The sequence below is a fragment of the Felis catus genome, chromosome B3 (genome assembly GCF_018350175.1).
Source record: "Felis catus isolate Fca126 chromosome B3, F.catus_Fca126_mat1.0, whole genome shotgun sequence".
Classification (NCBI taxonomy): Eukaryota; Metazoa; Chordata; class Mammalia; order Carnivora; family Felidae; genus Felis; species Felis catus.
In genome coordinates this window covers 24,822,020-25,110,377 of record NC_058373.1, presented here as the reverse complement: position 1 = coordinate 25,110,377, position 288,358 = coordinate 24,822,020, and the positions used below count along the sequence as shown (strand labels likewise).

Below are 288,358 nucleotides of genomic sequence, written 5' to 3'. Positions count from 1 at the left end.
TTCCATAGATAGAGTCGTTAAATCCACAGCTTCAAGGTTGTAATAAAAATATGTGTTAAGTATATGATTAAAGTGTTTTATAAAGAAATATTGTATTAGCAAAAGTGTTTTGAGATTAATGTTTCAATTTTTCCAATTTTTTATTAGGAACCTAAAAGTGAAAAAGAAACAAGGATAGTCCTCATAGAAAATTCCTGCTTCAGTAGAGAAGTAAGCATTGTCTAAATTCCAGAGCAAACATTTTCAGTGTATCAAATTCTTGCTTTTCTCTGCCATGAGTTATTTTATACTCCAGCAGGTTGAAGACACTGCAAAATCCTTCCTGCCTATAGTGCTGTAAATTCCACCTTCCCGTGGCAATACAGCTGACTTCCTTTTCCAAATGGAAGGGGACAGCCCTTCTGCCTTCATTTGCACTTTCCTATCAACATTCCTGATCAATAAGTGTCTGTTCTTGTAGTTTCCTTTAAACTGGTTGTAACATCTTACTAGTTTCCTCACTTATGATAAATAATATCTTTGGGGTGTCTGACTGGCTCAGTTGGTAAAGAATGAGACTCCTGACCTTGGGGTCATGAGTTTGAGCCTTATGTTGGACATGGAGCCTATTTAATTAAAAACAAACAAACAAACAAACAAAAAACCTTAACATGTGTTCATTTTATAAATGTATGAGAAAGATTTCATCTTTTTTAAATTACCTCTTCACATTGTTAATCCTGATAAAGGCTTTTTTCTTACATATCTCCCAGAAATTGAGAGAGTAAATGACTTCACTGACATGGTAGCAAGTCATAGCTAGTATGCTTCCAATTTTTACTTTTAACAAAATTGAATCAAGCAGGCATCAAACAGATCCTTGAAAATAATATGTAATGATAGATTATGATATGATTTGGGGCATATAACTCCAGAGAATCCAAAGAACTGAATATTCTTGCTGTAATAAAAATCAGCCCTATGCATCAAAACTTTTCAGTGCTATAGCTATAATATGCTAAAATAGGAATAGCTTCAATGCTGAACTCTGCCACATTCTAACATTAGCAATGTTCATTCATGGATGCATGGACCAACTGAAAAGGAATCCTCATCCGTGTATTAAGTTTATCAACTGATGCATTTCCAATACAATTATCATAATTATATTTCTAATGTTTATTTCTGAGAGAGAGAGAGAGAGAAAGAGAGAGCTAGTGGGGAAGGGACGAGATAGAGAGGGAGACACAAAATCTGAAGCAGGCTCCAGGCTCTGCGCTGTTGGCACAGAGCCCAACATGGGGCTTGAACTCAGAGAGACCATGACCTGAGCCAAAATCGGATGCTTAACCAACTGAGCCACTCAGGTGCCCCTATCATAATTATTTAATAACAGTTTTAGTGCATTTGTTGTTTTGATCAACTGGCATGCATGTTTTGTGACATAGAGTATGATAGAATAATCAGTAATCAATAAAAGACATTTAAGCAAAAAATAAACTATGTTAAGTTGTATGGGGAAGTTAAAAAGAAACACAAAAGAAAAAAAACCTTATATTGTCCAGCTGTCAAAGATTTTGCTCATTTTTGTTTTGTTTTTGTTTTTGTTTTTTGAGAGAGCAAGAGAGTACACACACACAGTGGGAAAGGGGCAGAAGGAAGAGAGAGAGAGTCACAAGTAGGCTCCATGCTCACCACAGAGCCTGACACGGGGCTCCATCCCACAACCATGAGATCATGACCTGAGCTGAAATCAAGAGTCGGACACGTAGCCGACTGAGCTATCCAAGCACCCGGCCTGTGTATTTTTTTAAGGATGATGGTGTATTTCATATGACTAGAGGATTTAGATTTCATTGTATACACTAAACAGAATGACAACATACATATATTAAATGCCAATATTTGCAATATACCAGAAATTACATTGTTTTCAAATATATAAACTTAAGATGAAATATGTCAAAAGCCATTTTTTACAATGTGTACAAGGTATGAAGTTTTTCATTTTACTTTTAGTTATTTGTAAGACAAAGTTTGAAAACCATTGCTATAACTACTAATGTTTACTTTTAATTGAGAAGTTTTTTGACATACAGAAGTTTAAATTTGCTATGTCGTGAAATCCTGATTTTCCTCCAGGTTATTACTTTCGCTGTCTTGATGCTTAGATACTTCTCCCTTGTTCACTTATATATTCCATTCTTTTTAGTAGCTCCATGGGAGTGGATCTCAGAAGAACACTCTAATGTCTTGGTAATCACTATTTCTAGTAACACCTAGTACTAGTAACTTGCCTTCTCATGACCTCAGAGAATGCCTCCAATCCTGGTTCTCTCCACAAGGTCTGCAAACCTTTGGACTCTCACTCCCTAAAAGAATGTGAAGTTATCACATACCTCCTTGTATATTTTTAAGATGACAATTTAACATTTTTAATCACACATCTAAATAATTTAAGAGATTTAACTTTCATCATATGGCAAATGTTAACATTACAATAAGTACATTCTTTTTTTAAAAGTTTATTTATTTATTTTGAGAGAAAGAGGGAGTGAGCATGGGAGAGAGGGAGAGAGGGAGGGAGAGAGAGAATCCCAAGCAGGCTCTGCACTGTCAGTAAGGAGCCCAATGTGGGGCTCGAACTCACAAACCATGAGATCGTGACTTGAGCTGAAATCAAGAGTCAGATACCTAACCAACTGAGCCACCCAGGTGCCCCAAAAAGTACATACTTCTTAAATGTGTCCCATGAAATCTAAATAGCCTGAAAATTTGATATCTGCCATCATCCATTTTAATAATGCATGAACAAGCTCTTTCTAAAATAAAACAACTTAATTTTATATTACTGATTTTTCTCCTTCAATCCATATTTTTAGTCCCCGTCCCCCACATAATTATAAATGATACTTTTTATAATTTTCAAACAATTTTTATTATAATGTCTTAGTCTTTTTTAGCTCTACAGTTGAGTTTTCTGAAACAAAAATATGTGTAGAAATGTAACATTTTAATTTTCTATAAACATAAGTCTCTAAATGTTAAATGACTTTTTTCAAGATTGAGTTATCATTGTAATTATTAGTAGTAGTAGTAGTACTCAATTAATTAAAGCAAAATGATTGCTTTATAACTTTTGATAAATAATTATTAATAATTACTTAAAATATGCATGAATCAGAAATACATCTTATAATGAGATGAACGGTACTAAGTCTTTTTCCAAATCATTTAAGTTGTGTTTCTATTCTTTTGTATATATGCATGGAGAAAAATTTCACAAAATAATTACATGATAATGGAAGAAGTTTTATTATACAGATTCTGATCCTTCCAAGTTATATGCTGAAAATTACCTGGCAATTGATCATGAGAAATTATTTTTACTGATCTGATCTTCAATTTATAAACTGACTAGATCTTCCTTCAGTGTATGGAAAGCAGAGAACCAGAACTCTCTGATTTGCACAAGAATTTGTTACACAACCATTAGTCATTCACTTCCTCAACACTTTCTCCATAGTATGAACACCCTTGTCTGCTGCTGCCTAGAAGACCTTTACCCTCCCTGAGCCCCCACATCATTGCCCCATGCTTGCCGTGGGAAAGGAGAGGTGATTCCTGAGGAAGCAGGAAGGAGCTGCACCTCCATCACACAGCCAGTTTCAGGAAGCAAACATCTATAACAATCTTCCCTTAAAACTTCCTTGGGGTTGTGAGTTAGAGCCCCACATTGGGTAGAGAGACTTTAAAAATAAAGTTGTTAAAGACTTTTTAGCAATCTCTACACCCAACATGGGCTTGAACCTACAACCCTGTGATCAAGAGGCCTATCAACTGAGCTCTATCAACTGAGCCAGCAAGGTGCCCCTACACCTACCATTTCCTTAAAAAGAGATGATTTTGAAATGGTTTTGGTCTAGAAATCAATAGATTTTTCTGCCAGGAACATCTCGATGTCATAATGGAGTTAATGAATGAATAAAATACACTTGGGTAAGGTTACTTTATATCCACACTAGCATGCCAGCCTGTTGGTCCCTGTCCCTGAGGAGATCTGGCCTGCAGCCCAGAGGATGCAGGGATGGGCTGAGCATAGCAGGGTCTAGTGAAACAGCACTGCATTGAAGAACAGTCAGTGGGGTGGCATTCTGTGTGGTTTAAGGAAGACAGCTGAGACCAAGACCTGGAAGAGCTCGAAGAAGGGCCTGATGCTGTGCTGACATTAAAAAACCTCATCATGGTGTCACAAAGCTGTTTCTCAGGCTGTTAGAACTCTCTGCAGAACATACAATTAATTTGACACCCTCATTCCTTGAGGCTGACATCTCAGGCTCTCTGGTGGGAGGCACAGAAGCCCACTGGAGCAAGTCAATGCTGGGAGTTGGGGTACAGGGGCAGGGCCTGGGCTACATGGGGGTTCTGAACAGAGGCTATCTTCTTGACCATACTCTAGCCAGTTTCCTCTGAGCCCTCTTCTCAATGAGGCCCCAACCTTGTCCTGTAAAGAGCACTAACATCCTTTCTGACAGCTCAAGGCTGTATCCCAGGTTGATCCTAGCCTCACCACACACCCCTACCCTCCACTACAAAATGCCTGCATGAGAAAATTCAAGCAAATGAATTTGCTGTTTGTTACAGGCAACATCTGAAGATAGGGTTCCATCTCCCAGTCTCTGCGAGAAGGTAGGAGCCTAACATTGATAAGTTCTAGTTAACAAACCCAGATGGGTTCCATATGGATCAATTCTCCCTCCCACTTCTTGTAATTTTTCACTTCCCTGACTACTGAGACCCCACTGACCTCCTCCCTCCTCCCTCATTCTCCTTTAAAAGGACAGTCACCTCCCAGCAAATAGAAGTTAAGCTCAAATCACACTGTTCTCTTTTCCCTATTGCAGTAGTATATTTCAGATTAAAATCTGTCCTTGCAACTTTAGTCTGTGTTTGGCTTTTTTTACCTCTACTACTCTGGAATCGGTGTGGCAGGATGTCCCCACTATAACCACACCTAGTGATCCTGGACTGGATTACTCCTCTCTACCTCTGAGGTTCTGGAGTTGAGAATTTTTTCTGCTTTGTTTGTTTTCATGAGTTTCAGTCCCTCTTAATACACTGGTGGACACCATGGTCAGTGTAGGCCAGCAACTGATCCTGTCCTGGAGGTCCACAACTGTGCCTGAGTCCCTATCCCCTGACAAATGGCCAAAGGCTCCTAATCTCTTATTCAGTCCCCTAATCTGGGTCCCACCTTTAGCCAATTTAGCCAGCCCTCCTCATAAACTCCTGTTATTTGTACCTATTCTCTCCAGGCATATAGAAATGTCCTCAAATGGGCCTTGCCTTTTTCCTTACCCTTTCCTTAGCAACTGGGATTATTATTAGAATCAAATGTTATTTTTGCTTTTCACAATGACTGCCAGTCCCCATAGGGCCCAGCATCAGCCCCATGCTGGTTATCGTGTCAGACACTCACAGGTTCACCCCTGTTCAGAACCCAGGTCCCTGTGAGACCAGCGGTGGGCACATTTGGAGACTCCACTCCGAGTGTGCCAGTGACCCTCTGGGATAGAATAACAATGCACTAGAGTTTACTGAGCCCTTTCTAGGCACCAGTTCTGTGACTAGAATTGTCCAAGAATTGTCTCACTCAATCCCCTAATAGTCCCGGGTATGAAGCTATGCTTACCCACATTTTACAGATACTTCATCCTACAGAGGTGAAGTTATTTCCTGAAGATCCCAGAACCCAGAATCACGTTAGGATGTCTGGCTCCAAATAAAGGCACCACCCTACAGTGTATTCCCAAAGAATTCCTCACAGAGAGGCTTCCCTCAGAAACCTACCCCTCTGCATATATGGCCACTGTGATGAATCAGCCCCAGTGCCCAATTCCCCCCAGCTGAAGGAACCCACTCTTGAACTTAGCTTGATGTGCTGGGGTATCTCACTTACAGTTGCTCTCTATTGTGGTGTAACAAACTAACAGACACTTAAAACAGCACCTATTTATTTTCTTACAGTTTTGTCAGCTCAGGATTCTGGACATGGGTTCGCTTGGTTCTCTGCTCAGGGTCTTACCAGGCTGAGATGAAGACATGAGTGAGCATGGACTGTAGTTTCATCTGGGGCTGGGGTTCTCTTTCAAACTCACTGATTCTTGGAAGAATTCAGCTCCTTGTGGTTGTGACACAGATTTGCATTTTTTTGCTGGCTATCAGCCAGGGGCCACTATCAGCTCCTATAGGCCAGTCTCAGGTCTGGGGCACATGGCCCCTCCAGTCAAAATATGGCAGCCTTCTTTTTTATGTCCAGAAGGAGGAGGATGTCTATTAGTACTTCCTGTCTCTTGTGGACTCACCTGATTAGGTCATTCTCACAGTAAATCTCCCTTTTGATTAACTCAAGGTGAACCGATCGGGCATATTGATTGCATTTACAAAGTCCTTTTTTGCCACGTCATGTAATCCATCCCATTCACAAGTGCAGGGTGAAATCCTATCTTATTCCCAGGTGTGGGCCCACTGAAAGAGAGAGGATTAGGCAGAACAGGTACACCAAGGCCAGGGATCTTGGGAACTAATTTAGAACTGTGCCTACCACATACCCCATTATTGGATTCTTCCAGGCTCTTGCCAGGCCAGTGCTGACTCTGCAATCCTTCATCTCCTCTCAGACCTCTGAGAACTGTGAATTCACTCCCACTTGAAAACAGGGATAACCAAATGCATGTTCAAGTGTTGCAGGATCTCAGGAGACTGTGTGGTCATCACGTACCAACTGGTGACAGACAAATGAGCAAGACTGTGAGTCAAAAGGGTACACTCCACTAAGACCAAAGAGGACAGACGCCCCTCTGTGACCCACGTTCCTCCTCCCACCATTTGTGTGTTGAAGAAAATCAGCAGCTGAGGCAGCCATCAGCCTTACCTTTGCCCCATTCAGAGATGCATGCAGCTTGGGTGTGAATCACTTGCCTGTGAGGGCTGAAGTTTGTCCAGACAGATGAGGGCTTTGCTTGACACCTTGGCACCAACCATGTGGGTTCTCCTCCACATTCAACGTCAAATGCTGAATTAATTCCAAATGCCTATCAAACCACACATTAACTAGGGCAAAGGAAAGGAAGATCTGAGATGAAAGAGAGAGAGAAGGTTCACTGAGAAACTCATGTAATAGGTATGGAAATGCTGACCCTAGGTGACAGAAGGAACTAATAAGCAATATTTTACTCTTATCTTTTGTTGTTCAGCAAAAATCCAAAAGAACCTGTGGCAGGTTTGATTCAACATTCCTATTCAGAGCCTCCCTGGCCACCACCAGGACAGCGTGCAAATTTAATTCATCATATCTATTCAGTGGTATCTGATATTATAAAGGAAGAAGTTCATGTGGTTCAGAAGGGCACCCACTGAAAAGTCAAAGTCCTTCTCTCTCCCTCAGTCCACACTCCACCAGGGTAACCTGGGGTCATGGTTTCTGGCTTCAGTTCTTCTGAGGGATTTCCCTTTGTGTCTTTTTGCTCTGATCCTGGGAAATTTCCTTAATTTCAGCTTCCAGATATACAGCTTGGTATTCAGCCATTCCCAGTTTAGTATACTACCCTCACCTTTCATTTAGAGTTTTTTACAACGTTTCAAAACCCCAAGAACACATTAAGCTTCTCAGAGGTTCCTTTTTCATCGCAGTACATTGTCACATCTTCCTACTGTATGTATGCACATGCACGTTCTACATGCATGTATATGTAACACATATGTAATGTGATACATGCATATAATATGTGATTTGTGTATTAATTTTATGTACTACATAATATGTGCATAATAATATGTACATAATAATATGTACTACATATGAATCAATATATAATAACATGTGTGTAATTATGTTATATATACATATTATATATACATACTATATATATATATATATTTATACAATTACATACATACCTATACACAATTAATATTTATGTCTAATTAAGTATCCTCCTACTCTCTGGATTCTCTCTCCTCTGGCATTAGTTGGTTCATCTTGCTTTTCTGCTGTTGCAAGTTTTCTCCACATGTCAAGTTTTCCTTTGAAAGGAGGGCCCTGAGGATGAGTACAGATGGTGGGGAAGAGGGTGGAACTCATGGGCAGTAAGACTACCCAAAGATCCTTGGGTGCACAGGCTGTTGGAGCCTTGTTACATAGGGGTGAGCTCTGCCCTTCAAGAGGGCTCCCACCCCATCAAATCCAAGGCCTCTGCTGAGGACTTTGCACATTGTTGTTTGTGGGCAAAAGGTAGAAAGTAGGGCCCAATGCAGCTAAAGTCCCCATGCAGCAGTTTACTGGATCTCCTCACCACTCCTGCTCTTGTACTGACATATGCAAGCTTGTTTCTTCTGTCTTCCAGGGGACAACCCCTGCTGATATTCAGATTATAACTTGCCCAAGCAATCAGACCTCACCTGAATAATATCTTTCAAGATTTCCTCAACCTTCAATGGCCTATTGATGACCCCTTTCCTGTGTTCCTGCATCCATGTATTTTCTTGTTTTTCAAAAGCATCTTTTCTGTGATTTCACTGGGATTCCTAGAGGAAGTAATAGAGCTACCTGGGCCATATTTATCATCACTATCATCATTATGTCCTTCCATGGTCAAAATCATCCACCATTGTTTGCCCAGCTTGTCTCCTGAGACCTGGAGTTTAGGGGTTGGCTGGGGGATGGACTGCCTCTTGCACTCAGTGTATGAGAATGCCATGCTTTCCCCCAGAGAAGCAGAACCCAGGCTCCACTTTCAGATATTCTGATCCATTAGGTTAGGATGGAGCTCAGGACTTTAACAAGGATATCTGGTAAATCGATTATAAGACTCTGAGAATGCTTTAGGAACAGAAGCATTCTGGAACCAGCTAGCCTCAGTTTGACCCTCTTTTACCACTTATTACTGGTTGTGTGGCTTTGGGAAATTTAGTCCTACCCTCCAAGCTATAACAAGGAAAATATACTGGTCTCTTATTCAAGGATTTGGCTGGATGTAAATGGTAAAATGCAACAGAGGACAAAGGACATCACGTAGGAAGCACTGGTGGTTCTGGCAGGTATACCCCAGCTCCTGCTCTATGTATGTGTGGTGGATTTCTGGTGGTTACCTGAGTTGGGGCCTCTCAAGCCATGGAGCTCACGTTGGAACATTTATGTGATATCTTCATGAGCCAGTAAAGTGTGGAGGACAATTTCATCATAAAGGGACTCTAGCTCAATGCCACTTGAATCCTTCTGAAGGTTTTTTTCAGGATATTCTGACTCCACCTTGGATAGCAGGATTTTGACCATCAAATATTTCAGTAGGTAGATTACCTGCCTCCAACTCATTTGGATAATTTGCAATTATTCTGAGGAAAACCAACCAAGCCTGTTAGAACTATGCCCAATTGAAAGGAAAGGGTAGAGTCTTTTATCTCATTGGCTCAAGTGGATGCTACATTTGGTGTCCTTCACCTCTCACTCACATCTTGTGTGTACATTTTCTTTCCACGCCTTAGCTGGATGGTGTGTTCTTGAGGGTACCTAACATCTACTTGGTACCCCATAAGTTTTGTTAAATACCTGTTCCTGGTAATAAAGACCCTCATCTTCTATAAAGAAAAAATGAAAATCTACAGTTTTATTAACACTCATATATAGCTAGAAACACATTATGTGTAACATCTTCATCTTGAGGTAGAGTTGTATAATAATTCCAAAGGTTTTGAAGAAATCCCTGAGCGCTAGATATAAATTTGAGTCTAAATAGAATAAAGAAATCAGAGACCAGAGATCTAGCTGCTGCAGAAGTAAACAATAGGATCTTATTTTACTTTGAAAAGATGAGAACACATCAACTGGTGATAAATTAAGGGATTAAGATGAAATGGAAAAAACTCTTCTCTGGTCTAACAGGAATGTCAGCAGTTGGAAAAGAAATCTGATTTGGAATATCAGAGTAGGTGGATCAGAGTTCATCTTGATAAATTTCAAAGGGAAAGAATGACCTTGATTTAAATTCTTGATGCCTAGCCTTCAAAAGAGAAAGGAGGTTATTTCAAAATACACCCTTTTTTTCTTTGATCTTGGCATGGAGCTGAAAAATGAAAACACATCATTATAAAATGGATGTCAATTCAAAGAACATCTACTCTTGAAAACATGATCTTATCAGAGAAAGAGAAGGAAGGAGAGTGGAAGGGAGAAGGAAGCTTATATTAAGGTGATTCTGAAAATCAAGGCGATCTTTCCTCCTGACACAAATGCAAAAACATGGGGTTATGGAAAAAATTAGAATATTATGGAACTCTTTGCCTCCAATTTATGTTTCCTGATAACTCATTTTATACTTCAATGAAATTTTAAGGAAAATTGAGTTTTCCTTTTCTCTTTTTCACATCCTGTGATCCCCCCCTGCCCCTGCCCTGAGGGAGACTATACTGTGAGTGAGGAAATAATGCTACAAGGAACTCAAGGGCATCCTCCTCACACCAAACAGCTAGGATTGACAGCACAGCTCATTCCCTTATGCCATACATGATGGCCACCAGGGTTGGCTCTAGTTTTGTAGGTTATGGGTTCTCTGCCAGCTTCCTCAACCACTGAGCATTCTTGCCCCATCACCCCTGAGACTGGGAGTGAGACTGGGGAGCAAGGCCCACAGGAGAATTTTGGGGTAATTTGAGTTTAGATACTGAAAGCTTTCCAAAACTCTTTTCAAATAGAAACCATTTTTTTCAGTATATCTCTTTATTATTCTTATACACAAACTTTTGTTTGCTGATTTAGAATGAAGCTTTCTTGGAGATCCTGGGTGTCTCAGTCGGTTAAGTGTCCAACTTCAGCTCAGGTCATGATCCTGCAGCCTGTGAGTTGGAGCCCCGCGTTGGGGTCTGTGCTGACATCTCAGAGCCTGGAGCCTGCTTCAGATTCTGTGTCTCCTTCTCTCTCTGCCCCTCCCCTGCTCACACACACAATCTCTCTCTCTCTCTCAAAAATAAATAAATGTTAAAAAACAAGTTTATATAGTGAAGCTTCCTCACTCTGTTACATTGTTTTCTATTCTTTGCCACCACACATTGGATTCAGTCTCCCAGAGCTACTGACTCTCCTACCTGTTAGGTTGTTCAGTTGAGCTATTGGTACAATGTTTATTACATATAAAAACAATTACAGTAATAATAATACTCTTTAAAGTTCAACAACATAAAAATAAATTAATGTAATCCAGCACGTCGACAGGTGAAAGAGGAAAAATCACATGATCATATTAATAGCTGCAAACAAAGCATTAGACAAAATCTAATACCAATTTATGATTAAAAATTCTCCATAAACTAGGAATAGGGAGGACGCCTGGATGGCTCAGTCAATTAAACGTCTGACTTTTGATTTCAACTCAGATCATGATCTTTGTGGTGTGTGAGATCAAGCCCCATGTCAGGCTCTGTGCTGACAATGCAGAGCCTGCTTGGGATGGGATTCTCTCTCTCTCTCTCTCTCTCTGTCTCTCTCTCTGACCACCCCACCCCCATTCATGCTCTCTCTCTGTCTCAAAATAAATAAACATTAAAAATAATTTTTAATTAGGAATAGAGAGAAACTTCCTCAATTGGATAAAGAACATCTATAAGAAACTGATAGCTAACATCATACTTCATGGTGAGAAACTAGAAACCTTCCCAGTTAGATCAGGAACAAGGCAAGTTTGCCCCTTCTCACCATGCTTTTCAACATTGTACTGGAAGCCCTAGCTAATGCAACAATACAAGAAAGGAAATAAAAGACTAGGAAAGAATAGGGGTGCCTGGGTGCTTCATTCAATTAAGCATCCGACTTTGGCTCAGGTCATGATCTCATGGTCTGTGGGTTTGAGCCCCAAGTAGGACTCTGTGCTAACAGCTCAGAGCCTGAATCCTGCTTGGATTCTGTGTCTCTCTCTCTGCCCCTCCCCTCCTCACTCTCTCTCTCTCTCTCTCTTCCTCAAAAATAGATATTTTTTTTAAAAAAATACTAGGAAAGAATAAATAAAACTGTCTTTATTGGCAAAGGTATAATTATCTATAAAGAAATTCTGATAAAATTTATAAAAACACTTTTAGAACCAATAAGTGATTATGGCAATGTTTCAGGACATGGGGTTAATGTACAAAATTCAATTGCTTTCCTATATACTGGCAATGACCAAGTGGAATTTGAGATAAAATAGTGCTTTGTGATCATTTGATTTGAATTCTTAGTGCTTAAATTAAAATGCAACTTCTCTTCCTTTTTTAATTATAGAGTTTCATCTTTCTGTTTTCTTTAACCCTTCTCTGCCCTGTCCAGTATTCCAGGACAATCTCAGGAGCAAGCTGATATTCAAGCTCAGGAGCGAGAAGGCACAGTGAAAAGTAGGTCTCTTCTCCATTCCCTGTCCCACTTTCAGGGAAAACAGCGCATCAGTCAACAGCAACCACACAGTGCTTATTCAGTCACAGCTGTCCTGGGAAAGAGTTACAGGTAAGACAATATTTTTTTTTAAGTTTACTTATTTATTTTGAGAGAGAGAGAGAAAGCATGAGTGGGAAAGGGGCAGAGAGAGGGAGAAAGCAAGAATCCCCAGCAGACTTCACACAGTTTAGAGTCTGAGTCAGGGCTGGAACCCACAAGATGAGAGATCATGCCCTGATCCCAAGTCTGAGGCTTAACCAACTAAGTCACCCAGGTGCCCCAGGTAAAGCAATAATTTACCTACAGTTTTTAATGTATGTTTTTATGATCAATAAATAGAAAATTTGAAGATTCAATGCAATAAGCACTTATGATGTGGAGCACCATAGTTTCTCCTAAAAGAGCAAGGAAATAAAGGACTTTTTTTCCTGTAACTACATGGAAGTAAAAAAAAAAAAATGAATTCACTTTGGTAAAAAAAGACCTTGAGAGTTTTAAAGTATAAAAGATTACAGTTCTATAAAAGAATGTTACCTTTTATCACATTATAACAGAAAATTAGGATTTAATGTCATAACAAAACTACTTTCTTTGCACCTGGATCAGCTCACAAATTCTGATAATATTATGGCCCAATTCTCTAGAATTGCTACATTATTGTAAAGAATCCACGTCAGATATAAATTTACTCATCTAACTTTCTTTAAAGAAGAGTAGACTAAGGTTTTCTACTTTGAGTATGTACCTTGTTAACTTTGGTTACGGGGCTCAAAGGACCCTGAGTTGATGATATTTTTAATATTATCTTTCACTGAAACAATAAAGAATTGCTTACTGTATCTGAAATTAACCACATCCAAACTTTAATTTTTCTCATCACAGTAACCATGCTATTTTTTTAATATTTATTTATTTTTGAGAGTGAGAGAGTGTGAGTGGGGGCGAGGGGCAGAGACAGAGAGAGACCCACACGGAATCCCAAACAGGCTCCAGGCTCTGAGCTGTCAGCATAGAGCCCAATGTGGGGCTTGAACTCAGGAAAGGTGAGATCATGACCTGAGCTGAAGTCGGATGCTTAGACGGCTGAGCCACCCAGGCACCCCCACATTAACCATGTTATTGATGTCTCCTCTCTGCCTCCAAATTTCAAAGGTTCATAATGACCGTAGGTGGGAATATTCCAACATCTCACATGCACCCACTTCTGAGTCTAGCCTACATTTCCAAATTTACCTGCTGCTATATCATGGTACCTCTGCTCCACATTCTCCTACCCAAACCCCAGCATCATTTGTTCCAACATGAAGGATTCATTACCATTTCCTAAACATACCACAGCCCCTTGCCTTCTGGTCTTTACATACTTTGATCTCCATCTGGTATCTCTGCTCCTACATAGCCATTTACAACTACTGGAGCCCAGTAATTCTTCAAGGCCAATCATAAATGCCACCATCTTATCAAAGGTTTCCAGTTCTAAATGACTATCTTCTTCTGTTCCCCCTTGGAACTTGGGATTTTAGTCCAGCCTTCATCACATCCATTCATTCAATTGAATTGAATGTAATTGAACGTTATTAGTCATTGACAATTTATCAGGCACTAGCACATATGTTTGGCAACTTTCTATTAAGTGAGCCCAACCCTCTAGTCATTTAAGGTTTTTCTTGGTGTTATAGTAGTAATATTTGTTCTTCTCCATTAGATTGTAAGCTCCCAAAGAACAGAAACTCTTCTACTTAGTTTTGTGTTGGGTTATTATTACAAATTAGCTCATGACCGCAAGTCTACTCTTGGCAACTGTGGGGTCACAGACATCTTGCCTTCAGATAACAATCTTATAAAATCATCAATAAAATAAGACCTAAATGTACAAGTTGATTATAAAGTTCATATGGAAAGATAAAAAAAAAAGTAGTCAGAAAAACCTTGGAGGAAAATAACAGGGGTGGGGAACTATTTCTACCAAACGTTAAAATACATTATAAACTTTCATTAATTAAAGTGGTGTGATGTTGGAAAGCAAAAGGATGACAGGCCAGTGAAACAGAATAAAATCCTTAGAGACAAGTACATATGGAGATAGACTGTATCATAAAGATGGCTTTTTTTTTTAAGGAAGGTTCATACCCAGCATGGAACCCAACATGGGGCTTAAACTTACAACCCTGAGATCAAGACTTGAACTGAGATCAAGAGTCAGACATTTAACCTGCTGAACTACCCAGACACCCCATAAAGATGGTTTCTTAAATCAGTCAGTAAAAAATAGAATTCTGAAATAAATGTTTGGACAACTGGATAGTTACCTAGAAAAAGTAAAATTGTATCCATACTTCACTCCACACCAGAATAGGTTACAGATGCAACAGAAATGTAAATGTGGAATTTTGAAATTATCTAAATTCTAGAAAAAATAAAAGTAAGCTTCTTTATCACCAGGAATAAGAAAACCTCCCTAATTATGATTCAAAAATAAAAATTAAGAAGCAATGAAAACAATGACCAACAACCCTATAGAAAACTTAGTTAAGAAGGTATATTGAGAGTGAGTTTACAGGAGGAAAAAAGTGTAAATAGTCCTTAACCATATGAAAAGATGATCAGTCTCATTCAAAATAAAAGAAATAGGGGCTCCTGGGTGGCTCAGTCAGTTAAGTATCTTACTCTTGATTTTGGCTCAGGTCATGATCTCACAGTTTAGTTCATGGGATCAAGCCCCACATTGGGCTCTACACTGATAGTGTGGAGCCTGTTTGGGATTCTCTCTCCTTCTCACTCTGCCCTCCCCCCCCAAATAAACAAACAAACCAAATAAACAAAATAACAGAAATACTGAGAGTGGGGTGTGGGCAAAATGGGTGAAGGTGGTCCATAAACACAAACTTCCAGTTATAAAATCAATCCTGAAGATGTAATGTATAGCATAGTGACTGTACTTAATACTGTACTGTATATTTGAAAGTTGTTAAGAGAGTAGATCTTAAAAGTTCTCATCACAAGAAAAACAAACTCATAACTATGTGTGATGATGGATGTTCATGTTCATATCATGCTCGATATGTGAAAATGAGGGGTGCCTGGCTGGTTCAGTCTGTGGAGCATATGACTCTCGATCTCAAGGTTGTGAGTTCAAGCCCTGATTGATTGATTTCAATGAATTGGGACAATTGAAAAATACTACTCTAAAATTATAGTCAATATATAATCTTTCTTCAAAGAGATTTACTTTCAAATAAAGGGGAAATATGTGTGGATTTTTCTGATTGTTCTAATTCTGACTTAAGTGAGAGTTGGTTCTAACAAGAGTGGCTAAAATTAGACATATATACCACTGGTATCTTTATACCACCCAAAGCAGACATCACTAGCTGATCATGGAACATTTACTCCTATTCAGTCTGGATTTAGCCACAGAATCTTTGTCAAACTGGCACTCAACTACCAATTCCTCAGTACCTGTTGCTATTCCCTACCTTTGCAAAAATAATCTTTAAATAGGGGTGGGAGAAAACATAAATAGTCACTATAACAATATGTAAGTCTTCATAATTCTGGACAGGAAAAAATAGAAGAAATACAAACTAAAATTAAGCTGAGATACCATTTCTCACCTACCAGGTTGACATAAATACAAAAGATTGACAACAAACTGCTGGAGAGATCATGAGGAAGCAAGCATTCTCAAACATTAGAGGTAGTAATGTCGTGGAGGGAAATTTGGCAACATGGAGCAAAGCTGCATATGTATTCCAGGAATCTAGCTCAAATTTACACTTGCAAAAATGTGAAAAAATGTAGGCAATAGGGTATTCATTGCAGCAAAAGAACAGAAACAGCCCACATGTCCTCAAAATAGCAGGAAACTGAATGCACTATGTGTACCACGTAATGGTAAAAATGAAGGAGGATTCTAGGCAATGGTTATGTTAAGGTTGTTATGTTATTCTCTTCACTTTTGTATTTGCTTAAAAATATTTTTATCATAAAACATTAAATACTTCCCCTCCCTTCCCCCAAGACTGGCCCTGGAGGAATGTTGGTAAATTTTTTTTATTCACTCAAGGGTCTCTCATTAAAACAAATATCCGAGGGTGGCCTGTGCCTCTTTCAGGAACTTGCAACTGTCTTCTGTTTGGGAAATACTGTTTCTAAAGTTTGAAAGCCACTGCTGTATATGACATATGCCTGGCTATGTTTCAGGGAAATATTTTGTTGCCATCGCAATTCTTTTCCACTCTTCAAATTTATGGGTCTGGCTGCCCTTCAGGATTCCATTGGCTGCATCAGTTTTATTTGGTACTGTCCTTGGCTGCCAACATTCAACTGCAGTGAAATATTGCTGCTATAATTTGAGGTATCTCTTGCCTTTTTAGTATTTCACAGCCCCAAACTCCCTGTTTCTTGGTCCCTAGGCAGCACTGTTCATGGGGTGAGGACATTACAAGTTTCAACAGGATGTTACTTTGCAGAGTCACGTTTTGACACTCCACCCCACCCCAACCCCACCCCCACCCCCTCCTCTACCACTCTCCACCTTGAACTAGAAAGCAGCCTTGTAAATAAATATTAAAATGAAATGAGATAGTGTTGATAAATAAAAACTTCAAGGGAAATTAAGTGTTAATCAAAGGGAAGGTATGTTATATAAAAATGCCAGCCACATAGTTTCACCATCCCAAGAGTATTAATTCCTATAAAGGCTTGGCTGACAGCTTGCTCTACCCAGTTCTTAACCAGTATGTGTAAATATTTTCATTCTAACCTAAACATCTTCCACTTATATTTCTTAATCCTTTATTTCCTTCCCCAACTCAAGAGAAGTAAATTGCAGGTAGCAATTTTAAACTTCCTTATGGGAATTTCCCATCTAACTCAGTTAAAAAAAAATTTTGGTACCTTATGAATCTGTACACACTTCTCTTCACTGATGATATAAGAAAAATTCTGGAGACATAATAAAATCTGCTTTCTTTCACCCAGAATCAAAGCTCTTCTAATCAGTGTCAGGACTGTGGTATAGCAGGTAAACTTGGTGGTCACCTGTTCCAACCTCCTGACTGATCCCAAACTCTTAGATGTTGGCTACCTGAGCCTCAGGTTTTCCTCTGCACGCACCACTTCTGCAGCTGTCTCTCAGGACAGAATCTGTCTTCAAATTTGGAAGTGACATGATGGGCTTGGAGAGAGAAGAGTGTGGGCAATCATTGAAGTATATGACAAATACCTTTCTGATCCTTCCTACTGCAAGTTTCTGACACCTGCCCCATTTTGCCTGGTGCAACAGCTACCCCTTAAATCCTTCCTTCCTTTCCCCTCACCTGGATAATTGTTTTCTGTCTTCCCCCTTTCTGATGTATATTCTACCCTTAATACCTTCCCTTTAATCTACTTTCCACAGTGTCACCAGGAGAGCTCTTAAACAAAGAGCTTCAGGGCACCTGGGTGGCTCAGTCGGTTAAGCATCAGACTCTTGATTTTGGCTCAGATCATGATCTCAAGCACATGAACAGTGATCTCATGGTTTCTGGGGCACAGGACTCAGAATAGTGGCTGGGCTCCACCTCACACTGTTGCCCCTCCTATCTTCTTTCTCGCTACAGGCTCCTACCCCAACTCAAGTCTCCTTCTCATTCCAAAAGACCAGGAGGAGTCATGATTCTGTCTTAGGAAGTAAAAGTTATACACTGAAGCCAAAGGAGGAGGAGGAGAGGAGGAGGAAGACAGAGAAGAAGAATGGAGATATATATATATATATATATATATATATATATATATATATATGTATATATATATTCTTTTTATTTTAACATTTATTTATTTTGAGACAGAGAGAGACAGCATGAACAGGGGAGGGTCAGAAAGAGAGGGAGACACAGAATCTGAAACAGGCTCCAGGCTCTGAGCTGTCAGCACAGAGCCCGATGTGGGACTCGAACTCACCGACCACAAGATCATGACCTGAGCCAGAGTCAGACACTTAACCGACTGAGCCACCCAGGTGCCCCAATATATATATATTCTTTTTAAATGAAAATATAGTGGACTGAGGTTCAAAACTACCAAGTACTGGAATTACCAAGCAGGCATAATGGTTATACAAGAAATCAAAAGAGTGAATCCAGAGGAGAATTCAGGTTTCTAAAACTAGAAATAGCAAACATTAGGAAATGTCTGGCACAAACTAGGAAGTAGGTTGTGTAAGAGAATCTGAGTAATGCATTAAAAAATGTACAAAGCCAATTTTAAAGCACCAAAAGAAAGAAGTCACTGAGGAATCAATAGTGGGCAAAGCATGAGAGCAGCCAGTACATTCAAGAACAACAACCATTTGACAAAATTAAGACAACAAAACACAAGTTAATAAGTTAACCAGCATATAACGATGAAAATCCTGGGCTGGCAAGCCCTATGTAAGCTGGTGCCGTGGCATGTACATGTGTAACCCCCATACCCTTTCTCCCATAGCAGAAACACTTCCCCAAGCAAGTCATGAGCTCCAGAATTGCTGGCATGGAAGAGGGTAATTGGGCAAGACTTTAAGTGGGAAGGAAACAGAGACAGACAGAGCCAGGGAGAAGAGGCGTGGGTGACAGGTGGCATTGAACTTCCCATCTCACTGGTCTTTTTCTTTGACACCAACCTCATTGCCCCATGTCTTTCTGTCCCAACCCACCATGTTCTCTGCTTTCCTGATGGATGGAGAAGAACAAACATTTATGTCCTAACAAACACTTGCATGGTGAGATAAGACGCTGATAACCAAGGTGTCTTTCCCTATATCCCTCCTCCCATTTCCAGCAACCTGGAAATTCTTGTTTTACCAGCTTAGGAATATTGGCCAGAAGGGTTGCAGAGATCCAGCACTTGGTTTCTCAAAATCGACTTTTAAAACTTTGTGGCAGAGAAAAACAGCTGAGAGAGACCTCAAGAAAGCTCACGATGAGAGTCATTCCTCTCTCTCACTCTCCCTTGCTTTCACAATGATACAAGAGTCCAGAGGGAGAGGAATTAGAGATGGACCCACAGGGCTGGGCCAAAGGAGCAGGGACAAACTCTTAACGGTGTTTCTCTCACTGGCTTCTTCTTACCATGGACTTTTTCCCTTTTATTCAGTCTTTTGTCACATCTGTGTTTGTTTTGCTGTCTTTCAGTTCTACTTATGCCCCAAGATCTCCGTTGTCCTTTTCCTCAGATTCATGCACTACTATTATCATTACGTATTATTTTATGTGTGTTTGTGCTTATGTGGGTTTATCAGCTTCTCAGCTTCTTATTCACACCCTTGCCCAAATGTCTCATGTATTCTTTCTTCAAATATTTATTGATAACATATTATGTGTCAGACGTTATTCTGGGCACTAGAGCTATAGGAGCAAAGCAAACATTTCTGTTCTCCTATCATCACAGACTTTCTATTCAGATAAGTTATGGGCAGCATAGAAAGGGCATACAATAAACAAAATCAGCATGTAAATCATATCAGTTGGTGATAGGGGCTTTGAAGTAAATCAGAGAGACAGACTAAAGAGGCAGAGAAGAAGATGGGATTTCACATGTGAACAAGCAAATAGAGATCAGGGAAAAGGGACCTCTCAGCTAGGGGAGCAGCATACCTGGGGGCTGAGGTGGGAGCAGACTCAGCATGTTCAGTTTGGCCTGTACAGGTGTGAGCAAGAAGGAGAGGAATAACATGGGGCCATGGAGACAACTGAAGACAAACATGCTGGGCTTTTCTGACTATGGAAGTGTCAACAGATGGTTTTGAACAGAGAAGTAACCTCATCTGATATACATATTCAAAAAGATCACTCAGGCTGCTATGTAAGAAATACACCAAAGTGGTGGAGTAGAAGCTGTAGGCAGAAGAGTATTGTAGTACTTTAAGGGAAAGATTGTGACTTTGACCAGGATGGTAGCAATAGACATGGTTACAATGAGGGGGGATGGGTTAAGGTATAAGTGCTGAACGTGTGGGATTAGTTTATATAGTGGATGTAGACATAAAAGAAAGTGAACAGTCTTTTCCTGTCTCTGAGCTCTTCTGTTTCGCTTCCTTGAAGTTCCTCCTTTCCCCCCCCTCTTTTTTTTTTTTAACTTTTTGAAACCAAAGATCTGAACTAAATGTATATGTATTAGTCTGTCTCGAAAAAGCTTCAGGCCTTAATTTAAATGTGTCTTTTTAATGTTTTATAATTTATTTGAAATAAAAAATAGCAAGGGTGCCTGGCAGCTCAGTCAGTGGAGCATGTAACTCTTGATCTCAGAGTTGTAGGTTTGAGTCCCATGTTGGGTGTAGAGATTACTTAAAATTAAAATTTCAAAGGGCATCTGGGTGGCTCAGTCATTAGGCATCTAACTTCAGCTCAGGTCACAATCTCATGGTTAGTGAGTTCCAGTCCACAGAGGGTGAGCTCAAGCCCCACACTGGGTGAGCTCAAGCCCTGCTTCTGGTGAACATGAGCCCCACTTAGGGTAAAACACAAGTTCTGCTTCAGGTTAGCCTCGTGAGCCCTGCTTCTCTCTCTCTCTCTCTCTCTCTGCCCCTCACTTGTGCCCTCTCTAAATTAATTAATTAGTTAATTAATTAATTAAATCTTTAAAAATTAAAATTAAAGGGGCACCTGGGTGGCTCAGTCAGTTAAGTGTCCGACTTCAGCTTGGGTCATGATCTCACAGTTTGTGATTTCGGGACCCGTGTTGGGCTCTGTGCTGACAGCTCAGAGCCTGGAGCCTGCTTCCAATTCTGTGTCTCCCTCTCTCTCTGCTCTCCCCCACTCACGCTGTATCTCTCTCTCCTTCAAAAATTAATAAACATTAAAAAAATTTTTAATTAAAATTAAAAAAAAAATAAAATAATGGGGTGCCTGGGTGGCTAAGTTTGTTAAGCCTCCAACTTCAGCTCAGGTAATGAACTCATGATTTGTGGATTTGAGCCCCACATCGGGCTCTGTGATGACAGCTCAAAGTCTGGAGCCTGCTTTGGATTCTGTGTCTCCCTCTTCCTCTGTTCCTCCCTCACTTGCACTCTCTCTCTCTCTCTCTCAAAAGTAAATAAAGATTTAAAAATATCAAATAAGTAAAAAATAACAAACTTACTGATGTGTGGTGATAGGATTGCTTTTTTTTTTTAATTTATACTTGTGGCTCAATTCCTTTTATTAGTGTGCCAGAAGTCATTTTTCTTATTTTTCATTCCAAGTAAAAATACCTTTTTTCTACATAAAAATATGAAACATTTTTATAGTTGCATATTAAGGAAGTTGCATATAAATGCAATGACCACTGCAGTAGCAATGAATGCCCTATCACCCAGGCTACCGTTTCTAAATATCATTTCCTGTACTAAGTCATCAGGGATCTTTGGAGAAATGCCTTATTTCAGAGCTAATGTAGGATGGACCTGGGACATCATGTTATCCAAGTTGAGGGAAGCTGTCAAGCACAACTGGAGTTGTATTAAAAAGACTCAGAAACCAACCTGAACTGATACTCAATGACCAATAACAGGACAGGTGGAGCACCAAAATGCTATCTGCAGTGATTGAAAGACATCAAATGTGTTAAAATCCATGAGTTCATTTTGTTACAAAACAAAATACCCAAATTGCTCACTATTGGAAGATACTAGGAACCAATCCATTATTCTGCAAACCAATTAATACAGAAAATAATACGGCATTTTTTATTTTTATATTTTTTAACAATTCTTTAAATGTGTATTGTTGAGAGAGAGTGAGAGCGGGTGAGAAGCAGAGAGAGAGAAAGGGAGACAAAGAATCTGAAGCAGGCTCCAGGCTCTGAGATATCAGCACAGAGCCCGATGTGGGGCTTGAACCCGTGAACTACAAGATCATAACCTGAGCTGAAGTCGGACTTCAACTTAACCAACTGAGCCACCCAGGCGCCCCAATACAGCATTTTTTTTAAAAGACTGACTGGACTGTCAATGTCCTTGGGAAATTTGATTTAGCCTAATGTACTAACAGTGGCAGTTAAACAGCTTGATTGCTAAGACTCACAAGATCCAATGGCAATGTTTACAATTATATATACTGTTATAGGAGAATAATCTAATGTATTGCATACAGCAGCAGCATTTAAAGTAAGGACATGCATCACTGCCAAAAACCGTCTCCCAGGAAGGGATCCAGAGAGGTCAGCAGCAGGCTCTTCTGTGCTCCCTCTGACAGGGCTGTGGCCAGGTGCACATTCTCTCTTTAATTAGGAACCACGTGGCTGGAGAGGCAAGTGGTAAGCAGGCTAAGACAGAACCAAGATGCAAAGCCAAATTGGGAAGGCAAGGTGCAAAGATCCCCAGAGACTAAGGCCAGGGAGCAGAGGTTGGATAGTTTTCCATTGTATTAATATACGTTGAAGTGGTTTCCAGTTTTTAGCTATTTTCAATCAAGTTGCAATGAACAAGACTTTTTATGTATATGTATTGTTGTTTCTCTAGAGTGTATGCCAAGGACTAAAATTGGAACAGATGTTTATTTAGTTAAAAACTATCGTTTCCAGAGTAGTTGTTCCAGTGTTACACTCCCACCAGCAATGCATGAAAATTCTGGTTGCTCCACATTCTTGCCACATTGGGTGTTGTCATTCCTTTCCATGTAAGTCATTCTATGTGCATAATAGTACCACCTGGAACGGAAGTTTCCTTCATGGGAAGGATTTTGATTATGAACTTAATATCTTAAATTGATATAGAGCTGTTCATATTTCCTATTCATTTTTTAAGAGTCTTATTTCTTTTTTTAAATATTTATTTTGAGAGATAGAGAGCATGTGCATGCATTCACGTGAATAGAGGATGGGCAAGAGAGAGGAGGAGAGGGAATCCCAAGCAGGCTCCATGCTGTCAGCACAGAGCCCCACGTGGGGCTCAACCCCACAAACTGGGAGATCATGACCTGAGCCGAGATCAAGAGTTGGACAGTTAACTGACTGAGTAACCCAGACACCCTAGCTTCTCTTATAATTCATGTCAGTGACAAATTTATTTTAAACTACCTTTATTTCATTCTCATTTGGACAGTTCTATTGGATATAGAGTTCTGAATCAAGAGTTTTTTTCTTTCAGAGCTTTAAAGATATTCTCTTACCTGCTATTCTCCATTGTTTATGACACAAGTAGCTGTCTTTTGAGGCACCTGGGTGGTTCAGTTGGTTAAGCGTCTGACCTCGGCTCAGGTCATGATCTCACAGCTTGTGGGTTCGAGCCCCACATCGGGCTTTGTGTTGACAGCTCAGGGCCTGGAGCCTGCTTCTAATTCTGTGTCTCCCTCTCTCTCTGCCCCTGTCCTGATCATGCTCTGTCTCTCTCTTTCTCTCAAAATTAAAATATTTTTTAAAAACTTAAAAAAAAAGACGTAGCTGTCATTCATATAATTTCTCTGTATATGTTTTTCTCTGGTTTTCAAATTTTTCTCCTTATCTTTTATTTTTAGCAATTTAACTCTAATGGCCTAGTTCTCTTTTTCTTTTATTCATCCTGCCCAGAAGTTTTCTAAGCCTCTTATAAGCTTATGGAAGCTTATGTTTTTATCAATTTTGAGAAATATTTGCCCTTTATTTTCTCAAACACTTTTCTTGCCCTGTCTCATCGCCTACTGAACTCCAATTATACATATGTTACACGACTGAATATTGTCCTATGGATCAATGACTCTGTACTCAATGTTTTCAATATTGTTTACTTTCTCTTTTTCAGTTTGGTTAATTCATATATACCTACCTCAGTGTGCACGGAGTATATCTCTGTTACCTTCAGTCTACTGTTACGCCCATCCAGTAAAATTTTCATTTCATATATTGTACTTCTCACTTCTAGAATTTCCATCTGGTTCTTTCAATAGTTTTAATTTTTTTGCTGCTATCCCTTATTTTTTTAATTCATCATGACAATATTTTTCTTTGCACTTAAACATGTACAATAGCTAATTTAATGTCCTTGCCTTCTCATTTTAAATGTGGGTCATAAAGGCTTGTTTCTATTTTTTTGTCTGGTTTTGATTTTGGTTTTTGCTGGTTGTGTATCACATTTTCCTGTTTTATCTCATATTTTGCATGACATTGTGTGTGCTAGGTTGCTAAGAGTTGTTTGTGTTTTGTTTTATTTTTGTCTTCCTGAGACCTGTGTGTTTGATTTTTTTTTTCTGACAGGCAGTTAATTCATTGTTCAATTTCATCCACTTGAGGCTGTTTCTAGGCTTTGATATTGTATACCTACAGTAGCCCTTACTCATGGACTGAAATAGTCTGTCCCTATGGCATGGCCTTTCTGAGGCCATTTGAATGAATATTCAGGGTATCAGCATTGTATCTTTGAAGATAGAAACTTCTGGTGAATGGGAATTCCTATATTTCCCAGACTCTCCAGGATGGTGAAATCTCTCCATTTCTGTTTAACTCAACCGGCAGATCTGAAAATGTGTTCAGCCTACCTTCATCTGAAGTTTGCAAAATACACTCAGGTAGCAATTGAGACAATCTTGGTGTTCATCCCACATTCTCTCCTTCTTCCAGGGGTCACAGTTCAGTGTCTAAAAACAACTGTTTTATGTATTTTGTCCATATGTATAGTTTTTTATGGTGGAAAATCTACTGTCATATCAGTTACTCCATCATGGCTAGAATTGGAAGTTGCCAAGAGGCTTCTTCCTTCCTTTAACTTTTTCTCTTTTATTAAAGTTTGTACTTCAATAATTCACAAACATCATCACATATAGGTTATACTTTACATAATTTTCTACAAATTTTAAAATAAGAAAGAAAATTAAACAAATGTAAAGTATGATAGCACGTTTTGAAATAGCTTGATATTAAAAAAATTATTTTGAAGAAATTAGAGTAATAGAGCCCTTCTTCTGACTCTGCTTCAAATGCTACCTTCTGTCATGTCAGTGCATGAGTCTCTGGGTACTGGGGTTTAAAATGCATTTGGGGGGCACTTGTGTGTCTCAGTCTGTTGTGTCTAACTCTTGATTTCAGCTCAGGTCATGATCTTATGGTTGCAGTCATGAGATCTAGCCCCACGTGGGGCTCTGCGCTGGGCCTGGAGTCTGCTTGGGATTCTGTCTCTCTGCCATACCCCCCAACCCTCAAAATAAATAAATTAACATTAAAAAAATAAAAATAAAACCCATTTGGCATGGGGCACCTGGCTGGTTCCGTCAGTAGAGCATGTGTGTTTTGATCTCAGGGTTATGAGTTCAAACCCCATGTTGGACATGGAACCTACTTAAAAAAAATGCATTTGGCAAAACCAGAAGGTAAGTAGATGTATAGGTGTAGTATAAGAATAAATATATTTGGCGTTTATCCCTGGTTTCTGGCAAACAGTTCTTATAACCCTTGGAATTACCAGAGTATTAGCAGTGTATTTTGTCATTCATAAGGAGTCCCTTTTGAGTCCACCTGAGCTTTTGCTAATGAGGTGACATATGCCATCTCAGGATGGGGCTGGTCACTAGGAAAGCCAAGTGATTGGAAGGAAAACTTTCAGCCCCACCAAGAGACCCTTGGGAAGGGGAGAAAAAGCATTGCAGATCAAGCTAATAAAAACTCTAAAATGAGATTTGATAAGTTTTCATATTCATGAACATCCACATGCTGGGAGGGTGCTGTACCCTAGATCCACTGGAACAAAGGCTCTTCCAGTTTGGGACCCTTTCTTCCAGACCTTACCCTATGTACCTCTTCATCTGACTAGTCATGTGCATCCTTTATAACATCTTTTATAATAAGTTGGTAAACCTAAGTAAATATCTTCTAAAGAACAAAAATTTCACCTGAGTAAATTTGAAGATCTAATTGGTTTTATTAATTGATTCTTGACTCAGAAAATATCTCATCTGGCAAGTAGAGGGGAGCTCTGAGGTATTGTACAAAATGGAAGGTTTTTATAGGAAGGATGGTGGGACAAGGAAGTTATTAGCCAAAGAAAAGATTGTTTCAGTCAAGGTCAATTTCTGTCAAGGGGACGGGCAGGGGTTTTTACTAGCTGGATTACCTCATCCTCCTTTGGGGAATGGAGAGGGCTCCTGTGACAAATTACCTCTGGTGCTGACCAGAAAATTCCTGACTGACCATTTAAGACTACACTTCCATGGGAGGTTGAAACTGCACTTAGGCTAGATATTAAGCCCCTGTTTGGTGACTTGGCCTAAATGACTCCATTTTGGGCCTGTAATTCTCTTTTTTTTTTCTTTTTTCTTTTTCTTTTCACCCACTCTCCCTTCCCTCCCTCCCCCACTTCAATACACATTTTATTCTCAGATTAAGAGTCTCTTATGCCTTTCCTCCTTCCCTCTCTTTAACTTTTTTCCCCTTCCCCCACCATGATCTTCTGTTAAGTTTCTCAGGATCCACATAAGAGTGAAAACATATGGTATCTGTCTTTCTCTGTATGACTTATTTCACTTAGCATAACATGCTCCACTTCCACCCACGTTGCTACAAAAGGCCATATTTCATTCTTTCTGATTGCCAAGTAGTATTCCATTGTGCATATAAACCGCAACTTCTTGACCATTCATCAGATGATGGACATTTAGGCTCTTTCCATAATTTGGCTATTGTTGAAAGTGCTGCTATAAACATTGGGGTACAAGTGCCCCTATGCTTCAGCACTCCTGTATCCCTTGGGTAAATTCCTAGCAGTGCTATTGCTGGGTCATAGGGGAGATCTATTTTTAATTTTTTGAAGAACCTCCACACTGTTTTCCAGAGTGGCTGCACCAGTTTGCATTCCCACCAACAGTGCAAGAGGGTTCCTGTTTCTCCACATCCTCTCCAGCCTCTATACTCTCTTGATTTGTTCATTTTAGCCACTCTGACTGGCGTGAGGTGATATCTGAGTGTGGTTTTGATTTGTATTTCCCTGATGAGGAGTGATGTTGAGCATCTTTTCATGTGCCTGTTGGCCATATGGATGTCTTCTTTAGAGATGAGTCTATTCATGTCTTCTGCCCATATCTTCACTGGATTATTTGTTTTTCAGGTCTGGAGTTTGGTGAGTTCTTTATAGATTTTGGATACTAGCCGTTTGTCTGATATGTCATTTGCAAATATCTTTTCTCATTGCATCAGTTGCCTTTTAGTTTTGTTGATTGTTTCCTTTGCAGTGTAGATGCTTTTTATCTTCATGAGGCCCCAATAGTTCATTTTTGCTTTTAATTTCCTTGCCTCTGGAGATGGGTCAAGTAAGAAATTGCTGCAGCTGAGATCACAGGTTTTTCCTGCTTTCTCCTCTAGGGTTTTGATTGCTTCCTGTCTCACATTCAGGTCCTTCATCCATTTTGCATTTATTTTTGTGAATGGTATAAGAAAGTGGTCTAGTTTCATTCTTCTGCATGTTGCTGTCCAGTTCTCCCAGCACCATTTGTTAAAGAAACAGTCTTTTTTCCACTGGATATTCTTTCCTGCTTTTTCAAAGATTAGTTGGCCATAGTTTTGTGGGTCCAACTCTGGAGTCTCTACTCAATTCCACTGGTCTATGTGTCTGTTTTTGTGCCATACCATGCTGTCTTGATGACTGCAGCTTTGTAATAGAGGCTAAAGTCTGGGATTGTGATGCCTCCTGCTTTGGTCTTCTTCTTCACCATAACTTTGGCTATTTGGGGTCTTTTGTGGTTCCATACAAATTTTAGGATTGCTTGTTCTAGCTTTGAGAAGAATGCTGGTGCAATTTTGATTGGGATTGCATTGAAGGTGTAGATAGCTTTGGGTAGTATTGACACTTTAACAATATTTATTCTTCCAATCCATGAGGATGGAATGTTTTTCCATTTCTTTGTATCTTCTTCAATTTCCTTCATAAGCTTTCTATAGTTTTCAGTATACAGATCTTTTACATCTTTGGTTACGTTTATTCCTAAGTGTTTTATGATTCTTGGTGCAATTGTGAATGGTACAAGTTTCTTTATTTGTCTTTCTGTTGCTTCATTATTAGTGTATAAGAATGCAACTGATTTCTTTACATTAATTTTGTATCCTGTGACTTTGCTGAATTCATGTATCAGTTCCAGGAGACTTTTGGTGGAGTCTATCAGGTTTTCCATGTATAGTATCATGTCATCTGCAAAAAGTGAAAACTTGATTTCATCTTTGCCAATTTTGATGCCTTTGATTTCCTTTTGTTGTCTGATTGCTGATGCTAGGACTTCCAACACTATGTGAAACAACAGCGGTGAGAGTGGACATCCCTGTTGTGGTCCCGGTCTCAGGGGGAAAGCTCTCAGTTTTTCCCCTTTGAGGATGATATTATCTGTGGGCTTTTCATAAATGGCTTTTATAATGTTTAAGTATGTTCCTTCTATCCCGACTTTCTCGAGAGTTTTTATTAAGAAAGCATGCTGAATTTTGTCAAATGCTTTTTCTGCATTGATTGACAGGATCATATGGTTCTTATCTTTTCTTTTATTAATGTTATGTATCACACTGATTGATTTGTGAATATTGAACCATCCCTGCATCCCAGGAATGAATCCCACTTGATCATGGTGAATAATTCTTTTTATATGCTGTTGAATTCGATTTGCTAGTATCTTATTGAGAATTTTGCACCCATATGAGAAGGATAGGTATTATCTCTGCTTTAAATGTCTGGTAGAATTCCCCTGGGAAGCCATCTGGTCCTGGACTCTTATTTGGTGGGAGATTTTTGATAACTGATTCAATATCTTCGCTGGTTATGCATCTGTTCAAGTTTTCTATTTCTTTCCTGTTTGAGTTTTGGAAATGTGTGGGTGCTAAGGAATTTGTCCATTTCTTCCAGTTGTCCAGTTTGTTGGCATATAATTTTTCATGGTATTCCCTGATAATTGCTTGTATTTCTGAGGGATTAGTTATAATAATTCCATTTTCATTCATGATTTTATCTATTTGGGTCATCTCCCTTTTCTTTTTGAAAAGCCTGGCTACGAGTTTATCAATTTTGTTTATTTTTTCAGAAAAGCAACTCTTGGTTTCATTGATCTGCTCTACAGTTTTTTAGATTCTATATTGTTTATTTCTGCTCTGATCTTTATTATTTCTCTTCTTCTGCTGGGGTTGGGGTGTGTTTGCTTTCTGCTTCTATTTCCTTTAGGTGTACTGTTAGATTTTGTATTTGGGATTTTTCATGTTTCTGGAGATAGGCCTGGATTGCAATGCATTTTCCTCTCAGGACTTCCTTTGCTTCATCCCAAAGCATTTAGATTGTTGTATTTTCATTTTCATTATTTCCATGTATTTTTTTAATTTCTTCTCTAATTGCCTGGTTGACCCATTCATTCTTTAGTAGGGTGTCCTTTAACCTCCATGCTTTGGGAAGTTTTCCAGACTTTATCCTGTGGTTGATTTCAAGCTTCATGGCATTGTGGTCTGAAAGTATTCATGGCATGATCTCAATTATTTTATACTTATGAAGGGCTGCTTTGTGACCCAGTCAGTATAATGATCTATCTTGGAGAATGTTCCATGTGCACTCAAGAAGAAAGTATATTCTGTTGCTTTGGGATGCAGAGTTGTAAATATATCTGTCAAGTCCATCTGGTCCAATGTATCATTCAGGGCCCTTGTTTCTTTATTGATCCTGTGTCTAGAGGATCTATCCATTGTTGTTAGTAGAGTATTAAAGTCCCCTGCAATTACCACATTCTAATCAATAAGGTTGCTTATGTTTGTGGTTAATTGTTTTATATATTTGGAGGCTCCCATCTTCAGCACATAGACATTTATAATTGTTAGCTCTTCCTGATGGATAGATCCTGTAATTATTATATAATGCCCTTCTTCATCTCTTGTTACAGCCTTTAATTTAAAGTCCAGTGTTTCTGATATAAATATGGCTATTCCAGCTTTCTTTTGACTTCCATTAGCATGATAGATAATTCTTCATCCCCTCACTTCCAATCTGAAGGTGTCCTCAGATCTAAAATGAGTCTCTTGTAGACAACAGATAGATGGATCTTGGTTTTTTATCCATTCTGATACCCTATGTTCTTTGGTTGGAGCATTTAGTACATTTACATTCAGTGTTATTATTGAAAGATATGGGTTTAGAGTCATTGTGATACCTGTAGGTTTCATGCTTGTAGTGATGTCTCTGGTACTTTGTGTTCCTTGAATCATTTCACTCACAGAGTCCCCCTTAGGATCTCTTGTAGGGCTGGTTTAGTAGTGATGAATTCCTTCAGTTTTTGTTTGTTTGGAAAAACCTTTCTCTCTCCTTTTATTCTGAATGACAGACTTGCTAGATAAAGGATTTTGGCGGCATATTTTTTTTTTCTGTTCATCACATTGAAGATTTCCTGCCATTCCTTTCTGGCCTGCCAAGTTTCAGCAGATAGGTCTGCTACTACCCTATGTGTCTATCTTTGTATGTTAGGGCCCATTTACCCTAGCTTCTTTCATAATTCTGTTTATCCTTGTATTTTGCCAGTTTCACTATGAGATGTCATGCAGAACATCGATTCAAGTTAAGTTTGAAAGGAGTTCTCTGTGCCTCTAGTATTTCAATGCCTTTGTCCTTCTTCAGATCAGGGAAGTTCTCAGCTATGATTTTTTCAAGTTCACCTTCAGCCCCTTTCTCTCTTCCTCTTCCGAATTCCTATTATACAGATATTGTTCCGTTTGATTGCATTACTTGGGTCTCTAATTCTGCCCTCATATGCCTGGATTTTTTTATCTCTTTTTCTCAGCTTCCTCTTTTTCCATAATTTTATCTTCTAATTCACCTATTGTCTCTTCTGCCTCTTCAATCTGTGCTATGGCCGCCTCCATTTTATTTTGCACCTCATATAGCATTTTTTAAATTCTTCATGACTATTTTTTAGTCCCTGGATCTCTGTAGCAATATATTCTCTGCTGTCCTCTACGCTTTTTTCAAGCCCAGCGATTAATTTAAGACTATTATTCTAAATTCTTCTTCTGTTATATTGCTTATATCAGTTTTGATCAGTTTGTTAGAGTTTGCTACTTCCTGGAGTTTCTTTTGGGGAGAATTCATCCGTTTCATCATTTTTGGCTAGTACCTACAATAGCTCCAAACTGCAGGGCACTTCCCCTGTGCTGTCCAGAGAAACTTGTGTTGGTGGGCGGGGCCGCAGTCAGACCCAATGTCAGCCCCCATCCCACCCCTGGGGCCACAGTCAGCCTGGTGTGTACCTTATCTTCCCCTCTCCAAGGGGCAGGACTCACTGTGGAGTGGTGTGGCCCCTGTCTGGGCTGCTTGCACACTGCAGGGTTGTGGTGCTGTTTCTATGGGATCTGGCCAAAGGTGTATTAGACGGGGTGGATCTGCAAGGTACACAGGGGTGGGAGGAGCAGGCTTTGAGGTCAGTGGTCCCTTGCGGGAGGGGCCCTGCAGCACCGGGAGGGAGGCAGACATGTCGGAGGGATGGATCCACAGAAGCACATAGTTGGCCGTTTGTGTGGTTCAAGCAAGTTCTGAGTCGGGAACTTGTTCCCTTTGGAATTTCGGCTGGGAGATGGGAGAAGGAAATGGCACTTGCCAGAGCCTTTGTTCCCCACCCCCCCAGCCCCAGCTCTGTCCTTCTGGGACTCAAAAATTCTCCCTCCCGGAGTCCTGTCACCCTCCATGCTCTCTGAGAACAGAGCTTTTGACTTTTAACATTCCAGATGCTAAGTCCCACTGGCTGTCAGAACTCATGCAGTCTGGCCCCTCCACTTTTGCAAGCCAGACTTTGGGGGTCTGCCTTGCCCAGCGGGCTGCCCGTCCACCGCCCTGGCTCCCTCCTGCCAGTCCGTGTAGCATGCACCGCCTCATCACCCTTCCTACCCTCTTCAGTGGGCCTCTTGTCTACACTTGGCTCTGGAGAGTCCGTTCTCTGATTTTCTTTTTCACATAGCTGAGTTCTGTGAGCCATTATAGTGGGGGCAGTCATGTAACCAAACTCAAGGAGTTGAGGACAAACACAACAGTCCTAGTTGAAGTATATACTTTATTGCTTGTTCAGTCTCAGACCAGGGCAAGTTTAGATTCCTAAGATGCCCAGAAAAGGCCTCCCATACATCAAAGTGAGCTTAGTGCAAGCTTTTTCTTCAGACCTGCCCTAACTCTGGTTAAAGTTATGGGTAGCAGCAGCCTCAACCAGTTTTCCTGAGTTTCTTGACAAAACTTAGCTAAAGTTTTCTTTAAAGTTCTGTTATGTCTCTCACTTTCTGGATAACTGTGTTCTCCAGGCAACCCGTAGCTCCATTTTATCTCTAGAGCATGGGGCACACCCATGGTTATTTTAGAGGCAATTCTGGTCCATTATCATTTTGTATTGTTTTGGGAAGACCAAACCTAGGAATCACCCCCTTGACAACCTTAATTTGCTTCTTCATTTCTACAAGGAGAAGCTTCCATCCATCCAGTTGATGAGGAAGCATAAGGCAAACTGAGGGAAAAAGCACAAGCTAACAATACCACCCCCACCCAGGTGGGATATGTGTGATATTCCTCAGGCACTCCTGACTGTCCAAGAATAAAGGAAAGGGGAAAACCAATGATTAACTGATAACACAGGACCCCAGTCTCCATTAGTTTACAAATGTCTTAGTAAATTACAAGAAAAAGGCAATCTTATCAATAGCCTAATCTCCAGGAACTCCCTACTGTCTTAATGATAATGCTTTGGTAAAGAGGAAAATAACTATAGTTTGACAATAGTTAGGCCTCCAGTATCCTGTGAGTCTTCTTTAGCATATGAAAATCCCTTAATAAACTTCCTCTTGACTCTATCTCCAACTCCATAGTATATAACTAGTTACTCTTCACAGCACCAGTGCATCTCTTCCTGCCCGCAGGTCCTGTCCTCTTGCTTTAATAAAATCACCCTTTTTGCACCAAACAGGTCTCAAAAATTCTTTCTTAGCCATTGGCTCTGGACCCCACCATCACTCCAAAACACCATCACAGTGAAAGTATCTATGAAAATCAGGAGGTATTTATATCTTCCAGAGGCAGTAGGCATAACTGAAATCCACCTGCCTATCTTTCCCATGTAAAGTTCCTCTAGCTGTATAGCTTTGGCTAAAGGTAGAATCAGCAGGTTAATTTGTATATCTTTTTTCTTTTTTACACAGTACTTACATTTTTGTACAGCTTCCTTTATGGGGTCTCTCAATCTTTCTGAGTGGCTCACAGGCATGAAGATTATATAAACTGTTATGCCCAGAATTTGTGATCCCCCAAAGACTGCCAGGGAGCCGAGTCTGATGTAAAAGCAAAAGAGCCTTTATTTGAGCTAGCTTGAGCTCAATCCCCTACCTGCACCAACACAGCGGTGAGATACGGGGGGGGGGGGGGGGGGGGGAGTGAGTTTCAAAAGGACAAAGGTTTTATTGGGGCCTAGGGGCAGTTGGTGAGGTAATGGCTGTGGCCTCAGCCGATTGGCTGGGGAAGGGCCTGAGTCCTGTTAGGCAGGTGAGCGGGAGGTTACTCAAGGGGAGGAGGCGTGGTCAAGGTGAAGGACACAGAACAAGATGGAGTCGGCCAAGGTAGGCCCGCCCTTTCATAAACATGGGCTGTTGTGGCAATATTCTCTTAAGTTTACTTTAAGTTGTCTGTTTTCAGATTACAGGGCATCAAGAAAAAGGACAGCTCTAGCCCAAGTCAAGGAATGGGAGAAAATTAGAAACCTTAGTTTGGAGAATCATAGCCAGATACTCAGTGAAACCAGAACAATTCAGGATCCAGCCCAGTTTCAAAGGCAAACAACAAACACTCGGATACAATTAATCAGAACTAGAATCTAACATTCACAGAGGTGTGTTACTGAAATGTAATTTTTCTCTCTAAAATCACCCTCATTTCCAACCAAAGATAGACAAATTAAGACTAATTTGTTGTAAAACAAGTACAGTTTTAATGAACTTGGCCTATATATTTACATAGTGAGGCATGAAATAGTGATTGGACATATAGGCTCTTTTAAATCTACTTTGCTGGAACTTTTCATAACGAATTTCAGATTGAACGGTTAACAGCTTCTCAAGGCTCAGAAGCCAAGCCAAATACTTGCTATCAGATTTGCCAAAATACCTGTAGATTTTGGACACTTCCTCTCTTCTTGAGGTCCTCAAAATATCTTGATGTTCCCAAGTATGACAGGAAGTAACCTTCCTTACTTACCTGGTATGGCTCCCTGGAAACTTGTAAGTAAGGAACCAGGTCAATTTTTTCAAAGGGCTCACTGGCTCCATAAAATCAACCTTAGTTCCTTAAAGCTGTCTGATCATATCTGTGTCTATGCATGTCTCTCCCAAATATGATATTCCTGTCAAAGCCTTGGTAATATGACCAATGTGTCCAATGGTATTCTGTTACAAGGAGAACAAATTTTTATTGAATTCATGCAAATAACTACAATTGCCATAAAAGTAAGAATACTCACTGAATTTCCAAATTCTGGAATGATTAGATAGGGAGAAAAAGATAAATGTTTAATATTTGTTTACAAAGTAATATTTTACCAAATTTTTCTAAGTCATAGGTAACTTAAGAGAAAATGTTTCCCTAAATCTGGAAGAAAAAACATTAGAGAACCAACAATGTTTCAAACAAGAGTCATAAAAATTATAATCATCTCAATTCATTCAGTCCCAAGTTACTAATTCTTGTTCTGTTTGAATGCAATTTTTTTTTTCTGTTAGTTCCAGAAATTCTTACTCGGTTTAGTTTTATGATCTTAACAGTATCAGGAGCAAATACTTTTTGACAGTATTTGTCAAAAATCATTTCCATGAATCTCTTTGAAAATGAAACACATTTGCAAAAGCATCAGGACAATAACTGTAAATGACAAAAGACTCAAAAATAACCATAGTTGAGGATCTGATGAGAGTACATTACAACGCAGTTGACAAGGAAATGTGTGACACATTTCAATAACTAGAATTACAGTTGATGACATTATCTCAGGACATACTAAGACTTTAGAAATTTCATATAATTTCTGGAATAGTTACAGCATTTACCCACACAACATAACCTTAGAAGATTTATCATTTGTGTCACAATGCTTCCCAATGTAACTTAACATAGAAAAGAAACAAGCCTACTTAGTCCAAAAGACTTTTTAGAATTTGAATTTTGGAGAAGTCAGTTAAAAACCTCAGGAAGTTTTAATGTGCATGCCTAAATGAGATCACAGATATACAAAACTTAATAATCTATTTAACCAATGTGGCAGTGACAGATGCTACAGAAATTTACATAGTTGTTAGCAAATCGTGGCTCTTTTTATTTAAGTTTTTGTTTTAATTCCAGTTAACATACACTGTATATTAGTTTCAGGTGTATAGTATAACTGTCAGCACAGGGCCTGATGCTGAACCCAAACTCACCAACCTGGATATCACAACCTGAGTCCAATTCAGATTCTTAACTGACTGAGCCACCCAGCTGCCCCTAATTTAATTTAAACTTTTAAAAAGTGTTTATTTATTTTGAGAGAGAGAGGAAGCATGAGTTGGGGAAGGGCAGAGAGAGAGGGAGAGAGAGAATCCCAATCAGGCTCCATTCTGTCAGCACAGACCCCAATGTGGGGCTTGATCTCACAAACCCTGAGATGACCTGAGCTGAAATCATGAGTCAGGTGCTTAACTGGCTGAGGCACCCAGATGCTCCTAATTTAAATTTTATTAAAGTAGACTCTGCACCCAACATGGGGCTTGAATTTACAACCCTGAGATTAAAAGTCACATTCTCTACCGACTGAGCCAGTCAAGTGCCTCAAAACTTAGCTCTTTTAATATTAAGAAGATTCAGTTTTCTTAATTAAAGACCTGATAAAGAGAAAACATAGAAACTTTGTTTTTACTGGGCATATAAAGAAAAAAGTCATTGTTTACAATTTCTTATCAAGAAGAATTCAATAATCTAAGAAAACTGTCATTTTAAAGGAGAGAAAAATCAAATTCCAAGCCTATATACGAGTATTATTTTAATTTTTTTAAAGTTTTTAAATGTTTTTATTTACTTTTGAGAGAGAGAGAGAGCGAGTGGGAAAGGGGCAGAGAGAGAGAGAGAGGGAGACACAGAATCTAAAGCAGACTCCAGGCTCTGAGCTGTCAGCACAGAGCCCAACCAGGGGCTCAAACTCATGAGCTGTGAGATCATGACCTGAGCTGAAGTCAAACACTTGACTGAGCCATCCAGGCTCCCCTGTATTCTTTTATTTTTTTAATGTATTTATTTATTTTGAGAGAGAGAGAGAGAGTGAGCATGAGCAGGGGAGGGGCAGAGAAAGAGGGAGAGAATCCTAAGCAGGCTCTGTGCTATCAGCACCAAGCCTAACTCACAGGCTCTACCAACTGAGTCAGCCAGGTGCCGCTAAACAGTCTCATTTTAGGTCAAAATGACTGTATTTTTTCTCAAAAAGTGTATTCCCAGGGGCACATGCATGGCTCAGTTGGTTAAGCCTCTTACTCTTGATTTTGGCTTAGGTCATAATCTTGTGGTTCCTGAGATCAAACTCCAAGCTGGGCTCTGCTCTGTACTGACATTCTCTCTCCCCCCTTTCTCTGCTCCTTCCCTGCTCACTCTCTCTCTTTCTCTCAAAATAAGTAAATAAATTTAAAAAGTATTTCTATTCCTCATTCTTTCTTACCAAAAATATACCTTACTTTCCTTGCATATAGGGTTATTTCCCCTATTTTTTCCAGTGGTCTTAATTACTGGACATTTATTAGAATTCTTAATACTAGTGAAAACTAAGTGGTAAACAATTGTGAACTCTCTGTGATACCAGGATTCTTTACATAGGTAAATTTATGAATACATCTCATGATTTCTAGGGATATGTACTTCTCCATAGTACAATCTTTCTATAAACATAAAATACATTTACTAACAGACCCAAATCGATCTTTAGTTTCTCTATAACAATAGTAGATAAACCTATGTTTAATAATCAAAATTTCAGTATTTTATCTCACTTGGAAAAGACTTAGATACCTAGCGAATTCAACTCAATTTATCATTTAAATTTTTAAAGTTCTAAGTTACCAAGGATTTTGGAAACTATTTAAAAGTTTACCTATATAAACCATTTATCTATTTAACCTACTTGTTCTTAACAAGTACTCATGAAAAATTCATGAGATAGACAAAATCAACCATCATTTTAAATCATTTTTGCTGACAAATTCAACAGATACAACATGAATTTAATAAATTTAGATAGAATAAAAGTTAATTATCTGTATTATATTATATTTGATGCTAAGTCCAAAAGACATGCCTATTTTAATTAAGCCAACAAGCTTACACTTTAACAGAGATTATCCCAGATCACATTAACCTGAAAACCACTTGAGGTAGTTACTATCTTTCTGAGTTTTAGAATGCCCAATTATAGTTCTTGTCTTCAAGTTAACTAAATAGACCTCTTTTAGAATTAATTTTAGCAATACCATCTGGAGGTAGAAAATACCTTATATAGACAGACACAACAAAAATGTTACAGTTAAGAGTTGTATTTATCTTTGATAAGTACCTTATGAAATCTGTGGGATAGATTTTGAGCAAGGATGATTTTCTAGGCTGTATTTTAAAAAGGCCTGTTTTGGGGCACTTGGGGGCTCAGTCAGTTAAGCATCCAGTTTCGGCTCAGGTCATGATCTCACAGTTCATGAGTTGGAACCCTGCATCAGGCTCTGTGCTGACAGCTCAGAGCCTGGAGCCTGCTTCAAATTCTGTGTCTTTCTCTCTCTCTGGCCCTCCCCTGCTCATGCTGTCTCTCTCTCTCTCTCTCAAAAATAAGTAAACATTAAAAAAAAAAAAATGAAAGGGGCGCCTGGGTGGCGCAGTCGGTTAAGCGTCCGACTTCAGCCAGGTCACGATCTCGCGCTCCGTGAGTTCGAGCCCCGCGTCAGGCTCTGGGCTGATGGCTCGGAGCCTGGAGCCTGTTTCCGATTCTGTGTCTCCCTCTCTCTCTGCCCCTCCCCCATTCATGCTCTGTCTCTCTCTGTCCCAAAAATAAATAAACGTTGAAAAAAAAAAATGAAAAGGCCTCTTTTTCCCCTTTTTTTCCCTTCAATCTTAGGAATGGGGAATGATCTAGATAAAACTTCCCAGAGAATCTGGGGGACTTTGAATTGTTTCTGAGGCTATATTTCTAGTTTTTGCAAAGATTTGTAAGATAAGGACAGTTGCTTTCAATCCCTCTAGGAATTGGGTTGCAACTCAAATGACATCATAGGTTGATCTACCCATCTGATTACATTTTTCTCAATTTGTTTCTATCCCTCTGGGTACATTTTTCTAATTTGGATTTAGGAGAGAAGGCCTTTAAAAAATTTCCTATCATGTTCTGATTATCAGCTTCCAGCCTGGCCAACTTTTGACTACAGAGTTATCATTGCATTCCCAATGTAAGGAGGAGAATTTTTATTTTAATGCCTTGTTCTCCAGCATCTCATTTTATGGATAAGAAGAACATAGAGCAGTAAGAAATACTGCTTCAGGGGGTGATATTTTTAAGCTCAATTTTGTCACTATTTCAGAAAGTTTCAGTTTCTTGCATGAATAGTATCCTGTCGATGTTTTTTTTTTATTTTTTTAATTTACATCCAAGTTAGTTAGCATATAGTCCTGTCAATGTGTTTTACAAGCTTCCAAATACCAAACTTTGTATCGTGCTCAGATTGTTTAGTTAATAGGCAGCTTTCTGGAGTTAGGTGTACAAATACACGAATTAGGTATTCCAAAGGATCTTCATTTAGGCCATATGAGTGTTAAAATAATCCTTAGTATAATCCTAAATTGTTTTCTTTCTTTCTTTCTTTTTTTTTTTTTTTCCCCAGTAACATGTACCTGGTGCGTGCTTCCAGTGATCCAGGGGGCTCTTGCTTCTTTCACTTGGGGACTTCTAGGTTCCACCTGAATAAGCATTTAATCCACCAGGGCATTCACCTAAGGGGCTCTTTTAAAACAAGAACAATAACAAACAAACAAACAAACAAACAACCTTTCCTCTAATCTGGATATCCGTTGAGGATTTGCCCCCAGCAGCCAAGGTCTATGATAAGGGCTAGTTGAAGACACAGACTCAGCTGTTCTTAGCCTACTGAAAATTTCCTTCTCTAGAGAGTAGACAAGTAAGCTCTTAAAAGCTCTTAAGAATGCCCACTCAGGTTGTTCAGGTATACCACCCTGGAACCTCTCTACAGACAATTTCCAGAACATGAGATTTATCTTACTGACGACTTCAATGATCAGGCATCTCCAATCAGCCTCCAGGGCTTGCAACTCCTCAGATTCCCTAACAACACTAGATCAGATAGCTGTGCAGATTCTGAGCCTTCCCCCTCCCAGCCATAGAGGCAGAGCCCTAAAGCAGATTTGTGCCAATTACTTGCCACTCATTTCTCCAAAGTGCTCTCCAATTAAAATGTCCTAAGCAGCTACTGAGCCCATTCAGAGATTCAGGGTGTACAAATTTGACAAATCAGGTACCAAGATGGATTCTTCTATGCCCTTCCCTACAGATTCCTCAGCAACATAGATTAGTTCATCCCCCAACCCTCCACCCTCACTATGTAGCCAGCTGGGAACTGGGGGAACTAAAAGGGGTTAGGGTCACAAAAATTTGTAAACAGACAAGCAGTTTGGTGCTTGAGTGCAGTAAATTGAACAGAGCCCAATGAAATGTTGAAAGCCCAATAAAATAAAAAGCTTTTTATTACTTGCTACAAGTAAGAAGACAAGAAGATAGCTCTTAAAGTGTTGGAGAAGTAAATAAAGTATGCCAAAGATGGCTGATGGAGCTAAAACAGACTCTGGTCTCTAGCTTAGAGACCCCTCCTCCAGGTTCTTCTTCCTTTGTTTGCTGTGCATGTGAAAAACCCCACAGATATGGATGCTGACGACTATAAATTACCCTCCCCACTTGCATTCCAGGCTCAGACCTTTGGAGAAACAGTCTCCTCTGAGGCCACCGGTGTTAAATAAATCTCCAATCCACCAAGATCTCTGAGTGCCACTTGGTTTTTCTGCCAGCGTTCCAGTCTGGTTCTGTAACATACTTGGCTCCCTGACTGGGAAACCCAATCGTGCTGGCCCATTGTTGCCACTGGTTTGGGAGAACAGCAAGATGGTGATGGAGCAAGGGATTGCAAGGGAGAAGGCATGCCCTGCCTGAATTTCAGCAGTCTCCTTCTCAGTTGCCTTGGGGTGGCCCCACACTGTTGTTCCCGCCGAACTCAAGAGACCTGGTAGGTGAGGACCTGGACCTGACATCAGAACCAGTAAGGCTGGGGCCCCAAAGAAGTCAGGCCCACCCAAAAGGGTGGAAGGGGGACCTGATCAATCCCTGGAGGCCTTAATAGGTCTCACAGGTAGAGAATTTTGCAGGAGTGAATATAATAGACTCTGGTGTGTGTGTGTGTGTGTGTGTGTGTGTGTGTGTGTGTGTGAATGTGCGGCTCGGCCAGGCTTGCCAGTCAAGTTCGTGGCTCCATGGATGGGCACTCTTAAGGTCCCCAAAAGTCTGCGGAATCTGAATGGGCTCTCCTGTGTCATGGTGAGCATATAAAGTCTAGGGTGGTATTGGATCAGATGCCAATCTCAAGTCACAAAGCTTAGGCCACTACAGCCAAACCTCACCTAAAGTTTCCTTCAGGAATGTGACCAGAGGAGTATCTGATTGGTTCTCTATCCGAGGGGATACCCTCCCTTTGTCTGTCTTTGCGACACCAAACACGAGAAAGAAATTAATAATGGGATCAAAACAGAGTAAGCCTACGATTTTAGAGGTCATGCTCAAAAATTTTAAAAAGGGATTTTCAGGTGAGTACAGGGTGAACATGACACCAAGGAAGTTAAGGACCTTTTGTGAACTAGAATGGCCCATATTCAATGTAGCATGACCCCCCAGAAGGGACATTAGATGCTCAAATAGTGCAGCGGGTTTTGCTAATAGTCACTGGGAACCCAGGCCACCCTGATCAATTTCCATACATTGACTCCTGGCTTGAAATTGCCAAAAATCCACCGACTTGTGATTCATCATTAGCAAGAGGAGCCAGAAAAAGGTTTTAACCACTTTATCTGGAGGCTCACCCAGGGAGCCAAAGAAGCAACCCACCACTCCTCTAATATTTAAAGGGGACGTGGCAGAAGATATTGTTTTTCTGCCTCCTTATGACTCGCCAAGCTCCCTCCCCACTGTTCCTGAACTTGAAACTCCTCCCCATCTGTCTCTCTGCCACAGCGGTAGTCGCTACTGCCGCTGCAGTTGCCGCCACAGTTGCCATTGCAGTCACCGCTGCCAACGCCACTGCTGGTTGCTGCTGCAGCAATCACCAAGGCAGTGGTGGCCACCGCCTCCGCCACTGCAGTCAGCACCTCCCATCTCCCCAACCCTCTCGGACCCAGAGAACCCTCCCCCACAAGGGCCAGCACCCAGACTGCGCCCCAGACCCAGACCTAATGCTCTTCAAATGCCTGTAAGGGAGACGAGAGAGCCTGAAAGACAGAATGAGGATGAACAGTCCAGCCCAGCTGTTCCATGATGTATTATCAACCTTTCTCTACAACCGACCTCCTCAACTGGAAACACAACACTCCATCATACTCTGAAAAGCCACAAACAATGGTCAACTTGATGGAGTCCCTCTTCCAGACCCACTGACTCTGTTTAATACAGAAGAAAGAAGAAGAAGAATGAGAGAAACATGATAGTACCTAGAAGATCACACACCTCTGGGGATTAATGACCCTGCAGTCTGGGCTCAAGCTGCCACACCTATGGGATTTCACCACAGAAGAAGGACAGGCCCACATCTGAGGATTCCAGGAAGCCCTCCTCCGGGGAGTCTGAGCTGGAACCAGAAAGCCCATGAACATGACTAAAATATCATCAGTCGTGCAACAACCTGGGGAGTCTCCCAGAGACTACTATGAAAGATTATGTGAAGCATACTGTGAATATATCCCGTTTGACCCTGAGGCACTAGAAAGTCAACAGATGGTAAATACCTCTTTTGTGGCACAGGCTGCCCCAGATATCAGAAGAAAACTCCAGAAGTTGGAGGGCTTTGCCGGGATGAATATCACTCAGCTGATAGAGGTCACCAATAAAGTTTTCATGAACAGAGAAGTCGCAACCGAAAGAGAAGCAGAGAAAAGACTAAAAAAAGAAGGCCACCCTTCTTGCAGCAGCACTAAAAGAAACAGACACTGAGGAGACAGGACGACCCCAACCACCAAAAGGGCGGGGGGGGGGGGAAGCCCAGAGCCTCCTTAGCAAGATATCAATGTGCATACTGCAGAGAAGGGATACTGGAAGAATGAATGTCCGAATCGGAAGGGGCCCTCAAAACCCAGCCGATATGGGGAGGAACCTCAAGGTGAGAATCTCATTGGTCTGGCTGGGGTAGAATCAGACTGAGGGGGACTGGGCTCTTTCTCTCTTGGCCCCAGTGAGCCCACGGTCGAAATGAAGGTAGGGGGCTGAACAATAACTTTCATGGTTGACACTGTGGCTGAATACTCCGCTGTTACTTCCCCGGTGGCACCCTTAAGCCAAAAGACAGCAACTATACTTGGGGCTACTGGGACACAGATGATGCAATAGCCCTTCTGTCAAGCTCGACAATGTGAACTTGGGGGTCACAAGGTCCAGCATGAGTTCCTCTACTTACCTGACTGCCCAATTCCTCTCCTGGGCTGGGATCTGCTCTCCAAACTTGGGGCCCAGATAACTTTTGAACCCACTGGACACACTAGCCTCCAATTAAACCCAAGGCAGAAGGAAACCTTGGTCTTAGCAATTACCCTACCAAGGGAGGAAGAATGGAGACTATTCTGCGCCCAGGCCCTACCCTATAGCCGCTCAGAATTCAGGCTTACATTCTGCTCCATTTGGGTTGAAGATAACCCACCTGGACTAGCTTAGAGTCAGGCCCCCATCATTGTTGACCTGATCCCTGGAGCCCAACCTTAGAGACAAAGGCAGTACCCCCTTCTACCCGAGGCTAGATGGGTGTACAATAGCACCTGACCAAGCTCAGAGAAGCAGGTATTCTAATTGAGTGCCAATCAGCTTGGAATACCCTGCTCTTGCCAGTCAAGAAGCCAGGAGGAGGATACCGACCAGTAGAGGAATTGAGGGCCATTAACAAAGTGACTGTTTCCTTACACCCAGTGGTTCTGAACCCATATACTCTCCTCAGCCAGATTCCGGAGTGAGCCAGATGGTTTACATGCCTTGACCTAAAGGATGCTTTCATCTGCCTCTGCCTGGCTCCTTAAAGTCAACCATTGTTTGCCTTTGAATGGGCTGAGCCCATTACAGGGTGCCAGATGCAGCTGACCTGGACACCACTTCCCCAATGTTTCAAAATCTCACCCACTCTTTTTGGGGAAGCACTAGCTGCAGACCTCGCTGATTTTCCGAGGGAAACCACAAGGTGTGTCCTCCTCCAATATGTATACGATCTCCTCCTTGCCAGCAACACCCAAGAAGACTGTATGAAAGTTACCAAGGCCCTCCTGCAGCTCTTATCCTACTTGGGGTACCGGGCCTCCTGGAAAAAGGCAGATTTGTCAGCAGCAGGTCTGATACTTAGCCTTCCTCCTCACAAAAGGAAAAAGAGAACTAGGACCAGAAAGGAAGAAAGTTATCACCACACTGCCACAGCCCCAAACAAAATGAGGCTTGCGTGAATTTTTAGGGGCCACAGGGTTCTGTTGCATTTGGATTCCCAGATTCTCAGCCATAATGAGGCCCCTCTATCATCTGTTTGGAGGGCCAGACTGGGAGCCCCTCGCATGGACTGAGGAGGCAAGGGCTGCTTTCACAGAAATAAAGTTGGCTCTGGGACAAGCCCTCGTTTGCCTGACACAGAAAGGCCCTTTAACCTCTTCATACGTGAAAAGGATAAAATAGCCCTTGGAGTGCTGATTCAGAGCATGGGGCCTTGGCAATGGCCAGTGATCTACCTGTCAAAAAAACTTGATCCTGTGGCTGCAGGATGGCCACCATGCCTCAGAGTGCTGGCAGCCACAGTCCTGCTCAAGGAGGCAGACAAACTCCCACTGGGAAAAACACTTAATGTTAAGGTCTGACACGCAGTCATGTCCCTCATGAGCACCCAAGGATATCATTTTTCTCTCCAAATCTTGGCTGACACAATACCAAGGCCTTCTCTATGAAAACCCAAAGTCACTCTCAAAACAGTAAGAACACTAAACTCGGCCACCTTCCTTCCCACAGAGGAGGGAGAACCCGACCATGACTGTTCCGAAGTAGTGGATGAAGTCTACACCAGCCTCCCGGACCTCCAAGACCAGGCTATAACAAGCCCGGAGATCACCCTGTTCAGCAATGGGAGCAGCTATTTACAAGAAGGCAGCTGAAGAGCAGGATATTTGGTAACCACAACCACCGAAGTTCTGGAAGCCAAGGCCTTGCCAGAAGGATGGTCGGTACAACGGGCTGAAATGTACACCTTAACCTGAGCCCTCATCCTTAGCAAAGGTAAACGCGTTAACATCTACACTGATTCCCAGTATGTCTTCGCTACTGTGCATGTACACGGGGCCATCTATAAAGAAAGAGGTCTCAGTACTGCTACAGGGAAAACTATCAAAAACAAGGAAGAAATACTAAAGCCTCTTGAGGCTGTATGGCTGCCAAACAAGGTAGCTATCCTACACGGTAAGGGACATCAGAAAGGAGACAACCCCATAACTCAAGGAAATCACCTGGCCGACAAAACAGAGCGGCCACCAGTGGTGACCCAGGCAAAGCTCCTACCTACAGTATGACTCTTGCGCCCCAGAGGGAAGCCTCCCTGCTCCAACGAAGAAAGAAGTTGGGCCTCGACAGAAGGGGCACATTAAGCAAAGAGGGATGGTGGGTCATGCCAAATGGGCACATCTTTGTCCTGTTGTCTATGGGAAAACACCTAGTGAAGGAATATCACCAACTCACACACCTAGGGAAAACTGCACTGGAGGCCCTTCTCAAAAAAACTACTATATCAGCCAGCTGCTGGCATTATGCTGAGCTGTCAGTGAACAATGTGTAACGTATTCCAGAAAGAATGCTTGGTCTGCCCCATGGGGCCCGCCTGGCATGCAAAGGATCAGGGCCGCCCCTTTCGAAGACTTAGAGGTGGACTTTACTGACATACAACCAAATAAAGGGTTCAGGTATCTTCTTGTAATAATCTGCACATATTTGGGATGGGTCAAAGCATTCCTGACAAGAAGGGAACGAAGTTGCGAGGTGGCCAAAGTTCTTCTATGGGAGATTGTGCCTCGGTTTGATCTACTCTTAACCATACACAGTGATAACAGACCTGCATTTGTGGCAGACATTATACAAACCCTGACAAAGTCCCTCAACATACCTGGAAACTGCACACTGCTTACTGACCCCAGAGCTCAGGGAAAGTAGAGCGGATGAATCACACCCTCAAGGAAACCCTGGCTAAGTTCCATCAAGAGACTAATCTCCCATGGCCAGATTTACTACCACTGGTCCTCCCGCGTGCCCAATGCACGCCTGGGGCACTGGGATTTTCCCCTTTTGAGTTATTATATGCGCGACCTCCCCCCCCCCCGCCATGTTTAGGAAAACTCCCAGGAGACCTACACCAGATTGGAGACAAGGGAATAAGAGAACAGCTGCAGACCTTGGGGGCAGTCCTAAATAAGCTACAGAGATACATAGAGAGGACCCCAATTTCCTTAGGGACCCCGACACCCCTTTCAGCCAGGAGACTCTGTGTGGGTCAAAGATTGGAAGAGGGAACCTCTTAGACCATGGTGGACTGGGCCTCATACTGTTATTCTAACAACTCCTACAGCCCTTAAAGTTTCAGGTATCACCCCATGGATCCATCACTCCAGAGTTAAGAAGGCCAACTCAGAAGAACCCACAACCTGGCGAAGTGATCCAGATCCAGTCAACCTGCTTAAACTGACCCTTAAAAGAGAAACTGACCCCTAAAACCTCTAGTCCTGCTCCAGCCACACCCCAGAAGCTGGCTGGCCTGTGAGTGGCAGAAGCCTGGGGAATCAATGCGTGAAGCTAACCCAGGGGTTTGGATGCAACTCTGCCAGCTCTTGCCACTTACTGGCGTCATAGCCCTAATCTTACTTCTTACTGTTGGGTTGATAGAGACTGCACCAACAAGCTGGACATGGGACAAAAGAGGCATGCTGGGTCTCTATACATACCTCCTCTGGGTGGGAGGATTATTAAGTATTGCCTGCATATTATGATAACCTCTCTCACCCTCACAAAGGCCGCTTACCCACTTTGCCCCCAGCATTGTTATATGGCAATAGGGTGTTAAGGGCATTCAGCGCCTTCACCTCCCTCCACAAAGACTGCTACAAGGGAAAAACACCCACTCTCTGTCAGTCACCTGGTGCCCCAAGGGCTAAGTATTAGACCATAGAGATAACCCAAAATGTCAGGAACCCATGTCACAACAAGGGCCTCCAGAGAGGGAAGCAAGCTTGCTATACTTACCTTCCTCAGTGGGGGATCTCAGACAGGGGAAGGGTGCAAGACAGGGCCCCTCAAAAAGTTATAAAGATACCCAGGATAGGGTAATACAAGCCATAAAGGCGACCACTCCCCTGGCAGCCTACCAAGGTTTGAACCTTTGAGCTCTCAATCAGATGCTTACCAATTCCCCACTACAGCATTGGGCCAACACTACTCTACAAGTCCTCCATAAAATAGATAATCACACCGAAACCTGCTGGATGTGCTTGCCCCTCAGCCAGAGGGCTTACATAGCCACTCCCACCCATTTGACCTGGGAAGCTCCTGAAAATCTCAAAACCAACACCTCTGTCTTAATTGGACCCCTGGCCACTGGGGTCTGTCTCATAAATGCCGACAATCTAATCTGTACAGTCCCTGAAGGTATGAACAGTACCTCTCTAAGTGGAAGAAATATAACCTTAAAGAGGAATGCAACCCTATGTTCAACCCCTGGGGTATTCTATCTGTGTTCTAATTCAGCCTACCAATGCTTAGAGGCCAACTGGACTCAGATATGTTATTCTGTCTTCCTGACCCCAGAGATATCCATATACACTGAAGATCAGCTCCTAACAGCCCTTAACCCCAAGTCCTGGGCTAAACGGGCAATCCTGCTACCCATTCTGATAGGCGCAGGAATTGAGACAGGAATAGGAACTGAAATAGGGGGCATAGGTTCATCTGTAGAACTATACCATAAACTATCTCAAGCGATAAATGAAGACATGGATCTGGTGGCAGATTCTCTGGTAACCTTACAAAACCAAATAAACTCTCTGGTGGCAGTGACCCTCCAAAATAGGCGAGCCCTCGACGTCCTCACTTCAGAAAAAGGAGGGACTTGCATCTTTCTGGGGGAGGAATGTTGCTATTTCATAAACCAGTCAGGAATAGTTACAACTAAGGTTAAGGAACTCAAGGAAAGAATTCAAGGTAGACAACAGGAAAGTATCAATCAATGGAAAGGATGGTATCTCACGGATTGGGCATCCTGGCTTCCTTCCCTGGCGGGGACCCTCCTCTCCATAATTTTACTTGTATCCATCGGCCCTTGTATACTGAATGCTATGGTTCATTTTATTGAAAACACTGTTGCTCGCCAAACTTCCGCAAGTATCTTAGCCCTCAGAGAGTATCAACCTTTAAAAATGAAAGGTGATGCCTACTAAAAGTTGTTTTTAAAGGCATCAAAGGGGGGAATGCTGGATAAGTAAATAAAGTATGCCAAAGATGGCCGATGGAGCTAAAACATACTCTGGTCTCTAACTTAGAGACCCCTCTTCCGGGTTCTTCTTCCTTTGTTTGCTGTGAGCGTGCGAAAACCCCCACAGATATGGAAGCTGACGACTATAAATTACCCTCCCCACTTGCATTCTGGGCACAGACCTTTGGAGAAACAGTCTCCTTTGAGCCTGCCAGTGTTAAATAAATCTCCAATCCATCAAGATCTCTGAGTGCCGCCAGGTTTCCAGTCTGGTTCCATAACAAAAGCACTGTCCGCCCCCCACCCCCACCCCATGGGGTTAGTACAGGAAGCTTTTATCCAGTATATTAGAGCGCAGGGTGGGAGCTTGCATATACATTAAGGAATTTATGCATATTCTATTATTTAGGCACTTTGGTTCAATTGTGCATTCCTAGCATGTCAACATGCTAATGCATACACTGTATGTTCAAAAAATGGCAGAAAACCCTGCCCATAGGAGAAGATCTTAGTATTATTATCAACTAAAAGAAACTTCAGGACAACTCAGGTGGCTTCTGTGCAGATCCTCTGCTCCAAACTAGTTTGATCAGGCAAGGGGCTATCATGTGAAACACCTAGCTAGAATCTTCTTGGTGGGAGCTGCTAGCTATACAAAATAAAACACATCCTGTTCCTGCTTTTGTCGTTCCCCTACCCCACTCCCAGCTCTGCTGATAGATGTTAGCCCTCAGATTTTAGTACCTCTCTGCTGTGTCCTAGCTAACAATCTGGGACTGAGACCTTAACCTGTGGGATCTAATAACTATCTCCAGGTAGTGTTCACTTCAGCAGTACATGTACTATTTCTAGGTAGATGGTGCCAACACTTAATCCCAAGATCAAGTTAATTGCTTGGTGGTGTTGGAAAACACACATTAGAATAGTATTAATGAAATGAGCCATCCAATGTAATGTCAGAAATGGTTGAGAAATACATGGTTTTCTCCATTTGATACATATATTTTTCATTTCTTCAACTCCCTTGCCCCACTTCCATTTCCTTTGAAATGATAAGTTATGGCATTTCCTAGAGCTATAATTCTGATACTAATTAGTAGATACCAGTGAGATCTACTTGAAATATGACCTGCATTTTATTTCAAAAAAAAAAAAAGTGATGTTTTAACCAAGTCAGAAGACAATGACCACAGACAAAAGAAAAAGAAGACAAAATATTCGTTTTTCTACACAGATACCTGAATTATACACATGAGGATATGTGTGTGTTGTTTTTAGCCAAAGTTACTTCTTTGTATGGAAACTATTTCCCTTTATTTAACTGTCCCGAATGAGGCAAGTTTTTGTTATATATGAATTGTCTACAGCAAGATGGAGAGGGAATTTAGGATTCAAATCCGGTCAGGAAATAAGAGTAATTTACATTTGATAGCTGAAGTACAGAGGAGGTTGGTAGAATCATGTTGCTCCTCAAGACGTATAAGATAAACAGAACTGCCATACTGACATAACTCAAAGGACACCCTCTTTTACCTGCCCCACCACCGCTGTCCCTAACTCCCACATGTTAAAGAACAAAAATCCCACTAAGTACCACTGAAGATCTAACTAGCTTTATTAAGTGATTCTTGAATCAGGCAGCATCCCATCTACCAAGTAGAGGGGAGCTCTGAGGAGTAGTACAAAATAGAAGATTTTTATAGGAAGGAAGGTGAGGTGAGGAAGTTATTAGCAAAATAAAAGAAAGGATTGTCTCAGGTGTGGTCAACTTCCCTTAAGGGGAAAAGTAGGAGATTTATCATGCAGATTATCTCATTTTCTTTTGGGTGGGGTGGATAGAGAGGGCCCACGTGACAAATGACCTCACTGATGCTGATCAGAAAATTTCCTGACTGACTGGGTAAGACTACATTTCTGGGGGAGGTTGAAATTGCCCCTAGGTTAGATATTAAGACTGGGTTTGGTGACTCCATCTAAGTTGATGCCATTTTGGGCCTGTGGTTTTCTTTGTAACACAGACATACTTAAGTTCTTGCAGAAAGTCTGTAAATAGCTGGCTATTTGCTTATACTGCTTTGCTTATACTGCTATCTCTGCTGTGTCCTGTTTTCAGGGTACAAGAGGTGGGCATCAGACCTGGTGCACTATTGTAGAGACGTTGGCATCCTATCTTGTTTCACTCTTAAACAGCCCCTGGAGGCAGCTCCTGAAAACCAGTAGAAGCAGAGTTAGTGCATGTAGGAAGACTACAATTGTCAGGAGTCTCACAAGTTGCCTTGGTGCTTTTCCCTTGCCTTGATGTACTACAGCTGGTCATCCACAGTTGTCATCGTGAATTTTCTAGCAGAGTTTTTTCCCGATATCTTGCTACTATTTTGAGCATTCTCAAAACTGTCCTGATAGACATCCTTTTCTGTTCAATAGAACAGGACACATCTGTGTTTTTCCAAAATAGAGGTGGGGTCCTTGACACCTAGATGGGCAACAGTGGTGTGGAAAGGAAAACTTAAGCCTTAGCATGTGAATGTGGTTGGACAGAGATGATAAACTGTCATAATGCATGTTTGTACCCCCACTCAACATGGGCTTCTGAGGGCAGAGACCAAGACCTATTCTAGTGTTATTCAATTAGCATATCCAACACTATTTGTCATTTGTCTGTAAAAAGAATAGGAACTTGCACCAGAATGTAATGTTAACATACTGCTTCTTTAACTGAGAACATTTTGTCTAATGAGCAGTGCACCAACACTTACACTAGCTATGCATACTTATAATCTTGCTAGTTATCACAGTATGCAATAGTAGGCACTTAATCATTATTTATTCACTTTGTGAAATAGTTTTCTGCATGGATTGATTGATCTTTAGGTTAATCATAAGAGGACCTAGGCCATCCTGGAAAAGCAGTACTTTTTTCACTAATTACTTTCCTATCTTAACAATTCCTTCATCGGTAAAGTGGCACATAATGTATCTAGTATATATTATCGATATATATCTATTGATCAATATATTATTTATGATAAAAAATAATATATATTATTGGTCCAAACATGAATTTGGTTATTCTACAAGATAAAAGTGGATGTTCCTTCTTCTCTCCTTGCTGACTCATCTTCCTATAGCCTAGATACAGAAAGTATCTACTCAATAAATCATTAATTAATTAATCTCTCATGTTAGGGATTGCTATGGGTTGAATTTGAACCCCCAAATTTACATGTTGAAGTCCTAACCCCCAATTCCTCAGAATGTTACCTTATTTGGAAATAGAGTTATTACAGATATAATTCATAAAGTGAAAATGAGGTCATACTGGAGTAGGGTGGGCCCTAATCCATTATAACTGTTGTACTTATAAAAAGGGGAAATTTGGAGACAGATACAAACACAGGGAGAGAATGCCATGTGAAGATGAAGGCAGAGATCTAAAGTCAAGGAATGCCAAACATTGCCAGCAAACCACCAGAAGCCAAGGGAGAAGCCAGGAACATATGCTCCCTCAAGGCCCTCAAATGGAACCAACCTTGCTGACATCTTGATGTTGGATTCCAGTCTTTGAAAGGATGAGACAATACATATCTACTGGTTTTTAATTTTTTTTTTTAATGTGAGAGATTTATATTTACATTTGAGAGGGACAGAGAGAGCATGAGTGGGGAAGGGGCAGAGAGAGAGAAGGAAACACAGAATCTGAAGCAGGCTCCAGTCTCTGAGCTGTGAGCACAGAGCCTGACACGTGCCTCAAACTCATGAACCGTGAGATCATTACTTGAGCCAAAGTTGGGTGCCTAACTGACTGAGCCACCCAGGCACCCCACATTTCTATTGTTTAAGGCACCCAGTTTGTGGTACTTTCTAATGGTAGCCCTAGAAAACCAATATAGGGATACACTGCTATATACTTTGTTCAAATCCCACAAATAAGATATAACACATATTATTACTGCACATGTCATTTTCCAACTTCCCTTTTTCACTCATCAAGGTATGGGTGTCCTTCTTCATGAGCACATTAAATTCTACCTCATTTTTAGAAAATGGCTGCATAGTATGCAAAACTGCATGCTTTTCTCTGTTAAAATGTTATTTACCTTTTACATGTTAATATGTTAAGCTTTAATAGTAAAGAAGGATTAAATTATGTAGCTGGTCTTGTTCTTTATGGCTTCTTTTTTTTGTTCTTGTTTAGAAAAATCTTCCCACTCCAGCATTATAAACATAGTACATTTCTATAATATTTTTTCCTTTTTAAAAAATTATATAATTAATCTACCTAGAATTTGTTTTAGTTTATGGTGTGAGATTAGGATTTGATTTTTTCCCTAGTCAATTTTTCCAACATGCTATACTGAATAGTTCTTTCTTTCCTCCATTGATTTAAAACTCCACATTTGAGGGCACCTGGATGGCTCAGTCAGTTAAGCATCTGCCTCTTGACTTTGGCTCAAGTCATGATCTCACAGTTCATTGCATCCAGCCTAGGGCAGAGCCTGCTTAGGATTCTCTCTCTCCTCTCTCCCTGCCCCTCCCCCACTTGCACTTATACTCACTCCCTCTCTCTCTCTCTCTCTCTCTCTCAAAATAAATACACATTAAAAAAAAAAAACTCCACATTTATCACGGACCAATTCTCCATAAACACAGAAATTTGTTGCTTTTGTCCCAGTTATACATTCCTTCATGAAAACCATCAGGAAAAATAGCTTTAACTGACATGTAATAGGATATAGCCTTCTTTTTTTTTTTTTTTTTGAAAGAGGAAATTATAATGTTTCTTTTTCTTTTTTTGGCCCACTATTTATTTATTTATTTATTTATTTATTTATTTATTTATTTACTTACTTACTTACTTATTTTTCAGAGAGCATAAGGTGTAGAGGGAGAGAGAGAATCTTAAGCAGGCTCCATGCCCAGTACAGACCAGTGCAGAGCTTGACACAGGGCTCAATCTCACGACCCTGAGATCATGACCTAAGCTGAAATCAAGAGTTGGATGCCTAACTTACTGAGCCACCCAGGTGCCCCGTTTAAACAAATCATTTGATACACAAACATTATATGTTAGATATATTAGTTATAAAGCATGGTAATACACTTGAATAATAGTTACTTATTACTAAAAAACAAATTACCCAAACAAAAATCACTTAAAACAACAACAATTATTTATTCTCTCTCTGTTTCTGTAGGTCAGAAATTCAGGAGCTGCTTAGCTGGTGGTTCTGGCTTGGGATCTTTCATGACCCTAAGATGCATTAAGATGTTGGCCAAGGCTACAAACTTCTAAATGCTTGGTTAGAGCTAGGGGATCCACTTCAAGGATGCCTGGCAGTTGGCAAGAGATCTGAGCTCCTCACCACATGGATCTCCCAGAGGGCTCCTTGGGTGCCCTCCACCATGGTAGCTGGATTTCCCTGGGACAAGGGATCCAAGAAGGTAGGCAGAAACTGCAATGTCTGTGACCAAGCCTTAGAGGTCACACACTGTCATTTCCTCAGTATCCCATTCTTTACACATACCATTCCTATTCAGTGTGAAAAGGGACTACACAAAAGCATCAATACCAGGAGATGGGGACCATTGGGAGCCACAACATATAACACCCATGAACTCACCAACAAGAGCAAAAAACAGTACACTACTGATAACTTGCATCTACCCATGTGTCCTTTCCTTACCACAGCCCCCTGCTTCCTGTTGGTATCATTCCACTGTTTTTTTTTAATGTCTGCATTTTCAAAAAATGTTTATTTTGAAACAATTGTAGACTCATATGCAATTGTGAGAAATAACAAAAAGAGATCCAGTATATTCTGCACCAAGTTTTCTTTAATGTTAACACCTTACAGAACTATAATACAGTATTACAACCAGAAAATTAACCTTAATGTAATTTGACTTTATTTAAATTTCACCATGCACTCATGTTTTACATGCACTCATGTGTATGTATTTGTATGTGAATTTAGTTCTTTTAAAAAATATATTTTATTTTTCCATAATCTCTACACCCAATGTTGGGCTCAAACTCACAACCCTGAGATCAAGAGTCCCATGTTCCTCCAAATGAGCCAGCCAGGTGCTCGGCTGTATATGAATTTAGTTCTATATGATTGTGTTGCATGTGTAGACTTATGTGCTCACCACTATAGTCAAAATACAGAACACTTCCATCACAAGGACCCCTAGCAATACTATTCTATAGCCATAACCACTTCCCTTCCTTTCTCCTCCCAAACCACCAGCAACCACATTTGTTCTCCATCTCTGTTATTTTGTTATCACAAAACCGGAATGGAATCAGACAATATGTAACCTTTTGAGATTGGCTTTGTTTTTTGAGCATAATTCCCTTGAGATCCATCCACACTGTTGTGCATATCCATAGCTCCTTTCTCTCATTGCTGAGTAGTTAATTCCATGATATGAATGTATCACAATCTGTTTATCCATTTACCTGTTACAGTTACTTGATTTCTTTCCTGTTTCTATTATGTATAAAGCTGCTTTTATAAACATTTGTGTGCAAGTTTTGTGTGAATGTAAGTTTTAATTTATCTGGGATAAACATTCAGTAGTTTAGTCACAGAATTGCCTGGTAAGCACATGTATAATTTTGTAACAAACTGCTTTATTGCAGATAAAAGTAGCTGAACGATATTTTTCTCAGTATGTCTAGCATTTGGGATCTGTAAAAACAGTATTGCTATGTATATAGCCTTCTGGGACTTATTTTTTCACCTAAAGTTAGGTTTCCAAGATTCTTCCACATTGCTGCATGTATCTATAGTTCATTAATTTTCATAGCTGCACAAATTTCTCATTTTGTGATTACCATACACAGTCAAAGATGGAACAAGTTGCTCCATTTGTGAACAAGTGCACTATTTACAAAATGAGTGTTCATGTGCAAGTTTTCTCTGGTGTATTCTTAGGGACAGGGGTGCTGAGATTTAAGGACTTCAGATGTTCAAATTTAAGATGGAATGCCAAATAATTAACCAAAGTGGCTGCACCCATTCATACTTCCAGTGGCAACGCTTAAAAGTTCTTCTAATCCACATCCTCTAGAGCCTTAAGTATTTGACTTCTTAACTTTTGTCAAATGTAGTAGGTTATTATGACTTCTTAATTTTTGTCAAATGTAGTAGATTATTAATTTCTTATACCCCCAAAATTTTAACTTATTTATCTTCCTTTATTCTTCTGTTACTTGTATTCAAACTGACAAGTTGAAAACAATAAATCCAGTTGGAATTCGTTTGGAAAATACACAAAATCCACAGGTTAGTTTAAGAAGCAAGCCCACTCAGATAAATGGCAGGTCTATATTTATCCAGATCTTCCTTTACCACCTTTAGCAAAATGTTGGTAGCCATGTGATCACATATTCCTCATATGTGATATGGGATAAAAATTCTCCTACCTCATGGGAATGGCCAGGAGGACGAAGACAATCGCTATAAAATGAGTAAGCACATGCCTGACAGGCATTACATTCTCTACAAAGTTTACATTCTCTACAAAGGTTATCACCACTTCTATTGTTGGTTTTTGTTATGATTATTTGCATACATCTTGAACTGACATTTTTGTTCTTCATTAGGCATTTTATATTATTCTAAAAATGAAATCCTTCTGTTGATCCATCATATTTTCTAATTGGCTCTTGCTTATACATGAGAAACTTATAATTGCACATTTTTATCTTATAGTTAACTATATTACTAACCACTTTCCTAGATAAAAACCATGACACTGCAAACAGTGATAAATTGTGCCTTTTTCTTTTCTAGTATTTTTTTTTATTTTTTTTAACGTTTATTTATTTTTGAGACAGAGAGAGACAGAGCATGAACGGGGGAGGGCCAGAGAGAGAGGGAGACACAGAATCTGAAACAGGCTCCAGGCTCTGAGTGGTCAGCACAGAGCCCGATGCGGGGCTCAAACTCACAGACCGCGAGATCATGACCTGAGCTGAACTCGGATGCTCAACCGACTGAGCCACCCAGATGCCCCTCTTTTCTAGTATTTATACCAAAAATATTACTTTATGGTAATAATCTATAAATACACTATAAGCTGCCCCTGCAGCTCTATACTTTGATAATTTAATTTAAATGAATGTTAAGGCCTTGTTAATTACTGTACAACATCTGTGCCTAACTTTACAAATTACAAATTTCAGAATCTCTTATGACCTTTTCTTACAAATTAAGTACACTCACAGGGCACCTGGGTGGCTCAGTCAGTTAAGTGTCCAACTCTTGATTTCAGCTCAGGTCATGGTCTTGCAGTTTCTGAGATCGAGCCGCACGTTGGGCTTTGTGCTGACAGCTCAGAGCCTGCTTGGGATGCTCTCTCCCTCTCTCTCTGTTGCATATGTGCTCTCTCTCTCTCTCTCTCTCTCTCTCTTTGTCAAAATAAATAAACCTAAAATATATATTTTAAAATTAGGGACACTTACAAGAGTAAATATTAAACAAATAATATCAGTTTAAAATATTACAGACTGTGATTTTTACTCATTCCATAAGCATTTATTAAGTAAGCATCACACCACCAAAGTAGTACATGAAAGCTGGAAGCAGTCTTCATGATTCTTTCATCCAACTCCATATATTTTTCAGAGAGAATGTATCATCCAGAGTCTCTTCTATTTACATTCTATCTGTAGGTACAACCTTCTCATCACACAGCTCTAAATCACAGGTATCTCCTGACATGGCCCAGATCTTTATCTCTAGTGCTTGGCTTTTCCTGTCATGTTGATATTTCACTATCCCTCTACCTCCTTGACATCTGTTAGATGTCAAACAGCCACCTCTACTTTAACATGGCATATGTTAGCTTTGTATTTTTTCCCCAAAACTTGTTATTCTTTGTGGGAGTGGGAAAATTTTCCCTTCTTCCAACCTAGGTTCTTGGCTGTCCTAATAATTAAATTAACAGGAGAAAAACAAATTAATTTCATACTTACAAGGGCCCCGTAAAAATATGAGGCTCAAAGAAGTGACCAAAGCAGGAAAAATTTATACCTTTTAGACAAAAAAATAATAAATAAATTTGTGAAGAATTGACAAGAAAAAGGGGTTTGGGCTTGGGGTAGTAAACTGGTGAAGAGACAGGATCTGTTTATACAGCCTTCTTGGTCTTTTTTTTTTTTAATTTTTTTTAACGTTTTTATTTATTTTTGAAACAGAGAGAGACAGAGCATGAGCAGGAGAGGGGCAGAGAGAGAAGGAGACACAGAATCCGAAGCAGGCTCCAGGCTCTGAGCTGTCAGCACAGAGCCCTACCCGGGGCTCGAACTCACAGACCACGAGATCATGACTTGAACCGAAGTCGGACGCTCAACCGACTGAGCCACCCAGGCGCCCCCAGCCTTCTTGGTCTTAAATTTCCTATCTCTGGTGATAAGGATGCCTTCTACTCTCCTGGCACAGGGATGGTACCTTTCACATAGGAGATTTGTTTCCTGCTTTCAGAGAAACAAAAGAGGGTCAGCATATCACTCTTGCACTAACTGTTTTTCAGGTCACTTTAATTCAAAATAATCAATATGCCAAAGTGGCATATTTGGGGCTAGAGCATTCTACAATCCTTCATCCCCAAGTCATTAACTAGACTCTTGAAGGTTACTCTTGATTCACCTCTTTTCCTCCTCCAAACATCCAAGCTGTTGATCTATGATACTTGTAGTTTTCCACTCTATCCACTGCCTAGAGCCTAAGCCACCTCCTAATTTGTTGCCTTGACTGCTCCCACTGGGCTCAAAATTTAGCTTTCATCTTTTGAAAGGGATAATAATATCTTCTCACCTTATGCCTCTGCTTGGGGCAGTCTACAGCTTCCTATTGCAGTTGGAGCAAATCTAGAGGCCTATCCCTTCCAAAGGCAGCATGGTCCATGCCTGCTGGCCCCTCTGTCCCCTTCCCACTACCAGCCACACTCTCTTCCACCCAGACTCACTCTATGACCCCAGACCTGTATCTCTGGCTGGGTCTCTCAGCTGAGCTTGGTTGTGTGCACCTCTGTCAGACCTCCCCTCCAGGGCCTGGTGACCATCCCAGGTCTGCCCCTCCCACTGCCTTCAGGCCCCAGCAACTCAAGATATCAGTTGCTTGGGCCCTCCTCAACTCTTTCCTTATTTCATATCCCACAGCCAGTTCAACACTATATTGTGCATGATTTAATATGGCCATGTCCCACCCTGCACCATGACCACACTCCCACATGAAACACCAACTCCTCTCTCCAGGATTATTGCAATGGCCTCTTACTGTCTCCTTGCTACTGACCTAGCCCTTCTGCATTCTATTCACACAGCTGCTGGTGATCTTTGGAAACCTAAGTTTAGTCATAAGACTCCTATGCTCAAAGCCCTCCAAAACTTCCCTTCTCACTCAGCTAAAAGCCAAAATCCTTACTCTGATTCTTTAGGCCCTATATGAGCTCACTATGGGTTTATCTCTGCTCAGCCACTTGGCTCTAGACACCTGGACCATCTTACTGGGCCTGGAACCCCACACTCTCCTACACTTGCTCATTTTTCCCCAAGATATCTCTGCAGTTTTTTCCTTAGGCCTCTGCTGAGGGCTGTCCCAGGAGGCCCCCTCTGATAGCCCTAGCTATAGTAGCCCAGGCACACCCTTCCTGCTGGGTTCCCTGTGCCCCTCCACTTCCTACATCCTTCTTGTTGGAATCACCTTAGGAGATATAGCATTCCTGACAGCAGGGACTTAGTGGTGTTCTCAGGGTGTCTTGTTTAGTTGCTGCCAATTTTAAGGGACACTAATTCTCTTAACATGGGTTGTCTGTAGGGTTTTTCCCCACACCACCAAGCAGTTCCTTGACACCGCTGGGTGTCCTTTAATTCAACTCAATTGACACTATTTGGATATAGCATCAGATCTCACAGGTTAAGGTCTTAGTCCTGCAAGGCTGCCTCCCAACACACACACACACACACACACACACACACACACACACACACACACACACACACACTTCAGACACTAGTCACAAGTTCAGGTTGTCAAGTGCTTCTGAACAATTGGCTATAGATCAGATGTTCCAACAACCCCACCTTGGGTTTAATTCATTTGCTAGAGTGGCTTACAGAACTCAGAGAAACATTTTACTTACCCAATTACCAGTTTATTATAAAATGATATAACTCAGGAAGAGTCAGATGGGAGAGATGCACAGGGAAAATATGGGGCTTCCATGCCCTGTCTGGGAGTGCCACTTTCCCTGACTCTTCATATGTTCACAAACATGGAAACTCTCCAACCCCCATCCTTTTGGGGTTTTATGGAGGCTTCTTACATAGACAAGATTAAAACATGGGCCACTGACAATTGATTTGACCTCCAGCTCCTCTCTCCCCCTGGAGGTCAGTGGAATGGGGCTGAAAGTTCCAACTCTCTAATCACAGGTGGTTGGTTCCCCTGGCAACCAGCCCCCATGGAAAGTGCTTTCTAAAAGTCACCTCATTGGGGTGCCTGGGTGGCTCAGTCGGTTAAGCGTCCGACTTCAGCTCAGGTCATGATCTCACAGTTTGTGAGTTCAAGCCTCGCATCGGGCTCTGCGCTGACAGCTTAGAGCCTGGAGCCTGCTTCGGATTCTGTGTCTCCCTCTCTCTCTGTTCCTCCCCTGCTCATGCTCTGTCTCTCTCTCTCCTTCAAAAATAAATAAAAACATTAACAAAAAATGAAAGTCACCTCATTATGATAAACCCAGGTGTGGTGCAAAAAGGTTATGACTATCAAGATAACTTTATCAGTCTCATCACTTAGGAAACTGGTTTAAGAGCTTTATGCCAGAAATGGGGATGGAAACCAAATATATACTTATTATTATAAACCAGTGTCATACTGTCTCTTCCTACTAGAATGTTAGATCCAGAAGAATATCAGTTGTCATCAGCAATTTTTCCAACTTGGTCCCCAGTGCCTAGAACAGTGTGTGGGGAAAAACTGGGTGATGAATAAGTATTTACTGAAGGAGGATAATTAAAGGGACTTGTCTAGAGCCCAGCAGCAGGACCTCATCAGAGCTCAGTGGTCCAGACAGTCAGCTCAGAGTTCACCCAAGCCTGGCCCTGGCCCAGGCCCAGGCAGTCAAGAGTCTGAGAGTTTAACTGGCAGAAGACATCTAAGCTCAAAACCCCTGCAGAGCAATCTAAGGGAGGTTTACATACCAATGCACATAAGTCAGAAGAGAAGTGATTCCATGAAGTTCAATGGATCATGCAGTGTGGAAACCTTCTGGGAGATGAGTTGAGTGAGGACTTAGCGGAAATACTGAATTTGGATCGGTGAAGAGCAAGTGGGGAAAGATTCTAGGCTTCAGGAGCTGCAGTGTGACTCATGGAATCTTGGAACCTTACAGCGGAATGTAGATGGGAATGAACAAGGCCTGTTCTGAGAAGGGTAAGGAAACCTCTTGCCCTGGGCCTGGGTAGGGAGGGGTGGAGTTAAATCAGTAAGTTGGTGACAGTTCCCCTGAGGGCCTCAAAGGACCTCTGCCTGAGGAGTCAGCATTTGACTTTGTAAGCAACAGGGGACTCCGGTAAGCTCCAGGGTAAAGAAATGAAGTGAAGGGGTCCAGGAGATCAAGGGACCACTTTGTCAACACGTGGATTGGCTGAAGCAAGGAGACTGGGAGGCAGGGAAACCCTCCCAGAGGGTTGGGGCCACACTGGGGATACCTACAGGGATGGAGGCATCTATGGAAATAGAGGCCCTGGGGCCTCACTGGGTTAGGTAATGGAGGAAAAGAAGAGTCCATGAGGTCTTAGTCCTTGGAAACCAGGTAGTTGTAGTCCTTCATTTGTTGTTAACACTCATTTTGGGATGCCATTGGTTCATTGTGAGATCTGATTTCTTTCCCTGAAAATGCAGGTACTTTAGCCAAATCTTTCTCTGACCCAGGCCTCTACACATTAATATTATACCCCTAGAAATGGCACAGGGGAGAGGTTTGATATATGGCATGCATCATTTTCTTAGTACCTGTCACTCTACCCTCCTTATGCTGGATTCTGATAAATACTGTGGTCTTTGGCAAGGCTCCCTGTAGAGATGTGAGACCCTGGCATGGCTGGATGGTGTTTGACCAGGGTACAGGAGGTAAGAGTATCATGGGGAATAGGTAAATGATTTGAGTAAAGTTTAGGAAGTGACTTGTAGAAGGCCTGGGAGGGATGAACCCAGCACTGGCAGAGGCTGCTAAGGTGGTCTCTTGGGCAATGACTGAGTATCCCAATGCAAGAAGAGAAAGGTGGGGCTGGCCTACAGGAGGAGGCCGACAGCTCTCAGAATCAAAGACAGACAGTGCCCATAATGGCTCTTCTCACCCAAATTCCCAGCCAGAGTCTCCTCAGCAAGAATCTCTGCTTCTTATCTCTGTACTTCCAAAGCAGAAGGCTAACTGTCACAGCTGTGGTATATCTGGGGGAGAGCATTACTGCAGGAGTGGGGACTCCCCCATATCTTCTGCCAGACCCAGCATATTCTCCTACACCCATCGTTTACCCGCTCCCCTCTCCAATTGCCCATCAGTACTAAAGGTAGCCTTTGCCCCAAACTTCTGCCACCGCTGGTCTTCACCTGCCCTCCCAACAACCACTTTCAATTCCCTGTCACAGTTTCTCATAAAGGCCACCTCAAAACTGCAGCACACAGGGATATTTTAGCTCTCAGGGTTTTCCAGAGAGGAAAAGAAAAATACTTGCAAACCTGTCTTTCTTTTCCACTGCGAAATAGTCCTCCCTTCAATTAAAAAAGAAAGAAAGAAAAAAAGAAAGAAAAAGAAAGAAAGAAACAAAGAAAAAGAAAAAGAAAAAGAAAAAGAAAAAGAAAAGCCTATTTAGGGAAGTAAGGAAAGGCGGCTATGATCAGGGAAAAGAAAAAGTTCACCGAAGAAGTGAATATCAAAGTAGGTGGAGGTTGAGCAGGGATAGGGAAGGGCGTAGAGGCAACGGAATTCCGACTTCTTGGGCTCTCCCCTAAAGCAGATATTCTCGATAAATAAGATTCAAAAATTGGAGCAGTGGTATGCCATGGCTCATTTGGATTTTGATTCTAGCTGATTCCAGAAGGAGGCTCCTAACCCGGGTCCCCAAACTGTTTCCTAGTCCTGGGCCCAGGAAGCAGGGCTGGCCCAAGAAGAGCCTGGTAGCTGCCAGGGAATTGCGGTGCCTTTTCTCTCACAGTCTGCAGCTTCCTCTCTCCTACCGGAGACAAGGCGCGTTCCTAACGTTCTGGGACTGAACTGATGCTTCTGGGAAACGAAACCAAACTGCTCTAAGTTTCCAGCTCGGGCTTTTTTTCTTTCCCGCTATCTACGCTATCTCCAGCCCTGGCGCGGCGCGAGGCGGGGCCAGGAGCTGCGGCGGCGGAAATGGCCGGGAGGGCGCCAGTACAAGGGGGCTCTATGCGGCGCGCGCCCCGCCCCGCCCCGCTTGCGCCCTGCCGCGACTGCGGACCGGCGGGCTGGGCGGGGCGGGCGCTGACCGCCGTCTCCTTGCGTCCCGCAGGCTGGGAGCTCGCGCCGCCGCGCCCGAGCCGCCGGCGATGATCACCTAGGAGGCTGGCGCGGTCAGGCGCGAGCGGCGGAGGAGCCGGGCGCGGCGACACGCGGCCATGGAGCGGGATCTGGCGGCGGCGGCGGCCCAGGAGCCCGGGTCCCCGGGTCGTCGCCGTCGTCGGCGGCGGCGTGGGGACGGCAGGACGCGCGTGGTGCGCTCCAACCTGCTGCCGCCCCCGGGCGTCGAGGACCCCGCGGCGGGCGCGACCAAGGGTGCGCGGCGGCGGCGGCGCGGGGGCACCCAGCACCTGGCAGACAACCGGCTCAAGACCACCAAGTACACTTTACTGTCCTTCCTGCCCAAGAACCTGTTCGAGCAGTTCCACCGCCTGGCAAATGTGTACTTCGTCTTCATAGCGCTGCTCAACTTCGTGCCGGCGGTGAATGCCTTCCAGCCCGGCCTGGCGCTGGCACCCGTGCTCTTCATCCTGGCTGTCACGGCCTTCAAGGACCTGTGGGAGGACTACAGCCGCCACCGCTCGGACCACGAGATCAACCACCTGGGCTGCCTTGTCTACAGCCGGTGAGTTGGGCGCTCGGAGCAGTGGAGCGCGGGGTCAGTTAAGGGCCACGGCTCTCTGATAACTTGGTGTTGGGCTCTGTGTGAATGACACCGGGCGGGGTGTGCCCAGAGAGCCGTTCGAGTGGGGGCGAAGGGTCCGACTTCCATTGCTCCTGGGAGCGCGGGGGGTACCCTGTCCCTGATTGCTTGGCACTGAGATGCCGCGTCCGAACCAGAATGATCCCAGGACTGGAATCCAGCGGCCGCTGGGCGTCCTCATCCCCACCGCTCCCGCCTTTTAAGTAAAAAGGAGGGAAATCCATCCCCCGTCCCCCCACCGCCCCCCCCCACCCCCCGTGCTCTGGTTTGAAGTCCTAGCCCCAGTCTTCCATGAGGCTGTCTAGGATAGGTTGTTTAACAAGTTTAGCAACCAACCCAGGTACCTAAAGCTCAGGCTTAGGTAACATCTCTTCTTGGAACAACAGTGAAACTGCCACCAAGTTTTGGTGTGACCAGCACAGACATATTAAAAAAGCAGAGGTAATAATAGCAGCTGCCATCCATTGATGTGAGCTGTGAGCAGGCCACCCACTGAGCACCATTCCATAGTTGACTGTTTATTGTTAATTTTCTAAAAATTAGCCCGTTTCTAAACGTAAAGACTGAGGCTTTGAGGGGTTTTCCAGCCCTGCCCATGGTTGGTATTGGGGAATGTCGTTCCATTGGGCTTTTTCTCACTCCCTGCACCTTCCCAGAGTTTTGAACCCTCAGGCTCGGAGTGACTGGTGTCTTTTCTCCCTTTAGACTATCCATCCCCAAAGAGCCACTCCAGATCCATCTTGGAGCTGTGCCCAGTAGCTGAGCCCACCTCAACAATCCAACCCCTCAGGAAGGCAGATGGTCTGGACTTCTCTCCAAAGCTCATCCCATCTTTCCCTCCTCTTCACTTTGCTTGAATCCTGGTGTAGGGGGCTGATGTGGGCCGCTGAGTTAAGGACATTACTCTTGTCTGGCTTCTGTCCCATGTGAGGGGCTTCTAGGAAATACCTTGTGCTCTCAGTGGCAGATTGTTCCCCTAAAAGGTGGGAGTCATGGTTATTCCTACTTTTTAGAATAACTTAGATGCAGAGTTGTATTTCTGACCCTCCCAGCAACATTGGTTGTGCTTCATACTTATTTTACAAATGAGTAAACTGAGGTTCAGAGAAGTTAAGTAACTTGCCCAAGGCCACACAGCTGCTATGTAGTGAAGTGGTACTGGAATTTAACCCAGGTCTTGTCAGTTTTACAGCTTTTCCAACATTGTGGTGCTTGTGCTTCTTAAATTTATATAAAAATTACTTGAGGAGTTTGTTAAAAATTACAACTCTCAGGCTCCCATCGCCAGTGTTTCTGACCAAACCCATCTGGGATTGGACCCAGGAATCTGAGTGTTTAATTAGCACAGAAGTGATGCTTATTTAATGATGTCTCATACTTTGAGTAATGCTCTCTTGTTCTCAAGGGGCACCCACTGCCCAGTAGGCAAGCATGATGTGGATAGGGCTGTGGGATTTCCTGGCTCTTGTTCACAAGAAGCCTGAGGTTAATAAGGGAGGGGGCATCTATTACACAGACATCCTGTGTCCCTAGTGTGAGGATTCTGGGAGCTGTACATCTGCCTTCTGCAAGACAGAACTCTGTTGGGACTGTCGCAGGTTTGAGTCTTCACACACACCACTTCCTGTTATTAGTGAGCCAGTAGCTCCGGTAGCCTCCTTTTCAGAAATACTTAGGCCTCAGGAAATATAGTATATTTTCAGTTGACAGAGTGTTTTTAATCCATTAAGTCATTTGACCCTTAAAACCACCATCACCCCAAATGTGCAGATGAGAAAATAGAGTGGGACCCAAACGCAGTTCTCTTTACTTGACTTCAAAAGGTTTCATAGCATTTTGAAACCTTCATCTTCCCCTTGGACCACACCTGTCCATGTTCTCCTCACCTTCTACCCTGACCAGACTGGGATTCTTAAATAATCAGTACAGCCCTCAGGGGCAGGTCCTCAGAGATAATGGTGCTTTCAGGAGAAGTTGCTAAATGTCTCCCAGCTCCCAAGTTGAATTTCTTGAATGCTTTCCTGGGCAGAGAAGGGGCCCTCTCCTTAGGAAGGTCCCATGTGCAAGAGGGGTGGTAGCTGTTTGTGGAGACGAAGACTATCTGGAGGATAGTCATCCTTGTTCAGAAGCCAAACTCTTCCAGGCCTAGAAAGTCTGTGATTGGTGTTCTTAGGACTGAGCTGTGAGTAATGTGGATTTCTGAGCCCTCCCCTGTCCTCTGAGAATGGTGACTTGTGCACCCATTGCATTCCAGGCTGTGTGTAGCTGCCTTGAAAGTTCTGTGCTTTGACTCAAACCAGTGCCCTGAGTTGCTCCTCACCATGTCAGGCCCTAGCCACACCCTGGGATAGAAAAGGAGGAGGCTGGGTCTCGCCTGGAGCTTACTGTGGGGACTGATTGCACTATGCAGGACGTGTCCATGGACTGGGGCCAGGACAAGGCTCCTAGCCTAGCATTGCAGGATGCAGGTGAGGAGAGGCCTCCCAGAGGAGGGCATGAGTGAGGACCAGGGAGCATGTGGCCAGACAAGGGGTGGGAAGGGCAGATGCCACAGTTGAGAGAACACAGGATGGTGGTGGTGGTGGTGGGGCACGTGACAGGGTCAGGGCAGCCTAAGACTGCAGCCAGGCCATAATTTTTTTTTTTTTGGGGGGGAGGGGGGTAAGGTGCATTCTTGAAGCCCAGGATCTCAGGTACCTGGCATTGGGACCAGCCAGAGTGGCCCAGAAGATGACTTATTTTATGTCAGGCCAAAGTTTGTTCCGTGCCTTTGGTTACTAGAGAGACAATGGGAAGCACAGTTGTGAGCAGTCAAGGTCTGTTCTGTGCTGCATCATTTCTCTGGTTGATGTGCAGAGGGGTGTTTAGTCAAAGCATGTGTAAATGCAGAGGGTGAGCAAAGTTTAGTTGGGGAAGTCTTATCTGCTGACACCGTCTCTGGATGGTGGCTTCTTTTGGACATGTCTGTGTTATGACTGTAGCCTGCAGTGTGTCAGTTATTTATGTGGTGTTTCTCTCAGTAACATAGTCCTAGGGTTCCTTCTTTATGAGAATCCCCATCAGACTTGTGAGAAATGCAACTTCCCCAGCCCCCACCCCATGCTTTCTAGCCTGTGGAGGTGGGAAAGCTGGTGTCTTCATCAAAGCTTTGTTAACACACAGAAGTTTGAGAAGCAGTCCTTTGCTTCCATGTCCTGAGCCCATTGTATCCTCTCATGGATTTCATACTGTGGTATTTAGAAAAATTCTCCTGAGCCATGCTCAGTGGGATGAGAGAGATAGAGAGGTGGGTGATCTTGGGGGTCGGGTCCTATCAGTGACCTCCCAGCTGGTAGAAATGGTCAGTTTGAGCATCACGCATTTGTGGTCTAGTGGGTTGGGGAGGGTGTAGAAAGGCCTTCTTGGTCATACAGACCACTTTGGTGCTGGCTGCGGCTGGCCAGAGGGTCCACAGGTGGAAAGAAAGGGGGCTTACTGAGCAGCCATCTGGGACAAGGCTGGTGTCACCAGAGGCCTGGGCTGAGAGGGGAACAAATGGTTGAAGGGTGCAAGATTGGCAGGGCTGAAGGAGGAGAGGACATGGGAACACAGAATCAGCCTAGAGAGTGGTGATGGGGGCAGGAAAGCAGAGAATAGTTGTCTGAGAAGGACATTGATAAGGAAGTTGAAGAAGCAACATTCCGAGAAGGGAATATTGCCCAGGAGAGCCAAAGGGAAGAAGCAGGGACCATGCATGTAAGAAAGCACTCTCATCCTTGTCTTCTTTTTAAGGGAAGTGGGTAATACTTCATTAAACAAGAAAACCTGCTCCCTGCTCGCAGAAACAGAGCAGGTCTCCTAAGGGTACAACTTGAGGTGGGGGTGCTGCATAAGCCCCCTGCCTCACCTGCACTCTGTTTCCTAAGTTGTCAAGTGGGCTGTTGAACCCAGGTCTGCATTCCCCTTCTGGCTCCCTTGTCCTGTGACCCTTTGCTCCATACTCTGCCTGAGTCATTGTATAATGTTTCCCCCCCTTTTGCCTCCATTCCCTTTGTAATGACTTAAATATAGTCTTTTTAAAAAATTTTTTTAATTTAATTTTTTAAATTTACATACAAATTAGTTAGCATATAGTGCAACAATGATTTCAGGAGTAGATTCCTTAATGCCACTTACCCATTTAGCCCATCCCCCCTCCTACAACCCCTCTAGTAACCCTCTGTTTGTTCTCCATATTTAAGAGTCTCTTATGTTTTGTCCCCCTCCCTGTTTTTATATTATTTTTGCTTCCCTTCCATCATGTTCATCTGTTCTGGGTCTTACAGTCCTCATATGAGTGAAGTCATATGATATTTGTCTTTCTCTGACTAATTTCACTTAGCATAATACCCTCCAGTTCCATCCATGTAGTTGCAAATGGCAAGATTTTATTCTTTTAATTGCCGAGTAATACCGCATTCATCCATCAATGGCATTCATCCATCGGTGGACATTCTTCTTTATCCATTCATCTATCAATGGACATTTGGGCTCTTTCCATACTTTGACTATTGTTGATAGTGCAGCTATAAACATTGGGGTGCATGTGCCCCTTCGAAACAGCATACTTGTACCCCTTGGATAAATACCTAGTAGTGCAATTGCTGAGTTGTAGGTTAGTTTTGTTTTTAATTTTTTGAGGAACCTCCATACTGTTTTCCAGAGTGGCTGCATGAGCTTGCATTCCCACCAGCAATGCAAAAGAGATCCTCTTTCTCCCCATCCTTGCCAACATCTGTTGTTGCCTGAGTTGTTAATGCTAGCCATTCTGACAGGTGTAAGGTGGTATCTCATTGTGGTTTTGATTTGTATTTCCCTGTTGATGAGTGATGTGGAGCATTGTTTCATGTATCAGTTGGGCATCAGCATGTCTTCTTTGGAGAAGTGTCTATTCATGTCTTTTGCCCATTTCTTCACTGGATTATTTGTTTTTTGGGTGTTGAGTTTGGTAAGTCCTTTATAGATTTTGGATACTAACCCTTTATCTGATATGTCATTTGCAAATATCTTCTCCCATTCCGTCGGTTGCCTTTTAATTTTTCTGATTGTTTCCTTCACTGTACAGAAGCTTTTTATTTTGATGAGGTCCCAATAGTTCTTTTTTGCTTTTATTTCCCTTGCCTCCGGAGATGTGTTGAGTACGAAGTTGCTGTGGCCAAGATCAAAGAGGTTTTTGCCTTTCTCCTCAAGGATTTTAATGGCTTCCTGTCTTACATTTAGGTCTTTTACCATTTTGGTTTATTTTTGTGTATGGTGTAAGAAAGTGGTCCAGGTTCATTTTTCTGCATGTCGCTGTCCAGTTTTCCCAGCACCACTTGCTGAAGAGACTGTCTTTATTCCATTGGATATTCTTTCCTGCTTTGTCAAAGATTAGTTGGCCATACGTTTGTGGGTCCATTTCTGGGTTCTCTATTCTGTTCCATTGATCTGAGTGTCTGTTCTTGTGCCAGTACCATACTGTCTTGATGATTACAGCTTTGTAGTATAGCTTGAAGGCCAGGATTTTGATGCCTCCTGCTTTGGTTTTCTTTTTCAAGATTGCTTTGGCTATTCAGGGCTTTTCTGGTTCTATACAAATTTTAGGATTTTTTTGTTCTAGCTTTGTGAAGAATGCTGGTGTTATTTTGATAGGGATTGCATTGAATGTGTAGATTGCTTTGGGCGATATCTACATTTTAACAATATTTGTTCTTCCTATCCAGGAGCATGGAATATTTTTCCAATTTTTTGTGTCTTCTTCAATTTCTTTCATAAGCTTTCTATAGTTTTCAGTGTATGGGTTTTTCACCTCTTTGGTTAGATTTATTCCTAGGTTTTTTATGGTTTTTGGTGCAATTGTAAATGGGATCGATTCCTTGATTTCTCTTTCTGTTGCTTCATTGTTGGTGTATAGGAATAAAGCCGATTTCTGTGCATTGCTTTTATATCCTGCAACTTTGCTGAATTCATGACTCAGTTCTAGCAGCTTTTTGGTGGAATTTTTTGGGTTTTCTATATAGAGTATCATATCATCTGTGAAGAGTGAAAGTCTTAGCAGAGGCTAAGACTTCCAATACTATGTTGAAAAACAGTGATGAGAGTGGACATCCCTGTCTTGTTCCTGACCTTAGGGGGAAAGTTCTCAGTTTTTCCCCATTGAGGATGGTACTAGCGTTGGGTCTTTCTTATATGGCTTTTATGATCTTGAGGTATGATCCTTCTATCGCTACTTTTTTGAGGGTTTTTATCAAGAAAGTATGCTGTATTTTGTCAAATGCTTTCTCTGAATCTATTGAGAGGATCACATGGTTCTTGTCCTTTCTTTTATTGATGTGATGAATCATGTTGTTTTGTGGATATTGAACCAGCCCTGCGTCACAGGTATAAACCTACTTGGTCATGGTGAATGATGTTTTTACTGTATTGTTGGATTCAGTTGGCTAATATCTTGTTGAAGATTTTTGCATCCATGTTCATCAGGGAAATTGGTCTATACTTCTCCTTTTTAGTGGAGTCTCTGTCTGGTTTGGGAATCAGGGTAATACTGGCTTCATAGAAAGAGTTTGGAAGTTTGTCTTCCATTTCTATTTTTTGGAACAGCTTCAAGAGAATAAGTGTTAACTCTTCCTTAAATGTTTGGTATAATTACCCTGGAAAGTCATCTGGCCCTGGACTCTTGTTTTTTGGGAGAGTTTTGGTTACTAATTCGATTTCCTTACTGGTTATGGGTCTGTTCAAGTTTTCTATTTCTTCTGTTTCAGTTTTAGTAGTATATATGTTTCTAGGAATTTTTCCATTTCTTGCAGATTGTCCATTTTATTGGCATATAATTGCTTATAATATTCTCATATTATTGTTTTTATTTCTGCTGTGTTGGTTGTGATCTCTTTCATTTTGATTTTATTTATTTGGGCCTTTCCTTTTTCTTTTTGATCAAACTGGCTAGTGGTTTATCAATTTTGTTAATTCTTTCAAAGAACCAGCTTATGGTTTCATTGATCTGTTTTGTGTTTTTGGTTTCAATAGCATTAATTTCTGCTCTAATCTTTATTATTTCCTGTCTTCTGCTGGTTTGGGGTTTTATATGCTGTTCTTTTTCCAGCTCTTTAAGGCATAAGGTTAGGTTGTGTACTGAGATCTTTCTTCCTTCTTTAGGAAAGTCTGGATTGGTATGTCCTTTCTTCTTATGACTGCCTTTGCTGCGTCCCAGAGGTTTTGGGTTGTGGTGTTATCATTTTCATTAGCTTCCATATACTTTTTCCTCTTTAACTTCTTGATTAGCCCATTCATTCTTTAGTAGGATGTTCTTTAGTCTCCAAGTATTTGTTACCTTTCCAAATTTTTTCTTGTGGTTGATTTCGAGTTTCATAGTGTTGTGGTCTGAAAATTTGCATGGTATGATCTCGATCTTTTTGTACTTGCTGAGGCCTGATTTGTGTCCCATTATGTGGTCTATTCTGGAGAACGTTCCATGTGCTCTGGAGAAGAATGTATATTCTTAATGTATCTGTTAAGTCCATCTGGTCCAGTGTGTCATTCAAAGCCATTGTTTCCTTGTTGAATTTTTTCATTAGATGATCTGTACATTGCTGTGAGTGGGGCATTGAAGTCTCATACTACAATGGTATTACTATCAATGTGTTTCTTTATGTTTGTGATTTATTGATTTATATATTTGGGTACTCTCACATTTGGCACATAAATGTTTACAATTGTTAGGTCATCTTGGTGGATAGACTCCTTGATTATGATATAATGCCCTTCTGCATCTCTTGATATAGTCTTTATTTTAAAGTCTAGATTGTCTGATATAAGTATGGCTACTCTGGTTTTCTTTTGTTGACCATTAGCATGATAGGTGGTTCTCCATCCCCTTAGTTTTAATCTGAAGGTGTCTTTAGGTCAAAGTGGGTTCTTGTAAACAGCGTATAGATGAATCTTGTTTTCTTATTCATTCTGTTACCCTATGTCTTTTGATTGGAGCATTTAGTCCTTTGACGTTTAGAGTGAGTACTGAAAGATATGAATTTATTGCCATTATGTTGCTTGTAGAGTTGGAGTTTCTGGTGGTGTTCTCTGGTCCTTTCTAGTCTTTGTTGCTTTTGGTCTTCATTTGTCTTTTTTTTTTTTTTTTTCATCTTTTCTCCCCTCAGAGAGGCCCCCTTAAAATTTCTTGCAAGGCTGGTTTAGTGGTCACAAACTTTTTTGATTTTTGTTTGTCTGAGAAACTTTTTATCTCTCCTTCTATTTTGAATGACAGCCTTGCTGGATAAAGAATTCTTGGCTGCATATTTTTCTGATTCAGCACATTGAATACATCCTGCCACACTGCCACACTCCTTCGTGGCCTGCCAAGTTTCTGTGGATAGGTCTGCTGCAAAACTGATCTGTCTTCCCTTGTAGGTTAAGGACTTTTTTTTTTCCCTTGCTGAGTTCATGATTTTCTCCTTGCCTGAGTATTTTGTGATTTTACTATGATATGCCTTGTTGATAGTTGTTTTTTGTTGAATCTAACAGGAGTTGTCTGTGCTTCCTGGATTTTGATGTCTGTGTCTTTCCCCAGGTTAGGAAAGTTTTCTGCTGTGATTTGCTCACGTAACCCTTCTACCCCTATTTCTCTCTCTTCGTCTTCTGGGACTCCTATAATTCTGATGTTGTTCCTTTATAATGAGGCACTGATTTCTCTTATTCTTAAATCATGCTCTTTTGCCTTAATCTCCCACTTTTTTTTTCTGCTTCATTATTCTCCATAAATTTGCCCTCTATATTGCTGATTCTGTGTTCTGCCTCATCCATCCTTGCCACGGCAGCATCCATTCAAGATTGCAGCTCAGTTGTAACATTGTTTATTTCATCCTGACCAACTTTTACTTCTTTTGTCTCTGTGCAAAGGGATTTTAATGTTTTCAACTCCAGCTAGTATTCTTATTATCATGATTCTAAATTCTGGTTCAGACATCTTGCTTGTATCTGTGTTAGTTAAGTCTCTGGCTGTCATTTCTTTCTGCTCTTTCTTTTGGGGTGAATTCCTTCATTTCATCATTTTGAAGGGAGAAAAAGAATTAATGAGGTTAAAAAAATTAAAATTAAAAAAATTTAAAATTAAAAAATTAAAAACAAACACACAAAAAGAAATCAAATAAATGATGCTTGATCCTAGGTGTGTTTTGGTCTGGCTGTTGAAAGGGGCTTGATAGATTAGAGAAAAAAGGGGAAAGAAAAAAAAAGGAAATTGTTTGCAACTTTGAATAAATGAATACGGTGAAGTAGAGTAAAATGAAATGATGGAGGTAAAATAGAATTTGAAAAAAAATTACACAAAAGTAAAAAATATAGTAGAAAAAATTAAAGAAAAATATTTTTAATAAAAATAGAAAATAAAAATGAGTTTCTTCTCTTTCTGTATTTAAGAAATGAAAAGAAACAAGAGAAAAAAAACCGAAAGAAAATTGAATAGATCAACCTGCAAACAGACTGAAATATGACTGAAATTACTTTGTTTTCCCCTAGAAGTCAAACTATGAAGTGCTTTATAGTCCATAAACTAAGCAGGCGGAGAGACTTCTGTTCCTGAAGAGTGAGGTTGGCCCAGTTGGGCGGGGCTTAGTGTAATGGCTCCATTTTCCACTAGATGGCGCTGCTTAGCTTTCTGGGGTGGATTGTTGTGGCAATTGTAGGTGCGTGTGTGTGGGAGCAGTGAAAATGGCATCACCCAGCTACCCAGTTTCTAGTATGGGAACTCTGTTCTCCCCAATCAGCAGTCGCGCACCTGTCCTTTGTCCTCGGCTTCCTTCCACTCCCCACTTTTACACAGTCTGTGACCAAGCCCCAGGCAGACCCTCCCTCCTGAGTTTTGTCTCAGATGCAGCTGTTTTTCCCGATCCCTTACTTCTAAGGGACTGTGTCTTTGACCCATTCTGCCCCTCTGCAGGAGGGTCTCACCAAGCAATGGCTGGGTGTGGGCCGCATCCAGGAATGTTTGCAGGACCGTGCTGCTACTGATGCCCAGAGACGGGCTGGCACCCGACCCAGAAAAAGTCCATGAGATAGTGTAGCAGCAGCATCTTAGGGATTATGGAAAATCACAATACACATCTGGTACCAGGCTTCACCCTGAACGACGTTGCAGCACCAGTGGATGTGGTTGTTCTCCCCGGTCCACTGGGGCCTTGCCTTTGGGGTACCCACACAGCCTCTACCAGGTATTCTCCCATCGGGGGAACTGCCTCTCCCCATGTGGCCAGAAGACACCTGGACTCAACTCTCTTCCTGGGGATTCACTCTTCCCACCAGAGCACTGCCAGGTATTGAGCTGAGGAGTTTCAGACTCTGTGCTCCCCCTGTTTATAGTATTAATGGAATTTAAACCCTCTCCTTTCTCCCTTTTTAGTTCAGGCCCTATGGCTGTTTATACTTTTCCACTTTCTCTCCAGCTGCTTTGCGGGGGGTGGGGGGGTGCTTTTTCCAGAGTCTTCCCCCCCCCCCCCCATCGTCTCTCTGCACGCAAAAGCAGCTCCCTGCCCTCTGCGGCTTCTCTCCCCCAGTTCACCTCTACCTGCTGTGTACCTGCTGAGTTCTGTGGTTCATGTTGTGCAGATCGTTGTATTAATCCTCAGATCAGTTTTCTAGGTGTGTAGGATGGTTCAGTGTTGGTCTAGGTGTATTTCATGGATGCAAAACACAGAAAAAAACTTCCATGCTGTTCTGCCATCTTGTCTCCTCCCCCCTGTAATGACTTAAATGACTTAGTCTTTTTTTTTTTTTAATTTTTTTTTTCAACGTTTATTTATTTTTTGGGGACAGAGAGAGACAGAGCATGAACGGGGGAGGGGCAGAGAGAGAGGGAGACACAGAATTGGAAACAGGCTCCAGGCTCTGGGCCATCAGCCCAGAGCCTGACGCGGGGCTTGAACTCCCGGACCAGGAGATCGTGACCTGGCTGAAGTCGGCCGCTTAACCGACTGCACCACCCAGGTGCCCCTAAATGACTTAGTCTTAATGACACCTTCCAATGTCTGTCTCCAGAATGGTGGAAACAGAGTTTCTGCATGAAATAATCTGAGATGACTTTTTCCAGAATCATTTGGGCTCTGTACTTGTATTTGAGTATGGTGCCTTGGTGTCTTTCCATTATCTTGTGGGAAAACAGGTAATCAAGGGGTACTCTAATGCTTATCTTGGAATTGCTCTAATTTTGTCTGTTCCCTTTCCTTTGATTCTCACTTCATTTCCCCAGCTCACTGGGTTTATCTGTCCCAACCTGCTTACCCTGGTCTTCATGATTTGTTTTTTCAGAAGAGCCTGAAATGAGACCCAGCAAAGTTTTCCTTTTGTTTTCTGTTCATTTATCTTGTCTTCCTTCTCCTTCTTTCCCTTTCCTGGGCAGGAAACATCTTGCCTTCATGCCAGCAGCAGAAACATCTTTTCCCTGGAAGCATAGCAACTTTATCTTATTTGGAGTAAAAGATTCACAAAAGCAGACACCAGGATAAGATCCAGGAGACAGGAACATGCTCAGATAATGAAAGTCCTCTTTAAGGCCCCTCACACATGCCAGGCTGGGGGACACTTGGATAATATTTGGACATTGCCATTCACCTGGTTTTTAGAAGTTGTTTTTCTTTTGACACCTGCCATGTGTCATTTGTGACTGCACTCATGGTTGTCAAGTTGTAGAAAAAGACCCTTTCTTTCCCTACAATCTTGGTTGCCTTCAGAAGGCAGTCTTGTTCATGGGGCAGTTCTTTTTTACTTGTTGATAGGAGACAAGTGTTTTGTACGTGTAATTCCATCTTAACCTAACAACAGCCATATTTTCACATCCCCATTTTTCACATATGAGAACACTGAGGCCATAACTTCATCTTGTCTTACCAATAGCCCCTTTACTTTTTACATCCCCTTTACTTTTTACACCCCCATTTCACAGATGGGGAAACTGAGGCTTTAAGAAATAGATAGCTTGCCTAAGTTCTCCCTCTTAGACAGCAGCACCACGGCTTAAGTCCACAGTTCTGCTCTGGCTGCACTTTTATTGTTATTTTTGTACTTGCAACCCCTACCTGTAGGAGAAGTAAGCCTCATTTTTTAAAAAATAGTTGAAAATGTTATTCACTTCAAAGTACTTTCTAATTTTCCTTATGATTTCTCCATTGACCCATTAGATATTTAGGAATGTCTTAATTTCTGCATGTTTGTGCATTTTCCAAATTTCTTTCTGTTATAGATTTCTAATTTCATTCTATTCGCACATACAGAGAATTGCACTTGTAATGAACCATCCTTCAGTTTCAACAGTTAGCAGCTCATGGCCAACATTGGTTTGTCCTACCCACTCCCTCTTTCCCTTTTATTTTTTTTTTTAATTTTTTTTCAACGTTTATTTATTTTTGGGACAGAGAGAGACAGAGCATGAACGGGGGAGGGGCAGAGAGAGAGGGAGACACAGAATCAGAAACAGGCTCCAGGCTCTGAGTGGTCAGCACAGAGCCCGATGCGGGGCTCGAACTCATGGACCGCGAGATCGTGACCTGGTTGAAGTCAGACGCTTAACCGACTGCGCCACCCAGGAGCCCCTTTCCCTTTTATTTTGAAGCACATCCCAGATAGTTTTTTCTGTAAATGCTTCATTATTTATCTTTAGAAAAGCAATGACTCATTTCATTTCATTTCATTTCATTTCATTTCATTTCATTTTTAAATGTTTATTTAAAACAGAGAGAGCAAGTGAGAGAGAGCGGGGAGGGTCAGAGAGAGGGAGAAAGAGAATCCCAAACAGGCTCTGCACTGTCAGCACAGAGCCCAATGTGGGGCTTGATCCCAAATCAAGAGTCGGAGGCTTAACCGACTGAGCCATCCAGGTGCCCCTAATTTTTATTATTTTTAAAGATCTTATTTTTAAGTGATCTCTACACCCAATGTGGGGCTTAAACTCAACAACCCTGAGATGAAGAGTTGTATGCTCTACTGACTAAGCCAGCCAGGTACCCTGCAATGTTTTTAAAACTAAACTGCAGTATAATTATTATACCTAAATTTATATTCTTTAATACTATTAAGCCTCTAATCTGTGTTCAGATTTTCACTTGTCTCATAAATACCATATATTTTTTTTTCTATCTGTATGTTTGAATGAGACCCAAATAAGGTCTCACTGTGATTGGCTGATAGATCTTTTAGGTCTCCGTTAATCTGTGGACATCCCCCTCTTAAACCATTTCTTTCTCATTTTCCTCCTTGCAATTTGTTTTGAAGAAATTGAGTTATTTATACTGTAGATTTTCCCTTGGCCTGAATATTGCCTCTTACTTTCCTGCGATATCACGTGACATGTTCTGTGGGCAGTAATTCCTGTTTAGTGTAGATTGGTCTGGATGCTTTGTCAGAACTTCCTCAGGTACAGATTTGGTTTTCTTTTCTTTTTTTGGTCAAAACCACATTCATAGATGGTGTTGTGCACTTCTATCAAGAGGAACATAATATTCCTTTGTCCCTCTTTTTCTGGTGTTAGCAGCCATTGATGACCGTTGCCTACATCCATTAATTTGTTACTGGATGCCAAATGTTGATGATCTAATTCTTTCATTTATTATTGGGAATACTTTTATCAAAAGACCCTTCGCCTCATCAACTACCTGGTTTCCTAGTGGTACAGATCATAGGAAAAGAGAGATAAGTGCTCAGTTTGGATCCCCAGGATCTTCTGATGGGAACCAATTGGCTTTCTAAAATTTTTAACCTTATTTTGATATAATTTGTAGGAAAGTTGCAAAAATAGTGCAGAATTCCTGTATATGCCTTATCTACCTTCTTCTAACTATAACATTTTACTTAACTGTACTACAGTGGTAAAAAACTAAGAAATTAACATTAGCACAAAGCTATTAAGTTTTTTAAAAATTCAGATTTGAACAGTTTTTCCTTTAATGCTTTCTGGAGTGGGTCAGTTCTTTTGCATATTGATCCTGTATCCTGCCACCTTGCTAATTCATTTATCAGTGCTAGTACTTGCTTTGTGGATTCCTTAGGATTTTCTCTAAACAATCATGTCTTGTTCCTGAGATGAGAGAGAAACATTCAGTCTTTTCCCATGAAATATGGTGCTAGCTTTGGCTTTTATATAAATGCCTTTATCAGGTTGAGGAAGTTCCCTTCTATTCCTACCTTGCTGAACTTTTTTTTTCTTTTAAATAGAGTGTTAGATTTTGTTAAATGCTGTTTTTCATCTAGTGGCATGATAATGTGGCTTTTGTCCTTTATTAAATTAATACAGTGTATCACACTGATTGATTTTCATATGTTAAAACTGTTTTGCTTTTGGGGCGCCTGGGTGGTTCAGTCGGTTAAGCGGCCGACTTTGGCTCAGGTCATGATCTCGCCGTCCGTGAGTTCGAGCCCCGCATCGGGCTCTGTGCTGACAGCTCAGAGCCCGGAGCCTGTTTCAGATTCTGTGTCTCCCTCTCACTGACCCTCCCCCGTTCATGCTCTGTCTCTCTCTGTCTCAAAAATAAATAAACGTTAAAAAAATAAAAAAATAAAAAAGTTTTGCTTCTTGGGATCAGTCCTACATGGTCATGGAGAATATTCCTTTATAATTTGTTGGATTCAGTTTAACAGTATTTGCTGAACCTTTTTGCATCTCTATATTATAGGGGATATTGGAGTGTGTGGGTATCTTTGGTTTTGCTCTAAAGAAAACACTATAATGGCTTCATTGCTACTATTCTCATTTTTGGAAGAGTTTGTGAAGAGTTGGTATTAATTTTTCACTAAATGTTTGGAAGAATTCAACATTGAAGAGTACTTTAGGCTTTCCTTTGTGGAGAGTTTGAAAATCACTAGTTCAATCTCAATACTTGTTAGAGGTACATTCAGATGTTCTGTTTCTTAAGTCAGTTGTGGTACATTTTATGTTCCTAGGACATCCATTTCATCTAAATTTATCTTATTTGTTGGCATACAACTGTTCATAATCATCCCTTATAATTCTTTTTATATCTGTAAGATTGGTAGTGATGTATCATCTTTTATTACTAATTTTAACAATGTGAGCTTTCTTAATTTTGCTTGGTTATTCTAGCTAAAGATTTTACGATTCTTTTGATCTTGTCAAAGAACCAACTTTTTTGTATTGTTGATTTTTCTCTATTTTTCTATTCTCTATTTATTTCTACTCTAATATTTATTATTTCCTTCCTTCTGTTTGCCTTAGGTTTAGTTTGATCTTTTTATAGGTACTCAAGGTAGGAGGTTAGGCTATTTTTTTGAGACATTTTTTCTTTGTTAATGTAGGTATTGACAGCAATAATTTCCCTGTAGGAACTACTTTAATTGCATTCCGTAACACTGGATGTATCATATTTTCATTTTTCTTTGTCTCAATATTTTCCAGTTTCCCTGGTGATTTTTTTCCTTGACCAATTGGTTATTTAGTAATGTCTTGTTAATTTTCACATTTGTGAAGTTTTCAAATTTCTTTCTGTTACTCATTTCTAATTTCATTCGATTGAAATACTTTGTGTGATATAAATCCTTTAAATATTTTGAGACTTGTTTCATGATCTAATCTCAGAAATGTTCCCTGTGTACTTGAGAAAAATGTATATTCTGTTGTATAGATATCTAGCTGATTTACTGTTCTGTCTAGCTGATTTACTTATTTTAAAACATATTTTTAGTGTTTATTTTTGAGAGAGAGAGAGTGAGCAAGGGTTGAGAGAAGAGGACAAAGGATCCAAAGCTGGCTTTGTGCTGACAGCCGAGTGCTGGATGCAGGGCTTGAACTCATGAACCATGAGATCATGATCTGAGCTGAAGTCAGAGGCTTAACCAACTGAGCCACCCAGGCTCCCTGGTCTAGTTGATTTAAAATGTTATTTACATTTTCTATTTCCTTGTTGATCTTCTGCCTACTGGTTTAGTCATCTTTGAAAGTAGGGTGTTTAAAGTTTCCCAACTCTTGTTGAATTGTTTTTCTCCTTCCACTTCTGTTAGCTTTTGCTTCGTGTGTTTTGGGGCTGTCAGATACATAGGTTTTTAAGATTTTTATGTGTTAATGATGGATTGATACTTTTATTATTATAAAATGCATTTCTTTTTCTATACCAATTCTTGTATTAAAATTTATTTTATCTAAAATTAATATAGCTACTCCAGCTTTCTTGGTTACTGTTTCCATGGTATATCTTTTCTTATCCTTTTACTTTCAACCTATTTTTGTCTTTGAATCTAAAGTGTTTGTCTTGAAGTTGGCATATAATTGAGTTATGTATTTCAAAAATTTTATTCTTGCAATTTTTGCTTTTTGATTGCCTTTTGATTAACATCTGATGTAATTTCTGACAAGGTAGGATTTATGTTTGCCAATTTGCTATGTGATTTCTATACATGTGATTTCTTACATGTTTCTGTTCCATAGACCTCTGTTACTGCTTTCTTTAAGTAAATACATTTTTAGTGTACCATTTTAATTCCTTGTTGTTTCTTTTTTTTATATTTATGTGCTACAGGAATTATAAGTAGCATCTTAATTTAAAATAATGTAGTTCACATTAATACTAACAGTTTCCTAGTGTTTAGAAAATTTGGTCAGTATAATTCTATTTTCTCCCCCTCCTTGGTGCTATTAGTATCCTATAAATTTACATCTTTATACATTATAAGTCTATCAACACAGATTTATAATTATTGCTCTATGGCATTGTCTTTTAAATCCACATAGGAGAAGAGACAATTATGAAAAAATACGCTTGTCTTTTTTGCCTCAACTGGTGTATCACCTTCAGGTAACTGCAATGTTGAACAGTTGCTGCTTATTATTTTCAATGGATGCCCTGGGTATAGGGCTTTTCCCATAGAGCGAGGTCCAAATCAGCTCCAGTAACAACACTGCTCTGGGGTTGGGACTTTTTGAGGAACTCTGAACTCCATGTACCTTTTCTGGTGGCATCAGGCCAGGTGATTTTCATAGGTACTGTGGAGCTAGGGAGAGGGGGATGGGAATAGGTCAAGTTAAAATACCACAAATCCTAGTATGGTTATTGAGGTTCAACGGTTTTTCTTGAATAAACTCTGCTCAGCTTGTGGCTAGCCTTACTTGTTAAAATCCAGGCTTCTGAAAAAGTTAGTTTGGAAATTTTGCCAGTGTTGCTCTTATGGAGAAGCCAATTTATATGGAGGTCCTCATTTGCCATTCTGGCATTCCCACCTACTGGTCAGTTATTTTATACAATTTCCCTTAGCTTGTGTTGGTGTGTTTCTCATTATTAGATTGAGACTGGCTTTTTGGCAGGAATACTACTGAAGTGTTGCCTTCTCACTATATGATATCAGGGCGTATATGATGTCCATATATCTTTTATTGATGACACTAATTTTGATCTCTTAGTTAGGATGGTGTCTGCTGGGTTTTTCCATTGTAGATTTATTATTTTTCCTGTTGTAAAAAATAAGTATCTTAGGGTAGATATTTTGAGACTATGTAGGTATCTTACTTCTCAAAATTTTGCCCTCCAATTTTAGGACCCGGAGGTGGATCTTGCCTGCAGTAATAATTGTGGTGGTGTTCTAATGGTGACTTTCCCCCTACCTCTTTCCTTCTGTATTTATGAAGTAGAATTCTTGGAAGAGCCATTTTTTTTTCCTTCTTCATTGTTAATTTACTCATTTATTCATATAGGTGCAGACTAGCAGATGTTTATTCTGTAGGTTGTGATTGAATACTGTTGTAATTTTCGTTATTGCTCACTTTGTTCCAGCTTTGGTGATTGGGAGCTCTCTCAGTCAGGCTTTTCTGTTCCTTGACATGTCCCTAACCTTTCTTGAGCTCTTTCTTACTTTCTTACTCTATAAGATATTCCAGTTTTATCTTCTATTTTCTTTACTCTGGTTCTAGAATTAATCACTTTTCCTAAGGGGCATTTAGCTTTTAAAAGTTTGTTATTTACTATGGATTTATTTACTATGAAATTCATAGATTTATTTACTTATTTTTAGTATTTGTTTATTTCTGAGAGAGAGAGAGAATGTGCGCACAAGTAGAGGAGGGGCAGAGGGAGAGAGGGAGACACAGAATCCAAAGCAGACTCTGGGCTCTGAGCTGTTAGCGCAGAGCCTGATGAGGGGCTCGATCTCATGGATTGTGAGATCATGATCTAAGCCCCAATGGGACGCATAACGAACTAGCCACCCAGGTGCTCCTGGAATTCATAGATTTAAATACAATCTATTGGTTTTGGGCTTATTGTGGTTATTATTGTAATATTCCCTGGTCAGTAGGAGCCAATCCAGTTGGCTCTTGAATCTTTTGACATAACTTTCACCCATTTCTTTTGGTCTGTATCCCTGGCTCATATTAAACATCTCCTAGCATACTTCTGGAACCTGAAAGGGCCTTCTTATTTTTTCCCCCAGTTTTATTGAAATATAATTGATATATAGCACTGCATCAATTTAATAGCACAAGGACTTGACTTACATATATTGTGAAACGATTAATGCAATAAGTTTAGTTAACATCCATCATGTCATACAGATATAAAAGCAAAAAGAAAGTTTTTTCTTTCTGATGAGAACTCTTAACAACTTTCAAATTTATACAACACAGTTTTTTTTAAGGTTTTTTTTTTTTTGAGAGTTTGTGGGAGAGCAGGGAAGGGGCAGAGAGATGGGGAGAGAGCATCCCAAGCAGGCTCTGTACTGTCAGCTCAGAGCCTGATGTGGGGCCTGAACTCATGAACTCATGAGTTTTTGATTTTTGTTTCCCTAATGATTAGTGATGTTGTACACCTTTATGTGTACCTGTTGACCATTTGTATTTCTTTCAAAAATGTGTGTTAAGATCCTTTGTTCATTTTTTTAATTGGATTGGAAGCCTTGTTGTTTTTTAATGCATTTCTTCTGTAGCTTTCAGTGGTTTCTGAAGCCCAGTGTCCTGGTTTTCCATGCTGTGGTATAGCTGGATCCTCTTCTAATGGTTATTTATTACTGTGATCATGAACTCTGCAAGTTCCATCTTCCTGGAAGGGGTCAGGTATCTCCTGTCTGGGGGCAGCACTGCCTCCAGATGTGCTTGCAAATACTTAGCTATCACAATGACTGCTGGTCTTCCTGGTATTTGGTATTCATGGGCCAGGGTGCTGAATGGTATGTGATATACTTGCTTTGCTCTGGATAGTCCCACCCTGTACAGAATTGTCCTGCCACCAAGGCCAGTTTAGGCCCTGGTTGAAAACATTTTTGGGAGACTTTTAAAGTAAGCTCTTATCTGTGTTTCTGGATTACTTGGGAAGATTGAGTAGGGGCTATGTAACATTAGGATCCTGCCCTTCACAATGGATTGCTCCAGTTGCTTGTTGAATCCCTGAAACAGGGGAGCCCAATGTACTTACTTGTACAAGACTTACCTTGCTATATATATAGTGCATTGAAAAAACTAATAGGAAAAAATGGAAATGCTGTGTTGATTTTGCTTTTTTAGAATACTCTTAGCTTGGCTTTCCTTGTTAGTTTGTTTTGCATTTTCCCGGAGTACAGTTTGTAGGCATTGCCTTGGATATACACTCTGTGGTTATTTTTTCCCTGGGAATACTGTATTTTGAAATACTTTGCCTACCAAACTATTTTCATTAGGTAACAACAAATTCTTCTGCCCATTTTAAGCCAAAGAGGGATAATTAAAACCCCTTCAGTAAGGTTTGAACCCTTGCCAACAGTTAGATGTGACAATGGTTAGATGCTGGGCAGGCTGCATCTCTCTTCAGCTCAGTGTCCTCATTTAAATAGGAGGGAGATTAAGTGAGATGATGCACAAAAGGTTGGAGCAATGCCAGGCAGGCAGGCAGGTGTTGAAGAGGTTATCCATAACTCATTATTATGATTATTACTGCTACTGTTGTTTCTATTGTTATTCAGATTTTTTGGTCAAAATGTTTCCTAACATTGTTTATTACACTGAAATTGATGTACTTCCAGCTCAAACAAGGAACTTTAAGTGTCATCTAGTCTGTGTGGTTTTATCATGGGTAAATGGGCAGTTTTTGGAAAGCATTTCAAAATATTGAAAGTACCTCATGGACTCCTAATAATCTAGGGATACCCTCGGTTGGCCCAAGTGTCTTCATAGAAATGCACTTCGCTGGAAAAGCGTTATAGAGAAATAGCAAAATTAAGGCATTATTTGCTTAGTAGAAAGCAGTGTGGTGTATTTTATGCATCTGATTTTATTATTGGATTTATTATTTTAAAAAAAGATTTTAAAAAAGCACATCAGGAGCGCCTGGGTGGCTTAGTCAGTTGGGTGACTGACTTCAACTCAGGTCATGATCTCGCAGTTTGTGGGTTCGAGGCCTGTGTAAGGCTCTGTGCTGAATGCTTGCTTGGAGCCTGGAGGCTGCTTCACATTGTCTCCTTCTCTCTTTACCCCTCCCCCATTTGTGCTCTGTCTCAGTCTGTCTCTCAAAAATCAATAAATGTAAAAAAAAATTTTTTAAACCCCACATCAGGTAAGTTTAATTCATTGATCCATTTAATGGTATCTTTGAAATTCTCATTTTTGCTTATTAACTGTTAGGAAAATTAAGAAAAAAAAAACCTAAAGTAAGTCTTTGGTTTTCAAAAGGAAAGTAAATCTTGAGCTGCCAGGACGCATTCCTCCAGAGATGTGCCAGGCAGGACTCCTCGGAAGAGTCCTTTCCGTGCGTTATGATCTGTGGTCTTAGAACACTCAAGACATTAGATCCATGTGGAAATCTGCCTTAGTTTTTACCCCCAATCAGGTTTTCCATCTTTCAGGAACTATAGGACTTTCCTAGAAAGGCCCCAGGGTGTGAAACAGACATGAGGGTGGTCTGGGTCTTAAAAGGTTGCCCCTTCCAATGCTCAGGACCCCCCCTGGGCATCCCGCTTCTCCAGTCTCTTCCTGTTTTTCTTCTCCCACCTCCAGTGCTTTTCTGAATGGAACCTTCTGCCCCCCAAAGGATCCAGTAACAGAGGGGTTAATGAAATGGAAGGAAACCCAGCTGTCACCAGACCACTGAACTGAGCCCTTTGTTCTCATTTCTCACCACTCTTTTATCCCACCCTTTGTTTTTGTATACTTCTAATAGCAGTTTTTTTTTGTTTTTGTTTTTGTTTTTTAATCAAGTTCAGAAGAGTCTGTGTTTGATTCCTCTTTTCCATCCTTTGTCAAAATGTGACCTTGGGATTCTTGACATATGTAGCAAGCCAGCTGTGGCTGGGGAGGCTAGCATGGCTGATGATGCTCAGTGGCATCCTGTCTGTGATGTCTGGGCTCATTGTTCCACCATTCCACCAGCCTCTTTCGGGTGGTCTTACCTAGCAGTTCAGTAAGTTGGTGGAGGGGGAGGCCCTGGGGCTTACTCCAAGGATGTGGCCATATCCTTTTTCTGTGCTGGGGCAGAGACACAGATGGGGCCTCTCCCCTCGCCCTGTGCCAAGTTGGACATCATTCTCATTTCAGTTATAGAATCCATCCACTCTTTCCATCTAGGTCATCTTCAATGCACAGTGGCTCGGGAAATCGATTGACTCCAAAATCTCAGAACAATCTGAGGCAAAAAGGCAATGCAGGAAGTGAGTGTTATTGGGAGGGGACAGTGGTTTCTCTTGGGATGCTTTCAGGACAGGCAAACCATTTTTAAACATAAATCCAAGTGATTCGTTTCAAAATGTCTCCTGTAAACGACAAATAAGGACAAATGTTTCCTGTCCATTCAACATTCTCAAGATACACATAGCATTTATTTATTTTCTTAAAAAGAGCACTTTTCTTAAATTGCCTGATGTTAGCTATGTCTTCTTCCTTGTGGCTAGTTGGTAGAAACCTAGGCTGTGCCATTCCATATTGTAATTGTTATCATCCTCATTCTTTTCTTCATTTTGCCGTGACAGACTTTAGTCAAACAGATGTGTGTGACTTTTCCTGGCACTTAACTGGCATTGTGACTTGCATTGTAACATTTTCCATGTACAGTTTTTCTTTTTTTGGAAAGAAAATCGTTGCCTTTAAGTGGGATGGAAAGTTTGATTCATTACATTGAAATCTGGTTGCTGCGTTGCCATCTGTAGCACCGTGGTGAGTGTGCTACGGCTGGGATGCCAAGCTTGCAGAGGCCCCTGGTGACCTTTCACATGGAAGAGGTGAGAACCAGAGTCCAGTGCTGTGGCAGGCCCCATGGATAGGAATGTCTTCAGGGGTTCTGTCTGTACTCACTGCTGATCATCATAAACCTCCTTGCTAATGGTCTTACTTTCTTTTTCCTCTCTTGGTTTCACATCCTGTTAATTCCTCTGTGAAGTGTCTGCGGATATAATGGGAATTCCTTCATAGTAAGGCCGTGGGGCTGGGAGAAGGGTGTGTGGATGGGTGGAGGGCGTATTGTGTCTGTAATTCTTGGCTCTGTTTCCAACTAGTGCATAGCATACAGTGACATCTTAAATCAGTCCCTGCTTCTTTAATTCTATGTTACCTTTGTCTTTTCATTGTCTATATTTGATGCTTTGGCAACTGGGATCTGGTTGACTCTGGAGGGGCAGCCCCTCCCAAGACCTGCCAGTTCCTAGAGAGAACAAAGGACTTGCCTGTGATTGTGTCTTTTTTATGCAAACCAACCAATCCATAGCCCACACTCACAACACTTCTTTATCAGGCCCACACTCAGGGCCACCATCCCCCTGCCCTAATCCCCCTGCCTTAATCAGCCCAGAGCCAGATGCCAGACAACTAGAGGCAGCCCCTATGCCCCAGAGCTGACTTAAGTTATTCCTAAGCCTGCTTATCCTGCCCTGTCCGTTCCTTCCAGTAGAAACCACAATAAAGGGTCTTGCCCATGTTTTCCCCTTGCTCCTAATGGACCCTAGTGCTTCTCTGTGTGACCTCGTGTGGTGTGATGTGCCCTTTCTTCTTGGGACTGTGAATGGCAAACTATATTTTCATTGTCACTCATCTCCTGATCTGTTGGTCTCACTGCACCTGAATAATAATAAACCGTCATTGAAGACACATACCCAGGAGCTACTCCCCTCAGGCCCTCTTCACTCTCTTTGTGTGTCTGACTTCACCTATCTTCACATCTACTCCTGCCTTTGTTGGTGCCTCACTTCTGGTCCTCCTTCCTCATCATCCCCAGAGCTGTATTTTTCAGTTTATAAATTTGTCTTTTCTTTGAATCTTGGAAACTACCAGTGAATTTAGACTCCATTGCATGCCAGACTGTAGCCCTGGACCTCCATGCATGGGACCCACGGTTTCAACTGCTCTGCACACACCTGTAGTCCCTTTGCACCCTGCCACCCTCAGCCCATCTCCAGCCTTTTTCTCTGAGACCTGGTAAGTGCTCTCTTCCTGCTGCCATCTGTGCCGGGAGCAGAAGTCCCTCCCGGGTACTCTGAGTATTCATGCTCTTCCCTGCTCCAGCTGTTCCTAAAGACATACTGCTCTGTCCTGCTCTCTGGGCCACTCTGGGACCAGCCAGTCTTTACTGTCCCTGTGGTTCTTGTTCTGGAGTAGGGTCTCAGCATCTCTGAGTGTATAGATGAGTGAGTGAACTAATCCTCATGATACAGAAGTCATGGCACAGTGAATGCCTGTTGGTGGAATAATGCCCCCCTAGAGATCCTAATCCCCAGAGTCTGTGACTGTTAAGTTACATGGTGCAGGGGAATTAAGATTGGTCATAGATGAAATGGCAGTTGCTAATGAACTGACCTTGAGATGGCAACATTATCTTGGCTTTTAATCAAATCGCAAGTTCTTAATGTAGAAGAAAAGAGGGCAGAAAGATGCAATGTGAGAAGGGCTCAAGAGCTCAAGAGCTGGCTTCAAGGATGGGAGAGGAGCCACAACCTGAGGAATGTGGGTGGCTTGGAGAAGCTGGAAAAATCAAAGCAACAGGCTTTCTCCTGCATCCTCCAGAAGGAGCACTGTCCTACAGAAAACTCAGTTTTATCTCAGTGAGACCCATGTCTGACTCCTCATCTCCAGAACTATAAGAAAACACATTTGTGTTGTTTCAAGCCACTGAGTTTTAATTTGTTACAGCAGCCATAGGAAACCAACACATTCCTGTTCATGGGAGGATCTAACAAAACCAAGTGCTTGAACTATAGTTTTTAGTGTGTAACTATTGATTTATGTAATTTCAGTTGAAAACATTTGTAGCCATTTGAATTAGCTGAGAATACATGAGGATCCCCATGTTGCTTAGTGGGATCATGATGACATGATATAATGGAAAAGAGGTGTTTTTTTTTTTCCACTGAAATATTTAATGATAGAACATTACACATTTCTCTAGCACTGTATGCTTTTCAGAATTTTTATGAACTTGTCTGGTGAAGTTGCTGGCCAGCCCTGCAAGGTACTGATAAATTCTTTGTTGATCCTCTTAGGAAATGGTGGCCCAGAGAGAGGTCTCAGCTCAGAAGGTGCAGAGCTGGGGAGCAGACAGGTGGTTCTCGGGCTCTAGGATACCAGGTGATGCTACTCAGAGCCACTGGTCACATGCTGATCATGTGTTACCCTGCATGAGCATCCTGGGCCATTTTCACCTTGGATTTGTATGTAGGTAGGATCCAACTGTTTAAATATTTCAGGCTTTTGGGAAAGTGTGTAAAGCCAGATAATTATCCTGATACATGGCAAGACCTAGAATTTACCAAGGATAAATGGCAAGGAGGCCACATATATGCTTTTTAGAAAAATTTAAATGTTGTTGTGGACATTGTTTTTAGTGTAGCTGGATCATAGATGTAAATCTTCAAACTTTTTTGATCTCACACCTCTGTTAGTAAAAAGTACTTGTACATATGTAATTAATGTGTATTTATTGATGCATAAATCATAGGCATACAGTACATGAATAAATGAATGAATAAGTAAATAAATTAGAGAAATGGCAATTACAAATACAAGTTGTGATATTTTTGCATTTCAGTGATGGTTTATTTCTTGTGTATGTTCATTGCTTCAGGGATCGTTGCCCTAGAACATCTTGAAGTAGCTTTATGTTGTGAAGTCATCTCAGACCACTGAGAAAACATTGCATACTTTTAGTTGTACATAAGTTTAGTTCATTCTCTTAATTGCCCTTTTATCTGGGGCTACTTAGGAAGTTTTAAAGAACCGTAGGCACCACTAATTCTACCATGTGCACATAAGGGCGGTCTTTCCTTGTGTGCAGTGGGGCAGGTTCTGGTGGTCAGAGCCTGTGAGATGCTGAGTGCCTGACTATATCCACTTTCCAGACCTGGGTGGGTCATTGCTGGTATAGGTGGTGAGCCAAGACAGGCTGGTCACTTCACACTGGGCAGCCTGAGCTGTGCTGCACGGGTGCACTGGCCACCTGCTTCTGAGTGCACTCTCTCTTGTGCTTTAAAACTTAAAAATATATATATATACATGACATTTTCCATTTTATTTTATTTTATTTTATTTTATTTTATTTTTAAAATTTTTTTTAATGTTTATTTATTTTTGAGACAGAGAGAGACAGAGCATGAACAGGGGAGGGGCAGAGAGAGAGGGAGACACAGAATCTGAAATGGGCTCCAGGTGCTGAGCTGTCAGCACAGAGCCTGACACAGGGCTCGAACTCACAGACCGTGAGATCATGACCTGAGCTGAAGTCGGACGCTTAACCGACTGAGCCACCCAGGCGCCCCGACATTTTCCATTTTAATCACTTGTAAGTGTACAATTCAGTGGCTTTAGTTATATTCACATTGTTATGCAACCATCACCACCATCCATCTCCAGAACTTTTTCATCTTCCCAAAGTGAAACTCTGTACCCCCTGAACACTTCCCCAGCCCTTGACAACCACTATTCTGCTTTCTGTCCCCATGATTTTTACTGCTCTAGGTACCTCATATGAGTGGAGTCATTCATGCAGTATTTATCTTTCTGTGACTGGCTTATACACTTAGCATGATGTCCTCAAGTTTCATCCTCAAGTTTGAGGCTGTATAATACTTGAGGATGTATATATGCCCTATTTTACTTACTCATTCGTGTGGTGATGGACACTTGGCTTTTGGCTGTTGTGAATAATGTTGCTGTGAATGTTGGTGTGCAGATACCTGCTTGAGTATCTTGTGGTTTACATTTATGGAGATGTTTTGCATGAATTTCTTTTGGATGTGCCTTCCAGGGGCTGTATCCAGGGTGTCACAGTGAGGGATGGTTATTAGGGCAGTGTGAGCTATGTATGGGGTCATTTTCCCACTGTTAGCTTTTGTGTTGCTCTTAAGAACTCTGAGAATGTTGCATTAGCCCTTTAACTCCAGGTGATACTGCCAACGGACAGGCCTTTAGGGGCGTTGGCCAGGTGTTTACTCACCACCCTTGTCCGCCTCCATGGACAAGTACACACAGTGAGCTTGGGGGAGTTGCTATCAATAGAGACAGTGTCAAGTGCTCCTCTATGGTCTGTTGCCTGGATATTATCCCACCCTTTATCTTTGAATTTGAGATTTCTTTTGAATCCAGAGGTAGCCCTGATTGCTGGCTGCATGGGCACAGCAGTGGGCTTGCTTTAGAGTGTGGGGAGCAGCGCTGGCGGCTGAGAGCACACTGCTGGAGGAGTCCAGGCCTGGTCAGCAGCGTCTTCATCACCAAGGTGGCCTCTGCACATACGGATAATAGGCCATGCTGACTGGATGATTTTGAAGCCGTGATGTGGTCTTTGTTGCCTTTCATTCAAATTCTTCCTTAATGGTTATTCATAGTCTGTGTCCTTTGTTCACACTGATTTTTGGCAGCCAAACAGAGTGAGAAGTTGCCCTCTAGTGTATCTTATAGCTCAGGAGAATTTCCAGCTGAGGGGTGTGGGAGCTGAGGTCTTACTTGGTAAGTGGCCACCATGGCACACAAAGGTGCCACTTTCTCCCTGCATTTGGGGGTTTCTCCTGAGTCAGTGCAACCTATTGACAAGGCCCTTGTTCAGGGTTCTGTCCCTTTTGGCTAAATCAGAAGCGTGCAGCGATTGGTGATCAGAGGAGCAGGAAGAGCAGCCGTATCTAAAATCTGTCACTAAAGATAGGGAGAAGTTGATATCATCTCGTGTGTCCTTAAAGTGATCATGCCAAGGCTCCCAGCCTTCTAGTGTCTGCCCCATTCTGTGTCTCATATTACAAGTGGGGCTGTGCATGTCCCCAGAAGGCAAGTCTGCGTGTCCACGATGCTGGCTGTTTTGCAGCTGGGAGCTGAGCCAGGGTGTGTGGGGCAGGGGATTCATGGTGAGGGGACAGGTGGGGCCGCACCCTGGCAGTTGTTTTTCCACTTCACCCATTACTCACTGTGTGATCATAAAGCCCCCTCTGAAAGAGGCTGTTTTTTTTTCTTAAAGTTTATTTATTTGTGAGAGGGAGAGGGAGAGAGAGGGAATCCAGCAGGCTCCAAGCTGTCAGCACAGAGCCCAATGCTGAGCTCAAACTGATGAACCTCAAGATGGTGGTCTAAGCTGAAATCAAGAGTTGGACACTCAACCAACTGAGCCACCCAGGTGCCCCTGAAAGAAGCTGTTTTTAACCTGTTTTATGAATGAATGAGTACTTGCTCTACCTGTATTTGAAAAGCTGTCAGGAAGCAGAAATTGCTTCTAAAGGAAAACTGTTTCACTTAATTCTCTTTTGATTACCTGAGAACTTAATAGATCTCTTTAAAAATAGGATGTCATAAAAACATGTTAGAAACATGGTGATAGGTAGAAAAATATCTCTTAAGCTTCATTACTCTATACAGGATCCTTAGTTTAGGAAAACCTATAAACATTCCTTTTATTTATATCATAATTCACCTTGAAGTTGTAGTTTGTTAATCCTCTCTTTTGTGGAAAGAGATGGAATGCAGAGAGAAACCCAAGACTTGTTATCTTGAGGTCTTTTCTACTGAATGGCAAATTCTCCTTTTGAAAATGTTTGGTTTGCAATGTTATGACATACAACCGATTGGAAATAATAGATGCTATCAAAGTAAATGACAAAGACAGTTTTAATAAGATGTGCTTTGTGGCCTGACATCATTTGTTTCTGACATTTTAGTTCCTTTATATTTGGTGTGATAGTAAAGTAAGGTGTCATCTCCACTTAATTTGTCTTGAACAAAAGTTTCCCCTGTGATGGGCTTTGTCACAGTTTTGTCAGAGGATTTTACTGTCATTTTAGGCCAAAACTGACTCCAAAACTGTACACTGAGTCCCTGGGAGAAGAATTAGGTGAAAAGGAACCTTTTCTGACAGTTGCTTGTTGAGTGTTCTTGTATTTAGAGTTTTGTACATCGACTGGAAAGAGCATCCAGAAATAGCTTCTAGAATTAGTGGGGTCTATGGGAATAGCTGTGGGCATGGTGTAATTTACCTAGGTAATTCAAATGGTGGGAGTTTCATGTTGGTGGTCATATGTCTGTCTTTTATATTGGTAATGAATTCCCCTTGAGTATCCTCAAGGGATTTTTTTCTTTTTGGATTCTTGGATGAACTCTGAATATGTGGGAATCAGTAAGTTTACAGCTTAGGGAGGGATGTTGAAAGAAGCTGCATTCATTCATAGATGTCTAAAAGAACTAATGTGCATGCGTGTATGTGTGTGTGTGTGTGTGTACACACAAACCTGTATTTGCTATAATATAATTCAGGATGTTAATGACAAATTCCTGCACAGAGAGGAGTATCTTTTTACTGCACCAAATCTGGACACTGTGTTTGGAAAATTTATTATTATGTCTATATAGAGGCAAAGTTCAATCAGCTTCTAAGGTAATTTATTATGCTCTCTACCACTTAGTTTATTTTTTTTTATTATATTTATTTTTTTTAATGTTTATTTATTTATTTTGAGAGAGAGAGAGAGGCAGAGAGAGGAGATCCAGGATCTCAAGCAGGCTCCTTGTTGTTAGCATAGACCTGGATGCAGGGCTCGAACTCATGAACTGTGAGATCCATAGCATTGTGACCTGAGCCTCAATCAAGAGTTGGATGCTTAACCTAACTGACTGAGCCACCCAGACGGAGCCACCCAGGTGTTCCTGTGCTCTCTACCATTTAAATCACATCTCTCTGGGCACCTGGGTGGCTCAGTCGGTTAAGTGTCCAACCTCGACTCAGGTCTTGATCTCACAGTTTATGAGTGTAAGTCCCCCCATGATGCTCTCTGATGTCAGTGCAGAGCCTGGAGCTCCTTTCTCTCTGCCCCTCCCCTGCTTAGGCACAGGCTCGTCTCAAGAGCCCACTTTCTCTCTCTCTCTCTCTCTTTCAAAATAAATAAACATTTATAAAAAAAATAAATCACATCTTTGTCCACTTGAACTAAAGAGAGAGGATTTCCTTCTATTTCTAGTTTTTTGCTTTGAAATTTAGCTTCTTCAGAGCTGTGCTCCCTGAAAGCCTCTGTGTACACTGATGTGGGTTTGGGTGGTGATAAAAGACTTTTGCAGACAATTGTGGTAGGAGTGTGGAGGAGGGACCTACTGCTGTATGGTTCCTGTCAGCTCTCTGGCACCAGGGAGGAGGCTCGTGGAGTGATGATATTGGACATGAGTTTGCAAAATTTAGTTTTGTACCCTCCCTCTAACATTAAACTGTTGGCACCTCCTGCAGCCATTTAGAATACTAGGTTGTGAAATTTTGGATAATGGAGGGAGGTAATTATAATATTTAAATAAAACTTTGTGATCATAGAGTCAGACTTTTACAGTGACAAGAGGCCTTGTAAAATCAGAAATGATATTTAATGACTGGCCTAAAACACTGTGGATGTCAATCATGTATGTAGATGATGTAAATTCTATTAATCACATTCTGTGAGAATCATATGACTCTTATAGAAATATCTCAGAAAATGCAAGTGAATATAAATTAGTGTTTTGGTTTCTAGCAGTTCCTTTAAATATAGTAAGTAGAGGGACATCTGGGTGGCTCAGTTGGTTAAGCGTCTGACTTCTGCTCAGGTAATGATCTCACAGTACCCGAGTTTTAGTCCTGTATTGGGCTGTCTGCTGTCAGAATGGAGCCTGCTTCAGATCCTCTGTCCCCATCTCTCTTTGCCCCTCCCCCACCCATTCTCTCTCTCTCTCTCTCTCTCTCTCTCTCTCTGTCTTAAAAATAAGTAAGCATTAAAAAAAAAAAAAAAAAGGATTTAGACACAGTAAATAGAAAAATAGAAAACAGAGACTTTTGGTTCCAGAACAAGATGACATAGATTCACTTTTTCCTACTCCTTCATTGTAAATAAAACCAAATCCTGGAAATAATTCAACAGGCACAATAAAAGGACACTAGAAGTTGGAGAAGAAGGTGGACTGGCTAGGTACCTCAGAAGCTGAGTAATGATAAGATGGTGAATTCTGCAGATTTCCTTTTTTTTTTAAATGTTTATTTTTGAGAGAGAGAGAGAGAGAGAGCAAGCACAAGCAGGGGAGGGGCAGAGAGGGAGACACAGAATCTAAAGCAGGCTCCACACTCCGAGCTGTCAGCACAGAGCCTGACACGGAGCTCGAACTCACAGACTGTGAGATCATGACCTGAACTAAAGTCGGACGCTTAACTGACTGAGCCACCCAGGAGCCCCTCCAGGTTTCCTTTTTATCTCTTCTATATACCCAGACTAGACATGGAGAGGTCTGTCACCAGAACTGATACACAAAAACAAAACAAAGCAAGATAAAAAAAAAAAATGTTGTGGTTGAAGGAGAAGGCCAGCAGAGACCTAGTGAGAGCCCAGAGTCCTGACCTACACCCTTGATGCCAGCAGGCTGTCTGGTCCTCCTTCAGGGGCCACATCACAGAGCTGTGTCTTCCTGCTCTCCATCCAGTGGCTAAAGGAGACCCTGCCTCATGGGCTTCTGCCCACTCACCCACCCCATAGCAGAAGGTAACGCAGGGAGGTACCGTCCATTCCCTTACTAAAAATATTTACAGAAATAATTACAGTTAACAATATACTTCATGATTGAAAGTCTGATGCTTCCCCCTTAAGAATGAAAACAAGACAAGAATGCCTGTTCTCATGACTTTTATGTGATCCAGTATTAGAAATTCTTATCACTTGGGGTGCCTAAGTGGTTCAGTCGGTTAAGCAACATACTCTTGGTCATGATCTTGAGGTTTGTGAGATTGAGCCCTACATCTGGCTCTGCCCTGACAGTGTGAGGAGTCTGCTTCTAATTCTCTCTGTCTCCTGTCTCTGCCCTTCCCCAGCTCACACTTACTCTGTCTCAAATAAACTTAAAAAAGAAAAAACAAAAGGCTTAAAAAAAGTTATCACTCAAAAAGGTAAGAAAAAGAAGTAAAATGCATCAGCTTGGGCAAAATAACAAAAACAAAAAAACCTCACCCAAACTTCAATTCGCAGATGACATGATTGCCTATAAAGAAAATTCTTAAGTAATCTACCAGAAAACACCACAATGAGATACCACCTCACACCAGTCAGAATGGCTAACATTCACCACTCAGGCAACAACAGATGTTGGCGAGGATGCAGAGAAAGAAGGTCTCTTTTGCACTGCTGGTGGGAATGAAAACTGGTGCAGCCACTCTAGAAAACAGTATGGAGGCTCCTCAAAAAATTAAAAATAGAACTACCCTACAATCCAGCAATTGCACTACTAGGTATTTATCCAAGGGATACAGGTGTGCTGTTTCAAAGGGACACAGGCACCCCAATGTTTATAGCAGCACTATCAACAATAGCCAAAATATGGAAAGAGCCCAAGTGTCCATCAATGGATGAATAAAGATGATGTGGTATGTATATACAATGGAGTATTACTTAGCAATCAAAGAGAATGAAATCTTGCCATTTGCAACTATGTGGATGGAACTAGAGGGTATTATGCTAAGTGAAATTAGTCAGAGAAAGAAAAATATCATATGACTTCATATGTGGAATTTAAGATATAAAACAGATGAACATAAGGGAAGGGAAGCAAAAGTAATATAAAAACAGGGAGGGGAATAAAACATAAGACTCTTAAATATAGAGAATAAACAGAGGGTTGCTGGAGGGGTTGGGGGGGAGAGTGGGCTAAATATGTAAGAGGAATTAAGGAATCTACTCCTGAAATCACTGTTGCACTATATGCTAACTGACTTGGATACTTGGATGTAAATTAAAAAATAAATTAATTAAAAAAAATAAAGACAAGAAAAAAAGGACTTAAATATGGGTCCTTATATTTGATGTGGTTATAAGAGGCTCTACATGTGGAAAATTGCATTGAGGTACACACACACACACACACACACACACACACACACACACACACAGGAGTGTGCTCAAAGCTGGTGAAATCTGAAGAAGCTCTGTGGATTGTGCAAATACCAATTTCCTTTTTTTTTTTCTTTTTAATGTTTGTTTTTGAGAGAGAGAGAGAAAGAGACAGTACAAGCAGGGGCAGAGAGAGAGGGAGACAGATTCAAAGCAGGCTCCAGGCTCTGAGCTGCCAGCACAGAGCCCAATGCGGGGCTTGACCTCACAAACCATGAGATCATGGCCTGAGCTCAAGTCAGATGCTTAACTGACTGAGCCACCCAGGTGTCCCACTTTCCTGGTTTTGCTAACATACTCTGGTTATGTAGTGTCTTAACATTGGGGAGGGTGGGTGAAGGGTGAACAGGACCTCCCTTGTACATTCCTTTGCAACTTTCTGTGTATCTATGATTAGTTCAAAATAAAAAGTTTAAAAATGCTCATTTTATTATTAAGTACTATAATTATTAAATATGAAAATGAGACAACAGAAACTTATTCCCAGGCAATGGGAATGTGAACTGCCAGGACCACAGCCTCAGAAGCAACCCTTGTTCCTCAGGATGCTCGGCCACTTCGAATAAGATTGGGAGAGAAGATGTACCTGCTGTTTTTCCTAGGGAGAGGTAGCATCAGAGATTTGCATTCTTTCTAGCAAAGATGAAGCACTTCAGTAACAGCATCTCTCATGGGTACGGGCATAAGCATGTAAAATTTGTGAATAAATGTAATTAAAGACAAATAGAGGATTCTTACTATTATTTCGCACCTCACTTTAAGGAGACTTAGTTCTCTGATTATAAGGGATATAAAATGCTTGGGAATATTAGCTCATTAAATTAATGCCTAGAAATATCCACCAGTATTTTATTTTAATGTACTTTTATTGTTATGAATAATTCAGATAATTACAATTTGAAGGGATGGACTAGTGCACACACCCTATTATGTATTATTCCTGTCTGAATCCTAGGAGTGTCACAGCCCTTTGCCTTTTAAACCAGAACTGTAATTGCATGTGAACAGCCAATGTCGTCTAGAAAGAACAGGTATTGGATAGAAAGCATGCTGCTACATTACAGCTGACACCTAAGTAAATATGCAGTTTTGACACATTTATGAGAAATGGATACTATAGTGAAATACTACACTGCTATGGGTTGTCCCTAAAATAAACAAGCTTGCCGTCAGAGATGTTCACTCCCATGAGACAAGACATAGCATGGGGCAAGTGTCTTGTGCTCATGGAAAAGTGAGGAAGTTCTCAATGGGAAATGCTTCTGAAAACACATTGATTGTTAACTGTAAAAAAAAGATTCCTTCTGCAACTGAAATAGTATCCTGGAGTAATACCTACACCCTCCCTTTTGTCAGGTTTTAAGGAAATGCATCATGCAGTGTTATCAAGAACCATAACTGTCAGTGGGATGCTTCCTATAAAAAGCAGCAAGGGACTCTCTTGCAGAGTTAAAGATACAGAAAATTGAAACTTGATCTGGATTTCAGTAACAGCACCCAGTTGTTGGATTAATGATACATTAGCTATGATCAGAGATTAAAGGGTATTTGAGTATGAAGCCAAGCCCTGAGGCTGCAATTGGGATGCTGTATAATACAGTCTAAGCTGGCAGAGGCCTCTTGGGCTTTCCTACTGACACTGTGTCTGGGAAGGTGTTAGCTAGGGGAGGCTTTGCTGAGAGTGTGAACTTGTCACCATTACTGGCTATATGGCACATTTGCTCACAGGCTTGGCTTGTTTGGATCTGACAATCCCTGTGCCTGCCTGCCTGCTTGCTTGCTTGCTTGCTTTCTTTCTTTCTTTCTTTCTTTTCTTTCTTTCTTTCTTTCTTTCTTTCTTTCATGTTTATTTTTGAGAGAGAGAGAGACAGAGACAGAACACGAGTGGGGGAGGGGCAGAGAGAGAGGGAGACACAGAATCTGAAACAGGCTGTAGGCTCTGAGCTGTCAGCATAGAGCCTGATGTAGGGCTCGAACCCACCAACTGTGAGGTCATGACCTGAGCTGAGGCTGGCTGCTTAACCGACTGAGCCACCCAGGTGCCCTGCCCCGTGCCTTCTTTCTGTTCCCTGAACGAAACTGAGGGTTGTGCAGTAGCTTAGCTTGCTTGGTGTCCTGTGCCTGTGTCTTAGGCCTGTGTTATGCAGGCAAATTATCTGAAATGAGATTAAGAAAGAGTATGTTCGAAAGTGTTAGTCCTCTGAGCTTCTTATTGCAGAGGGTTGGTTTCACATGGAAAAAATCAAAGTATCACAGTTTCTGATATGTCTGAATCAGGTCAAACAAGAACCTGCTGAATCTCAGGGAAGTTGAGTCTGAACGAGGTATACACTTCCTAGCAGGGCCTTCCTGTTTGACCAGCCACTTAATGCTTGAGACATCCGATGTAGACCTTCATGGAAACACTGGAACAACTTCCTAAGTTATGGTGAGAACCCCCAAGAACAGTGGTTTTCAAAATGTGGTCCCTGGGCCAACATCATCACATTACTTGGGAACTACTTAGAGGTGCACATTCTGTCCTCGACCAGCTGAATCAGAGAGTCTGGGGTAGACACCATAATCTGTTTGATGCTCTCATATGCTGAAGTTGGGCTGGGCATTGAAGTTGAAGCTGTCCCTGGGCATTGTAACTATCAACTCTGTCCCTCCTCTTGTCCCCCACACTGCCAAGGAGCAGTGCCCCCCAGCCAGGGTTTTCCTTCCAAAAGTGTGGTCACCTAGTTTAACCGTGGTCTATGTCTGTCTCTTAACCAAGTCTACTTTTATATTTCTCCTTCAGTTTGTCCTGTCTACCACATGTCCTCAACCATTTTCTAGGGGCCCTTCCTGCTAACTAGAATCAGGCAGGCGATTTTCACTGAATTTGCGATTTGTGAATATGCCTGTTTTCTGGTTCATTGTCCATTAGTGGCTATTTGTGTTAAATAATAGTTCTTAGAGCTTAAAGAATATTGAAGTTTATAACTTTCTGCATTGTTCTTCAAGTCAGTGTCATCATCTACACATAACAAAGTCCAGTTCCAGAAGCTTTGTGGACAAAGGTGAAAAATTAATCTTTGCCTTTAAGGGACTTACAATGTAGTGAGAGGGACAGACATGCACATCCATGACCTTTCTAGATGTGTGGCTCTTTGCAAGTGACTTTTGCCTTCACTCCCTGTGAGTTAAGGATGATGATAGTACCCACTTCCTAGGTTTGTTATGGGGAATAGTGCACGTGAGCCAATACCTACAATGTTCTTAGGATGGTTCTAGCACATTGTTGGTGTTAATTAAATAGAGGGAAGACTTTCTGGAGAAGGTGGGGCTTATACAGGGCCTTGGGGATATCTTAGTGTTTGAATAGATAATTAATTCATTAAATTAATTATGTTTGTACTTGATTGCTTTGTTTCAGTGTTGGCTACAGCAGTTCAGCCCACACCATGAGCCTTATATGCTTCTCACTTTGATGTCAGCACTGCCACCTCTGTGATCAGGGAGTGTTTCCTTTGCCATGCCACACTTACAGGGTAGTTGGTTCAAACAACCCTCAGAAAGGAAGTTAGAAAGGGAAGAGAATTAACAAAGGAAAAAGAGTTCAGAGAACGAAATGAATAGTATGTGGGAAAGATGGAGCAGGAAGAGTAGAAGGAACTGAAGGAAAAAAAAAAGGAGCAACAGATTGGAAGGGAGAGTGGGATGCTCTTGTGCCCAGTGACAAAGCCTCTGGGCCATCTTCATTCAGTATGGACTGCCCTGATTCTTGGAGCCAATAAAACAGCTATAGATACTGTTGAGTGAGTCTGTGTCCCTATGCTCTCTGTGACAAGTTAGGGAGGGATATTGCCCCTGTGGGTATCAGGAGGGCCAATCAGTCATGGAGCATGCCTTTTTAAAAAATCTTTGACACCAAAGTGAAGAGATATAGTTTGGTAGCATTACTCTACTGTCAGACAACTCTTTAAAAAATAAAATTGTGTGTTGTAATGAGAAAGCATGAAATGGCCTCTAGCCAATCCCATCCTCTTTGGTGCTATAAACTAGGTTTCACTGAGTCTAGATTCCATAGAAACATCAGTATTCCAGTTTAGTGAGGTCTTTTGGGGAGCATGGCTCACATGCATGCATGCTTGTGCTCTTTTAATTTATTTTATTTAGGCAAAAGGCTATAGCTCTTGCCTGTTTTTGTTTTGTTTTCTGTTTTACACGTAGTATATCAAAGTAGAGTGACTGATGCAAAGGAAATATGTTTGAAAAAAATCTTGGAACCCATTTTAAATAGAACCCATGATTACAAAAATAAAATGGAATCTGCCTATCAGTAACCCGAGATATAAAGATGCCAATTTAGAATTCCAGTGATGGATCCAGAGTGTCTCCAGTCTTTGTGACGTCTGTGGCTTGCACAGCACACTCAGTGTAATTGCCCTCCCAAAAATGAGGCCATGTGTTGGCACGGAAAATAGCGTTCAGTTCTCCACCGTTAGTATAGTAGTCTCCCAGGGCTGCTGTAACAGATTACCACCAACCAGGTGGTTTAAGACAACAGAAATTTATTCTCCCTGTTTCGAGAATTAGAGGTCTGAAATCAAGCTGTCAGTAGGGCCACGCTCTCTCTGTGAAGGCTCAAGGAAGGATCCTTCCTTGCTTCATCCAGCTTCTAGTGGTAGCTAGCAAGCGTCTTCCAGCTTGTGGTGGTGACCAGCAAGCTTCTTCCAGCTTCTGGTGGTGGCCAGAAATTGTTATTGCTCCAGTTTTTGTCTTCATCTCGACATGGCCGTCTTCTCTCTGTGTGAATCTCTTTCTTCATTTTCTTTTTTTTTTATAAGGACACCAGTTGTTGGATTAGGCCTCACTCTACTCCAGTAATACCTCATTTTAACTAGACTAATTACACTTGCAAAGACCCTATTTCCAGATAAAGTCATGTGGTTTTGTTCTGGGTGGACATGACTTTTGGGGGGATGCTATTCATCATAGTATAATTGCCATAGTCGCTTACTGACTTGCAAGTCTCTGTAGGGAGTTTTCTTTCTTTTTCAAAGATTCCATTTTGGTGGTGAAAAATAAGGAGTTACTAAGAGCAGAAGGTTGTATGGCTCTTTGGAAATCCATGACAGTGTTTGTCTTCTGGATGTCTGGATCAGGCAGTGAGATAGTACACACAGGGAGAATGTCACAGTTACCCCCTGCCTAGCACAATGCCTTGCACATCATATGAGCTCAGCTAGTGTTTGTGGATAAATAAGAACTCAGAAAACATGGTACATTAATCCATATGGTATTTAGAAAAAAATCCTTGAAGGCTGTCTAATTGATTGCCACATATTTCAAGGATACTGCTAGTTCAGCTTTACTTTCACATTTCTACACGCTGAATGTGTATTTTTAGAGAACTCCCAAATGTGGTTCCATCCCTTATTAGGAATTACCCACCCACAGCATTTCCCTGGAAAATGTTATCAAGAAGATTAACTGTCCGTGAATAAATCTGGCATTTTTCTGAGGGAGCATAAACACACAGAACCCATTACAGTTATAGTAATTGTCCAACAATGTGTAATTGCAGCATGGGTACCTTGTATAGGAGAGTCCATGGAGGGCCCAAGCCACACATGGCTTTGGAATGAGCTAGGCTTCCTTAGAAGGGAGAGGGTGTGGGCAGCAATTCCAGACGTCCAGACAAAGTAGAGGGGGTGCTAGGTCAGGCCCGAGGTTTAGCCTGTCTGCTGAGGGTAGGACAGGGTGTGGTGAGGAACGTGGGTGGGTGGCCAGGAGTTTTGTTAGTTTTGTTTGCATTCATTGCAGATTCGTCATTCACTCCGAATATAATTTTGGCTTTGAATAATGTGGATGGGCACTCAGCTGCAGGAAAGTCTGGCAGGACATGAAGCTGTGAAGCCAGGGAAGTATTGATATCTCCCTCTGGAAGTACTGCTTGCTCAGCTAATTATTTTTTGGTGTCTTTTGTAAGTCTGAGGAAATGAGTTCCTTAAATTTGAAATACTGATTCCCATAAACTATTAGATATTAAAGTCCTCATCAGGTGACAAGTTTAGCAAAACTAATTTTTTTAAGGGTCTAATAGTTAAAATGAAGAGATAGTTTTAAAGTGTCCTATCTTCCTGGGACAGCTCAGGTGTGGAGAAAATGAGTCGCAGTGTTAGAGTTCTGGAGTAAAGATCCCAAACACACAATTAGAGGAGGAGAGGGGTCACACAGAGCAAGCAGTGCTTTAGTAAAGCAGAGGTGTGATGTCTGGGGACACTTTCTGAGTGAGGTGAAGGTGAGGATGTACGTGCAGGGCCAGGAGCTGCCCTGTGTACTTTCTTTCCTCCAGTTCACCCCCTGCTATGCCTGTGTGGTGGGGTGGTCCCTCTTCATGCCTTGTTCCCTTTGTAGATTCATCCACAGCTTTCATTGGTTTTCCCTGAGAACCTAGCTGCTTCCCTTCCACTATGACCATGGTGTCCTAGTTGGCCTCCCCGCCTTTACCCTCACCAGCTCTTGCCTTTATCCTTGCCTTAGTACACACTGTGTACCCTCCACTCAGCTGCCATAGTGATGCCTTAAAATATAAAGCAGATCACACACACCTCTGCTCAAAAGCCCCCTTTCCCTACCCGCATACCCTGAAGCCCTTTCCCATGCCTGTAGGTCTTTGCACGTGGCTGGCTGCACCTCCCTCACTTGTGTTCTAGCCACTCCACTTTGCATCTGCATTGCACCACACTGGCCTCCTGACTGTGCCCTGCCTTAGTCCTCCCTAGCTCCACTGTCACATCTTTAGGGAGTCCTTCCCTGGCCACCTTTGTCCTTACATTGATCTGGTTATCTTGATAGCACTTAACCACCATCTGCCCTTTTACCTGTTTGCCCTTTAGCTGTTTTGAAACCCTGTCTCCTCATAATGTAAACTCCAGGGGGGCAATAACTTTTTCTGTGGCTGCACACCTGGCTCCTCGAGTAGAGTGATGCCTACCTCCTAAATGATGCTTCAGATGCATTTATATGAATATATTTTAAAGAACAAAGAACATCAACACACTCAATATTTATTGACTCAGTTAAGAAATGCTTTTACTAAAAATAAAATTTATGGGGTTCTCTATTTTAGCACATCTTTAAGATGGAACTGATATTACCTGCTTAGTAGAAGTTTAGGTTAAATAATTGCAAAGACCTGAAGTCACTGCTCATTGGGTGCTGTCAGAGGTTAGCATCATCACTGGTGGTATATCACTACCATGCATGAAGATGCATGAACCGACACTTTCCACTTAACCCCAGACATACGCGACCAAGCTTTGTAAAATTCTTTTATGACAAAGCATTCTTTGATCTACTTGTGTTATTAAAAGAGAAAATGGAAAAGGAAGGAATACAACTGGTTTCCACTTCCCTCTTCTTACCATGTTGATTCTTGCAGACATACTGGAGTATGATATTTACCACCCATCCTTTCTCCCATTTATATCACTATGTATGATTTGAACATAGTTTTACTAATAAGGTTAACAGATATCACCAGCCATAGAAACACCTGTATTTAGTATACATTCCATTTCTACAGATAAAATATGGGGAAAATAATATATATTTTTTAAGTTTATTTGTTTTAAGAGAGAGACAGCACAAGTGGGGTAGGAGCAGAGAGAGAGGGAGAGAGAGAGAATACCAACCAGGCTTCATGCTGCCAGAGCAAAGCTCCATGCGGGGCTTGAACCAATGAAGCCGTGAGATCATGACCTGAGCCAAAACTGAGTTGGACGCTTAACTGACTGAGCCACCCAGATGCCCCTGGGGAGAAGAATCTTTAATACAAGATTAAAGTGCTCAAAGACAGTTAATTTTTACAACAGCAAAAATAGAATATAACTTAATGCTGCCAAATTGGCATAATAGCCAGATATTATGGTATATTCATTTGTTGAGATATTATATATTTGTTAAATTACATTTAAAAATAATTTTAATTGCATGGAAATGCTTATATTTGAAAAAAAACAAATGATATTAAATATAGGATGTTAGATTCCTTCTAGGCACTGTTTTAGCTCTATCCCATAAATTTTGGTATGTTGTGTTTTCATTTGCATTTATCACAAAGTATTTTCTAGTTTTCCTTGTGATTTCCTCTTTGATCCATTGGCTCTTAAAGAGCCACATGTCCACATATTTATGTATTTTCCAAGTTTCCTTCTGTTACTGAATTCTAAATTCATTTCATTGTGGTTGGAGAACACACTTGGTATGATATCAGTCCTTTAAATTTATTAAGGCTTGTTTTATGGCCTAGCATGTGGTCTGTGCTACAGAGCATTCCATGTATACTTGGGAAGAATGTGTATTCTGTTGTTGGGTGACATGTTCTGTAGCTGTCTGATAGATCTAGTTCATTTTCATTGTTTAAGTTTTCTATTGTTTTTCTGATAGTTACATTCATTATCATAAGTGGGTTATTGGAATCTCCACATATTGTTGAATTGTAGGTTTCATCTTTCAATTCTGTCAATTTTGGCTTTATGTGTGCTGGAACTCTGTTTTTAGGTGCATTTATGTTTATAATTATATGACTTCCTGATGGATTCACTCATTTATTATTATAAAACATCTTTTGTTATCACTCTAGTACCAATTTTTATTTTAAATCTGTTTTTTTCTGATATTAATATAGCCAATCAGCTCTCTTTTGGTTACCATTTTCTTATTATATCTTTTTTCATCCTTTTACTTTCAACTTATTTGTGTTTTGAATCTAAAATGTGTGTCTTGGAGTGCCTGGGTAGCTCAGTTTGTTGGGTGTCCAACTCTTGATGTCAGCTCAGGCCATGATCCCAGGGCCATGGGATCGAGCCCCATGTTGGGCTCTGTGCTGAGCCTGGAGCCTGCTTAAGATTCTCTCCCTGTCTCTTCCTCTTTTCTTCTCCCCCATTTGTGCATGTGCGTACTCTCACTTAAAAAGAAATGTTGTCTTGGGGCGCCTGGGTGGCTCAGTCAGTTAAGCGGCCGACTTCAGCTCAGGTCATGACCTCGCGGTCCATGAGTTCGAGCCCTGCGTCGGGCTCTGTGCTGACAGCTCAGAGCCTGGAGCCTGTTTCGGATTCTGTATCTCCCTCTCTCTGACCCTTCCCCGTTCATGCTCTGTCTCTCTCTGTCTCAAAAATAAATACACGTTAAAAAAAAATCATTAAAAAAAAAAGAAATGTTGTCTTATAGACAGCATATAGATAGATCATGTTTTTTAAAGAAGACTTCATTTTGTCAGTCTCTGTCTTTGATTAGAGAGCTTGATCCATTTACATTTAATGTATTTACTGAGAAAGCAGTATTTAAGTCTGTAATTTTGCTATATTTTTTCAATGTGTCATGTATTTTTCCTCTGTTCCTTCATCACAGCCTTATTTTTTTTGTTAAATAGATACTTCCTGTTGTACCATTTTTATCCCCTTGTTTTATTTATTTATTTATTTATTTATTTATTTATTTATTTATTTATTTATGGAGTTAATATCTTATTGGTTGCCCTGAGTATTAAAATTAACATCTTAATTTATTCCACTCTAGTTTAGATTAATACCACCTTAAAAACAGCATGATAAAATTTTTGCTCCTAATCCCTTCATTTGTTCTCCCTTCCATTGTACTCTTACTATGCAGATTACATACTTCTGTGTCTATCAACATAGATTTGTAAGTATTGCTTTATGCAGGTGTCTTTTAAATCAAAGGGAAAACTACATTTATACTGTCTTTTATGTTTACTTAGTAGATTTTACTTGTGCTTTTTTGTTTTTTCATGTGGATTCAAGTTACTGTGCTTTTATTTCAACCTGAAGGATACTGTTTAGTAGTTCTTGTAGGGGAAGTCTGCTAGTGATAAATTTTCCCAGTTTTTGTTTACTTTTGAATGTGAATTTCTCCTTGATTTTTGAAGGATAGTTTTTGCTGGATATGGACTTAGTGGATGGCAGCCTTTCTTTAAGCACTTTGAATACGTTTTTCAGCTCCATGATTTCTGATGAGAAATCAGCTGTTACACTTATTAGAGATAGCATGTCTGAGATGAGTTGCTTCTCTCTTGCTGCTTTCAAAATTCATCCTTGTTACTCAAATTGGGGCATTGGGCTTTTGATAATTGGGTTATTATATGTGTAAGTTCAGATATCTTGAGTTTATCCTACTTGGAGTTCATTAGTATAGGTGTGTATAATAATGTTTTTCATCAAAGTTAGTAAGTTTTTCAGCCATTATTTATTCAAATATACTTTCTTCCCCCCTTTTCTCTTTTTCTTATGACACTTATATTTTGTATGTTTCCATACACTTGGTGTTCCACAGATCTCTTAAGACTGCTGATATTTATTCTTATTTTTTTCTGTTCCTCATACTGAACAATCTAAATTGACTTATTTTCAAGTTTTTTGATATTTCTATCTTCTCAGATCTGTCGAGCCCTCAATTTTTCATATCCAGCATTATGCTTTTCAACTCCAGAATTTTTATTTGTTTTTTTTTCAATGTTTATTTATTTATTTTGAGAGAGAGAGGGATAGAGAGAGAGAACTGGGGAGAGGCTGAGAGAGAGACAGGGCGAGAGAGAATCCCAAGATGACTCTGTGCTCCCATCTCAGAGCCTGATGTGGGGCTTGAACCCATGAACTGTAACATCATAACCTAAACAGAAACCAAGAATCAAATGCTACCTGACTGAGTCATCCAGGTACCCCATCTGCTTGGTTCTTTATAATAATTTCTATCTCTTTACTGGTATTTTTTATTTGCTGATACTTCATTCTCATATATTCTTTTAGTTCTTTAGACATGGTTTCTTTGAGTTCTTTGAATATACTTAAAATGGCTGATTAAGTCTTTGTCTTGTAAATCCAACACCTGCATTCCCTTGGTGACAGTTTTGCTTGCGTATGGGCTGTACTTTCTTGTTTCTTTGCATGTCTCATAATTTTTGTTGAAAATGACATTAAAAGAATGTAATGTGGACACTCCAGAAATCTAATTCTCCCTCCTTCCCAGGGTTTGTTGTTGCTCTTTGTTGTTTGCTTAGTGACTTTTCTGAACCACTTCTTAAAATCTGTGTTCTTTTTTCTGTTTGTCCACTGAAGACTAGAATACTAACTTAGTGGTCAAATAATGATTGGACAGTCTCCTGGTCTTTGCTGATGGGCTCTTTGTTTATCTTGTGGCATGTCTTCAACACTCAACCAGACAATTTACCCTGTCTTAGCCTACACTTTCTGCTTCTTCAGAACTTCATAGTCAGAAGTGAGAGATTAAGGCGTTTTTAAGTCTTTTTTGAGCATGCACATGGCTCTGGCCATGTGCACATTCCTATGTATGCATGTGGTCTTCTAGATTCCTGGGAACATGTTGGAGTTTTTCACAGCTATCTATTATCTCATTCCCCAGATTTTCTTTCTTTTTTTTAAGCTTTTGGTCATCCTATTGTTTGCCCTGATTCTTATCCACCATCTGAAGCAGCCTATACAATTGCCTATAATTTTTTTTGGCAAACACCCCCAGGAAAAAGGCTTTTCACATTGACTGAGGTCCAAATCAGATCAAATAAAGACAGCTTTTTGAGTGGGGTCTCCCTTGAAACAAACTGGTCAAATAATAACAATTCTGTGAGAATGGGGCTTTGAGGAAGCTCCTGTATTTTGCTACCCCCTTGGCTTCCATGCTGTTGGTTTTTACTGTGGTTATGGCTACTATGATGCTAGAGTGAGGGGAATAGGAACTAGGGAAAGTTAAAATGCCAGAAAACTCACTTACTGAGTTTCAGCCATTTTTCTTCAATAAATGTTCCCAGATTATAGCTAGTTTTTGATTAATTTTCAGAGATCTGAAAAAGTTGATTTTGACAATTTTTGCCAGTATTCTCATTGCTAATCTAGAACAGAGAATTTTCTCTAACATGGTGGAGAAAATGGGGACCTTTACTCTGCCATCTGCATTGACAGTCTAAACATAGAATGTTAAGAATATTTTTTCAAAAATTTGTTGAAATATTAAAAATATAAGAATATTAAAAATGTAAGAAAGTGGGGTGCCTGGGTGGCTCAGTCAGTTAAGTGTCTGACTCTTGATTTCAGCTCAAGGCGGGTCATGATCTCACCGTGAGTTTGAGCCTTGTGTTGGACTCCCCACTATTCTCTCTGCCCCTCCCCCTCTTGCTTACACTTGGTCTTGCTCTCTCTCTGGCACGTACTCTCTCTCTCTCTAAATAAACTTTAAAATATATATATATAAGAAATAACAATTGAGAAATATTTTTTCAGTTACTAGGTTTAGCAAAATTATCTTTTCTCTCTGACAGTAGGAAGTGTTATCTATAAATTTTATGTTCATACACAAATAAGCTGCCTTATAGCAAATTATTGGTAACTGGTGAGTGTGAGCAAACAATGGCCCCTGTGTAAATAAAATTTTATAATACAGCCATACTGTTTGTTTATATATCATTTGTTGGTTGTTTTGTGCTACAGTGGTAGAGTTGAGTTGGTGCAAAGGAGAGCTTATGGCCTATAAAGTTTACTCACTCTTAAGCCCCTTACAGAAAAAAAATTTCCAACCTCTGTAATATAGTAAGTAACTATATAAATTGTTTTTTGGTATATTAATGAATTGGGAAAGGTGTTAGCTTAAAGTTTGTTTATTACTATGTGTTCTTTTCAAAGCCCTAATTTCAAGAATCCATTAGAATGAATTCATTAGAATATTTTAATTAGGAGCAATGTTATGCTATGGAAATTTTTTACTTGCTTATAGAAATTGAAGATCAGTGATGTTGAATTAATTCAAGTGATGTTTTGAGCTCTGAATAAATTGTATAGTAACTTCCTTGGCAAATCTTGCACTTATAAACAATTTGGTCCAGTATTTGAAATTCAATATTATGAATTTCTGATTTTAAGAAAGAATACCTGTGTAAGGGCACTAACCAGGATATCTGGAAAAAATCCTGAAGCTTTCAGTGACTGGCTGTGTGAACTTGGGAAGGTGACTTTGCATTCCTGGCTTCAGTTTTGTCCTCCACTAAATGGATATAATACAATTCTTCTGGAGATGCTTTGCAAAAATTAGGTTATGTATGTGAAAATTTCTCATAAACGATAAGAGCTAAACAATTGTCTATGTTGTTATTACTAATAATATAGTTATTAATATAGGATAGAGATACAGAAGAGTTTTTCTTTTGCTAATGCATTGAAGCTAGAATTTTTTTTTAAGTTACTAAGTTCTTTATTAACTTAAAAACATACTAGGCTTTTCCAAACTTAAATCACAATTTCTCTTTCACTCTTGAAGTTTCTAAATTTAAAAGTCTACTAGAATATGTAAAAAATGAGTTTGTTTTTTTTAAATAGTTGGTTAACTTATGAAAGTTTGCACATTTCAGGGGTGTCAAGAGTTCCTATTTAGATTAAATGGTTCATAACTTAATGATGAAATTTATAACCTTAGATGGAAAATCTAATGTAAAATACATATAGGAATCCAGATTTGTTTTTATTTTAGGTTAGAATTAGCAGTTCAGTTTGGCTTAAACTTTGGTTTACCACAGTTGCACATTTAAACATTTATTTGCTGTGAATTGGCAGTACCCTGCTTTGTGTAAGGTATAAAAGGAGAGAGGAAATTGTTATATGTAAGGCAGTTTTCCCTATTGACATTATTTTCTAAGAGGTAGGTTGTGTGTGTGAGAGAGAGACAGTACATAAATTGGTATGCCTTTGGAGTGAAATAGACCTGAATTTTGGTCCCAGCTCTGCCTAGGTGCTAATTAATTTGAGCATACTTAAAGTCCATGTTCTTCTGTAAAATGGGAATATTACCTACCTCATATTGTTATTGTGAGTTATGCAAAGGCATGTTTGGTCCTTATGATGTATCTGGTCAGTAGGGATAGGAGGAAAAATCATAAGCCAGATAATAAAGTTTACACACTGTCTCAAAAATTACATAGCCATGCTAAAATTTTAATATAATACTGAAATAAACATAGATTATTATGTACCATTGTGTTTTAAGAAGTACTACATAACAATTTAGCGCATCATACAATATGTATTTGTAAATAACATTTATTATGATTCTAAAGTGTGTAAGTTAACTGTAAATCATTTGGAACATACAGAATGAAAAAAATAATAATTGTGTAACTTTTTCTGCCACTCAGATATTTTTACCATCCTGGTATATCTATAGTTTTGTATCCCATGTTGGTTACATCATTATTATGTTTTCTGTGTCATGAAATATTCTGAAAACATATGACTTTTAAAGACTACAAAGTTTCTGCTCTAAAGATTGTCACTATTTACTTCATTATTAATTTTTGAACTGGTTGTATACCCTTGTGCACACTTCTGTTGGTTATGACCTCTAGGTATATTGCTCTGGGCCTCCTGAGACTTGTGGAAAGCCCTTTCCAATATCAGATGCCACAACTGACATGGTTGCCCACAGAAGCCTCCCCTGCTCACTGACACTGGATACCAGTTTAGTCTGTGTCTAAAGACAGGCAAAAATGGTATCTTCTTGTTTTTAATTTGTGTCTTTGATATTATTTGATTGCACATTATTTCCTTACAGTTACCAGCTATATGTATTTCAAGTGATTTTTTTTTTCAACGTTTATTTATTTTTGGGACAGAGAGAGACAGGGCATGAACGGGGGAGGGGCAGAGAGAGAGGGAGACACAGAATCGGAAACAGGCTCTAGGCCCCGAGCCATCAGCCCGGAGCCTGACGCGGGGCTCGAACTCACGGACTGCGAGATCGTGACCTGGCTGAAGTCGGACGCCTAACCGACTGCGCCACCCAGGCACCCCTCGAGTGATTTTTAAATCACTTGTTCCTTTGCTAGTTACAAAAAGCCATGGTGTTTATTTTTCATTAAATTATAAGATATATAGATATATCCCATCATATTAATTAATTTTTATCTGATATATATGTTGCAAGTATTTTTCCCACTTAGTCATTACTTTCTATTATTTTTCTTTTTTTTTTTTTTTTAGGGTGAATTTTTTGATACATAAAGGCTGAAAAGTTTCATGTAGTCAAACCTTAGCTTTAAAAAAAAATTAATGTTTAGTTATTTTTGAGAGAGAGGGCACAAGCAGAGGAGGGGCAGAAAGAGAGGGAGACACAGAACTCAAAGTAGGCTCCAGGCTCCGAGCTGTCAGCGTAGATCCTGATAAAGTGCCCAAACCCACAAACTGTGAGATTATGACCTAAGCCGAAGTTGGGCGCTTAACCAGCTGAGCCACCCAGGTGCCCCAGTCCTTAGCTTTTTTATACCTTTTAACTTAAAAATTTCTTCTAAACCCTGAAATATGCCAATAGTCACCTATATTCATTTCTATTTTCCTTATGATTTTATGTCTTAATTTCAAAGTTTTACAGTGTAGTGAAAGGGTAGAGGTTTATTTTTCCCATTCACATAATAAATGTTTTCAGGAAGTATGTTTTGAATTTTTTCTTCCTCACCAATTTAAAATCCTACGTTTATTGTATTAATTTTTACTGTCTTCTTACTTCAGACTACTGATCTTACCTTGCACATTACACTGAACATTTGTAAACATTTTAACATGTGGTAGTGAAAAATCACTCCTTAAATAGTTTTCTTGGATATTTTCACCTATTTATTTTTCCATATAAATATTTGAGGTATTTTCAAACCACCCTCTCCCTTCAAAAAAAGTCCCTTTGGAGTTTTGGTTAAGATTGCCCTTATGTAAGAGATCAGTATTTGATAAGCTATAGAATATTTCCATTTAGGGCAGTGGTGGGTGAGGCTTTGTATTAGCCAAGTTTCCTTTTAAGTAACTCAGAAAGCAGTGCTATTTTGTCCATACAGATTCTGCACATTAATTTTTAAATTTATTTTCTGACATATTTAATATTTGTGCTGTTGTCAATGGACTGCCTTCCCTGGACAAGCTTCTTTCCCCAGATTTTTGAGCTAGTTTGTGTGAGTCCATAAGTACAGTATTTACAGTTGTATGTGGTTATTTTATTGAAGTTTTTGACTATGATCATGGTGGTTCTATTGTATATATTTATCACTGTCATATGACCTATTCATTTAATATATTTTCTTTAAAAATATTTGCTTAGTATTAATTTACTGTCATTAAAATATTTTCTTATATATTCATCCTGCATTTTTTCACATTAAAAAATTCTTTTTGGTTTCAGTTTGCTTTAAGTGTTATCTCCTATAAATAGTAAATATTTTTCTTTTTGTGTATTGTTTGTATAAAAATAAAGTTCAACTGGCAATTTAAAATTATCCCTATGGTTCATTTTAATGGAATTTAAGATAAAATAAATAATGCTCTAGGTTAATTACGTTTTTCTGTGTGGCTTTTTATATTTGTGAATTTATCTTGCAGTTGTTTCAAACAAATTCCACAAAAATTAAGTTTACTAGACTATTAAAACGAATTTCATGTGAAAAGCAAAAATGAGTATGTTTGTATTCTACCAAAAAGAATGAGCATTTACAAGCCACATTTTACTTTATCATCATCATAGCATTCTACATTTCATTTCATGTTATTCTTCAAATTCTTTAGTACTCTTCCTCTTTGAGAGAGCTTGATGTGGTCTTGTTTTCATTATATTTATACATATAAATTTATTTATTTATTTTGAGAGAGAGGGTATGCATGTGAGCATGAGTCGGGGAGGGGCAGAGAGAATCCCAAGCAGGTTCCCGGCTGTTAGCACAGAGCCCAAGGTGGGGAGGTGGTGCTCAATCTCACAAAAGGTATGAGAGCCAAGAGTTATGGATGCGCAATCTACTGAGCCACCCAGATGCCCCTTCTTGTTTCCATTTTAGAGATAAGGAATCTGACCCCAGAAAAGGTTAAATAATGTGTACACAGCTGGATCTGCATCTATTAACAGTTGGACTGATTGTTGAGCCTCACAATCACTTTTTACCCTGCAGAGATTAGTGTCCTTCTACCTAAGATCTGAGTGGATGAGAAAGTTTGGAGAAAAGAAGAGTCAGCAATTTATGTTTATATACATTTGGGCAGTTGTCCTCACCAAGTAAATTATTTTATCAATCATTCTTAGACTCTTTTTTAAAAAAAAAAATTAACGCTTCTTATTTTTGAGAGAGTGCAAGCAGGGGAGGGGCAGAGAGAGAGGGAGACAGAGGATCTGAAGTGGGCTCTGCACTGACAGCCTGGAGCCAGATGTGGGACTTGAACCCACGAACCATGAGATCATGACCTGAACCAAAGTTGGGCGCTCAACCGACTGAGCCATCCAGGTGCCCATTCTTAGACTCTTTTGTAAGATGAAGTATGTTACGTCAAATTAAGTTCCCCAAATGAATAGTATTTTCATGTTAATCATTTCATACTATCAAAATTGGGAATTAATCTATTTAAATAAGGGTTTTACTTTCCAGTGGGATGCAGACTGCACTGTTTGTTAAATAGGAAAAGGGTGCCTCTGTGGCTCACTTGGTTAAGCGTCAGACTCTTGATTTCAGCCCAGTTCATGATCTCCTGTGTGGGATTGAGCCCCACGTGCAGTTCTGTGCTGGGCATGGAGCCTGCTTGAGATTCTCTCTCTCTGCCCTTACCCCACCTGTGTGCATGCTTTTGCAGTCTCTCTCATGCTTTCTCTCTCTCTTTCCCTTACCTGCCGGTGTGCATGCTTGCACACACTGGTGCACACTCAGAAAAAAAAAAGAAGAGAAAATCACATTGTAAATAGTCGATTTTATAGACTAGTGAAATTGTAAAATTTGGGCAGAATTTTTTTTCCTACACATTTTCAAATTCCAAGATAGAGACCCACCCTTTTGTAGCCTGAGTATAAGCTACAGTAGGAATTCTCACCCATTTTTTTTAGTAGGCTTTCCTTTTGTAAGCCTCTCATCTCCCTAATGAGGAGAGTGATTCTTTAAACATGGAGATCTTAGGTCTTTTTACTTCACAGATAGGTCAGACTTCAAAAATTCATATGGGTAAAACAAACAAAAAGTCCACATTTTCCCCTCATTTTTAAATTACTCAGAATATTACACTGTCTCAAAACTGTAGTGCAATGGCTGAGATTGCAGGGTTAGGGAGAGAGGTGGCCAAACTTTTAGCATGGTCGATGGTTATCTTTTAATGCGATGTTTAAGGCATAGCAGTATTTTGGAAATACTAAATACATTTATACTCTACAAAAAGCACACGGAATTCTATATTTCATAGATTTTTTCTGTGTCTGTCACTTAACAGAAATCTGAATTTTTACCATATGTAAAACCAATTTTTTTAAGTTTATTTATTTATTTTGAGAGAGAGAGAGAGAGAGAGAGAGAGAGCAAGAGAATGAGAGAGGGAGGGAGGGGCAGAGAGAGAAGGAGAAAGAATCCCAAGCAGGCTCCGCTCTATCAGTGCATAGCTGGACATGGGTCTCAATCCCATGACCAACCAACAGATCATGACCTGAGCCAAAATCAAGAGTTGGTTGTTTAACCAACTGAGCCACCCAGTCACCTCCCCCCGCCCCGCCCCACAATTTTGTTCTTTAGGCACAGCCAGAAAGGAAAAACTTTGAATTCATTTGGTTTTCCATATTTTTACACTTTTACTTTAAAAGCAAAGCCAGAAAAGCAACATAAAATTTGTCATTTTATTCACCATAATTTTCATTATTCTGCAAGTTCTATTTATCAACTTCAAACAGTTTAATTTCTAAATTTAAATGTTACTGATATTGAAAATATCACACTTATAGAAATAGTTTAGTTTTCTCATAAGTTAATTATTACAGGTATTCTACAACCCTATGGAAATTTCTGGTTAAAAAAGATTTAGGTAATTTTCCTCCCTTCCTTTCTTAAAACTCTTTCATATGACATAGTTGTCAGATTAATCCTCGGGTTATCAGCCTAGAATTGGAAAGATAAAATTTCCTTACGTTTGCAAGAGTTGGAACTAAAATAACAAACCACTTTGAACCGTAAAGGTATCACCCTATTTAAAACAAAAATGTATTATTTAAGCAAGGAAGCTAGTTGCTTGGTTAAGTTACCGTATCTTCTAAAATGGCTAGTAAGTAAAACCAGTCTTAAAAAAAAAAAAAAAAAAAAAAAAAAGTCTTGTTTGAACATTTCTAGCACAATCTCATTTTCTTGGGGGAAAGTCACTTTTCACATGTGATGAAAATATAATCATTTAAAAAACTTAATGTTTTTGTAGAATTCATTTCTGAGTTTGGTTTTAGCCCATGTCCTGCAATAACTATTGAAAATTGGAATAGGTGAGCCCTAAGATTCTTTACCTTCTAAGATTCTGCAATTTGAAGAATATCTGCTATTGAATAGCAAAAGTGATACACGGAAGTTTTCTTGCTGCCTGGCCACTCCTGACTTTGGAAGTGGGAAGCCTCAGAGAAGGGTGTGTACACCCATAGGTACAGGCCAGGTCCAGCAGGCACCCCATGTACATGGCACTGGGTGGCTATAGAAGCCAGATCGGCCCCAAGAGATGCCCCTTGTTCCCATGCAGTTGCAGTGTTGGCTGGGTTTCACAATAAGCCAGACATGGAGATTTTTATAAATGTCTTTTTATAAATCTTTTTTTCCAACTGAGGGCAGAGGTTATTGTGGACCACTGGTCTGGGACCTCAACACTCCCATGGAACTGACCATCTGTCGACTCTCTAGGTACTATTTTAGAAGGGTTCAAAATAGAACCTTGAGACAGAGTGCCACAGTTCCTACTTTATGCAATGAGAATGCATTTATAAAACATACTTATTAAAAAAATCAGAAAACAAGCCTGGAGTGTGTGAGAGGCCAGACTGTGGTCACAGTATATTGGCTCTCCTATTACTTCCCTGTGCCCTCTCCCTAGAATGCTACACAGATTTCTCCTGTTTTGGAATTTGAGGTTATGTGAATCATTTTGAGCACTGATAAATTGCAACTGATCAATAATCTTAACTAATTAGATTGATTGTGCAAACATCTATTCAGATTTTTGTTTTTCTTTTGATGGAGCATACCAGCATGAGTTTTATGGAATTTAACTTGAGTGCCTAGTAGTCTGATGTAAGCTTGGTAGAGGATGCAGGGGGGGGGGGGAGGGATTTCAGTTTAATCAAGCTGATTTCAGCAAACAGCAGGAAGTTCAACTGTAGTATCTTTTTTCTTAAAAGGGCCTTCTAGTCTCTTGAGAGAACCTTTGTCCATACATACTCTTCACAATCGACATGAACATTTTATGTTTAGAAGGTATACACCATACGTTAAAAAGTACAAATATTTGTGCATTTTCCCATTAATTTTTAAACATTGGCCCCAGACTCTGACATCCTTCAGAATTCCAGCTGACTCTGCCTTTATTGTCTTTCTGTACTCAAATTTCGAAATGTAAAAGATTTTTCACTTTTTATACACAAAATCAGTTCCCAAGCCAGAAATAGTTCCAAGGGAAATCCAAAGTAGCTTAATTTAAATGTAAAAAGGCTCATTCATTTATCTTTCCAAATAACTGACTCCCATCTGCCCAGCTTTAGCACTATGGAAATCTACAAGATCACAAGGAAACATGTATTTTCCAGAGCAACTTTAAGGAAGCACGAAAACAAGGCCTCAGTCAGTATGGAAAGTGTGGGAGAAAAGGGCAAATGAGGATTTGGACTCCAGACCCAAAGGTGTGGATCTGCAGGCGTCATCAGTGACAGTAGGCACAGTTGCCTGTTTCTAATACCTCTCATGGCTTTCTTACATACAAGATTTCCCTCTGCCCGAAGGGTTTCCATTTACTTTCCCAGAGTACAGGTCTGCCCAGGATAACTTCTGTTCATTTTTCTGAACCTGAAAAAGTTTTTATTTCTCTTTTGTTTTCAAAATATATCTTAACTAGGTGTAGAGTTATAGATGGGCAGTTTTTCTTTTAGTACTTTAAATGTGTTGCTCCACTGTCTTTTTACTTCATTGTTTCCAGTGAGAAGTTTCATTCTTGTCTTTGCTTCTGTGTATGTAATCTTTTTTTCTGTTTTTATGTTTCTGTCATTGATTTTAAGCAGTTTGAATAGGATGAGCCTGGGTTTTTTCTTGTTTCTTGTGTTTGGGGTTTACTGAGCATTTTGAATCTGTGGTTGTTTGGTTTTCATCAAATTTGGAACATTTTTGGTCATTATTTCTTCATCCATTTTTTTCTGCTCCACCCCTCTTCCCAATCTGGTTACAGTTACATTAGCTTACTAGAAGTTGTTCGACAGTTTACTGATGCTCTTCTCATTCTTATTGCCCACCTTTTTTTTTTTTTAATCTGTTTCATATTAGTTTTTTTTTTAATTTATACCTTTTTTAGTAGTCCCTACACCCAACGTGGGACTCCAACTCACAACCCTGAGATCATGAGTCGCATGCTCATCTGACTGCTGTGTCTTCAGGTTCCCTAATTATTTTTTCTTTTATGATGTCTAATCGACCATTAATCCCATCCAGTGATTTTTTTTCAAATCTTTTGTGTACCTTCTTGAACACATGAATTACAGGTATCACAACTATTTTCATGTCTTTATTTATTTTATCTGTATCATCTCTGATCCTCAGTATGAGTGATATTTTCCAGTTTCTTTGCATGCCTGGTAATTATTTTTATTAGAGGTCAAGCATTTTGAATTTCACCTTATATGGTGTTAGACATTTTTGTGTTCCTTTAAATGTTCTTTTTTTAAAATTGAAGAATAATTGACATACAACATTGTATTAGTTACAGGTGTATAATAGTGGTTCAATATTTATACTGTGAAATGGTCACCACAGTAAGTCTAATTACCATCTGTCACAATATAGAGTTGTCACAATATTACTGAATATAGTCCCTATGCTATACATTACATCCCCTTGCCTTATTTATTTAACTGAATGATTATACCTCTAAAACTTCTTTATCTGTTTTGTCCTTCCCTCTACCCTTCTTCTCTTGGGCAACCACCACTTTATTCTCAGTACCTGTGAGTCTGTTTGTTTTCTTTTCTGTTTGTTTTACTCTTTAGATTACACACATAAGTGGAATCTTATGGTATTTGTCTTTCTCTGTTTGACTTATTTCACGTAGCATAATGCCCTCTAGGTACATCATGTTCTTGTAAATGGCAAGATCTCATTTTTTATGGCTGAGTAATATTCTATTTTATATCTATATCTATCTATCTATCTATCTATCTATCTATCTATCTATCTATCTATAAATGGAATAATACTAGATGGAAATTCATCTGTCAATAGACATTTAGGTTGCTTTTATATCTTGGCTATTGTAACTAATGCTGCAGTGATCATAGGGGTGCGTATATCTTTGGACATTAGCATTTTTGTTTTCTTCACATAAATACCTACAAGTGGAATTGCTGGATCATGTGATAGTTTTATTTTTAATTTTTTGAGGAAATTCATACTGTTTTCCATAGTGGCTGCACCAGTTTACATTCTCACCAACAGTGCAGTCTCTTTTGTTTTCTATATCCTTGCCAACACTTTGTGTTTTTGATTCTAGTCATTCTGACAGGTGTGAGGTGATATCTTATTGTGGTTTTGATTTGTATTCACCTGATGATGAGTGATGCTGGCATCTTTTCATATGTCTGTTAGTGATTTGTATGCCTTCTTCAGAAAAATGTCTATTCAGATCCTCTGCACATTTTTAAATTGGGTTCTTTGGTAGTGAGTTTTATGAGTTCTTTATAATACTTTGTTTTGTTTTAATTTTTTTTTTTGGGGGGGGAATGCAAGTGGGGGAGGGGCAAAGAGAGTGGGACAGAGGATCTGAAATGGGCTGTGTTCTGACAGGCTGACAGCAGCAAGCCTGATGTGGGGCTTGAACTCACAAACTGTGAGATCATGACCTGAGCAGAGGTCAGATGCTCAGCTGACTGACTGAGCCACCCAGGTGCCTCCAGAGTTCTTTATATATTTTGGATGTTAATTCCTATAAATGTTCTTGAGTTTTGTTCTCAGTGTAGTTAAATTACTTAGAAACAGTTTGGTCCTGTGGAGCCTTACCTGTAATCTTTGTGTGACAGGATCAGAGCAGCCTTCAGTCTATGACTCATTTTCTCCCTACTACTGAGATAATACCCATCAGGTTACTCCACCAGGTGCCCTTTGAATTAAGAGATTCTTTACCCTGGCTGGTGACAGCAAGAACTATTCCTGGAGCCCTGTGAGCTCCAGCAATCTTTCCTTTGCTTTTTTTTCAGGTGGCTCTTTCCCTGGCCCTGGGTAGTTTCTTCCCATGCAGCACTGACCAAGACTCTGCTGAAAACTCAATGAGGACACTCTGTTGACTTCCATTGCCATCTGTCTCTGGGCAGCTTTCCCCTTTCTTGCACTCTGCCCTGCAAACTGCAGCTGCCTTCGTTTCCCTGGGCCCTCAGCTGTATCCCCTGTACTTAGAGAGACCTTGGGCTTTTCCTGGTACCCTGTCCCGTCTGCATGCAGATGGCAACTTTCTCCAGACAATAAAGTTGTCTGGAGTAGGACTCACTTTGTGTGTTCCCCTCTCCTTGGGTCCCTGTGGTTCAATGTCGGACACCACTTTCTTTTAATGTATTTTGTTCCAGTCTCTTACTTATTTCACAGAGGAGGGTAAATCCTGTACCTTCATTCCATCTCAGTCAGAAGTGGAAGTTTGTGATCATTTTTGGAAATGGAATTTTACTTTGTCTTTTCTAAAAATCCAACTCAGAGATTAATAATGTTTTTGCTGCCCTTCTATAGTCAAGGGAGAATAAGAGTTCAAGGTTTCAGAATAGTGTATTCCCCTGTGTTCAAAGAAAAATAAAGCAGCCCAGTACCAAAGAAATTAACTTGTTTTAATTTAAAGTGGAACAAAATGATTATTTTTTCCCCTGTGTTTAAGTCAGGTTGATTGTAGATCAATTAAAGGACTTTGATATCATCAGCAAAGCATTCTTGCTAGCCCAGGAACAAATGAAAGTGTTCTTGGAAAAGGTTTTGGGTGTGCTTTGGGCGTGCTTGTTATTTTCCCTCTTCCCTCGCTTTGAATGAAAAAAGAAACTTATTTATTTTTGTAGTAATGTTTCCTCAAAGTGATTGTGTAGCAACAGGTAGAACATAACACTCTACTTTACAAAGCAGAAACAAACAGAGCTTTGTACTCAGTACAGGGCATGATATCTGAATTATGAAAGTGTTCTTTAACATGGTAAGAATCTGAGTGAGGTTCCTATTTCCTGACTTGTTATGTTTTAAGTGTGATTGATACCATGCTCTTCACCAGAGAATAGTCAGAAACTAAGGAAACTTAAAAAAAACAAACAAGCAAACAAAACTAAAACTCAAAGTCATTTTGGCTTTAATTTCTAGGCTTCGGTTTCTTAGAGTGCCAGGCAGGGACCAGAGCTGTCATCTTTGCTCTTATCAGTGTTCATTCTGTTTCCTAGTTGTCTTTTGGTCAATTTCAGAGGCACCACTTGGGAAGAAACATGGAATATGCTCTGGGTGAGAGCCATCCTCGTGCGCGGTTCCTATGCAATGCTATGCACTGCCAAGGGTGCTGGCATTCTGCTCACTGGCAGCTCCAGCCACATGCCTCAGTTTCCCCTGGCCTTGAGGCAGGGTCTTGTAGTGTGGAGAGCAATGGGGTGCACTCAGGCATGGATAGACACACAGTGGCTGGTGGGGACCAGCTGCAGTCCAGCCATACTGAAGAAGTGCCTCAAGGCTGGGCTGGTCTGAGCTGGGTCCCCATGGATCAGAGAACTCTGTCTTTGCACTGTCTTTGTACTCCTGACACATGTGGTGTTTCTGAGCCCCTGAATCTTTTCCTTCCCACAATCTCATAAATGCTTTTTCATTTGCTTTCTTGTAAATTTTCGAATTGCTTTTCCATTTAGGTATGGTCTTGCCACACACACTTAAAAAGTAGTGCAGATGACAGTATGCACTGTCTCCATCTGTTTAAAACTAGAGCAACCCTCAGAGGTAGTTTATTATGGGGTTCTGGGGTGATGGTGGGGTTTGGGGCTAATGGTCAAGAAAGAATTCTTGAAGACATCTTTGGTGCAAAAAGGTGATTTTCTCAAAGCAAAAAGAGCTGCCCCAGATGCTGAGGAGACACTAGTTATATACTTGGGAGTTGGGAGAGGGAAAGTCAAGGGAAGTTTCCAAAGAGATTTTCATATGCTAAAGAAGATCACAGAATACTGGAGGCCTAGCTATCTATTGTGAAGCTAAGGTTGTTTTCCTCTCTAGCAAAGCATTAGCATTAAGATAGTAGAGAGTTCCTGGAGAAATATTATGCGTTGTATTTGCCTCAAGTATTTGTCAATGGGCTGCTCGTTATAAGGAAATTTAATTTTACCTGCCATTTCCTTCTTGCCTTTGTATCCCTCATCACTGTGAAGGGGAGAGTGATGTTGGGGCTCCAGGAAACTGAGTCTATAGGTTTCTGGAGGTTAGGCTATTGATAAGATTGCCTTTGCTTATAATTTACCAAGACATTTGTAAACTGATGGAGACTCATGTCCTGCATGACTGTGATCTCTATCAGTTAACATTTGTTTTCTTTCCTTTCCTTTGTTCTTGGGTAGCCAGGAGTGTCCGAGGAATACCACACATATCCCACCTGTGGCAGGGTGTGTGTATCTGTTGGGGGTGGGGGTTGCTAGCTTGTACTTTGCCCTCAGTTTGACTTATGCTCCCTCATCATTCTGATGAAGTTTTGGGGTGATGGGGGTGGTCTGGAGCCAACGGCCAAGAAATAATTCTTAAGGATGTCTTTGGTGCAAAAAAAGGTGATTTTATTTAAGCATGGGGACAGGACCTGTGGGTAGGAAGAGCTGTGCTGGGATTGTGGTGGGTAACTGATTATATACTCTCAGGCTGGAAGGGGGATAGGGATAGAGTCACTCTCTAAGGAATTTTGGAAGCATGGTTTCCAGGACCTTGAGGGGCTAGCTGTTGCTAGGAAAACGCCATTTATTACTGTTTAGTAAAACCTCAGTCATGAGACCCTTCAGATATATACCAGGGGGCCATAAGCTTGGAGTATGATTACCAGCATATATATCTTGGGGAAATTGAGATAAAGGAAGTTTCCAAAGGAATTTTTATATGTTAAAGTACACTTACAGGTTCCTGGTGGGGGTGGGGTGGTCAGGATAATGTTAAGCCAACATTCTCTTTTGCTCCTAGCAAAATGTCCTCTTTGAGGCAGCTGAGCTCCTAGAAAGAGGTCACTCTGCTAGTTTCAAGGACTCGTCAATAGGCTGTAGGCAGTAAGGGAATTTAATTTTTAATTTGCCTTAGTTTCCCACATCACCATGGCAAGCACTTAAACCCTTTTCCTTTGTTCTTGCATAGCCAGGAGTATCTGAGGAATATTACACATATTCCACCCTGGTGGAGGGTGCTGTTAGCCTGTACTTTGTCCTCAGCTTGCTCTGTGCTCCCTTATCAATTCCACATGGGGCTGTTGTCCGAGGGCTTCTGGCATGCCCCAAACTATTGATTTTGTTTTTCTTCTCTGTCTTCCCTGTTCATCTATTGTTCCTTTTTCTTAGTTTCTTCCTCTCCTTTCTTCTCTCATCCCTGCCTTATGTCCTGATGGGATACATCACTATCTTTGTGGCCAGGAACTGGCCAGTCAGTAAAATTTGCTTCTGGCCTTCTTTGTCTTCATAATCACTCAACTCCAATATCTGTGAAGAGGCTGTAAGAACCACAGACTGTAACATCCTGGCAGCTCCCATCTGGGCCCATGCCCTGTCCTCTGATGCTGACTTTTTCCTGTCTCTTGTGTCCCATCCACACTGACTTATCTAGGGCCTATTTTTGAAGGACCCCATTGTCTGGTAGCTGAAGGTTGTTAATGGGTTGTAATTAATCCAATGAAGTAAAATTCCTGCTAAGGTGCTCCTCAAGGTCATCTGTGACCCATGCTGGATAACACAATTCCTCAACCTCATTTAAACACACAATGGTTGTCATATAACTAGAAGACTTAAGCTGACTCTCCAATCAGGGATTCATTGCTTTTTCTTTGCTTTTGTAAGGTTATGGTAAAAAAAGAGGCCATTGTATGCCCCCTACTTAGCTTTTAAACATAAATTTTGGTGTTTGGGTCTTTGCAGCACCTCATCTTACTGGCTTGAGGATGATTCACTGGCCACCTGGTGGTTTCCCACTAGAATCCCAGGAGTGGTATTTTGTATAGAAAGCTTATTTACATCAGATCCTGCACAGCTCTTGCCCCCTAAGTTCTGCCGGGACTGTTTGCTGTTTTCAGATTGTGCACAAACATGCCTTGCTGATCTTGCAGGCAGGTGTGAAGCCCTATTGGACATATAATCCGAGTTCAGTTTGGCTATTATTTTCTTTGGCTATCTTTCATAGTGTATTTTTTATCTTTTTTTTTTTTTTTTTTTTTTTAAGTAAGCTCTATGTCCTGAGTGGGGCTTAAACTCATGACCCTGAGACCTAGAGTCCATGCTCTACTGCCAGAGCCAGTCAAGTGCCCCTCGTGGTGTATTTTTAACTTTTGCAAGGCAGTCTCTTTGCCCAAAACCCTGTTGGCATTGGTACATTTTGAAAACAATTAAATACAGAGATGTGCATTTCCTAGGACACCTTCAGATTTAAAGGAACCATAAAACATGCAGACAAGAGGATTAGTTTGCACTTGAACTGCCTATGAGTAGTTGTGATTTCTTAAAAAAAATTTTTTTTTTTTTGAGAGAGACACAGAGTATGAGCGGGCAAGGGGCAGAGAGAGTGGAGATGCGGAATCCAAAGCAGGCTCCAGGCTCTGAGCCACCAGCACAGAACCTGATATGGGGCTCGAATTCACGAATCATGAGATCATAACCTGAGCTGAAGTTGGATGCTTAACAGACTTCTCCACCCATGCGTGGCCCATGACTGGTTGTGATTTCTAAGAGATGAGGGTGTGTCAGGCTCCAGTGAATAGTTGGTAACTCACCCAAGTCTTCCACCACCTTGCTCATGTTTTCCTGGCAACCCCACTGTTTCTGTAGCAGCTATCCTGTTAGGTGACCACGAACAGGAAAATTAGGGAAACCTGAACTAGGCTCTGGGGCTTTCTGATGACGGATCTTCTAGAAGGTTTGCGGGAGATGAGGAGCTTGAGAATCGTTATCTTGCTCTGGCCTCCTCATTCTTTGTTCCCCCATCATTGCCATGGATCATTGGGAGTTAGCTGTAAATGATGGGAGAAACTGCCGGCAAGCCTTAGTCTCTGGTTGATGACCCTGATTTTTAAGACTAGGCTCACTCTCATTTTTTTTTTGGAAAAAAAGTTCTTGTAATTAATTTCTTATGTTCAGATAGTTTATCATATGTGTCCTAGATCTATATGAAGTACTTAAGAGTCTGTAGCTGGGTGACTCCAGGACAGGCCACTTCCCCATTGGGTGACCAACACGGGTCTTACCTCCCAGGTGGCAGAGCTCCAAAGGTGGAACTGAGAATAAAGGCCATGAGAAAGAGGGTCAAGTATCTTTAGTCCCTTTCTTATTCTCTTTGAGGATTTTTAGTAGCAAGTCCCATGCTTAAATCACAATGTGCTGTCGGAGACCCAATGTATTGCAGTAGTGGAAATATCTTCCTGCCTTCCTAGCATATCCTGGGCCATGAGTACGGTTCTCAGGCACACTGTACATCTGTGGAACTATGAGTGACTTTGAGGTCTTCCCAAGAATAAGGGGGAAATGAATACAAATGAAACATTTAAAGGAGAAATTTAATTATGTGCTACATTGAAGATCGACTTTACCAAAAAAAAAAACAAAAACAAAAAACAAAACACCATTCTCGTATAAAGTAAATGTGCTCTTTGTTTATTTTTAGCTTATAGTAAATTTATGATGAAGTGGATGGGTTTCTTAAATTAAGGTTTGAAGTTCCATTTGATTTTTTTTCCTTGTCTTTGATTTTGAAAGAAAATCCATTCCTTAGAGAAAATCAGAGTAAAGTACATTACTCAGCAAAGCTGTAATTGTCTCTGAAGGTTGGAGAGTGAATGTCCCTGGTTCATGACTCACCTCTTCCCCCCTGTTCACCCCTAGACTCTGGGAAATATGGGAATTCTAGGCTTCCTCCTGTGTCCTAGGAGGAGCTGTCCTCCACCATGATCTCTCTCAGGGCCTACACCATCCTACACAGCTGTGCTCTTTCTGGTAGTGGTCCTTCCTCTTCACTTCACAGCAGCCCATCCATGGCCACCAGGGGTGCTCTTACTCAGAATGCAGTTCGTCCCAGTGCTCAGAAAGTTTCTGTGGGGTCCAGGCCTCAGAGAATACAGCAGGGACCCTCTCATTTAGCCTCACAGTGTGGCCCCTCTTCTGTTAGGACCTTAATTGCCTGCATCTGGCCTCTCCACACATCCCCATCTTGCAGCCAGTCAGTGAGCACATCACATCCTCCCAACTACTTTCATCTTTCCCAATGTCCAGGAAAGCTTGTTCTAATGTTAGCGCTTGTGAATTTCACCATCCTCTAATCCTAAACCCAAGTCCTACCTGATCCAAGAAACTTCTCTATGTTCCTCCAAAGAATGGATAGCATTTGGTATAACAATACCATAGATCCAGGCTTGTCACCTATTAGGGAGCAATATTGGTGTAAAATCACATGTGTTGGGAATCAGTAGTTACTTAAACAGAATGTTTTCCACCTGAGAAATAAGACACAAATGAGAGAACGTTTTAATGAAAGTTGTTGAGCAATTGTGTTGAAATAATCCTTGTTGTTCATTTAACCATTAATTTATGGCTAGCTGCTTAATCCAAATATCCTGCAAGACGGTAAGGCCATAGTGAAACCTTGAAAAAAAGCAAATGCAAATATGAGAACAAACTTGAGAACTAGGAAGGAACCTTGATATCCAGGGGTGACTCATGGCAATGTTATTTTCAAATTGCAAAATGAAGTGCCTTATTGTAGTACAGCATGGGAACAAAGAGTTAAACGGGGTGTGTTCTATCAGCCTGCTGATATATTTGGCACATTTGAAAAGTAAATATAATGTTTAACTTTAAATGTTATTTGATGATTGCTTATTGCTTTTTTTTTCTTACTAGTATGTTCTTCTGTGTTCTTCCTCAAAGAAATCAGACTTTAACTTCACCTCCATTATAAAGACAAGGCAGCTACAAATTTCAGAAAGAAGTCATTTCAGAGTCCTAAATAGTACCAATAAATGTATTTTTCTTTTAAAAACATTTGGTTAATTAAGATTTCTTTTAAAACTATCATCCCACAAGGAATGCTTGACCGGTTTGAGAATTGTCAAAGCATTCATTCATTCAGCCAGAGTATCTCTGGGAGGCCTGCCATGACTGGGTGTGGGATGGTGCCCTGAAGACCAGCTAGGGCCCTGTGCATTTAGCTGTTGTGGACTCAGTGAATCTAGGGCACTACCTACCTACCAGCCCCACCTGCTGGTGTACAGGTGCTCTGAGACTGGGCATCCGGTCACCTCAAGAATGCAGAGCTATTTGGTGGTAGAGAGAAGAAGGTATTTGAGCCGATTCTTAAAAAATGTGAAGATTCCACCAAATGAAGAAATGAGTGATGTTTTGCTAGTCTCAACTCAGTATAATCATTCTTTAAAAGTCCTGAGAACCTCTCAACTCTTCCCTTTTGTTCTTTCGTGGCTGACTAAAAAGCATACTCTGAGCTGTGATGGAGACCCATCTGTTTGACAGAAACATAGGTGTGTTGAGGTAGGCTGTGGTCAGAACTGTAATTTAGATGAAGTAGAGAAAAATACATGCCTGCCCTTCAGTTATTCCTAGGGAAAGAATGAATTATGACTTGGGGAAAGGAAACATTTATGGTGGGGTAGAGGAAAAGAATGTGTTAGGGCAGCTGTTTTGTGTATCCGTGGAATGAGTAGAAAATCACTCATTCCATGCATGGCCAAGAGGACATTTAGTCTTCTGTATGGAAGTAATCATGTTGAACAGTTTTCATTGCTTCTTCTGAAAGCAGTAAGGGCCACTTGTAATAAGATAAACATCTTAGGAAGATTATTTGAAATAAATAGCAGATGTGCCTTCCATCTTTGATTCTAAAATACCTTTTCCTCCAGTCTGTTTGGGAATTATGGGAATTACAGGTTTTATTTTTTGTCTTTTATTTTTAGTAAAGGTAGACACTTGTTTTCATGAAGCAAATTATGAAATGCTTGGCAATTCCTACAGTTAGGTGAATTTGGGGAAGGAAAATAGCCCAGCCTTCATTTTTTACATAAAATGGATTTAATATTTCCTTGTGTTCAGCCCTTTAGAAGAGAAGCCCTTTAATCTGTGGGCCCAGGAAGGTGCTAGAGAGGAACATGACTCACATTTGTTAGGCTATAAGACTTTGACTTTTATCTGGGCTTTACTTGTATGTTAATGCATTAATTTCCTCACCAAAATCTATAAATAGAAAACTGATTACTGTTTGAACTCAGAAATAGTACAAAAGTAAGTGTGAAGTATGGTGCAGTGGGTAGGTACATTTTTGGTAAATTCTACCACCGAAAAATTGATGATGATCTATCTATATCTATCTATCTATCTATCTATCTATCTATCTATCTATATTTAATAAAGTCAGTATCTTTTCCCTGGATCATGACTCTTGGGCACAGTAGAAAGAACTTAAAGCCATGTAGGTGGCAGCGTAGTTCCAGTCCCTGTGAGATACTAGCTCTGAGGCCAGTATTAAGGCAGGGCATGACAGATTCCATCTGTATGATGGTCATCTAAAAACAAGCTTGGAAAGTCTCATTGAGTGGGTATCCAGCAGGCTCATGTGGGCCCATGTATGGATGTTGGGACTGGCATCTCTTTGTGGACTGCCATCTTAGTGGACTACATCTTTGTGGATTACCATCAGTGTCCTGTTTCTGGCAATGTGCCTTATATTTCAGGACAGTTTTTACTTTTCCTCCATTCTTGCCTCCCCATTTTCCAAACCCAGAGTGTCTACCTACCCAGGATTTATTATAATTTAAGCAAATCTAAAAATTCTTAACATTTGTGTAATATTTTATACTTATTTTTTTTAATTTTTAAAAATGCTTGTTTATTTTGAGAGAGACAGAGTGGGGGAGGGACAGAAACAGAGAGAGAGAGAGAGAGAGAGAGAGAGAGAATCCCAAGCAGGCTCCAAGCTGTCAGCACAGAGCCTGACAAGGGTCTCAAGCTCACAAATCACGAGATCATGACTTGAGCTGAAGTTGGACACTTAACTGCCTGAGCCACCCAGGTGCCCCTCTGTAATATTTCATACTTTCAAAAGAAATTTCACATTTACTATTCATTCAACTATCGAAGAAACATTTATTTGAATATATGTGTTAAACATTCAATAAACTTGTAACCTGTGTTGGAAAAATTCTGATTTGATTCTCATGGACGGTTCTGAGAGGCAATTCACTTTGCATCATTAGCCATATTTTACAGATAAGATGACTTAACATTCACATGACAGAAGTTGGATGGCATATCCATGCACACTCACACAGTGAATGGCAGAGATGAACTTGAACACTTGCTGTTTGTTTTAGGTCTCATGCTCTTTCTGCTCTATTTTGATGTTTGATGCTTCTCTTGTCAGTTATCCTTTATATGTATATCTGTGTATACCTCTTTGTGCACATGTGCACACACACCACATACATGTACGTGCACACACACACATCTTGGGGGCAGAGTATTGTGAAGACAGACCAGTAGCATGTGGGTAGTATTAGAAGTATTAGAGAAGCTGCTGTTCCCATTCTATACTCAGAGAAGCCAAGGCCCATGGAGGTTTGGGAACTGCCCAATGTGGTTAAAACTGAGTGAGCTTCATTCTTGGGTTTTCTGAATCTACTGTTCAGTTCACCTGCTGGCATGTCCACTGTGAGCTGTCTTGGAAGTACAAACAGGATGGCAACATGCTTTGTGGAGTTTGGAGAATGTGTATCCTTGTGGAAGCAGTGCTGGTGACAGAGGCACTTATGAATGGGGATGGATTCACCTGCCTGAGTATAAATCCAGTTGCACTGGGGCTAAACCCTGGTTCATCCAGATGTACAAAGAGCAGTTCAGGTTGCTTATCTGATTCTTAGAAGAACCTTTGACAGTCGTGTGAATTGCTGCTCTAGAGACACAGTCCTTGTGGCTGAGAAGCAGAGAAAATGTGCAGATGCCCAGATTCCAAGATGACATTGGCACCCAGCTTGCTTAGCACCTCATGTGTCCTTAGCACCTAGCATGTGCCCAGCAGAACCAACAGACACTTGATAAATTAATGAATGAAAGAAGGAAGGAGCCTAGCTGGTGAAGAGGCAATAATGTGGTAGACCTATCTGAGAATCTAGAAGAGAGGGGACCAACACGGGTCACAGTGTCACTAGCCAGTTACCTCCTTACTAATGATTTGCTTCCCCTCAGACCCCTGAGATTGCTTTGTCCAGGGTGTCAGATGCAGATGTATTGCTGAGACTTGGCTTGCCTTATCAGGAATTATCCCACCTCACTAAGATTCCTTGGTCATGTAGGCACCAGATGGAAATTGAGTTCTGGGTAAAATCCCAAAAATGGCACACCCCACTTTCCTCATATGTAAAATGCAGTTGTATGTACCAAATTTTTGGCTATGATTCATTTCAGGGAGAATAATGGCCTCCCCAAAGATGTCCATCACTTAATCCTCAGAACCTGTAAACATTTTAGGTTACAAGGCAAAGTAGAATTGAAGTGGTGAAAATCACATGTCCTTAAAATGAGATTATTTTAGACTTTTAGTGAGCCCAGTGTAATCACAGGGGTCCATGAAGTAGAAGAAAGTATCAGCAAGGGCGCACCTGGCTGGCTCAGTTGGTTGAGCTGTCAGACTTCAGCTCAGGTCACGTTCTCATGCTTCATGAGTTTGAGCCCCACATTGGGCTCTATGCTAACAGCTCAGAGCCAGGAGCTGCTTCAGATTCTGTGTCTTCCCCTCTCTCTGCCCCTCCCCCACTCATTCTCTCTCTCTCTCTCTCTCTCTCTCTCTCTCTCTCTCTCAAAAATAAATAAAAAACGTTAAAAAAAATCAGAAAGAGAACCAGAAAGATGGCACCTCAGTAGAAAAGACTTGGCCTCCATTGTTGGCTTTGAAGATGGAAGAAGAGGCCATGAGCCAAGGAATGTGGGAGGGCTTTTAAAAACTAGTAAAGGCAAGGAAACAGATTCTCTCCTATAATCTTCAGAAACAGACACAGCCTTGCTGACACCTTGATTTTAGCTCAGTGAGACCTATATTGGAATTCTGATCTCTGGAACTAGAAGATAGTAAATTTGTATGGTTTTAAGCACTGAGTTAGTGGCAATCTGTTACTGCAGCCATAGAAAACAGATTCATGATGCTATTGACCTGACCCAACAGACTGTCTACATAGTCCAGGTTGCAGTGAGGGAGGCTCTCAGGCCTGGAGAATCTGCCTCGACATTTATCAACATATTCATCTCAGTTTTCAGAGAGGAAAGCCCAACTCTGTGTTTGCGATGTTAAGACAACACAGTCTGTACTGTGGGGATGGGCATACGCCAGTGTTTCCACAGTGCACTTTGCCCAATTTCTGTTCTGTTCTAAGAAGAAAAGCATCCAGACGGAGAGTTTCCAAATAACATGTTGGCCCAAAAGCAACATTTTACTGACTTAAAACAGGAAAATAATTTTAAAAGTCTCTCTGGTGAACAAAGATGGCTTTGTATATGGTACTGAACCTAAGTAGGCCACATGCCCTCATCATGTGGAGCACATGTTCCCTTTGTTGACGTAAAAATGTAGATGAGATCCTTCCCTTTGGAATACTGGGAGGTTCTCTCAGCCTTTGGCCCAGGGCATGAGGCTAGCTGCTCACCAACCTGGATCAGTTAGCAATGTGGTGAATCCATAACAGAGGAGATTTGCCACTACAGTGGCTTTTATGTTCTGGCAGACACCTCAGGCTTCAGAGATTAGTGTGGGGGATTTCCTATGGTGGACTGTGATGCCCTTCCTGCTCAATGGTAGGAAAGAAAAGCTGGCCAGGTAAACGTTAAGTCCAGTAGTGTCAGGGCCAGGGTGCTATATAGAGCTGGAAAGTGTATTTTTTTTTTGTAAAGCAAGCTGTTCCATGCCAGATGGAGCAGTTTTACCAAAATGAGCAAATTGAGACCCAGGCATTGGCTTCCCTAGGAGGTGAATAAGAGTCAGCATTTCAAGGCTGAGTGGTTGTACCTTTCCCCAGAAGCTTGCACCTGAGATGCATTCACAGCCGCCCTAAGTACAGAAGAGAGTTTAATGCTGCATTACCCACATTAACACATCCACTCTCCATCACCCATGATGCTGGCAACAGTAACTTTTGTCCTCATTTTACAGATAGGGACAACCGAGGCTCAGAGACATGATGGCTGTGCAGCTGCAAGTGCCAACTTGGAGGCTTAGCTTGAGGGCATAGTCCTGCCCTGGGCTCTTCTCAGCTCACTTGCCTCATGCTTTGTGCCCAGGTACTACTGAGGGGCACTCAGACAGCCCCATCCGCTGTGCGTGGGCTCCTGTTTGGAGGTCTGGGGAGCTGCTGGCTGAGTAGCCTCCTCAAATCTCAGTGTGTACATGACAACGTGTGGGCAAGCACACATGGGATGAATCCACTAATACAGCCCCATCTCCCTGGGGAAATTGTGCACTGTCATGCCAAAGGCTTTTCTTCAAGTTAGTTACCTAAAAGGAAACATATTTTCCCTTCACCCAGAGTGACTCACCAAACTCTTGGCCTGCGGCTGAAGCTCTAATCAGGTAAACATAAGGATAGTGCAGTCAGCTAGTTATAAGAATATAAGAATATATTAAATGCGTTGATTTTACCTCTGTAAAAACACAGTCTCTGGTGTTGAAATACTAGTAACAAAACTGAAGAACAACAACAACAAAAAAGTAAATAAGAAATAGATGGTTAACATCATTACTGTTGAGTATTGGTGTTTGAAATAAAGTGGATCTAATTAGGACAAGTGGGAAGCCTCAGGGAATGTTCCAGAGTGGGCTGCAGGACTGACCTTTCCACACTAAACTAGGCTTAGTTTACATTATTGGGGACTCCAAGAGGAGTGGTGTTATCTGGCTTGTCCACATGTGGGTGGCACTGTGTGCATTTTGGAGGGGGAGAAGGGCGATGGCTGGCCAGAGTGGTCAGGCAGCTCCCACAGAATCAGGTTTTGCTCAGTGTTTGTGTGTTGTCCTGTCCACTTTAGCAGTGGGGACCTGGAAGCCATTTCACCAGATTGGAATTTGGCACTTTGCAGGAAGGAGAAAAGAGTCAGCTTGTTTTTTCTCCTGTTGATTTGAATCTTCTCGTTGTTCGGTGCTGCCTTCTAATGTGTCCTTGGTCATTTGCTAGGACATCCATTGGCAGGCTGCAGTAGGTGATCTGACCCTTCCCCCACCAGGCACATTCCAAGAGTCATTGTGATTTCATGTGCACATTCTGTCATCCATGTGAAGCCTACTTAAGGAAAAAAAAAAATTTTTTTCCCAGTGGGTTTCATGACATATGATTCCAGGGTTAAGGAATAAAATGTCTACAGAAATAATTTCCAGTAATTCTAGTGCTAATACACTATCTGGCATATTTTGGGAAAATAAATACTACTGATAACACGAGTGATAAGGATAATAACACATTGCTAAAGCCAAAACCATAAATCTAATTCAGTTGCATTTAGATTGTTAAAAACATAAGCAGAAATCAGAAACATTAAAGTAATTTTTTGTTCCTATTCACAAGTTCTTTGAATCCGAAATCACTAGGGAGAATTGAGGGAAGAGTCCATCATTCCCTCGTCTCAGTAGACTGCAGCAAAGGCCCTAAGTGATCAATATTCATGTTTAAAATTGGACCAGATGTAAGAGGTCCATTGGGGACCTGTGATAGTCATCTGCCTCATGGGGTGGGCTTAGCTGTACAACAGTGATTTAGTACTGATGTGGTGGGAACCTTCTGGCTGATTCAGTTTGTCAGAAGGGGCATGCTTCTTATCTTTGTATGTTTGTGAGGTGATGGACGACACTGTGTATATAACCAGTTGTATCCTGCTCCGTGTCCCAAAGAAGAGAAATGTTTTGTTTGTTTTCTAAATAAAACTGGCAAAAACATGTACAATTTAGCAATTCCCATTTTTCAGCATTTCCCCCTGCTAATAATCTAATGTTGGAAAGTGAGAGTTACTTTAGTTTTGGAGCAGGTTTCCTGACTTCTACCTGCAGGTCTTTGGGCACTGACTTACTGATTTAACACCCTCAGACACTCAGTCTCTTCATCCTTAAAATGGGAATGTCACCACTTCAGGGGCACTGCAGAAACAGAATGCAAACCATGACTCTGCAGTGGCCATTGTGGGGTCCAGCTTGTGTGGCATGGGGGTGATGGTCAGAGTGGGCAGTCTCACCATATTTTTACCCAAAGAGGAAAACTGAATTCTAGCATTATTGATGATTTGCAGAAAATGATTGGGTGAAATCATTTTCCCAGGTTACTGCTGCCATTATTGCTTTGCTAGAGAACAATAAGATTTGGCTCTCACCTATGAATACCAAAGGTGTCTTAGGTCACCACACAAACTGCATCAAAAGAAATTGTGTTACCATAGCATAGTTTGATCTATATTTTAACATTCCTTCTATTCAAGGGGCTTCATCTCTGAGAAGAGCAGTGCTTATTTGAGGTCTTTCACTGACCCTGCTTTGTAGGCTGTCATAATTGAAGGACATTTATAATAGTTCTGGAGAAATGTTATTGTACTGATTCTTTTAGAAATGCTTAATATAGAGAAGAGGTTGCTTGCATGATTTGTAGTTCTGCACAGTAGGAAGAAACCCAGGGTGGTGTTGGTCAGGGACTGATCTGGAGGTAAATGCTTTTCAGGAAGACTTCCCAGTGGTTCAGGGAGAGACAATTTGGGCTGCCCTCACCCAGTCTGCCATGCCCATTGAGTAAGAAAACTGATCAGCTTCTCTGGCTTCTAGTCTACTCAAAATATTAAATTAATGGGAGGGATCTTGTCATCAGCAAAACCTTTTCACCTTCAAATTCTGATTCAGAGAAGCAGGGGACTCGGGGAAATGGTGGCCTGCATGCAAACCCTTTCACCCTTTAACCTCAAATGCCTGAGCCAAGTGGCCACTGGTGCCTAGGTCTCCTTGCATCTGGAGCAGACCTTCGGTCTATCTGGGTCCTTGGAGAGCACTGGCACAGCTTCCTGACATGGGCTGCTGGCACTGGAGAACAGCATCAGAGAGCCCTGAGGTGAGTCGTACAATGCAGAGCATCTTGGACAACACCTGGGCCTTCAGAAGTCTTTTGGCTTTCAGTGGGGAAGGTGGCTGTCAGTGCATGCAAGGCTAACCAGATGCCCTGGTCCTTGGGATCTTTTCCTGCTCCTGGGGCTGGAAGAGACTGCCAAGGAGGGCTGGGTGAAGGTTTGTGTTCCCCACTCACCTGGAGAACCATTTCACCTTCCACAGAGGGGACCAGCTATCACTTTAGAAAGCAATGCAGAGCATAGCACAGCACAGCCCAGCCCAGGTGTGCTAACCAAGAATAATAACCATTCCTCCAAAGGGGCCTGGCCGCCAGGAAGAGGAAGATGGTTTGAGCAAGAGAAATCGAGTCAGGGGCAGAGAGACTTGTGGCCACACAGAGAACTGCTCACATTAATTGAGGGCACTGAGCATACTGAGAAAGGGAAATGGGGAAGATCAGCTACTGAAAATGGGAAGAAAAACTGTAAAATACCTCGGAACAAATTTAACAAAGGCTCAAGCCCTTCCTGAAGAAAAGTGTAGTACCTTTTGGTGAGCATGAGGTGATGAAAAGCTTCCTGTAGCCTTGGGTGGGAGAGCAAGTGCTGTCATAATCCCAGTTTTCCCAAGAAGAATATACATGTATGTGTGCATTTTGGCCTAGAAGGTTCTCTTGGAATTAAATAAAACTACCTTCAAAGTTTTTTTTTTCCATAATTTGTTTATTTTTTATAATTTACAGTTAGTTAGCACATGGTGCAACAATGATTTCAGGAGTAGATTCTTTAAGCCCTTTACCCATTTAGCCCATCCCCCCTCCCACAACCCCTCCAGCAAACCTCTGTTTGTTCTCTAAATTTTTTTTTTTCAACGTTTATTTATTTTTGGGACAGAGAGAGACAGAGCATGAACGGGGGAGGGGCAGAGAGAGAGGGAGACACAGAATCGGAAACAGGCTCCAGGCTCTGAGCTGTCAGCACAGAGCCCGACGCGGGGCTTGAACTCACGGACCACAAGATCGTGACCTGGCTGAAGTCGGACGCTTAACCGACTGCGCCACCCAGGCGCCCCTCTGTTTGTTCTCTATATTTAAGAATCTTATGCTTTGTCCCCCTCTCTGTTTTTATATTACTTTTGCTTCCCTTCCATTATGTTCATCTGTTTTGTCTCTTAAAGTCCTCATATGAGTGAAGTCATATGATTTTTGTCTTTCTCTGACTAATTTCACTTAGCATAATACCCTCCAGTTCCATCCACGTAGTTGCAAATGGCAAGATTTCATTCTTTTTGATTGCCGAGTAATACTTCATTGTATATATATACCACATCATCTTTATCCATTCATCCATCGATGGACATTTGGGCTCTTTCCATACTTTGGCTATTATTGATAGTGCTGCTATAAACATTGGGGTGCATGTGTCCCTTCAAAACAGCACACCTGTATCCCTTGGATAAATTCTTAATAGTGCAATTGCTTGGTTGTAGGGTAGTTCTATTTTTAGTTTTTTGAGGAATCTCCATACTGTTTTCCAGAGTGGCTGCACCAGCTTGCATTCCCACCAACAATGCAAAAGAGATCCTCTTCTCCCCATCCTTGCCAACATCTATTGTTGCCTGAGTTGCTAATGTTAGCCACAGGTGTGAGGTGGCATCTCATTGTGGTTTTGATTTGTGTTCCCTGGATGATGAGTGATGTTGAGCATTTTTTCATGTTTCATTTGGCCATCTGGATGTCTTCTTTGGACAAGTGTCTATTCATGTCTTTTGCCCATTTCTTCATTGGATTATTTGTTTTTTGGGTGTTGAGTTTGGTAAGTTCTTCATAGATTTTGTATACTAACCCTTTATCTGATATGTTGTTTGCAGATATCTTCTTCCATTACGTCAGGTTGCCTTTTAGTTTTGCTGATTATTTCCTTTGCTGTGCAGAAGGTTTTATTTTGATGAGGTCCCAATAGTTCATTTTTGCTTTTGTTTCCCTTGCCTTCAGAGATGTGTTGAGTAAGTAGTTGCTGTAGCCGAGGTCAAAGAGGTTTTTGCCTGCTTTCTCCTCTAGGATTTTGGTGGCTTCCTATCTTACATTTACGTCTTTCATCCATTTTGAGTTTATTTTTGTGTATGGTGTAAGAAAGTGGTCCAGGTTCATTTTTCTGTCCAGTTTTCCCAGCACCATTTGCTGAAGAGACTGTCTTTATTCCATTGGATATTCTTTCCTGCTTTTTCAAAGATTAGTTGGCCATACATTTCTGGGTCTGTTTCTGGGTTCTCTTTTCTGGCCCATTGATCTGAGTGTCTGTTCTTGTGCCAGTACCATACTGTCTTGATGATTATAGCTTTGTAATACATCTTGAAGTCCATAAATGACCTTAAAAGTTTTATAATGTTCCAGTATAGCCAAGACTTTTTTAAAAGATGAAGGGAGGGCTTCGTATCAGTTAGTAGAACCAGGGCTGCAGCATGAGGTGCCCTGCAAAGTGGGGGTAGGAACCCATCCAACAGTCACCTCCATATGCTAAGCCAGCTGTCTGGGGGCTTCTTCCCCCCAGAGTGGGGCACCCAGTGCTGGAGCTGATCTGATACACTGTGCAATCAAATCACTAGTACCATGGTATGGACTTGAAAACAAGTTGATTGCTTGAACATAATAACCCCCCAATAAAAGATATTGTGTGTGAGAATTTTAGAGTAGGTATTTAAGTTCCATAGGAAAATGATTAGTAAATAGCGTTTATACAGTTGGCTCTGGGGAGGAAACAGCATTGTACCCTTTGGTTGTACCTTGTAAAAATGAGTATCAGTTGGTTTGAACATTTAAATATTAAAATAAAAGAACTCTGTACTTCCCCCATCAAAAAAACAGGAATGCTACATGGTACAGTCCAAAGGCACAGGAGACTCTCTTGGCCAGGCCTATAAAGGTCAGGAATATTTAACTAAATAAAAATTTTAACTGTTGGCGCACCTGGATGGCTCAGTCAGTAGAGTGTCTCAGACTCTTGATTTCAGCGCAGGTCGTGATCTCACAGTCTGTGAGTTCAAGCCCCATGTCAGGCTTTCTCTCTCTCTCTCTGTCTCTCTGTACTTCCCCGTTTGTGCTCTCTCTCTCTCTCTCAAAATAAATAAACTTAAAAAAATTAACTGTGATAAGGCAAAATATGCCACAAATTAACATTATAAAACCATGGTTCTTTAGACAGAAAAGAAATGTTTTCAAGGCAGAAGATAGTAAAGAGGTTAATATTTTTAATATGAAAGTTCTCACAAATTAAGTGGTCAAGAAGGAAGCAAACAATACAGTAGAAAAAATGAGGGGAACATAGGTAGCTAATTCCCAGAAGAACAGGTCAATTGGCCTGGGAGTCAGGGTGATGCAGATAGAAAGGTATAAAGTGTCTTGTCCTGCCTATCAAACTGGCAGGGGGGTTTTAAAGAGAGAAAGAGCAGAGATTGCTTGCAAAAATAAGGGCGCTGGTACTTTTATATACCCATGGAGAGATGTGAATTGTTGCAGCCTATTAGGAAAAATTATTAACAACACAGGACCTTTCCCAGCTTTAGGGCATTACCTGCAAGAATGTGGATCATATTATTTCTGCCCGTTTTGTGACAATATCATGCCAACAAGTGAATTAATGTAGAGGAAATTACCTTGACAACTCTGTAGTGTCCCCAAAGTGTTTTACATGCTTTACAAGTGGTAATGGTATTATGATGAAGAATCTGATCCCCTGGTCTTGATATCTGCTGAGCTATTTTGAGAATGTCCCATGAAATTCAGAAAAGACTGCACTAGAAATGATTTATCAAAAAAAAAAAAAAAGTTCTTATGTCAAAACTCACCAGGGAGTTTCTAAGTGATCTTGTTTTAAGGCATCATTTTGCTAGTATCACAAGCTAGTACATTTCCTAGGGAAAATTGTTTCTTCTAGGTGGGCAGTGTTTCATTGTACCAAATAATTATGTGAGAAACTGCACCTCATCTTAATTCTAAAGCCAGAGGCCCTTGTTGTCAGGGAGAGTTCTGCTGGGACAGCTTCAGTACTTTCTGACTTCACCTCAGAGGGCCCAGCATTTTCCTTCATCTTGATTCATGTAAGAAGTCTCCTCCATGCACACATGTGTTTCTCACACATGTCTGGAGTGTTTCTTAACTGTGCTTGTAGCTTTTTTTTTTTAATGTTTATTTATTTTTGAGAGGAAGAAAGACAGTGTGACTCAGGGAGGGACAGAGACAGAGGGAGACACAGAATCTGAAGCAGGCTCTAGGCTCTGAGCTGTCAGCACAGAGCCCGACATGTGGCTCGAGCACATGAATTGCGAGATCATGACCTGAGCCAAAGTCAGATGTTTAACCAGCTGAGCCACCCAAGCACCCGAGTGCATGTAGCTCTTAGGAAACATCTGGAATAGCACATATTTTAGAAAATACATTTCATGCATATGGGTTAAACTACTGTACTTTTGGTAATTTTACTATTGCAAGATTCACTGCAGAAAAATCACCCCAAATATCTTCTCTCACTGCCTCTGACTTTTAGTATTAGATTCAGAAGTCATTAGCATGTCTCACCAGAGGAGCAGATGTTTCAGTTTAGAGAGGAAAGAAGACACATTCTGGATGTTGCACAATATATTTGGGTCAAGTTCCTGCAGACTTTGCCATTTCTGTTTCAGTGCTGAGTTCTCACGTATGTGATTTTTAAAATATGTTGGTCCTGTAAATGTTTACTTAATAATCCATGTTCCAGAATGTTTGTCCCAGGTGCTTTGAAGCAGTGCTTCTCAACCTGAGATGATCTTGTGCCCCAGGAGGCATTTGGCAACATCTAGAGCCATTTTTTGCTGCTACAATTTGTGGGGAGGGGTGTGCTGCTGGCATTTCTTGGGTGGAGGTCAGGTATCAGAGCAGGATGGCCAGCCCTCTACGGTAAAGAATTATCTGGTCCACGGGGCGCCTGGGTGGCTCAGTCGGTTAAGTGTCCGACTTCAGCTCAGGTCATGATCTCACGGTCTGTGAGTTCGAGCCCCGCGTCGGGCTCTGTGCTGACAGCTCGGAGCCTGAAGCCTGCTTCAGATTCTGTGTCTCCCTCTCTCTCTGACCCTCCCCCGTTCATGCTCTGTCTCTCTCTGTCTCAAAAATAAATAAACATTAAAAAATAATAATAATAAAAAAAAGAATTATCTGGTCCAAATGTCAATTGTGGGAGGTTGAGAACCCCTGCTTTAAAGCCACTGCCTCTCATTCTGGGCTTTCCACTCCTCTGCCTGTTGTGTAATGAGGGTTTATTGAATTGGGAGTAATTTAATGGGTCTTTTTAAAGTGCTGTGAGAATTTTCCTGGTCTCTGTCTCTCTTTGCTCCACACACATGCCTTCATTTGTGCACAATATGAAAAATAAATTCCATGAAGGATTTTCTTATCCCCAAGGCATCAGGCCTTGGCACTGATGATTATTCCACGAGGTTCTTGGATCACTTGCTCTGAACCTCCCATTTAGGGCTTGCCTCACTGCATCCTGGTTTCTCCTTCATTCTGTTTGCCTAAAATGTATTGTGCAGCTTTCTCTTTCCTGGGCCTGAGGAGTTCTTCAGCCTGCCTACGCTGGGGAGGCCTCAGTCTAGTTGGTTTGCATGTTAAGTTTGTTCCGTGGTATTCCTTTTTTCTTAAAAATGTGTTCTGTGGATCTTTCTAGATACTTTGCATTTCAACCTAGCTCAACCCTGAACTATTTAAAAGAGAAGCATATGCATTCAACTCTCTTGTCCATAAGACACATTTTCTGACCAAGTCTGTTTTTGTTGGTTTAGTAAATGAAGCACAAGTTTAGTTGCAGCATGCCCGTCTCACCTATGGGATGTCTTACCAATAGGAAATGTGATAAGCTGGCAGGTCAGAAGCAAATTGATGTTTGGAGAAGAACTTTTCTTTTTACAGGGGTTAGTTGCTCTGTGTTAATGAAATAGTACAGAATGCTGCTAAGCTTATAGTCTTAATGTATGACTATACATTAAGCTGTACCCATCCAAGTGCTTCACTTAACTGTATGGATAATTTTACCATCTTTCTAAATCAATAAAACAAAATAGCAGCTCTTGCTTTAACTCCAAACCATAAATTAAATGTAAGGTGTAACTTGTTCATTAGTAGTATTTGTGATTTTATTGGTCAAGATCAAATACTTGCTTCAAAAATAATAGTGGGGAAAAATCATGCACAAAAAAAAAAAAAAATGGAAAGTGAAGTCAAAGTAGACACTGTGGCCTTGCTCAGTTGGGAGGTCCCGGCGGATGGTCTCTGATGCCCACCTGGAGAGTGGGAAGCCTGTGGGACTAGAATGAAGGGCTGTTGGGGGTTTGGTGTGAACAGTTTCTGTGAGAAGGCAGACCCCCATTTATATGCCAGGCACCTGAGGTGCTGGAGGTCAGGTGCCTGAACCCCAAGCCCTCTCCTTCCCTTTCACCTCTTAATGAGGATGAGTCATTAACTTGGCAAGATAGTGCCTATACGGGGGCTTGTGACCCTCAGGAGGAGCACTGGCCAGATGCGAGGCATCATCATTAATTATTGATCATTCCAGAGCCAGCTGTGTAGTACTGTTTGTAAATATATTCTGGGGGAGGGATTTTTCAAGAAAGGGTGGGGCAGCTTTGCTTAAAAGTGACCTGGATGGAGTGCCTGGGTGGCTCAGTCAGTTGAGTGTCCGACTTTGGCTCAGGTCACAATCTCATGGTTCGTGAGTTCAAGCCCTGCATCAGGCTGTTTGCTGACAGCTTGGAGTCTGGAGCCTGCTTCAGATTCTGTGTTTCCTTTTCTCTCTACCCCTCCCCCGCTTGCGTTCTTTCTCTGTCACTCTTTCTCAAAAATAAACAACCATTAAAAAAAGTTTAAAAAAATAAAAATAAGTGACCTGTAAGATGCCTGCAGTAGGGGAGCTGGAATAATTTGGTCCATAGCCTTGTCTCCAAAAGTGCCACATGTGCCAGGCCCAAGTTAGGAGCACTTGTCAAAGCTACCAGGTCATTCCAAAGCCATGAGAATAAACTGCTCTCCTGCTCCACCAACCTTCCTTCAGCCCCAGAGGGAGTCCCCCCAGAGGACTGAGTCAGGTGGTGTCCTTCAGGTTGCTGAAGCTCAGAAGCTCCCAGCCACAGGTGGTCTCAGTGATGAGCTCATCTCTCAATTTGCCAAGGCCCATTTAGGGCACACTTCCCAGTTTGTAGCAGAGACCATGGTTTGGTGACTTCTAACCTTGGACATGGCTCCTTTGGTCGGTTGCAAATAGGCAGGCATTTAGGCAAATTGACTGAAATTCATTATTCTGTGTCTGTCAAACACTGCTTATAGGTCTGGAACTGTCTGCCTTTCCACCCTTTTTAAGCATAGTGCTATTTTATTTTCAGGCTACATTGGTCTCTGGGCTGCATAATTTAAAAGGAAAAAAAATACAGAGTTTCTGGCTTGGAATTTTGCAAAGTTGTCACTAGACAACTCCTTTATGAGTTTTAGTTGTTCTTCCTTTAGGTCGTTAGATCAGATGTGCTTTCAAAACCACATGGCCCCAAGGATTCATGATTCCCAGAGTCAGAGAGATTTGGTCCTCACCCCGCTACTTCCTGATGTGTGACTTTGGGCAGGTCATTCCATGTCTATTTCTATGTCTGTAAACGGGAATATAGTGTTGGGATTGTGTGAAGACTCCCTGCAATAAAGGCTGTAAAATGCTCTGTGAAGTGCTGGGTTCATAATAAGGATATGGAGGAGGAAAGCTGTATTTATTTTTCTTTTGTTATTATTATTAAGATACCGATGTCTCAGTACTGACAGGGATTTGGTGTCTAGACGTCCAGCTGGTATTGCCTGAAAGACTTATCCTAAGACTTGAAGCATTCATGAACCTTTTACAGGAGGTCCATATCTCTTAGTCTTTCCAAAGATGAACTCTCACTTGAGCTGCACACGAATGTGCTTGAGTGGTGAAAAGGTCTGAAGGGAGAAAAGCACCAGGAATGTTTGGAAAGGGGACCTTTGGTCTTAATAGGTGTGCCATTTTCAAGTGTGTGCCACTGAAAATTGCCTTTTCAAAATAAGAAATGAAACTATGGTGATTGTGTGCACACATTCCATGACTGCCTTTCCAGATTGGTTCACTTGGCATAGGAAGAGCAAAGGGAGAGGTGTTGAGGCAATGGAAGGTGTGGCACACTGGACTCCTGCCCCTGGTTGCCCTTGGTGATGGGCAGCCACCATGGAACCTTGGCTCCTGGGACTCTGGGCTCTGCTGGTCTCTACCCTGTGCCCACCCTGTCTGCCCAGCCACCCCTGCTGGCTTCCCTACTTCAACCCTTTCCTACCCTTCCTGCTCTCCCAGTCCATTTTCAGTTCTCGTTACTATTTCAGCTCTCATCATTGTGATATCTCTGGTAATCTCAGTGATGGCATCCACAGTAGGGGACTGGTCATCTCCATGCCATGAGCCCCAAATTCCTCTTTATCTGCATTTGTCTTCAAAGATGTGGCCATCTCCTACAAGCCCAACCCACATGCCCCACCAGCACCTTGAAGAGATCACAATTGGACTCTGTTCCTTCCCACAGCAGACCCACTCCTGGGTAAGATCAGTGGCACTCACATTTCAGCCACCAGAGCTGGAGATGTGGATACTCGAATGCCCATTCTCATCTAATCATTCATGGTGTGTGTCCAGTGACATAGATTATATAGTCAAACTTCATGCCCATCATTTCCTCCTGTTTCTATTTCTTTTTTTTTTAATGTTTATTTATTTTGAGAAAGAGAGACTGCACACAAGAAAGGGAGGGGCAGAGAGAGAGACAGAGAGAATCCCAAGCAGGCTCTGCACTGTCCACATGGAGCCCTAAATGGGGCTTGATTCTATGAACTGTGAAATCAGGACCTAAACCAAAATCAAGAGTCCAATGCTTAACCTAAAGAGCCACCCAGGTGGCCTCTGTTTCTACTCTGTTGCTATTTCTGAGTCTCATGATCTCTCTCTCTCTCTTTTAATGTTTATTTTTAAGAGAAAGAGAAAGAGAACAAGCATGGGAAGGGTGGGGGTGGGGGATGGAGGACTGGAAGCCAGCTCTGTGCTGATAGCAGCGAGGCCAATGTGGGGCTTGAACTTAGGAACCATGAGATGACCTGAGCCAAAGTGGGATGCTCAACCAATTGAGCCACCCAGGTGCCTCTCAGGATCTCTTTTGATCCAGCCCTGCCTTATCCTTGATTTGGGCACTGCCCTTCCAACCTCTCCCTAAATTGCACTCTTTAGTATAAACAGTCTCCTTGGGGGAGGGTGGGGAATGGCTTAGGCTAAGATTCTTTTCATCCTTTAAGATCTAAATTCAGATGTCCCCTCCTCCAGGAACCAGTCCCTGATTGCCTAATCAAAGTAAGTGTTCTTCCTTCAGCATTAAATTGTACTTAAAAATTGTAGTGCTCAAACGTTAAAACCTCAAACCTGCATCTCTTCTTTCTCTTCCTCACTTCCTTTCTTACTCATCTACCCAAGATATTCCTTTGTTGATTAGTCTTATTAAAGGAGAGACATGTTTAAAGAAGGAGAGAAAGCAAGGGAGTCAAGTGAGATGTGCCTGTTACCCCCGTGCACCCCCACTGCCAGCACCTGAGTAGGGTATGGGTGTGGTGAATGGTGGGAGGGCAGGAGTGGGGTTCTCATGAGTAGCTGTGACAATAATTTGCAATTGAATTAAAGCTGACATTTTTACAACATGGGAAAGTACACAATAAAATATGGCCATATAAAGATGTTAGATAATGTAAGGGTAAGAAAATCAAATGTGTATGCATGCTACAAACATTTCAGACTTTTCATTCATCTCCTAAATTACCAAAAAACGGAAGAGGCAAGCATCTCCAATTGTAAGATGTCCTAGAAGCTGGCAGGTGGCAGCTCTGTGTGTGTGGCACGCAGTATTTTGTGGACATGATCAGAAGTGTGGGCACTGTAGCATTGCGGACACCCACTGCTACTTTGTGTTGATTACAGTGTCACTAAACTTGAATGATGATGTCATCTTACAAGTGAGGAGTAACTTGTGTGGAACCAGAAATTAGTGTGCCTCTTTCTGCAGCCCAGGAGGACTCTTAAGAACAGATCCAATTCATTCATGAATTCATAGACCAGGTTGGAGATCAGGGACAATTATTGTTGTGATTGTCCTTGTAGAAGGAATGGCAGTGGGTAGCCCGGAATATTGACTGGTTGTGGGCAAATTTGGAATCTGTTGTCACCTTAAATTAAAAAAAAAAAAAAAAAAAGCTCTTTTACTATGAGGGAAAATCTCAAATATATTTGAAATGCAAATCTACTTGAAAACAACATGTTAAAGATGAAAGTGTAATTCCCTCATTTTCTGCACATGCCTTTTTTTAAAACTCGATCTAAATTTGTTTGGATTTATGAAATAGATCCAACTTCACCACACTGGAAAGATTTATAAATACATTGTTGAAAACCCTGAGCCATTGCAGAGACACCTTAAACACTGGAGGGGTCAGGGGTCAGTAGGGTTGCAACATTCTAATGCTTTTCAAAAAAATAAAACATTAATGAAACATTTCAGATCAGTAGTTCTTGAACCCTGTATTCATGAATAGCTACATAAAAGTAATAATGATCTCCAGGAAAAACATGCTTTCAACTACTTAAAGTAATTCCTGTAAATTCTGTAAGTCAGCTGCCTCCCCTTAGGGAATTGTTTACTTAAGAACCTTTTTTTTTTTTTTTTTTTTTTTTTTAGAGAGAGGGAGAGCAGGTATGAGCACGCAAGTAAGGGAGGGGCAGAGAGAGGCTCCATCCAAAGCAGGCTCTACACTGTCAGCAGAGGGCCCAATTCAGGGCTTGAGCTCACCTACTGTGAGTTGATGACTTGAGCTGAAATCAAGAGTTGGATGTTTAACCGACTGAGCCACCCAGGTGCCCCTACTTAAGAACCTTGAAAACATAACTAATACAAATAAATAGTTTAACTCAGCCTAAATATTAAATAACCAAAAATGATAAATTAAGGGATCTTAAAATTTTATTTACTGCTTGTCTTTAAATAAAATTTGTCACTTGTCATACTTATATTTCCTTATTCTTTCACCTGTGCATTATGTTGTTTTGGACAAAAAAAAGGCTCAGATGAGAACTGCAAAGCTCAGCATGACTAATTGTAAAATGTTAGTAATAGATTTTCCCAGAAGAGGAAATCTATTAATCACAGAAGGCTAACATTAGCCTCAGAACAGATTTTCAAGATCATCTATTTAACATTCTCACTGTTTAGCTGAGGAAACAGCTGGCCTAGAAGTGAGGTGGTTGGTGCAGAGAAAAAGGAGTGGCAGGCTTTTTTAGAAAAAACTGGCTTTTGTCTCTGGCTTCATACGTGGTGCTTTTAAATGTAAGACATTTTTATTATTCTTTCCGTTTTTAGTGTTTTTCTTTTTCTTTGCCCCCCATTTCAGAAGAATCACACTTTTTTCACTCATGACCTTTGAAATCTTGGTTTGACACTCTGTTCAGACCTGTCAGGAATCACGAGCAGAAAATTGCAGCTAAATGCAAGAGCCAGTTGCCATTCCTGTGGAGGAATCATGCACCATGTTTGTAATATTTATAACATAGCCCGTATTTCAAGATTGCACGTTTTCAGGGTTTCTCCACATTTTAATATGTTATTCAGGCCCTCTGATGGGCTTCCACTTTATGTGGAGAGAGAAAAACACTTTTGGATTATAACCAGTCTTGTTCTATGCATTCTTTTCTCGTTAAGTAGTTTTTCCTCAAGTATGCAGACTATAAAACTACCGGCAGAATCTTTAGTTTGTTACACACTGTAGAAGACGAAGCTGCCAGGATGGGAGAAGCATCTAGCTCCTGCTTCTGTACAGAAAATGGAAATGGTGTGTATTAATTTTTTATTGCTGTGCAACAAATCCCTGCAAACTCAGCAACTAAAAACAATGTTGCAACAACATGGATGGACCTGGAGGGTATTACGCTAAGTGAATAAGTCAGAGAAAGACAAATACCTTATGATCTCACTTATATGTGGGATCTAAAGAATAAAATAAATGAACAAACAAAACACAACAGAAACAGAGTCATAGATAACAGAGAATAAACTGTTGGTTACCAGAGTGGGGAGGGGTTGGAGGGGGGGACATTGGTGAAGGAGATTAAGAGGCACAAACTTCCTGTTATAAAATAAATAGGTCATGGGGATGTAATGTACAGTGTAGAGAATATAATCAATAATATTATAATCACTTTCTATGGTGACAGATGGTAATTTCACTTATCATGGGGATCATTTTGTAATCTATAAAAATATTGAATCACCATGATGAACACCTGAAACTAATAGGATATTACCTGTCAAAAGAAAGAATCCAGATACATTATCTCACATTTCCTGGAGGTTAGGAATTCAGGCATGGGTTGGCCAGGTCTTCTACCCGATGTCTCACCAGGCTGCGGGTGAGGTGTTGGCTGCAGCTGTGTTCTTGTCTGAGGCTTGCATCTTCTTCCAGGCTCTTTTAGGTTCTTAGTGTAATTCAGCTCCAGTGGTGGTAGGGCTGAGGCCTTGTGCTCTCAGCTCTGGCCATGTGGCCCCTCTGAGTTCCTGTCCCTGTCATTAGGCCCAGGTTTATAGGACTCCTGTGGCTCTGTAAGGCCCACTCAGATGATCTCTTTGTTGGTTGGCTCATAGTCTACTGATTGGGTCACCCTAGTTACATCTTCACAAGTGATTTCCTCCACATTCATACTTAGTCCCTACCTCACTCAAGGGAGCTGGCAGGGGTGTGGACACCAGGACTGGGCTGGAGATTTGGGGGCCATCTCAGAATCCTATTGCCAGGGGTAGTTGGCACCTGTTCTTAGAAGGAATGTGTGCGCAAACTAAACACTGCCCCTTCCTAATTGCTATGAAGGAATCCAGAATCTTGAGGATTTTGATGATTTCAAACTTGCCACTGTAAAAAATATAATCTGTGTGTTTTAGGGGAGTCCTATGGTCCTGCAGGTATGCAGGCCCATGCCTGGTTGGGATTAGATTTGGCAGGGAGGCCATGGGGTGATGAGATTATCTCCTGATATTTGTGCCACAGAGAGGAGGCTCACACATTGTGTCTACCCCGAACTGTATCCATACTGACCTGAGGAAATGGAGGGCAGTTCCAAATCATTTACCTGCTGCTTAGAATAGTCTGAAGAAGAGTGTTATTAAGAAGCTAGTGTTTATAGTATTGTGTCAAAGGATTTATTTTTGTCTTCTCTGTGGTGCTTTTCCTGTGCACAGATGTGTGGGGCAGTGTGGGACTCATGCCTGTGGATAAATCGCCTGGCATGGTGCTCCTCCACTACCCGTTTCCTCTGCTGTCTCTTCCTCTGTCACTGCAGGCTGGGAGCTGGTCCTTCCAGCAGGAGTCCTGGGACTTGAAGTTGTTAGGTGTTAGTCTGCTCAGGCTGCCATAGCAAAGCACTACAGACCAAGTGTCTAAAACAAGCTTATTGTCTTCTCAGTACTGGAGGCTGGAAGTCCAAGATCAAGGCGTGTCGGCAGGGTTGCTTTTTCTTGAGGCCTTTCTCTTTGGCTTGCAGATGGCTGTCTTCCCTCTGTGACCACACACAGCCTTTCCTCCATGTGCACACATCCCTGGTGTCTTTTCCTCTTATAAGGACATCAGTCACATTGGATTAGGACCACACCCTGTGACCTCATTTCAACTTTAGATCCTATGTCCAAATACAGTTCCTGGGAAAAAATAAGCATATACCCCCCTCATGAGACAAAGGGCTACTTATATGTAATGTGTTATATGCAAGAGATGTTATATATACATATATGTGAATATATAATATATAACATAATATAGTATACATATAGCAATATGAGAAAGTAGGCAGGGATATTGCAGGGGTTGATGTAGGGTCCAGACTCAGTGTGGGTCTCCAGCTGGAATCGTTGATGGGACTGTGGGGCTTTGATGGGGAATTTTTGGTCTGTTGGTGTGTCAAAGGGGTTCTGTCATGCTGCTCTTCTTTCACAAATGACTCCCAGGTTTGGGTTTTAAGGGCCCAGCCTCCTGCAGAATTCCCGTGAACTGCAGGGCCTTTTCACAGAAGCCATTATGGAGCTACTCTGTGTCCTGCTCCCTTTGCTTTCCATGGCTCACATGGGTCCTCTCGCGAGGACTGTGACTGAGTGCTCACAGGTTGCAGGCACATCAGGGGGATTGAGGGGTTGCTGTGGGGGAATCTCCTGTGTGGCTCAGTGCCTCCACCAAAATTGCTGGTGCACTTTTAAGCAGTGCTCTGATGTAGTGGGCAAGCTAACGTTTTAAGATTTCAAAGCAGGTGGAAACTGACTCTATGTTTGATGAGTTCTGTAAATGGAATGTAGTTAAGATAAACTGAACACAGACCATTCTGCTCCTCTTCTTGTCATCACCTTCCTGTGCCATCCCAGGGCAAGTCTGGGACCACTGGTCTCCTGGCAACCCCTGTCATCACAAATCCTGTCCACCTCACTCTCAAGAGTGTATGCTGCCCTCCTTTGTGACTTAGCTGTTGGAAACTTTCTTCTGGAAGAGGATAGGCTCTTTCACATTTCTTTGTACTTTCTGTGGGAACCCAACAAATGATCATGATAAGGAATAAAGATTAAGGAGCTAATGCTTGCAGTGATATAAAATCAAGGTTTGACCTTTAGGAAAGGAAATAGGAACATTTAAAAATGTTTCATCTGTCTCACATCAAGGCTATCTGTCCACAGGGAAGAGGTCAGACTGGAAGTGAGCCAGCAGGATGGTCAGGTGATTGAATGCCCCTTCTGTGCCTTATCTTAGAGCCAGCTGATGTCGGATTGGAGGCTGATGGGACCTTATCACACCTATTTAAGCAGCCTTGAAGAACACCCTGGCCTTGTAAGGAATGATGGGTTGGCCTAGGAAGGATAGTTTTGCTCACACTGGGGGCTTGATTATACAGTCCGCAAGGGTTGCTATCCAGTGGTTTGGCCTTGCCCTTGCATTATTTTTGAGGACAGAGCTATATCTAATTTATCTCTGTTGGTCCTAATGTGGCCAAACTATGCTTCGTACATAATCAGTTTGGTGGATCTTGAATTGGAAGAACAAGAAAACAGAGGCTTTAAAATGGACAGGGATGGAGCAGCTGATAGCTGTGAGCTCCTGGAAGTTTTCCATAGGTTTCCTCAAATCCACAGTGTGGAATTAAATAGATGTGTAAAACCTCAATACTTCTCCCAAAGTGGAGGAGTCCATAAGATGTGGCTGACTTGGCCTACCTTGAGATCCAGACTTGCTGCCTGAATTCAGGCTTTCTGGGAACTCAGGCAAGGGAGAGGCATTGTATGGGGCAGGAACCAGTAAGAAGGTGATGGTTACATTGAAATGTGTTTTCATGTTTTTCTCCCCCCAACAGTATCACCCAGAGCATTTCTTGATGAGATTTCCTTATAGCATATCATGTTGATCTAAAGTCATGTTTCTATACTTATTTTTATAAATTAAGTGCGCAAAACTGCCATGAAGGAACTCTTAAAAATGCCCTCTGTAGGATTAATTGGCCTGTATTTTCAGAGTAAAAAAAAAATTCTGAAGAAGAAATCTACAATGTTTTCATCTAAATATCTGTTAATAGTAACTATTGGAAGTTGAAAGCTGACTGTGTTGGGTATTGTTCTGGGTGATTGGCATATGCTGTCCACTTCGTGTTGAATGATGTGGAGAGGATGCATCTACTGTTATCTCCGTTCTGCAGACAGCAGGACAGTGAGATGTAGAGAGGATCTACTCTCTGTGAATTTGCCTGTTGCAGTCACTTCATAAAAGTGCATTCATATAATATTTGTCCTTTTGTGACTGGCTTATTTTACTTAGCATAATGTCTTCAACTGTCATCCATGTTACAGCATGTAACTTCATTTTCATGTCTGAATAACATTCCCTTGTCTAGATATATACCACATTTTGCTTATCCACTCATTCATCATTGATCATTAGGGTTGTTTCCACTAATGCTTCTATGAAGACAGATGTACAATTATCTATATGGGTCCTTGCTATTAATTCTTTGGGGTATACCTAGAAGTAGACATTTTAACCATTTTAAAGTGTATAATTCAGTGGCATTTAGTGCATTTATAATGTGCAACCATCACCACTACCTAGTCCCAGAACATTTTCATCAAATGGAAACCTGTACTCAATAAACAGTTTCTCCCCATTTCTCTTACCCCTAGTTGCTGGTAAGCACTAATCTACCTTCTGTCTCCATGGATTTGCCTATCCTGAATATTTCACATAACTGGAGTCACACTGTATATGTGGTATTAATGAGTATCCTTTTTAAACACTTTCCTTATGGAAATTTTTAGTAGAAATATTTGTTAAATGTGCCCATCACACAGATTCAGGAATGATCAGCCTCCTGCCAGTTTTGTTAATGACAGTCTCTTTATCAGGGAGGAAAAGCAGTATGTGAACCGATTCTGGAAAGAAATCCGTGTGGGAGATTTTGTGCGTCTTCGCTGCAATGAGATCATCCCTGCAGACATTCTCCTGCTCTCCTCCAGTGACCCAGATGGCCTGTGCCACATTGAGACTGCCAACCTGGATGGAGAGACCAACCTGAAGCGACGGCAGGTGGTCCGCGGCTTCTCAGAGCTCGTAAGTGACTGGATACGTCCAGGGCACCCTTGGCACCACGCCCACACAGTATCTCCCACATTGCCCTCTGGGCATCCGCACCCTATGCCCCAACTCCAGTGGCCAGGCCACTTTTACTAGTAGATAGGTGTGGGACTGAAGGCCTGAGAGGACCTGCCTGAGCCCATGACTGTCCTATGGCTGGGGGGAACAGAACCCAGTTTTTATAACCTTGATTTCTACTCTGTACTTCTGAGTTTCTCAAAACAGTATTTAAAGTTGCAGAGAATGTTTATGACCAGCTGACTGTTGACATTTATCCAGTAGTTGCTCTAGTTTGCTAAATGGCAACACAGAAGAAGTAATGCCCTATTCTGAGAGTGTAGTTCTGAAACATTTTCTCCTCAAGGCTGTTTTGTGAGTTTGGCACCCGATTTTCTGTATCTGAATTCTGCTTTAGAGAGCCTCAGCCACAGCTCAAAAATGCACAGTTGATGGGAAATGAGAAGTAGGAAGGGAAGTCAGGTCTGACTGCCTACATTCACCAACAGCCTTGTGGCCAAAAAATTCAAACCCTTCAGGGGTTTCTAACCTTCTGTTCACTGTCCTCTCTCACATAACATGTGTCAGTCAATGTCATACTTTGGGGATTTTCTTCTGTGTCACTGAGACCTCTCCATGAGCTCCCCCGGGGAAATCAGCCTTAGAATCAAGATAAGGTAGGCTTCTCTTGAGCAGTTGGCTTGTTTTACAGCTTATGGATCTCATCCTGAGCATTGTCAGTATTTTGGGTGGGTGTTCATTGGGCAGGATTTATTTGGGGGCTGGCATCCTTGCCTCCCACTCACGAGTGAACATGTAATTCACTCTTGGTCACTGTGACAACAAAGGCGCCTCTGTACACTTTCAAAAGGCCAGATAGAATTCCATACGTTGGGGCTCCCCACCTTGCCCTGGCTGGTGGGAATTTCTCACACTCCTCCAGCCTACAGTGAGTGTACTTGGACTTCATTACCAGCATCTGCCCTTACTTCTTTCTACATGTTTCCTCATTTACTTTTTTTTAAATGAGAAATAATTGACACAATATTATAATTAGTTTCAAGTATACAGTGTTATGATTCAGTATATTGTGAAGTGATCACCACAGTAAGTGTAGTTAACATCCATCACCACATACAGCTACAATTTTGTTTTCCTGTGATGAGAACTTTTAACATCTACTTTCTTAGCAACTTTCAAATATACAGTGCAGGATTATAGTCACTACTCGTTTACTTTTCTTTAAGCCTTCTTTTGTGTCAGGTGTGTTTTGTTTTGTTTTGGTGAGCTGCCGCAAATATTTCCTGGAATGATACAAAGCTGACATAAATACTAAAAATAGCAGTTTTAAAAAATGGAGTGCTGTCATCATCCTAGATCAGGAGAACTGGTGGAATTTAGGGACCTCTGGGGGCACAGTGCTGGAGATTTCCAGCATCTGCATTATTGTGCTCCAGGGTTTGGCAGTAAATGTGGGCTCACCTTCCACTACTAGCCCCTCGGCCCCCATGCCTATGTGTTCTCCTAAGGTTGCCCTTACTTCCAGGCTTTCTCCATCAGGCCTACCCCAGTCTACAAGACTAGAGCCCAGAATTCCAGGGCACAGATTAGTGTGTGGACTAAGCCTGAAATCAGTATGGGGGCTGCATTGCCAGCTCAGTTCTTGTGATCTCAGCATGCATGGGATTATGGGGAGCCAGTGGCTGCACAAGCTAGGATGTTACCTTCCTGGCAGTGTGGCCAGTGTGCACGGAAGAGGACTGTAACATGAATGAATACACATGAATCTCTAATGGATGAAAATTTGAGAACTGGCAAGCAGAGTGTACATGTTTGTGGTGGTGGCATGGGAAAAGCCACATAGGTGTATCTCCTTGGTCAGCTCTCAAGAATAACGTCCATGTTTCATGTCTTCTAATTTTATTCAATTGTTGTAATCCCAGTAATATTGACAAGCCTCCTCCACCCACTTTTTTCCCAAATAACAACTAGAACACTTCATAGCTCGATAGTGCTTAATATAATTCAGCTGCTTGTAAGTGCTTTATGTAATTCAGCTGTTTGGGTGTTTAAAATTCAAAGATGGCTACAGATAGACACATCCTATATCACCCTCCTTCAGGCCCAATGAATGCCTGAGGAAGTAAATGGAGTTGAGCCATAATTTAGTAAAAATAGCCAAAATTAACAACCAAAGCAATCTTTATCAGCACCCAAATTCTTCAGTATACATGCACATTGTCCCTATTATTGGTGTCTTTTTTCACTTTTTCTTTTTTTTAACTTCCCCTCTAAATGTCCAAAGATTTTTTTCTGGTAGCTGAATTCCCATTGATACATTATTATTCTGAAATATAAGAATTGCTCCATGGAGAATAAAGATAGGAAGTCCCTGGCATTTAAAAGCCTGATAATTGGAAAACTAATATAACATATATGTTAATTATACTGGAATTAAAATTAATTCAACTAAACTAAAATTAATTTTGTTTTAATTTTAAAGTTTATTTTTACTTATTTTGAGAGAGAGAGCAAGGTGAGGGACAGAGAGAGAAGGAGAGCGAGAATCCCAAGCAGCTTCCATGTTGTCAGCACAGAGCTCGACACAGGGCTCTAATCCATGAACCTTGAGATCATGCCCTGAGCTGAAATCAAGAGTGGACACTCAACCAACTGAGCCACCCAGGTGCCCCTAACATTTTTTTAAAAATTAAAAGCCTGACAGTTGGAAAGCCAAGGTTATGACTACAATGCTGCAATGTCAAGAACATTTTAGTTCTCTTTATTTAAGTGGGTTTTTTTTATAGAATGGAGTCAGCTAGTGTACCTCAGACGGGGGAAGAACTATAGAGAGTGATATGTTGCCAGTTTGATGAATGGCCAGTTGGAAGTGGTGGCCCCTAGAAAAACTTAAATTAGAAGCAATTTGCAAAATGGAGGTAAAGAAATGTGAGAGGACCTCAGTGTTCATGCAGGGACTCTGTGTATCTGTCAGGGTCTGGTGAGGAAGCAAAAATTACCCACGACTCAGGGAAAGTTTGATGTTAAGAATTCCAGTGGGGGGTTGTGAAGTAAATAAGGTAAGAACAAAGACTTGCAAGAATATACGGACGTATCTGACATAAAGAGCAGCCACTGGCCCTGGGGCTGAGATAGTGCCCAGGGAAGAGGCTCCCGAGGTTGAGTCTTATTTTCACGTGAGGGCACAGCCATTACTCACACGATGGTAGAAAAGCTTGTGAGGGGCTGTGCCAGCCAGAAGTCAGCCATCCATAGGAAAGTGCCAAGCCAGGGAATGTGGGAGATACCAGGGGCAGCTGCTGGCCACTGGGCACTGCTTGAGCTGGGCTCTAGGGATGCTACCTTCTGCTTGTGGCTCTGGCAACTGCAGTGGACAAAGGCTGAGTGGTGGCTCTCTAGACAGCCAACCCTGCAGAGCCCAGACCTGCACAGGCAGAGGGCCCGGGAAAGGGTAGAGGGAGCAGTAGCCCCCACTGGGGTCAGGGCCCATGCCTTTAGGGTCTCTGGTTACCCTGAACTGAAAGCTGGAGGAAGCATGTGGCTGATCTAGTCCTGGAAAAAAAAAAAAAAAAAAAACTACACTGCAGGATCCTTGCTTTGGAGAAACCTAGAGGGGGGCTGGGCAGTGCAGAGCAAATCCACACACCCCTCCAACTGAATTCCCACCCCTTCTCCTGCAATGTTCCTCCAAACGCCCTCTACCGAGAAGGTAAAAACTTAGCTTCATTTCTAGAAGTCGTTTATGAAGTGATTGTTTGCTTAGGGAAGGATGCTAAGAAAGAGGGACTTGGGTGACACTGAGGCTTTCTGGGTCGAAAATAGGAGTGGCAGCTGGGTCCGGGTTTCCAGGATGCTAGGGCAGTCCAGGGCACAGCTAGGAGGTCCATGTCAAGTGGGGAGGACGGCTCAGCTAGCATGTGGAAGGCCCTCACCTACTTCTTAGTTCTCTCCCATGTGGGAGTGAGCATGCTGAATGTCTTCTAATGTCGCATCATGGAGAGCATGAGAGACTTCAGTTCATTGCCTACCCCCCATCTCTGAATCAGGTCCAAGCCCTTTCCCTGGGGGAGATGTTAATCATACTCTATTCCGTAACTCTTAAGTGAGTCCACTTCCAATGGGCTATATAGATGAATAAAGAAAACCTGTACGACTGACCCAGTGGGGAACTACAGAACTGGTTTGGACCATGACTCTGCACACATATGTGACCCTTAAGCTCACCTTCCTTACTTGTATCAAATGATGACCAGTATACTGATTTTCTATCCCTTTGCTTATGCAGGAGATGTCTTAAATAAATAGCTTAGATTGGTCCATGAGCAGAAAAGCCCAATCCAAAACAAAACAAAACAAAAATGAAAACAAAAACAAAAACAAAAAAAAAAAAAAAAGAAAGGGACATGGTCCATGTGCTACCGGGTCTAATGATTTAAGGCAATGGGACCAATATCTAGATGAGTCAGGCTTGTTTACTAGCAGACTCCCAGTAGCAAAATTGTACAGAATTCATGGACTGGAAGCAGGAAGTCAGCATGCATGGCCTGCCCAGACCCTTGAATCTGAGGATAAGGCACTTTGTGATGACCTTAGGACCTTAAATAACATAGCCATTTGGTGTCTGGCAAAAGGAAACAGATAATGGGACTTCAAAATAAACATATAATTTAAAAGTTGGTGCCAAATTGGCATTATCCCAGAAGTAATAGAGAACCCCAGTGTTTCACACGAAGCTCCCATGGTAACAACTCACCTTTGTTCAGCCTCCCCTGGTGTCAGACTTTACCATGCTTCTCACATTTGTAGTAGCACAGACATTTTAGAAGCCACTTCACACATTTTAGAATATAAACCTTGTGAGATAATGATTATCACACCCTTTTATAGACCAGAAATGGAAAATGTGAAGACAAGAGATTCTTCTAAGACACACCATCCTTGGCTCCCTGAATCAGCATAGAGCTGGGAGGCAGTTCTCAGTTCTCTCACCTCCTGAGTTGACATGGATGGGGGGATTTTCCAGCATCCAGGCCTTTGCTTTTGCATTGGGCATCTGTTCTCGCTTTGCATGCTGCCTTTCTCTCTCCCTCCCTCTTACAGACACACACTTGTTCTGACCTGCAGCCCTGCCCTTGAGGCTGCATGCATTTAGTCTCTATACCGGTAGAAATTTCTAGTTCATCTATAACATTTGCAGTGATTTCTGCAGAATTGGGAGTTCCTTAGCCTGATAATTTTATATAAAAATATTTTAGAGACTAAATTTTGTGATTTTTCATTCTTTTCAGCAAATATTTATTGAGCACCTACTGTACTTCAAATGCAGTTCTAGACATTGTATTGATCAAAAGAGGCAAACCTCTTCGCTCTCATGATGCTTACGTGACCTGTATAAATAGTGATATGTGCCGAGGGGTAAATGAAAAAGCACAAACAGTGACGTGTAATGTCAGGTGGGTGTTAGAATTTTGGACGGGCATGGGGTGAGGCAGGGCAGGCCTCCCCCAGGATAGCAGGAGAGTACAGACCTGAGATCTTGCTGAACGAGCTATTTCAGTGTCAGGGAGGAACCTTGAGGGAATGACTTCTGTGTTGGTTAATTTACTGAGAAAAAATGTTCCTCCAGTTTGTCTCTTGGGTAGACCTGTGGGGTTATTATACGGGCTACACCCACAGGGCCATCTGCTTAAGGCTGTTTGGAGTAGTGATTGTGAGGCTTTTGGGAAGAGCTGAAATCACAAGCCTGCAGTTGCTAGCTAGCTCTTCCCAGATGTGTGTGGGTGTGTGCATGGGCATGTGCACGTGCATGGGCATGTGCACGTGCATGGGCATGTGCATGTGTGTCTGCTGACTGCTCTCAATGAGGAAGAAAAAATGAAACTAGTATGGGAACTTTCCTAGACTGGGGGGAATCTGAGAAGCACTAGTCTAAAAGATGTGCCTAATATCTAGACCTGCACTGATTCCAAGACAATAATGTGGCTTTACCTCCGTTTTGCATATATACTTTTACTAAATTCTCAGCAGTATTCTTAAGTGCCAGGCACTTCTAGGCAGAGTTTCCTTTACAAGGGAGAGCTAGGCCTCCCCCAAGTTACTTGACAGAATTAAAGGAGCTTAGAGAAAATCACTTTATGTAGGAGGAGACAAAGTTATTATGTAGGAGACAAACTTATTATGTTGTATATTTGTTTGTTTCCTCCCAAATTATCTCTACCACAGGAAAACCAGAGGTGAAAAAGGATGGTTTGCAAGATCTTTTACCAAAGCTGTTTTTCCTTAAGCTTTTCAGGTTGTTAGTCTTTAACTAAATTAGCTACATGCATTGCTGTGGAATATGAAGGAGGAAACAATCTATCATCTAAGTGGAAAACAAAGACAGCTGGCTGGGTGTGTTAATTGAAAAGGTCAATATCAAGTCTTTACAAAAAGATTCATGGTTTTCTTTTACATATTAGTCACTAAACTCATAATTTATACTGTGGGACATTTTCATTCCCAAACTTAAACCAGATACTTTAGTTGAAGAATAGTAAATATGTAACAGGAAAGCCATTAGGAAAGATTACTTTGAGAACACAGCCATATTTAGACTAAAATTTCAATTCCAGCAAGTATGGATATTCAAAGTAATTTGGTTAGGTCGGTAATATAATAATCTGAGATATACCATAGTTTATAATATCAGCTGTTTATACTTCATGGGGAACATAAATTTGGCTATATAATAAGATTTTGTTTCTTTGTTTCTAATCCTAGTGACTTTGCCACAGATACTTTGCCTTGAACCTGTGGTCTAGCAAATCCCTGCTCCTAGAGAGTAAAGCACTATGATCCTAAGGAGAAAAACTAAATGCCATGAAGTTGATAAACTAGGCTAACCTGACATGTTAATACAAAAAAATCTTATTACATATGGAAACTTGAACATACTTTTTTTTAAACCTTTGTTTATTTAGAGAGAGAGAGAGACAGAGAGACAGAGAGAGACAGAGAGCAGGGGAGGGGCAGCGAGGGAAAGAGAGAATCCCAAGCATGGGGTGCCATCCCACAAACCATGAGATCACGACCTGAGCTGAAACCAAGAGTTGGACGCTTAACTGACTGAGCCACCCAGGTGCCCTTGGAAACTTGAACATTCTTTGTATACATTTAACTTCACATTTTTATGTGGTTGGAAGTGGTCATGTGTTTATTCCAGGGAAAAGACAACCAAAGCATTAGTAGGTTTTTGTTCTATTTATGGTGGTATGTGATGTGAAATGCTATTTTTCTCTTTGACTATATTTTCATTGAAAACAAAAGGATAATTCTAGCTTTACTAATTGTTAAATTGCATCAGCAATTGCAAAGAGTTTGAGTTGTATGTGTGTATCTGTTTCTGAATTAGAAATTTCTTTATGAGATCTATCCAGTTAACACTCATAAGTGGGTATGGATGTGTATGTTTACGGGTGAGAGTGTGTGCATATGTGTGTGTGCACACGTGTAAGCATGAGGATGGATGAGTGTGTTCATGTGTGCACACTTGTGAGTGTGTGAGTGTGCATAGGCATGTGTATGTGTGTGAGAGTATATGTGCAGGCATGGCTGTGGGTGTTCAAAGAAGAAAGCAAAACGAGGTGAAAGGTCTTGAGTTATCACTTTCTGTTACCTTGAAGAGAGAATAAATACTGTTTCCTAGACTAAGACATGATGTTCTGGAAGCAGATTGATCTGTAAAAGCACATTCCTGGAGAATCTGGAATTGTCAGTCTGGTTATGGAGCACCTGCTATGCACTGTGAGCATTAGGTGGTGGGTGTCCGGACAGTTCACTCTCTGCTCAGCGGACTGGGGAATACTTTGCTCCTTGATAGGGTGTGTGTAGCTGGTGTCATGTCCCTTCCACTTGTTTTGTGAAAAGAACCCCCAATGAAAGGAAAACCCCTATTTCCGCAACATGAAACTAGTCACCACACCCTGATTGCTACAGCATTTGAATTCTGTGAGCTATTCTAATTTTGTTGCATGTGTTCCTCCAATGAAAAGGCAGTACTTTGGTTCTCATTTTGGTATTAGTGCTTCCTAGGATTTCCCCTCTTCACAAGTGGGACACACCATATATACATATGTATACACAGAGATATATGTATACACATTTGTACTCTCATGATGATATTAACATAAATGACACCTTATAAAAATATCTGTCTTAAGAACAATACTTCAGGGGCGCCTGGGTGGCGCAGTCGGTTAAGCGTCCGACTTCAGCCAGGTCACGATCTCGCGGTCTGTGAGTTCGAGCCCCGCGTCAGGCTCTGGGCTGATGGCTCGGAGCCTGGAGCCTGTTTCCGATTCTGTGTCTCCCTCTCTCTCTGCCCCTCCCCCGTTCATGCTCTGTCTCTCTCTGTCCCAAAAATAAATAAACGTTGAAAAAAAAATTAAAAAAAAAAAAAGAACAATACTTCATAAAACACTGTTACCTACTTGGATGTGGATGAAGCCATTTCTCCTAACATCTAAATTGGGTTTCAACTGTGATAAAATAAATTCAGGGCTTTTTAACTATTTCTAATGAATAATCTATGTTGTGAAAGGTACCCACAGATGTGATTTAACAGAATTTTAACTGAGATGAGATGAGACCTCAAGCAAACTTCTTTAATTCGTTGGTTTTCACTGAAGTTATTTTCAATAGTATGTCTGTCAGGTTGCTGTATGCTCTCCCTTTCACTTTTATTTACTTCTAAAAAATTTTTAAAGTATATTTATTTTCAAGAGAGAGAGAGAGAGAGAGAGCTTGAGCAGGGGAGGGACAGAGGGAGAGGGAGACACAGAATCCGAAGCAGGCTCCAGGCTCTGAGCTGTCAGCATAGAGCCTGATGTGCGGCCCGAACCCATGAACTATGAGATCATGACCTGAGCCTAAGTTGGACACTTAACCAACTGAGCCACCCAGGAGCCCCTATTTTTTATTTTTAAAAATGTTTGTTTGCTTGCCTATGTATGTATGTATGTATGTATGTATGTATGTATGTATGTATTTTTGAGAGAGAGAGAGAGAGAGAGAAAGAGAGGGAGAGAGGGAGAGAGGGAGAGAATGAGAATGAGAATGAGCAGGGGAGGGGCAGAGAAGGAGGGATAGAGTATCCAAAGGGGCCTTTGCACTGACAGTAGCAAGCCTGATGTGGGGCTTGAGCTCATAAACAGTGAGATCATGACCTGAGCCAAAGTCGGATGCTCAACTGACTGAGCCACACAGGTGTCCTCCCCCTGCATTTTTAAAAAGAGTGTCATTTCATTGCCAGTGACAAAAGTCTTACTCTTCAGTTCCAGAGAGTAAGCACTTAGATACATCTGCATGCGGTTTTATAAGTTAAGAATTGGGCCAAAGCTTAAATCATTCTTTGTCACATAATACACACACACACACACACACACACACACACACACACACACACAACTTACCCAAAGAAAAATGTCTTCATATGGTTTTTGTGTCTTTGAGAGAAAGGGGGAAAAACTTGGTTCTCACTCACCTGTAATGACTCACTTTTTAGCAGTAGTTCCTGCTATAGTCCAAAAATGAGCGTTTTTGTTCAGTTGGTAAAAAAGGCCAACTTCAAAGAATTGTGGATTTTGGTTTATTTTGGATGAGACTTCAAACAGTTGGATTGCTTATGCGGCCTTTTTCAAGTGTTTGGTGTCTTGACCACGAGGCCGGAAATTTTGTTGAGGACAGACTTGTGAGGTTTATGTCTTCACCTTGGCCCAGTGAAGCTGGAGTTGGCCATGGAAATCCTTCTCTGGTATTCTGCGTGTTGGCCTTTCAAAACTAACAGTGGGCAGGGCAGGGGAAGGTTGTGCATGTAAGGCTGGGTTCAGTTGCTGAGACTGGAGGTATGTGATGTGTTCATCTCAAGTATTAAAGTCCAGAGGCTTGGGGACACGTGGATATGCAAGGCAGGAGCCCTCTTGCCTGTTCTGAGTATTCCTGCACATCATGCACCCTTGGGAGCCTGGGGTCTTTGTGCCAGTCTGCTTGTAAATCACTTGTTGATGAGAGATCCAGGGGCTGGCACCACCTAGAACCTGGGATTGGTGAGAGTTCTGTGTCAGTGTCAGAAAGTTTGTAACTCTTCTGGTAAGAATAACGAGATTCCCCAACCCCCCATATCCTGGGTAATAGTACCAGTTAGTACTCATTCAGTGCTCACTGTGTGTTAGGCCTTCTTCTGAGTCTTCACATGACATTGATTCTTCTAATTTTCTTGATGACTCTGTGAGGGAAGTGCTGTTGTTACTCCCATGTAACAGATGAGTAACTGAGACACAGAAGGACTCAGCCCCTTGGCCCAACATGGGGCAGAGGGAGAGGTGAGCCAGATTTGGGGCAGACTGGTGGGACTCAGTCCCTGGTTGTGAGGCCCACCCAAGGCCACCTCCAGAGACCATTACAACTATTGGTGTTTAGTGTTGGAATTGATATGGGACAAGTTGGGCTAATCCACAGCCACAGGAAAGTCTGGAAGAAATCATGAGCAACTGAAAGTATTTCTGTGAATCAAAATTTTAACTCATGGACTTGGGTAATTCTGACACTGGAACAGCAACACAGGTAGGTCAGTTTGAAAAGTTAGTTTGTAAAGGCAATGGTTGGTCACCACCTTGTGCTCGCTGACCTGCCTACATTGGGGGGAATGGAATTAACTAAGTCCCTGGGTTATCGAGAGCATGTAAGGAGAGCATGCCTCTCCTCTAGTAAGGACATACTGGCCTATGGTGGTGGCATGTTGGTGGCACTCACCAAGAAGTAGCCCCTTGCTGCTGTGGCCAAGCCTAGGTGTGCCAGTTCCCTGAAGCTGCAGGCCCTGAGACCCCACACAGCATGGGCCAGGTGCTAGCCATGCCGTCCTAGCATGAGTGCTCAGACTGCCCACTGTCCTGAACCTTGACAAGGAATCCTCCTGAGGAATGAGGAGGAAATGCAGACTTATGTCAGGGCTGGAAGGAAGGAAGGGGGGACCTGGTATCAGCTTTGTGATACTCCAGCCCTCAAACCCCAGTTCTGAGGCCTTGGGGCCCAGCACTGCATGGTGGTTCCTGCTCATTTCAGTTTCAGTTTGCAGGAGTTAGTGAGTATGCACGCATACCAGCTTACATTTCAGCATCAAGCTCTAGGTGGGGGGTTGGGGGGGTCTCCCAGCTGAAATCCTCAGGCAGCGATGGCTCAAGCTTTTCCTGAGGTGATTTTCAATTTCTGTGTAGATCATGTTTTAAATGTGTGTGTATTCATTTGCTGGAGATGCCACAACAAAGTACCATAGACAGAGTGGCTTAAATAACAGAGATTTCTTGTCTTTTATTTCTGGAGACTGGAAGTCTGAGATCAAGGTGTCACAGGGTTTGTCTCTTCTGAGGCCTCTCTCCTTGGCTTGTAGATGGCCATCTTCTCCTTATGTTTTCACATGGTCTTCCCTCTGTGCCTGTACACTAATCTACTCTTCTTATAAGGACACTAGTTGAGATTGGGTTAGGGCTGACCCTATGACAATTTTACCTTCATTACCTCAAGATCCATCTCTACATTCTGAGATGCTGGGAATTAGGACTCTAACATAGGAATTTTGAGAGAGGACACAACTCAGCCCATCACAGTGCAGTCTTCTGGTGAAAGTGATGCCATTTCTGCAGGTAGCATTAGCACGCTAATCACCTCAGATAAACCCACTGTTGCATTCCACATCCCTTCTCTTCCACTGCCAGGAGGAGGAAGATGCTTTCTCTTGAAGAACTTTTTTTTTTTAATGTGAAATTTATTGTCAAATTGGTTTCCATACAACACCCAGTGCTCATCCCAACAGGTGCCCTCTTCAATGCCCATCACTCACTTTCTCCTCCCTCCCACCCCCCATCAACCCTCAATTTATTCTGAGTTTTTAAGAGTCTCTTATGGTTTGCCTCCTTCCATCTCTGTAACTTTTTTCCCCCTTCCTCTCCCCCATGGTCATGTTAAGTTTCTTAGGATCCACATAAGAGTGAAAACATATGGCATCTATCTTTCTCTGTATGACTTATTTCACTTAGCATAACACTCTCCAGTTCCATCCATGTTGCTACAAAAGGCCATATTTCATTCTTTCTCATTGCCAAATAGTATTCCATTGTATATATAAACCACAACCATTCATCAGTTGATGGACATTTAGGCTCTTTCCATAATTTGGCTATTGTTGAAAGTGCTGCTATAGACATTGGGGTACAAGTGCCCCTATGCCTCAGCACTCCTATATCCCTTGGGTAAATTCCTAGCAGTGCTATTGCTGGGTCATAGGGTACTTCTATTTCTAATTTTTTGAAGAACCTCCACACTGTTTTCCAGAGTGGCTGCACCAGTTTGCATTCCTACCAACAGTGCAAGAGGGTTCCCATTTCTCCACATCCTCTCCAGCATCTATAGTCTCCTGATTTGTTCATTTTAGCCACTCTGACTGGCATGAGGTGATATCTGAGTGTGGTTTTGATTTGTATTTCCCTGATGAGTAGCGACGTTGAGCATCTTTTCATGTGCCTGTTGGCCATCTGGATGTCTTTTTCTTTAGAGAAGAGTCTATTCATGTTTTCTGCCCATGTCTTCACTGGATTATTTGTTTTTTGGGTCTGGAGTTTGGTGAGTTCTTTATAGATTTTGGATACTAGCCGTTTGTCTGATATGTCATTTAGCAAATATCTTTTCCCATTCCATCAGTTGCCTTTTAGTTTTGTTGATTGTTTCCTTTGCAGTGCAGAAGCTTTTTATCTTCATGAGGTCCCAATAGTTCATTTTTGTTTTTAATTCCCTTGCCTTTGGGAATGTATCAAGTAAGAAATTGCTGTGGCTGAGGTCACAGAGGTTTTTCCTGCTATCTCCTCTAGGGTTTTGATGGTTTCCTGTCTCACATTCAGGTCCTTCATCCATTTTGACTTTATCTTTGTGAATTATGTAAGAAAGTGGTCTAGTTTCATTCTTCTGCGTGTTGCTGTCCAGTTCTCCACCATTTGTTAAAGAGACTGTCTTTTTTCCATTGGATATTCTTTCCTGCTTTGTCAAAGATTAGTTGGCCATACTTTTGTGGGTCCAATTCTGGAGTCTCTATCCTATTTCATTGGTCTATGTGTCTGTTTTTGTGCCAATACCATGCTGTCTTGATGATTACAGCTTTATATAGAGGCTAAATTCTGGGATTGTGATGCCTCCCGCTCTGGTCTTCTTCTTCACTATAACTTTGGCTATTTGGGGTCTTTTGTGGTTCCATGCAAATTTTAGGATTGTTTGTTCTAGCTTCTAGGAGAATGCTGGTGCAATTTTGATTGGGATTGCATTGAATGTGTAGATAGCTTTGGGTAGAATTGATATATATTTTAACAATATTTATTCTTAACAATATTTATTCTTCCAATCCATGAGCATGGAATGTTTTTCCATTTCTTTGTATCTTCTTCAATTTCCTTCATAAGCTTTCTATAGTTTTCAGCATATGGATCTTTTACATCTTTGGTTAGGTTTATTCCTAGGTATTTTATGATTCTTGGTGCAGTTGTGAATGGAATCAGTTTCTTTGTTTTTCTTTCTCTTGCTTCATTATTAGTGTATAACAATGCAGCTGATTTCTTTACATTGATTTTGTATCCTGCGACTTTGATGAATTCATGTATCAGTTCTAGCAGACTTTTGGTGGAGTCTGTCAGGTTTTCCGTGTATAGTATAATGTCATCTGCAAAAAGTGAAAGCTTGACTTCATCTTTGCGTATTTTGATGCTTTTGATTTCCTTTTGTTTTCTGATTGCTGATGCTAGAACTTCCAACATGATGTTAAACAACAGTGGTGAGAGTGGACATCCCTGTCGTGTTCCTGATCTTAGGGGGAAAGCTCTCAGTTTTTCCCCATTGAGGATGATATTAGCTGTGGGCTTTTCATAAATGGCTTTTATGATGTTGAAGTATGTTCCTTCTATTCCGACTTTCTCAAGGGTTTTTATTAATAAAGGATGCTGAATTTTGTTAAATGCTTTTTCGTCATCGAAAACAATATAGAATCTAAAAAAACAGTAGAGCAGATCAATAAAACCAAGAGTTGGTTTTTTGAAAAAATAAACAAAATTGATACACCTCTAGTCAGGCTTCTCAAAAAGAAAAGGGAGAGGACTCAAATATATAAAATCATGAATGAAAATGGAATTATTGCAACCAATCCCTCAGAAATACAAGCAATTATCAGGGAATACTATGAAAAATTATATGCCAACAAACTGGACAACTTAGAAGGAATGGACAATTCCTAAGCACCCACACACTTGCAAAACTCAACAGGAAGAAATAGAACATTTGAACAGACCCATAACCAGGAAAGAAATTGAATCAGTTATAAAAAAATCTCCCAACAAATAAGAGTCCAGGACCAGATGGCTTCCGTGGGGAATTCTACCAGACATTCAAAGCAGAGATAATACCTATCCTTCTCAAGCTGTTCCAAAAAATAGAAAGGGAAGGAAAACTTCCAGACTCATTCTATGAAGCCAGCATTACTTTGATTCCCAAACCAGTCAGAGACCGAGCAAAAAAAAGAGAACTACAGGCCAATACCCTGATGAATATAGATGCAAAAATTCTTAACAAGATACTTGCAAATCAAATTCATCAGCATATAAAAAGAATTATTCACCATGATCAAGTGGAATTCATTGCTGGTCTGCAGGGCTGGTTCAGTATTTGCAAATCAATCAATGTGATACATCACATTAATAAAAGAAAAGATAAGAACCATATGATCCTGTCTCTTGGCGAAATTAATGCTAGAATCTTGAGCCCTCGTATAGTAGTCCCCCATTATCCATGGGGGATACATTGCAAGACCCCCAGTGGATGTCTGAAACCACAGACAGTACTGAACCCTCTATGTACTATGTTTTTTCCTATACATACATTCCTGTGATAAAGTTTAATTTACAAATCAGGCAAAATAATAGATTAACAATAATAGCTAATATTAAATTAAAACAATTGTAGCAATATACTATAATAAAAGGTATGTGAATGTGATTTCTCTCTCAAAGTATCTTACTGTAGTCACCGTTCTTGTGATGTGAGATGATAAAATGCCTGTGTGATGAGACAAAGTGAAGTGAATGATGTAGGCTTTGTGACATAGTGTTAGGCTGCTATTGACCTTGTGATGATAGGTCTGAAGGAGGAATATCAGCTTCCAGACCACAGTTGACTGTGGGTACCTGAAACTCTGGAAAGTGATCAGGGGGGATGAATGGTACTTCCTGCTTAGGCAGGATGGCTTTCTCTGGCTGGCTGCAGCCTGCCAAGAAAATTTATATTATTATATGTATATTAAATATTAAAAACTCTGTGAATGACAATGGAACAAAAAGAACAAGAATTGTACTATTGGGAAGATTTCAGAAATTTGGTTAGAGTACTTATACGTATTTGTGTATGTGTGTGTGTGTACACATGTACACACGTTTGTTGAAGTCAGTTAATAGTTAATGCCATGCCAGGACATAAACACTTCTTCCTAAGTAATTTGTCTTAGAAATAGGGTAAAACCTTCCAACTCTTGACTGAAGTCTTTTGATTTTAGAGTTTCCTTCAAGGAAGAGATCATTTCCATTGACAGAATATCTTATATTTTTTGTATTCACCTGTTCATTTTACATTATAAAAGTAATCTCAGGACTTATTTTACACCAGTAGTAAAAAGAGAACTCTTCTGAGGGTCAGTTTTATACACACACACACACACACACACACACACACATATATATATATGATGTTTGTTTTTATTTACTTTTGAGAGAGAGAGAGAGAGCTTGCAGGGAGGGACAGAGAGAGGGGGTAACAGAGGATCCCAAACAGGCTCCATGCTGATGGCAGAGAGCTTGATGTGGGGCTCAAACTCACGAACCATGAGATTATGACCTGAGCCAAAGCATATGCTTAACTGACTGAGCCACCCAGGTGCCCTTGAGAGTCAGTTTTGAAAAATGAGGCCTGACCTCAGGGTGGGGGGGGCAGAGGGTGACTCTCTTTGGGGCAAACAGGTGGGAGTCCAAGTCTCTGTGGCCGGCACCACCATGCTTGGCCGCAGTCAAGGCTTCCTGACCAACTCAGAGTTTGTGCTTCTGATTCCACAATCATGACATGAAAGGAGTAGGACACATTTGCTTTTATTCTAAGCAGATGAAACTGTTTCACCCCTCATTATACCTTTCACAAAAATAGTCCACAGTTAATGGTATTGAGTTGCCATGGGTGCAGGTAGCCTGGGCACTCCTTTTACTCACCACCCACCACATAGCTTAGGAGGCCCCACTGACCTGACCATTCCCTTTGTCATGGCTGCCCTTCTCACTTCATCCTATAATGGTCTGCTCATTTCCAAGCCACCCCAGCCCTGCAATTGGAGTTACCACTGTCCTGACCCTGCCTCACTGAGGGCAGACAACCAGTTCCCTGGCCTATAGATTTTACCAGGGCAGTACCTGGGAACCAGACTCCAGGGAGGAGGGGAATTTGGGAAGCAGCCCTCCTCAGCCCCACCTCCACCAGGTGTCACCGCATCAGAGACATGCAGGGCCCTTCCATGTACCTGTCAAGGTTGGCACATCAGATTCACCTCAAATCTATGACTTTGAAAGGTTCTCCCAGCCCTGGCCTTGGGGCCATATGGGGGACATCTAATCTTCCTTCCACAGAAGAGTTCTTCAGAAATTTGAAAGCTGCCAGGTGGCTTGCCTGTGGTACTGGTTTCCACAGCTAACATTTGCCAGTACTTACCACTTAGCCTGTTACTAGTATGGTTGATCTAAATCTACCATGGGAGGTGCACACGATCTTCAGGGGAGCTTTACACATCTTTGAGGGCCTGGCCCACCAGCACTCTGGCTCCCTTGGTGTGGGGTGGGTAGGCACTGGGGTGTTCCAAGCTCCCCAGGGCTGTGGACCACCATCCCAAGACAGGTTCAGTTGCTTCCCATTTTAAAGTAAGGTGGCCCAGGTCTGAGAGGCTAGGTACCTTGTGTAATAAAATCCTGCAGCTGGTCAGAAAGTGGGGCTGCGACAAATAGGTGTTGTGGCTGCAGAGCCCATTCTTGCAGTGCCCCTCCTCCTGTGCCTTCACTTGCTCCGGCTCACTGGGGGTACCCTTCAGGGATGCTTGCATCTGTCTTGTGCTTCCCACCCACAGCAGTCTGCTTGGCCCCTCCTTGCACCTTCTCAAGGGCACTGTACTGGGTCCAGGCAGGGTTTTCTTGCCGCAGTCAGCCTTGCACTCTGGGCAGCAGCTGCCAGGATCCTCCACACGGATCGCAGCACTCCTCTGGGCACTCTCTGGCTCAGAAGCCTGCAGTGGCGGTTGGCGCTGTAGTAAAGTTAAGGAGGAGCAGCCTAGGCTAGAACAGACAGAAAGTAAATTGATTACCATCCAAAAATCTGACTGTAATGGGCAGAACAGCTTGGTCTAGAGAAACTGTTGATGCCAAGAAACAGGGCAGGACAAAATGTGTATGTATGTGTGTATCTCCATGTGTCTCTATAATATATGCATGCACAACACATATATGTAAATACATGTATATGCATATAGTAGATACATGCATGTACACAAACTTATGGGTTTCACTTAAGATTTTGTTTGATAAGAGAGTTCCACTCCTTTAAAGTGTTGACAGAACCCTGACTACATTCTTTCTTTAAACATTTTTAAAGATATTTATTTATTTTTGAGAGAGAGAGACAGAGTGTGAGCAGGGGAGGGGCAGAGAGAGAGGGAGACACAGAATCAGAAGCAGGCTCCAGGCTCTGAGCTGTCAGCACAGAGCCAAATGCACGTCTCTAAACCACGAGCCACAAGGTCATGACCTGAGCTGAAGTCGCACCCTTAACTGACTGAGCCACCCAGGCACCTCCTAGATTATTGCTAGGGTACAATCCAACTGTGTGCCTTTCCAGGTTGTCATTTTAGTCCATGGATTCATTCCAGAAGGTTTTGCTGCAGCGCAATGGGTGTTCTTCTGGGTGAGCACAGACGCTGAGCTCTGGGGTTCTGGGATGGAAAGGCCTTGCCTGGGCCCCTAAGGACCTCTCTTTTACACCTCCCAACTGGTAAGATGGGAGTGATGGGGAACCCTCCTGGGGCTATTGGCAGGTGGGATGACATGACCCATCTAGGCCCATTGCATGTACTCAGCACACGCTCCTGTTACCAGATAGTGAGGATTGGAAATAGTTGCATTTCAGCAAGGGTGCAGCACTGGGTGTCCCTCACATCATGTGTGGCCATGGCAGTGCTACATTTGGGCTTAATTAGTATGACAACTTATCACTTTTAGGGATCTGGCCAAGATGCAGAGAGAACTAAGCCCTCACCATGTCTTTACTTTCTGCCTTCCTTGTGTGAGGAGCAGCCAGAGTGGAGGCAGGGAGGCAGTATTGAGGATTGGGGCCTTGTCCTTCAGAGGATGGCAGTAGCTAGGTTGTGCAGAGGAGGAAACAGGAGGTTCTGAAAGACTGATTCATTGCTCACAGATTTATTAAGCACTTATGTGTGCCAGGCCTTGTAATTAAAACAAAAAATCCCTTCTCTCAAGGAAGCACTGGCTAAGTAATTTGATCTGTTGAGTGCAGCAGAGCTGGATTCACAGTGAAGCCTGCCTCAAACTGGAGAGAAGGAATAGTCCCAGCCTCCCAGACTGCCCTTACTTGGTAAGGGTGGAGAGGATGCCTGGCCATGTGCTTATGGATCCTGCCCGCTCCATTCCTTCTGAGAATTTCTAGGAGAAAAACTCAGTAGTAGTACAGGAGAGCAGAACTGGGAAAGCTGACTTAATACTGTGCCCTTTAGTTAATACAAAGAAGAAATAAAGCTGTGAAGTGGTATTCAACTTTTTGCTTTCTCAGTTTTCCAACCTGCTGTGGTGGTGGCTGGCTCTTCTCACCCCCTCTTGCTGGCTAAGAGGAAGCCCCTATTTTCAAAGGGGACAGGGCCTTGCAAGGGCTTGACAAAAATGATGCAGGTGGACAGTTGGGGGTCTGAGGAGGAGGAGCCTGGGCAGGCATGGTCCTGCTTGAAGTTAGAGACTGGTGGCAGAGCAGTGTGGAGACCAGGCTTTGGTCCTACACTTGCTAGCTTGTGACCTAGGAGTCATATGACTTCTGTGGTCCTCAGTTTCAACATCTGCAAAATGGGAACAGTGTTAGAGGCCTTTCTTTCCTGCCAGGCCCACAGTCAGTGGGGGTAGCCATTCTCTTATCACCAGCCTTTCTCCTGCCCCAGATGCTGTCCTTGAAGGGCTTCTGGAGGGAGGGAGGGAGCAGCTCCTTTGGGCCTCATTACAGGGAGAAGCATTCACCTCTCTGTGCGGAAGGGCCTGATAGTAAACACAATAGAGCTGTTGCAAGTGGGAGGCTTGCCTTGAGCTCTGAGTCCACAGAATAATGGAGAGGCCTGGAGAGTTTAAGTGTTAGTTGAGAATTGTCCACTGTTCTGGAAAAGAGGAGGCTGCATTATTGACCCCTTGCCTCGGGCTGTGGGAGTCACTGCCTGCCCGTGCCCAAGAGCAGGGCAGCTTTAATACTGCTGTAAGAGCAAGTTCTCCACTGGCAGAGTGCTGGCCTGTGGGATGTTGAATGCCAGGTCTGTAGCTTTAACCTGAGCCCCCCCTGGTATAAAACCAGAGGAACACATACAACAGAAGCAACACTTTGGGGGGCTGCTACTTGCCTTAATCTCAGGGGCAGGACTTTGTACTTTTAAAGGAAAGTTGTGATTTTTTGCAGGAATTCTTTGGTCACATATTGCAGTTATTGGCAGGTATTCCACAGAAGAGGGGAAGATATTGACTTGATGTGCCAGTGGCTGTTAGAAAAATCTGTACCTGCAGCCCAGGAGCCTGGGCTACAGTGCTAAGCTCAGCAGACACATGCCCCATAGTGCTAGCACCAACTTCATTATGAGGGCCCATGTGGCCACCAGGGCTCTTCAGAGATGCTCTGTCTCAAGCTGAAGGACTGTTATAAAAGCCAAGCTTTCAAAGGGAAAATAATCCAGAAGCAAGCCTTAATTTATGTCCAGTGTTTTTCCTGCCTCCTCTTAAGTGTTTACTAGGCACACTGCAGAATTACCCTCTGCAATTGGCAGGCTGGAGCCCTTAGCTCTTGGCCCCCCTGAATTTGAGGGAAGAGCCTATACAATTTGTACTATCACAGATGGAACCCTCCATGGTGATAACCCTTGTGTTTTAGGGAGGTAAGTTAAAGATGGCTGAGATCACCAGGAAGGGAGCATCCTCAGTCCTAGAAACCCATATTGCATCATGGATCTTTGAATAACTATTTACACATAATTCTTTGGTTTTCTAGGTCCTTGTTTCAAAGGGTGGTAGGTTTAGCACCACCATTGCTGTCACCTAGGGCTGTTGAGAAATGCAGAGGTCCCAGGTCCCACCCAGACCAACAGAGATAGGATCTGAATTTTGACTTGGTCCCTGGGGAATTTATATTTGAAAAGCCCCTTCCAAGTTTGAGAAGCCATGCAGTGCAGGATTTACACCTGGGTATAAATACTTACTTTTCTATAATTATTTCCTCTGTTTTCCAGACATGAATGGGATAATAATCAGTCTTTATGTTCTTCTTGCCCTCTTAATAGAAGCTGATATTTCCATAATATACTAATTAAGACACTTTTTTTTTGAAAAATCACAAACATTGATCACCTACAAAGATGTGCTTTTGAAAACCTCAATAAAATAAAATTAAGTGATATTCTTTCATAGATGTAATTTCAGGGCTGTTTTATTTGCATTACCGTTAGGTTGATTCATGTGGGAGGAGCCTGTGCTAGCTGGCTCTGATCTGTGTAGTAGTTAATTATGAACAGTGCTTCCTGGAGTGAATCCTTTTACAGCAGGTGCTGTGTCCCAGACTTCATTGAACTGGCAGCATGGTCCCACCAGCTTTCCCTAATGAGGATCACTGTCAACTGGCCTCCTAATGAAGTCCCTCTGCCCCCCTACCACGAAATGCTATTCCACATCTGAACTGTTTTGCTTCATACTGTTGGCTGGCCATTCATTGTCTGCCCTCCCCCTGACTCTGTGAAATTATTTCAGTCCACCACCTTGCAGAGTGGACACACTTTTAAGAGACACTAGCATTTTGGAATATCGTCAATGCATGTCCCAGACCTCCTTTGCTTGGTATCCCAGGTTTCTGTCTAGGTGTGAACTTGGGCAACCCTGGGGATTTCCTTTGCTCCTGGAGTCTGGCCTCCTTTCAAGTACTGCCTGGTTTTTAAAATTCCAGACACCACACCCTGTCCTTCAAGGCCTCCAGAAATCTTGCAACACAAGATTAAAATATATAACAATTGTTCTTTGTTTTTAAAGTTTAAAATGTAAGGGTAAGCTGCAGGCATACCATCCACTCATGCATCTCACATGAGTGTGCATGTGTGTGTGTATAGATAGATACATCAAGATACATGTGCAGTTTTCCCATGAGGAGGTGTCTGCCCAAGAATCTTGATTTTTACCAGTTAGGTCAGCTGATACTCAGGAGGCAGAAATCACGAAAGGTGAACCCACTTACAGAAACTGTTCTTCGAAACCTCTCCTGTTTCATATCTTAGGGCCTTGAGGCTATTTTGGGAAGAGGCCTTAGTTAGGAATCTTGGGGTATTGTGAAAGGGTAATAGACCCTAAGAGGTTGTTGGGTATTGTATTAAGTTCTCCAGAGAAACAGAGTCATTAAGAGAAATAGATAGGTAGATGTCTCTGTGTCTGTCTCTCCATGTCAATGTCTATGTGCCATTATCTATAATAAATTTCTCTGTGTGTGTGTGTGTGTGTGTATATACATATACACATAAACATATGTGTGTGTGTGTGTGTGTGTATATATATATATATATATATAGAGAGAGAGAGAGAGAGAGAGAGAGACATACAGATATTTATATATATGGAGATCTATATGTCTAGAGAGAGATTTGTTATAGAAATTGGCTCATGTGATTTGGAAGGTGAGAAGTCTCATGATCTGCCATCTGCAAGCTGGAGATCCCAGAAAGCTAGTGGTGTAATTCAGTCTGAGACTGAAAGCCTGAGATCCAGAGGAACCAATGATGTAATCTCAGTCTGAGGGCAGAAGACGATGAGATAAGATATCCTAGCTCAGTCAGTGAGGCTGAAAAAAAGGGGGTGAATGTCTCCTTTCTCCATCTTTGGGTCTATTCAGGTCCCCAGTGGATTGGATGATACATACCCATGTTGGGGAGGACCATCTACTATACTGATTCCACTGATTCAAATGCTAATCTCATCTGGGAACACCCACACAGACATACCCAGGAACAGTGTTTAATGAAGGGGAGGAGAGGTGGAGGGGAATGGAATCATGGTGAACAGTTTCAGGGGGCAGTGAAGCTGGGCAGAGGGCAGGGAGACCAGCCATGAATGACATGGCCATGGGACCTTGGCCATGTCACTCCTCTCAAAGCCCAGGCTTGTTCCCTATCTGGAAATGGACATTGTTGACCCTTGAGGTCTCAGAGACTCTCCTGTCCCCACTCTGTGGCTGCCTTTTATGGGAAAGGGCAAGGACATAGCATTAATGTGGAGTGACGGGGCAGCAGCTGCACCCTCTTGTGACAGCATCCAGCCACAGTGCCCACCTGTGCACACACAGTATGCCACGTCTCAGGCAAACCAAAACCTGACAGGTTTTTCTTCTGTCACTGTTCCCATTTTACAACTAAAAATGCGGCATCCAGGACACAGGGAAGTGAAATCTGCTTCTCAGATGAGATGCAATGCAGTAAGTGCTGGCCTCAGGTTTTCAGCTTAAGCCTGCTCTCATCTGCCTCATTATACTGCAGGAGAGGTGCAGCTTTAGAACAGAGAAAGACAGACTTGGGCAGGGAACATTTAAATTAGACATGGAGATAGACTGCCCTGCATTATTAAGACAATTATGTGTCCTGGGGCACCTGGGTGGCTCAGTTGGTTAAGCGTCCAACTCTTCATTTCAGTTCAGGTCATGATCTCACAGTCATGAGATCAAGCCCCATGTGGGGCTCCGAGCTGACAGTCCAGAGCCTGCTTGGGATTCTTTCTCTCTCCCTCTCTCTCTGCCCCTCTCCCACTTATGCTTTCTCTCTCTCTTAAAATAAATAAACATTAAAAAAAAAAAAAGACAATTATGTGTCCTAACCTCATGTGGGAGGGGCCAGGGAGACAGAATTCCCTGCAACAGGGGCCTCAGCTTGGGGAAGAAGTTCCTGGCTTTGCTGCATTGTCGTCAGCAAGCAGCTGTGCAGTGAGGGATGTGCTCATTAGCAGAAGGAGGGGCTGGGATGATATTTAACACAAAGGGCCTTGGTGGCCTAGAGGGTTTATGCTTCAGTTTGGGTGCCTCCTTAGGCTGGACTCTCCACAAGTGACTCATCCCACAGGACCCCCATCATCCCTATTTTACATGTGGGAATCAGAATTTCAGCAAGATGCAGCAATTTGCTGGCAGGCACAGGGAGACCTCAATTTTCTGTTTGGCATTGTCTGACTCTGCCCATACCTTTTGTCCTCCCAGTGAGGTTACCAGTTCCAAGACTCATTCATACACCCTAATTGGTAACCAGTGCCCAAGCACACATATCTTCCCTGCAATGTATGCTTTTTTACTTCCTTGTAAATTAAGGTCTGTGCATTAGATTGAACCATTACTGGTTTTGTGGGTCAAATTACTACTAAACTAATACTTTAGGTATCTTGTAAAATATTTGATAGGAAAGAAACATTGCAAGATGAGATTTAAAATGGGTATCAATAGAAGTTCTGTTTTAACTTGTTTCTGCATGGTGGATCTTGTCGGAGGCCATCATGGGTAGAGTGCTTGTGTCTGCATTGGTGTCCACTTGTCAGAGGTGGATTACACATGTATATAACAAGAGGAGTGATCAGAAGACTGCTTTTCCTCCCTGGAAAAGATGGATATTTTTCATAGTGCAGTGGGAGCCATAGAGAGACAAAGAGCCAGGGCACCCCTTTCTGTCTTCCTTTTATTCCTTACTTTTCCTCTGCTTTGATCTGGATGAACCAGGACAGTTGCCAAACAGCATGTAAGAGTGAACCTGACAGGGATTAGGTAAACCATACCACCATTGACTTTAAGTCCAGGAGACATGGTGGTGACAGGATCCCCACTCCCAAAGCACCACCTGCAGTGGGGAGGGATATTACTGAAGAGGCTGGCCTGCAAACTTGAATGCCATGGGGCACAGTGAAAAAAACTGTGGTTTAAAGGACAACTAGACTGTCAGTAAAGGAAATCTATTTACTAACCCTAGAGCCTCTGCCAAATGGGCAGGAAACTACTGGAACTCTCTGGGTTGAAGGTGCCAGCGAGAGCCACTTTTTATATTGACTCTCCACCTTAATGAACCCAACAGGAGCAGATTCCAGGGACTCTCACTTGCTAGGGCCACCTCAGCATGCCCAGACCCCTAAGCTACATCAACTCCAGCTGTCTCCCTGAGGGGACCCCAGTACTACACAGCCTGGGCATCACTAGCCTGCACCCACTTCAGCTCCAGTCACTGAGTCAAGGGTGCCCTGATACAGTGAGCTCAGGGACCCCTTCTGGCAGGTGCCCAACCCAGCCATCCTGCTAAGATGCAGTCCCAGTATGTTGTGCTCCAGCACCCCCCCACCCCCCACAGCTGCTCCAGTTCCAGCCAGCCTGCCATAACAGCCCAGTTTGGCATGCCGCGGGACACCCCTGGCATGTGCTCACTCTAGCCCCAGCTGTCTTGCCACACTGGCTTCTATGTAACATGCACTGAGACTGCTCTTGGCCTGCATCTGATACAGCTCCTTGGCCTGCATCTGATACAGCCACCCCATAAGGGAAACCTCGGTGTGGCCTGGGACCATCTTGTCCTGCACCTGCTCCAGCTCCATCTGGCCTGCAGAAGCTGCCAGACACACACAGTTTACACACAGTCTTTGGTTACCAGTGTGGAGAGGAGTTGGGAGCAAGTGAAATAGACAAAGGGGATTAAGAGGTACACACTTCCAGTTATAAACAAATATGCCATGAGGATGTAATACACAGCACTGTAAATATAGACAATAATATTGTAATAACTTTTTGTGGTAACAGATGTAGACTTAAAGTGCGGGTCATTTTATAATGTACAAAAATAATCATATCACTATGATGTACATCTGAAACTAATAAGATATTGTTTGTTGACTATACTTCAATAAAAAAAAAACATACAGGAGCAGGGATGGTCTTATGCCATCACCAAAGTGTTAACATTCAGCATATAAAAGAATAATGAGCGTAGAGTATTAAAAATAAACAATTTACAAAAGAAAATACATGGGATTTTGGGTGGCTTCATTGAGACGAAGAAATGAAATTTCTTATCGCTTTGCTTTAACAAAGCAGTTAATTTTATTATTCTAAGTTAGAGACTCCATCAATCCAAATGCAAATCAAAGGAAAAGATGGGCTTTCCAGGCCCCAAATTATTGTTGCCATCTACAATTATAGTTCACTTTGCTTCAACAGATGATCATTCTTTGCCTTTCTTCTTCCCAGTATTGACAAACAGTATTTAAAAAGACGAACATCATATTCTAGATGCCACCTTGGTTAACCTGCATGGCAAACAGAACTTGTAATTTTTTTTTCTTTTTAATATAATTTATTGTCAAATTGGTTTCCATACAACACCCAGTTCTCATCCCAACAAGTGCCCTCCTCAATGCCCATCACCCACTTTCCCCTCTCCCCCACCCCCCATCAACCTTCAGTTTGTTCTTAATATTTGAGAAGAACTTGTATTTTTTATTAATGAATTTTAAAGACTTTAAATCTCATTTTTTACACAAATTGGAATCTTCTTGTTAATAGCTTCTGACATCTCCGAGTTTAAAAGTGGAGCAAGTAATCTGGCAAGAATTTGATCAACTGTAAATCACTCATTGATTGTTTGTTGCCTCTTTTCTTGTTCTTTCTAGAGGAACAAAACTGATACTCTGTTTTAAATTGTAAAAGAAAAATCGTGATAAAGCTTAGTAAACAGAAAGAAAAAAATAAAAGAAAAAAATTAAAAAAATGAAAGAAAGTTACCAGAAATTCCACCATCCAGAGATAACTACTCTAAATGTTTGGCAGTATCTCCTTTCTGGTATTTCTCATGCCCTAATATATGCTGCCCTATTTTTAGGCATTCGAGCATTACATGTCACTTAAAATACTGCACCATGTCTATGTACATAAATAAATGTATACATGCTGCCCTATTTTTAGGCATTCAAGCCTTACATGTCACTTAAAATACTGCACCATGTCTCTGGATTTAAAAGAAGCATTCATTAGAATTATAAAGAATTTTTTTTTTATTTTATTTATTTTTGTTGATGGGTGGGGGCATATGTGAGTGCGTGTGTGCTTAAGGGAGGGGCAGAGAGAGAGGGAGAATCTCAAACAGCTGGGCAAGCTATCAGCACAGAGCCCGATGCTGGGCTTTAAACTTATGAGCCGCCATGAGATCATGGAGCCGAAATCCAGAGTCGGATGCTTAACTGACTGAGCAACCCAGGCGCTCCAGAATTATCAAGAATTAATTGCATTTCCTTTTTTGCTTTCTGAACAAATTTAGCAAACCATGACGGTTTCTGAGTTTTACCTTAGTATTTTATCCTAGATTTGTTTGCTTATAGCACTGAACCAAGCATTGTTAATTTTCACCTCCTAAATGTGTCTACCCATTCTTCTGCATCGCTGTAGCCACAGGCTTTCACCAGCACCTAGCTAGAATGCTAGGTTTCTCTTTTAATAGTGATCACTCTTGACCTCATTTCATTTTCAAATGAGCCCCCTTGTTTTCTGTTCTTCCTTACTAAGCCCATTAAAGGAGGTGTTTTGGGTTTTTTTGTTTTGTTTTGTTTTGTTTTGTTTTGTTTTGTTTTGTTTTGTTTTGTTTTTTACTGGCACCTCAAACACAATTCATACAAAATCGAACTTTTGATCTTCCCCCTAAGAGTATTTCATCACAATTTTCCACATTTCAGCTTTGGTCCCTTCATCCTTCAGGTTATTCTTGCCAAAATCCTTGACTCCCATCTTCTTCCTATTTCATTCATGACTGTAAGCAAGTCTTTTTTCTACCTCCTGGACCAAGCCACCATCATCTTTTGCTTGAGTTACTGTAGTAGCCCCATACTAAATACCCTCCTTGCTTCTACCCTTCCCCACCTTCCCTTACTCCAACCCAGCCTCTGCCCCTCCCCCACCCAGTCTCCTCTTCAGGCCTCCATGGCTTCCTATCTCACTCAGAGTCAAAATCAGTAATGGCTCACCAGCCTCTTTATGATCTTTCCCTATCATTTCTGACATAATCTCATTACTTTCCTCCTTGCTTACTTCTCACCAGTCCACACTGGACTTCTCACTGTTTCCCCAGAAGCCAGCACATTTCTGCCCCAGAGATTTTGCACTTGCTAGTTCTTCTGTCTGTGATACTCATTCCCCAGTTGTCTGCGTGGCTGACCCCTCACCCTCTTTAGATCTTCACTTAAATGTTGTCTTTTCCATGATTATTTCTGTGACTTCCTCATGAAAAGCAGAGTTTACTCCTTTTTCTTGGCCAGGCCCTCCATTTTCTGCCTTATTTTTTCCCCCATAATAATTCTTCTCAAACAACATACCATCTATTGTACTTACTTTTTTAATTGTCTGTATTCTCCCACTCAAATGTTAGCTCCATGAGAGCAAGAGTTTTTGCTTATATTCTCTATGACTTTACAGTGTCTAGAATAATGCCTGATATTTAGGTGCTGAATAATTATTTGTTGAATGAGAAAGGAAGGAGGGAAGGAAGGGAGAGAGGGAGGGAGGAAGGAGAAGGAAGGAAGGAAGGAAGGAAGGAAGGAAGGAAGGAAGGAAGGAAGGAAGGAAGGAAGTTTCTCTTTTCCTAAAGTGAAGGAAGGTGTGAAGGAGGGGAGGGAGGGAAGGAAGGAGGGAGGGAGGGAGAGAGACAGACAGACAGAGAGAGAGAGAGAGAGAGAGAGAGAGAGTGAGTTTCTCTTTTCCTAAGGTGAAAATAGCCTTGGAGAAGTCAGGTGACACTGTACTTCCTAAAGGCCAGTTTATTTAGCAGTTGTTTTTCGCTTCTCTGTAAGACCCACCAAATAATAAAAGTTAGGGAAAATTAGTGTGCCACTAGGAGGGAGAAAACACTTTTACTAGTTAATTATCAGTTGCAAACTTCATCTGCCCTTTCATTTATAAAACTGCTTCATTGAGGTACAATCGACACACAATAAACTGTACATATTGAAAATGGAGAGTTTGATGAGTTTTACATACGTGTACACTAGAGTAACTGTCACCACAGCCAAGTTCATGAACATATCCATCACCCCTAAAAGTTTGTAAAGCTTCTCTCCCACCCTTCTCTGAGCTCCTGGGCAACCATTGATCTTTCAGTCACTTTATTTTGGATTTTCCAGAGGTTTGTAGTATGTACTTTTTTCATCTGGCCTTTTTCTCTTGGCACAAACATTTTGAGATTCATCTAAGTTGTTATGTATTAGTAATTTGTTTCTTTTCATTGCTAGTAATACTCCTTTATGTAGCTATATCTCAGCTGTTTATGTCCATAATTCATCCATTGATAGGCAGGCATTTGGATTGTTTACAGTTTTTGGCTGTTAAATAAAGGTGCTATGAAAATTCATGTATAGGTCTTTATATGGAAATAGGCTTTAATTTCTCTTAGATAAATAAAATACCCAGGAGTGGAATAGCTGGGTTGTATGATAGGTTAGCTTTCTTTTTTTTTTTTTTTTTTTTTTTTTAAGTAGGCTTAACACCTTTGAAGCCCAGTACAGGGGTTGAACTCACAACCCTGAGATCAAGATCTGAAGTGAGATCAAGACACGCTTACCTGACTGAACCACCCAGGTGCTCCCTTTCGGGCATATTTTGTAGTTTTCAATATGTAAGTCTTTCAACTCCTTGGTTAAATTTGTTACCAGATATTTTATCTTTCTAAATGTTATTGTAAATGGAATAGCTTTATTAATTTTCTTTCCAGAATGTTACAAAGTCCAGTCTTTGTATTTAATGGATTGAAATAGCTGATTTTTGTGTATTGATCTTGTATCCTGCAACTTTGCTGAATTTATTAACTCTAGTACCATTCTTGAGGATTCATGAGACTTTATATAGCATCATATCAAATGTCAATTTCTTAGTAGATATAGAGTGATCAGGTTATCTGTTTCTTCCTCAGTAAACATTGGTAGTTGTGTCTTTTAAGGAATTTTTCCTTTTTCATCCAATTTGTTGAGTTTATTGGCAATGTTTGCTCATAGCCTTAATAGTGGTAATTAGAGCCTTCTCTCTCTCTCTCTCTCTCTCTCTCTCTCTCTCTCTCTCTTTCTCTCTCTCTCTCAATCTCTCTCTCTGTCTCCCTCTGTTTTTCCTTTATCAGCCTGGCTAGAGATTTATCAGTTTTATCAATGTTCTCTGAGAGAAGGCTTTTGACTTCATTGATTTTCTCTATTGTTTTTCTGTTTTCTGTGTCATTTATTTCCAATTTGAACTTCATCACCTTGTTTTATGTTGAATTTAGTTTATTCTTTTTTTCTAATTCCTTAATGTTAAATCTGAGGTCATTGACTTGAGACCATTCATTTCTAATGCATGAATTTAGTGCTATAAATTTACCCCTATGTTCTGCTTTAATGTAATCCCACATATTTGTGTGCTCACTTTCATTCAGTTCAAAACACTTTCTCATTTCCTTTTTGAATTCTTTTTGACCCATAAGTTATTTAGAAATGTGTTATTTCGTTTACAAACATTTGGGTGTTTTCCAGAGATCTTTGTTATTGATTTCTAATTTAATTCCATAGTGGTCAGAGAATATATTTTATATGACTTGAACTGTGTTAAATTTATTTATACTTATTACCTAGAATATGGTCCCTCTTTATGGCTTTTTTGAGAAGAGTAGAAATTTTGCTTTTCTTGGGTAGAATGTTCTATAAATGTCAAGCATTTGTTGTTGATGGTATTAAGTCTTTTATGTCCTTGCTAATTTCTTGTTGATGGTGTTGTTTAAGTCTTCTATGTCCTTACTAACTTTATTCCAGTTTATTCTATGAATTACTGAAAAAGGCTATTGAAACTTCTGAATATAATTGTGGATTTGTCTATTTCTCTTTGCAGATCTATAAATTTTGCTTCATTTATTTTGAAGCTTCATTGTTTGGGGCATTATGACTCCTCTATCACTATGATATGACCTTATACCCTGGCAGTATTGTTTGAGCTGAGATTTATTCTGTCTACTCCAGCTTTCTTTGAACTACTTTTAACATCTTCACCTTTTATTTTTAACCTGTGTGACTTTATTTTTGAAGTCTGTTTTTTATAAGCAACAGATAGTTAGGTCTTGCCTTTTTCCCCCCTTAATCCTTTTTGACAATCTCTGCCTTTTAACTGGGATGTTTAAAGCTTTTGCATTTAATGTGATTACTGACATAGTTAAGTTTAGTATAATCTTGATATTTGTTTCCTCATCTTCTCTTTTTCATCTTTTTCTGTTCTCTTCTTTGTCTAATTGGCTACAATTCTTTGTTTTGCTACTTTAGTAGTTCCTTCAGGGTTCATAGTATAAATCTTTAACTTACCACAGCCTATCCCAAGTGATATTCAACTTCACCTATAATAAAAGAACTTTGCAGTAGTATACTTCCATTTCTTTTCTTGAAGCCTTACAACCTTTGTACTATTTTACATGTGTGTTAAACACCACAATGCCTTGCTATCTTTTTGTATTTACACATTTATTAAAGAGATTTATATAATAAAAAAAATCTTGGTATTCACCCATGTAATTAACATTTTCTGTGCTCCTCATTATTTTGTCTAGAGCCAAATTTCCAAATGATAACATTTTTCTTCTGTCCAAAGAGCTTTTAATATTTCTTGATAGTGTGGTTATGTTGGTGATGATTTCTTTTTCAGCTTTTGTGTCTATGAAAACATCTTTATTTTGCTTTTATTTTTGAAATATATCTATACTGTGTATAAATTGTATTTGACAGTATCTTGTCTTTCAGGGCTTTGAAGATGTTGCATCGCCTGTCTTTTTGTTTACATTATTTCTAATGAGAAGTCTGTGATCATCCTTATTTTCATAACTGTGTATATAAAACAACATTTCTTAAGATTTTTTTCTTAAATTGTTGGTTTTGAGCTAATTGATTATGATATGACATTGTAATTTTCTTCATCATTTTGAGGCTTGGAATTCTTGGATCTGCAGGTTTATGGTTTTCATTAAGTTTGGAAGCTTTTTAGCTAGAACTATTCATAATTTTTTTTTCATACCTTTTCTCTCCTTTTCTAACTCCAAGTACTTAAGTATTAAGTTGCCTCTTGAAGTTATCCCACAATTCACTGATGTTCTTTTCTTTTTTTTTTTTTTTTAAGTTTATTTATTTATTTTGAGACAGAGAGGGAGAGATAGTGTGCAAACAGGGGAGGGGCACAGAGATGGGGAGGGGGAGAGAGGGAGAAAGAGAGGGAGAGAGAGAGAATCCGAAGTAGTCTCCACACTGTCAGCACAAGCCCCATGTGGGACTCAAACTCACCAATCATGACATTATTACCTGAGGTGAAATCAAGAGTCAGACCCTTAATATACTGAAGCACCCAGGCTCCCTTGTTCTTTTCTTTATTGATTCTTTGCTCTCTGTGTATTTCAGTTTGGATAGTTTCTGTTGTTGTCTTTCAAGTTCACTGTCTTTTATTTTGCAATTACTACTCTGGTATTCATCTCATCTGGTTTATTTTTCATCTCAGACATTATAGATTTTATATCTAGAAGTTCAGTTGAGCCCCTTTTTTATAACTTCCCTGTCTCTACTTAAGTTTTGATCATAGGAAATCTAGTTATAATTACTATTTTAATGTCCTTTTCTGATAATTCTAACATCTGTGTCTCTTTTGAATCAATTTTAACTGATTTATTAATTTTTCTCAGGCTCTTATTTTCCTGTCAGATATTTGGATTTTACATTATTGGGTGCTGCCTATTTTCATGTTTCTAAATATTCTGAAACTTGAGCTTCACTTAAGTAACTGAAAATTGTTTGATTTGTTAGGTGTAATCAAAGCAGTGCTCATGTAGAGCTAATTATTCTCCCTTTCTGAGTGCTCTACCAGCATTCATGGATTATGACTTCTTCTATTCCTGCTTTGAACAGACACTGTTGCAGGATATGTGTGAGCCCAGAATACAGCTCCCTCTAATCCTTTCAGATTGTGCTTTCCCTTCTTCAGTAGCTCTGTCATATGCATATGTCTATCATTTTTGGTGGATACTCGAGGGGGCCTTCTACATGTTCCCAGGGTTCTCGGTGCACTTCTGTCTTCTCTGGGACTCTATACTGAAAACTCTAGCTCTTGTTCTTGTATTCTCAAGTGAAGCTCCTTCACTGAAAAAAACAACCAGCTGTGTTTCCCCATCCTCTGTCATGGCCTAAAAAGTCTTCCAAAGCAGTAATGTGGGGCAAATGTAGGGCTCACATCCTTTGTTTTCTCTCTTAGGTGTTACTATCCAAATGTTCAGTGTCTTGAATGTCTTTCTTTTATATATTTTGTCTGTTTGTTATTTCTCACTGTAAATTAAGTCCAGTCTCTGTTACTATTTACCAGTAGCAGAAGTCCTGAACTGTACATTTTAAAATCTCCCTCCTTATTGAGAATGCTTTTCCCATGAATATTGTACTTGTCTTTCAACTCACTTAGTTATGCATGCTCAACCTCTTCTCCAGAACAAGGCACTTAGTTCTGCAAGGAGAATGCTCATCCATGATGAGGATGGCCCCTGCCTTCACAACACTTAGTCATAGGGGAGTGTTAAGATAAGTACATGGACTGCTTTCATCCAAACAGGAGTTAGTAAGACTCTTAGCAGTTTGGTGGACAAGAACTCAGAAGTTAAGGATAGAAGGAAATCATTTCATATAGAAGATGATATTTAAGAGTGATGAGTCTTGGTTAGACTCTTACATTAGTATAAAAAAACTTCAAATTTGAATAGTACTTTAAAATTGGTGGAGATTGACACCCACTAATTCTCTTTTTTTTAATATTTTTTTAACGTTTAATTATTGAGAGACAGAGAGAGACAGAGCATGAGTATGGGAGGGACAGAGAGAGGGAGAGACACAGAATCTGAAACAAGCTACAGGCTCTGAGCTGTCAGCACAGAGCCCAATGCAGAGCTCAAATTCACAAACCGCGAGATCATGACCTTAGTTGAAGTTGGACGCTTAACCAACTGAGCCACCCAGGTGCCCCTCATTATTTCTCTTAAGGAGATAATATGGACTTTGCAACACTTGAAGGAAGCTCCCCTGGCATAGGATACAGCTTGAATTAAGGATAGGGTGTCAAGAAAGCCTTGGATGTGTTCAGAAAAAGTTGAGTTCTCTAGGTGGATTAACATACAGATTCAAGATGGCTGCCAGCAAAAATTCTGGAGAAAAAGTCATTTGGGGGCCATTTTTTTAAGGTAGTGTATGACAGGTAGAGGCATTTAAACTTCCTTTCTTAGGGAGCAGGAGTCACTGAAAGAAGCATGGGACCAAAATGATAGAAGCCATGTGTTCTCTAATTAACCTAGAAACCAGAATGGGAGTACAAAGAGAATAAAAGTGAGGAATACAGAAGTGTATTTCAAAAGCTATCTCTTCTTCCCTCTTCTTGAGCTTTCTTCTTGAACCCCTGTCATTTATCTTTTTGTCTTGAAACACAGAGAAAAGGATTTGAGTGTAAGCAGTCAATACTTCTAAGTGGCAGCCATTACAGTTTCTTTTTATAAAGTAAAACAAGACGATTGTTGCTCCTGAGGTCATAATTAGTATATATGATCACTCTCCTCTGCCACCTATTTCATATTCCCTTCACCTCAACCAGCTGCTGGTTGGTCTAGGTCTGCTCTGTGGAGTGACCAAGACCTTTGTTTCCAGTGAGCTTCTGGTCACTGGGTCCTTGTTGGCTATGGTTGCTGCAGTTCCACTTTCATTGTCACCAGTTACAGAAGCACCAGTGATGCCATAGCAAATTCTGTAAATTTCAAACCTGCTTCTCCCTGTCCCAGTGATATACTGGCAACCCTCTCCATGATACTTATGAATGTTCTTTTCCTGTTGGTGTTCTGGCATGAGGAGCCTGTGATAGGTAGCAGCCATAGCTTTAGCTTAATGGAATGGTTTTCTTTTTTTTGTAATGTTTTATTCATTTTCTGTGTGTGTGTGTGTGTGTGTGTGTGAGAGAGAGAGAGAGAGAGAGAGAGAGAGAGAGAGAGAGAGAGCGAGCAGGGGAAGGGGCAGAGAGCGAGAGGGAGACACAGAATCCGAAGCAGGCTCTACGGCCCGGAGCCTGACGTGGGACTTGAACTCAAGAACCATGAGATCATGACCTGAACTGTAGTCAGATGTTTAACTGACTGAGCCACCCAATGGGATGGTTTTCTGGTGGAAAATTATTTCACCCTACCCCTATTCTCTTCCTCCAGGAACCAGGACTTCTTGTCCACTATAGCCTAAAGGTGAAGGGATAAGAAGCACTAATTCCCCATGATAGTCCCTGGGAGTGATAAGAAGAGGGGCTGTTCTACTCCCACATCTTTTTAACTTCAATAGATAATGCCAGTCATCCAAAGTAGTTGAACTCAATAGCAGTGTGTGAGAGTTAACTTAGCACTAGTTCCTCATCAGTACTCGTTACTTTATTTCTTGTAGTCATTCTGATGGGTCAAGGTATCTCACTATGGTTTAATTTGTATTTTTCTTTACCAAGGATATTGAACACCTTTTAATTTTTTTCTCACATAGATACATGATACATAGTAACATCCCTATTCAAATCCTTTGTCTAATTTTCTCCTAGGTTAGCTGTCTTTTTGTAATTATTTTCTAGGAGTTCTGCATATATAGTCTTAACAAATCCCCAGGCAGATATTTTCTTCCATTCTATGACTTGCCTTTCCACCCTTCTTTATGGTGTCTTTTGATGAAAGTAAGTCATAAATATCTCTATAAGATAATATATTGGTCTTTTTCTTTATGACTAATTCCTCTGAAATTCCATTTAATAAATCTTGCCTTATTCTGGTATCATGAAGATATTCTCCTATAATTTTCTAAAAGCTTTGTTGTTTTACCTTTCACAGTTACAGACACAGTCTATCTGGAATTGATTTTTATAGATGAGAGGTAGGATCAGGTTTCATTCCCTTTTTCCATATGAATGCCCAATTGTCCCAAAATCAGTTACTAAAAAGATATCCTTTTCCTAGAATCATGCCACATTATCATAAATTAGATGACCATATGTTCCTGGCTCTGTTTTGAGGCCCCCTTATTCTGTTCTGTTCATTTGTCTAACCTCACACCAGTACTACAGTTTTAACTATTTTGGATTTCTGATTAACTCTTCATACATGGTAGAGATCTTCCTCTCACTTCGTTCTTCTTTTCAAGAGCATCAACTATTCTTGGCTTTCCATGTTTTTTGGACTGAACTTTTCTAGTTCCCAAAGATGTTGGGATTCATTTTTAAGTTTATTTATTTGTTTTGAGAGAGAGAGAGAGAGGAGGGACTTAGAGAGAGGAAGAGAGAGAATCTCAAGCAGGCTGGCTCTGTGCTGTCAGTGTGGAGCCCAATGCAGGGCTTATCTCATGAACTATGAGATCATGACCTGAGTCAAAACCAAAAGTCAGATGCTTAACCAACTGAACCACCGGGCTCCCCAAGATGTTGGGATTTTTATTGTGATCACATTGAATATATAAATAAGTTTGGAGAGAGTGTAATTGATAGTTATAATTTTGAGTCCTCTAATTCATAAATATATATTTCTCCCCTTAATTATATATCCTTTAATCTCTCTCAATAATACTTTGTAATTTCAGCATAGAGAACTTGCACATTCTTGTTAGATTTATTTCTACAAAATGATTTTATAAGCTTGTTACAGTGTGTTTATAAATGTAATATGTATGCACATTTATAAAGTAGTAAAGTCAGTACACATACATATGTGTATGTATATGCATATATATGTTTGTGTATGAAATCTGTAGAAATACAGTAGATGATCTTATATCTAGAAATCTAGACCCAGTTATTAATTCTAACAAATGTTCTGAAGATTATTTTAGATTTTCTATGCATATAATCATTTTGTTTGCAAGTGATGATAGCATTGTTCTACCTTTTCAATTATTATACTTTTGGTTCTTTTTTCTTACCCAGTTGCAATGGCAAAGGGCTCCAATTCAGTCTTTAATAGAAATAGTGATGACAGATATTCTGTCCCTGATACCAATCTTAAGGGAAAAATTTGAACATTTTACTATTATATGTATTTTATTAGGCTATTGCTGAATACATTTTGCAGACTAAGGATGATCCTTTTTTTTTCTCTCTCTTTTTTTTTTTCTTTTCCCCTAGCAAGGAAGCATAATCATAAACAGATGTTGAATTGTATTGAATGTGTTTTCTGCTTCGGTCGAGATGATTATATGATTTTTTTTCTCCTTTTGGACTAATGTTGATGATTATACTGATTTTTCTAATGCTGTTACCAACTTTGATTTTTTGGACTATATGCACTTTTCAGATGTATTATCTTTTAATATATAGTTGGGTTTAATTGCTAATGTTTTATTAAGAACATTTTTATAAATAAGATAGGCTTGTAGTTTTCTGGTTTTTTGTTTTTTTTTAAATTTTTTTTTAACGTTTATTTATTTTTGAGACAGAGAGAAACAGAGCATGAACAGGGGAGGGGCAGAGAGAGAGGGAGACACAGAGAGAGGGAGACACGCTGTCAGCACAGAGCCTAACACGGGGCTCGAACCCACAGACTGTGAGATCACGACCTGAGCCGAAGTCGGACGTTCAACCGACCAAGCCACCCAGGCGCCCCTCTAGTTTTCTGTTTTTATAATGTGTTTGTTGGGTTTTGGTATCAAGCTGATATTGGCTTCATAATATAGGTTAAGAAGTGTTCGTTCTAATCACTAGAAGAGTTTCTTGAGTGTTACTTTTTCCTGAACTATTTAGTAAAGTTCGTGGGTAAAACCATCTGAATTTTCTTTGTGGAAAGATTTAAATGATCTTTCAGTGTATTTAATATTAAATAAATATAATGTGTATTTTTCTACTATAAATTTTAGTACTTTGCATTTTTCTAGTAATCTGTTCTTTTCATTTAAATTTTCAAACTTACTGGGGCGCCTGGGTTGCTCAGTCAGTTAAGCATCTGACTCTGCTCAGGTCATGATTTCATGGTTGGTGAGCTCAAGCCCCACTCCAGGTGAGTGCGAACCCTGCTTTGGGTGACCAGGAATCCCGCTTCTCTCTCTCTCCCCCACCCCTCCCCTTGTGGGATTCTCACCCCTCTCTGCCCCTTGCTCACTTGTGCCCACTTTCTCTCAAAAAAAAAAATTATTTTCCCATTTGCAACTATGTGGATGGAACTAGAGGGTATTATGTTAAACGAAATTAGTCACAGAAAGACAAATATCACATGATTTCACTCATAAGAGGACTTTAAGACACAGAACAGATGAACACGAGGGAAGGGAAGCAAAAATAATATAAAAACAGGGAGGGGGACAAAACATAAGAGACTCTTAAATATGGAGAACAAACAGAGGGTTACTTAGAGGGGTTGTGGGAGGGGGGATGGGCTAAATGGGTAAGGGACATTAAAGGATCTACTCTTGAAATCATTGTTGCACTATATGCTAACTAACTCAGATGTAAATTTAAAAAAATGAAATAAAATAAATAAAAGCAAGTTAATATTTAAAAAATTTATTTTCAAATTTATTGTCATATAATTATCCATATAATACTTTTATTGGTAGTGGTATCCTCTTTTTTATTCCAGTTATTCATCATTTGTACTCATTTTTTTCAAGCTCAGTCTTTCTAGGGTGGGTTATTATATTTGTATCTTTTTCTTTTTTTTTTTTTTTTGGCTATTCCTTTAACTTTTTTCAGATTTCATTTACTGTTTTCTAATTTTTGAAATGGATGCCTAGCTCATTAAATTTATATTTTAATATTTAATATGTGCAAATAGGCTCTTAATTTTCCTGAAAAGAAACTATCTGACAAATTTTGATACATATTGTATATTTAATACCATTTTGTTAAATATATGTCCCAATTTCTCTTGTGACTTTTTTCTCTGACCGATTGGTCATTTAGAATTATAATCCATAATTTCAAAGCAAATGGGTTTTTTAAAAAGAACTTTCTTCTTATTTTTAATTATGATGTAATTAAATTCTATATGAGCTATGGTTTTGAAATTTGTTATTACTTGCTTTATGGCTCAGAATATGATCCATAGTTTTAAATGTTGTGAGTGCCCTTGAAAAGACTATAGTTGGTGAATGCAGTTTTTTATATATGTCCATCAGGATAAATATGTTAATAGTGATGTTCAAATTTTCTGTACCTTCCTGGGTTTTTTGACCGTTTGTTCTATCAAATACTGAGAAAGGAATGTTAAAATGCCCTGATTAAGATTGTGGATTTGTTTATGTCTCCTATGTTTCTGTTGATTTTTGCAATATATAATTTGAAATTTTGTTATTAGAAATATGTAAATTAAGAATTGTTTTTATTTTCCTAATGTATCAAACTTTTTGTCATTTCATATTAACCCTTTTTATATATAGAAAAGCTTTTGGATTTAAAATTACTTTGTCTAATGTTAATACAGCCTTCTTTTTGTTAATCTTTGTCAGATAAGCCCTTTTCATCTTTTCACATTGTTCTCTGGTATCTATATGTTTTTAGATCTTATTTCTTATAAACATATTGTTGAGTTTTGGTTTTTTTTTAATTCTGTTGGATAATCTTTTTATTTTCAGTAAATTATTTTACTTTACTTACTTTTAATGTTAATATTGGTATATTTGAGTATGAAGCTTTCATCTTTCATTTTTATTTGTTCTGCCTGGCTTGGTTTCCTTTTGCCCTCCATGTTTGCCTTCTTTTAGATTGAGAGTTTTTATTCTTTCTTCGTTTGGTTTGACAGTTATACATTTCTTTATTCTCATTTTAGTTAATGTTAGAGATTACAGCATGTATCTTTGACTTATCAGTATTTAATATGGGTTGATTTTTAATTATTTGCTTGGATGATACAAGGGTTTTTATTTTTAAAAATTTCCTTTTATTCCCTCCTTATATACTCTTGTTGTCATGTGTTATAATTATACCTGTTTATGAATCCCCTTAGACATCATCATTTTTCAATACAGTTAACATGCATTCATATTTACCCTGATATGTGCCATTTTTGTTGCTCTTCATTCTTTTCTACTTCTTACCCTGTCATTAGGGCCATTTTTTCCTTGTCTTTGGAGAACACTATTTATAGTCTTTTGTTTTTAGCAGTTAGTTCTGGTCTGTCGGTAACAAATGCTGTCAATTTCCTTTTAAGATTTTATCTTTTTTGGTTTTCAGCATTTTCACATCATGTGCTTAGGTATAATTTTCTTCTATTTATCCAGTTTCAGGTTTTTGGATCTGTGGATAAGTGCTTTTTCATGGGATTCACTTAACTTGTCAGCTGTTATTTCTTCAGATACTGCTCCTGCATAATTCTTTCTCTTCTTTTCTTCTGGGGCTCTAGTAACACGCATTCTAGCCCTTCCTCCCTGTCTTCTCTGTCTCTGACCCTCTCTGCTGTGTTTGCCGCCTTTTGGTTTCCTTGTGCTTTATTCTGAACAATTTTTCTCACCTTTCTTCTGGCTTACTAATTTTTTTTCTTCAGGTTACCAAATCTGTTATCAAACGGTTATTCATTGAGCCTTTCGATTGAATTTTTTTTTTCAGGTCTAATTTTTTTTTTCTTGTTTGCTTGTTTTCAAATTTGTTAGGTCACATTTTAAGGTTTCTACCTCTTCCAAAATATCCGTCTTGTCTTTAGTTTCATGATCATGGCAAGCATGGTAACTTACAAGTTCCTGTGAGCCTATTCCTATTCTTGTTTTTGTTGGTTCTTTTTGCATGATGCCTATCTCCTCTTGTACCTGGTTATCTATGAGTATGCATATGAAATTATACTTGGAAATTAGCTTTTCACAAATAATTTGAAGCCTAGGATTACTTTTTTTTTTTTTTTTATCAAGAAAGGACTTTTGTTTGCTTTGTCCAGTATTTGAAGGTTCTAGCAATCCAGAATTGCTTTAATCCAATTTTAGGGGTTGAGATTTTTCTGGGCCACTCAATTGACTTTAAGCTGGGTGGCAGTTTCTACAAAGTCTCACTTTTCCAGTTCACTCTTTCTTTGGGTTTCAGTTCTTCATGGTCCCATAAAAAGGCATAGCTGTTTATCAGGCCCTTCTGTTGGTGAGTTCAATGGGAAGCAGAATAATAATCTATCAAAGATGTCTGTTTCTTAATTCCTTGAACCTGAGAATGGGTAGTGTTATATGACAAAGGGAAATTAAGATTGCAAATATAATTAAGGTGGTTAATCAGCTGTCCTTGAGGTAGAGAGATTATTCCTAATTATCCTGAATTATTAGAGGTGAGTTTAGTGTCATCACAGGGGGCCTTCTAAATTTTTTTTTTCAACGTTTATTTATTTTTGGGACAGAGAGAGACAGAGCATGAACGGGGGAGGGGCAGAGAGAGAGGGAGACACAGAATCGGAAACAGGCTCCAGGCTCTGAGCCATCAGCCCAGAGCCTGACGCGGGGCTCGAACTCACGGACCGGACCGCGAGATTGGACCTGGCTGAAGTCGGACGCTCAACCGACTGCACCACCCAGGCGCCCCAGGGGGCCTTCTAAGTGAAAAAGGGAGGCAGGAGAAAGAGTACACAGTGATGGAGTGTGAGAAGAACTTGGTTTCACTACTGCTGACTTGAAAATGGAAGGAAGCCATAAGTCAAGGAATATGGGCAGCTTCTGGAAGCTGTAAAAAGCATGGCAATGGATTTTCTCCTGAAACCTCCAGGAGAAACACAGCCCTGCTGAAGCTTTGTTTTTAGCTCAGTGATACCTGTTTCCAGCCTTTGACCTCCAGAAGTGTAACATGTTACAGTGTATTGTTTTGAGCTACCAAGTTTGTGGTAACTTGTTATGGCAGCAATAGGAAAGTATTTCAGGTTTGTTTTTTTTTTTATGTTTATTTATTTGTGAGAGAGACACAGAGTGTGAGTGGGGGAGGGGCAGAGAGAGAGGGAGACACAGAATCTAAAGCAAGCTCCAGGCTCTGAGCTGTCAGCACAGAGCCTGACACGGGGCTCAAACTCACAAACCGTGAGATCATGACCTGGGCCAAAGTCAGACACTTAACCAACTGAGCTACCCAGGTGCCCCATATTTAAGGTTCTAAACTCCAACATTCATTCCTCTAGTTATGCTCAGTTTCTCAACTACCTCTTTTAAGAAACTCCTATACAAGAAAAGAGGCCCCAAAGACCAATCTCAAATCCCTGGACTTTTTGTCTTCACTAGATCTTGGTTTGGCTATTCTTCACCTTCTTGTAAAATCTCTGGTACAAATCGCTGGTACCTTTGGGCATGCGTTTTTAATATTTCCCTAATGTTTCTTTTTCCCTTCAGCTTGATGTTTGGTCCCAATTGCCTAGTCCTTAATAATGGAGAATTTTCCTTTTGAATCTGATGACTGAGCTAGTCTGGTTGTGCTTCAGAATTCACAATCCTGCTGCCATTTTGGTCTCAGACTCATTCTCAAGTTAGTGCAAGAGTTTCTTCACTGACTTGTTTTTTAAGTTCTCCATCCTGATTTTACTCTAACACTAGAATTATGACTTTTTTCCTACGTGGGTACCATTGGGACCTGACCTCAGAGGCCACTTCATTGTAGATGTCTCTCGTTCTTTCTGTGCCGCCTAGTGAGAAGAGAGCACCTTATCTCCAGCTAGGATATCTGTCCAGTGATCCCCAAAACTTGACAGGTTTATACCCACAGCCCTGTCTTTGCTCACTCCTTCATACCCACCTGTAGTGATGGAAGAGGGAGAAGTTCATGGCTGTGAAGCAGACAGGTTGACTTGTAACCTGGCAGTGCAAATTAACTCAGCAGCATTGCTGTAGACATGTTTCATACAGTGGCACCTTGTTGGATTAAGTACAGATTCTTTACAGAGGGCTATTTTAAAATATAGCTCTCATTGAGGTTTTGAAGTTGGTTTCTATAAAACAACTCGTGTTGCTTTCTGTCTGCATAGCCTGTCCTTATATACTCTTAACACATTTGATAAAAGAAAAAGCAGGGCTCTGCTGGCAATCACAGCCCATGAAGGCAGCACGACGGAAGGAAAGGCTTTTGATTTTGAGAATTTAGGCTCAAACCCAGCACTCTGGGCCTTTGAATTTTGCTACCATCTAAACTAAAGCTTGGAGACTTTTTGACTATGAAACAGCAAGGAGGCAAGGGAACAAAGGATGAAAAGGCAGGGAAACTAAGGGCGGGGTTGCTCCTGCGTTTTCAAGTCTGAGTCAACAGGGCAAGGCTGGCTTTCTATTTTCAAACAAAGAGAGGTCCACCTGATCCTTGTTCTTAGGACAGGAAAATTTGCAATTAGAAAAAGAAAGCACCCACCTAGATAGCCCTTGATCAGTTTTTCTATGAGCTGTCAAAGGCTTTGAGCTTCCAAAGCCTCCTGTAAGGCCGGCTAAAGCCCTTATGCCCCTCCCATGGTCCTGGCCAGCTTGGTTTCCCTGGAGATAACTGTGACATCAGGAAGGAGTGTGGCCCTCACATAAACCATCAGGGCTGGACTACATGCCATCCAGTGCTTTGCTGCGGCTGCAGCACCAACATATTTAAGCATTTGTATATTCAGGACACATTCGATAATACAGTCACAACTATTGCAACTGTAAATTAAATAGTTATTTAAATGTGTTTTCTGATCATTTGTATTTGGGCATAAACTCCCAGTGAGACAAAAGTTTACTTTGATTTAAGGCTCCTTATATGTTTGATGTCTTCTGCAACCAGTACCAGAATGCCTACAATTTCATTCAGGTTTTGACTGATTGATTGATTGATTGATTGAGTACTGACTATGTGTCAGGGGACACCTGGGTGAACAAGGCAGACTATTTCCTATTTCAGGTTAACTATGAGAAAATATTGGTTTGGTAATACCATCTTTACAGTGAATAAGTAAATTTTCATTTATTTGTTCATTTGCTCATGCAGTATTGGTCTATTTGCCCTTTGAATTCCCACAGCACTAAAAGTCATATGGTAAATACAAATTGGATTAAAAATGCAAAACAGAGGCACCTGGGTGGCTCAGTTGGTTGAGTATCTGACTCTCAATTTCAGCTCAGGTCATGATCTCATGGTTCATGGGATTGAGCCCTACCTCGGGCTCTGCATTGACAGCGTAGGGCTTGCTTGGGATTCTCTCTCTTCCCCACTCTCTCTGCCCCTCCCCGACTCTCGCTTTCTCACAAAATAAATAAATAAACTTAAAAAATGCAAAACAAAAGAGTTGGAGTGATTATTCCATTAATTTATGTTAAAATGCTTTGCCTAAATTCAGATATTGTTCACCCTTTGTTAATAAATAAGCAGATAGAGACTGACAAAATTCTTTTATATTGCTACTAAGTGAAATGCACTTGCACCAAAGAGGGACTATGCTTCTGAAACACAGAGAAACCCCACAGTCAGCCCCGTTGATAGTCCTATTTGCCTCAGCATCAGGTGAGGAGCACCTGGTAGGCAGAGGTTCTAGGACCCAAGAGCCTAGCATGGAGCTCTAAGTCTATTTGGAAGCTTGTGGTACATGAGATCCTTGCAGAATAAACACCTGTCACCCCTGGACCATGTGTGCACCAGGCTCTGTCTTGGCCTCAAGGGAATAGAGCTCCTGTCCTCAGGGAACCTGAGGTCTAGTAAAGCATGGATGAAGCCAGCTTCATCCAGGCACATGTCCCTGGAGCCCATTCAAGCTCAAAGCAGTGGCACCTGCCTATCCTACCTAAGGTAGTGGGCTGTCACATCTTGAAATGCAGGAGGCAGTTAGCTAGGTAGAGTAGTGTGGGAGGGCAAGGGAAGCCATGCAGAAGGGTCTGGGCCTCTCCAGAACATCCCAAGTGACAGGAATAGGAGTTGGGAGGGGCAGCAGCTGACCTGGAGCAGAGTCTGGTCACTGCATTAGGATGTGGATTTCATCCTGTAAGGCAGCAGCTGGTGTAGGGTGATCAGCCTTTGAAGGCTGATGTGGGGTGGTGATATTGAGGCTGGAGGAAGAGGGGAAACCCCAAGTCCCTTGTGACTGGAGGCATCCTGACATGTGACACAAAGGGCATTTTCTGGACAGGGTCCCAGATGCAGAGGACAGAAGGAGCCATGTGTGTTTTCTCTGTCTTGTTGGTCATTTCTGGGCTCTGTGCATTCTCTTACCAGGCTTCGCTGTGACCTTGTCCTCCAGAGACCAAGACACAGCCTTACTCTGAAATCTCTATGTGGAGAGCTAGTGGGGCCTTTGGAAACATAAGCTTATCTCATTTTCAAAACAGTATAAACTGGTTCATTTCACTTCTCTTAAGATAAAAAATAATGGTGTCTACTTTAATGGATTACAGATGTCCTTTTAGACATTATGGCTTTTGTTTTAGGATAGAGGAAGTGTCCTTTGGCTTTTACTAAATAGTTATTAGTAATTCACTTAACACAAATGTGAAATACAAGAATGGTAGCAGAATCTTCCCTGTGAATCAGGCATTCACTCAGTGAACAGTCTGGGCACTGCTAAGTTAGACATCGTGTCTCTTCCATGTGGTTGGATCGGGGACACAGTACCTGCATAGATACCTGTTCTACCTGGAGGGGGTGCCTCTGAGGGGGAGGTAGGTGCTGGGTGTCTGAAGGAGGGACCATCTGCTGGAGTGGCTTGGCTCATAAGGCTCTTGGCTGCTGCAGTATCTAACAAAAATGCAAGTTCAAGGACAGAGCTCTCCTGTGTTACTGCCCTGTCTCTTCCTTTTCATAAGATCAAATCACTTTGTCCAGAGAAGCTGCAGAGATATTTGGAGTATAGCAACAGAAAGTATGAGTGTAGTACTTGTTTGGACACGTCTGCTCTGCAGTGGGTGTTGTCATCAACTACACTTGGCCCAAGATACTTGGCGTGCTGTGGTGGTGCTATAGAGGGCCAGCAGCTTCAGTTTGAGGGCTGCCCAGTGTGAGAGCATCTCCTAGGTAACAATGCATCTGCAGCACCTCCCAGTACTGAGCCTGTCACAAGCATAAGGGTGAATTAGAATCACCTGTGCATTCTGTAGAATTGTGCATTTATATGGCTCCAGAGACTTCAGAGATCCAAGTCCAAATGCCCTCTATTCACTTGGTAAAAATCTCACATTTTTTAAGATGAAGAACTAGGACTAAATCCCAGATCTGATTTTTGGGTAAACTCTGCTAACTCTACATCCACAGGCGTTGCTGATGAGAAGGGGGCGGACATCGACAGACCAGGATATATTTAATTGAAGCATGTTTTTAAAAACATTAAAACTTAGAGACATATTTAAATTTTTGAAATTTTCTGTAGAATTAAAAAAAAATTTAATGTTTATTTTTGAGAGTGAGAAAGCACGTGCATGAGTCGGGAGAGGGACAGAGGGGAGGGGGAGGCAGAGGATCCCAAGCCAGCTCTGCACTGTCAGCACAGAGCCCAGTGCGGAGCTCAAACTCACAAACCATGAGATCATGACCTGAGCAGAAGTCAAGCGCTTAACCACCTGATCCACCCAGGTGCCCCTGAAATTTTCTGTAGAATTAATTGTATACATTTTGGCTTATTAAACATAATGTAATCTTTTCCTGTTAAAGCAAGATAGTCTCAGCAAGATGTCAGCGGCTGAGCTGGATGTCTGAGAGGCTGAGGAACTGCTGTCAGTTACTCAAAGACCTCTTGACCTTGGGCATGACCTGGGGCATGGTCTTTAACCAACCTAAATTAAAGGTAGCATGAAAAGCAACCTCATAGTGTTGTCATGAATGGTGGTGAATAGCACTTAGCACAAGGCCTGGCATTTAACAAGCTATCAAAAAATTATAATTGGTGGCAATGATTCAGGTGATATAGTACAGTGGTGCTCTCAATAATTACTTATGCATGTTTTCTATATTTGTATTGAAATCCCTGGGTTTCTGGGCTATGTTCTACTTGATGATGAAGTCATTTCTTCACTGTCAGTTCTCAGTTTATATATACTTTTTTAAAAACTTTTTTTGGGTCGCCTGGGTGGCTCAGTCGGTTAAGCGGCCGACTTCGGCTCAGGTCATGATCTCACGGTCCGTGAGTTCGAGCCCCACATCGAGCTCTGTGCTGACAGCTCAGAGCCTGGAGCCTGTTTCAGATTCTGTGTCTCCCTCTCTCTGACCCTCCCCCATTCATGAGCTGTCTCTTCCTGTCTCAAAAATAAATAAATGTTAAAAAAAAAATTAAAAACTTTTTTTGTCATGGTAAAAATATATATTATACACAATTTACCATTTAACTGTTTTTAAGTGTACAGTTCTGTGGCATTAATTTTATTTACTAACCTTTATTACCATCCACTTTCAGATTTTTTTCATCTTCCCCAACTGTGTATCTGCTTTAAAAAAAAATGGAGTTAGCATGTTCAGGATGGAAGGGTGTATTGGGGCCCTCTAAGTCTGTCCATGCTTCAGGGGACGGGGTTGACAGAAATTTGGCTGATGGTGACTATGGTGTGACCTTGAAGCCAGTTTGGAATGAAGCAAACAGATAGATGAGTGGATGGAGAGAAAAATAAATATATTTCTTAAATGGGGTATTATTACATTGCCAATTTACGTAGAAACAATCAATGTAAGTAGAATTTTCCCATCTGAAAGGTGTGCTCTGGATGTGAAACACTTTTTAAATGAGAAACCAAAAGATGGTCTCTGTATTAGTTTGCTAGGGCTGCCATAACAAAATACCACAGACTAAGTGGCTTATACCACAGAAATTCACTTTCTCACAGTTCTGGAAGCTGGAAGTCTAGGATCAATGAGTCCACAGGGCTGGTTTCTTCTGAACACCCCCTCCATGGCTTGTGGATGGCCATCTCTTCCCTTTATCTTTATATAATTGTCCTTTGCTGTATGTGTCCAAATTTCCTCTTATAAGGATACCAGTCAGATTGTATTAGGGCTCCCCCTAATGACCTCATTTTAACTTAATTATCTCTTTAAAGATCCTGTGTCAAACATGATCACATTCAGAGGTTCCGGGGGGTTAAGACCTCAACATATGAATTCTGGGGTGTGGGGCAGGGGAGTGTGGTGGTTATACAATTCAATTATAACAGTCTCTGAAGATCCTTCTGGTTCTAAAAATCCTCAGAATTCTCCCGAATTCCAGACGAAGTGGATGAAGCCAGGCAGCTTGTGCCTTGGACGTGCACATTCCTCAAGGCACATGGTTATTGATAGAACATTATGAATGCAGCGCTGAAGTCCAGAGACAAAATGTCCTACCGTTTCTGAGCCATTCACATTACATTTTCATAGAGAGAAAGAATAACAAACAGAGACAGTGTATTTTAAGTGCACCCTCCTTGTCTGCCAAGAATAATCCTGTGTGCTGTGGAACTGAGTCCCTTCATGGCTATCCTGGATGCTGTATCTGCAGATGTCTGCCCTGGAAAAGGCAACCAACTGGCTTCAAGATACTTTGCATGGCTTTAAATGAACACAAGGCAGCTTGAAACATAGCCTCACTCTGGAAATAGAGCCAGAGGCCATTTCAGTCCAAGAAGAGCAGAGCTGATGGCTAATTAAACTTCAAGAAGAGCCTTTTAAATGGCATTTTAATTTCATCTATTGAATTAAGCTACTGTTATCTAGTGAATTCTCTGTTTAATGTACACGATGCACTGGAAAACAGTAAGAACTGATGTTTGAGTAATTACTGTTACAGCTGTATTCTGTGTCGGAAACTATGTTGTTGTGGTAGAGTAATAATCACGTGGGGTGGTGTTAACAGTATTTGTGATTGCTGTGATTTTTAACCACTTGCACTTTTTGTGTGATGATTTACTTGTGTGAGCAAAGAGTGAATTTTTTTACCATGTTGTGACACTTGGTAGAGAAAAGAGAATGACAAGCCTGAGCAATGAGCTGATTTTTAAAAAAATCCATTAACTATCGTCACTTATCCAAAAGACTTATTCCCTGCATTTCCCTCCTTTCTCCCCATTTCCTTCCCACATTCCTGTCCTCATTTGTTTGTATGGTTTATGGCACTGCTGCATCTATCAGTGGCAAAACTACCAATGAGAGACTTTATGGTGAGCTGTTGTTTTTTCATCAAGCGGAATAATAAAGAAATTGTGGGTTTACACATTGGTTATTTAATTTTTTTAATGTTTATTTTTGAGAGAGACAGAGACAGAGCACAAGTGGGGGAGGGGCAGAGAAAGAGGGAGACACGGAATCCAAAGCAGGCTCCAGGCTCAGAACTGTCAGCACAGAGCCTTACGTAAGGGTCTCGAACTCATGAACTGTGACATCATGACCTGAGCCGAAGTCTGACACCCAACCAACTGAGCCACCCAGGCGCCCCACATATTGGATATTTAGATGTTTTTCATTAAGTATTTGTGCAAAATTTTTAGTGCACATTGAGGAACTCTCCTTTTATTATAAGTTCCTATTTTCCAGATGGAATTTGCTTCTCTAAATCTATATTGGAAGTTGAAAGGTGCTGGTCTGTTTCAAAAAACTCATTCATCCCTTTCAATCATTAGTGGCTTCCTTTGCTGTTTTCTCATGTTCTCTTATTTTCATTGGAGCAGTAATCCTTTCAGCTCACTTACCAGTACTGTTCTACTAATTGCTGTTAGTTCTACAATGATTGGTTATCATTCAGTATAAAAATGAGAAAACATGAGCTAAGTGCTGTGTGTGTATTGGCATTCTGAAGAGGTTACTGGGCAGACTCCTTCCATGAAATTTCCCTGCCCTACATAGATGTTATACAGAAGAGCAAGTGCCTTTTAGAATGGAATGGTCTAAGCTATTTCTCTAATATATGCATGCTGTTATTTTAGGTCTCCGAATTCAATCCTTTGACGTTCACCAGTGTAATCGAGTGTGAGAAGCCAAACAACGACCTGACTAGGTTTCGTGGTTGCATGTGAGTATTGTATATATGCCTGAGCTTTTTCTTCTGTTTGACAAACATAACACATACACACACGTACACACACACACACACACGTGTGTGTGTGTGTGTGTGTGTACGTGTGTGTGTGTATATGTATCTGTATATGCATACAGTTCTAGAATATGTATTTAATATTCTTTACCACCTTTGTAGTCTTTTGGGAATGTTGCCCATACTTGAGCCTCTTTGGTTGCTTATGGGACTTGTTTACAAGATCTTGTCAGCAGTAGAAACTTAGCCACATTGCCTGTGATGAGTAGTTTCTGCTTTTCCTTCCTCTAGTTGGCCCTGGAAAGGTGAGGGGAACAAGGGAAGTATGGTTGACTACACATGACCCCATTAAATGGAAGCACAGGGGCCACATAAGAGGAGCCTGGGTAGAAGCTCATTCATTCATTCATTTAGGTACTCAGTCATTGATCCAAGTATTTTTTGAGCATCTGCTGCGTGATAGACCCTGTTGAAGACTCTGAGAGGAATGCTGTGAACTGCCTTCATGTTTATTTCATTCTAGTTAGGGGAAAAGACCATAAAAAAAAACATAAGTATAGTATATATTGTGTCAAATAGTTCTGTCCCTTGCTCCAAAATGGAAAGGCAAAAAGGTGGATAAATGTGTTGGGTGCTTGCTGAAGTTGAGCTATGGGTACATGGGAAGTATATGCTAGTCTCTCTACTTTCATGTTCATTTAGAAACTTTAATAATAATAATTGTGTGTGTGTGTGTGTGTGTCTGTGTGTGTGTGTGTGTGTCTGTGTGTGTAGTTGGTTGGCTTGGGGAAAAATAAAATGGGAGAGAAAAGGGAGTGTCAGCATGGAGTTGCTGAGTTGGGTGCCAGAGCAGGTGGGGGCAGCCTCACAGAGAATAAATGAGATGTGTGGGCAAGATCCTGAGGACTTCATGTTTGACCTTGTGGACCTTAGTCTGCACTCTTAGGCTTAGACCTCTTGTGTGATGAACTTGGGGCCTTTTCTCTGCCAGTTTTCCTGCTTGAGATGTGAGGTGACCAGTCGGCCCACTGCTTGGTGGTCCAGGCACAGAGTGGCCCCCCACAGACATGTGGGGGTGAGGCAGGTGCTCTCTTTTATGGAAGTGAGCTTCCTTTCCATGACCTTTCAGTGTATATTTGAATCTTTGTGTTCACTGGCATATCCAGCATTGTTGCCTCTGCCCACCACTCAGGAGACTTTCTGTCATGCTGCAAGGTGATCATTGAATGAAAAGTGTTAAGTAGTAAGGGGTGAATGAAATGTGTGTGCTGCCAAGAGATGGCCTAGTCACCCACTGAAATTGCTGATCCATGCCTAAAGATCAGAACTTGGAAAATGTTAGATCATCCCTTAAAGGAACCAACTAAAAGAGGATAAAAGTTAAGAAAAATGTTAACATGCAGTATGTAAAAGTTAGGGGGAGAATACTCAACTACTCACATATAACTGGTCTGCCATGGATTTTTCCAGCCTCTGTGGCCAGAGGCCCTTTAACCTGTTGTCCCCAGGACTTCATATATGGCACTATTCTTAGCACTACTGTGAATTTCCAGGACCACATCAGCTGAATGGAGCAGATGCTGGGTTTCCAAAGACCCTAAAATAACCATTTTGAAGGGTGTTAGGACATCCTCTAGGGAGACTATTCTATGTATCTTCTTGTTCATGGGTAATTTTGGGGAGCCAACTCTACCAAGGAAGAAGAGTAGGCATCCTTCACCAAAGACCGTCTTGTAGTCTGTCTTCTCTACTGTGGGATTCCTCCAACACCCCTGAAAGATGCAGTGCTCCTGTGCTCTCATGACTGTTCATACTTTTGTTGCCTGCGCTTGAGTTGGATTAACACTGAAATGGATTCAACCCTAGGTCTGCAGCTCTTAGTCTTGCCCTCCAGGAACTACCTCTGTCGTAGGGCTTAAAAAACAAACAAACAAAAAAACACACGAAAAAAAACACTTTTATTTTGAGAGACAGCATGAGTGGGGAAGGGACAGAGAGAAAGAGAGAGAATCCCAAGCAGGCTCTGCACTGTCAACGCAGAGCCCAATATGGGCCTAGATCCCATGAACTACAAGATCACTACCTGAGCTGAAACCAAGAGTCAGACACTTAACCGGCTGAACCACCCAGGCACTCCTGTCATAGGGCTATTAAACAAGTCCAGCTTAGTGTTGATGCCGGCAGGCTCTGGAGCCCACACTTTCTAGCTAGATAACCTTGGGCAATCTGCTTAACTTTATTTGTCGTATAATGGGGAAGATCACAGGAATCCCCTCAAGTCCTTGGTGCAAAGTTTTAGTCAACCTAATACACACAAATCTTTCAGAAGTGTGCTTAATAAATACTTGCAACTATTGTGGTTGTTGCTGCTGTTGTTAATATTACCATTATAGATGACACTTTAGAGCAGGGAGATAAAAGAGTCAGAAGAGAGATTTAGGCAAAAACACAAATGTGTCCAGGAGAGAGAGATTTGTCTTCAGTGTGTTTATTAGGAGAAGCCATAGAAGAAAGGAAAATGGGGTTTTGAGATTTCCTGAGTTTGAGGGGCCGGCAAGTGCATAAGGTGCAGTGACATTTTTTGATAGAAAAAAAAAGTGGGCCAGGACTTCAGGGGAGTAGGAGCTAAAGGTCAGGTTTGAAGACCCTCTACCTACAAGTCATGTATGAACTCAGAGAAGAGGCCCAGGAACATGGACAGAAGGCTAGGGAAAAAAGTAAAGGAATAAATACAGAATAACCCCACAGGTAGGAGCAGGTGTCCTTGGGTGTGATAGGGATGTAGTTCCAAGGATGGTACAATGGTGGAGGCATAGCAGGGACACTCAGGAGAAAATCTGCATTCTAGACTCCACAGGCAGCCTAAGAAATGGGAGGGCTACACCATTGGAGTATAGACCCAGAGGGGCAGAGTCCAGATTGCAGGAGGTAGAAGAGGAATTATATTTTTCCACCACTCTTTCTAGAAATGTGGCTTAAAAAGCAAGAACAGGGCTAGAGCTGAAAGCTTCAAAGAAAAGGGATGGACTCTTAGTAGGAAAAGAGAAGATAACAAAAAGCCAGGCTGGTGGAGATATACATGGGGGCATGGTAACTTTCAAGTGTGGGGAGTTGGTGATCAATGAGGGGTAACATCACGCAGCTCCTAACTCACCTCCAGCACTGCATGGCCTCCACACCCTGCCCTTAGCTGACTCGGCACCCCCAAACACTTCTTTCTTTAGAAGATGGCCACTTAGGTGGACATCATTCTGCCCCACGGCCAGCCAGGCTTACTCGGCCTCTCTGGCTGATGCCTACAGCAAATATTCCTAATGCAAGGGCCCTCGCTGGCACATCTCCTGAGAAAGTAATGCAAGAAGGGCAACTCCCTGCTGCATGAATCTTTCCCTGCTCTACTCTCTAGTTTTGCCATGCTTTCTCCTTACTTTTTCCAACAAATTGTCCTGCACTGAGGCTCGCCTCTGAGTCTGGACACAAATCCCAGTAGTCTAGGTGCTGCACATTCAGGCCTCTGCATACTAGACTGCTGTTTAATTATGATTTGCTATTTCCACCAAGGCAGGCATTTTGGATTGGCTACAGAAAGGTCAGGATGTGGCTAGCCTCTCTCTCAGCAGACCAACACCCTCTGGACGTAGGACACAGATGACCCTGAGTTAAAAGTTTTTTTCCTCTGGTGACTGTGGTTCAAATAGCATGAGCAGCCCTTACACAGTCAGGGTGAAGTGCTTCAGGAAGAGTGAGGGGAGAGGAGGACAGGTAAGGTGAGCATCAGGGAAGGGGCCTGTTCACACCACTGTGTCCTGTTTGGGGCAGAGAAAAGGGAGACCTCAGTTCCCATATTGGTCCTTATGCTCAGGGGTGGGACTAGCTTGGGTGGTAAATCTGCGGTTTAGGCCCATGGAGCCGATCAGCAGCCAGTTCCTTAGTCTGCTGGTTTGGTAGCTTTCATTATCTGCTGAGGGTGACCTTCCTTCAGTCTTGACTCAGCTGCTGCCCTGTAGCCTCACTCCGGCCGTGAGATCAGGCCAAGCCTAGCCACCATTTATACCAGCAGGTTTCACTCATATTTGGACCATCCAATCTGAACTAAAACTTTAGCTATTTGCACTTGGAGACCTAAGCTTGGATTTACAGCAAGAAGAACCAAGTTTGAATTCCAGCTTTGCCCACTGACTGAGCAAGTTATTCCACATTTCAGAACGTGGCTTCCTCCTAATGCTGGAGATAACAATGGCTGACATGAGAATGGAGAGAAAGAATCTGGGTGAAGCATGAGGTGAATTAGAACACTTCATAAGAGAGGTGTTAGCCTTGGTGTGTGATTCTGCTGGTATGAAATGCCTCCAATAGGAATGTGTTTATGATGTGGAAAGTGTTGGGGTTTGGAGCCAACTGCCAAGAAAGAATTTTTGAGATGTCTTCAGTGCAAAAAGGTGGTTTTATTAAAGCATGAGGATAGGACCCTTGGGCAGAAAGAGCTTTGCTGGAGTTGTGAAGAGCAATTGATTATATATTTGGGAGTTGGGGGAGATAAAGACAGGGGATGTTTCCAAAAGGATTTTCATATGCTAAAGAAGACTGAGGATCCTGGAGGCCTAGCTGTTGTTTAGCTAAGGTTGTTTTTCCCTCTAGCACAGCATTAACATTAAGACATTTGGGAGTTCCTGGAGAAATGTCATCCTCTACCTGCCTCAAATATTTGTCATTGGGCTACAGGTTATAAGGAAATTTAATATTATCTATATTTTCTTTTTGCATTTGTTTCCCACATCATTTAGAGACAGAAAGTGCATTAATGGTTGCCATGATTTGGGAGTGGAAGGGGCATGGAGAGTGACTGCCAATAGATCTGGGGTTTCTTTTCAGGATGATGGAAATGTTTTAAAATTAGATGATAGTGATAGCTGTACAACTCTGAATATACAAAAAACAAACAAAACACTCAACCACATACACTTTAAATGAGTGAATTTTATGGTATGTGAAATGTATCTCAAGCTGTTAAAAAAAAAAGTGTTAGGAGCTTCATTATTCCAGTGTACTTTAATGCTCACTGTTTAAGACATCCCTGTAAGCACTAACCAAATCCTGATTGTTCTCTACCCCTTGGGCTGCCCTCTTCCTGCCCCGAGGCATTGCAGCTCAGAGAGGCCCATGGGAATGGGAATCAGCTCAGCGGCCCTATGCCCCAGCAGCTCTGGGCACCCTGCTCAGATGTGCTCAGCCAACTTCATGGCATATGGTGGGTGACTTCTGAGGCCACCAGTCAATCAAATATTTTCACTTACCTTAGGAATAAAGCAGAGAGGTTGGTTGGTTTGGTCTGGACTAAAATTCCATTTCAGGTTGTAAAAAGCCAGGTTCTGTTTCTTATCCCAGAGTCCTCCACAGAGTGAGCTCTGAGCTCCCTCCCTATATGGTGCAGAGCCTTATTTGACCTTATAGGGCTGGGAACTTACCATTGCGAGCCTGAGCGTGCTTGTAGGGGTAGAATCCCCACCTTGTAGATGACACACTCCACTACCACTGTCACCCTATAGGAGACATCAGTGATGTGGTTTTGGAGTGGTGGGGATCCAGAGTTGAAGGCCAAGAAAGAATTCTTAAGACATCTTTGGTATAAAAAGGTGATTTTATTAAAGCATGGGCACAGGACCCATGGGCAGAAAGAGCTGCACTGGGGTTGTGAAGAATGACTGGTTATATGCTATGGAGTTAGAGGAAGTAAAGGCAAAAGAGAAGCCTCCAAAAGGACTTCCATATACTAAAGAGGACTCCAAAGATACCAGAGGCCCAGCTGTTGTCAATCTAAGGTTGTTTTTCCCTCTAGTAAAGTATTAGCATTAAGACAGTAGGGAGTTCCTGGAAAAATGTTATACTCTGTCTGCCTCAAGTATTTGTCAATGGGCTGCACATTATAAGGAAATTTTTTTGTGTAATTTTTTTAATGTTTATTTTTGAGAGAGAGAGAGAGAGAGAGCAAGTGAGGGAGGGGCAGAAAGAGAGGGAGACACAGGCTCCAGGCTCTGAGCTGTCAGCACAGAGCCCAACACAGGACTCAAACTCACAATCCTTGAGATCATGACCTGGGCTGAAGTCGGAGGCTTAACAGACTGAGTCACCCAGGAGCCTCATGGAAATTTAATTCTATGTACCATTTCCTTTTGCCTTTGTTCCCCAACATCATTATGGAGGGGAGGGTGATGCTGGGGCTCCAGGAAACTGAATCTATAGGCTTCTAGAGATTAGGCTGTTGATAAATTTGACTTTTTCTTTTCTTCATTTTTCTTTTCTTTTTTTTTTCAATTTTTTAAATGTTTAGTTTTTTGGGGGGGAGGGTGGGAACAGAGAGAGGGGGAGACACAGAATCCGAAGCAGACGCCAGGCTCTGAGTATAGAGCCTGATGTGGGGCTCAAACCCACGAACCACCACAAGATCATGACCCAAGCCAAAGTCAGAGCTTGACTGACTGAGATTCCCAAGATTGCCTTTTTCTTGTAATTTACTAAGACATTTGTAAACTGATGGAGACTCCTGTCCTGCATGATTGTGATCTCCGTCAGTTAACCATTGGTTTTTCCCTTTCCTTTGTTCTTGGGCAGCTAGAAGTGCCTGAGGAATGTCACACCTATCCCATGGGAGTGGGGGTGGGGATAGTTGCTAGCTTGTGTATGCCCTCAGCTTGCCTTTGGGTCCTTCATCATCAGGACCATTACTAACAGGAGAGCCCTCATGGTCCCTCACCCTTCCTACCCAGTGTCTGGATGGAGCTTTGTGTGGGTTTATGTCCAAGATGTTCTCATTACCAATAACCAGGCATTAAGATGAACTATAACTGCACCAACTGAACTCATTAAAACTGGAAAGTTTTCATTTTACCTTGATAACTTTTAATTGACATATTTACATATCAAGAAAATCTAACATTGGCATAAAACACACAATTAAGTTATTTCTACACGTAGATAATTCACATAAGTGGAGATCCTTTGAAGCAGGAGTGAGTACGGCTACAAGAGGTAGTAGCAGCTGAAGTGTCACCCCTGTGAGTCCAATGGTTCCGGGCTACAAGAGTTAGTAGCAGCTGAAGTGTCACCCCTGTGAGTCCAATGGTTCCAGGGAAGGAGTGGCCGCCTGGGACTCAGGTCAAGAAGTCACCTGGGGAGTCACACAGCCCTGGTCTAGGGACATACCCGGCCCAATGCTCTCTCCCCAAAAGGTGCCAGGGAATAACCTCCCCATCCTCCCTTGCCTGTGTTCACTCCCCTGCCCTTTTGACATCACCATTGGATGGATCCAACCTGAGGCCAGGGACAAGGCAGCCTTCACATTTCCCAGGCACTGAGGTAGGCATCTGGGTTGCAGAACAGAATAAAATTTGAGGAGCTCACATTTAGAAGTGGACACAAAAGAAGGAGGCATCAAAGAATACTGCACAGTTTCCTGTCTATAGGTCCTGGGGAGCTTAACCCAGATAATCTTCCTGAAGGCTATAAAATGTGAGCCCAGGATAACAGGCCAGACTTGTCCAGGCTAATGGGTTACCCTGGGATGAAAGGCAGTGTGGGTAGAAGGATGTGCAATGTGAGGTGGCTGGAGCCTTAAGCCTGCATGGGAAGGACCCCTAAAGGTGTTGCAGAGCCAGCTGGCCATGTGTATCGAGCATGAGGAAGTAAGGAGCTTACACAGGATGTGCCCAGGAGAATGCAGTGTTTAGATGCACACACTGAAAGGTTGCTTTGGTGACTGTGTGAGAAATGGATAAGAGGGACCAAGGCTGGTGGCATGCTGGCCAGCAAGGGGTGTGTTGCAGGCTCTAAGCAGAGAAATGTGGAAGCCTAAATTAGGGTAGTGAGGTACAGAGGGAGCAAGAAGGAGGTGGATTCAAGAAATATCCAGTGAGGAGAGAAAAATTAAGGTTTGGTGTTTGAGTGAGTGTAAAAATGAGGGAGGAGGGGGCAAGAAGGACACCCAAGGATGCTGATCATGGTGACCAGGGTGAAGGTGGACCACTATCTGGGATGGAGCAGACAGGAGGGCCCAAGTGCTGGAGGTGATGTGACCTATGGAGGAAGGGAGAGAGCTGCAGGCTGCTGTTCAAGGTTCCTGAACTCTTATGCTACTGCCTGTGACCCTGGACAAGTACACCAGCAGCAAGTATACTTTGCACCTCTGTGTTTGAACCAATGGATTGCTATTTGTTGCTGGTCCTGTTAGCACCTTCACATACTGGGAGGAACGAGGACTGACGTGCAAGACCCATTACTAACAGCCAGTGCTGGCAGGGAGACATTACGATTCCTGAGAAAGAGCAGCCAGGCAGGTTGTTAATTAGCTAAACTCTGCCATTTCCCAAGGAGCCTGCATGTGGTGCTTCCCAGTGCACAGGACATTCTCACCAAACAGCTATCTCATCATCACATTGTACTTTGGGGCAGTTTTGATTTAGAAGAGATTGGTTTGATGAGTCAGGATGCCGGGAGACTTGAACCAGAAAAGCTTTCCTCAGAGGCTCAGATGAAATGTTAAAGGATGTGTCCGTGTGCTCAGGGTCACCATAGACCAGGCAGCTTAAACAATAGAAATAAATTTGTTTGGGGCTCCTGGGTGGCGCAGTCGGTTAAGCGTCCGACTTCAGCCAGGTCATGATCTCGCGGTCCGTGAGTTCGAGCCCCGCGTCAGGCTCTGGGCTGATGGCTCAGAGCCTGGAGCCTGTTTCCGATTCTGTGTCTCCCTCTCTCTCTGCCCCTCCCCCGTTCATGCTCTGTCTCTCTCTGTCCCAAAAATAAATAAAAAACGTTGAAAAAAAATTAAAAAAAAAAAAGAAAGAAATTTGTTTGTTTGTTTGCTTGTTTTTAGAGCAAGCAAGCATGTGCAAGCAAGGGGAGGGGCAGAGGGAGAGGGAGAGAAAATTTTAAGGAGGCACCATGTCCAGCACGAAGCCGAACATGGTGCTCAACCTTAGGACCCTGAGATCATGACCTGAGCCACCCAGGCACCCCAACAACAGAAATTTATTATCTCACATTTCTGAAGGCTGGAAACCTGAGAGCAGAGTATCAGTAGGATTGGTTTCTACTGAAGCCTTTCTCATTGGCTTGCAGAAGGCTGTCTTCTCCCTGTCTTCATGTGGTTTTTTTTTTTTTTTCAACGTTTATTTATTTTTGGGACAGAGAGAGACAGAGCATGAACGGGGGAGGGGCAGAGAGAGAGGGAGACACAGAATCAGAAACAGGCTCCAGGCTCCGAGCCATCAGCCCAGAGCCTGACGCGGGGCTCGAACTCACGGAGCGCGAGATCGTGACCTGGCTGAAGTCAGACGCTTAACCGACTGCGCCACCCAGGCGCCCCTCTTTATGTGGTTTTAACCTCTATGCTTGTCTATCTCTGTGTCCAAATTTCTCTTTATAAGGACACCAGTCATGGGGTTAGAGCCCATCCGTATGATCTTTTTTTAACTTAATTACGTTTTTAAAGACTCTGTGTCCAAATGTGGTCACATTCTATGGTACTGGGGGTTAGGGTTTCAACAAATGAATTACAGGGCAGGGAGCTTACATCAACCCATACCAAAGAAGTGGGTATTGAGGACAACATTATGGAGTGTGTCTTCCTGGAATCAGGCCTCATAGCTGCTTGGCCTTGGGCCTGTTTTGCCTTCGGAGAGTATTTTTCCTCTCTGAAGACCAAGACAGGGCTATCGTCTTCCTTCCCCTTGTTCTTCAGCTATCCTTCTGGAGTTTGGCCTGCCTTCCTCCCTCTTCTAATGCAACGGCCGTTCACTCAGGAAAGGCCATTCATGTCTGTGCACTGCCTGTCCTTGTGGCTGTAGTCTTCACAGGCCTGTGCACCTGCTGGTAACGAGTTCTGTTCTGGCTTGGTCTGATAAGAAAGCACAGTATTGCTGGGGCACCTGGGTGGCTCAGTCGGTTGAGTGGCTGACTCTTGATATCAACTCAGGTCATGATCTCATTCATGGTTTGTGAGATTGAGCCCCTCATTGGGGTTTGAGATTCTTGAGATTCTGCTTGATATGCTCTTTCCCACCCTGTCTCTCTCCCTCCCCTGCTCACATTCCCTTTCTCTCTCTGTCCTCCTCTACTTGCATGTGCACCTGTGCTCTCTTCCAAAATAAGTAAACATTAAAAAAATTAAGCAAAAAAAGAAAGTACAGTGCTGCTAAAAAGTGTGTCATATAAAAGAAGGCTTAATATAAAATGTTTTTTCTTGTTTTTATTGAGTTTGTCTCTTATTTTGTGTAAGCATGATGGAAACTTTGATTGAAACTGTTTTTTACTACTCTCCCTCAGAAATCGTGTCCATCTCCAGCTGTTACCAAGAGAACTGTGGCCATAGGTATCTCTCATTCCAGAGGTGGGAATGGTGTTTTATATGTACCATCTTATGTATACTGAGGTCTTGATGCATTATCCAACAGTGAGGTTTTCAGTCTTGAATCTTTTTTAAAGCAAAACCTCATTCTGTCCTGGAACTGTCAAATGGGGGCATAGACACACTGTTGTTTGAGTACCCCACTGTGTTCCTTTGCATACCTTCTGCAGAAACATTGATGCTGTATCAATTAAGTAACAGGCTTGTGGAAAATGCATCCCCCTAGCATGCATTTTGGCCTTGTCTTTATGATTTAGCCTGTCTTTTTCACCAGAAAATACAATCATTTCCTTGTTGTGAAGAACATGGGTTGTGTCTCAGATTGAATGGCAGCCCTGGCCCATCATTCCAGTGACCAAGGTCTAGATGTGGCAGGAAGTATGGTTTCCCCAGAAACCTTGTATTCTTCCTCTGACCTCGTACCTCCGCGTACCAACTCTATTTCATGTCAGTGGCACTGTGCTAAGAACTGGTGTGAGGAAAAACACCTTCAGGTGTCCTTGGTGAGCTTCAAGAACCACAGAGGAGTTTGGGCTATCCATGTGTGGGAGGGGGAGGCTGTCTACTGATGATGCGAGAAGGTAGCTTTTCTGAAGTCTCCTTTGGAGGCACTGCCTGGTGTAGGCTGGACCCCTACTCTAGTTTCAGAAGCCTCCAAGGCCTCCCCTTGTTCTTCAGACTCCAGGACCATATCTGTCCCACTGTGATCCTAGCCGGGGTGCTCTGGCTGCATGGATGACGAGAGGCCATCTATAGTGGATCAAGAGGATAAGTTTGAAAACCAGTGGCTTATACTTAGACTGTCTCTCTGAATCAAAACAACAGGGAAACCCATAAAATGGAATGTACCACATTTAAAATTTAATATATTAATGTTTTTAATAACTGTATGACTTTTTATAAGAAAAAAGGATATAGAAAATGTTGCTGAAACCAATACCATTCCCTTTTCTAAATTTGTCACATTTCTATACACCAATAATGAAGCAACAGAAAGAGAAATTAAGGAATTCATCCCATTTACAATTACACCAAAAACAATAAGATACTTAGGGATAAACCTAACCAAAGAGGTGAAAGACCTATACACTGAAAATTTTAAAACACTTATGAAAGAAATTGGAGTGCCTGGGTGGTTCAGTTGGTTAAGTGTCTGACTCTTGATTTTAGCTCAGGATAATTTCACGGTTCTTGGGATCAAGCCCTGCTTTGGGCTCTGTGCTGACAATGTGGAGTCTTCTTGGTATTCTCTCTCCTGCTCTCTGTCCCTCCCCTGCTTGTGCTCTCACATGTTCTCTCCCTCTCCCTCTCTCTCCCCCAACCCTCTCTCTAAAAATAAATAAGTAAATAAATAAATATACATTAAAAAAACAAATTGGGGCACCTGGGTGTCTTAGTCAGTTAAGCGTCTGACTCCTGGTCATGATTTCACGGTTTATGAGTTTGAGGCCTGCATCAGGCTCTGCACTGTCAGTGCTTGGGATTCTCTCTCTCCTTCTCTGTGCCCCTCCCCTGCTCATGCTTGCTCTCTCTCTCTCTCAAAATAAATAAAACTTAAAAAAAAATGACAATGACACAAAGAAATGGAAAGATATTCCATACTAATGGACTGGAAGAACAAATACTGTTAAAATGTCTATACTACCCAAAGCAATCTACACGTTTAATGCAATCCCTATCAAAATACCAACAACATTTTTTGCAGAGCTAGAACAATCAATCCTAACATTTTTATGGAACCACAAAAGATTCCAAATAGCCAAAGAAATCTTGAAAAAGAAAAGTAAAGCTGGAGGCATCACCATTCTGGACTTCCAATTATATGACAAAGCTGTAGTGATCAAGACAGTATGGCTCTGGCACAAAAGCAGACACATAGATCAATGGAACAGAATAGAAAACCCAGAAATGAATCTGTAACTGTATGGTCAATTAATCTTTGACAAAGCTGGAAATAATATCCAATGGAATACAGTGAAGACAGTGGAATGGAATCCAATGAAGACAGTGTCTTCAACTAATGGTGTTGGGAAAACTAAACAGCAAAATGCAGAAGAATGAAACTGGACCACTTTCTTACACCATACACAAAAAGTAAATTCAAAATGGATGCAAGACCTAAATGTGAGACAGGAAGACATTAAAATCCTAGTGGAGAATACAGGCACTAACCTCCTTGACATCAACTGTAGAAACTTCTTACTAGATATGTCTTCTGAGGCAAGGGGAAGAAAGCAAAAATAAACTATTGGGACCTCATCAAGATAAAAATCTTCTGCACAGCAAAGGAAACAGTCAACAAAACTAAAAGGCAGCCTATGGAATGGGAGAAGATATTTGAAAATGACATATCTGATAAAGGGTTAGTGTCCAAAGTACATAAGAACTTATAAAACTCAACACCCAAAAAACAAATAATCCAATTAAAAAATGGGTAGAAGACATTAAGAAACCATTTTCTAAAGAAGACGTACAGGTGGCCAACAGACACATGAAAAGATGCTCAACATCACTGATTATCAGAGAAATACGAATTAAAACTACAATGGGATATCACCTCAACACCTGTCAGAATGGCTACAATGAGCAGCATAAGAAACAACAAGTGTTGGTGAGGATGTGGGGAAAGGGGAACATTCCTGCACTAGTGGTGGGAATGCAAACTGGTGCAGCCAATGTGGAAAACAGTATGGAGGTTCCTCAAAAAGTTAAAAACAGAAATATCCTACAATTCAGCAATTGTACTACTAAGTATTTACCCAAAGAATACAAAAATACTAATCCAAAGGGATGTATGCACCCCAGTGTTTATAGCAGCATTATCTTACAATAGTCACACTACGGGAACAGCCCACATGTCTGTCAATTGATTAATGGATAAAAAATAGTTAGAGTATATATATAATGAAATATTACTCATCCGTAAAAAAAGAATGAAATATTGCCATTTGCAGTGACATGGATGGAGCTAGAGAGTATTATCATAAACAAAATGTGTCAGAGAAAGACAAGTAACTTATGATTTGACTCGTGTAGAATTTAAGAAACAAAACAAATGAACATGGAGGGAAAACAGAGAGGCAAACTAAGAAACAGACTCATAACTGTAGGAACAAACTGATGGTCACCAGAGGGCAGGAGGCTGGGGAGATGGGCCAAACAGGTGATGGGGATTAAGGGATGCACTTGTGATGAGCATTGGTATTGTACGGAATTTTTGAATCACTATATTGTACACCTGAAACTAAGATTATACTCTTTGTTAACTGTAATTTAAATAAAAACTCAAAGAAAAAGAAGGATTTGTGTATTTGTGACAACACAAGGTACTGATGAGGAGCAGTGTTCTCTATGATGAGCAGGAAGTGGGCAGACCACCTGGCAGCCTTCCCTGGCCAACTTCTAACTAGACCTCACTGCTCCCAGGTCTGCCCTCTCTAGCTGTGGTCTATCCTTGATGAAAATAGGCCTGCAGTGCTGACACCAATTCTGACCTGTGGGGTTTTCCTACACATCAAGCAATCCTGTGACACCACCTGGAGATAGTGTCAGGTCCCACAGGTTAAGGGCTCAGGCCCACAAGACTTCCTCACTTCAGATGCCAGTTACAAGTCCAGGTTGTTACTTGTCCTTCTGACTGATGTGCTATAAAGCAGAGGTTCCCACAATCCCCTTTTCAGGTTTAGTTAATTTGCTAGAGCATGTCACAGAACTCAGAAAACAATTTCCTTACTGTTTACCAGTTCATTATAAAACAATATCACAAAGGATACAAATGAACAGCCAGATGGAGGAGATGCATAGAGCAAGGTATGTGCAAAGGGGTGCAGAGCTTCCATGCCCTGTCCGAGCACCCTGCTCTTCCAGCACCTCCATGTATTCGCCACCCCAGAAGCTCTCCAAACCCCAACTATTGGGATGTTCCAGAGGCTTCATCACATAGGCATCATCAGTGATTAACTTAATTTCTAGCCCCTGTCCACTCTAGACAATGGGCGGTAAGGTTGAAAACTCTAAGCTTCTAATCATGGCCTGGTCTTTCTGGTGACTAAACCCCATCCAGGAGTCCACCCAGACTGGCTTCATTAGAACAAAAGACACTGGTATCACCCAGAAAGTTAAAAGGGATTTAGTATCCTATGCCAGGAAAAACTGGAGTCAGAGACCAAATATAAGAACAAAAGATACTACTAATGCTCATACCACTTAGGAAATTACAAGAGTTTTAGGTGCCCTATGCTGGGAACTGGAGTCAAGACTAAGTACTAGAAGAAAAGATCCTCCCAGCACCCCTATTTTCCAGGATTTTAGGAGTCCTGCCCAGTTACTAGTGAGCATCAGCTCCCTCTCGGCTCTTGCAGAGATCCACTGAGACAAGCCACCCACTCTTGGAGTTCCCCGTGCCCCTTCCCAGACCAGCGTCTAGGCCTTCCTTCCCCAAGGTAGTGCTTCTTGGGACATGAGGTGCTTGGAAGCATCCATGTGATGCATGCTACCTTTTCCTCAACAGTATACATGACAATGGGAAAAAGGCTGGGCTGTATAAAGAAAACCTGCTGTTGCGAGGATGCACCATCAGAAACACGGAAGCTGTTGTTGGCATGGTCATCTATGCAGGTAGGCGTGGCTATGGCACAGGTAGTCTGTGACAGTGCTGGCTTGCCGCCTCTGCTGTACGTTCTTGAATGTTGTTCCTTGTTCTTTCTTTTTTTTCCTGATTATAAAAGCAGCATGTATCCATTGTAAAAACTTAGAAAACCAGAAAAACAGAAGCAAAATTTCTAATAGTATCTTAACCAAAGTGTTCTCTCAGCATTTTAGCTTATTTATTTCCATTGTTTCTCCATGGTGGTTACATATTTAAGATGAATTTTATACCCTGCTTTTTCGACTGAGCCTAGCCTGTAAGTATGATTGGATGGCAGCACTGTACTTTAGTTCACCAGTCAGGGAGCTCCACACTTCACTGTTGGGCATTGATTTACCATGCCCCTCATGTTCCCCTGCAGGACATGAAACCAAGGCTCTGCTGAACAACAGCGGGCCTCGCTACAAGCGCAGCCAACTTGAGAGGCAGATGAACTGCGACGTGCTCTGGTGTGTCCTCCTCCTCGTTTGTATGTCTCTGTTTTCTGCGGTCGGTAAGTCTCCTTCATGGGTCATGAATAAGAGGGCACTGCTGGACAGCCTCCAGGTGAGCCTGGTGGGCTACTGATGACTCATTCTGATCCAGAACTCTAAAGTTAAAACACACATTTGTCATCCACTTAGACTGAAGGGCCATTTGTATCAACATGGGCCATGTTAGAGATGCCTAGATGAAAGATCTTGATAAAATGATACTATTTTTCAAACTTGCAGCTTCTTGGATGGAAGAATGGTTTAATCACACCAGTAGTAATGATTCTGGTAGAAGAAGCATTAGTAACCTGGTGATAAACTGAGAATGATATATCAGGAGATAACACCAATGCTACTAATGAGAACTCCATGAGAAGAGGGGGAAAAAAAGTATTTGGGTGCTAAGAAGGGGTTAGCAGTTAGATTGCACACAGGCTGTGGTACTCTCCAGCCTTCGATGGCCTTCAGACCTGGCATGCTGCCTTTACCTCTGGGTAAATGGTCTTCACCACATCCCCTGCCCCCGTCATGAATCAGACAGGTGTGACGTGGTCGTGGAGCTCAGTGGTAAAAAACAGGTGTATAGGACATGAAAAGGATTTCTGTTATCAGATAGGTGTGTGACCCACTTAATGAAATATGTGCATTGCCATTGGCTTCTGGGAGTCTATGACATCTGCATTTTGAGTCTGTAGCAAAGGTTAGTAATGGGAAGTATCCAGGGCCAAATGGCAAGACTGATGTTTTCTGAGGCACATGTTGGGAAAATCTTCTTGGGGATTTCCCATTGATAGCTGCCAGCGCATATCCAGTTTCTGCCTTATGACCATTTGCTTTTCAGTACCAGCAATGGGAAATGCCTGATATGAGGAAGAGTCTAAGAACCAATGCTTCCCAGCAGTCTGCTTGTTGGTGCCACCAGTACTGGTCATGTGTTTTTGCTGTCTTACATGGCAAGGCAGACTAAGGAAGCCAAATGTGCCTGTGTCAAGTCTTGAAGTTTTGCTTTCATTTGCAGTAGCAGTGTCTTATTTTAACATTTAGATGTATGATGTTTCTTTTTGAACGTTGCTATAGGACATGGACTGTGGGTATGGCGGTATCAAGAGAAGAAATCATTATTTGATGTCCCTGAGTCTGATGGCAGCTCTTTATCCCCAGTCACAGCTGCAGTTTACTCATTTTTGACAATGATAATAGTTCTGCAGGTAACAGTACTAAGTACCATATGATAATTGCTTTATTTATCTGGTAAGAATTTAAAGTCATCTTACTCTGCTGATAATTTCCTTACAAATTTTGCATCTGGGAGGACCACAAATATACCTGCCTAATGTATTACATCTTACTTACTTTTCCACCTAATTTTTCTATGGGGTCTTTTTGGGTGCTTTTCAAGTTAACTTTCTCCTTTGCTATTCCTAAAATTCTTAAGCTTTGGGGGGTTGGTTTTTTGATCATTGTGTTTGTTTTATTTTTCCATTCAATTACTCCTTAAAAACCCAAAATTATTATTTTGGAATAATTTTAAGAGTTATAGACAAGTTACAAACAAGAGTACAGAGAGTTTCCATATGTCCCTTACCCAGAGTCCCCTAATGTGAACATATTATATTACCATGGTGCATTGTCTAAAACAAGAAACTAACTTTGGTACTTTGCCATGAACTAAATCTTAGACATCATATTCTACTAGTCTTTGTACTAATGTGCTTTTATCTGTTCCAGGATTCAATTCAGGATATCACATTGCATTTTGCAGCATTGGTTTTTATTATCATTATTACTGTTACCATTAGTATTATTAGTTCACGTGCCTCGTGAGCAGCTCCTCGTCACTAATTAAGAGTCTATGCCCAAAAGGCCTGTTTAAGAGTGGGGAAGGGACAGTGAGTATCATCCTAGGAACGCAAAGTGAACAGAGGTCATTTGCTTAGCCTTTGCCTACGAGAGGAGCTCTGCTGTCTTTTATCACATGTGCTTCATAGAATGGAAACAGACTTATTTAACTTCCCAAATTAGTCTTTTAGTCTGGTTAGTTCAATACTGTTACTCAAAAAAAATGTTTTTTAAACATTGATTTCATGAAGATTATTCTTAAATTGTCAAAGTGTTAACTGTGAATATTCTCCTCAAAGCCTTCTTCCCTTTGCTCTATATCGTACAAGATCACAGAAATTGTCCCTCAACACAACCAGCCTCTGGAAAGACTGTCTCTTCTGAACTGTGGGGTTGTGTCCATGGGATGGGCAGCTCCTTGTTGCCAGGAGCCCTGGGAGAGCCTGGGGGCCAATTGCCACTGTGGTGCAAGGTGACTTTGCTTATGAGGACTCTGACTGTGCCTTGTGTTTTTTTTCTCTCTTTCTCTTCTTTCCTTTCATAGCTTCTGTCAAGCACAACTTAGTAATATGAAAATGCTTTCTTCTATCCAAGCCATGGTTACCATTCTTCCAGACATGATAGTGGATTTCTGCTCTGCAGTGACACCATAGGCTGTCCTAGTTTAAACTCTTTGCCAATCCTAATACTTTTTCATTACTGACTCTAAACCAACCTGGTTAAGCCCTTAAAGGTACAGTATAGTCCCTACTTACTTGTGGTTGTAGTCATTTGTCATTTGAATAGATTGGACTAATTCTCATCTCCTTGTTCCTCACAGTTGTACCTGTACGCCTTATGTCTTCTAGGTTTTGATCCCAATTTCCTTATATGTTTCCATTGAAATTGTTAAAGTATGCCAAGTCTACTTCATTAATCAGGATATAGAGTTGTACGATGAAGAAACGGACTCACAGCTGCAGTGTCGAGCTCTCAACATCACCGAAGACTTAGGGCAGATACAGTATATCTTCTCAGATAAAACTGGCACTTTAACTGAGAATAAGATGGTTTTCCGAAGATGCACTGTGTCTGGCGTAGAATATTCCCATGATGCAAATGGTGAGTCTCGAGGTAGGAACTCCTAGTTTGGGCTGGACAGGGAGCTGCTGTAGAAAAGCTGCATGCACATGTGCCTGTGTGCACATACATGCACACATGAACATGCACGCGCACACACACACACACACACACACACACACACACACACACAATAAGCTTCAGGGATTGCTGATTTTTGAGAGACTAAAACATAGGCTGTTAGAGCAACCAGGAGACTGAAGCTTAGCAGCATTTATAGAAGCAAATAAATGAATTCCATTTACTGACAGTGCCCTACTCACTGCAGTATCTTAGTGTGGTGGGCATCTGCTTAAACACTCATTTTTTGTCAGACAAGAGAACGAAGAAGGGCAATCTTGAGGAACTCACTTGTGAGGTATGTGGTCTCTTTGCCATGCCAAGAATGAAGAGATGTTTTTGTCGTCACCCATCGATCTTCTTGTTATTAACTAAAAATTCTCAGAAGGGCATTGGGCAATTCATGCTGTACTCTTCCCCTTAGAAAATGATGTTCATGGAAGCTGAAGAGAAATGTTACTCCTGTTTGAAGTTTACAGGATGTTACTCTTCCCACTTCTCCTTTCCTTATGCTTTGCTGCCTCTGTCCTCCCTGATCCCATAGAGAAGCTATCCACTTCATAAGTGGAGGGTGTGACTAGAACCAGCCACCCACCCGAGTCGGGAAGGGGCACCACAATAAGGGTCCCTGTGCCACAGTAGTGTTTGTGGAGCTATGGCGCCTCTGAGAGGCACCATCAACTCTGCAACCAGGACTCCCTTTCCTTCCTATAACAGCATCTGAGAACATGAAAGAAGTCTTGCCACAGGAACAGAAGCAAACATAGTATAGGAGTCAGCACGTGGTCATCATTAGGAAACTTATTTATTGAGGGGATATGGTAGGAAAGATCTCAAGGAAGCATGGGATTTTTGTGAGTTTCATAAAACAATTATGATACGCACTAAGGCCCTTTATGTAAAATTAATCATATTAAACAGAAGACATAGGAACTTATACACTATGTTTAACTTTATTTGCCACCCAAAGTAAATGGTCAGTGACTGTGCCCACCTGTACCTTTTCACTCTACCCTTCTGTAACTCCTCAGCCTAGTGCAGAAGAGCTCATTTGCCTGAAGGCAGAGTTCAGCCTAGTTGTAAAGGAACCAGAGACCCGGGTCTGAAGTCAGGTCAGAAGCAGCCTTTGAAAGCTGGACCTGAGGCTCTATGGGCAGAATCCCAACTAAGATTACAGAAAAATTTTGATAGTTGTTAGATGTTTGTTATAAAACTAAAGGTTGCATTGCCTCTGGAAGATACAGGAAAACATTTCTGGTGAAGACTAATAAAACAACCAGGCCTCTCTGCTGCATGTTTGAAAGAAATGCTATGATCAGTCATTGACATGCTCCTGGGGCCAAGAGCATCTTCAGCTGTTACTTTATGTGGTCTGACCTCACAGATCTCATTAGTAAAATGAATTCAGATGACTTTGGCTTTGTATGATGAGCCCAGTTCACATATATCTGAACCAGCCATGGAGACTCTTGGTATGGCCCTCTGACCTTCTGTTCTGGTGACACAGTGTGCCTAGAATAAAGCATCACCTGCTCCTTGCCTTTATCTTCCTCAGGAACACTGAAGGCATTGCTCAGGCCACTGTTGGTCAGAAATTTCTCCATCACTGTAGACCAGTCATATCAACAGTGGTCTGAAGGATGGCTACATTTAGGCTAACATCTGACTACTACTGCAGGAGACTGGGATAGGCAGGTATATCCTTTGAGAGGCTGACACCAAGTTCCTAATGCACAAGCCTAGAAGCTTGACAGCACTGTGTCCAGGCTTTGTTCTTCCTTGATGTTCATTCACCACCAAACTATGACTTATATCAGCAGGAGCAGGTGGGATGTGCAGGAGGAGATTTGCTTCTGGGGTGAGGAGCTCCCTCAGTGGGATCCTGGTGTCGGCAATTACTGAGTTTTGTGACCATAATTGACTTACCTTTCCTTATCTCTGTTTTTCTCATCCCTAAAGAAAAGTCTTAACTAAAGAAAGATGTTAAATGTAAGGCCACAGGCATTGGAGGGCTCCTCTTTGTCCCTTATGCAGGCCACATTGTGTTAAGATATTTTGTGCTCACACCCAGCACTGGACTTGCCCTCAAAGTTCTTAGCAATTGCTTGTTTTGAATGAGTAATCCTCATGAATAGCCTCCTTGCTCATCTATGATGAAATAAGCTGGACTAAAACTGGGCAAAGCCAGAAAAATGTGTTCAGAGCCGTTCATTAGCAAGAAACAGAGCAGATGTACTTCATGTGATTCAGCGAGTGGCTGGCCACATGGCCACAAGGATTTTTGCTGGGCAATGCCCCACTAAGCATTCAAGTGTAACAGTGCAGTCAAGATCATCTAAAATGGATCTCTGAGGGGCGCCTGGGTGGCGCAGTCGGTTAAGCGTCCGACTTCAGCCAGGTCACGATCTCGCGATCCGGGAGTTCGAGCCCCACGTCAGGCTCTGGGCCGATGGCTCAGAGCCTGGAGCCTGTTTCCGATTCTGTGTCTCCCTCTCTCTCTGCCCCTCCCCCATTCATGCTCTGTCTCTCTCTGTCCCAAAAATAAATAAACGTTGAAAAAAAAATTAAAAAAATAAATAAATAAAATGGATCTTTGACGGTGGGTCTATACCCTGGTGACATTTGTCCACTCTATGCAATCCCACAAAGACTGTCAGCCTCCCTATTGGGTAGAGCTTCATCCTTACAAGGTGAATGCAGATAATACCCACCCCCTACCTGACCCTGGACAAGGAGCGCCCGTGGGAAAGCACCATCAATACAGACTGAAAACTATTATTTTTGTGTGATTGCAGGGCAGATGTTCAACTTGTGATCTGTCCTAACAGCCCTAGTGAGTCAGGTGGCCCCATGACCCTGGGATAAGGGCAAAGCCTGGAGCCTGGCTACACTGTGGGAGAGGACTTCATTGCCCTGCCTTCGTCCCCACTGTCTGCTGCCCAAACCACATTCATCACACCTAGGGTCCACCTGAATAGAGGGGCTGTATGTGAATCTGTCTCTGTCCACACTTTACTTGTTTGTGGAGCTCGATGGCCACTGTGCCAAAATGCACAGGATCTTTGTTTTGGCATCACATTGACCTGGGTGTCCTCTCCACCCTCCTGAATCCTGTGTACTTTGCAAGGTCCTTAAGTTTTCTGAGACTCAGTCTTCTCATCTGTGCAGCGGGGTGGAGAATATCAACCTCATGAGGTTGACTGTAGGTGCACATAAAGCCTCCATCTCTCAGTGGAAACTTTTATTAAATGTGGCCTTGCCTTTGGGAAAGTGAGGGTGGTGAGTGCTCTGAATCAGTTTCATTTTCCTAGCCTCCCCATGATGTGTCACCCTGTGTGCCTTTCCCTACAGCCCAGCGTCTGGCCAGGTACCAGGAGGCAGACTCAGAGGAGGAAGAGGCAGTGCCCAGAGGGGGCTCGCTGCCCCAGCGCAGCAGCATTGGGAGCCATCAGAGCATTCGCATCATGCACAGGAGCCAAAGCACCAAGTCACATCGGCGCACAGGCAGCCGGGCTGAGGCCAAGCGGGCCAGCATGCTGTCCAAGCACACAGCTTTCAGCAGCCCTATGGTGAGTCCCACTCAGAGGACAGCAGCTACCCATGCTGGGACAACACCACCTTTCCTTGCCCTGTCATTTCCCTCCATTCATCAGAAGTATCTGTATGTAATAATACAAATGAGCTGTTGCTGGGGGGTTAGCTCTTTTCAGTTAACAGAACTTGTGTGGCCAACACTTTCTTCACCCTACATTGCTGGATCTTTTCTAAAACACTGACATGGCCCCTTTGTCATGGCCTCTAAGGCCAGGGAATTGTTGGTGAACTACTCAGATCAGTGATGGAGAGGAAGTCTGTCCTACCAAATGAAATGAATAAAACATCAGAGCAAGATGACAACTGTGAAAAAGAAAGACAGATGGAAAAAAAAAAAGTTTTAAGTAGATGAGCCCAAATCTAATAAACTTCTTTCTCCATTGCTTTGCCCCAACATTTATGGACCATTCTCATCAGGCAGGAAAATTTCCAGAAGTGAATGTGTGATAGCCTTTAAAAGATCCTTTCACTTCTAAAATGTTTTAAGAACAGAGAGGAAGAATCCATTTTGATCACTCTGTGTTGGCCTCATTCTTCTGTGCCCTTTGAAACCTATATAGGCTGCCATTTAAATTGTGGTTGCTGATTGGTGGTTTTATACAGGGCACTTGGGAGTCGGGCTCTACCACCTGGCAGGAGGAGCACTGTGTTGAAAACAAGCTTTTCTGACATCGATGTAACAATATGGGTCCAAGGGTATTTGAAATATTCAAACTTTCTGACCTAGGAATTTAGTGATTCAGTCAAAAATTTCTGTGCATAGATAGAAGTTTATCAATGAAAAAAATATGTATTCAGTGATAAAAGAGTGGCCAAATGAATTATAGTATATCTAATTTCTAAGTTGTTAAAAGTTGTATTTTCAAATGATTCTTAAAAGCCTGGAAAAGATCAGACTGCAGTTAGCCCTTGACCAACACAGGTTTGAACTGTGCTGGCCCACTTACATGCAAAATTTAAAAAAAAAATAAATATAGTGCAGTATTGTAATTGTATTTTCCTTATGATTTTCATATTTTTTTTGCTAACTTACTTTATTGTAAGAATACAGTATATAATACATATAAAATTCAAAATATGGTGTTAGTCCATTGTTCACGTTATCAGTATGGCTTTTGGTCAGTAGTAGGCTAATTTTGGGAGTGTCAAAAGTTATACATGGACTTTTTGATTGCATGGGGGGTCAGCGCCCCAACCCCCTGCATTGTTCAGGGGTCAACTGTGTATAACGTTTTGGGGAACATGAAACTGCCAATTTATGTATATTTTTTCTTTATTGAGGTATAATTGACATATAATGTGTAAATTTAAGGTGGGAAATGCAAATCAAAACCATAATAAGATATCATTTCACACCTGTTAGAATGGTTATCATCAAAAAGACCAGAGATAAGAAGTGTCAGCAAGGATATAGGGAAAAGGGAACCCTCATTCATGCACTATTGGTGAGAATGTAAACTGGTGCAGCCACTAGGGAAAACAGTATGGAGTTTCCTTAAAAGCTTATAAATAGAATTACTGTATGATCCAGCAATCCCATTTCTGGGTTTATATCAAAAGAAAATGTATAAAATATTTTATTATATATATAACGTAAGTGTCTAGAAAAAAGACTGGAAGGAAACAGGAGCACATGTTTCAAAAAGTGTGTATGTGAGCTGGTGCGATACAGATTTGTTCCATTTTCCCTTCTCTGTCTTTTTCAAATTTTTCTGAGTCAGATATGCTATAATAATCTATATTCTTAGCTGTATTATTTTTTAATGACAACATATATATGTTCTATATAAGAATATATACATTTCATTTCACATATAATGGATATTACATTCTTACATAATTTAAAATTATGCGTAAGTCATCACTATAAAATGGCATATGTAGATGAGTCAGATGAAGGGGCCTTTACAACTTAGAATAAAATCAAGGTGCCTTAAATAGTCAAGCACCAGGATGCTTGGCAGGTCACTGGGTCATACTCACCCCTAAGCCTCCATTTTCTTGCAGGAGAAAGACATTACACCTGACCCAAAGCTGTTTGAGAAGGTGAGTGAATGTGACAGGTGTTTGGCCATCGCAAGGCACCAGGAATACCCACTGGCCCACCTCTCACCAGAGCTCTCTGATGTGTTTGACTTTTTCATCGCACTCACCATCTGCAACACAGTAGTAGTCACATCCCCGGATCAACCACGACAAAAGGCAAGTTCTGGAGTCTCCCTGTGAAGCTGATACCTTTGACCTTCAGCATGGCCCCACTGTTGTCAGTCTACCTTTTCCAACAGGACTATTTACACTACCTCTCTCAGGTTTAAGAGGATATATCAGGGGGCTTTATATGGGACAAGCCAGCTCACTGGTTCTGTGGTGCCATTCCTAGGCTACCAGAGGCAGGTGAGGGGTTTGGGGCCAAGTAAGAGAGGACAACTTCCTCCCATGATGGGTGGGGCACATAACAGCCTGGCCTGGAGTGAGGCTGCCCTACACTACCTACACAGAATTTCAGGGTTCCAGATTCTCAGAGAAGAGTGCACAAGACAGGCTTGGGGCCCAGACAGATCACCTGGACTTGAATCCTGACTTTATCACTCAGCTGAGTGGCTTTGGATAAGCCTTCCCCTCCTGTGCCTTATGTGACATGAGGCCAGTGGTGAGGGTTAGGGAAAGGGCTCAGAGTAGGGCTTGGCACACGATAAATGTATTTGATGTTAACAAAGGCTTTTAACATCATCTTTCAAGGAGAAGTGGTCAAGAATCGATGGGAAGTTACTTAAGATGGTGGAAACATAGCAGTAATCTAAGTTGGTTTTTGTTTGGGTTAATAATAAGATTCTTAAAGTTTCATGTGCAAAAAGATCCTCTCTAACCCAGGTGCTTCTGAGAAAGTCCTCCAGGTGGGCTGGATGTATGCTTGTATAGGGTGCACCTAAGGATGGATGTGCATAATGCAGCAAGGCAACTTTAAATGGGTAAAAATAAAAGTGTTCTAGGGCTAGATGCATACCATAGACCTGCCTCTCAATCCCCTACCCTCCCAGACCCCTTTCCCTCCTCCTGGGGTAGCCCTTTTACCAGGTTCCACTGATGGCGCCATTGGTGTGTGATGTGGCCTGAACAAGAGGTCTCTGCTCTCTCTTGGCAGCAGCCTATCTGGCAGTAATGCAGCACCCCCTGTGCCCTTGCTTCTGCGACACTGGCCTGCAAAAGCCCCAGTGGGCCTGGTAGATCCAGAGCGGACAAGATCCCACCACTCAGAGACCACAGGGTTGCACCATCTGCCTTAGTCAGGAGGTGTTTTCTGCTGCAGCTCACCTCTTAGCTGCCTCAGCATCCCTCATCTGGCCTTTGGGTTCTTCCACCACCTAGTATTCAGCCCCTCTGGCATGCATCCCTGCATTCTAGTAGAACCTGTCTGACAAACTCAGGCATTGTTGCAACTACTGAATCACTGAGAAAGACCCCAGCATAACCTGAGGCATGTGATGATGGTGACATAAGCAGTGCATTCCATATTGGGAGGAGAATATTTAATCACCCACCCTCAGACTGCAAATGAACGGGTCTCTGGATGTGTTCCTCTTCTCACATATTAATGAGTACTAAATCTTCAGGGTATTTGGAGCCGGCTGGAACTCCAGTGTGGCTGTTTGAATCTCCCCCTTGGATATGTAGCACATTTAAAGTTATTATAGGACCAAAGAAGAAGCACCTTTATCAAAGTTGGTCCTACGGGCCCTGCTTGACCACACACCTGACTTTTCTTGAGGCTATTGTATAATATACAACTTCGGACACACAGACAAAATTATGAAAATTTAAGGCTAACTATAACTCCGTGTTTTGATTGTTATAACATTTGCTCTAAATCCATTTTCTAGCAGAAAGTTAAAATAGGTATATTATGCCAGCATTAGTGAACAATACTCCTTTAAATAAAATATTGCTGTTGCTCCATCATTGAGCTTTTTGGAACTCTAGCAAATGTGTATAACTGTTATTTTGTTGTTTTCATTTCTTGTTAGAAGCTATATAATTTATTGTGACTTAAAAAAAGTGAGCTAAATGATTTCAATCCTGAATTTGTCCATGCATTTAGCTGTTTAGAAAAGTTCTTTTGGGTTTGGGAATGTTATTTAAATTTTATATAGACATAATTCAAAGGACTGTATAAACTGGTCTTCTGTTAAATGTTTTTTGCAAGTGGGGAAAAAAAAAGGCTGGGTTTTGTGCCAGGCAATGACAGGCATGCTCTTCTCAGCCTTTTCTGCAAAGCAGTGGGACACTGCAGTGTGGAGACAGCCAGCAGAAAGGATAATCTGAAAGCCTGCAGGCACCATTGGCCTGAGTCCCCTGAGTCAGTTTAGGGCCTCCATGTAGCTACCCTGATGATCACATTCTAAAAGAATATATATTGCAAATCTTTGCTTAAGTGAAGTGTAAGAGGCCAAAGGGTGATCTCAAGGAAGATCAATGCTGGCCTTGGTTGCAGTTTTTAGTGCATGCCCCAAAATCTGGGAAATGGGAATTCTATGCTCCGAGCCCCCACTGGGGAAGTGGTAGTTGGGGTGAGGTCTCTAGACACACCTTCCCTGTCTTCTAACTGCTTCTCTTGCAGGTGAGGGTGAGGTTGGAGGTGAAGTCCCCGGTGAAGACGATAGAAGACTTCCTACGAAGGTTCTCACCCAGCCGCCTGACCTCCGGTTGCAGCAGCATCGGGAGCCTGGCCACCAACAAGACCACCCACAAGTCAGGGTCAAACTTTCTGTCCACCCTGTCCAATGACAGCACACTGCTCAGGCTGGAGGAGAGGCTGGGCCAGCCAGCCCCAGCCGTTGCCAGCAATGGCTACAGCAGTGGGGCTGCCAGCTGGGCCCCAGAGCACACTGCCCAGGAGCAGGGGGTGGAGCTGGAGCAGGAGCAGGAGCTGCGCTATGAGGCAGAGAGCCCCGACGAGGCAGCCCTTGTGTATGCTGCACGGGCCTACAACTGCACGCTGGTGGACAGGCTGCATGACCAGGTATCAGTGGAATTGCCCCACCTGGGCAGGCTCACCTTCGAGCTCCTACACACGCTGGGCTTCGACTCCATTCGCAAGAGGATGTCAGTGGTGATCCGGCACCCACTCACCGATGAGATCAATGTCTATACCAAAGGAGCTGACTCAGTGGTCATGGACCTCTTACTGCCTTGCTCCTCAGGTATCCAGCTCCTCTCCACTGGGCGGCACCTCCAGTCCCTTTCCATGAGTAAAGTGATTTTCATTAAGCCTTTTCTAAAGGGGTGCCTATCAGAGAATACCTTTCTGGATCACCCTTTCCCTCCTCTGAGGTATTTGGACTAGAATGCTCTGGGGGGTGGAGGATGGAGGGCTTCAGTGCCTAAATTCACCTCAGAACAGTGGGGTTGGGGGTTACTTGAGGTGAGGCCTAGCATCGTTTTTTTTTTTTTTTTTTAATTTTTTTTTTTCAACATTTATTTATTTTTGGGACAGAGAGAGACAGAGCATGAACGGGGGAGGGGCAGAGAGAGAGGGAGACACAGAATCGGAAACAGGCTCCAGGCTCTGAGCCATCAGCCCAGAGCCCGACGCGGGGCTCGAACTCACAGACCGCGAGATCGTGACCTGGCTGAAGTCGGACGCTTAACCGACTGCGCCACCCAGGTGCCCCTAGGCCTAGCATCGTTTTAAATCTGGCCAATGGAGATCAAGAACTTTTAGACTAGAAGTTCCGGAAGGTTCGTTCCTACTCTGTGATTGCCTGGACCAGGGCGACTATGAAGCCAGGTCATAGTTTGTAGCCAATTTGTGGAGCTGCCTCAGGTCACAGGCTGCTGGCCTCTCACTCACTGTCATCTGTCCCAACTTCAGGCAGAGCCTGAAGTCTCTTTTGAATACTAGAGTTCCATATAACTTCTGTGTTGAAAAAGAGAAATCTAAATCACTGGTGTCGACAGTTAGAACTTTATCCAGCAGAAGGGCTTGTTTGCATCTCCTTCTAGACACATGCTTCTGGGCCTTGGGAGGGGGGTGGCCAAGGTCCCCATCAGTAAACCTGGTCACCCTTCCCTCTGTACTTGGAGGATGAAGGAGTACATATGTAGGTGAGAGAGACTGGGTGGAAGTGAGGGTGCTGCTGGCAGATAGAAGGGTATCTGCTGTGGCTTTGCTGCCTGACCTCCACAGTCTCCTTATCTATTGTATTCTGGAAACAGCTCTAGGTACAACCTGCTGTGAAACCTTGTACACTGGATGGAGCTAGGGAATAATTTACTTCCCGTGGTCCTCTCACCATAATTTCAGTGCCTCAGAACTGGACTCCTGGCTCTCTAGGCCAGCACCACTCTGTTGTGGGAAAGTGTACTAAGGAATCTCTACAGACAGGAAATCCTTTTCCCATGGGAATACCTCTCAGTTTGCAAACGTGGCTCTGAAAACAGTTTGGATAGCTTTTCATGGGCATAACCTACCAGAGGGCAAGATTTGCCTTTCCACCTCAGGGATTCTGTGCTAGTGTAGACACAGGCTGATTTTGCATTCCCAGAGCCGCCTTCATTCTGCCATTCAGTAGCCTTTTTGTTTTCTTGATGGTTTCCTTCACTGTGCAAAACTTTTTTATTTTGATGTAGTCCTAATAGTTTTTATGCTTTTGTTTTTCTTGCATCAGGAGACATGTCTAGAAAAATGTTGTTACAGCCAGTGTCAGATTACTGCCTGTATTCTCTTCCAGGATTTTCATAGTTTCAGGTCTCACATTTAGATCTTTAATCCATTTTGAGTTTATTTTTGTGTATGGTGTCAGAATAGTTCAATTTCATTCTTTTACATGTAGCTGTCCAGTTTTTCCACCATTTATTGAAAAAAAAATACTGAAAAAAACGCAAACACATGGAGGCTAAACAACAGGATGCTAAGCAACAAAAGAAGAAATCAGAAAGTACATGGAAATAAATGAAAATGAAAATACAATGGTCTGAAACCTATGGGGTACAGTAAAAGTGGTTCTAAGAGGGAAATAAATAGCAATACAGGTTTACCTCAAGAAACAACAAAAAGCTCAAATAAACAATCTAACCTTAGTACACCTAAAGGAGCTAGAAAAAGAAGAACAAAGACCAAGAGAAGTAGAAAGAAAAAAATAATAAATATCAGAGACTTAAAAAAAAAAATCATTGACCAAGAACTGGTTCTTTGAAAAAGCTAAACAAAATTGCTAAACCTTTAGCCAGGCTCATCAAGAAAAAAGAGAAAGGACCAAACAAGAAAGAAGTTACAACTGACACCACAGAAATACGAAAGATTATGAGAATACTACTAAAAATTATATGCCAACAAATTGGAAAACCCGGAAGAAGTTGATAAATTCCTAGCAAAGTACAGCCTTCTAAAACAATCAGGAAGAAATAAAAATCCAAGCAGACCAATTAATTGTAATGAAATTGAATTGATAATAAAAAAAAAACTACTAAAAAATAAAAATCCAGGACCAAATGGATTCATAGGTGAATTCTGCCTAACATTTAAGGAAGTGTTAATACCTAAATCTCCTCAACCTATTCTAAAAAAGAGAAGAGGAAGGAAAGCTTCCAAATACATTCTTTGAGCCTTCTTCATTCTGAAATTTGATTTTGCATCCACACAAAAGAAAAACAGATATAGCAATTATCTGAGATTTAATTCTACTGTAAAAAAAAAATATTTGTCCTTTTAATTAGAGACAGTTTAATGGACTGTTGTATTTAAGAATTAACCACATACAATGGGTCATGTATAAGGTAAAAGGCCTGGAGTAGCACTAAGAAATGGGTAGGACAGGGTGGTAGGTGGGGCCCACCATAGAGAAAAGGGACCCTGTTGAGCTGTGCAAGTACAGTAGTTGCCACACTTGTACTTTGCTGGCAGGTCACTTTTAAATGAGTACATAGTCTTAAATTTCTAGACAAAGCACAAACAAACAACTCCTACCACTCATAATCAACTTCAAGGTCAGGGGCATGTGAGGAGACTAAGAGCAGGCTGGGAAGCCTCATATCCCTCTTCACCTGATCCTTCAGCCCCTGTGTAGCTTTGCTGTTACACTCACCTCCTCTGCTACTGTCCATCTACTGAAGGTCTCTGGGAGGAAATTACTATCCATATCTAGGTAACTATAGGTGAAAAGAAGCAAAGCCTTCCATCTGTTGCACCATGGATGAGACAAGTAAAAGAGTGACATTGCTATAGTGACACATTGTCCAAACCATGACATTGAAAGGGGCAGATTAAAAATAGACAATTTGTGTAGCTCTCCACCTTACTCAAGGAATTTCCAAGCAGTGTGTGGTTCAGATATGTTTGGAAGATCTACATGTAGACATCCAGCAACTTAAGATTCAAGATGTTCTGAGACTCCATTGCTTTCCCAAGAGAGGAGCTATAGGATGGCTCTGGGGTTACCTTGAAGTTATCCACTGGTAACACCCCGGCATTATGTATAAATCATTCAACTTTTACTTTGTGGGTGGATGGAGTGTGGAGAGCATACTTGAGGAGCACTTACCTGTGCTCAGGAAGTAGAGCATTGTGTTCAAGCTGCTGTACCTGTGCACTGGTGATAAAGTAAGGTGGGCACACAAGTATTATCCTCTGGATTACTTCAGATCTTTAAGATCTTTCTTCAAAGAGATATAACACTTCTACAAAAAAAGGCAAGAGGAGGCTACGATGATGATTGATGTGACTGTGTTAGAGGGAGTGTGTCATATTCTCAGGACGTGATCAAATCTTAGAAGTTGTGGGGGATCAGGTAGAAAGCAGGGACTGTATCCTACTCTAGTACCTACAGACCTCTGTTCAAATCCCAGGTCTACATTTATGGGCTGGAAGGAGTGACCCTGGAGAAGTCACTTTCTTTGCTTTAGTTTCCCATCTGCACAAAGGAAATCAGGATACTGACCTCATAGGAAGCCCCTGTCCAAACCCCTGGCACAGTGTCTGGTGTTATATAAGCATAAAGTATAAGCTAGCTCCCTTTTCCCTTCTCTCTGGTTCCTTCCCCTTAAGATTCACTTGCTTGAGGCTTGGTCCAGCTGCTACTTTGTGTGGTGTTTAAGACACAAACCCCCAGATTGCCCCACCTTCTCCAAGAGTGAGGATGGAGAGTAGCCCACCACATAGCATGGGAATCACCCATTGCTGCTGTTCAATAAATCAATAAATGCATGCATAAACAAGGGAGGAAATTCACTTTATTTTGCCATCTTGCTGAGATGACTCTTTATAAGAGACACAAATTTGTCAAAAGCATTAAGAAAATGAAAAAAATAAAGAAATAGAAGTATCACTAAGCATTTTAAAAGCACGTGTTAAAATCATGAGTAGGAGTGGAAATTTTCCTCTGAGCGCCTCTTCACAGGGTCCTGAGCATTGCCAGCAGTGCACTGGTGGGGACCCTGCTGCAGTGTCCATGTGCACTACTCGGCCAGAGCTGGCGCAGGGCTCCTCTCAGTCCTATTGCATCTTGAGCGCAGTGACATGGGAGTCTTCTTTACTGACAGGAGCTGTTACTGTCTGACACTGTGCTTGCCCCCCACTCCTTACCTCCAGCACCCAGATGTGGCTGCAGAGACCTTCTTCCTGTGCCCCTCAGGCCACCACCTCTCTCCAGGAGGTGCTGGGTAGCATTGGTTCTACCTCTGGCCATGATGTTGCTCCATTTCCAAACTGGCTGTTTTGCAGTGCAACACAGAATTCTTCCTACTACCATAGATATAAAAGCCACAGGGGATCTGGGTTGCCTGTAAAGTATCGGAAAGAAGAGCCAGATACTGCATGAATATCACTGAAAATGCAATGTGAACATTACAATGCCTGCAGTCAGATCAGTGCAGGAGAGCCAGGCTTACCACATAACTCTGGGGGTCCACGGGTGTACTTTCTAGGACAGCACCAAATCCACTCTTCCTAGGTGCCCCCAGCTCTTTGGTGCTTGTCTGCTTTGGGTTTGAGTTCTTTCTACCATCCTGGCCCCTCCATCAGAATGCAGATGTATCGCAGCATTCACAAAGATCCAATTCCTACAGACCCTGACATTGGTTCTCAGTGACTGTCCAGCTACTGGTGTAGTGGGAATCTGTAAGGGAGAAATCATGTAAGAATCAGGAGCAAGGTCTTACCTCAAGTGGCAGAGGAGATGTATGTCTTCAAGTCTAGAGGAGGGAGGGAATGAGGCAGGGCAGTCACTGCTTCTCTGCAGGGCTTGCTGGGCTCTTCCCAGGCTCTGCTGTGGGTGTTCCCATACAGAAACAGCTCAGTGTGGCCACCTGTGTGATTGCACACTCATCCAGGGCACCCAGAATGCCAAGCTGCCTGGCCTGCCTCTTTTTCATTGATTCTGTTTTGACAAGTGTTTGGGCACAGCCCCTGCATACTGTTCCTTTACCTTCTTCCCCTCTCCTCTCTGGAAAACTGAAGTTCTTTATGATTATTATTTTAATTCCAAAGCCCCTTAGACAGATGCCTCTGGTCAAGGAACAGCAGCGTCTGGAATAATGTTGTTATTATGTTCTAAAAATGCTATCATGATATCAGGAGTAAATGGTAGTCACAATTAAGATGTCATTTTTTGAGTGTCTTTTTTTCCAGGAAATTTAAATTCCTAAAGCAAAGTCATCTAGGGCAGGATTTTCCCTCTCTCTCTCTCTCTTTTTATTCATTATTGCTCCCTTTAAGGAGCCTTTTTAGATATTTTTTAAATTACTCCCCCCATGACATTTTAATGCCACAGATAGGCTATATATATATATATATGTATATATATATATATATATATATATATATATATATATATATTTGTTTATGTGCTGTATATATATCTGTGCTTTATGCTATACCTAAATATGTTTTAAATGTATAATTAAAATTATGTCTGGGCAAGGGGCGCCTGGGTGGCGCAGTCGGTTAAGCGTCCGACTTCAGCCAGGTCACGATCTTGCGGTCCGGGAGTTCGAGCCCCGCGTCGGGCTCTGGGCTGATGGCTCAGAGCCTGGAGCCTGTTTCCGATTCTGTGTCTCCCTCTCTCTCTGCCCCTCCCCCGTTCATGCTCTGTCTCTCTCTGTCCCAAAAATAAATAAACGTTGAAAAAAAAAATTAAAAAAAAATTATGTCTGGGCTTTCTAAATTTTTTTTAACATTTATTCATCTTTGAGAGACAGAGCACAAGCGGGAGAGGGGCAGAGAGAGAGGGAGACACAGAATCGGAAGCAAGTCCAGGCTCTGAGCTGTCAGCACAGAGCCCGATGTGGGGCTCGAACCCACAAACTGTGAGATCATGACCCGAGCCGAAGTCGGGCGCTCAACCAACTGAGCCACCCAGGCACCCCATGTCTGGGCTTTTTTTGCCCCACAACCAGTGTTTTAGACCCATAGGGGTGCTATCTTTATGGAGAACACATGTCTAAGAGGTGAAAGTGTTTCTGCCAGGTCCAGTTTGTCCAGGGCCTGACTCAGATAGTAGACAGCCTTCCCCAAACCAGGAGCCTCACCACTGATAAATAGAGTTGCCAGATTTAGCACACAAAATCTATTGAATGCCCAGTTAATTTAAGTTTCAGATAAACAACATAATATTTTTAGTAAAAGTATGTATTTTTTTTAAGTTTATTTATTTTGAAAGAGAGAATATGTGCACACAACGGGGGAAGGAGCAGAGAAAGAGGGAGAGAATTCTGAGCCCCATGCGAGGTTCAATCTCATGAACCACTGTGAGATCATGACCTGAGCCAAGATCAAGAATTGGACTTTTAACTGACTGAGCCACTTAGACACCCCAGTAAAAGTATGTCTTATGTGCTATTTATGCATCTTATATTCTATCTGGTAATACTACTGGCATTTTGGGGGTAGAAACTGCACTTTCTGCTAAAGTACAATTTTTTGCAAACTGGAAGAATATGTACCTTAATTTATGTGTACCTCCTGGACCAAAGGGATACCAGATCACTAATAAAGTTTTGTTTATATGAGCTCATTTCAACAAAGGTCATTAGTAACAGTCATAAATATGATGTGGTTCTTTTTAAAATAACAAAGCAGCTTTTACCTTAAATTTTATGTGAAAAGTGTGTACAATTTACAAGTGACAAAATAGACATGGGATGAATCTAGTGGTACCGAGGTTTCACAGGAGATTGTTGGAGTAAATCATGGGGTAGGATGCTCTTGTGACATTCCTGCTTAGTGAATTGCAACAAAATGCAATTCCAAATGCAGACAGTTAGAACACTGCAGAAAGGTGAAGACAACTTCTCTCACTGGCCCTGAAACACAGTCATAATATACTTTTATCATGCACAAACTAAAGTGCCTTATGATTTCCCACTCATAATTGGTGACCCAAGAAAATGTTAAGAGTTACAAAAGTATGTGTCACCTTGTCATGGATGCCACAAGTTGGGTGAGGCTCAAAGTCAGCACTTCCGTAGTTCAGTAATAAGCAATAAGTATGCTCAGCTGTGTCTACAGGAAACAGAAAAGGTGGATGTTTGGAGAGGTCTCATATGTAGACAGCTAGTTTCTTAGCTTTTTCTTTTTAACTGTGGTAAAAAACAAACCCCATATAACATAAAATTTACCATCTTAATAAGTATACAGTTCACTAGTGTTAAATAGATTCACATTGTTCTGCATCCTTTGAACAATTCCTTTGTCTCCTCTATGCTCCTTTCTGTGTCTGTGGACGTGACTACTTTCAGACCTTAAAAATGTGGCCATTTTCATGGGAGGCTTGCCTGGAAGCTGGGTGAGAAGAGCTTCCAGGCTAGAACATCTAGAGTGGTGCTGACCTCTCCTCTGTGTCAGCTATATGTGTAGAGCTGTTTCAACACCATGCAAAGCTACCTGAGGTTTATGGAGTGGTCCAGGGCAGTCTGCTGGACTCTGTTCTTACTCATCCATGTTTCTGCTTCTATTCCAACCTAGATGACGCCAGAGGAAGGCATCAAAAGAAAATCCGAAGCAAGACTCAGAATTACCTCAACCTGTACGCAGTGGAAGGTCTGCGCACTTTGTGCATTGCCAAAAGGGTGAGTGGGTGCCCCCTCCACAAGTGCATGTGCTGACCACTGCCCCAACAGTGCTCAGCACCTGCATTGGATTCATCAGTGTGTCTCATGTAGGTTCTGAGTGAAGAAGAGTATGCCTGTTGGTTGCAAAGTCATTTAGAAGCAGAATCCTCCCTGGACAATCGTGAAGAGCTTCTCTTCCAGTCTGCCATTCGCCTGGAAACAAATTTGCATCTGTTGGGTAATTATGCACATGAGCATGCGTTGCACTGAGCAGTATGGAATTTGCAGAGACAGTTCTGGATGGTGAGGTGACATGGCTCCAGTCTTTGGCAGCTCTTCACATGCTGGTCTTGATTAAGGAATTGCCTGGCCTGATGCTAGCATGGCTCCCAGGACCAACCATCCTTGATTGAACATTCACACCATGTCCCGTTTCTTGATGTTCTATGTACTGTCCCACTAGACACCCAGTGACAACTCCTGACTTGCCTTCCCTTAAACACTGCTTTCCCACACAAATAGAGATGAGGAGCAAGGCTTCTCAACAATTGATGCTTATTGAGTCTACCTCCTACCCCTAAGACAAAAAGAAACTGTTGGACTCCAGAAATGGCTGCACTTTATGTCTTATGAATGTTTCATGGATTCAATTTGGTTGAAAAAGAAAATGAGCTCATTTTTTACTAAACTGTGCTCATATTTGCTACTGTGTTCATATTAGTATTTATAAGAGTATTTATTTTAATATTTAAAATATTTAATATTAAATTTGTATTAAATTAGCTGAGTCTTTGTATACATGCTCTCTGTGACTGCACCATTTGTAATCATGCTGTATATACACACACTACATCCTGTGGTGCTAGTAGTCAGATGGTATACCTGGGGCATGGAGAAACTGGAGTTCATCTCTTCATTCAATACAGAGAGGCTGTAATTCATTTGCCCTTGTTCCCTGGACAAAGGAATTGGGCTACCTACATATCTATATATACATACCTAATATAACATTTAATTCATCTTAATAATATATTTAGTAGCATAGCATACATACTTTATATAATATTCTTTTCTGCCTGTGGTATCCTGTAAGAGGGCATGCACTGCGCAAAAAAGGCCCAAGATCCAGAGGCCCAGAGACATCATTAGCAGTATCCCTGGGAGCGATTAAATGAAAACACTTGGAAACAGTTTTTTCTAGTCTGCCAGGTTTTGATTTACTGAGCTAGGACTGTTCACATCTAGAACATGCTTCTCCAAAAGAGATGAGACCCTTTGGCAAGGCAGGGGATCCTGCTTGTCCTCTTGGCCTGAGGACAGGTGTGCCTGTCTAAGTTCTCTGACCCTTCACTGTGGGGAACTCTCCCTGGAGAGCTCTGACTCTTGAGTGGAGTAAAATTTGCCTCCCCAGTTTCTTCTTCCAATGGACACTTGTCCTACCCTCTGGAGCAACACAGATAAAATCTCTTCCCCTTCCAAGAAGGTAAGACCTTAACTATTTGAGGACTTGGCTGTGAGCCCCTAGTCTGTCCCTTCACCTATACTATTTCACTCCTACCTTTCCTTTTTTCAGAGGCTAGGAGCCTTGGCTTGGTTGTTCAGTCCTGGCTTTGTCATTTACTGGCCATGAGAGCCTGGGCATGTGACTCTGTCTTTTGACATCCCAGTTTCCTTCTGCTGGGTGATAATTCTCTGGGGTGAACAGAAGGGCTGCAGTGGAGCACTGAGTGAGAAACAGGCACAGGATCCAGTACTTAGCTGCATGTGGTGATGTATCTTTAAGTTATTGAATGCTTTTTGTAGGTCAATTATACCTTGACTCCACCCTCCTTGCATCTGCCAACTCATCTGTTTTAGGAAGAGAAAAGGAAGTGGTGTCTATCTTAATCATTTCAGGCTGCCATAACAAAATAACACAGACTGGACAGCTCAAATAACAGACATTGCTTTCTCATAGTTATGGAGACTGAAGTCCCATATCAAAGTACTGGCCATTTTGGTTCCTTAAAGGGCTGTCTTGCTGATTTGCAGATGACTGTCCTCCTTCTGTATCCATAAATGGTAGAGATCATCTCTCCTGTGTCTCTTATTATAAGTGCACTAACCCCATTCATGAGTGTTCCACTCTGATGACCTAATCACCTCCCCAAGGCACCACCTCCTAATGCCATCACCCTGAGGGTTAGGGCTTCAACCTATGAGTTTTGGGAGTAGTGGTACACATTCAGCCCATAGCAGCCTCTTATCACAGGGATGAGTATGGCATAAAAGAGAAAGGTAGGGCTGATGAGGGGCCCTCAGTCAATGTTGTACTTTAAGAGGGGAGATAGAGACAATCTCATTATGTTGGCAACAGGAACAAAACTGAGGCTAGCCTGGAGAGCATCTTTTGGCACTGAGTAGATTTGTTCCAATATACAGAGGCCTACCTAGGGAAAGCCACTGCTTATTACTTACATTTATGGGGACAGTACCTTCTGGATAACATTGCCTTCAAGAAATAATGGCTTGTGTGGTCTGTGTAGACAGATAATGGTAAGCATTGCTGAGAGCAAATATTGTGGATGTCATTCACCAGAAATTTTACATGGAATGGATAATTTTTAAAGCTTTTTCATCCTTCAGAATATGGTCATTATAAACATTTCCCCACAAGATTTGTTTCCATGTTATCTATTAAGTTAAAAATTAGCTGCATGTTAGAAAACATTGGAAGTGCTTTGTTGTTGGCAAATGAACAGAGAATTGTGTTTAGTGACTCAGTTATTCTGACTCATTCTTGACTGTGTCAATCGAGGGAGTTATTGAGAGGGTTTACCACTGTCCTGAAATGATGAATTATCAAAGACTGCTTCCACATGAGACCAGCCTCAAGCTGCTCCCAGTCTATGGGGTCATGCCAGCATCTTTGGTGTGTTGGTGATGGCATTCGTACCCCATCAGGGTCTGAGGGCATGTGAGGAGGGGGATCACATACACTGTTGCACATTTGACCAGGTGCTACTGGGATTGAAGACCGCCTGCAGGATGGAGTCCCAGAGACCATTGCTAAATTGCGTCAAGCAGGCCTGCAGATTTGGGTTCTCACCGGTGACAAACAAGAAACCGCTATTAACATTGCGTATGCCTGCAAACTGCTGGACCATGATGAGGAAGTCATCACCCTGAATGCTGAGTCCCAGGTGTGTATGTTTCCAGGAGCCTGTGTTCTACCTGGGACAGCTTCATACCCAACTAGCCCCCACAGCAACAGGAATGTTTTCAATTTCTGACAACTGCTATGAGAGGCCTTTGCCCTCTACCTCTCTGTTTACACCTGTGTTGTGTTTCTGGCACTTAGAATGTTTTTGTCATTGCCTAGGAAGGTGTGGAATTTGCTGGAATTTCTTAATTTCAAAGGGACATACATCTGGACTTTACAAATGCAAAGTTCAACTTGTTTTCCCTGACCCGTCCATGTCAACAATGTTGGAGAAGTCTTTTATGAGGTCACATGAGCCAGGGAACCAGTCCATTCAGCACTGATGTACTCAGGACAGGATGGGTTGTCTCATTGATGCCCCACTGTGCACTGAGGGTTTTGATCCAATCACATTTATCTATTAAATCATCAAGTATGTAGGGATTATCTACTTCTCATAAAGCCCTGGTCTGGGCTCTGATTCCTTGAGTGAGATCCCACTTGAAACATCTTTTTGAACTGGATGATGAGGTCCAATTCATCAACTTTTTCTTTAAAAATTTTTTTTTTAATATTTATTTATTTTTGAGAGAGAGAGCACGCACGCACATGAGTGGGGGAGGGGAAGAGAGAGAGAGAAACAGAATCTGAAGCAGCCTCCAGGCTCTGAGCTGTCAGCACAGAGCCCAATGTGGGGCTTGAACTCACAAACTGAGATCATGACCTGAGCCAAAGTCTTGTCTCACTCACTTTTCTAAGTACAAGAGTTCCTCAATAAGCACTTACTGAACACAGCTGGATTTTCAGGGTGTATTGCAGGAAATCGATTGCTTACCCAGTGGGCTTACTGTCTATAAAGGGCCAAGAACTACTTGCCTTCCCTGGAGTGTGTTTGTTTCTGGAAATAGTTGTCTTTCTTATGTCCCCTGACCCCTCAGGTTCCCCATTAAATGTTCCTATTCTTTCTGGAATTCAGGTACAGTTTTGAAAGGGCATTGTCAGTAAAAGCCTTTTGTATGCTTGTTAAAAAATTTATTTCCCTGGTCAACTGGAAATATTAGGGAAACACTGATAATTATACTTCCTTAGAGGATGATCATAACAAAGACTTTTAAAGGGCTTTGTACCTCAAGAAGAAACAAGAAGGGCTGAGTAAAGGCCTCAGAGAGCCAGGGAGAAGTACATATAAGGCTTCCTCGCCTAACCAGCCAGCAGTTTAGCCACATACATTCAGGCCTTCCAAAATGAAGATATTCTATCTAACCTCCACATAGTACAATGGGAAATTAAAAGTAGAATCTTATCAAAATCCTACAAGTTCATCCTCTTCAATGTGGAAAGTCTTCATCTTCAACTAACTTCCCAGTTTCAGGAGGGAGGCCTTCTGGGCAGAGCCTGCAGCCTGGTGCCCTTGAAATGATCAGACTTTGAGTGTCAAGGAAGGTAATCTGTGGCGCAGCTGAATGAATTGCACTGTCCTCTCGTGCCCATTTCAGGAGGCCTGTGAGGCCCTGCTAGACCAGTGCCTACACTACGTGCAGTCCAGGAGCCCCCGCATTGCCCCTGAGAAGACCACAGACAACGTGAGCGTGGGGTTCTCCCCTCTCTGCCCACCCTCCACGTCTACCACCTCTGGCCCCAGCCCGAGCCTCGTGATCGACGGGAGAAGTCTGGCCTATGCCCTTGAGAAAAACCTAGAAGACAAATTTCTCTTTCTCGCTAAGCAGTGCCGGTCAGTCCTTTGCTGTCGCTCGACACCTCTGCAGAAGAGTATGGTGGTGAAACTGGTCAGAAGCAAGCTCAAGGCCATGACCCTGGCCATAGGCAAGTATCCAGGCTAGCCAGGCAGGGCCCTGTGTAAATGAGTAGCCCCCATCTTGTGTAGCTGCTTCCTGCATTTTCCACCCCTTCTATGCTCTCCTGTAAGACAGGGAAACACTTCCTTGCTCTTTTTCCTATTCTTAAAATCACACCTAATACAATAAAACAGACATCCTGTTTGAAATACAAAATGTAGATTTGAAAATTACAAACTATGGTAGCAACAGTTATAGCTATATATAGGAAGCCAGTAATACAATGATGGTTTAAGAAGACAGAACTTATATAGTGTTTCCTGCAAGACAGGAAACTAGAGATCGGCCATTCCAGGCAGCCTCGGCCACAGCAGAGCCCTGCGTGCTAGCCATTACCCCAGAACACCTTAGAAAGAAGGCCCTTTGCAGGTGTTTCCGGTCACTGTGAGCCAACTGGAGTCCCAAGACTCCATAATGCTACAAGAGCCCAAAGACTTGATGGTGATCATAATTCCCACTGCCTCTTATCCTTTGAATTTTGCTGAATGTTCCAAGACAAGCATGTAATTAAATGTAATTCACATGTAATTCACATAAGCATGTGAATAGTTGCTAAATCTTACATCCTTTCTTTAAGGACTGTGCATCTAATGGTGGCTTTTCCTTGCAGACTGTTGGCCTGGAGAGCTTTCTAGGCTCCTATCCAGTGCTACCTGGTCCTCCCCTGTCTCCTCCTCCCAGGGCACCATCCCCACTCACATCTGGTTGGGTGGGGTCTGGTCTCCAACCAGGTTCAGGGACTCAGCAGCACCACTTGCTGGTGAGGGCTGGGAAAGACTGGGTAGCCTGGGGAAAAGAGTGATCTCCTTGACCCCCAGATCTCAAAAATTTTGGTCTCCCTGAATATAGAATGCATACCTAGGTGAGATTTAGTTTTGAAATAAAGGGTCCTCACTAATCAATAATATTTATAGTATTTTCTGCAAAAGGTCTGTGACAGCCCCCCTTGTTGATGTGGGGGTTACTACCCTCTCACATTAGGATAGGGTTGAGGTTAGTGTAGAGTCTGGGTCTGAGGTCGGGGGGGCCTTAGTGTGGTTGTAATGGAGACAGCTCTGTACGTCTTGAGGGCTGTGGTAACCACTAAGGGGAGTGAGATGAGCATAGATGTGAATACATGTTTAGCCATGACTCCCTGGTCCAGGCTGTGGGAAGTCTCCATGGGTGGACCCCTTCCAAAGGAGGCTGTCTCAGTACCACCTTTGCCCCAATGTGTCTGGAGTGGCCTTCAGAGCTCCCTGAGCAAGTTTTGTAGGTGCTGAGGAGTGTGCAGGCTGAGTGCAGGCTTCTCTGAGCAACTCTCAGCGGTGACATGAGGACCATACCTCCTGGTAAGGTTGGTGTAAGACACAAATGAGTAAACCACATTTTCAAAGCTTAATCAGTGCCTGGATCAGTCACTGAATCACTGGTGTATGGTATTCATTTTTGAAAAATGGAGGTAGAGTCTTGGTTGGTTACAAAGAAAAGAAAAAACAAAATAAAATCTCAAAAGAGAAAGGGAAAGTAATGACCCATCAGAACTTTCGCTCATTTCTTTGACCATGAGTGAAAGCATTGATGGCACCTAGTCCCAGGTGTCTAGCAGTTAATAATGTAGAGAACATTATTGCCTACCATATCTCACTTTGATTGGGACATTGTGGGAGAAGCTGCAGAGATTGTTACTACTTCACAGAATTTCAGTGTGACAAATATTGACTGATCACTCATGTTGGGCCAGCACAATAAAGAACAGGAAAATCATAGGACACAGCTATCCTATAGCCACATTATGAATCACTCCAACTTGTATGTCTGCACTTTTTGCACATTTGAAACTTGGGAGGTACTCTGGGATTTGGGCCCTTCTATTGCCCCATTCCCAGAATGGTCATTTTCGCTTAGTGACAAAGACTTTAAGTCTCTGCTTGCTTTTCCCTGAAGATGATGAGACCTCTAACCTATATTTTATGTTCCTAACCATTTTCTAACCATCAGCAGCTTGACTGAACAAATAGAAGTTCTTCTTTATTACATCTTTAAAGGACCTAAAGGCAAGCACAATAGCTAATAAACTTGCTTGTAATCAGTGTACAAAAAGAACTCTACAGTTTGCTGGGCAGAATTTAACCTCCTTTGTTCAGTTCAGAAAGCCACTCCTGTTAGTATGAATTAGAATAGACTTGACTGATATATTCTACATGTGATAAAGGCTAGAGTTCAGTAAGTAATAATAATGGTGATGATACCATCTTTATTGTGCCAGACACCGCACTGTGTTACGGGCTCTCTGTATAGGTATATGAGCCAATAATGTAGAGCAAATACTAAGTAAAATGGTTACCATGCGAGCCTGCTTTCTGAAACATCTCTTGATGTGACAGGCAGTTCCAAACCTCATACCATGTTTTTTTCTGACTGCTTAACTCAATTTCCTGGGCAAACTCTGTACTGCCTCTTCCTCACTCATCCCCATGACCCTTTCACAGGACTCAGCCCAATAGGGACCCCATGAAGATCCATCAAGCCATTTGATTCTGTGCACCTCAACTCAAACGATTCTTCCTGCCTGTGCTGTTTCTAGGAGATGGAGCCAATGATGTCAGCATGATCCAGGTGGCAGATGTGGGTGTGGGGATCTCGGGCCAGGAGGGCATGCAGGTAAAGACCAATCAGGACTGTCCTATGTGTCCAAGTGGCCCACTGACATACCTTGCTATGAACTTTGTCAAGTAAGCTAAAGGGTTGGCCTTTAATAAAACATGATGGTTGTAAGCCAGTAGTAGACGATAAGGTGGAAGATGGCTAGTCCTTCATGTTTATGAAGCAGTAAAAACCTTTGCCTATGTCTGTAAGTATATTTTTGTGAAATAAGTGGAACAGAGTAAGGCAAGGTGAGTCATCACCGCTATGGCTATTTATGGCTCATCCTTGGCGGGCATGTTTTGCTGTTCCTGAACATTAGAGATAACCATTTGAAAAAATGAATCTGCTGTAGGACCGTTGGAACCTGGTATCATTATAAAAATTGAAAGTAGCCATCTTGGCTCACATGAAAATTAGTCTCTGCCTTTTTCATTTGTCACTATGTTGGTTCTCAACATGTGATTTATATGTGGAACAACTGAGTTAATTAAAAAATAACTTTCTTCTGGATGTAGTATCACAACAATTTCCAACATTTGATTAACTTTGAATCATGACATTTTTTTTTAACTTGGTGGAGATTTTAGAGAACAATCTATCCTGTTTTCTTCTCCTAAAAATCCAGATGTTGGTCACCATTTAGTCATTGGTTGATTCATTCATTGATGCAATCAGTAATTATTCATTGAACGCTTAATATGTGCCAGGTCTGTGCAGAACTCCTTAATTTCCTTACCTGACATGCAAATAATAGTAAGTTGGAAAGTCCTGAGCTAGAAACACAGTAGTTCCCTCTTGGCCCAATCTCAGCACATGCCTTACTCTCCTGCTCTCATCTGACCTGTCACTGTGCTATGTTACTTGTGTGGTTTTAATTCTTCCGTGAAACTAAAAATGCAGCCCAGGGTTGGTTCCATCCCTGCCTTTTAGTGCTGTGTGCCCAGGGGAAGGGGTTAGGGTGGTGAATTGATAAACATAATCATAATAGTTGGTTCATTTTGATGTTTTCATCATCGCCGCCATTGCATCGGTTTCCTGTAGTGAAAAGCTGACCAGGGAAGTGCCCATAAATAGTATATGCAAGAGAAATGCACCAAGTAAATACATTTTGTGTGAAAGATGGTCAGGTTTTTGGATGGGGAAGAGACTGAGCTGCCACCACTACTCACTTCCTCGAGGCAGGGGCCAGAGAGATCCATGATTGAAATCATGTGAGAAGTGATGGGAACAGCCAAGCCATAGGGCACATACTGAGACAAAGCTTTGAGTGGGCATAACTTCCAGGTAGGATGTTGCTGGACACTTTTACATTTATTAAAGGCACACTTCTTATTAAGGATGCATTAAGTAAGATGACAATAAGTCCTGATACCTTTTCTTACTGTTCTAAGTGCTCAGGTTCCCAGGGAATATTTACCTGCTTTCATTTTAGTCCAGTAAGTAAAGGTGAGCCCTTTGGAAGATAGACTTTGTGGGATGCTGTGGTAACAGTGACACTAGGAATCTGAGCAGATCGAGAATGAGTGAGAGTGTTTGGAGCTTCCCAGATTAGCCAACTGGGCATTTGTCTGGCCCAGTTACTTTAACTGTATAGAGCATGATGGGAGAAGCTATCCCAATTGGACAAAGGAGATCCTGCATCTCCAAGAAGCTTGGTCTTCATGGGGTCATCTAGTTCCGCATGTTTATTGATCACTTCATGGGGCCAAGCACTGACTCAGAACTCAGGATTCAGGGTGATCACAACCTCTACTATCCTGGCTCTCATGGAATGTCCAAAAAAAAGCTGGGAAGACAGATACATATTTTAAATGTTCACAAATAGTCACAATTATAATAAATGCCATCAAAGAGAAACACTAGTTTCTGCATGGAGGATCTAACCTAGCTGGGATCCACCTTGACAGAGGGACAAACAGTGGGTTTGGGGCCTAGATTTGGAGGCAGGAAGGAGTGTCAGAAGTCTGGAGAGGAATACACAAAGCCCTCCAAACCCCAGTGGTGACAGAAAGAGGTATAGAAACAGTATTTGCTTTGAAATCCTTAACTTTTGATTCAGAAAGCAGACATTCTAAGGCTTCTCACTTTTCTGTCATGTATAATTACATTATTCTGATCCACAGAAGACCACATTAAGTGTGATCTACTATTTTCTAGGAGTTATTTGACTATAGGGAAATAAATGAAGCAGACTGACATTTTTGTATAGAACAATCCTTCAAAGATAAGCAGAAATCTATCTTTTCCTGATATTTTCTTTAACTTTTTTTTCCCCACATAGAAAAATTCATTATATGGTGGGGTCTAAGTTATTCTGGGTACAAAAGATATAATTTTGATGGCATTTTTCTGGCCCAGTTTAATTGTATAGAGCATGATGCTGAATGAAGTGAGAGGAAGCTTCCACCCCCAGTCATCTTTCCTGTCCATGGAGGAAACCTGCTTTCCCCCACTGTCTTCTGGGTGGAGTGGACACCCATTGCCCTTTAGTGGCTTTCTGGGACTGGATTATGTGAAGGCCTGCAGAGCCATAGGCTTGGCCTTGCTTATCACCTGTGGCTCCTGAGGAGAAGGACCCAAAACATACCTATCCGGATGGTCAACTGCCAGGATGCATACAAAAGGGGCAGCTTTGGTTCATCTCTGGGTTGAGATCCTAATATGAATAAAACATCAGAGAGTGGAGAATAGCAGAGAAGCTGTGTACATCTCTGGGCTTTTGTTTTTGTTTTTTGCTTGTTAAAAAAAGCATTGGAAAACAAAAACTTGTAAAAATCAATTACATATATTTTAAATCTTAAATGACTTCTATAAAATGATATCCCTGAACTAGAGTGCTTGTTGAGATTGATTTTTTTTTTTTTTTTAACTGAACAAGATAATAAGGGAAATCCTGGTAAAGTGAGCCTTGGCCAGTCACATGTACATTTGTGTTTGAAACTGGATTTCTCCATGCATGTTTGCCTTGTATTTGGGGAAGATATGACAGACCTGAGGTGGAATAAGGTGTCAACAATAACAGGGACTTCTCTCCCTTTCAAGGCAGTGATGGCCAGTGACTTTGCAGTGCCGAGATTCCGATACCTTGAGAGACTCTTAATTGTTCATGGACACTGGTGCTATTCCCGACTTGCCAACATGGTGCTGTACTTCTTCTACAAAAATACAGTAGGTATTTGACACTTCTGGTTTCTAGAGTGTTTGAATTCAAAAAGCCTTAGCTGAGATTTATTGGACCATCACCTGAATGTGGCCCACTGGCCATCGCAAGACTTCCTGTCGGTTCCATCCTCCTCAGCCTTTGTGAACTTCCCCCAGGCCTGGCCTGGGCTTGCACCCTATAGGCTCAGGAGTCTAACTCACAGGCACATGAGGGTAACTGCACCTCCAAGGGAGTAAGTTGTGGAAACAGGTGGATCAAACAAGAATGTCCACTTGTGCACAAGGTCACACAGCTAGTGAGTAGTCAAGGCAGCATTTAACCCCAGTTCATCTGGCTCCCAACTCTTAACCACTCTGTTAATGTGTTTCTCAGGAGCAGACTGCTGAGGTGTCCACAGACAGGAGTCCTCTGATCATTGCTCACTCTAGAGCAGTCAGGAAATCCAGTGACAAGTAGGAGTGTATTGGCAGTCCTGGATCAGAATGACAGGACTTAGTCATGCTGTGATTCCAATATTGAACAGCCTCTGTTGAAACATACCCACACTGGGCCAGTGTGCCAGTCCCCTAGTCAGAATGCAAGCTTAGGGCCCGAGGAACAGGGCCACCAGCAGGGTCTTGCCACACTCTCTTCTGTGCTGGCAGGGCAGACATGCCCCCTTCTGGCCAGCTTAGTCTGTAGTTGACACTCCAGTTGGGTCATATCCAGGCTGGCTGATGACAGTTCTCTCTCCAGAGGCTCTAATCCAGGACGTTTCTCCATTTCATGTTGATCCTAATGTTTAATTCTTAGTTCTTTTATTACTAAGACCTTGGCAGACAAGCGTCTTTCTCCATAGCCCTCCAGAATGGATGCCATGGCCATTTCTGAACCCTGCCCTTCTTGTAGGTGAGGGATAGACATTTTGCTAAGAAGTTGCTGAGTGGGTATGTGTTGCTCTTATCTCTGATAGCTTGTGGCTGAATGTATAAACAGACAAAATAAACTCTTGGTATAAGTGATCTTTCAGGGTAGTCCCACAAATCTATCACATTGGATACCACAATTCCAATGTCAAGGTCATCCTATACTCTTCTGAAAAAGAATAAAATACACAATAAATGAAAAGATATATTTCTTATTTCTTTCCCATTAATTCCACTTAAAAATCATACTAAGTCTAAACTGCCACCGGTATGCCTCTTGTTCTTGTTTGTTCTGGAGATCTAGACCTACCTATCTTTCCCAACCCTCTTGCCCCCTCACCCTCATCCATTTTCAAAATGTCTTCTAGCAAAATGAATACAGATACTCAGGACCAGTCAGGGCATGTCTGATTGGTAGGTTGGGTCCTGGAAATTAATTCAGATTAGGTTCTGCCTAGGATTCTGTCCAAGGAAGTCTGTGCCATGCTAGCATTGCATCCCCAGAGCTGAGGTCTCCATGCATATAGTTGCAAACTTAGAGGTTCCCAGTTCCCAAAGAGGTGAATGGGTGCTTGAGTACAGATGAGTGGGGCTGGGCAGATGGAACCCTAGCTCTCTTTCTGTCATTAATTACTTATGCAATCTTGAGCAAGTTTTTTTGTTTCCTAGGGATTTTTCTGATTGTTTTCTAAAAGCAAAACATGAGAATTGAGGTCTATTCTCTGTAATTCCTCATGAAAATTTCGCAGACTGAGGGGAAGAAATTCAACATTTTAGTTGCAAATGAGTGCCAGAGTGGCTACCTGAATGAGCACAGCCTCCTGCCTGCCATAATGAATCTGTCCTGGAGGGAATGGAAGAAGGAGGGGGTACTTGTCTTTATTCCACATAAGATTCAGGGCCTCTGTTAACAAGCACTTAATCTAGTTGAGAAGTGCAAGGAAAATCACCCTGCCTCCCAAAGTGAGAAATTCATTAGTTTTAGGAGAGAAGGAAAGTTTCCATAGCAACAGTAGTTTGGGAAGAAGTCTTTTTGGTACTACAGGGGAAAAAAAGTCTCAATTATTTAAGTACTTTTCCTCCTCTTTCTCCTGATTCTAGTTGCTCATTGATGACTCATTAGGCTGAGCCTATGGGGGTGGGTGAAAGTCAACAATCGGCGTGAGAATGGAAGAAAGTCAATGAAAAATCCAAGTTTGTTAGTTTTCAGTGTGGAAGGGAAAAGTTGCATTAGGTCATAGACTGAAACAAGACTTGGAGGAAACGTGTCATTTTTTTCTGATCTTCAGAGCAAGCCATTTTCAGGTCCAGAAACCAAAGCTCAGAGAAGGTAAGTGACTGAGTCAAGGTCAGAAAGAGACAGTGACAGCTCCAGAACTAAAACCCAGGCCATTACCTGTGGTCCCCAGCAGAGAATGTTCTTCCACCGTGTTCTGTCCTGGGAGTGTCCATGCCCTCCAGGCCCAGACCCACAAGTGGCTGAACAAGTTGGATTTATTACTTATACAATGACCATAGTTAAGTCATTTAACATGCTGGACTTGAGTTTCCTTTTCTCTAAATGGGGTAAACACGCTGGCTCTGCTTGAGGCTCAGAAAATAACTGTACTGCTAACTGTACAAACCATAAGTGAGTACCTATAGTACTCACAAGGAGCTCTTGTGAGTACTTTAAATCCATAAGTTCATTAATCCTTACAACAACCCATAGCTAAGTACCATTGGGATGCCCATTTCATGGACAAGGACACTGAAGCAGAAAGGGGTTAAATGATCTGTGCCAAATTGATAAGTGTACAACTTATAAGTGTAAATGCTTTGCCATCACTAAACTGCCATGCTCTCATGTAAATACACTCAAGCCACTGATGTTCAGTGATAGTGGGAAGAGATCCACCCAACTCCTACTGAGCATGGACTTGAAGAGGCTGTTCAAGCTCTGTGGTCTTCACTTTACTATTCGGCAAAGTGGGGGGTAGCTGTAAGAACCAGTGATAATAACTACAGCTCACCTGCCAGCAGAGTGCCCGGTGGATATCAGGACTTGGTCAAGGCACCAATGTTGGTAGCATTACCGACTTCTGCCATGTTCCTGTGTGTCCTCTTTGCCATGGGAAGCAATAATTTCCCACTGTTCTTCATCAGAAAATGTTTGTGACTAAAGACAGTGGCAAGATCTGGGATGTAACACAAGTAGGTTTAGTTTACTATCACAGAGGAGAGGTGCTAGGGAAGAAGCTGCAATGGGTGAAGAACACAGCTGACCCTTTTGAAATGTGAGCAACCCTAGACCCTGCTGGACCTTTATGAGGAATTCTTCTACTCAGCTGGACTTTATCTCGGCTGGTCTTAGGAACAAGATGTAAGGAATTTGTCCTGTGGAGTTAAGGGACTGTCAGGAAAGGCCTAACCAGCACTTTCATAAGTGCTCAGTAAATGCTTGTTCCATCCAATCTGCATTTCTCACAGGCTGGTACCAGTGTCCTCTCTCCATGGGCTCTGCTTGGGAATTCTCATCTCCCATTGCTGGTCCTTCATACTCAAGGAAATGAGGAGGGAGAGACAGAGAGCAACAGTGTTACGGCTATCTTTGGAGGAAATTGTTGTCAATAAGTTTAATCTTGTTAGTCAAATTTTGCAAAACTCTTATATCCCTTGGATGAGAATCTGCAGGGACAGCTAAGAATTGCTTATCCCCATTCTTCCTTTCTTTATTTCAGATGTTTGTGGGCCTCCTGTTTTGGTTCCAGTTTTACTGTGGCTTCTCTGCATCTGCTATGATTGACCAGTGGTATCTGATCTTCTTTAATCTGCTCTTCTCGTCACTTCCCCAGCTTGTGACTGGGGTGCTGGACAAGGATGTGCCAGCTGATGTGCTGCTGACTGAACCACAGCTCTACAAGAGTGGTCAGAACATGGAGGTGAGGGACCCTTCCTGTACCCACTTCCTATCTTGGCCCTCCCACTCTCCATGTTCACCTTACAGAAAGTGCAAGTCTTCACACCTCCCTTTAACTGGACACCCTGGGAGAAATTGTTAAAATTGTGGAAAATGACCAGTGGGATGAAAAAATGGATTCTATCTACTTGATTGTGCCGTATATTAAGTAGAGTGAGGTTATTGGTTGGAGTGACAGTATACTGGTGTATGCATATGCCCAAACCCATCAGGATGTATATATTAAATGTGTGCAGGTTTTGTGTATCAATTTACCTCAATAAAGCTAAAAAAAAAAAAAAAAGAGGGAGCTTTAAAGAAAAAGTATAGTGAGATGAAAACTGTCTCTACACCAAGAATCTCCAGGAACTCAAGGAAAATCCACTTGGAGTTGAAGTCAGGGCCAGGTGGCTGACTCCTGAGCAGGGATTTTTCTTTTTTTTTTTTTTTTTTTAATCTTTTTTTTATTTATTTATTTTTTTTTTAATTTTTTTTTTCAACGTTTATTTATTTTTGGGACAGAGAGAGACAGAGCATGAACGGGGGAGGGGCAGAGAGAGAGGGAGACACAGAATCGGAAACAGGCTCCAGGCTCTGAGCCATCAGCCCAGAGCCCGACGCGGGGCTTGAACTCACGGACCGCGAGATCGTGACCTGGCTGAAGTCGGACGCTTAACCGACTGCGCCACCCAGGCGCCCCTTTAATCTTTTTTTTAAAACATTTATTTATCTTTGAGAGAGACAACACAAGCAGGGGAGGGGCAGAGGGAGAGGGAGACACAGAATCTGAAGCAGGCTCCAGGCTCTGAGCTGTCAGCACAGAGCTCAATGCAGGGCTCAAACCCACAAACCATGAAATTGTGACCTAAGGCGAAGTCAGACACTTAACCCACTGAACCACCCAGATGCCCCAGAGCAGGGATTTTTCTAAAACAACCTCCTATCCCCCATCCACAGTGTGATTATTTTGAATGGGACTTAACCAGAAGATAAACCCATGGGGAAAACATTGAGAGAATAAGTGAATTCAAACAGATATAAATACATGTTTACATCAATACACCACATAGATTGCTGATTACCAGCTAGTCCTCCCATCATTTAAAGCCCTCTAAAATTATAGAAAGAACCTAAATGTCCATCAACTGACAAATGGATAAAGACGATGTGGTTTATATACACAATGGAATACTACTTGGCAATGAGAAAGAATGAAATCTGGCCATTTGTAGCAATGTGGATGGAACTGGATAGTGTTATGCTAAGTGAAATAAGTCAGGCAGAGAAAGACAGATACCATATGTTTTCACTCATATGTGGGTCCTGAGAAACTCAACCAGGGGGAAGGGGAAGGGAGGGAAAAAAGTTACAGAAAGGGAAGGAGGCAAACTATAAGAGACTCTTAAATACTGAGAACAAACTGAGGGTTGATGGGGGTTTGGGGGGAAGGGAAGGTGGGTGATGGGCATTGAGGAGGTCACCTATTGGGATGAGCACTGGGTGTTGTATGGAAACCAATTTGACAATAAATTTCATATAAAAATAAATAACTCAGGCCCTCTAAGTGCTTCTCTTTGCTAGTTGGAATCATCGTATGTATGCATATGTATCCTCCCTATCTCTTACAACTACAACAGTCTCTAATTTAGAACTTGTTTACTTTTGAGTTGACTCCCCTGGTAACCCTCATTGACCCTGAGTTCCCTCTTAGGCAGCTGGGGGGGTGGGGAGGGGGAGAGGAGGTTGGGCTGCAGGGTAGGAGCTACTGAGGGTCTGGCCAATGAGGAGGGCCTTTGCTAGTTGCCTGTCAGTGGAGAAATTCCTGTGCTCAGCTGGGCCTCTTATCCTCAGCTCAGCCTCAGCTGAGGCTGGCCTAGGGAACCAGACACAGGGAGTTTGTCCTGTGGAACTAGGGAACTGAAGGAAGGGCCTAACCAGCACTTTCTTAACTGCTCAGTAAATGCTCATTCAGTCCAATCTACATTTCCTGCAAGCCAGTACCAGCCCCAGTTGCTCAGGAACTCAGAGGCCAGTACACATTTTGTTACCCAGTTAATGAAAGCTTGATCAGTCCACATCAAGGTCATTTTTACCCTCAGTGTACAGCTTTTTTTTATTTAATTTTTTTAAATGTTTATTTATTTTTGAGAGAGAAAGAGAGACAGCACCAGCAGGGGAGGGGCAGAGAGAGAGGGAGACACAGACTCTAAAGCAGGCTCCAGGCTCTCAGAGCCTGACATGGGGCTCAAACTCACGAACCATGAGATCATGACCTGAGCCGAAGTTGGACACTTAACCGACTGAGCCACCCAGGTGCCCCAGTGTACAGCTTTTTTATTTTGACATTAAATACATCCACGATCTAATTTTAAAAGACACTTCTAAGAAACATTCTAAAAGACCCACCAACAAAGGGTGCAAAACCCTGACAAAGTAGGAGTAGAAGGACTCAAATTGGAGCAAGATGTCCAGAATTTGAGCTGCTGTGTCTACCCTAGGAAAATGCTCCCCATAGGCTTTAGAAAATGGTTTTATCTGTCTATTGTTGGCCTAGAACTACTGTAGCTGGTCTTGTATACAGATGCTCTCAGTGATTGACTCAGTTGGATGCCTCTGCAGATGTTTGCGTTGTTGTTTTTTCCTCAGCCCTCTGGGACCTCAAGCACCAAAAGTCCTGAATTAGCAAATTGCCCTAGGGTGATATCTATAGGCCCTGTAGCTACTGGAAAACATCATTTGAAGAGATGTACACTTCCCTGTAATCTGTGATTGTTTTTGTGTCTCAGGAATATCGGCCACGTACCTTCTGGTTAAACATGGCTGATGCTGCCTTCCAGAGCCTGGTTTGCTTTTTCATTCCTTACCTGGTAAGTTGACACCTGGCAGTCTTTCTTAATCAGCTTCATCCAGTGACCCACAGACACAAGACACTGCTGTCTTTCAGGCCTACTATGACTCAGACACAGATGTGTTTACCTGGGGGACCCCCATAACAGCAATCGCGCTGTTCACCTTCCTCTTGCACCTTGGTATTGAAACCAAGACCTGGGTAAGTGCTGTGGACATGATCCCAAAGGGTGCTGATGCTGCGGGCCCCACACTCCCAGGGAGATTCCATGACATCTAGAAGGTTTCTGAGCAGACAGGTTACTACAAAGCTAGCCTCACTGTGGATAAGGAAAACAAATATGTGGGCCTGCCACATGTATGGAGCCCCTGGTGTGGGAACTGCTGCATCCTGACACAAATAATTCACCTGGGCAGCATTAAGCTCCTTCCTGCCCTCTCTCCCCTCCTCCTCTACCTCATGTCCCACCCCCTTTCCCCCTCTCCTTTCATTCATATCCCTGACTTCCATCTCCCTGTGTCCAGGCTGGTCCATAGATGCTGAAGGCAGCCTCATCAAGGCCTCCTGGCTGTCTGTGCCAAAGACCTGTGTTTTTGCTAAACCCTTAGAACAGCTACCCACTCACAGTTGACCAGTGCATTTTTATTGAAATAAAAGTCCTGTCTTTCTCTTTTCCCCTTAGACCTGGCTCAACTGGATAGCTTGTGGCTTCAGTATCCTTTTATTTTTCACTGTGGCTTTGATTTACAATGCTTCTTGTGCAACGTGTTATCCTCCATCCAATCCTTATTGGACTATGCAAACATTACTGGGCGACCCCGTATTTTACTTGACTTGTCTCATAGCACCTGTTGCTGCATTGCTTCCCAGGTAGGTATAAGGGACAGTGTCCCTCAAGTCCTAAGTGAGCTCTGTAGCATTCTCAGGCTCTATATTAATCTCAGAATATATAAACATTCTCAGTGTTTTTACATTGTGCAAGTCTCAGAAAACTCAAAAGCTCTATCCACAGATAACTGTTTTTTATATGCTCTTTCCAGATTGTTTTTCAAAGCCATGCAGGGGAGCCTTTTCCCCACCCAACTTCAGCTGGGGCGCCAGATGGCCAAGAGGTCCCCCAAGAAACTCATTGCTCCCAAAGAGACCTTTGCTCAGGGACACCTCCCAGGAGAACCCAGAACTGAATCATCTGAACAGAGGAGAATCAGTACCTCTGGATCCCTCTCCCGGGACTGCATCTCACAGGCATCTTGGCATATGCAGCGGCCAGCCTGCTCCCCAGAAGCTCGTGGGGAGCCCAGTGTGGTTGACATGAATGTGCCCTTAAGGGAGGACATTCTGCTAGAAGGACTGAGCAGTCAGTCCCCAGGGTCCTCCATGCCAAGGGAGGCTATCCTGGAAGGGTGTCCTGGGGACTCCAAGATGAAACCCACCAGCAACAGCAGGGCAGCCTCCCTGTCGTCCATTTTCAACCTGCCCAACTTCAGCTCATTCAACTGGATTTCCCCCCTCTCGCTGGTCAATGGGCTAGGAAGTGTCTTACAGTTCTCTCGAAGTAGTTTACAGATGGACAAGAGGGACAGTGAATTTTTGCCTAACCCGCCTCAGCCAGACCAGGATCTGTGTGGCTTAAATGGGCAGACCACCAACTATTTCTAGGAGCATCTTCCAGGGACCACAGCTGATGGCAGTAGCATTGAAAACCTTGAAATGGCCTCTTTTTATATAACTTAGATGTTAATATTATTTATGTTTATTATTTTGCACAGAAGAGTTCTAGTGAGATGTATTTTATGTTTCCAAGGCTAACACGGGAAATGAAAGGTACCAAAAAGAAAATTTATTTTTTAAAAGTTCTAAGTAGAATATGTTGAAAAGGAAAATAAGAGATTTAACATATATAAAAATTTAAAGAAAAGAAACACTTGAAAAGTGTGTTTAGATTTATTTTTTCATCTCATTTTATAAGAAAATGCAATATGATTGAATTTCTTCAACATGCATGACCTTGGTTTTCCCCACTTGAAAATGTGTGTGTGAGCTCAGTGAATCCCAGGTGGGTATGGCCAGTAGTGAGGGGAGATGATGGGACAAGAATGCAGGTTCTCTGTCTTTGTCCTTGTTCCTTTGCCCTGCCTCCACCAACCTGGGAGAGCTGGGCTCCGCTTCACCCAGAAAAAGGAAAGAGAGAATGCATGCGTGGAGTTATCCTAACGTTGAAGTCTACTCAGGCATTCTATAAAGATCACTTTATAGGTATTGTAGGTATTACAGTCCCTATGTAGGGTTTTGCCTGTCAAAATCATAACAAGCAATAAAAACTTTCACTTTGCAAAGAGAATATGTCCTGTGTGTGAAGTTATGAATATGTGACCTAACAACATGTTCTAAGTACCACAGGACACTTTTAGACACCATGCAGGATACAGCAGGGTGTCATGAAAGCTGCACACTGTAACACTAGGTTTGTACCATGGCTCCCTGGACCAGGCTATCAGCACCTACCAGATCCTTCCTTCCAAGAGACAAGGCTTTTTAAGTGTGTATCTTTAGGCATTTATCTTACAAGTCATTATTTCTCTTACTCTAAACAGTGGGAAAAGGAGGAAAAAAATTTAAATATCCAAGACCATTAATGATATATCATTTCCTCTTCAGAGACTTCTCTTTGCACTTTGCCATCAGCTGTGAGTCAGTTGCTCTGTTTAGCCTAGGGATGTGAAGTGAGCATCATGTGACCCTTGCTTAGGTGTCTTGTGGCTGGGTGTCCCTAAGAACAGCAAGGTACAAAAAGTGTGGAGGGTCTCAGGAGCAAGCAGTTCCTGAGCACAGCATATCAGGAAGAATGGCTGGTTATCCATTGTGTGTGGCTCATTGAACAAGATAGAAGATGCACCCCATCTAGTTATATAGAAAGAAAAGACAGGGTTCGATGTCTACAAGGCCAGAGACACATTGGGCTTTAGGACCATTGAACTCAGCACCTCAGACCTGGGGCTTTACACCATTCCTCCTGCCCTGAGCTTTCTGAGGTCAGTTTTGTCTTAAGGCTGATTCTGTTCATATTGATGACATGGCTGGAGCCATCCCACTGTGCAGAAGAGAGGCTGTTGCTCTCCACATTCTCCCAGAGTTCTGGGTTTCTTCAGCTCAAGCTGCACAGGTTGCAGTTGCTGTCAAAGTGAGGGGGAATGAGTGGAGCTTCTGGCTAGAGCTGGAAGAGAAGTCAGCTTCCTTCCAAGAACCTGAATTGCATGAGTGGACTCTCAGAGGAATATTTGGGTCCTGTTAGAGCGGGGAGAGAGAATGAGGAGTGGAAAGAGTTTCAGCAGGCAGAAGAACGGGAGGTGATACTGTCCTAATCCTCCCCCTGCATGCCTAAGGGTGCCTCATCTGTTCTCATAGCAACACGTACAAAAGGAACTTAGGAAGATGCACAACACTGTGCTTTCCTGAGTTAGGGTAATGGTTGTTAGCACAAAGCACAAGAAGAACTATATGCACATTTCCCTGATTACCACAGTTCAGAATGCTCCAGCTTCCAGATTTTCCTGCACTCACAATTGATCTTTCCCAAGGACTTCTCTCCTCCATAGATAGTTCCTCTTGGAAAATGATATGATCCAGGAAGTGGCTTTGGGAATATGCATACCAAAACCATTTCAGAGAAATAAACATTGTAAAGGGCATTGTCCACTGCTCTGTAGGAAGATGAACATTAATAGAAGCCTACGATGATAATCCATTACAAGCAAGTTTGATCTCAAAATGAACATGGTATAGATTGAACTGCATGATTATCTCAAAAAAAATCACTGGGAAATATATGTCACCCAATCCTAATTACAAATCTAAATAAGAAATCTGGCTTTCTAAGGCGACTTCTTCCCCTTGTGACAAAATGGCAAGATTAACCATTTGACATTATACACAATGCCTACTTCAAACCCTAAATCAGTTTTAATTTCTTGGAGGCCTCATCTTATGTCCTCTTCACCTTGTATTCTTACCACTAGCATATGGAACCTAGCTCTCAGGGACACCTTGGTGGCTCAGTCGGTTAAGCCTCCGACTTTGGCTCGGGTCATGATCTCGCAGTTGGTGAGTATGAGCCCCTCATTGGGCTCTGTGCTGACAGCTCAGAGCCTGGAGCCTGCTTTGGATTCTGTGTCTCCTTCTCTCTCTGCCCCAACCCCATTTGCACTCTGTCTCTCTCTCAAAAATAAATAAACATTTTAAAAAAATGTTTTAGAACCTAGCTCTTAGAATGTCTGATGAACCTAAGTAAATGTTAATAGTGAAAATACTGAAGGCATTCTTGTTAAAATAAGAGCTAAAGGAGAGTTGCTTATTATAAACCATTTTTGTTTAATATTTTCTGGAATTTCTGGTTAATGCAATAAGACATGAAGTTTTGAGAAGAATGGGTATTGGAATTAGAGACCAAATTATCATTACTTACTTACACATGATATGCTTATATGCCTAAAAAATCTGAATTAAATAGTGCTCAGGGCTAATAATAAGAAGCAATAAATTGACTATGAAGAAAACAAACCCTATAGAGCATAATGGAGGAAGGAAAAGATCTAAGTCACCAACACTAACAAAAATTAAAATACCAGGGGTGGGGTCAAGATGACAGAAGAGCATGAAAGTTGTTTTGTTTTGTTTTGTTTTGACTCTCTCATCCCTGAAATGCAGCTAGATCAACACCAAACCAGCTTGCACACCTAGAAGACTTACCTGAGGATTAACACAACAATCTGCACAACTTGAACCACAGAACTTGGCAGGTACATGGCACAGAGAGAACGAAGGAAGAGAGCCACGGAGGGTAGGGATCTATTTTTTGCTTCCAGAGAGAGGCCAATGATTGGGGAGAGTACAGGAAAAGCACTCCCCTGAAAGCAGCTGGAGAGAAAGAAAGTGGAAACACCTGTAAGAGACTTAGAAAGGGAGAAAGGAAAAAGGAAAGGGTTTAAATACTATTAAGTCTCCATAAACAGGGGAGCACAGAGTCTGAAACTCCACAGCTCGATACCTGGTGGATCTCTGATAGATAGGAAGGGCAAATCCCCAGGAGCAGACAGTGAGGTCTGAGGGGTCCTTGGGCCACACAGTTAGGGACGGTTCCCCTGCTGAGAGGGCATTTGGTATAGGCTGTGTGGTCTCCCTACAGTCAAAGCTCCCAGTGATCCCAGAGAACAGCCACATTTGCTGGTGTTGGAATAAGGACATTAAGGGTGAAGCCTGGTGCCAGATGTGTGGTGTGATTTACCATAATCCTGAAATGCTGCTGCTACACAAACACATGAATTTTTCTGGGGCAGGCTGCACCCAGCCCCTTTCTCTGGGCATCAGCAGCAGGGTCGCATGAACATTCCTAGGGTGGGGCTGGCACCCAGCCATTGCTTGGTGAGACCCTACCCCAAGGGTGTGAGTGGGTCAAAGCTGTAGGGACCTCAGAAGTTAGGAGTTTGGAAACACAGCCTCATTGGAGATAAAAAGGGAGGTGCCTCCTGGCAGGCAGACAGTTTGGTCGTAGACAGTGTAGAAGCGGGGAGTGGATGGAAGCCAGGTACAAAGGAGGGGTGCTTGATTGCTGGTGGGCAAGAGCACAGAGTTCTGATACAAAAGACTGGGTAGCTAGGTTATGACAGTTTCAGCCCTCTCACGCATGTGCATACATGTGTACACGTGCCACAAAAATCCACCCCAGTAAACTAAGCAGCTCCAACTAGTGGAGAATGGAGCCATTACACCAAGCCTCTCTAACTGTGCCAACCGTGACTAGAGGAACACCAAAAGTCTCTCCACCTGCTTGGTTTGCAGACTATAAAGCGTTTCAGAGTTTGATTTCCAGGAGAAACTAGATGTAATTTCAATCATATTTCATTCTGTTTATTGAATTAATGAAATAAATCATATTTCATTCTATTCAATTTTTTTTCTTTTTTTTAATTCTTGAATACAGTAAGAAAACAATTTATTTTTATTTTATTTTATTTATGTTTTCATAAAAAATGTTTTTAAATTTTTTACTATATTTTGTACTTCATTGTAAATGTTTTTTAATTCTATTTACTTTCATTTCATTTTATTCTATTATATTCATTTTTTTAAATTTTCTTTTTTTTTTCAACGTTTTTTTTTTTGGGGGGACAGAGAGAGACAGAGCATGAACGGGGGAGGGGCAGAGAGAGAGGGAGACACAGAATCGGAAACAGGCTCCAGGCTCCGAGCCATCAGCCCAGAGCCTGACGCGGGGCTCGAACTCACGGACCGCGAGATCGTGACCTGGCTGAAGTCGGACACTTAACCGACTGCGCCACCCAGGCACCCCCATTTTTTTAAATTTTCAAGTGTTTTTCTTTTTTGTTTCCTTTTTTTCCCTTTTCTTTCCCTTTTTACTCTAGTCTATCAAGCTTTTTCAACAAACAGATTAAACAACACCTAGGATCTAGCATCATTTATTTGTTTTGTGTGTGTGTGTGTGTGTGTTGTTTAAATTTTTAAATATTTATTTATTTATTTTATATTCTTGATGCTTTTTCTTCTTGCAAAATGATGAAATGAAGGAATTCACCCCCTCCAAAAAAAAAGAACAGGAAGAAATGAAATCCAGGGACTTAACACAGATACAAGCAAGATATCTGAACCAGAATTTAGAATCATGATAATAAGAATACTAGATGGGGTTGAAAAAGCATAGAATACCTTTCTGTGGAGACAAAAGAAGTAAAATCTAGTCAGGGCGAAATTTAAAATGCTATAACTGAGATGCAATCTTAAATAGTTGCCATAGCGGCAAGGATGAATGAAGCAGAGCAGAGAATCAGTGATATAGAGGACAAATATACTCAGTATAATGAAGCAGCAAAAGAGAAGGAATCTAAGGCAAAAGAGCACGATATATGAATCAGAGAACTCAGTGACTCGTTAAAAAAGAATAACATCCGAATCATAGGGGACACAGAAAAAGGGGTAGAAGGTTTATGTGAACAAATCACAGCGGAGAACTTTCATAACCTAAGGAAAGACACAGACATCAAAATCCAGGAAGCACAGAGATTCAACAAAACCGTTGAATTAGATTCAACAAAAACCATTAGATTCAACAAAAAATGACCATCAACAAGGCATATCATAGTCAAATTTACAAAATACTCAGGCAATTAAAGAATCATGAAGGCAGTAAAAAAAAAAGTCCTTAACCTACAAGGGAAGACAGATCAGATTCACAGCAGACCTATTCACAGAAACTTGGCAGGCCAGAAAGGAGTGGCAGAATATATTCAATTTGCTAAATCAGAAAAATATGCAGCCAAGAATTCTTTATCCAGCAAGACTGTCATTCAAAATAGGAGAGATTAAAAGTTTCCCAGACAAACAAAAGATAAAGGAGTTCGTGACCACTAAACCAGCCCTGTAAGAAAGTTTAGACAGAGGAAGACAGATACTATATGTTTTAACTCATGTGGACCCTGAGAAACTTAAAAGAAGAAGATGGGGGAGGGGAAGGGGGAAAAAAGTTACAGAGAGGGAGGGAGGCAAACCATAAGAGACTCTTAAATACTGAGAACAAACTGAAGGTTGATGAGGGGTGGGGGAGAGGGGAAGGTGGGTGATGGGCATTGAGGAGGGCACCTGTTGGGATGAGCACTGGTGTTGTATGGAAACCAATTTGACAATAAATTATATTTAATATAACAAAATAAATTCCTGGGGACAGAGTAAAAAGTTTACTATTTTTCTGTATAAATTACATATATATATATATATATATATATATATATATATATATATATATATAGTAAATAAATATATACACAGTATATATGTGGCATATATATATATATATATATATATGCCAAATAAATATATACACAGTAAAAGAAAGAAAGAAAGAAAGAAAGAAAGAAAGAAAGAAAGAAAAAGAAAAAAGAAAGAAAAAAGAAACTTTGAAGAGGATTCTCTGAGGGGAGAAAAGACAAAACAAAAAAGACCAAAAGCAACAAAGACTAGAAAGGACCAGAGAACACCACCAGAAACTCCAACTCTATAATCAACATAATGGCAATAAATTCTTATCTTTCTGTACTCACTCTAAATGTCAGTGGACTAAATGCTCCAATCAAAAGACATAAGGTAACAGAATCGATAAGAAAACAAGATCCATCTATATGCTGTTTACAAAAGACCCATTTTAGACCTAAGGACACCTTCAGATTGAAAGTAAAGGGAGGGAGAACCATCTATCGTGCGAATGGTAGCCAGAAGAAAGCCGGAATAGCCATACTTATATCAGACAAACTAGATTTTAAAATCAAGACTGTAACAAGAGATGAAGGGCATTATATAATTAAGGGGTGTATCCACCAAGAAGATCTAACAATTGTAAACATTTATGCTCCAAATGCGGAAGAACCCAAACATATATATCTATTAATCACAAACATATAGAAACTCATTGATAATACTATAATAGCAGGGGCCTTCAACACCCCACTTACAACAATGGACAGATCATCTAAACATAAAATCAACAACAAAACAATGGTTTTGAATGACACTGGATGGAATGGACTTAACAGATGTATTCAGAACATTTCATCCTAAAGCAGCAGAATACATATTCTTCTTGAGTGTACATGGAACATTCTCCAGAATAGATCACATAGTGGCACACAAATCAGCTCTCAGCAAGTACGAAAAGATCGAGATCATACTTGCATGTTTTCAGACCACAATGCTATGAAACTCAAAATCAACTACAAGGAAAAAAAATGGAAACACAACAAATAATTGCAGACCAAAGAACATCCTACTAAAGAATTAATGGGCTAACCAAGAAGTTAAAGAAGAAATTAAAAACTACATGGAAGCCAATGAAAATAACACCACAGCCCCAAAACTCTGGGATGCAGCAAAGGCAGTCATAAGAGGGAAGTACATAGCAATCCAGGCCTTCCTAAATAAGGAAGAAAGGTCTCAGATATACAACATAACTTTACACCTTAAAGAGCAGGAAAAGGAACAGCAAATAAAACCCCAAACCTGCAGAAGACAGGAAATAATAAAGATTAGAACAGAAATCAATGCTATTGAAACCAAAATAAACCAGTAGAACAGCTCAATGAAACCAATAGCTAGCTCTTTGAAAGAATTAACAAAATTGATAAACCCTTAGCCAGTTTTATCAAAAAGAAACAAGAAATAACCAAATTAAATGAAATCAAGAATGAAAGAGGAGACATCACGATCAACACTGCAAAAATACAAATGATAATAAGAGAATATTATGAGCAATTATATACCAATGATTGGTCAATCTGGAAGAAATGGACAAATTCCTAGAAACATATAAACTACCAAATCTGAACCAGGAAGAAATGGAAAATTTAAACATACCCATAACTAGTAAAGAAAGCAAATTAGTAATCAAAAATCTCCCAAAAAATGAGAGTCCGGAGCCAGATGGGTTTCCAGGGGAATTCTACCAAACATTTAAAGAAGAGTAAACACCTATTCTTTTGACAATATTCCAAAACATAGCAATAGAAGGAAAACTTCCAAACTCTTTCTATGAAGCCAGCATTACCTTGATTCCAAATCCACACAAAGATCCCACTAAAAGGAGAAGTATAGACCAATTTCCCTAATGAACATGGATGCAAAAATCCTCAAAAAGATACTAGCCAAATAGATCCAACAAAACATTAAAAGAATTATTCACTACAACCAAGTGGCATTTATACCTGGGATGCAGGGCCAGGTATTGTGGTTCAATATCCACAAAACAATCAATGTGATACATCACATCAATAAAAGAAAAGACAAGAACCACATGATTCTCTCAATATATTCAGAGAAAGCATTTGACAAAATACAGCATCTTTTCTTGATAAAAACCCTCAAGAAAGTAGGGACAGAAGGATAATACCTCAAGATCATAAAAGCCATATATAAAAGACCCTCTGTTAAGACCATCCTCAATGGGGAAAAACTGAGAGCTTTCCCCCTAAGGTCAGGAGCAAGACAGGGATGTCCACTCTCACCACTGTTATTCAACATAGTATTAGAAGTCTTAGCCTCAGCAATCAGACAACACAAAGAAATGAAAGGCATCCAAATCATCCAGGAGGAGGTCAAGCTTTCACTCTTCGCAGATGTCATGATATTCTATATGAAAAACCCAAAAGATTCCAGCAAAAAAATGCTAGAACTGATCCATGAATTCAGCAAAGTTGCAGGATATAAAATCAATGCACAGAAATAAGTTGCATTTCTATACACCAATAATGAAGCAACAGAAAGAGAAATCAACGAATTGATCCCACTTGCAATTGCACCAAAAACCATAAAATATCCATAAATAAACCTAACCAAAGAGGTGAAAAATCTATATAATGAAAACTATAGAAAGTTTATGAAAGAAATTGAAGAAGACCCCCCAAAATGGAAAAATATTCCATGCTCCTGGATAGGAAGAACAAATGGTTAAAATGTCAATACTACCCAAAGCAATCTACATATTCAGTGCAATACCTAACAAAATAACACCCCCCAAAATACCCCGAATAGCCAAAGCAATCTTGAAAAAAAACCAAAGCAGGAGGCATCACAATCGCAGACTTAAAGCTGTATTACAAAGCTGTAATAATCAAAACAGTATGATACTGGCACAAAAACAGACACTCAGATCAATGGAACAGAATAGAGAACCCAGAAATGGACCCACAAACATATGGCCAACTAATCTTTGACAAAGCAGGAAAAAAAATCCAATGGAAAAAAGACAGTCACTTCAGCAAATGGTGCTGGGAAAACTGGACGAGGACATGCAGACAAATGAACCTGGACCACTTTCCCACACCATAAACAAAAATAAACTCAAAATGAATGAAAGACCTAAATGTATGACGGGAAGTCATCAAAATCCTCGAGAAGAAAGCAGGCAAAAACCTCTTTGTCTTTGGCCATAGCAACTTCTTACTCAACACGTCTCCGGAGGCAAGGGAAACAAAAGCCAAAATGAACTACTGGGACCTCATCAAAATAAAAATCTTCTTCACAGAGAAGGAAACAATCAGAAAAACTAAAAGGCAACTGACAGAGTGGGAGAAGATATTTTCAAATGAAATATCAGATAAAAGGTTAGTATACAAAATCTATAGAGAAAGTATCAAACTCAACACCCAGAAAACAAATAATCCAGTGAAGAAATGGGCAAAAAACATGAATAGACACTTTTCCAAAGAAGACATCTAGATGGCCAAGCAACACATGAAAAAATGCTCAACATCACTCATAATGAGAGAAATCCAAATCAAAATCACGATGAGATATCACCTCACACCTGTCAGAATGGCTAATATTAACAACTCAGGCAACAACAGATGTTGGTGAGGACACAGGGAAAGAGGATTTCTTTTGCACTGCTGGTGGGAATGCAAACTGGTGCAGCCACTCTGGAAAACAGTATGGAGGTTCCTCAACTAAAAATAAAACTACCCTATGACCCAGCAATTGCACTACTATGTATTTATCCAAGGGATACAGGTGTGCTGTTTTGAAGGAGCACAGGCACCCCAATGTTTATAGCAGCACTATCGACAATAGCCAAAATATGAAAAGAGCCCAAATGTTCATCGATGGATGAATGGATAAAGAAGATGTGCTACACACACACACACACACACACACACACACACACACACACAGACACAATGGAGTATTACTTGACAATCAAAAAGAATGAAATCTTGACATTTGCAACTATGTGGATGGAACTAGAAGGTATTATGCTAATCGAAATTAGTCAATCAAAGAAAGACAAACATCATATGACTTCACTCATATGAGGACTTTAAGATACAAAACAGATGAACATAAGGGAAGGAAAGCAAAAATAATATAAAAACAGGGAGGGGGACAAAATACAAGAGACTCATAAATATGGAAAACAAACTGAGGGTTACGGGAGGGGTTGTGGGAAGGGGGATGGGATAAATGGGTAAGGGGCACTAAGGAATCTACTCCTGAAATCATTGTTGCACCATATACTAACTAACTGGGATGTAAATTAAAAAATAAACAAGTTATTAATTTTTAAAAAAGTAAAAAATAAAGAGAAATTAATCGAACTGAAAAAAAAAAGAATAGTTGCCGACTTGGCAACAGAACAAGAGGAAAAAATAAGTTATTTCCAATATCTCAGAAATCCTATTAGACAACGTATATTTCTGGGGCATCTGGGTGGCTCAATTAAGTAGGCATCTGACTCATGATCTCAGGTCAGGTTTGACCTCAATATCATGAGTTCAAGCCCACAATGGGGTCCATGCTGGGCATGAAGCCTACTTTAAAAAAAAAAAAAGTATACTTCCCAGGGATAAGGCTGCAAAGTTCAGTGTCACATTAAATATACCTAGTTTTTACTTGAATTTTTGATAGACTGTTACATATGGATTTTATTAATAACAGTATTGAGTCCATTGAGGGAACATAATAAAAGAGCTCCTTTGTGATGCCAGATTTAGAAACCATTTATTATAGTTTAATTGCAAGTAATCAAGTCCTAGTACAAACTCTGGCACATATTATACTCTAAATACATATTTTCTGAACTAGAATACAAGCCCTGTCACACAGTATATACAGGCCTTGGGGGTAATGGGTACTTTGTGCTATTAAAACCATACTAAAAGAGTCTCTAACTTAATTTGGCACTTGTGGACATGTCTATTGGATCCATTGGACCTATTGTTTCATATGTCCATTTCCATTTGTTTTTGGATCCTTATAATTGAAAAACAGCATGATATAGCAGTGGAAACTAGCTAGAGTATCATAAAATTGGAATTCTTGTCTTGGCTGAGCCACAGAGACCATGGATGCACAAATGTTACCTCCTCTATGGTGTACTTTCCCTGGTTGAAACATAGTCCAAGTAAAATAATTAATAAACTCCTCTTCATTCTAGAATTCTACTCTTTTAGGATAGGCCACTGGTTTAAAAAAAAATAAAAGGTAAAAACAATCTGAGCTGCTGTCATAGATGCTATGCCACCAAGACCCTCCAGGTCCTCTTATGATAGCAGCACTTACTCCCCAGCTCCAGGCAGTGTTGGTTCTAACAGCTTTCTGATAGGTACCTCTCCATAAATGCCCTCAGCTAAAAAGACTACCTTCCCAAGCTCATATTTTCTCCCTGGTTTCAACCCATATCTTGTTTTATGTGGATGTACCAAGGCCTGAGCAGCTTTGACGGGCCAACCAAGCTCCAAAACTCCCTATGGGATCAGCCAAGACCTCTGTTACAACTTCATCATAGTTCACTGATTCCCTCTGCCCAGTCCTTCTTCTTTCATTTCCCGGGAGACCTGCTATCCAGTAATCTCAGTCTCAGATGATTCTGAACTAAAACAGCTCCCAAATTAGGAACTAATTTTCATGGAAATGGTCTACTTAAGCCATTCTTAAGTAAACATCAAAATATTTATATGAAATCACAACTACAGTGGAAGAGTTTAATTGTCTCAGTACACTTCTGTATCATAATTGTCCCCTATTGTCTTGAATTTATTGTCTACAAGCAGAACTAAGCTTCTTTAGTCATTAAAAAAAAAAACAGACTGGCACTTTGGTCTGCAAATCCCCCAAGTGGCCACATTGTGGCTTCTGGGCTTGCAGCACTCCATCATCACTGAACCACATCTGCCAATGTCACCTCTCCTGGATGCCTTTCCTGATGTCTCTTCTCAGCCAGAAATGCTCTCTCCCCTCATTCACTCCCAAGACCCAGAGTCTTTCTTTATGATCTGCATCAGTTTTGTCCCTGTGCTCCAACATTACCATAAATGCCTGGTTCTCCTTTCATAGATTATTAGCTCCCTGAGGGTAGCATCTGTAATTCTTCAGAATGACTTGTTCAATAATTACCATTTTTATCAAAAATTAGTTGAGCTGTCCATGTCAGGCATCACTGGAAGAATAAAGTCACTCTCTCTGTTTCACTTTGTCTTTGTAAACTCTATTTGACCCTCTGGTGTACTCTAGCTCTCCTTATAAGAGCTTGCTGTCTCTACATTGGAGATGAGAGTCCCTAGTTTTATTCTCACTTCATATTGAACCTCCTTGACACCATGACCATATTTGCCTAACTAGAAATCAGGGTTCCCCACTCTGGCAGTCCCTAGAACAATACGATATTTGAAATAAGAATTATACAAAAAATCAGGCACCCATAGTCCATTGAGAATAAACATAAAACAACTACAATACAAAGAATTTTAACTGTAAAAAAGTAAACAGTAGATTGGAAATATAAAAACTATTTGATTCATACCCCTCTCTATACAAAGCTAAGAGGAACAGACACAAAAAAGAACAGATAAATCGAAAACAAGTAACAAGATGATAGACTTAAGTCAACCATATCAATAATTACACAAATGTAAGGAAGCTAAAAACTACAATTAAAAGACAAAGATTTTCAGACTTGATAAAGAATAAGATTCAACTCTATGTATTTGAAGTATAAAGACACAGATAGGTTGAAAATACAAATATGAGGGGCACCTGGGTGGCTCAGTCGGTTGAGTGTCGAACTTCGGCTCATGATTTCATGAGTTCGATCCCCATGTGGGGCTCTGTGTTGACAGTTCAGAGCCTGGAGCCTGCTTCAGATCCTCTGTGTCCCTCTCTGTCTGCCCCTCTCCTGCTCATGCTCTGTCTCTCTCTCAAAAATAATTTAAAAAACACATTACAAAATTATAAAAGGAGGGGTGCCTGGGTGGCTCAGTTGGTTGGGCATCTGACTTCAGCTCAGGTCATGATCTCACAGTTCATGGGTTCGAGCCCTGCATCGGGCTCTGTGCTGACAGCTCAGAGCCTGGAGACTGTTTCAGATTCTGTGTCTCCCTCTCTCTCTCCCCCTCCCCTGTTCATGCTCTGTCTCTGTCTCAAGAATAAATAAACATTTAAAAAATTATAAAAAGAAAATACAAATATGATAACAAAGAATTTTTAAAAAAAAAGGAAAGGTGATGTCATTAGATTACTATCAGTAGAGTAGACTTTGAGACATATAAAGGGACATCACATAATGATAAAAAGTCAGTTTCTTATAGGATGTAACAATCCTGAATAGTGTACACCTCATAACAGAGCTTTAAAATACATGCAACAAAAATTGACAGAAAGAGGAAATAGAAAGGTCACAAATATAGCCTGATCCTCTCTCAAAAATGAATAAAATAGGTAGCAGGGGGGAAATGGTTATAGGAGCTAAGATATTATAAGCAATTTGTTTCTGTGCTTGTAACTGTGAAATGAGTGAAAAATAAAATCCTGATTATAAGTCTGCAGTGGCCACATGTCTAATTGACAGAGTACCTCTACTTCAGCTGCAAGCAGATTAGGCCAAGAAAGGCCAAAGATGAGCTGGGGGGCAGTAGGCAGAGGGAAAGGTGAACAGAGAGAAAAGCAAGGATGAGACTATGGGTAAAGAAGTGAGTGCAGAGAAGTCCTAGGATCCCTGACTCTCATTGTCTAGGGAGGCAGGCTGGCTATGCCCTACCCTCACCTCCTTATCTGTATGTCCAAGGAGGGAGAGCTCCATGGGCCTTTTGCCCAAGCCCCTGGCAGTGTGCTGGCCCCAATTCTACCGCTCAGTTTCACCTTCATTCTGCATTTTTTGTGTCTCTACTAAATAAACTCTGAATTCAGACTTGTTCTCAAAGATACAAAGACTTTACTTCAGTGTCCATCCTGCCATTGAAGCAAATCCTATGTCACAGGGCTTCTCACACTTGGGTTCTCACACTGGGGCCCATCCATAGATTATGAAATCAACTTTTTCTCCACTAATTATTTATTTATTTTTGTTTTTAATGAAATGATGGCTTTTGGTCATCTGAGTAAAGCCACAAGGAAGATAACAGTGCCTGGTCACCTCCTTCCCAGATTTTGTACTTTGATCTTAGAATGGAAAACATCTCCACGAGTGCCACCTCCGTGCTGCCCAGGGTCGTCCTGTCACATGGACCATTACACAAGTCCTAGTGTCTTTGCCAGAAGGATCTGCATTTTCCAGTTCCTTTTTGATCTCACCCTAGCCAGTTTTAACATCATCACAACCTGTTTTTTTTTTCTTTTTTTTGTTTAAAAGTACTAAACCTTCTTTGAACAATTTGAACTTAGTTCACATCTAACTTGAAGTGTTTTGGAAAAAACAATAGTGACAGAGTGTTTTCAAGATACTTATAAAAGTGTTGCTTTCCTCCTGTCCTCATTAATAGAAACACAGCTGGAGGCCTCCACAGGAAAGTCTATGACACAATAAAGACACTGGACAGCATAATGAAACCAAAGTAAAGCTCCTTAACCATGGCCAGTCGTGACTGGTACATGGTGGCCCTCCCACTCTGCCAGGAGTGTTTAAGCTCTTGAGCTCTGTGCCCATTCCACACACAGTGGGTCTTGACATCTCAGAGTGGATGTCAGGTGACTCTTGGGTTTTCTTTGTTATGATTTTCAGCTTCTTCAGCTCTTTTTTGTTTGTTTTAATTTTGTCTTACACTACGATTCCATGTATGTTTATATGTCAAGTCTCTCAAATCAACATTTAGGTAAAAAGGTCAAGAACCACCTGTCATCCTCAGTTCTTTTTTTATTTTTTTAAACTTAAAAAAATGTTTGTTTATTTATTTTGAGAGAGATAGAGGAAGAGAGAGAGAATCCTAAGCAGTCTCTGCTTTATCAGTACAGAGATCAATATGGGACTTGATCTCACGAATGGTGAGATCATGACCTGAGCCGAAATCTCTTGATTTCAGAGCTACCCTGCCCCCAACCTCACCGCTCAGTTCTTATTTAAACCAGTTTACAAGCCCCAGATTCTCTACTGAACTGAACACTGGTTCTTACCCTTTTTCACCCATTCTGGCTGGAGGATGGGGTCAACCCTGGCTGAGAGAAGGATGAGAAAAACTGCTCGGAAAGTGACAAGCTGTCCTGTGGTTTGCCTCCTGTACTTTCAGCAGAGCTGCCTTCTATGTCACCCCAGGCAAAATAGATTTTTTACCACAGAAATTAATATTTCCTAGCCTGTAATTTAATCATGTTAAAGGGATTGATTTTGGGTTTTAGAGATTTTTGACTCTGTATCTCGCTTTTCAAACCTAAATGACAAAAGATTAATACATGACACACAATACACTGCTTGCTGGCTTTAGCAAATAATCCACACACAGAGAAATGCAAAAATGTTCTTGGCAATCTTGGCTGATCCATTACACTTTGGGATACAGCCATGAATTTTAAGAAGACCCATGCAGGGACACAGAAACTTAATAAAACAGGAGAGGATTATTAGAATATTACTCTAATTTGAGCTCATCAGTCATTTATGTAAACAGAAGTCCATACTTTGGTATGTGCAGCCAAGATAAATAGAGTTGTTTTACTAGCTTCTTTCTCTTCCTGAATTCCACTTTGTATATGAGCTGAGAGCCTGTGATTCCTCGGCTTTTGGGCATAAGTGGTTGCAGTGGCTTCTTTGTGGAAAATTATCTGGAATCCTGACCCTGTGTTGGGGAGTGCATCTGGCCATGGTGCACAATGGCTCTGCACCCCAGCAGCTCTGAGGGGACATCGAGTGAGTTTCCTGTTTCCTCTCCAGCCTTGCTGATAGGTCAGGGCCCCATGAGGCTCAGGCCTATGTGTACTAACTCTGCAGCTTTGACAGAGACTGTCCCACACTGAGAATACATTCCAAGGCTTTTCATCATGTTCTTTTCATCAGTCTAAGAGTGACCATCTAAGGCATGTGAACTCCGTTCTTGTGTCATACTTTCCAGGCCCCCCAAGTCCCCCAAAACAAACAAATAAAATAAACAGTGCTGCTGGAGCTGCAAAATATCCACCAAGTGAATGCCCAAGATGGCCACGTGGGTCATCACACCCAAGACATACAGGTGACTTCAGGATGGCTCCTATCAGATGAAGCAGGGCTGAGGATCCCAATAGAAAGGGTGTACTTCACATAAGGACACACAGAGGAGTATTGCTGTCTACCTCCCTTCTTTAAATACAAGGAAAAGAGATTTCAATATTTCAAGCACTATTCTTGAGTATTTTAAATTTGGCAACCCCAAGAATGAGCCAAGGCAGACAAGGGAGGGTATGCCACGCCTTCCTTGCTGACAGTCAAAGCAGGCTCTTGAAAACCCACTTGCAAGTCTCACCTTGTTACAGAGCCACACCAGGAAGTCATGGTCCTTCTTCAGATGCAGAGTTCAGAGAGTGCCTGGTTCTGAAAGTCTGGTGTGTAGTGAGATCTGAGGAGACATTAAAGTTGTTTGGAACCAAAGAGCAAATTGACTGCCAAACGAGGGCAATTCTGACAGGGATTTATTTATTTTCTTTCTAATGTTTAGCTATGACCCGCTGGTGTTCCCAAAAGTGGAAGCCTGGTAAGACACTCAGGAAGCTCTATCCCTTCTCCATTCTTGTTTGTAATTTTATGCAAGGAGTTCCTGTTAAAATGTGTAGTATGGTTGGCTCCCCACATATGCCTAGCATGATTGTCAGTACCTGCCTCACTCAGGGGAGCAGGCTGCCCCTCTGCAACCCATCCTCCATGAACTGGGATTAGGGGTCCTTCTGGTGGCTGATTGCTATGGCAGATAGCTTACCATAAATACGTGCAGGTCCTGGGTGTGGGCCTTCTCTTCTGCTAACTGGCAACTGTCCCTGTGGACCCTCATTTTGTGTTTCCTACACTATGGGTATTATGCTTGGAGTGTAACTGAGCATGTGCTCCTGTTCCTGTGTGTCAGGAGTCATAACCATAGATTAGTTCTTAAGCCTGTTATCTCTCTGCACAAAACATCTAGCGGTATCTCGTCCTGCCCCAGGAATACCTTCTTCTTCCTAAATATCATGTTTTTGCTTATCCTCCACCTACACTTCAAAAAATAACCTATGAGAGCTCTTTTCATAGTGTTAGTAATCACTTATTAAAATTTTATAATGTTGGGGTGCATGAGTGGCTCACTTGGTGAGCATCTGACTCTTGATTTCAGCTCAGGTCATGATCTTATGGTCATGAGATTGAACCCCATGTCAGGCTCTGTGCTGGGCATAGATCCGGCTTGGAATATCTTTATCTCTATCTTCCCATCCCTGGCTTTCTCTCTCTCTCTGTCTCTCTTTCCCTCTCTCTCACACACTCTCTCCCTCTCAATAAATAAATAAACATAAAAAAAAAACGAAGACTCAAACAGTTTCCCATATTCATAGCAGCATTACTCACAATTGTCAAAATGTGAAAGCAACCCAAGTGTCTACCAACAGATGAATGGATGAACAAAATGTGGTCTATACATACAGTGGAATATTAGCAACCATAGAAAGGAAAAAAAAATTCTGACATATGCTACAACATAGATAAACTTTGATAACATTAAGCTAAGTGAAGCAAGCCACTCACAAAAGGACAAATACTATATGATTTCACTATATATGAGGTCCCTGGAGTTGTCAACTTCATAGAAACAGAAAGGAGAATTGTGGTTGCCAGGGGCTGGGAGGAGGGGAAAAGGGGCAGTTATAATTTAGTGGATGGAGTTTTAGTTCAGGATGCTGAAAAAGCTCTGTGGATAGATGATGGTGATGGCTGCAAAATAAGGTACTTAATGCCATTAAACCGTGTACTTAAAATGGCCACGTAATGGTAAGTTTTACACTTGTGCATGTTACCACTAAAAAGTAAGTAAAGAAAAATTTTAAACACAGTCAAGAGCACCTTGGAAAATATGATTTTAGATTAAAATGTTTTGAAACATGATCTTCTGACACAGTCCAGAGAGACTGCACTAGACTGGCTCAGAAGTTGGGCCTGCCTAATCCCACTTCACTGTCTGATGGTGTGAGAGTTTATCTGTTTATACAAGAAACATGACAGTAAATGTGTCTACTCTGAGTCAGAAACTCTAAATAACTTGTTGGAACCAGGTGGCCATGAATCGCTGTTGTGAGCTGTGTGTGGCCCACAGAAGCAGGAAACACATTGGCCATGGGAATCCAGGTGGAGTCTTTCTGCTGTTTTCAGCTCCCACCTTCTTTCAGAGGAAATGAGGGTCAGCGCACACTGAGAGGCTGTGTGGAGATCTCCCTGAGGGATCACCTGTGCCCAAGTCCTGGCAGAGTGCTCTGCCCACCTTCTCAGGACAGCTCTCATGGGGCATCCAGCCTCTGCAAGGGGTAACCCTAAGAGACCTTCCTAGAACCCCAAACAGACATCCTCTGTCTGCCATACACTTCATTTCCTTTGTAGCAATTATCACCCCATGACATTATCTTGCCTACTTTTTACTTGTTTATTTCCTATCTCCCCCTTCTCAATCCTTCCCACCAAGGGAGGAGGTTCTCTTTTCCAGTATCCCACACAAGAAAGAAATATTGAGGGAGTGTGGGGAGGAGAGGAAGTGGGGGAGGGGACATTAAGAGAAAGAGAGGGAAGGAGAGATGTGAGAGACAGAAATTATCTGATAGATGAGTCAGTATTTTTCATAGTTAATTGAGGACAATTTTTATAATTGACTATGTCATTTTTATCTTTGTTCTATCAGCTCCATCTCACACCAGGAAGCATAGATATGTTCCTCAGGTTTTTAGCTTTTCTTTAGAAATAAATGCACAGGGGCGCCTGGGTGGCTCAGTCAGTTGAGCGTCCGACTTCAGCTCAGGTCACGATCTCGCGGTCCGTGAGTTCGAGCCCCGCATCGGGCTCTGGGCTGATGGCTCAGAGCCTGGAGCCTGCTTCTGATTCTGTGTCTCCCTCTCTCTCTGCCCCTCCCCCGTTCATGCTCTGTCTCAAAAATAAATAAATAAATGTTAAAAAAAATTTTTAAAAAAAGAAAGAAATGCACAAATTCCATCAGTTCCCTGATGCTGAAAATCCCAGATTTTCCAAACACACAAAATTTGGTTGAGCATTTATAAGCAGATTCAATAAAAGGACATTCCATATGGGGTATACCTTGAATGTTTTCAGAAATTACCCCAAACTCCCTTTCTTTGATCTCTTTTTGTTGAATCACAAAAAAATAGGAGCAACAATGCAATTTTATTGCTGGAGAAAACATATTTTTTTTAATACAAAGTGTAATATTAGATTCCACTGTGTGAAAAAAGAATGTGATTCTTGGCTATACCTAACAATGGAGCTGCATAGTTTTTTCTTAAAAGAGAGCCCATGTGACACATCCTAAGACATGTAACCCTTCTGCTAGAGGCTCCTGTGTACAGAGCCTGGTTACCTTCCCAGGCTTAGGAGATGGGTTCTCACAACCTCAAACTTTGGAGATGCTCCCTTGGGTAATGTGGCATCCCTTACACACTCCAGATTGCATCAGAAGACACTGGAGTAAAAAAAAAAAAAAGAAAAAGAAAAAGATCCCTAGGCATTCAATGTTCTCCAGTGTACAGGTTAAAATAAACCAAAGCCTCTGGTGTCTGCAATTTCTTCTGTGCTGTGCACAGAGCCCTCCTAAGGCCACTTAGGACCCTGGATGAAAAATTGTGCCTTCCTGAGTGTGAGGCTGCACTATTTTCAGCTTGAATTTCTCACGTGGACTGGCCATGAGCATCTGCTGCTGCTTGGTGCAGAAAAGCAATCAGGATAGCCTGCTCTTTCTCTCCAGTGTTTGCCCCCATGCTTTCCCTCTGCTCTGACAGGGATTCCCAAAGCTGGTCAGGACCAGGAACCAAACACAGATAACCCAACCCAGAACTACAGAAGTATCTCTTTAAGGTTTTTTTTTTAATGTTTATTTATTTTTTGAGAAAGAGAGAGAAAGACAGATCATGAGTAGGGGAGGGGAGAGAGGGAGACACAGAATCTGAAGCAGGCTCCAGGCTCTGAGCTGTCAGCACATGAACCGTGAGATCATGACTTGAGTCGACACTTAACCAACTGAGCCATCCAGGTGCCCCTACAGAGAGATCTCTTTAAATGAGGATGTAGTCCTTAAAAAAATTGTCCCATATTTTCGTGAATATATACATGATGCTAAAGATAATAATCACCTCTTTAAAAAGTGCCAATGGATTTTTAATTTATTAAGTGCAGCAGATTATTAAGCATATATCAGGAAAGTGATACAGAGGGGGTACCTGAGGGGAGAAGATATGTGTAAGTAACCCCTGGGAAACCTTTTCTTCTCTCTCTCCCACCCCAACACACACACACATACACACACATGCACACACACGCACACACACACACACACACACACATGCACATAGCAGTATGTGCTCTATAATGTGGCTTTAATTGAGTTATTTAAAATGGAGATGATATTAATTTATTTTCTTGAAACAAAGGCACAAAAGTATGTAGGGCAATCTGAATCTTCCCATTAGGCATAAGTGAGAAGTAGCATACTGTATCCCGGATCTAAATGAATTTTTTTTTAACTTCTTTTTTTTTCTTAAACATTTATTCATTTTTGAGAGAGACAGGGCTCGAGCTGGGGAGGGACAGAGAAAGAGGGAGACACAGAATCTGAAGCAGGCTCCAGGCTCTGAGCTGTCAGCACAGAGACTGATGGGGGCTTGAGCCCATGGACCATGATATCATTACCTGAGCTGAAGTCAGATGCTTTACCAACTTAGCCACGGAAGCTCCCTCCAGACCTAAATGTATTTTACATACTTGTTTTGCATTACTTGCTCATCCCTTTAATCACACTTGTTTTCATCTACATATTTAAGCTTTGGAGTCAACCAACTGGTTTAAGTGATTTCTACAGACAATACCTTTACCTCTCACAAAAGCTTGTAAGGTATATTCTAATTTTACCCATTTTTCAGATGGGGAAAGGTGAGGCCCAATAAGGGTAATTATTGTGCTCAGGTTGCACAAAAGTAAGTGGTAGAGCTGAAATTTGAACCCAGGCAGGCTAGCAAGTGAGTCTTAACTCACATCATGGTATCTGTATTAAAGAGAGAAAAGTTCAATAAACATTAACTTCTACATATAAGTTCAGAAAAAGAATTTTACTGCTGGAATCCAGCTCCAGCAGGTCCAGGGGTTCCCTAAGGATGAACGGCGTCGGCGAAAAGGTGAAAATAAAACTAAAACAAAAATAAAAATGGACACAGACAACAGCAATGTGTTGAACTGACTGATTTATTGTAGCAAACGTGGCATTATATATGCTAGTGATTTCCTTGTAACATACGTCATCTATGTTTTTCTAGCATTACCTAATTTTGAAAATGTTCCTATGTGTAATCAACCTTTTAGAAATAATGATTTTCTCCTAATGTTCCCGTATACCCTTTGATTATTAATTTCTTACATTATTCCATTATGCATCTGCGTTTATCTATAATCTATAAAGCGCTTAATTTGCTGTTCTCATGAAAGGCCCTCCATTTCTCAACACCTCAAGTGGAACAGTTACAGGGACATGACCTCCTAATCACATGAGGCCAGAAGAACAATGTGTTTGCCTCGGTCCGAGGTGCCAGGAAGGGACGGAAAAAGCCTTAGGAACCCATGCCTCATACATTCTCAGAGAGACAATGAATCTAGGAACTAATGAACCATTCTGTACCTTAACTGACTAGGTTCAATCATCCTCTGGAATGCCTCCTGGGGGCCAGGTGGACCTAGGGGTCGAAGTCACCTGTGCCCAGAGACACACTCCTTAGTTGCCGGAGTGAGGCTTTCAAATCCATATGTCTCTCCTTTACAGGCCTTCTTTGCTGGCAAATGGTGAGGCTATCCTTACTGTAAGTAGAAGAGTCTCCATAGGGGATGGCAAGAGCTAAAGGTAAGGCAGCACAATTTCTTGTGGAACCGTATTTTCTTTCCTAATGGTTCTTTTCCCAGGGGACCTGTGGAGGGCAATTCCCCAAAAGACAATACCCCAAGTACTTAAGGCCAAATTACCTAAAAGCGGGAGTACAAGAAGCTTCACTGTCAGTGGGCCACCTTGCAGTCAACAATCCGTCCACAGCCGGGGCGTTGCCACTCAGGCTGGGACAGCTCGGCTTCCAGCATTTTACTAATATATAAAGTAAATTAAAACAGCTTCAGTACTTTAAATGTAATTCTGCTGGGACACACATTATTTCTAAGTTTCATGTGACACCTACTATTTAATTCAATTCCCTCATCCATTCCTTCACTCATTCAACAAATCTGCATTGAGCACAAAGGATGTACCAGGTTGCAGGGGCTCCCCTGTTAGCACATGGCTTCATTGTTGAGCCCTGTCCCAGAAAAGTTGAGAATGTTACCCACCCCAAGTGTCAAAGAATCAAGATAGGGATGTGACTGATGTCAGATGTGTCACCCACGTCAAGAGCTGTGAAGGAGCCAGACTGGGGAAAGGTTAGATGGGCCAGGAGGAGGCAGGCCGAGGGACAAGAGAAGTTCAGCCAGAGTGGGTGCACATGTGCACAGAGGCACTGGGTAAAGAAGATTCCAGCTTTGACCCAAAACAAAGAAATAGAAAGGGGTGTGGCAGGTTGGAGTTGGACATGGAGGCAGGGGTTTGCCACAAGATTCTAGATCCCCCATGTACACCTGAACACAGGGTATATGCCACTATAGCACAAGTATACTTAGTAAATGAGGTTGATTTTTTTCTAGAATAATCTGGTCTTTCCATCCACCGCAAATTAGCTTTTATCCTGTGCCATAAAAGTAGTCCTTTAGGGGGATGCTCAGTTTTTAGGGGTCCTTGCTCCTCAGTTTCATTGTCACCTCCAGACTCTAAGATGCCTCTAGCTCTGGGAGAGGGGTCTCTCAGGAGTGGTGGGGCTTCCCAGACCCACATGGCAGTGTGCTGGGACGCTTGTGCTTGCATGAGAGGCTGAAATCAGAGCTCTCAAACTTATGCTCTGGGCTTTATGTGCTTAGGCCGAACATGGCAGCCTGTCAGCAGAGTTGTTGAACTGCACAGTGGTCCTGGCCTCAGGGGCACATGGGGGCTGCCATCAGGCCCATGCCTACTGGGAGCGCTGGGAGTGCTGCAGTGCTAGGACTCCAGCCTCTTTATGCCATGGGTCTCCTCGGCTGTCTGGTGAAGACCATGGACTCCCCAGACTCATATTGCTAAGCTTGTAGAAAGAAAAAAATAATGATAAAGGAGACCAATTACACTGAATAGGATAAAGGTTGTTTTTGGGTTTTTTTGTTTGTTTGTTTTTCATTTTTAATTTAGCTCTATGTGAGATAATAGAAAATACATATACAGTTGGTCCTTGAACAACCTGGTTTGAACTACATGGATCCACTTATACATGGATTTTTGACAGTATAGTACTGTAAAGACATTTTCTCTTCCTGGTGGGAGCCTGGAAGTCCTGGTGGGAGCCTGACTGGTTGAGGTGAGCCCTTCCACACCTAGAGTCAGGCTTTGGTCCTGCACAGAAGGGCAGTATCCCTGAGCCTGGCTTGCCCTCCTGCTGCTTTTATATGTTATGGAATGTTATTCTACAACACACTGTGAAGAAGCATATCACTTTTTAAATTTTTTTTAATGTTCATATGTTATTTTTGAGAAAGAGACAGAGTATGAGCAGGGAGGGGCAGAAAGAGAGGGAGACACAGAATCCGAATGAAGCAGGCTCCAGGCTCTGAGCTGTCAGCACAGAGCCTGATGGGGGCGGGGAGTGGGGGGGGGGGTTGTTGAACTGACTGCCAGATCATGACCTGAGCCGAAGTTGACGCTTAACAGACTGAGCCACCCAGGCTCCCCATGAAGCATATTACTTTAGAAGAGTATTTATAATAAGGCTGTTAGATAAAATACAGGATACTTGGCTAAAATGAATTTCATAAATACAGAATAATCTATGTATGAAATAATTGTTTTGATAATTAATGAATGTTGTTTTAATTCAAGTATGTCCTATGTAATACTTGGGACATACTTACACTTAAAAAGTATCGTTTTTATCTGAATTCAAAAAATAAAAATAAAAATACAACATTCTGTGAAACATTAGGGGACAAACAATATGGTTCCCACACCTTATACAAAGTAAAAGTGTTTGGTGAACATTTTCAATTAACCTGGAAACAAGTAAAAGAAAACCCCATTACATACTTTCTTATTGTGATGTGGCATGCTCACCTTGTCCTCCAGTTTCACATTAGTCTTAGTTCTGTTCCTCAGCTGATGGCATCTCTGAGATCAGTCTTCCAAGGCAGTGGAAATGGCCATTTCATCACATATGTGGCATTTCCATCCCTACTCTCCACCCGCAATACCGCCTCTAGAGCTATTATTTGCAACGGGTGCCGGTACAAGTGCCAAAAGGTGGAAACAACCTAATGTCCATTGACAGATGAATGGATACAGAAAATGTGGTGTAAGTATACAATCTTTGTGATGGTTAACTTTGTGTCAACTTGACTGGGCTAAAGGATGCCAGAATAGCTTGTAAAACTATTTCTGGCAGTGTCTGTGATAGTGTTTCTGGAAGAGATTAGCATTTGAATCAACAGACTGAGTAAAAACATCCACACTCACCAGTGCTGGTAGGTGATGAGGGAGCATGAGGCAGGCTGAGCACAAGCTAGCACCACCGCCCACCCCAGGTGGGATCTGTGTGATATTGCTCAGGCACTCCTGGCTACCCAAGAACAAAGGAAAGGGGGTTAAGTGCTTGCCGTGGTAATGTGAGAAACTAAGGCAAATGAAAAATTAAATTCCCTTACTTTCTACAGCCCATTGCAAGTGACCTTCCTCTAGGAGCTCAGCTGCCTGGATGATGATACTTTGCTAGGGGCAAAAGAGAACCTTAGCTTAACATTATCCCAACCTTGAGAATCCTGTAAGTCTATTTTATCTCAACTGCCCCAAGATATATGCTGGCAATCATACTCTAAGCTTATTAAATGGTAATGAATGACATTTTCCTATCAACAGCTAGTCCCTCAAGGTCCTGGAAACTTGCTTCCAAAATACCTTAGAGTCTTACTCTATCCCTGAGCCCCTCCCAACCTGAGGGTATATAATTTACCTGTCAGGACCCCAGTGCAAGCTCTTCCTGTCCATGGGTCGTGTCCCCATACTTTAATAAAATCACCCTTTTGCACCAAAGATGTCTTCAATAATTCTTTCTTGGCTATCAGCACTGGACCCCATGAAGCCCACCCATCACCCCAGAACTTCATCAGTGGACATCACACAATCGATTGAGGGCCTGAATAGAACAAAGAAGCAAAAGAAGGGTGAATTCTCTCTCTTCTTGGGATAGGATATTCATCTGTTCCTGCCCTTGGACATTAGAGCTCCTGGTTCTTGCATTTTTGGACTTGGACTGAATTACACCACCAGTTTACCTTGTTCTTCAGCTGCAGACAGCAGTTTGTGGGATTCTCAGCCTCCATAACTGCATGAGCTAACTCCTATAATAAATCTCCTTTTAAATATATCTATATGTATCCCACTGACTCTCTTTCCCTGGAAAACCCTAACTAATAGAAGGGAATATTTTTCAGCATTGAAAAGGAAGGAAATTCTGACAACTGTTACATACAACATGGATGAACCTTGAAGACATTATGTTAAGTGAACTTAGTCACAAAAGTGCAAAATGTGTATGATTCTAATGAGGACCGTAAGGCAAGCTGGGGCAAAGCACAAGCTAGCACACCTGATGTGGGAAACAAAGGCAAAGGGAAATGGCAGATAAGATTAAATTGCCTTATAACCTTTAGCTCTTTGGCAAATACTTGAGGCTGGCAGAGTAAAATGTTTCTCCAGGAACTCCCTACTGTCTTAATACTTTGCTAGAGGGAAAAACAACCTTACTTTGACAATAGCTAGGTCTCCAGCATCCTGTGAATCGTCTTTAATGTATGAAAATCTCATTGGAAACTTCCCTTGGACTTTACCTCCTCCAACTCCATAGTATGTAACCAATCTCCCCTCATGGTCTCAGGGCAGCTCTTTCTGCCCATGGGTCCTGTCCTCCTGCCTTAATAAAATTACCTTTTTGCACAAAAGATGTCTTCAAGAATTCTTTCTTGGCCGCCAGGTCCAGACCCCACTAATCCCACTATCATTCCTAAACCTCATTGTACCCACACCCCTCAAGATGGGATATGTGTGATATCCCTCAGGCACTCCTGGCTTCCCAAACACAAAGGAAAGGAAACAAATTGTTAATTGATAGACATCTCAGTCATAAAAGACATGAGTCTCCATCAGTTTATAAATACCTTAGTAAATTACAGGAAAAAAGGCAATCTTATCAATAGCCAAAACTCCAGAAACCTGTAGATTCAATTTCCTGGAGCCCCAACATCACCCTTACCTCCATAGTGATATGGGGAACAAAGGCAAGAAGAAAATGGCAGGTAAAATTAAATTTCCTTATAACCTTCAGCCCACTGGCAAATACTTGTGGCAAAAAGAGTATAACATCTCTCCAGGAACTCCATACTGTCTTAATGTTAATGCTTTGCTGGAGGGAAGAACTACCTTAGCTTGACAATAGCTAGGCCCCCAGTATCTGGGTGAATCTTCTTTAGCATATGAAAATCTCATTGGAAACTTCAGATTTGCCTTTACTTCCCCAAGTCCATAGTATATATCCAGTCTGTCTTCACAACTCAAGCACAACTCTTTCTACCCACAGATCCCGTCACTGTGCTTTAATGAAATCACCTTTTTGCACCAAAGACATCTTCAGGAGTTCTTTCTTGACTGTCAGCTCCAAACCCCCCACCCCCACTCCAAAACCTCATCAATTCCACCTATATGAAGTCCCTAAAGTAATTAAATTCATAAAGACAGAAAGTAGAATGGAGGCTGCAAGGGGCTAGGGGAGGTGAAATGGGGAGGTTAGTGTTTAATGGGTACAGTTTCTGTTTGGAATGATGAAAGAGTTCGGAAGATAGATAGTGGTGATGGTTGCACAATAATGTAAATATACTTAATGCTACCGAATTTTGCACTTAAAAATAAATAAATTGGTAAAATTTATGTTATATGTATTTTACCACAGATACATATGTTATGCCCAGAATTCGTGATCCCCAAAGACGACCAGGGAGCTGAGTCCGATGCAAAAGCAAAAGAGCCTTTATTCAAGCTAGCTCGAGCTCAATCCCCTACCTGCACCTATGCAGCGGTGAGATACCAGGGAGAGAGAGCGAGTTTCAAAAGGACAAAGGTTTTATTGGGACCTAGGGGCAGTTGGTGAGGTAATGGCTGTGGCCTCAGCCGATTGGCTGGGGAAGGGTCTGAGTCCTGATAGGCAGGTGAGCGGGAGGTTACTCAAGGGGAGGAGTCGTGGTCAAGGTGAAGGACACAGAACAAGATGGAGTCAGCTGGCATAGGCCCGCCTTTTCATTCCCCCCTTGTCATGTAGCTTCCAGACCCAATCATGGGACCGGCTGCATTTATGGTGACAAGGGGAACAGAGTTTGGAGGTTTACATAAAGTTCTGGGAACCAAGTGTCCCTGGGGTGGTTCTGGAAGGTCTGATTAAGTATTGTCCCCAAGCTGGTGTCTATGATCTGCCAGGTGATGTTTTGGGGGCATGGGGACTCCCGGCAGCATAAGCAATGACATGCAGAGTTAACAGAGTTACCAATATTAGGTGGGTGAGCTTGAGCGGGTTGTGTTGGTCCCGATTGACCACCCATTGCGTGACGAAGTCCTACCGGATCATGGAGGGGTCCGCTGGCCGAACGTGGGTGTGACGGACCCAGGTAGTGATGCCATCTACTTTGAGAGCTTTGGGGGTTGTCAGCACCACGATGTAGGGTCCCTTCCAGCGCAGCTCGAGGGTCTCTCAGTGGTGCCTCTTGACGTAGACCCAGTCTCCTGGCCTGTACTGATGAGGTGTCGGGGTCAGGCCAGCCTCGTAGATGGAACGGAGGCATTGCCAAATGTCCTCGTGCGCCCTCTGGAGCCCTCTCAAGGAAAGAAAAAGTTCTTGACCTTTAAACTAAAGGTTGGGAATAATAGGGGGTGGCCTGCTAAACATGATCTCCTAGGGAGTAAAACCCAGAGAGTAAGGAGTGTTCCTAACCTGGTAAAGGGCATATGGTAGGAGAGTCACCCAGTCCCCGCCAGTCTCCATGGTTAATTTGGTAAGGGTCTCTTTTAGGGTTCTATTCATTCTTTCTACCTGTCCTGAGATCTGGGGCCTATAAGCACAATGTAATTTCCAGTTTGCCCCCACTGCCTTGGCTACTGCCTGTGTTACCTTCGAGATAAAAGCTGGTCCATTGTCTGATCCTATCGTGGCAGGAAAACCATACCTGGGTAAGATGTCTTCTAGTAGCTTCTTAGCCACCGTCTGAGCCATTTCATGCTTGGTTGGGTATGCCTCCACCCAGCCAGAGAAGGTGTCTGTAAATATTAAAAGATATTTATAACCATACTTTCCTGGTTTGACTTCAGTGAAGTCGACTTCCCATTGGGCTACCGGTCTGGTGCTTTAAGCCTGGTTCCTTTTTTTATCTGATGTGGCTCTCGTGTTGGTGAGTTAGCAGGTCTTGCAGGCAGATAAAACTTGCTCTATTTTGGTGTCCTGTTGGTGAATCTTGATTCTGGCATGTCGGATTAAGTCTTTTAATTTTCGGGCCCCCATGTGAGTAGACCGATGAACTTGCTCTAATATTGAGACTCCGAGCCGGTCTGGCAGCACGAGCTCCTTGTTAGGTGTATACCACCATCCCTTTATCTCTTGGGCCATGGGGAGTTTCTTGATCCGCTGTAACTCCTCCTGGGAGTATTTGGGCAGGTCTGGTAAAACTGGGTCTCCCAAGTCCGGTAGTTGTTAAGCCATTTTCTAGCTCCCAACGTTAGCGCCTTGGTAAGGGCGAAGAACTCTGCTCACTGGGCTGACGTTCCGGAGGGTAGAGCCTCCGTCCATACGGTGTCCGTTTCGGTGACCACCTCTGTACCCGCATACCTGTGTCTGTCCCGCACAAAGCTGCTGCCATCAGTGAACCATGTAGCCTCGGCATCAGGGAGGCGCTGGTCAGTCAGGTCCCTCCTGAATCCATGTACTTGCTCCAGGATCCCCGCACAGTCATGTAGTGGAGCACCTAGGTCAGGGTCCGGCAGCAGGGTTGCAGGATTGAGGGCTGCATTGGGGTGGAACCGCACTGGTGGAGGGTTGAGTAGGAGGCTCTGGTAATGAGTCATACGTGTGTTGCTCATCCATCTATCAGGAGGCTGTTTCAGGACCCCTTCAATGGCGTGTGGGGTTGTGATCCAGATCTCCTGTCCTAGGGTCAGTTTGTCTGCGTCCTTGACTAGGAATGCTGTCGCTGCAATAATTCTTAGGCATGGTGGCCAGCCAGCAGCCACTGGGTCTAGCTTCTTGGACAGGTAAGCCACTGGGTGGTTACAGGGGCCTAAGGCTTGAGTTAGAACCCCTTCTGGTATTACCTTATGTTTGTCTACAAAGAGGTGGAAGGGCTTCATAATGTCTGGCAGGCCCAGGGCTGGGGCACTTAGGAGGGTCTTTTTTAACTGATTAAAGGCAGTTTCTTCTTTTTCAGCCCATTTAAATGTTTTCCTCTCTTTGGTAGCTTCATATAGGGGCCTGGCGATCTCAGCAAAACCTGGAACCCAGAGGCGGCAGTAACCTGCTGATCCTAAGAATTCCCTACTTCTCTTCGGGAGGTGGGAATAGGGATCTTTAGGACAGTTTCTCTTCTGGCATCTGATAACTGCCACTGTCCGCCCTCCAGGATATATCCCAGGTAACTTACCCTCTCCCTGCATATCTGAGCCTTCTTCATGGATGCCTGGTACCCTAAGGCCCCCAGGGTAGCCAGCAGGTCCTGGGTCCCTCGCTCACAGTCTTTTGCCTTGTCGGCAACAATCAGGATGTCATCTACATACTGTAGGAGGGTGAGGCCAGGGTGCTCCCTTCTGTACTCACCCAGGTCCTCGTGTAGTGCCTCGTTGAATATGGTGGGCGAATTTTTGAATCCCTGAGGTAGCCGTGTCCAGGTGAGTTGCCCACTGTAGCCCTCCTCTGGATCATGCCACTCAGAGGCGAACAAGGGTTGGCTCTGGGGTGCCAGCGGCAGACTGAAGAAGGCGTCCTTTAAATCTAGTACAGTATACCAGACCCTGGAGGGCGCCAAGGAGCTCAAGAGAGTTTATGGGTTGGGAACAGTTGGGTGTATGTCCGTGACCCTCTTATTTACTTCCCGGAGGTCTTGTACCGGTCGGTAGTCATTTGTATGAGGCTTTTTGACTGGTAGTAGGGGGGTGTTCCAGGCAGACTGGCAAGGAACTAGTACTCCTAGGCTTTGTAGTCTCCGGATGTGTGGCTGGATCCCCTTCCGGGCCTCCTGAGACATGGGGTATTGTTTGATCCTTACCGGACTCTCTCCTGGCTTGAGCTCTACCAGGACCGGGGTCCTGTGAGTGGCTAGTCCTATTCCCCTCCCCCCATCTCTGTCCAAACCAAGGGGAATTCTTGTAGCCATCTGTCTATATTATCCTCTATCGGGAGCGCCTCCTGGTGGAGGCGGTATTCATCCTCCAGTTTCATGGTCAGGACCTGGATGGAGTGACCCTTGCCATCGGTGACCTGAGGCCCCCCTTGTCTGAAAGTTATCTGCGCTCCAATCTTGGTCAGTAAGTCCCGTCCTAACAGTGGGTAGGGGCATTCTGCTATTACCATAAAGGAGTGGGATACCCGGCCCGGCCCCAAATCTACCATTCTTCGGGTAGTCCATGAATACTGGCTCATACCAGTTGCCCCTTGTACCCAGGACTTCTTGCTGGCTAGTTTTCCTTGTGGGGTGCAGAGGACCGAATGCTGTGCTCTGGTGTTGACAAGGAAGTCAATGGGGGTCCTCTCCACTTTAAGAGTTACCCTGGGTTTGGGGAGAGTGTCTGAACCCTGACTCCCCTAATCACTTAGTTCATCTAGCTCTAGGACTTTTACTCGATCAGTCTTGCTTCCCTTCCCGTCGGCCCTTTTTGGACAATCTCGGGCCCAATACCCTATCTCCTTGCAGTATGCGCACTGATCTTTCTGCAGCCTCTTCTTCCCCCCCTTGGTGGATCCTTTACCTTTTCTTGCGTCGTCTGCCAGCTGCCAGAGACAGCGGTCTTGTTTCTCGGGGAAGTCAGCAGTGATAGCTAGTAGTATTCTGGCCAGGTTTGAGTCTGCTTACTACTGGCAGCCACCATGGCGCGAGCCTGCTTGTCCTCAGGAGGCTTCCGGTTATTATATACCTTTTCAGCTACCACCAGTAAGTCCTGCAGACTTTTTTCTCCTAGTCTATCTATTTTCTGTAATTTTCTCCTAATGTCTATGGCCAACTGGTTTACAAAGGCCATGATAACAGCTGCCTTGCTTTCCGGAGCCTCTGGATCCATGGGGGTATAGGTACGGAATGCCTCCATGATCCATTCTAAAAAGGCAGCTGGAGATTCATCTTTTCCCTGCTGTACATTTCCTACCTTGGCCAAATTGGTTGGCTTCCTAGCAGCCATTTGGAGACCACCCATTAGAGTCTGGCGGTAGACCCGGAGCCTCTCCTTACCTTCTGCCGTGTTGAAATCCCACTGGGGCTGAGTTAAGGGGAAGGAGGCATCTATCTGAGCCTGGTTGGCGGTGGGATTCCCGTCTGTGCCCGGAACTAGTTTTCAGGCCTCATTGAGGATTATTTCTCTTTCCTCAGTCGTGAACAGAACCTGAAAGAAGCTGCTGGGAATCGTCCCATGTGGGCTGATGAGTAAAAAGAACAGAGTCTAATAAATCAATAAGCCCTGCCGGTTTCTCGGAAAACTTAGGATTCTGAGCTTTCCAATTGTAGAGGTCACTAATGGCGAAAGGCCAATAGTGATGGGGCTGATTCCCTTCCGGGTCTGGGGGTCTGGTGGCTCACAGGGGCAGAATAGTAGAGTCGGTGGCGGAGGCGTATTGCTCCCTCTGAGCCCTTTGTCTGGTAAAGGGCGGGCTTCCCACTGGAGTGTTTCCACCTCCCACTCTCGGAACAGCGTCTGCCTCCCCCGGAGGGGGAGGATGGTGTTCTTCTGGCATCCTAGGGGGGTTATACAGGGAGGAAAAATTAATTCTTCTTCAGTCCCCCCCCTCCCCGGTAGGACAGGGTAGTGGGGTGCTGAAGGCTGGGTAAGACTTTTCTTGTTTTCCTTCTTCTTTGTCCCCTGCATAGCAAGAATGGGTTTTGGCTCCAGGGGGAGTGGGGCTAGGAAGGGCTTAAGCCAAGAGGGTGGGTAGAGGGGTAGTCTGAGTCTGTCCCATAACGTCCATCCAGTAAGTCCACAGAACAAAACAGAGAAACACAGAAACAGAAAAACAGAAGGCCCTTAGAAAGTCTTCCAACTCCATGGAAGCAAAACTGAAAGCTAGCTTAGACCTTTGAGGGGATTCCACGTCCCTCCAAAACTGATGAGGGGATTCCGCGTCCCTCCAAAAGGGAGGATCAGAATGTCTTCTGAAACTCCTGGCCATGGTCCTCCAGTGCGTCCATTTAGACCGCGTCGGGCACTACCAGAATTTCAGAAATGAGCTCACACAGAAAAGACGGAACGAACAGACACTAACTGTGGCCAGTTAAGCTCTCTGGGCCGGGGATCCCTCAGGGATCCCCAAATGTTATGTCCAGAATTTGTGATTCCCAAAGGCCACCAGGGAGCTGAGTCTGATGCAAAAGCAAAAGAGTCTTTATTCGAGCTAGCTCGAGCTCAATCCCCTACCTGCACCTATGCAGCGGTAAGATATTGGGGAGAGAGAGCGAGTTTCGAAAGGACAAAGGTTTTATTGGGGCCTAGGGGCAGTTGGTGAGGTAATGGTTGTGGCCTCAGCCAATTGGCTGGGGAAGGGTCTGAGTCCTGTTAGGCAGGTGAGCGGGAGGTTACTCAAGGGGAGGAGTCGTGGTCAAGGTGAAGGACACAGAACAAGATGGAGTCGGCTGGCATAGGCCCGCCTTTTCACATAAAAGAAAAAGAAAAAAAGAAATGTGTAAGTCATCAGAGTGGTTACAAACCTTGAAGAATTACCAAGGGAGCATGTGAAAACTTTCTCTCAAAGCCCTCTCAGAGCAGAGAACTGTCATATTCCACCCTGTGACTGACTGCCTCTATGTCTCCTGCCCATTCCTAAGGTAGGATGTGGGAAACAAAGGCAAGAGGAAATGGCGATAAAATTAAATTTCCTGATAACCTGGAGCCCTTTGACAAATACTTGAGGCAGACAGAGTAAAACATTTCTCCATGAACTCCCTACCTTCTTAATGTTAATGCTTTGCTAGAGGGAAAAACAACCTCAGCTTGACAAAAGCTCAGCCTCCAGTATCCTGTGAGTCTTCTCCAGCATATGAAACTCTCAATGGAAACTTCCCCTGGACTTTACCTCCATAAACTCCCAACTATATAACCAGTCTCTCCTCAGGGACCCATAACTGGGGCAGTTATTCCTGCCCAAGGTCACCTTTTGCACCAAAGACTTCTGAAGAATTCTGTCTTGGCCATCAGCTCCAGACCCCACCCCCACTCCAAAACTCCATCAACGTATGCATTGCCTTCAAATATCAATCTTTG

At 41.8% G+C, this 288,358-nt stretch overlaps 1 protein-coding gene and 2 long non-coding RNA genes across 6 annotated transcripts; 1 reads left to right on the top strand and 2 right to left on the bottom strand.

Moving 5' to 3' along the window:
• Positions 1 to 60,613: 60,613 nt before the first annotated feature.
• Positions 60,614 to 255,102, top strand: ATP10A (ATPase phospholipid transporting 10A (putative)). Of its 4 annotated transcripts, none has more exons than XM_023255028.2 (22): positions 60,614 to 60,733; positions 62,703 to 63,275; positions 150,493 to 150,697; positions 199,963 to 200,048; positions 214,979 to 215,085; positions 215,478 to 215,609; positions 216,667 to 216,797; positions 218,277 to 218,529; positions 221,959 to 222,176; positions 224,209 to 224,403; positions 226,817 to 227,399; positions 235,157 to 235,260; positions 235,354 to 235,480; positions 238,240 to 238,424; positions 239,920 to 240,247; positions 242,846 to 242,922; positions 245,950 to 246,075; positions 249,696 to 249,896; positions 252,700 to 252,780; positions 252,858 to 252,962; positions 253,444 to 253,631; positions 253,802 to 255,102. In XM_023255028.2, the coding sequence occupies exons 2-22, from the start codon at positions 62,809 to 62,811 to the stop codon at positions 254,418 to 254,420; spliced, it is 4,518 nt and encodes a 1,505-aa protein (XP_023110796.2). In that variant the 5' UTR covers positions 60,614 to 60,733; positions 62,703 to 62,808; the 3' UTR covers positions 254,421 to 255,102. The 4 variants fall into 4 exon arrangements, with proteins under 4 accessions (XP_023110796.2, XP_044914889.1, XP_044914890.1 ...); XM_045058954.1 differs by lacking the exon at positions 60,614 to 60,733 and having other exon boundaries at positions 62,623 to 63,275; positions 253,444 to 253,474; positions 253,607 to 253,631; XM_045058955.1 differs by lacking the exon at positions 60,614 to 60,733 and having other exon boundaries at positions 62,626 to 63,275; positions 239,920 to 240,006; positions 240,151 to 240,247.
• Positions 144,916 to 148,482, bottom strand: LOC123385842. Its single transcript, XR_006598980.1, has 3 exons — positions 148,430 to 148,482; positions 146,376 to 147,759; positions 144,916 to 145,883 (listed from the first exon to the last, which is right to left on the bottom strand). It is a non-coding gene; the product is annotated as an uncharacterized LOC123385842 (long non-coding RNA).
• LOC109500558 lies at positions 176,215 to 193,577 on the bottom strand. Its single transcript, XR_002158167.3, has 3 exons — positions 193,478 to 193,577; positions 192,875 to 192,990; positions 176,215 to 176,436 (listed from the first exon to the last, which is right to left on the bottom strand). It is a non-coding gene; the product is annotated as an uncharacterized LOC109500558 (long non-coding RNA).
• Positions 255,103 to 288,358: the final 33,256 nt, after the last annotated feature.

Coding starts and splice junctions, on each gene's coding strand:
- ATP10A (XM_023255028.2), top strand. CDS start 62,809: ATGGAGCGGGATCTGGCGGCGGCGGCGGCCCAGGAGCCCGGGTCCCCG. Junction 222,177..224,208: donor CAGCTTTCAGCAGCCCTATG/GTGAGTCCCACT, acceptor ATTTTCTTGCAG/GAGAAAGACATTACACCTGA. Junction 235,261..235,353: donor CTTTGTGCATTGCCAAAAGG/GTGAGTGGGTGC, acceptor TGTCTCATGTAG/GTTCTGAGTGAAGAAGAGTA.